Source organism: Mesoplodon mirus (assembly GCF_964341445.2).
Source record: "Mesoplodon mirus genome assembly, chromosome: X".
NCBI classification, from domain to species: Eukaryota; Metazoa; Chordata; class Mammalia; order Artiodactyla; family Ziphiidae; genus Mesoplodon; species Mesoplodon mirus.
This window is the reverse complement of record NC_138981.1, coordinates 125,835,437-126,123,794: the sequence shown is the minus strand read 5'-3', so window position 1 is coordinate 126,123,794 and position 288,358 is coordinate 125,835,437. Positions and strand designations below refer to the sequence as shown.

General features: G+C 37.7%; 2 long non-coding RNA genes and 1 pseudogene across 3 annotated transcripts; 1 reads left to right on the top strand and 2 right to left on the bottom strand.

The window, feature by feature from the left end:
- Positions 1-92,558: 92,558 nt before the first annotated feature.
- LOC309796664 lies at positions 92,559-225,009 on the bottom strand. The gene is made up of 2 exons (XR_014292484.1): positions 224,893-225,009; positions 92,559-93,573 (listed from the first exon to the last, which is right to left on the bottom strand). It is a non-coding gene; the product is annotated as an uncharacterized lncRNA (long non-coding RNA).
- On the top strand, positions 98,572-103,158 carry LOC309796928. The gene is made up of 2 exons (XR_014292522.1): positions 98,572-99,161; positions 102,832-103,158. It is a non-coding gene; the product is annotated as an uncharacterized lncRNA (long non-coding RNA).
- A 53,479-nt stretch (positions 225,010-278,488) lies between the features above and the next one.
- LOC309796576 (coordinator of PRMT5 and differentiation stimulator-like) lies at positions 278,489-279,282 on the bottom strand (annotated as a pseudogene). Its single transcript has one exon. The product of its transcript is annotated as a coordinator of PRMT5 and differentiation stimulator-like (transcript).
- Positions 279,283-288,358: the final 9,076 nt, after the last annotated feature.

Below are 288,358 nucleotides of genomic sequence, written 5' to 3'. Positions count from 1 at the left end.
GTTCTATCAATCTATTATTGCACCAATGTCAGTCAGGTTTAATTATTGGTTCTTTGTAAATTTTACATTTTGACAGGGCTAGTGCTTCCTTATTGTCTTTCAGAATTTAGTTGTCAGTCTTAAAGGTTTATTTTTTATGTGAATTTTAGAATTAGCTTTTCTTTATAATATTCAGTTTTATTGCCAATGTCAAGTTATGTTGTCGTATTTATCAATGATTTTTCTGAGGTCTTTTGGTAATTCAAACTCTTCTTCACATGGGTACTGAATATTTTTTTAGGTTTAATGTTCTGTATTTCCATTATAAATGGGCCATTTCTTCCATTTCTATCCTTTTCATATCTTGAAAAGTTCTTCTTATATTTTAATTTTGTAACTAATTGTATTATGAAATCTCTTATGATTTCTATTAGTTTTTAAATCTTTTTTTGTTTTTAAATATGAAACATATAAATGGCTAAAAGTTACAATATTGTCTACTGGCAATATAATTGACCAGTTCCTTGACCCCTAGGCCCCTGTTTCTCAGTTTTCCTCTCCAGACACAAACATTTTGCTCAGTTTTTTTTGTGTGTATGCTTCCAGGTATATTCTAATAGACAAAAGAAATATATATATATATAATATTTATATGTGTATACCTATATACATATATGCATGTATACATATCCATATATGTAAATCAAGTCATTGTACACAGAATTTTTCACTTCAAAACTTTTTTCCCTATAAGTACATATGGAAATTAGTCATTCCATTCTATGGATGTACCATAATTTATTTAATCACCCTCTGCGCCATGTGTGATCTTCCCGGACCAGGGATCAAACCCATGTCCCCTGCATTGGCAGGTGGATTCTTAACCACTGCACCACCAGGGATGTCCCTCCCTGGTAAAGTGACATCAGCATTGTTGAACTATGCATATGATGCTTCTCTCCTCCACTCTGCAAACAGACTTGCCTGCTTGTTTCTTTATTCAGCCCCACTCTCCCTACTTTTTGAAACTCTTTGTCATGCTGAGTTCAGAGTAGCTTCCTCTATCAGCTTTTGTACTTGTTTCTATAATCAGTTGATTATTGTTGTTCTCTTTGGTGATGGCCACTTAGAACTGTGGTTTATCACTGGCCTGAGATCTTTAGTCACAAGAGTCTTACCTCAGTGTCTCCTCATTCTTTTTTGACCTTGGCTTTATTTGGAAGTCTTTTCTCATATACTATGCTTTGGGAATATAAATATTTCCAGATTTCATTGAAGATGTAGTTTGCATTATTTTTAAACGTTCTCCTTATTGCTTTGAAGGCTAAGATTACTTGAAAGACAATGAGAAAACTATTCTATTTACTGTGCTATTTTAAAATTGGAAGACTTTAATAGCTTTCCATTGAATCCCTTGTGTATTTTATATGTATCATATAACCATATACAAATATATTTTTCTTTCTCATTTTAGATGCTTAAACCTTGATTTCCTCACTTAGACTCATTACATTGGCTACTACATTCAGAACAAAATTAAATAGCCAAATTGAAGGTGGATATTTTTCCTTTGCTTTTGCATTTATTAGGAATGATTTTTGTGTTTCTACATTAAGCTTGCTCTTACTTTTTGGCTTGATATGGGTAAAATCGTATCAAGGAAGTATCCGTTTACCTCATTCTTTAAAAATATATTTTATACGATTTAAAATGTATTTAAGTATTTATATTTTATTTTCCCAGAAAACATTTAAGCAACTGAAGAGTTGATATGTGATTCTCTTCCTTTTATCTATTGAAATGGTAGAAAGTATATTATATATTCTTAATAATGTATGATAGAATTAGTAAGAATTCTTAATAATGTATCTTTTTCACATCCTGACAAGAGCCTAATTTGTTCATTATGAATTATCTTCTCAAAAGACAGTATAATGCAATGAATAACAGTTTGAACTCTGGAACAGACTGCCTGAGTTTGGGTCCTGGTTCTGTCACTTAATAAATAGTTGATTGACCTTACCTGGCTGTGCTTCACTTTCTCTATCTATTAAATGGGGTTGATTCTGATACTTACCTCATAGAACTGTCATGAGAATTAAATGTGTAAACACATGTAAAGCTCTAAGAAAAGTGCCTGGCAGAAAATAAGTTGTTGCAATTATTTGTGGGTTCTTCTATTTAAAAAAAATACTGTATATATATTTTAGTTTCTATATGATTACAGAAGATTCTTGTTGTTTTTTCCCATTTACTTCTTTTTTGATATAAAAATTATATATAAGTACAGAGATCCTGAAGGTGAGCTGAAGGTGAGGAGGTATTCTCCACGTTCTTTCTTTTCTTCTCCCTAGAGTATATGTGTGTGTGTGTGTGTGTTTGTGTATTTGAATATCCTGTTGTAAGATCATATCAGTAACCACCATTTTGCATTTAGTGTTGCAGTCATCTAGAGACTTCAGGGTTATCCCCACTCATTCCCTAAGATTTTAAATCCTTGCTCACTGTTACCCTTCCTAACTCACTTCTTCCTGTCATAATTACTTGTCATTTCCATATGCACTTAGATCACACTTTTAGTATAGTGGTCTCTCAGCTCCTTTACCTCCTCTCTTCCTATGGTCATTTCCATCCTCCTTTCTTAGCTAACCACCACTCCTATGACCATATCCTGGAACCTGCCATTGTTAAATTACTGCAACTCCTTGAGTCCTTCAGTGTTGAACATCCCACTCTATGTCCACCCATCCTATCATTCCAGTTCATTTTTCTAGTTCTTCAACTCCAAAAATTTTTGAATCTCTTTGAAAACGCCAATTCAATGATTCTACCATGTTTCACTGCCCTTTACCTTCTGGATTCCTCTCTTTCTTTCTTACCTAGCTTAAGTACCATAGACCATCATTGTCACTCCTTTGCATCTACCCTCAACTGTTTTGACCCTTTCACACTTCATTTTCCTCTCCTGGCAGAACCCCAGTTCTGAATAAACTGAAACTGTGTTCACTGTTCTCATTTTAAATTCACGGTCACTACCCTCAAGCGGGTCCTTAATTGTATCTGCCAAACTTAGTATTTTCGTAGTCCATCCTTTTACTCTCCAACTAATTGTCCCATACTTTTTCCTCTCTTCTCTTACCACTCTCCCATTTCCACTCTCAGCTAATGATCTTGCTTCCTATTTCATTAGAAGAATAAAATCAATCAAAAGAGAAATTCCACAGGCTTATTTCATCACATCTACTTACCTATCATGTCTATGCCTTGAGTATGCCCTCTGTCTTTCCTCATTTCTGTGGATGAACTCTTTATTCCACCCTTACACCTGTGCACTGAATTCTGTTTCTTCTCACTTACTTAAGGACTTTACTCCTGCAGCTGACTTCTCAACACATCAGCCAGACCCCCATTAAAACCCAGGCCAGAATATATTACTCCTCCATTTTAAACCCTGCGAGATTTTCCCACCTCACTCCAAGTAAAAGACAAAGGTCCCTCAATGCACGATGAGACCCTTCACAATCCGGCCTTCTTTTCTCTCTGACCTCATTGTCTGTTACTATCTTCTCTAATCTCATTACTCTCCAGCCACGCTGGACTCCTTGCCATTCTTCCAACATGTGAGGTTCACTACCTCTAGGTTTTGCATTGCTCTGTCTTCTGCCTGGAGTACCTTTTCTAGTGTCTTTTAGGTCTTCAGGTTTAGGTCTCTGCTCAAATGTCACTCACTCAATGTGGCCATCTCCTACCACGCTCTTTAAAATAGCAAGCTCTTTCTTCTGGCAGTGCTGAATTTTACAGGAACCCTGAGAGACTGGAAAACAGCAATGGTTAAGAAATCCCCCTCACCCATTTGTGTTCTGGGAAACAGCTTACTGAAAAAGAACCGCCCTTCACCATGTGACTTAGATAATACTTAAGGAGGCTCCCCTTGTTTACCTATAACAAGGCCAGACACAGATCCATCAAATTCTCATTCTTTGCCTCTTAAAGGATTATATGGTCTATTTATACCCACTGACCAATCTGGACAAAATTCCTGACTTGACCTAACTTTAGTTAAGTCTTCCCTCCCGTTAAGTTCCCTGAACTTTGACCTACCCTCAGCCTGAGCCAACATACAACACCCCCTTTTTTTGCCCCTCCCAGGATTAGACTGAGCACAGGGAAAGACATTCCCTGACCTACTGTCATTCCATCACATCACTCACTGTCTCACACTCTGCCATTTCTGGCCTTTTTTATCCCTCCCTGTAAAAGAAAGCCCTTTTCTGCCTGACATTTGAGATGCTTGCAGCAGAACTCATCACGATCTGATTATCTGATATACTATGCATTTTACTTATTAATGCATATTCTGTCTTTTCCCACTAGAATATAAACTATGTAAAGAAAAGAAAGTTTTCACCTACTCTGGTCCCTGCTATAGTCCCAGAAACTAGAACTACGCCTGTAACAAAGTAAATATTTAATAAATATTTATTGAATGAAAAAATGGATGACAAATACCTTTCTTTCCATCACACATATTTTATCATTACTTCCTCATTCTTTTTTAATAAAATAAATAAAACATAACATAATGTTGAAACCCTATATATCCCTGCTCAAGAGTCCAACTTCCATCCTCTCCATCCCTCTTCCAATCTCTTCCTCAAGAGAAATCCCTAACAGTATAAACACTTCCATTCTGTTTTTCTTTCATTCTGTTTTTTTAAACCTTTATAGATAATGTGCAATCATGAACATTGTATGATGTATTCATATGTGTTTTTAAATGTATAGAAACTATATATGTAATTTGTGTGTGTGTGTATATATATATATATATATACACACACACACACATACATACATACATATCATGTTGCATCTTTCTCTTTCCTCAACACTGGGTTTTTTGAGATCTAATAATTATAAATAAATAAATAAATCACACACACACACACACACACACACACACACACACACACACGTATTCCTGTATTCCTACTGGTTCTGTTTCTCCAGAGAACCCTGACTGATACGTGGGGCGCACATAATTTCAAATTTAATAGATACTCTTAATTTGGACTCTAAAGTGTTTGAACTAATGAGCCAGTTTATCCTCCATACAGCAGTACATGAGATACATGGTATTTTCACAATCTGCTGGATATGAAATGCTTTATTGGTGATTTCATTTACACTTCTGTGATTGCCAGTTAAGATGAGCATCTTTTCATATGAATATTGGAAATTCAGTTTTCCCTTCAGGGAATTGACTTCAGTTTTTGGTTTATTTTTTTCCTACACTGTTGTTGTTTGAGAAATTATTTATCTATCCTGGATATTAATTATTTTTCCATTATTTGTGCTGCAAAGAATTTCTCATGGTCTATACATGTTTTTAACATTTTCTTATAAAATGTAATTTTGTTTACTTAATTCTAAAAATCTTTTTCTTTTTTTGTATGTTGTTTGTAAGGTTTAAAAAATATTTAAGTCATGAAAACAATCTATCATAATAGTTCTAATACCTTCAAAGTTTTGTTTATCACATTTATTTCTAAAACACATTTGTAATTTGTTTTTGTGCATAGTAGTATGTAGGACTCTAATTACAACTATGGCAAAACAGTTGTCCCCAAACTATTTATTGAATAGTTCATCTTTTCTACTCTGGCTTGTAATGCCAACACACTTACATGCTATGATGTGTTATTTTTATGAATTTAAACTCTATTCCCTCCAATTTTAAAAACTATCTTTGTACAAATACAACTTCAAAATAAGTCTTCAGAGTTGATATAATAAGTTTTACCCCTTTGTTCTTATTTTCAGAATTTGCTTATTTGCTTATCTTAGATCCTTACTCTTAGGTATGATGCTTAGAATCAGGTTTTCAATGTCCATCGATATATCTGGTGAATTTCATTGGTAGACTTTCTGATGTCCAACCATCCTTGCCTTGCCTGTATGAAGGCATTTTTTAATGTGTTAGCTTTGGTTTGCTAGCATGTCATTTACAATCTTTATATCTATATTCATAAGTGATTTTGGACTGAAATTTTCTTTTCTTGTTGTTACCTTTGGGACTTCGATTATACTTGACTCTTGAAATGAGTGTTCATTCCTTTTCCAAACATAGTCTATATGACACTGATGTTTCAGTACTTTGTAAGGTATACTTTGAGGCCTAATAAGTGGTTTTTGTATATTGTATAAATAAGTACACATACACAGGCACATAAACATATAGAAGTAGAAATACATATACATATTACCCTTAAGCTTGAAAAGGAAATATATTTCCTATATGTTGGGTATTGTGTATATATATATATATATATATATATATAATACATATATATGTTATATATACATATAAACATATAAGATATAGATATATATAATTTCACAAATATGTTCCATCAAGCCTTTTCATTCTATCCCTCATTTTTCTTAACTTCCTTTTAATAGTTTTCATCTCTATATATAATTGTGCTGAATATTTTGTGGTTTCTTGACAGTCATTAAAAAATACTAACAATTCTCTTTTTAGCTGTGTATAGTCTGTTTTGCATTTCTAATAGTTCTCTTCTGTATTTTCAAAATATTATTTTCTCATTTCATAATCTCTCATTCTTTTTATAGTTAGTTTCTTTGAAATGTCTTATTATACCTATTTTAACTCCCTTTCAGTATGTTCTATTATTTCTAAAAACTTGGGTATGAATTTCATTTTTGCTTTGCCAACTCTAAGTTAACTGTTTCTCATCATGATTCTTTTCTCCCTAATGCACTTTGTACTTTTCTTTAAATCAGCTCATGGTGAATTGTAATTCCACACTTTTTTTAATGTTAGATGTTGACTTAGGAGTCTGCACGTAGCAGATCGTGTGATCTGATGCTATTGTAAATGGTATTTTCTCTATTATTATTTCCCCTAACCAGCAATTTTTTATATATGAAAGCTAATAATTTCTATACATTAATTTTATATCCTGCTATCTTACTGAATGCTTTTATTGTTTCAATTAGTTGTGTCATTGACTCTTTAGAGATTTTTATATATGCTATTATAGCATTTTAAAATAGAGATAGCTTCACTTTTTTTTTACCAGTTATTATGCCTCAAATTAATTTTTTCTCCCTTGTCTAGTTTAATTGACTAACACATTTAGTACAGTGTTAAATAGCAATGAAGAATCTGAACAGACACCTCACCAAAGAAGAAATGCAGATAGCAAATAGGCATAGGAAAGTATGTTCTACAGAATATGTCTCAGGGAAATGCAAATTACATGAAAGCTACTCCAGCTTTCTTTTGATTTCCATTTGCATGGAATATCTTTTTCCATCCCCTCACTTTCAGTCTGTATGTGTCCCTAGGTCTGAAATGGGTCTCTTGTAGACAGCATATATACTGGTCTTGTTTTTGTATCCATTCAGCCAGTCTATGTATTTTGGTTGGAGCATTTAATCCATTTACATTTAAGGTAGTTATCGATATGTATGTTCCTATTACCATTTTCTTAATTGTTTTGGGTTTTTTATTGTAGGTCTTTTCCTTCTCCTGTGTTTCTTGCCTAGAGAAGTTCCTTTACCATTTGTTGTAAAGCTGGTATGGTGGTGCTGAATTCTCTTAGCTTTTGCTTGTCTGTAAAGGTTTTAATTTCTCTGTTGAATCTGAATGAGATCCTTGCTGAGTAGATTAATCTTGGTTGTAGGTTTTTCCCTTTCATCACTTTAAATATGTCCTGCCAGTCCCTTCTGGCTTGCAGAGTTTCTGCTGAAAGATCAGCTTTTAACCTTATAGGGATTCCCTTGTATGTTATTTGTTGCTTTTCCCTTGCTGCTTTTAATATTGTTTCTTTGTATTTAATTTTGATAGTTTGATTAATATGTGTCTTGGCATGTTTCTCCTTGGATTTTTCCTGTATGGGACTCTCTGTACCTCCTGGACTTGATTGACTATTTCCTTTGCCATGTTAGGGAAGTTTTCAACTATAATCTCTTCAAATATTTTTTCAGTCCCTTTTTTTTCCTCTTCTTCTTCTGGGACCTCTATAATTCGAATGTTGGTGCATTTAATGTCCCGGAGGTCTCTGAAACTTTCCCCAATTCTTTTCATTCTTTTTTCTTTATTCTGCTCTGCGGTAGTTACTTCCATGATTTTATCTTCCAGATCACTTATCAGTTCTTCTGCCTCAGTTATTCTGCTATTGATTCCTTCTGGAGAATTTTTAATTTCATTTATTGTGTTGTTCATCATTGTTTGTTTGCTCTTTAGTTCTTCTAGGTCCTTGTTAATCCTCTCTTGTATTTTCTCCATTCTATTTCCAAGATTTTGGATCATCTTTACTATCATTATTCTGAATTCTTTTTCAGGTAGACTGCCTATTTCCTCTTAATTTGTTTGGTCTGGTGGCTTTTTACCTTGCTCCTTCATCTGCTGTGTATGTCTCTGTCTTCTCATTTTGCTTAATTTACTGTGTTTGGGCTCTCCTTTTCGCAGTCTTCAGGTTCGTATTTCCCATTGTATTTGGTGTCTGCTCCCAGTGGATAAGGTTGGTTCAGTGGGTTGTGTAGGCTTCCTGGTGGAGGGGACTGGTGCCTGTGTTCTAGTGGATGAGGCTGGATCTTGTCTTTCTGGTGGGCAGGACCGTGTCCAGTGGTGTGTTTTGGGGTGTCTGTGAACTTATTATGATTTTAGGCAGCCTCTCTGCTAATGAGTGGGGTTGTTTTCCTGTCTTGCTGATTGTTTGGCATAGGGTCTCCAACACTGTAGCTTGCTGGTCATTGAGTGGAGCTGGGTCTTAGCATTGAGACGGAGATCTCTGAAAGAGCTTTTGCCATTTGATATTATGTGGGGCCAGGAGGTCTCTGGTGGACCAATGTCCTGAACTCAGCTTTCCTACCACAGAGGCTCAGGCCTGACACCTGGCTGGAGCACCAACACCTTGTTAGCTACATGGCTGCTTTTCCGTTTTTGAGGTGGTTTCTCCACTGTGCCAGTCAGTCTGGGGACCATGTGACTCCATGGCTGCTGGGGCTGCCAGGCTCCTCTGACCATCTAGTCTTGTTCTGCCGCGGGAACTGCTCTTGTGGCCACAGTACTCACTCGGGAAGCTGACACGGCAGAGGCTGCAGTAGTGGTAAAACACTCTTGAGAGACACACAAGTAGACCTGTATACATTGAAAGACATGCCCTGTTCTTGGATAGGAGGAATGGACAGCATAAAGATGTCTGTTATCTCTGCTAATTTATAAATGTAATGTGATTCTAATAAAAATTCTTACTTACATTTAAATAGAGCTTGATAAGTTGATAAGAAAGCAAGTCATAATCAAATTTATATAGAAAGCAATCATGCAAGTTGAGATAGGATAACACACAAAAAAGGAAAACTGCAAGAGGGGATTAACCCTATTAGAAATTAAAACATACTGTAAAGTTTCATTAAATAAAACAGAATTGTGCTGATATATTAAAAAAAAATCATGTGCTAGAATAGAAATGCCAGAAGGTGATCCAAATATACATGCAAATTTAATATGTGATTAATATGGCTTCTTAAAACACTGGGACAAAGATGGATTTTAAAAAATATGGTGTTGGCAACCCATGACCCAACCCATGCCAAGTTCCCACACCAGCACCACTTGCTCCAGAACTGTTCCACTCTGGGGCAAGAGTTCTGGTACTGGGAGTGGGTGGAGCACATACATAAAGGGAAGAAATCCAGCTCAGACCTAAACTTGGGGCTTCTGCTTCAGCAATGCAGGACCTGCCCCTACCCCAAATAAGGTGGTGATGTCCACTGAGCAGAGGGGAAGCACTGGCTCATGATTGGTTTTAGCCCTACCCCTCCATATCTAGCCCAACCTCCACCAAGGTGATAGCTGCCAGCAAACCCTGAGGAAAGATGTGACTTGTGTTCAAATCAGATCCAGCTCTTTCACCAAAGCCACTGGGCACATGCAGACAATATAGTGATGCTCCCACATAAGGACATTCCTTCAAGATGCAATAGGTAACTGCTTCACATGATTTCATAGAGAAAGAGGAAGTTAAGAAAAATGAGAAGGCAGAGGAATTTGTCTCAATTGAAAGAGCAAGAGAAAACCCCTGGAAGAAAATAAGTAATAAAACAGAAATAAACAATTTACTAGATAAAGAGTTGAAAGCATTAGTAATAAGAATGTTAACTGAACTAGGGAAAAGACTAGGTGAACACAGTGAAAATTTTAACAAATAGCTAGAAAATATAAAAAGAACCAGTCAGAAATGAAGAATAAAATAACCGAAACGAAAAACACAATAGAAGGAATTAATAGTAGGCTAGGTGACACACAAAAAAATATAAGTGATCTGGAAGATAGGATAATTAAAATCACCCAAATAAGAAGAGCAAAAGTAAAAACAAATTTTAAGAATGAGAACAGTTTAAGGGACCTCAGAGACAATATCAAGCATACCAACATTTGCATTTTAGTGGTCCAAGAAAGAGAAGAGACAAAGGGGTTGAAAATGTATCTGATAAAATTATGGCTAAAAACTTCTCAATCCTGTAGAAGGAAACAGATACCCAAGTAAAGGAAGCACAGAGGGTCCCAAACAAGATGAATGTAAACAGACCCACACAAATATATATTTTAATTAAACGCAAATTTAAAGAGAGAATTCCAAAGGTAGCAGGAGATAAAGAGTCATAAACAAGGGAACCACCATAAGTCTATCAGCTGATTTTTCTGCAAAAATTTTGCAAGTCAGAAGGGAGTGGTGTGATAAATTCAAAGTGCTGAAAGGGAAAAACATGCAACCTAGAATACTCTACCAGCAAGATTTCCATATAGAATTGAAGGCGAGATAAAGAACTTCTCAGACAAGCAAAAATTAAAAGGATTCATCAATAAACCAACCCAAAAAGAAATGTTAAAGAGTCTTTCTTAAGTGGAAAGGAAAAGGCTATAACAAGAAGTAAGAATCTATAGGAAAGAAAAAATTCCATTAGTAAAGGCAAATATACAGTAAAGGCTGAGGATCAAGCACTTAAGCTAGTACAAAGTTAAAAGACAAAAAATTGTAAACTCAGCTATAAATATAATAATCAGTAAAGGGATAAACATGAAGATGTAAAATACAATATCAAAAACACAAAATGTAGGGAAGCGAGTAAAAAATGTAGATATTTTATACTGTGATTGAACTTAAAGTACTACCTGTTTAAAACCAGTAGATATAGGTCAACATATATGAACTCCATGGTAACCACAAATCAAAAACCTATAATAGATACACAAAAATGAGAGAGAAAAGAACACAAGCATACCAGTAAAGAAAACGTCAAACCACAAGGGAAGAAAGAAAAAGAAGAAAAGAGAAGAACTACAAAAACAATCAGAAAACAAGTAATAAAATGGCAATAAGTACATACCTATCGATAATTACTTTAAATGTCAATGGACTAAATGCTCCAATCAAAATACATAAAGTGGCTGAATGGATACAAACACAAAACCTGTATATATGCTGCTTATAAGAGACTCACTTCAGAGCTAAAGCACACAGAAAGAAAGTGAGGGGATGGAAAAGGATATTTCATGCAAATGGAAATGACAAGAATGTGGCGGTAGCAACACTCATATCAGACAAAATAGCCTTTAAACAAAGTCTCTAACAAAAGACAATGAAGGACATTATATAATAGTATAAGAATCAGTGCAAGAAGAGGATATTACACTCATTAACATATATGCACCCAATATAGGAGCACCTAAATAAATAAATATTTACAGACATAAAGGGAGAAATTGACAATAATACAATAATAGTAAAGGACTTTAACACCCCACTTACATCAATGGAAAGACCATACAGACAGAAAATCAATAAGAAAAGAGTGGTCTTAAATGACATAATAGACCAGTTCAACTTAATAGCTATCTACAGAATATTCCATCCAAAAATTCAGAGTACACATTATTTTCAAGTGCACATGGAATGTTCTCCAGGATAATTAACATGTTACACCACAAAACAAGTCTTAACAAAGTTAAGAAGATAGAAATAATATTAAGCATTTTTTCCAAACACAATGGTGTGAAACTAGAAAATAACTACAGGAAGAAAAATGTGAAAATCACAATCACGGGGAGACTAAACATCATGCTACTAAAAAAAAATGGGTCAATGAAGAAATCAAAGAGGAAATCGTCAAATACCTCTAGACAAATGAAAATGGAAATACAACTTTTCAAAATCTGTGAGATGCAGCAAAAGTAGCTCTAAGAAGGAAGTTTATAGTGATACAGGCCTACCTCAATAAACAAGAAAAATCTCAAATAAACAACCTAACCTACCATATTAAAGAATTTGAAATAGAAGGCCAAACAAAGCCCAAAGTCAGCAGAAGAAAGGGAATAATAAATATCAGAGAGGAAAAAAATACAGGCAAAAAATAATAGAAAAGATCAATAAAACCAAGAGCTGTTTTCTTCCCAAAGTTAAACAAAATTGATAAGTATTTAGCCAGGTTCATCAAGAAGAAAATAGAGGAGACCCAAATAAACAACATAATAAATGAAAGAGGAGAAATAACAACTGATACCACAGAGGTACAAAAAAACCATAAGAGAATACTACAAACAGTTATATGGCAACAAATTGGACAACCTAGAAGAATGGACAAATTTCTAAAAACATACATTTCAAGAGTGAATCAGGAAGAAATAGACAATCTGAACAGACCAACCACTGTTAGTGAAATTGAATTTGTAATAAAAATACTCACAGCAAGCAAAAGACCAGGACATGAGTGCTTCACAGGGGAATTCTACCAAACATATAAAGAAGAGCCAAGACCCAGTCTTCTCAAACTTTTCCAAAATATTGAAGAGGATGGAACACCCCCAAATTCATTCTACAAGGCCACGATTACCCTAATACCAAAACCAGACAAAGACACCACAACAAAAGAGAATTATGAGCCAATATCTCTGATGAATATAGATGTAAAAATCTTCAACAACATATTAGCAAACCTAATTCAACAACATATAAAAAGGATCATACATCATGATGAAGTGGGATTTATTCCAGGAATGCAAGGAAGTTTCAGTATTCACAAATCAACAAGTGTGATATGCCACATTAACAAAAAGAAGAATTAAAATCATGTTATCATCTCAATAAATGCAGAAAAAGCATTTGACAGAATTCAACATCCATTCATGATAAAAACTCTCATCAAAGTTGGTGTAGAGGAAACATATCTCAACATAACAAAGGTCATTTTTGCCAAACCCATAAATAACGTTACACAGAATGATTAAAAGCTGAAAGACATTCCTCTAAAATCAGGAACAAGACAAGGGTTCCCAAAAGAATGAAATTAGAACATTTTTTCACATCACATACAAAGTAAACTCAAAATGTATTAAAGACCTAAATAAAACTGCTAGAAGAGAACATAGGCAGAAAACTCTTTGACATAAATCGTAGCTATATTTTTTTGGGTCTGTCTCCTAAGGCAAAGGAAACAAGAGCAAAAATAAGCAAATAGGACCTAATTAAACTTAACAGCTTTTTCACAGCAAAGGAAACTGTTGACAAAGCAAAAAGACAACCTACTGAATGGGAGAAAATGTTTGCAAATGATGTGACTGATAAGGGGTTAACATCCAAAAATATATAAACAACTCATACAACTCAATATCAAACAAACAAAAAACCCAACAACTGAGGCCTGCCAGTTCCAGCTTGCACCCTATGTCTGTGCCTGTGCCCCCTCCCCCAGGCCTGGCCATGGGCCTCACACTGTCCATGCTCTTTTCATGGATCTTCAGGAAGAAACAGGTGAAAATCCTCATGGTTGGCTTGGATGCAGCTGGCAAGACTAAAGGAAAAAAAAATGATTAAAAAATGGGCAGAAGACTTCAATAGACATTTTATCAAAAAAGACATAAAGATAGCCAAAAGGTACAAAAAAGATGGCCAACAGGCACATGAAAAGATGCTCAACGTCACTAATCATCAGAGAAATTCAAATCAAAACCACAATGAGATATCACCTCACACCTGTCAGGATGGCTATCACCAAAAAGAACACAAATAACAAATGTTGGAGAGAATGTAGAGAAAAGGGAACCCTTGTACACTGTTGATGGGAATATAAATTGGTGCAGCCACTATGGAAAACAGTATGGAGGTTTCTTAAAAAAACTAAAAATAGAGCTACCATATGACTCAGCAATTCCACTCTTGGGTATATATCCAAAAAAAATGAAAACACTTATTCAAAAATATACATGCACCCCAATGTTCATAGAACAATTATTTACAATTGCCAAGATAAGGAAGCATCATAAGCATTCATCAACAGATGCATGGATAAAGAAGATATGATACACACACACACACACACACACACACACACACACACTGGAATATTACTCAGCCATATAAATGAATGAAATTCTGCCATTTACAACAACATCAGTAGACCTAGAATTATGCTTAGTGAAATGACAGAGAAAGACAAATACTGTATGTTATCACTTATATGTGAAATCTAAAAAATAAAACGAATGTATATTAACAAAACAGAAGCAGACTCACAGATATAGAGAACAAACTAATGGTTAGTGGGGAGAGGGAAGGGGAGAGGTACAAGATAGGGGTAGGGGATTAAGAGATACAAACTACTATGTATAAAATAAATAAGATACATGGATTTATTGTCCAGGACAGGAAAATGTAACTATTATTTTATAATAACTTTAAAAGGAGTATAATCTATAAAAATATTGAATCAGTGTTGTACACGTGAAACTAATATATAATATTGTATATCAACTATATTTCAATAAAAATTAAACAAACAAACGAAACAAAGGAAAACAGGTACAGAGATCAGAGTAGTGGTTACCATAGAGGAAGGAGTGGGGGGAGGACAAAATGGGTGAAGGGGGCCAACTGTACAGTGACAGATAAAACTAAACTGTTGGAGTTGAGCACGCTGCCATGTATACAGAAGTCGAAATACAATGTTGAACACATGAAACATATATAATGTTGTAAACCAATGTTACTTCAATGAAAAAAATTTGATATCCCTTAGCAAGATTGATTAAGAAAAAAATGAGAGAAACCAGAATTTTCCAAAACCCAGATTGAATGAGGGGATATCACCATATATCCTACATATATTAAAAGTATGATAAAGAAATATTATAAACAAGTTTATGCCAATGAGGACAATTTAAATGAAATATAGTTTCTCATTAACTGCTCACAACAATCCTATAAAGTATTATTATCTCTATTTTATCTGAGGAATGTGAGACTCAGGGAAGTTCAGTGAGTTAAGGTCAGCTATTATGCCCATAGTTTTTCGATCACACCACATTGCCTTGGTATTGTCAATTCTGTCACTTCAATTTCTTCACGTACAAAATGAGGAAAACAATGATTTAGCATAGAGCAGTACTGTATAGATTATCAAATGATGATGCAATGATTTAATGTGAATATTAAATACATCCAGAATGTTAGTGATCAATCTCCTGCCTTACATCTTCCCTTGCTCTAAGTGGATATGGTAAATAAGTATGTTTTAGTAGAAAAGTGTATTTCTTTTTCCTAAATTTTGTTCTATAAATATTTGCTCTTATTACATGAAATTTAACAAAATCTATAATTGACCATCAATTGTATTCGATTTTTCTCTCACTTGGACAAAATGAAAGTCGAAATGTTTCCCTATGAAAAGACTATTCCATACAATTTATCAATCTCAGTTTTTCTTTGGAGAAATGGATCATTAAGTTCCCACTCTATGAAACACCAATATGTACTCCATTATGGGAACAATTCACACTATAAACTCAAATATTTCAACTTAAATTGGAACATGAATGAAGTTCCAAAATCTATTTGAAATGAGAAATTAAGGTCAACATAGTAGCAAATGAAATTCAAGATATTTGTCTGGAAATCAATAGAGCTGCTCTATATGTAGGTATGCATTTACTACTATATGGGAGTAAAATAAAAATATTGGCTTTAAGTGAGGAATTGTACTGCAAGTATGTGGGATTTCAACAAATTTTCTTTACACCCTGCTATCGATACGTTGTGATAATACAGGGGAAAATGTGAAGTATATATATGGTAGATATTTTTCTCTCCCCAATCATTCCATGTCCATCTTCTGCCCTCTTCCCACAACAAAGTGATGACAAATGGGCTATATTCTTTTTTAAAAAAAAAACACTTTTGGGCTCCCCTGGTGGCGCAGTGGTTGAGAGTCTGCCTGCCGATGCAGGGGACATGGGTTCGTGCCCCGGTCCGGGAAGATCCCACATGCCGCAGAGCGGCTGGGCCCGTGAGCCATGACCGCTGAGCCTGCGCGTCCGGAGCCTGTGCTCCGCAATGGGAGAGGCCACAAACAGTGAGAGGCCCGCATACTGCAAAAAAAAAAAAAAAGCACTTTTGGTAAGCTATAGCATACATAACAAAAAGTACACAATCTCAATTGTACAGATTGATACAATTTTACAAAATGACCATACCTACATAGCCAGCACCGACATTTAGAAACATAACATTACCAGCATCCCAGAGGTCTCCTGTGTGCACTCTTCCAGTCACCACCCACTCCCATCCCTCCTCAAAGCTAAATAAAATCCTGATTCCTAACAGAATAAGTTTGCTTTGTATGTCTTTGATAAAAGAATATGTACTATTATGTCAGGCTTCTCTTACTCATGTTTGTGATATCTGTCCACACTGTTGTACATAATTACAAGTCATATCCTCATTGCTGTGCAACATTCATGTGATCACATCAAAATGTATTTATCCTTTCTACTCTTGATTTTAAGTTTGGGAAGTATTACAAATGGTGACGCTATGGACATTCTTTTACATGATTTTTTTGTGATGATCAGCACTTTCTTTTTGGACATATACCTAGAACTGGAATTTTTGAATTATAGAGTATACAAGTGTTCAGCTTTGTTAGATACTGCCAAACAGTATTTTCCAAATTATTTGTACTAATTTACATCCCCATCAACTGTATGTGACAATTCTGGTTGCTCCACCTTCTTACCACCACTTAGTACTGTCTGTGCTCTTCTTTCAGACATTCTGGTGGGTATGGTCCTTCCTTCATCATCAATGCAGTGCATGTTGTTATATCTACTGAGTCTGTATATTATTTCACGCTCCTGTGGCTTACAGAAAAATGAGCTGATTAAATCTAGATAAACTTTTTGATCTTGGGTAATTAACTTAGACCAACTGAACCTCACCTTCTTTGTGAAACAAAATATTACCAGTTTGCCTATCTTATCAGATTGCTCTGTAGATTAAGTAAAACAAAGTACGGGAAATGCTAAAGAGGCAAAGAAGTATCATTATTACTATCATTTAGTACAGTGATTCTAAAACTTATTTCTTTATAGCAATCATTATATAAAGCTCACCTCAGACCTCTGAATCAGAATTTCTAGAGAAGCTGTTTGGGAATATGGTTTTTGAACCAATATATTCAGGTGATGTCTATAATCAGACATATTTGAAAGCCATTAATCTAGACTATGTTTTATGTTGCATAAAATGTCTTTTACACTTTCCAAGTGTCATTATTTTCTATTATTTAGCCATGGCTGTTATCCTCAGATATTTCTACGTAGTGAACAATATGTAATGTATTAATAGTGTTAAGTCCAATATCAGTGCCCTTTGAAACCATTTAACACTTAAAGACCCTAAGCACTGAATTTACAGCAATGCTAAACACAATCACTAATCTATGCTCTGCTTCTAAATTCACTACTTCTAGGAAGTATATTAAGATTTTCATTGATTTGGTATTGAACAACATAAACATTTGTATGGATATTATGGAACTAGTTCTCATTCTATACTGATATTAAACTTTTGTTAATGCAAATGTAAATTGCTTCAACTTTCCTAGGAATTAATTTGACAGTATATATCAAGTACCTTATAATATTTTGTATGTATTTACCCTTCCAATTCTGCTTTTTGGGACTTTTCTTAAAATAATGGCCCTGAATGAGGACAATGCTTTCTACAGAAAAATGTCCACTGCAACTTTATTCATAATAAGATAAAATGGAAGCAGCCCAAATATCTAACAGTGTGAATTAGTATATAGTACTGGTATAAATTTATGGTATAAATTTATGCAATGAGGTAGGCCATACTTAAAACTATAGATATAGATAGCATTTTTAATTAGGTTAATTAGGTTGTTTTGTTTTTCGCTACTGAGTTGTATGAGTTCCTTATGTATTTTGGATATTAACCGCTTTTCAGATACATAGTTTGCAAATGTTTTCTCCAGTTCTGTAGGTTGCCTTTTCATATTGCTGTTTCCTTTGCTGTGCAGAAGCTTTTTACTTTATTGTAGTTCTACTTACTAATTTTTTCTTCTTCTTGCCTGTGTTTTGATGTCGTATCCAAAATATTGCCAAGACAATGTCAAGGAAATTTCCCCCTTGTTTTCTTCTTGGATTTTCATGGTTTCAGGTCTTAAGTTTATGTGTTTAATCAATTTTGAGTTAACTTTTGTGTATGCTGTATGATAAGTGTCCAATTTAATTTTTTTGCATGTCGATATCCAGATTACTCAACATCATTTATTGAAGAGATTAGCCTTTCTTCATTTTTCATTCTGGATTGGATTTATTTTGGGGCTGTCAATTCTGTACCATTGGTCTATGTGTCTGTTTTTATTCCAGCACCATCCTGTTTTGATTAATATAACTTTGTAATATAGTTTTAAATCAGGCAATGTGATGCCTTCGGCTTTGTTCTTTCTCCAGATTGCTTTGACTATAGGAGTCTTCGTGGTTCCTTATGAATATTAGGATTTTTTTCTATTTCTGTGAAAAATGCCATTGGAATTTTGATAGGTATTGCACTAAATCTGTAGCTCTCTTTGGGTACTATGGACATTTTAACAATATTAATTCTTCCAATCCATGAACACAGGCTATCTTTCTATTTATTTGTGTCTTCTTCAAATTCTTTCATAAATGTCATATAGTTTTTAATGTACAGATTTTTCACCTCCTTGATAAAAATTTTTAGTTCCAGGATTTCAGGGTTTTTTAAAAAATAAAGTTTCTGTTTATTTATTAAATTCCTCATTTTGTTCAAGCATTGCTTTCCTGATTTTCTTTAGTTATCAATATGTGTTCTCATGTATCTCATTGAGCTTCTTTAAGATAGTTATTTTAAATTATTTCCCAAGCAATATGTAGATATACATTTCTTTGGGGTTGGTTACTGGAGCAATATTACTTTCTTTTCATGGTGTCACATTTGCCTGATTCATGTAGCCTTGAGTTGGTGTCTGTCCATTTTCAGGAGCAAACCTCTCCCAATCTTTACAGACTGGTTTCAGCAGGTAAAGTCCTTCTTTTTCTGGGTCCCCAGGTTGATGGGATTTCCTCTGGTCTCAGTCATGTAGGGTTGGAGCCAGGTCACATGTTTGCTTCCAGGTCCACAGTGGAGACTGCATTTTGCATGTTTTTTTTTACCAGTGGCTCAGGTGTGCATGTATCCTGCCTTGTCCTTAGGGAGACAGTACTGGCTCTAGGACCTTGGTCAGTGGGGCTCTATCTGAGACAAAGGTCCAAATTGAGGGACTGTACAGTTAAGTCTGTAGATAGCAGGCCTGTTTCCAAGTTTGTGAACAGGTGTGGCTGCCATCGGGTGTCTGAGAAGGTTTCTCCCAGGTCACCGAGAGTATTCCTGGGCAGGTGGGACTGGCCCCAGTCCATGGTTGAGAGGGGCTGGAACTGAGTCACAGGTCTGCTTTAGGTCTACAGCCAAGATTTGTAGAGAAAAACATAAGGAAATTCTTGTGAACATAGTTCAGGCCAAAATTTCTCAAGACCAAGAAACACTAACCATAAAAAAAAAAATGGTAGGTTGGGATTCATCAGATTTAGAATGTCTTCTCTTGAAAATATACAGTTAAGTAAATGAAGAGGCAAGCCATAGACTAGGAAAAAATATTAGCAGTACTTATATCTGACAAAGGACTTATATCTAGAATATAAAATAACTTTTACATATCAATAATAAGGAAAACAGCTCCAAAATATTGGCAAAGATTTGAACTGAATCTTTACAAAAAGAGATACATAATGTGTCAAAATGTCCATAGCTACTAATCAGGGAAATGCAGATTAAAATCACAATGATTTGCCCTTATACACCTTCTAGAATCACTAAAATTAAAAAGGGTGAAAAGCAACTGGAACCCTCAAACAGCTGGGACCCTCATACACTTCTGGTGGTGATGTAAAATTGTACAACCACATTGAAAACGGTTTGGCACTTTCTTAAAAGGTGAAAATTTTGCCTACCATATGATCCATTATTCTGCCACTATGAATATACTCAAGAAAAAAGGAAATACACATCCATAAAAAAGCTTGTAAATATTTGTTTATAGCAGCTTTATTCATATTAGCTAAACCTAAAAATTCAAATGTCTACTAACAGATCAATATATAAACAAGTTTTGGTATGTCTATACAGTTGAGCGCTACTGGCAAAGAAAAAGGAACAAAATACTGATATGCACAACTATATTGATGAATCTCAAAAACATGCTGTGTGAAAGAAGCCAGACACAAAAGAGTACATACTTTATGATCACATTTGTATGACATTCTAGAAGAGACAAAACCAATCTATAGTACAATAAAGCAGATTCGTGGTTGCCTAGGGCTGGAGATGGTGGAGATTAAATTCGATGGGGCATGAGGGAGCTTTCTGGGGTGAAGGAAATTTTCCATACTTTGGGAATGGTGTGATTTTATAGGTGTCTACAGTTGACAAAAGATTGGAATGTACAGTTTAAGTGGGCTTGTTTTATTGTAGGTAAATGATTTTATAAAAAGTAAGAGTGCCACATAAGATACATGAAAAGCAGTCTTTTCATTTAATCGATCTCACATTACCTGAAAGAAATTTACAGCTGCCAAAGGGAAGCTGTTCATCCTCTCCTCACCTATCTTTTCTAACAGCTGGTTCTTTTTCAAAAAAACATTGGAACAGCTATGCCCTTAGAGAATTTTTTTAATGTGCGGATACTTTGTTATAGTATCAAATTAGATTGCATTGAAAAATAAACCACCGTAGTCATGTGTAAGTCAAAGGCTATTTCCTAACACCAAAGGCTACTTCCTAACAGCAGAGGCAGTTTTCAATGGTCTGCATGGTGAATTAGTTCCATAGCCCCTATTCATAATAGAAGTTTTACTTCTGTTCTACAGCTGATGAAGCTGAAAATAGGCCTTGTGCTTTGGGGGTTAGTTTCTCATTTGGACTTCATAGAGGAAAGCTTATTTCACCATTTTTAAATTAAAAAATTAATTAAAAAAGCAAAGATATTCCAAGTTCTTGCTTAGTGGAATGCCCAGAACACTCCACTTTTATTTGAAACTGTCTCAGCAGACTCTTTTGATTATTTAAAGAATATATGCTTGGAGAGACTCCTAGAAATCCTTTAGTAAGAGATGCACAATACTTATAAAGCATAGGTACTGGCACCAAGCATATGAGCATCCTACTTCTCTCTTCAGACTCACTAAGAATCCTTTTTTTCTTACTGGGTGTAAATATTCCAGCAAGAAAATTACAGCAAGAATGTTTACTTTGGTTACCAGGATTCTAGCTATAAAATTATTTTCATTCTATCTAGTGTTTATTTCTCTTGATGCTGGAAGAATGACAGTGAATGTCAATCAACTTCATTGCTTTCTACATGTGTCCTCCTGGTTCAGATATTCAGAAATCTTACTGAAGGAAATAAAATAGGTGTTGCATTGTAAGTAACTATACCAGAAAAAAATGACGAGAATGTCTCTTGTGAATACCTTCACAACATAACCCTGTGTATTGGGTACCTTTTCCATTTGAAGCCTCAGATTTTCCTCTAAGACTACCAGAAATCTATTATCATAATGCAAGGACATACTTAATAGGCTCTAGTACTCTTTCTACTTGTTATAAGGTTTTTCATATCTGTTACATAGTCTGCCCTTCTATGAATACATACGTGTGTGTGTACACCCAGACATGTGTATGCATGTGCTGTCACAGATGTGTACTAGAGAAATAATATTGAATCTGAGTTTATTTGTTGTTTTGGAATTCTTATTACTTACTGCACTTTGGGTTTCTGTAGTTAGAGATTACTGGAAATAGGAGTTTTCATCAATTTTTGTTGAAATAATGCAGTTTGGTGGCATCAACTCATCTTTGATCAACTTACACTACCCAAAACAGTAAATATGCTCTTCAAAGAGTAAACATAATGCTGTGATACAGTAGGTGGTCTACAAATTTAGCAGCCATTTATTGGGCATCTGTTACTGTGAAGTAAAGAGAAATGTGACATGATACTTGCTTTCAAAGGGCTAATTGATGAGAGATTTGTTTGGGAACATATAGAATTCAGGGTTTCCTAAAAATATTAGCAAAAATAATAATAATTTTTAGTTTGTCAGATTAAGTGGGGGTCTACAGGGTGCTCTTCCATAGTGGTCCCAAGGAGTGTTCACACAGGCACTTTCTGAATACCTGTAGTGACCGAGAACTTGCTAATGCTTAAAATAGCTCATTCCAACATTGGCTACTATTAGAAATGATTTTTCTTATATTAAATCAAAATCTATTGCTCTGTGACTTCTACACACTGGTCCTAGTTATTCCTTCAGGGGCCCTCGGAAATAAATCTAAGTATACTTTTTCTTTGAAGATATTATTCACTTTAAGCTTTCACTTAATGAAATGATAAGTGGCTAAAACAACCTTTATTCATATAGTCACTATCACGGAGAGAAATCTTAATTTTTATGTTCAAAAAAGTATACTTTCTAGACAGTATGAAAGAGCTCATGGTTTGAACATTTAAAATGTCAAATTTTGATCAAACTTAGTACTTAAAGTACATGGATTTGATTTTTATAAAGGGAAGAAAAAGAAAGCAAGGAAAGTAGCATTTATTTACTATCTCTTGGGCACTTGGAACTTGCTAACTACTTACACATATCTTATTTAGTATTGACAAACAATGTTGTGAGGGGATATTTTATCTCCATTTTTTTTGCTTTTCTTTTTTATACTTTTTTATTTTTAAATTTTCTTAAGAAAATATGTATTATTTTAGAAATAAGTCATAAGATTAAAAATTTTAGATTTATAAAGATCTGGAAAAATCGAAATTCCTGAATGGAAAAATTTAAGTTTTATAAATTAAAAAACAATTTTGGAATGGAGCTAAAGTCAAAATTGGCCTGAAATTTTTCTCTTTAAATTAACTCCCCAACAGTCTGTTTCTTTAAATGTTTTACTGAATTAAATATCTTTTGTTCTAAGTGTTGGTTGAAGTACTGTGAGGACAAGAATGTATGATTCTTTATAAAGTTCTCAATAGTATTTTCTAATGTCAGCAAACTATTTCTTTTGGTTTTCTTTGCCACTTATCATATATTGTTTTATAACCTTATCAACTGCAAATAAAATCTATCGCTTTCAAGACAATGTTTTTCTTAAACGCTTTTAGTCTTAATTGCAATATTTTTCATGTTGAGTTGCTTAAGCCACATACTTTGTATTCAAGCAGATGTTTACAAAATAAATAATCATATTGAGTTTATGTGGCTCATAATTCCATGCATTACAGATTGTTTCAGGTGACTCTACAGACCTCATTTTCTTCTCACTTAAAAGATGCACTCAGAATAATATTTAAATTATATGTATGCATCTAATAAAAATATACAGTCATTTTAATACCTTTGCACTGTCAGTCATTGATAGGAAAATATAACCTGACATGCTCTGGATTGATCTCTGGTGGGCAATGCATTTGAAAGTGCTATAACTCTTGGTTAGCACAGTATTTCCTGGGATGTCATCTACCATCAATGTGCACTTTTGTTGTTATTGTTTGTTTGTCTCTTTGAGAGACTCTCCTGACCCTTGTCAGGTAAAAGCACAGTGCAAATATGTACGTCTTTTCCTCTTAGCAGTCTGGTGGATCCCACAATTTGGGACAGGTAGTTTTAAATCCAAATTAATTATAGGATGATTTACAAACTTGTGTTATGAGTATTATGTAAATTTACAAGATGAAAATTTAATATAGGCCAAGGGATATATTGCTTCTATGGGCTGAAATACAGCCTTCTCTGGGGTGGCATCACATTCATATTTGTAAAGACTATTTTTTAGAGTAGTTTTATGTTAAATTGAGAGGAAGATATGAAGACTCTTCATATACACCCTGCCTCCACACATGCATACCTTCTCTCATTATCAACATCCCCGTGGAGTGGTATATTTGCTACAGTTGATGAACCTACACAGACATCACAATCATTGAGTCCACAGTTTATATTAGGGTTCACTCTTGTGCATTCTGGGGGTTTGGACAAATGTATAATGACATATAGCCTTCATTACAGTATCATACAGAGTATTTTCACTGCCTTCAAAATCCTATGTCCTGGCACCCATCACCTCGAACATGGGGGACGAGCTTGCTGTCATCCGCAAAGGAGGGCGTCAAGCGCAAAAGCAGCTACATGATGTGGAATACATCCATTGCCCTGTTCTGGCCTCAGTTTCTTCACATGCAGTGGGAAGTCATTTAAGATACGTGCATCAAGACAGGAACACAACTCCAACCATTAGCAGAGAGGCTGCCTAAAATCATAAAAAGTCCACAGACACCCCAAAATACACCACCAGACGTGGACCTGTCCACCAGAAAGACAAGATCCAGCCTCATCCACCAGAACACAGGCACTAGTCCCCTCCACCAGGAAGCCTACACAACCCACTGAACCAACCTTAGCCATTGGGGACAGACACCAAAAACAACGGGAACTACGAACCTGCAGCCTGCAAAAAGGAGACCCCAAACACAGTAACATAAGCAAAATGAGAAGACAGAAAAACACACGTCAGGAGAAGGAGCAAGATAAAAACCCACCAGACCTAACAAATGAAGAGGAAATAGGCAGTCTACCTGAAAAAGAATTCAGAATAATGATAGTAAAGATGATCCAAGATTCTATTTCCAAGATCCAAAATCTTGGAAATAGAATAGACAAAATGCAAGAAACAGTTAACAAGGACCTAGAAGAACTAAAGATGAATCAAGCATCGATTATAAACACAATAAATGAAATGAAAAATACTCTAGATGGGATCAATAGCAGAATAACTGAGGCAGAAGAACGGATAAGTGAGGTGGAAGATAAAATAGTGGAAATAACTGATGCAGAGCAAAATAAAGAAAAAAGAATGAAAAGAGCAGAGGGCAGTCTCCGAGACCTCTGGGACAACATTAAACGCACCAACATTCGAATTATAGGGGTTCCAGAAGAAGAAGAGAAAAAGAAAGGGACTGAGAAAATATTTGAAGAGATTATAGTTGAAAACTTCCCTAATATGGGAAAGGAAATAGTTCATCAAGTCCAGGAGGCACAGAGAGTCCCATACAGAATAAATCCAAGGTGAAATATACCAAGACACATATTAATCAAACTGTCAAAAATTAAACACAAAGAAATCATATTAAAAGCAGCAAGGGAGGGGCTTCCCTGGTGGCGCAGTGGTTGAGAGTCCGCCTGCCGATGCAGGGGACACGGGTTCGTGCCCCGATCCCGGAAGATCCCACATGCCGCGGAGCGGCTGGGCCCGCGAGCCATGGCCGCGGAGCCTGTGTGTCCGGAGCCTGTGCTCCGCAACGGGAGAGGCCACAGCAGTGAGAGGCCCGCGTACAGCAAAAAAAAAAAAAAAAGCAGCAAGGGAAAAACAACAAATACCACACAAGGGAATCCCCATCAGGTTAATAGCTGATCTCTCAGCAGAAACTCTACAAGCCAGAAGGGTGTGGCAGGACATAATTAAAGTGATGAAGGAGAAAAACCTGCAACCAAGACTACTCTACCCAGCAAGGATCTCATTCAGATTTGATGGAGAAATTAAAACCTTTACAGACAAGCAAAAGCTGAGAGAGTTCAGCACCACCAAACCAGCTTTACAACAAATGCTAAAGGAACTTCTCTAGGCAAGAAACACAACAGAAGGAAAATACCTACAATAATGAACCCAAAACAATTAAGGAAATGGGAATAGGAACATACATATCAATAATTACCTTAAATGTAAATGGACTAAATGCTCCCACCAAAAGACACAGATTGGCTGAATGGATACAAAAACAAGACCCATATATATGCTGTCTACAAGAGACCCACTTCAAACCTAGAGACACATACAGATTGAAAGTAAGGGGATGGAAAGAGATACTCCATGCAAATGGAAATCAAAAGAAAGCTGGAGTAGCAATACTTATATCAGACAAAATAGACTTTAAAACAAAGACTATTAGAAGAGACAAAGAAGGACACTACATAATGATCAAGGGATCGATCCAAGAAGAAGATATAACAATTGTAAATATTTATGCACCGAACATAGGAGCACCTCAATACATAAGGCAAATACTAACAGCCATAAAAGGGGAAATCGACAGTAACACACTCATAGTAGGGGACTTTAACACCCCACTTTCACCAATGGACAGATCATCCAAAATGAAAATAAATAAGGAAACACAAGCTTTAAATGATACATTAAACAAGATGGACTTAATTGATATTTATAGGACATTCCTTCCAAAAACAACAGAATACACATTTTTCTCAAGTGCTCATGGAACATTCTCCAGGATAGATCATATCTTGGGTCACAAATCAAGCCTTGGTAAATTTAAGAAAATTGAAATTGTATCAAGTATCTTTTCTGACCACAATGCTATGAGATTAGACATCAATTACAGGAAAAGATCTGTAAAAAATACAAACACATGGAGGCCAAACAATACACTACTCAATAACGAAGTGATCACTGAAGAAATCAAAGAGGAAATCAAAAAATACCTAGAAACAAATGACAATGGAGACACGACGACCCAAACCCTATGGGACACAGCAAAAGCAGTTCTAAGGGGGACGTTTATAGCAATACAATCCCACCTTAAGAAACAGGAAACATCTCGAGTAAACAACCTGACTCTGCACCTAAAGCAATTAGAGAAAGAAGAACAAAAAATTAGCAGAAGGAAAGAAATCATAAAGATCAGATCAGAAATAAATGAAAAAGAAATGAAGGAAATGATAGCAAAGATCAATAAAACTAAAAGCTGGTTCTTTGAGAAGATAAACAAAATTGATAAACCATTAGCCAGACTCATCAAGAAAAAAAGGGAGAAGACTCAAATCAATAGAATTAGAAATGAAAAAGGAGAAGTAACAGGTGACACTGCAGAAATACAAAAGATCATGAGAGATTACTACAAGCAACTCTATGCCAATAAAATGGACAACCTGGAAGAAATGGACAAATTCTTAGAAATGCACAACCTGCCAAGACTGAATCAGGAAGAAAGAGAAAATATGAATAGACCAATCACAAGCACTGAAATTGAAACTGTGATAAAAAATCTTCCAAGAAACAAAAGCCCAGGACCAGATGGCTTCACAGGCGAATTCTATCAAACATTTAGAGAAGAGCTGACACCTATCCTTCTCAAACTCTTCCAAAATATAGCAGAGGGAGGAGCAGTCCCAAACTCATTCTACGAGGCCACCATCACCTTGATACCAAAACCAGGCAAGGATGTCACAAAGAAAGAAAACTACAGGCCAATATTACTGATGAACATAGATGCAAAAATCCTCAACAAAATACTAGCAAACAGAATCCAACAGCACATTAAAAGGATCATACACCATGATCAAGTGGGGTTTATTCCAGGAATGCAAGGATTCTTCAATATATGCAAATCAATCAATGTGATACACCATATTAACAAATTGAAGGAGAAAAACCATATGATCTTCTCAATAGATGCAGAGAAAGCTTTCGACAAAATTCAACACCCATTTATGATAAAAACCCTGCAGAATGTAGGCATAGAGGGAACTTTCCTCAACATAATAAAGGCCATATATGAAAAACCCACAGCCAACATCATCCTCAAAGGTGAAAAACTGAAACCATTTCCACTAAGATCAGGAACAAGACAAGGCTGCCCAGTCTCACCACTCTTATTCAACTTAGTTTTGGAAGTTTTAGCCACAGCAATCAGAGAAGAAAAGGAAATAAAAGGAATCCAAATCGGAAAAGAAGAAGTAAAGCTGTCACTGTTTGCAGATGACATGATACTATACATAGAGAATCCTAAAGATGCTACCAGAAAACTACTAGAGCTAATCAACAAATTTGGTAAAGTAGCAGGATACAAAATTAATGCACAGAAATCTCTGGTATTCCTGTACACTAATGATGAAAAATCTGAAAGTGAAATCAAGAAAACACTCCTATTTACCATTGCAACAAAATGAATAAAATATCTAGGAATAAACTACTACCTAAGGAGACAAAAGACCTGTATGCAGAAAATTATAAGATACTGAGGAGGGCTTCCCTGGTGGCGCAGTGGTTGAGAGTCCTCATGCCGATGCAGGGGACACGGGTTCATGTCCCGGTCTGGGAAGATCCCACATGCCGTGGAGTGGCTGGGCCCGTGAGCCATGGCCACTGAGCCTGTGCGTCCGGAGCCTGTGCTCCGCAGGGGGAGAGGCCACAACAGTGAGAGGCCCGCGTAAAGCAAAAAAAAAAAAAAAAAAAAAAAAAAAAGATACTGAGGAAAGAAATTAAAGATGATACAAATAGATGGAGAGATATACCATGCTCCTGGATTGGAAGAATCAATATTGTGAAAATGACTCTACGACCGAAAGCAATCTACAGATTCAATGCAATCCCTATCAAAGTACCACTGGCATTTTTCACAGAACTAGAAAAAAAATTTCAAAATTTGTTTGGAAAAACAAAAGACCCCGAATAGCCAAAGCAATCTTGAGAACGAAAAACGGAGCTGGAGGAATCCGACTCCCTGACTTCAGACTATACTACAAAACTACAGTAATCAAGACAGTGTGGTACTGGCACAAAAACAGAAAGATAGATCAGTGGAAGAGGATAGGAAGCCCAGAGATAAACCCACGCACATATGGTCACCTTATCTTTGATAAAGGAGGCAGGAATGTACAGTGGAGAAAGGACAGCCTCTTCAATAAGTGGTGCTGGGAAAACTGGACAGGGACATGTAAAAGTATGAGATTAGATCATTCCCTAACACCATACACAAAAATAAGCTCAAAATGGATTAAAGACCTAAATGTAAGGCCAGACACTATCAAACTCTTAGAGGAAAACATAGGCAGAACACTCTATGACATAAATCACAACAGGATCCTTTTGGACCCACCTCCTAGAGAAATGGAAATAAAAACAAAGATAAACAAATGGGACCTAATGAAACTTCAAAGCTTTTGCACAGCAAAGGAAACCATAAACAAGACCAAAAGACAACCCTCAGAATGGGAGAAAATATTTGCCAATGAAGCAACTGACAAAGGATTAATCTCCAAAATTTATAAGCAGCTCATGCAGCTCAATAGCAAAAAAAGAAACAACCCAATCCAAAAATGGGCAGAAGACTTAAATAGGCATTTCTCTAAAGAAGATATACAGACTGCCAACAAACACATGCAAGAATGCTCAACATCCTTAATCATTAGAGAAATGCAAATCAAAACTACAATGAGATATCATCTCACACCAGTCAGAATGGCCATCATCAAGAAATCTAGAAACAATAAATGCTGGAGAGGGTGTGGAGAAAAGGGAACACTCTTGCACTGCTGGTGGGAATGTGAATTGGTACAGCCACTATGGAGAACAGTATGGAGGTTCCTTAAAAAACTAAAAATAGAACTACCATATTACCCAGCAATCCCACTACTGGGCATATACTCTGAGAAAACCATAATTCAAAAAGAGACATGTTTCATTGCAGCTCTATTCACAATAGCCCAGAGATGGAAAGAACCTAAGTGTCCATCATCGGATGAATGGATAAAGAAGATGTGGCACATATATACAATGGAATATTACTCAGCCATAAAAAGAAATGAAACTGAGCTATTTGTAATGAGGTGGATAGACCTAGAGTCTGTCATACAGAGTGAAGTAAGTCAGAAAGAGAAAGACAAATACCGTATGCTAACACATATATATGGAATTTAAGAAAAAAAATGTCATGAAGAACCTAGGGGTAAAACAGGAATAAAGACACAGACCTACTTGAGAATGGACTTGAGGATATGGGGAGGGGGAAGGGTAAGCTGTGACAAAGCGAAAGAGAGGCATGGACATATATACACTACCAAACATACAGTAGATAGATAGTGGGAAGCAGCCGCATAGCACAGGGAGATCAGCTCGGTGCTTTGTGACCGCCTGGAGGGGTGGGATAGGGAGGGTGGGAGGGAGGAAGACGCAAGAGGGAAGGGATGGGGGAACAGATGTATATGTATGACTGATTCACTTTGTTATAAAGCAGAAACTAAGAAAAAGAATCCTATGTCCTCTGCCCACTCATCCTTCCTTCCCCATAACCTTTGGCTGCCACTGATCTTTTCCCATCTTCATAAGTTTGCCTTTTCAGGAATGTCATAGTTGGAATCATACGCTATGCAGCCTTTTGAGATTGCTTCCTTCTCTCTTTTTTTGAATTAAAAATTACTTCATGGCTGAAAAATGCTCACCAATATCTGAGGCTTCAGCGAGGTACAATCTCTTTGCAATAGTAACATCAAGACCACTGATCACCATAACAGATACCATCATAATGACAATGCTTGAAATATTGTGAGAATTACCAAAATGTGACCCAGAGACACAAAATTAGCCAATGCTGTTGGAAATGGTGCCAGTATACTTGCTGGATGCAGGGTTGCCACAAGCGTTCAATTTGTAAACAAAAGCAGTGTCTGTGAAGCACCATAAAGCAAGCACAATTAACCGAGGTGTGCTTATAATTAAAGCCCCTACTTGTTTTGGGGGTTTTGTGTCTTACAGATTTGTTCAGATTTAAAACAAAATCCTTTCTCAATGTTTTTTTGTTTTTAACATCTTTATTGGAGTATAAATGCTTTACAATGGTGTGTTAGTTTCTGCTTTATAACAAAGTTTTTGTCAAACAGATCCCATTAGACCACCATGTTTGTGTTTCTCAAGTTTGTTTTCCCCCTCTGAGAAGATCTCTTCACAAGCATGGGCATCAAATAGCACTTCTTTTTGGTGAGTCTCTGAAAAATACATCAGGAGAGAATATTCAAACACATATTGTTAGTTGACCCCTCTTGGCTCTCATGATGCCTCTCATCAGCAGCATTAAAACATCATTGTCCTACACATGGCTAGAGGATTCCTCAACATTGATGAAACTACCATGGAATTTCACTGCCCAACTTTGCTGATCGCCGAGTATGTTTTATTATTTTACATTACCTCAACTGGGTTTTCTTCTCCCTGTAAACAGGCTTTAGTCTTCACTAGCTCTTTAAAAGCCCATTATGAAGCCTACTTATAATGACTGTCCTTTGCCACACTTGGCCTTGTCTCTCCACCATGCTTTCAATAGACTCTACTGCAGTGAGCCTGCATCACAATCACCTGGAGGGCTTGTAGAAACACAGGCTGCAGGCCCCACCCCCACGGTTTCTGATTGGTAGGTTTGGAGCGAGGCTGAGAAGTTACATATCCTAACAGGTTCCCAGGTGATGCTGATACATCTGATCTGGGACCTCACTTTGAGACTCCGGGCTCTACCAGCGTGCCTCGTGCAGCATACTGTTTGCCAGTTTTCACAGCTAGAGCCACTTAACTCACATGTTTTGATTCTGCCCCACGCAGGTAGGAGGGAATACAGGCCTTTCATTGGCTCAGTACGACGCAGCTTTACGGCAGATGTGACGTGGGTAGCAGAGCTGAGTGAGCCTTTGCTGAGTTCTCCAGCTCCCGTACCTCATTCCTTCCTGGATTCCTTGCTGGACACGCTGTTTCCTCTGGGACTAGGACACTTGGATTTCCCTTGCTCCATTCCTTCTGGAAGCTGCCGATGAGCAGGTAAGTTCACTTCCTGCATCAAGGAATGCACCTGGTTGCCTTCTGGGCATGTGAGACCCTATGCTCACTCGCGTTTTTGGTTTGCCTGCACTGATTTCTTTCTGTTGCTTGTTGTTAAGACTTTGCCGTTTGCCTCTTCTGTTTCAGTGAGTCTAGTGTCCTGGGTCTGACATTCCCAGGCCTGACTTCAAATACCACAGGCTACCTGCAAACATGGATTATTTATTCAGTTGAACAACATTCTTGCTTTTTCTCTGGCTGTTGCCCATTCTTTCCCTCTGTGGATTTCTATACGCGTTTCTAGACCCCTCAACTCCAGGCTCCATCTCCCTCATGCTCTGAGACTCAGTGCTGGCTTGTTTCTTTTCCTCTATGAATGATTACTTTTCTGATAAGATCATACACCTTGTTTGGAGGGTTCAAATGCCACCTACATGCATGACTTAGATCCAAGTAAGTCAACTATATTTTTTCCTTTCTAAACCTGTGTCAAGGAGGTCTATGGGCTTTCTATGCAAAGTGTTGTCTGAGGATCAGTGGCTTTCAGCATGTTAGGGGCGCTTTTTAGAAATGCAGAGCCTCAGGCCCCACCTCAGATGTACTGAGTTAGAATCCACGTTGTACCAAGAGCCCCAGGTGATTTTCATGCACATTGTGAAGAACTGATGTATGGTGTAGTGCCTATAGGATGAACTGCCCCCACCTGAGGCTAATTGTGCCTCTCAACCTTACTAATCAGTACTTTTCCCAAGTTCCTTAACACCACTGATGTAATTTTATACAACTCTGTTGGGTGAGTTTCCTGCTGATAATGTGAACTATGACCAAGAACCCATGATTCTGCAGGAGCCCAGTGTCTCTCTACTTGCGTCTCACATTTGTTGTTTCCTGGGTTATCTCTTGCACAAGGCCTTTTCAACTATGTCAGCATGCTAAAGGAATATTTCTTCATGCTTTTGGCCATAATCTGATCTGGGCTTGGATGACAGGCAGCTTGAGGGTCCAGGGTGGATGAGTACCCCTCAGCAATAAATTTTAGGTGCTCAGTGTAATGCTAGCTCACAGAGGTGACCATCCAAACATCTCTCATCAGCATTTACTATGGAGAAGGTGTGGAATGTAGATCAGCCTGGGTGAACTCCACCCCAGAGCTTCTGAGGTGGGTGGGGCCAGCAGTACTGGTCTGGACAGTGACCAGTGTTGCCAGAAACCCATTCCTGAAGGAACAGTGCTCCAGCCAGTGACTGAGTCCACAAGTCAGGTCCAACTATTGCAGGGAGGGGGCTAATAAGACATATACGGAGTGTCAGAGCCCCAATCAAGACTGCCTACATTCAGGATAGGGCTACAGCCCCCAAAGTAAGGAAACTGCTGCATTAACCTGGAGACCCAGGTGGACATGCCCTTATTCATAAGTAGTGCCATAGAAAGAACATGGGTTCTAGAATCCAAGCTGGGTTTGTGTGACCTTAAATAACTTTATCCTCAGATGGTCTTCCTAGGCAAAAGAAAATGCAGGTCCAGGGTCTAATAGAGGACTCAAATAGTAGGTGCTTAATTAAGTGGTAGTTTATTATGTTTATTATAGAGGTAATCATTCTTATGTAAGCCTATGGACCTCAGGGCTGCTCCAGGTTCTTTGAATTCTGACCCAGTTGGTTGGAGGGTTGGATAGCTAGTGTAGTAACTTGTTCAGGATCTGAGCAGAAGGAAACATGCATGCTCAAAGCACAAGTGCTTAGCTAGGTATATTGGAAGACTTTTTTTTCCTTTCCTATTTTGTTCTCTTGTGATTTGATGACTATCATCTTTAGTGTGGTGCTTGGATTCCTTTTTCTTTTTTGTATGTATATCTGTTCTTGAAATTTGCCTTGTATTTACCATGAGGTTTTGGTATAGCAGTCTCTCTCTCTCTCTCTCTCTCTCTCTCTCTCTCTCTCTCTCTCTCTCTATATATATATATATATATATATATATATATATATATATATATATATATCCTGAATTTGTACTCTCCTCCTCTCACAGTTACTGGTTTTGATATCATATTTGTGTGTGGATAATTTCCTACCTTTACTGTATGTTTGTCTTTACCAGTGAGCTTTCCCATTTCATAATTTTCCTGTTTCTAACTGTGGCCTTTTCTTTCCCACCTAGAGAAGTTCCTTTAGCATTCGCTGTAAAGCTGGTTTGGTGATGCTGAATTATCTTAGCTTTTGCTTGTCTGGAAAGCTTTTGATTTCTCTGTCAAATCTGAATGAGAGCCTTGTGGGGTAGAGTAATCTTGGTTGTAGGTTTTTCCCTTTCATCACTTTAAATACATCGTGCCACCACCTTCTGGCCTGCAGAGCTTCTGCTGAAAAATTCAGATGGTCTTAGGAGAGTTCCCTTGTATGTTATTTGTTGCTTTTCCCTTGTTGCTTTTAATATTGTCTCTTTAATTTTTGTCAATTTGATTACTATGTGTCTCAGCATGTTCCTCCTTGGGTTAATCCTGTATAGGACTCTCTGGGCTTCCTGGACTTGGGTGACTGTTTCCTTTCCCATGTTAGGGAAGTTTTCTGCTATTTTCAAATGTTTTCTCAGGTCCTTTTTCTCTCTCTTCTCCTCTGGGACCCCTATAATTCAAATGTTAGTGCATTTGATGTTGTCTTGGAGGTCTCTTAAGCTGTCCTCACTTCTTTTCATTCTTTCTTTATTCCGTTCCATGGCAGTGACTTCCACCACTCTGTCTTCCAGCTCACTGATCCGTCCTGCTTCATTTACTTTGCTATTGATTTCTTCTAGTTTATTTCCATTTCAGTTATTGTATTCTTCAACTCTGTTTTGTTCTTTATATTTTATAACTCTTTATTAAAAACTCTTGTAACTTCTCCCTCTGTGCATCCATTCTTTTCCCAAGTTCTTGGATTATCCTTATGATCATTACTCTGAACTCTTTCTCAGGTAGATTGCCTGTCTCCACTTCACTTAGTTCTGGGGTTTTATCTTGTTCCTTCGTCCAGAGCATATTCCTTTGCCATCGTATTTTGTTTAAATTTCTATTTCTATTTTTATGTCTGTGGTAGGTTAGTTACATTTCTCGACCTTGGAGAAGTGGTACTCTGTAGGGGATGTCCTATGTGTCCCAGCAGTACACTCCCCTCTCATCACTCAAGGGCCAGGGACCAGCTTTTTCCAGGGTAGATTCTGACCTGAGTCTACGGAATCAGTTCCATAGGCTACAGGATCATAGTTTTCTTGCTTCTGGTATCTGTCCCCTGGTGGGTGAGGCTGGTCTAGAGACTTGTGTTGGCTTCCTGGTTGGAGGGGCTGGTGCTTGCTCACTGGTGGCTGGAGCTGGGTCTTGGCCCTCTGGTGGGTAGGGCCGTGTTAAGGGACATGTCTAGAGGTGGCTGTGGCCTCAGGAAGTCTTTAGGCAGCCTGTCTGCTGATGAGTGGGGCTGTGTTCCCACCCTGTTGGTTGTCTGGCCTGAGGCATCCCGGCACTGGAGCCTACAGGCTGTTGGGTAGGCCAGGTCTTGGTGCTTATGACCCAGGCAAAATGTCTGGCTTCAGTGAGAGTTCATGTAGATGACACTCTGATATTTCTGCCACTGGTGTCCATATCCCCAAGGTGAGCTACAGCCTCCCCCCACCTCCCCAGGAGACCCTCCAAGACCAGCAAGTAGGACTGGCCCAGGCTCCTATGAAGTCACTGCTTTCGCCCTGGGTCCTGGTGCGTGTGAGACCTTGTGTGCACCCTCCATGAGGGGAGTTTGTTTACCCCAGTCCTGTGGAGTTCCTGTACTCAAGCCCCACTGGCCTTCAAAGCCAAATACTCTGGGTGCTCCTCCTCCTGATGCCAGACCCGTAGGCTGGGGAGCCTGATATGGGGCTCAGAATTCTCACTCCTGTTGGAGAACTTCTGTGATATAATTGTTCTCCAGTTTGTGGGTCACCCACCCTGGTGGTATGAGATTTGATTATATTGTGAGTATGCCCCCTCCTACTGTCTTCTTGAGGTTTCTTCTTTGTGTCTTTGGATGTAGAATATCTTTTTTGGTAGGTTCCAGGGTTTTTTTTTCTTTTTTAATCGATGGTTTTTCAGCAGTGAGTTGTGATTCTGGTGTGCTCCTGAGAGGGGGTGAGCTCAAGGTCATTTTATTATGCTGTCTTGTCCCTCCTAGGTCTAATTTCCATTTTTTAGATGAGGAAAATAAAGCTTAAATTACTGACAATATTTTTTGATCTGTTTGAGTTTCTCTTCAGGAGTCTGCCTGAGATTTATTAGGTTGGCCAAAAAGTAACATCTTACGGAAAATCTGAATGAACTTTTTGGCCAACCCAATACTTAGTGCTGCATTCACCTCCATTATCTGCTGCATTCACCTCCATTATCTGCTTTTCCTCTTTAGTCACAAAGCTTGTAGTCATGAAGACTGGCCTACAAGTTTAGCTCTACCAGTTAACGTATGTACTCCTGGCCCTTTCTCAGAGTCTTCAGGTGCCTGAACCCCCAACAGCAAGGGGTTTCTGAAATTGCTTGTGTTTTTATTGACCTGGCCAATGTCATAGTCACTCATATTCCCACCAAGCTGAGCTTTGTCTGTGACCTTAATTATGTTGGAATAGTTTGAAAAGCTGGGCTTCTACCTAGAATCCTATTCTGAAGCTTAGACTGCTTTTCTGGAGCCCTAGATGATGGCTCTTATCAATCTCTTTTCCCTGGATAGCAGGCCTAATCTCTGATATTGATTGTTGCTTTCTAGGGGTCCTGCTGCAAATGGTTTGATCATTCTCAATCACAAAAGCTGTTACCTGTTTGACTACATTCATTGAGTCATTAGTTAAATATGTAACTGAATATCTACTAGGACTAGGGATGAAGACATTATATATATATATATATATATATATATATATATATAATAGAAGCTTACAGAATATTGAGGTGAGAGAAGTAGCACCCATATTAATTGTCTGTCTGTTGCAAAATAACAGAAGCAAGGCAATTCAGTAGGTAACTTGAAGTGGTGTCAGGGGTGCTTTCCCAGAGAAAGTGACACTTATAACTGAATCTGAAGATGAAATTCAGCTTATTTAGGTAAAGAGAGGGTGTGAATGACATTTGAGATGAGAAAAACTGTACATGCTCAGCTCCTAAGCAGGAAATTTGGAGAATGCTTGGAACATACAGTGTTGGAAGAGGAAATTTTAGGCATGATTGGAGAAGTAGGCAGGTGCCAAGTTACAAAGGCCCTTGTTTCCATGCTGAGGAGTTTGAATTTTGACATGGAAATACTTTCTTTCACACCTTATCACTGGCCTAGGAAACCCTTGAACTTCAAATCTATAATTCAAAGTCTTCCACATGGGTATTCTTTTTAGCCCCATTTCTCATTTTTATTCTATACTCTACTATATTTTAGAGTCATAGCTCTCTTCTTTTCTCCATTCATCACTATTGTGGAGCTATTGGCACACCATTCAACAGATCAGGGCTGCCTTTTCCAGAAAATAACTTAGAAGATTTGCCTATGGTCTTATCATTGTTAAATGTACTCCACATTGTTCACAGGGATGGAAAAGTTTAATTTTTAAGAGAGTCATATATTTCAAAAGAAAACTTATACAAATAGCTTGACTTGCAGATTTCATAATAGTTTTCATTTTGAAGAAAAAAATTCCTTTAGCTCAGAGCAACTGCACAGGATAAGAAGCCCACTTTATCTCTCTTTCTGTATATGTGTGTGTGTTTAATTTTCCTGTACAGGAAGGAAGAAATCTAGGCTTTCTGGTTCTCAGCACAAAAAAGCTGGTAATCCTTCTGGTTGGGCTTGGCTAGGGGAGTGGCATGATGAGAAGCTGGAATTCCACATGTTTCAGTGAGAGCTCCATGTTACAGTGTAACCATGGGATTTCACTGCATTGTTACTGTAGGCTGAATCCTACTCATCATTGCATTTAGAAGATAAGTACGCCTGTTAAAAACTGCCTAAGCAATCAATTCAAAGGAGTGGTGGTGACATAGATGTGGGTCATTTAAATGACTTGGAATACTATATAACATTTTATTCAGTTGTCAATTAATGGTTTCTCAGCATTCTATAGAGGCAGGCACTGCTGAAAGCCTTGCATTTGAGGAGCAATCTGTGAATCTGTTAAGATATTTGTAGCCACACCACTTTCAAACCCACATTCTGAAGCAATCTTACTTACCGCATATTATGACATTCACTAAGAAAAGGAACATCCAGCACCCCTCCAAAGCAGCTCCCACACCACCCCACCTAGTGGGCTGCCTCAGCTGGCACCAGTGCCCCTTGAAAGCAGCTCCCACTCCAGAGGCCAGTTCTGCACACCAACATGCCTATAAATAGTTGTAACCAGGCCTCACAGCCAGTCATGCCAGGAGCCAGCCCTACATATTTGCATGCCTGCAGCAGTCACAGCTGGACCTCTCAGCACTTAAGTATATAACCAAATATTAAAAGACATAAAGGGAAAATTGACAGTAATACAGTAATTACAGGAAACTTAAACACCCCACTTACATCAATGGACAAATTACCCAGAGAGAAAATCAATAAGGAAACTCTAGCCTAAATGCCACATTAAACTAGGTGGACTTAATAGATATATACAATAAATTTGACCCCAAATCAACAGAATACACATTCTTTTCAAGTGTGCATGGAACATTCTCCAGGATAACTCCTGTGTTAAGCCACAAAACAAGTCTCAATAAATTTAAGGCAATTAAAATCATATCAAGCATCATTTCTAACCACAATGGTATGAAACTAAACATTACAAGAAGAAAATGGAGAAAATACAAATACATAGAGGATAAAGAACATGCTTCCAAATAACCAATGATCAATAAATCAAAGAGGAAGTCAAAAAATACCTTGAGACAAAGGAAAATGGAAACACAACACTCCAAAATCTGTGGTACACAGAGCAAAAGTAGTTTTAAGAGGTAAGTTTATAGTGATAAAAGTCTACCTCAGGAAACAAGAAAAATCTCAAACAATCTAACCTTACACCTAAAGGAACTAGGAAAAGAACAAGAAAACCCCAAAGTTAGTAGAAGGAAGGAAATAATCAAGAGCAGAAATAAATAGGGACAAAGACATAGAGAAGATCAATGAAACTAAGAGCTGGTTCTTTGAAAAGATAAACAAAATTGATAAACACTTAGCCAGACTCATCAAGAAAAAAAGAGAGGGAGCCTAAATAAATAAAATAAGAGATGAAAGAAGAGAAGTTACAACTGACACCACAGAAATACAAAGAATTATAAAAGATTACTGAGAATTTGTTTCAATAAGTACATACTACAGTAGCACATACTCTTGGTTGGTTGAATCCACAAATGAGAAACCACAGATTTGAAAGGCTAACTATAAGTCATAGCCAGATTTTTGATTGCATGGGGTGTCATGCATCATTCAAGGGTCAACTGTATACAACAAAGCTATAGTAATCAAAACAGTATAATACTGGCACAGAAAACACATAGATCAATGGAACAGAATAGAGAGTTCAGATTAAACCCAGTCACCTGTGGTCAATTAATCTATGACAAAGAAGCCAAGATTATACATTTGGGAAAAGATAGTCTCTTCAGTAGATGGTGTTGGGAAAACTGGACAGCTACATGCAAAAGAATGAAATTAGACACCTTTCTTACACCATATACAAAACTAAACTCAAAATGGATTAAAGACTTAAATATAAGAACTGAATCCATAAAACTCCTAGAAGAAAACATAGGCACTATGCCCTTTGGCATGGATCTGTTTCCACAGGCAAGGGCAAAAAAGCAAAAATAAACAAGTGAGACTACAGCAAGCTAAAAAGTTTTTGCCCAGAGAAGGAAACTATCAACAGAACCAAAAGGCAGCCTACTGAATGAGAGAAGATATCTTCTAACAATATATCTGATAATCAGTTAATATTCAAAATACATAAATCTCACAACTCAATATAAAAAAAATAGTTCTATTAAAAAAATGGGTAGAGGACTTGATTAGACATTTTTCAAGGAACACATACAGATGGCCAAGAGACACTTGAAAAGATGCTCAACATCACTAATCAGGGAAATACAAATCAAAATCACAATGAGATATAACCTCATACAATTGATGTGGCTACTGTGGAAAACAGTATGGAGGGTCCTCAAAAAATTAAAAATAGTACTACTGTATTATCCAGCAATTCCACTTCTGGGTATTTGTCCAAAGAAAAAACCCACTAATTTGTAAATACATACACACCCCTATGTTCATGGAAACACTATTTACTATAGCCAAAATATGGAAGCAACCTAAGTATCCTTTGATAGATGAATGGATAAAGAAAATGTGGTTTATGTGCATATACAATGGAATATTACACAGCCATAAAAAATGAAACCTTGCCATTTGTGATGACATGGATGGACCTAGAGGGTATTATGCTAAGTAAAATAAGTCAGAGAAATACAAATACCATACAATTTCACTTATATGCTGGATATATAAAACAAAACAAATGAACAAACAAGATGAAACAGACTCATAGATAACAGAGAACTAACAAGTAGTTGCCAGAGGGGAAGGAGTTGGGGTGTTGGGTGAAATAAATGAAGGAGATTAAGAGCTACAAACTTTCAGTTACAAAATAAGTTACGGGGATGCAACATACAACATAGTGAATATAGTCAATAATACTGTAAAAATTTTGTATGGTTACTATGCTGGTGGTGACCAACTCATAATGTATGTAAATGTCAAATCACAGTGTTGTACACCTGAAACTAACATAATATTGTATGTCAAATACACTTCAATTTAAAAAATGAGATAGGAAAGAAAAGGGAAACCCAACTCTTTGGTGGTGTTAATGTTGGTGTTCAGGTTTTATCATTTATATGTGGAATCTAAAATATGACACAAATGAACTTATCTACGAAACAGAAACAGACTCACATAGAGAACAGACCTGTGGTTGCCAAGGGGGAGAGAAGGATGGATTGGGAGTTTGGGATTAGCAGATGTTAACTATTTTATATATATGTATAACTGAGTTACTTTGTTGTACACCAGAAACTAACACAACATTGTAAATCAACTATACTTCAATAAAATAAATTTTAAAAAATAAACAATAGAATAAAAAAAAGAAAACATCTGGTTTTTACATGTTTAGTCATGAGTACCATGCAGAGGTGAAAAAGAAATAATCATCCTCACTTTCTTTTTTTTTCCCACGTATGAACGCAAGTTTTAATTACATTCTCTTACACAGCAGAAAAAAAAATATTGTCTCAAACAGCCTCTTTTTCTTCCAAGCAGTTTGAGTTTCAAAACCTCACCTCACCTCACAATCTAATGTTTTATATAGGAGTAAAATCAAGGGGCCTAGGGACTTGTTCCTTTCACATATTTCTGGAGCACCTGCTATATGTCAGGGTATTACCTGGGGCGGGCATCATCATCCCTAATTTATAGGTATAGGAACCGAGTTAAGGGACATAGTTTCTGAAAGCTGGCAGAGCTGGGATTCACAGCCAGCTGTCTTCCCCTCCAAGTGCACACTCTTCACCACATCACATGGCATAATGAAGGTACAAAGTGCGAGGTGACAGTCTTCTTTTTCTCTTGCTTCTCATTTGTGGCTGTCCACATATGCTGCAGAAAGCAGGCATCTTTTACCTGTCAGGGAGAGCTGAGGCAGCGACACTTTCCACACCCGGAGGATACCGTGCTGTTCCACGTGGGCTGCCATCTTGGAGCATACCCCCTCACTTTCTCTTACTTGTTTCTATAACCCCAGGGTTGAGGGGAGAGCTTCACCCAGAGAGAGGGTATACAGAAACATAAAAATAAAACAACACCATATTTTGCTGACTTAAAATTACGTGGTCTCAAGATGTGGTGGGTGGGGAGGTGGGGAAGAAAGACTATGTCCATGGCCAGTACTCCTAATGTCACTCTGTTACCTAAAATGTCAGTTATGTTCCATCCTTGAACTGTTACTTAGCCCAGAAAATACAGTGTGATTCCCTCCCATATCTTGCTGACTCTGAAAGTTGAGCATACTTGATCCTCAGATTGTAGTCTAGGATCATAGACTGACCCCAGGCTTAGGTAGGAAGAATAAAAAGTCTGGGGTCAGGAGCCCAGTGCATAAGTGTCTAGTACATCTTGTGTCTGACCCACACTGACTTGCTTGCCCCTGTTTCCAGTGCTTACATGGTTATAGCCATCCTTGTTCCCAAAAGGATTGATAGTACTTTACAAAAGTACAGTACATACAAAACAAGTTAAATCCTACAAATTGTTTTGTTGTGGATTAGTACATCAGAAACATGAAAAAATTCATATATACATGCATATATACATACATTCATATATATTTAATCAAGTTCTACAAGGTAATACCCCTCATTAAAAGTTGTTTAGTTAGAGTGGTTATGAGTTACTTTTACACTTACTATTTATATTTTATAATGTTTTATGCAACTAACAGGTATTATATAATAATGAAAATACAACTGATTTTTTAAAAGGAAGGAAAAAACTTGTGCAAATGAAAATTGAAGAAGAAAAATGAAGCCAGGGTTGAGGTTAATACACAAAATAAATTCCACAGTCACTGTGAACTTGCATTCATTTATTTGACAAATATTTTTGTTAGGAGTTGTGCTATGAACTAGGGGTATAGAGGTAAAGAAGATAAATACTTTTCCTGTCTTCAAAGAACTTATTTTTTAGTGGGAAGGCAGATATTCATCAAATAAACATACAAATGAATGAAAATGTACATCTGTGATAAGTAATATGGAGGAATGTGTAATTTTAGAAACATAAAAATAAATAGCTTTTTTGGTTCGGAAGTTATCCTATTCATTGATTGACTAATTGAATGCTGTACTTTGCTATTTGTGAGCCCTGCGTTTCCCTGTGAGCTTCCTAGTAGCCAAAGCAAACAAGAAATAAGATTGCTTGCATGAAGCAATTCATTACAAAGGAAGCATAGCTATTTCTAGGACCGAGACAAATTTTTCATAAGGGGACTTGAAAAGATGACACCTTTCAACAGCATTAATAGCATCTCTACAGTAAATATGTGTCTATTATCAATCGCCAGGGATTAGGTTCTTGTCTTCCATTGATGGTGTTTTTATTCCAAAATCTCAGTTGCTCAAAGATTGTGTAAGAAATCTGAGGATCATTGCTCTCCTCCTCTTTCATTTCCACTAGTCTCATACTATCTGGACATTAGTCCATCATTTGATGCTTCCTCCTTATGTAGGTGCTCTATTTAGACCTCCCTTTGGGATTTAAGTTTTAGCATTGTGTCAGAATGTTCTCATCACTTGAGTTGCTGGCCTATGGTTAAATACCCCTGCTGAAGCATATGTCCATCCCTCAATGTTCATCTCTTAATGAAACTTAACAATACAACAATGATGAGGACAATAATCATTCTCATTAATAGCACTTTCTAAGGAACAGACACTGTACTAAGCACTTTATATACGATATTTAATTTAATCCTACCATAACTCTATGAGGTAGAAAACTTTTTTTTTGATTTTTTTTTTTTTTTTTTTTTTGTGGTACGCGGGCCTCTCACTGCTGTGGCCTCTCCTGTTGCAGAGCACAGGCTCCGGACGCGCAGGCTCAGCGGCCATGGCTCACGGGCCCAGCCGCTCCGCGGCATGTGGGATCCTCCTAGACCGGGGCACGAACCCGTGTCCCCTGCATCAGCAGGCGGACTCTCAACCACTGCGCCACCAGGGAAGCCCAGAAAACTTTTTTTTTTGAGAAAAACCTTTTATCATTTAAAAAATGTTTCTTACAGTATGTCCTTGTTGGTTGTATATTTTAAATATAGCAGTGTGTATGTGTCAATCCCAAACTCCCAATTTATCCCTCCCTCCCATCTTTCCCCTTTGGTAACCATAAGTTTGTTTTCTTAATTCCGTGAGTCTGTTTCCGTTTTGTAAATAAGTTTATTTGTATCATTTTTTAAAAAGATTCTGCTTGTAAGTGATATCATGATCTTTGTCTTTCTCTGTCTGACTTCACTTAGTATGATAATCTCCAGGTCCATCCATGTTGCTGCAAATGGCATTACTTCATTCTTTTTAATGGCTGAGTAATATTTCATTGTATATATGTTCCACACCTTCTTTATCCATTCATCTGTCAGTGGACATTTAGCTGGCTTCCATTTCTTGGCTATTGTAAATAGTGCTGCAATGAACATATTGGTACATGACTCTTTTTGAATTATGGTTTTCTCAGGGTATATGCCCAGTAGTGGGATTGCTGGGTTGTATGGTAGTTCTATTTTTAGTTTTTTAAGGAACCTCCATACTGTTCTCCATAGTGGCTGTATCAATTTACATTCCCACCAACAGCGCAAGAGAGTTCCCTTTTCTCCACACCCTCTCCAGCATTTATTGTTTGTAGATTTTTTGATGATGGCCATTCTGACTGGTGTGAAGTGATGTCTCATTGTAGTTTTGATTTGCATTTCTCTAATAATTAGTGATGTTGAGCATCTTTTCATGCGCCTGTTGGTCATCTGTATGTCTTCTTTGGAGAAATGTCTATTTAGGTCTTCTGCCCATTTTTTGATTAGGTTGTTGTAGAAAACTACTCTTGTCCCTATTTTAGGATGAGGAAATTGAGATATGGAAAAGTAACTTACTCATAATCACATATCTATTACATGGTCAGTCTGAGCTGTGAACCAAAGGTCATGCACTGAACCACCAAGCTCTCTCCAGTGCCTGTCATTGCCAGTAATTTGCCAGTGCCTATTTTCCATGCAAGACCCCCTGGACTGGACCAGCCCCTTGGTTATGCCATTATTCATACACTAATTCCTTCATTCAACTAACATTTGTTACGGATGTCTTATGAGCAAGCAGTATGCTGACCTTAGGGATATGATGGTGAGCAACATATTATACATACAGGCATACTGGCTGACCTATACTCACTAAAGCACACCATTACAAACTGTGATAGATGCTATGTAGGAGAGTCCACACAGGAGAACCCAAGATAACCGTGAATTTAGGGACTTGAGACCTGAAAGAATGGGTAGTCATTAAATAGGCAAACTGTGGCATATTTGGGGGTGGGACAGTGAGACAGTATCATAAGCAGAAGGAATAATTTATGAGAAAGCTTTGAGATGGTAGGGAATGTACCCAGTTGAATAAATGAAACAAAACCTGCACAGGTGGAGTAAGAAGACAATGAATAGAGGGGTGTAACACAAGGTAGGAGACTTTGGTAGTGGCCCTAACTCTGCTCACATAAGACTTATGAATTGATAGGTTATGGTGGAAATTATTTTTTTTCAATCAGAAGAGTAATGGAAAGCTGTGGATGGGCTTTAGGTGGATGCCATGCAAAGACTTGTTTTGTTTCTAAACTGATAAACAATTGTGGAAAACATTAGAAAAAGACAGAAGAGGTGGGGAACTACTAGGACACTACTACAGGCACCTGAGTGGCTGCAGAAGCCCCTGCCTCTATTCTTTTTTTTAATTGATATATAATTGGCATATAACATTGTGCATACTTAAGGTATACAGTGTGTTGATTTCATACATTTATATATTGCCATGATTACCACAGTAGCATTAGCTAATACCTATCACATCACATAATTATCTTTTTTGTAGTGAGAACGTTTAAGATCTAGTCTCTTAGCATCTTTGAAGTATATAATACAGTATTGTTGACTATGATCACAGTGCTATACATTAGATCTCCAGAACTTGTTTATCTTCTAGTTGCAGGTTTGTGCCCTATGACCAACATCTTCCCCACCTCATTGTGATGGCTGGATTTTCAGGGTAATATGACAATTGAGCAGGATTCTACTTGCATGCATCCCATTTGAATAATCTACTAATTTAGACACACCCTGTTAGAAAGAAATTGATTAAATTGGTCAAATAACTGGTTATTTTGGAAGCAATTTGGTTGGCAATAAATTGAATAGTCACAAACCAGGGTATGTGAAATGTTACTTATATATACATATAATGCAACTCATTTTGGCTTTCAAGCTTCCACATTTGCAAATGGACAGATCTATGCTTTTCTGTAATATTCAATATCATTCAGTAATTTGAAAGCTGAAATCAAGTAATGTAACCTTGCCAGTGTCTCTTTCACAGCTTAATTATTTGGGGTAAAACCTCAGCCCTTAATGGTTTACTTCCCTCCCTTTGTCAGCCTTTCTTCCTTGTGTGATCCAAATTGCTAAGCAGTGGTGGTAAGGGTGCTTATGTCTTCTTCTGGCATTGTGGAAGTGGTGTCTGGTCAGTGATAACTACAGACTGTTTTTTCTTATGCCTCTCAATCTTTGGGTGTCAGCAGCTCCTCAAGCACCCTATGCACACTAGGGGTTTATTGAGAGTACATCATTTGGTTAAATCAGAAGCAACATTTTTGAGCCCTCACTTTTAAATCTAAAACTTGTTCACATGGATTTCTAACAGACTGGACAATTTCAGAATCATTCTGTAGCATCTTTCTAGAATAAGGTCTTATAAACAATAGGTATTCCACAAATATATGATAAACAGATTCTAATTAGTCTGTGAAACTTCCATAAAGTACTGTGAAGCTATTGCTTCATTTTGTTGGAAGTTAGGAGGTAGAGGTTTCAATCAACACATTATTTCCATGTACATTCACCAGATTTGTTTTATGTCTACAATTTGCATATCTAAGCTTCACTAGGCTGTGAGTATAAAATGAGGTCATATTGCCTTTCTTTTCTTATTTTAATGCTTAATTTACAAGAGCTCAATCCTCTACTGACTCCAATGGAGGAATCCCCCAAACAAACTACACCCAGTTGTTTTTGGTGAACTACAAAGAATTATGCATATGTTCACAGCTCATCTACAGTGTTCTTCCTTTCCTGTTCTCATGACTCAGCCAGTGGCCACTATTTTAGGACATCACCTAAAGAAACTCAGTACTGCCAGGACCATAGTGTCTTTCTAGAGACATCATTGGTAACAAGAGTGCTTTATCCCAGAGTTCACAAGAAATCTGAGTGGTGCTTGATTCTCTGCAGAGCTGGGAAGATTTGCCCTTGCCATAGATTTCCATCTCATTTTGTCAACTGGGCCCTGAAGTGACACTGTTCAAGTCCAGAGTCTCAGAGATTATCTCAGGAACGTTGTCCCTTTAACTCCTTCAAATTTATATATCACAATTTTATGCAACCAAACAAGAACACTTAATATTTTCATTTTCCACCTCCATCAACATGTATCTCTTTGAGTAAAAAACATAAAGGCTATACTTGCCATAGGCATTCACAGAATGAATGCATACTGTCTTTACATATATTAACAAGAAGTGTGAGGGGCTTTATTTCCAGAATTCAAGTTGTTTTTGACCTAAGTTGAATACAGTGAATTTTGGTTAAAATTCCTTTTTTTTTCCTTGAATGATTTAGATAACCATTTCAACTTCTCACTAAACTGTTCAGAAATAGAGTATATTTTTAAAACATAATAATAAATTAGTAAGTATATCATAGACATGTAACAATAATAAGAGCACACCAATATATAAGCCAAAGGAGAAAATTATCTGTATTTTATTTAGTGATATTTATATTCTTTAGAGGAAATCAAACATAAAAGAGAACATGGTGCAATTCCATTTACTAACTGCTGAGTGGAAAATAAATAGAATATTAAAGACACAAGGGGGGAAGAAACCCTGCATGATTAACAACATTAGTAATTCTTCTTTCTCAATTATTTTAAAGTTATAATTATTTTTCATTCTTAAAAGACTATGGAAAAATATCATCACAATGGAATACGTAAATTTGTTTCTTCATCAGAGGAATATGTGTTTATTGAAATATTGAGATAAGCAAAAAAGAAACACTTTTTCTCATTAACAATTAGAACTTCTGTACAGTAACATTAGTGTCATTAACTTCTAGTTTCTATGTTTTGTGTGCTTAGCTTGCCTAACCATGTCCTTTCTCACTGGCATTTTGTAAAGTTATGCAAAAATCAATTTCTAGAGCATAGATTCTTAAACTTGGTGGCACATTGGAATCACGTAGGAAAGCTATAAAGAAATAACTGTTGTCCTGGTCTCACACCTAGAGATTCTGGTTGAACTGGTATGTGATGTGGTCTGGTTGATTTCAGTGCACAGCCAAGTTTGGGAACCTGTGTTTGGGAACTAGAGTTAGGCGATTTCTTGGATCATTCCATCACTTCCATGTTGAGCCTTGTTAACTATATGGAGGCAGCATTTTATAAGGTTTAAGAGTACATGTTCTGAATTTTGACTGTTGAAGTCGGAGCTTCCAGTCTACCAGTCATATATATGTCACTTTATATAAATTACTGAACCTGACTAAGCTTCAGTTTCCTCATCTTTAAAATAAGAAGGGCAAGGTTACCTGTCTCAGATTTCTGATCAAGTTCAAATTAAATACATTTTGTAACGTATTCAGCAAAGTCTGACACAGAGTATACTTAATACCTATTAACAATTCATAATTTTTATTATTAATAAATTAAATAATGCATGTAGATCATTTATCAAAGCATCTGGCACACTAAATGTTTGTTGATATTATTATGTTATTATCATTATTTAAGCTGCATGGGTCGTGACTGCCTTCTGTGGTCATACTACCAAATAGAAGTCCTCTGCGACAGCCAGTTTTTAAAGAGCTTGATTAAGAGATAAATCTATTGCTGCACTTAAAATACAGACTAGAATAAAGCATCTCACCTTTTTAAAGATGAATTTGGATAACAGTTCAGGTTACCTGTTTTCATTTCCAAACTATATCTTTGATAATCAAGCTAGGAATTATAGTAATTCTGAGGTATTATATACTATATATTGAATAGTTAGAAGGGTTAACTTTCTCCTCTTTTAGATAAACAAATTGCCTCTTATATTTAATGTTTTATAAAAAGAGAAAAATTTTTTTCATATGTACTTGAAAAGTGATGCACAAAACAAATGGTAGCTAAGAGAAAGGAAAAGAAATAATACAAACAATGAAATGAAGAGGGTTGTATCAAATTCTCGTTTGGAAAATACCAGCCTCCAACTGATGTGATGTTGGATCCAATGTGTATGCTTATTTTTATAATTTTTTATTCTAAAGTAATTTTAGAATTATAGAAAAGTTGCAAAAATAGCACAAAGCTCCCTCCCATACTGGTGCATAACTCAGTTTCCCCTAATGTTAACATCTCACATAACCATAGTACACTTATCGAAACCAAGAAATTAACATTAGAACATTGCTATTAACTAACCTACAGAATTAATTTGGATTTCATCAGTTTTTCACCTAATGTCCCTTTTCTGTTCCAGGATGCATTGCAGGACACCCACATTTTATTTAGTTGTCACATCTCCTTACTCTCCTCCAATCTGTGACAGTTCCTAAGTTATTCTTTGTCTTTCTGTTTATTTATTGATTTATTTTTATTGAAGTATAGTTGATTTACGATGTTGTGTTAGTTTATGCTGTAAAGCAAAGTGATTCAGTTATACATATGTATACATTCTTTTTTTATATTCTTTTCCATTATGGTTTATCACCGGATATTGAATATACCTCCCTGTGCTATATAGTAGGACCTTGTTGTTTAAATATTCTGTATATAATAGTTTGCATCTGATAACCCCAAACTCCCAATCCATCCATCCCACACCCCTCTTCTCCCTTAGCAACCACAAGTCTGTTCTCTATGTCTGTGAGTTTGTTTCTGTTTTGTAGATAGGTTCATTTGTGTCATATTTTATATTCCACATATAAGTGATATCATATGGTATTTGTCCTTCTGACTTACTTCACTTAGTGTGATAATCTCTAGGTCCATCCATGTTGCTGCAAATGGCATTATTTTGTTCTTTTTTATTGCTGCATAGTGTTCCATTGTGTATACATAACACATCTTCTTTATACATTATATGTCAGTGGACATTTATGTTTCTATATCTTGGCTATTGTGAATAGTGCTTTAATCTCTATTTTATTTCTTCTCTGATCTTTATTATTTCCTTTCTTTTCTGACTTTAGGTTTTGTTCTTCTGTTTCTAATTCTTTTAGATGGTAGGTTAAGTTGTTTGAGAGTTTTCTTGTTTTTGGAGGAAGGCCTGTATCACTATGAACTTCCTTCTAAGAACTGCTTTTGCTGCATCCCATAGATGTGTATGGTTCTGTTTTCATTGTCATTTATCTCAATATATTTTTTAATTTCCTCTTTGATTTCATCACTGACCCATTAGTGTTTTAGCAGCATGTTGTTTGATCTCCACGTAATCACTTTTTTCTCATTTCTTTTTTCTGTGGTTGATTTCTAGTTTCATGTCACTGTGGCCAGAAAAGATGCTTGAAATAATTTCTGTCCTCTTAAATTTGTTGAAGCTTGTTTTGTGCCCTAGCATGTGGTCAATCCTAGAGAATGACCTATGTGCACTTGAAAAGAATATGTATTATGTTTTGTTTGTGGTTTTTTTTATGTAATGCCCTGAAAAGATCAATTAAGTCTAACTGTTCTATTGTGTCATTTAGGATCTCTGTTGCCTTAGTGATTTTCTGTCCAGAAGATCTGTCCATTGATGTGAGTGGGGTGTTAAAGTCTCCTCTTATTATTGTATTCCCATCAATTTCTCCCTTTATGTCTGTTATTATTTGTTTTATGTATTGGGTGCTTCTATATTGGGTGCATATATGTTGACAAGTGTAATATCCTCTTCTTGCATTGATCCTTTTATCATTATATTGTGTCCTTCTTTATCCTTCTTTATGGACTTCGTCTTAAAGTCTGTTCTGTCTGATATGAGTATTGCTACTATTGTTTTCTTGTCATTTCTGTTTGCATGAAATATCTTTTTCCATCCTCTCACTTTCAATTTATGTGTGCCCTTTGCCCTAAAAGTGGATCTCTTGTAGGCAGCATATTGTAGGTTCTTTTTTTAAAAAATCCAATCTGCCACCCTATGTCTTTTGATTGGAGCATTTGGTCCATTGACATTTAAGGTAATTTTTGATAGATATGTGTTTATTGCCCTTTTAAACCTTGTTTTCCAGTTTATTCTGTATTTCTTCTTTGTTCCTTTCTTTTTCTTCTTGTTTTTCCTTTTGTGGTTTGATGAGTTCCTTTTATATTATGCTTGTGTTCTCCTTTTTGTTTTTTTGTGAATCTATTGTATGTTTTTGATTTGTGGTTACCCTGTTTTTCAAGTATGTTAACACTTTCCTATATCTACTTGCTTTAGACTGATAGTCAATTAGACTCAAACACATTCCAAATAAAAGAAAAAAATCTACATTTTATTACTCTCCTCCTCTATATTTTATGATTTTGATGTCCTCTTTTACATCTTCATCTTTTCCTTTTTGCTGTTCATTATGGTTATCATTGTTTTCACAAGAATTCAAAATTTTTTTTCTTTTAATCTGTTTACTGGCTTATTTAAGTGATTCACTTTCCAGTTGCAATTTTCTCTTTTCTATAGTTTCTTCTTTTCTATTTAGAGAAGACCTTTCAATATTTCTTTTACAATAGGTTTAGTATTGCTGTAATCTTTTAGTTTTTGCTTGTCTAAGAAATTCTTTATCTCTCCTTCTATTCTAAATGATAATCTTGCTGGGTAGAGTACCCTAAGTTGCAGATTTTTCCCTTTCAGAACCTTGAATATGTCTTGCCACTCCCTTTTGGCCTGGAAAGTTTCTGAAGAGAAATCAGCTAAAAGGCTATGGGGGTTCCCTTATAATTAACACCTTGTTTTTCTCTTGCTGCCTTTAGAATCCTCTCTTTATATTTAACTTTTGCCATTTTAATTATAATATATCTCACTGTAAGTCTGTTTGTGTTCATCTTGTTTGTGACCTTCTGTGCTTCCTATTTCTGGATATCTGTTTCCTTCTTTAGGCTTGGGAAGTTTTCAGCCATAATATCTTCAAATACATTTTCAATACACTTTTCTCTTTCTTCTCCTTCTGTAATTCCTACTATATATAGATTGGCATGCTTTATATTATCCCATAGGTCTCTTATATCCCTTTCATTTTTTTTTTCCATTTGGCTTTCTGTCTGCCATTCTGATTGGGTAATTTCCATTATTCTATCTTCCAGATCACTTATTCATTCTTCTTCATTATTCATTCTGCTATTCATTGCCTTTAGATCACCTTTCATCTCAGCAAATGAGGTTTCGAATTTTTCTTGGCTCCTCTTTATAGTTTATAGTTCCTTTTTATAGTAATCTACAGTTCTATCAATGGCCTTTCTTAATTTCTTCAGTATTTTCATTATCTTCTATTTGAACTTGGTATCTATCAGGCTGAAGAGGTCTGTTTCATTGTTTTTTCAGAGGAGTTCTCTTGATCTTTTAACTGGGAGTGGTTCCCCTGCTTTCTCATTTTAATTATATTTCTCTTATTCTGTGAGTTCAGGAGAAACAGTTATCTACTGTGGTCTTGGAGGCCTGTTTTTATGTGGGAGCATCCCTTGTAGCTGGCATGGGTTTAATATTTTGGGTGTGAGGGCTGTTTTTAGTATGGATGTCTGCTGCCTGTTTCCTCAGTGTGTCCTCGCTCTTATCCCCTTGAGAGGGGGTATGACTGATGTTCTGGTGACCAGAGCCTGCACCGGATGTTGAGCAGGGCCTCCTCTTTGCTGTATGGTTGTCACAGCCCTGTTGGGGACAGGGTCTATTCCCTAGTTGTTGGAGTAGAAGCCCCCAGATCTGTTTCTGAGCTACGTTTCTGAGCTGCAGTGTGAGGTAGGTGGGGTTGGAGCTCTTCCACTGGGAGAGGAGCCACTAAGTATTCCTTTGCTGGAGCTTTCCACCTAGGAGTGCACTCTGTTGTGTCACTTGTCACCCATTGCACAGGCTCACAAAGTACACTGTTGTTAGCACTGCCCTTGGCCCTGCCTCAACAGTGGGAAGGCCTGGCAGTCAACCTGGTGTCCCTCAGGGACTGTTTTCACAAGGCCATCAGCACAGATCCACTGATGTCAGGTCTCAGGAGCACAGTCCCCACATACCTGGACCTGCTCTGGGAGCTGTGGAGGCAGCCCAGATACTGGCCTGGCCCAGCCCCCACATGCATGTGCCCACAAAGCCCACAGTTGCTAAGGCCAGGCCCGTCCCAGCTGCAGGAGCACCCATTGTCCACTCTGATGTCTGGCAGGTGCTGAGTTTACAAAGCTGGTGGTGGCTTGCACAACCATGGGGAGAGATTTCAGCCCTGCCTTGTGTGTGGACAACCCACTGGAACTTGTTCCCTAAGGCTGGTGAGGCGGTGGCTGGAGCCTGCCAAGGCAGCGGCTAGTGAGCTGAGAAAGAGGCTGCTGTGGTGGATCCTGCCCCTCCCTTTGTGGGCCACTTAACAATGGCACTTCACTTCTATTATGGGCCCAGGCTTCTTCTGCGTACACCCCTGGTTGCAGCCGTACCACACTCCAGCCCCTTTAGGCTGTCTCCCTGGGTCTGTCCTCTAAACCCCAAGTTTCAGCACCCAGTCCCTGCCTGTACCAGTGGATGTGCACCTCAGTCTGGGGCACACAGTGCGGTGTCACAGACCATCTGTGCAGGTCTCTCTCTGTTCTGTCTGCCATAAACCAGTAGCTGTGCTTTCCTCTGAGTTTTGAAGCTCCCTTTACATCCTGTTTTATCTCCCCACCAGTGAGGAAACTTCCCAGGGTGCAGGAACATTTCCTCTTTCTCAGCTCCCTTCTAGGGGCACAGGTCCCATCCCACTTCCTTTTTCTTTTATTCTTTCTTCTTACCTGACTACGTGGAGATCCCTCTTCTCCTTTCAGATGCTTGAGGTCTTCTGCCCGTGTTCAGTAGGTGTTCTGTGAGAACTGTTCCACATGTAGATGTATTTTTGATATATTTGTGGGAGGAAGTGAGTTACATGTCTTTCTACTCCACCATCTTGATTCCAGCTGCCGTCTTCTTTTTTACCTTAACTGGTTTTGAAAAGTAATTTCAGTTATTTTGTAGAATAGCCTTCAGTTTGGATATATCTGATGTTTTCTTGCAATTGGACTATAGTTATGGATTTTTAGAAAAAAATCTACAGAGGTGAGGTACCATTCTCAATGTGGCAAATCAGGGGATACAGGAGGTAGATATGTCTTGTCTTATTTCTGTCCATGTTAACCTTGATCACTTTGTTAAAGTGGTGTCTAATGAATTTCTCCACTATAACATTACAATCATTCATTAATAAATATCTTTGTAATTAATAAATATCTCAGGGTTGATACTTTGAGGCTATGCAAATATCCTGTCTCTCCTCAAACTTTCGCTCACTAACTTTAGCATTCATTGGTGAATATTGCTTGCAGTAATGATTAGTTTGTGTTGTAATGGCAAATTTCTGTTTCCTTCATTCCTTCCACATTTATTAATGGAATTCTTCAGTGAGAAAGAGCTATTCCTTCTCCTGCATTTATTGACTTATTCAACTATTTATCTAAGTATGGACTCCTCATAGATATATATTCTGTTTTAAAGGTTTCAAATTATTTCTGCTTTATCCATTTGGAACTCTCTCAGGTTGATGTCTCTAACCTTTTGATGATCCTCCTTTTTCTTTGAGCACTTCCTTAATTTTTGGCACTGCAAAATGTTCCAGAATCATTTTGTATTTTCTGTTTCACTTCTACAGTCAACCACTTTTCCAAGCAACTCTGGGTCCTTCCACTAGAGAATGTATTTAGAAACCAATATCTGTATATAATGTGTGCTCACAGTTACTAGGGCATCACTACATCTAGGCCTTCTCAGTGAGCAGAGCTTGGAAATTATATATATATAATAACCCATGCCTACAAACATCTGTATTTCTCTCTATGTCTACCTCTAGCTCTACATCTATCATCTGTGTATCTGTTAACTAAAACACAAGTTCATACTGATATCTCCAATTCCAATCCAACAGTGTGTTCTTTGTTGTAGAATTCGCCCTTTACTTGTTTGTAGCTTCTTTTTCTGACAGTGAGAACCTGCTTCTAATTTTTCTACAATATATTTACTTATGGCTTCAACTCTGGTAATGACATACAGTAGTTTCAGAACTGCTCACCCATACCTCTATGGGTTATTGTTAACCAGTATACTCCAGTTATTAACTGGAGTTACTTAGAGTTATTTTTGTCTTTACTTACATAGTATTTAATTAGAATATTCTTCCAAAGTAACTTTAACTCCCCAAATATTTATCCAAATATTTGCTGATGCTTGAACCTCTTTAGTAGGTTGAAGCATTTCTCTTTCCATACTCAAGATGAGATTTATCTAATACTGCATGCCTTCATTGTATCTAATAGTATGAGTTAATGTGATACTTTGAGGCAGGCCATCATATATTTGTATAGTTTTGACAATTAAACATTTCTTAAATTGAAGCCAAAACTTCTCTCTCCAGCATCTGTACATTAGGTTACATGGTTATAAATTCCATATTTAAATGTTACAGAATTTGACTTATAAAAGAGTCAACTAGTTCTTATTATTTAATTCTTTATGGGTATATACTCGGGCCATTGCATATACTTATTGGTACATATCAGGAATCTAGCAGAAAAAGCAAAACTTTACTCCAGTTCTACCTGCAAGCCATAGCTAATATTATATTGATACTATGAACTTATTTTTCTCACTACTAGTGAACTGTGACTTTCCAAATAATCATGTTACATAATGAAATGAATATACTTATTTGGGAAAAACAGTCTGTGAATGCATGCTCTGTGACATTCCTTTTGTAGAATAATTCTAGATGGCTTACCTGTCTTATAGAAAACTTCTCTGATATTACTGGGATTTTTTTTTCCACAAGAGCAGACACTAATAAAGCGAAAGACATGTACCTTGTGTGGGTAACTGAAGGCTGTGACCCATATTCTGTTCAGTGTTAAAAATGAAAGAAAACCAATCTTTTAAAATAAAATTATTGTATGAGTCAGAGGGAAAAGAACATTTATCATTATTAGCACCACCGTCTCCATTGTAGATTTTCTCAGCTGCATGAGAGCTAGTTCATATTTATAGATTTTGCTTTCTGCATGATGGCATGGGGCCAAGACAGCAGGCAAATGAGGAAGAAGACTTGCACAAAGCCAGGAATGCCTCTGATTCTGGGCAGGCAGCAATAGGGTGATATGCAGACTTAGGAAGGCTGCCAAAATCCTTAGGCCTTGGTATTCATTGATCCCCAGTATATAGTGGGTATAGTATATAGTGGGTATAGCTTTAATTAGGATGAGTGTTGTCTTCTTTAGTGTTCTTTCTTTTTTTTTAAATTTCTGATTAGATTCTCTCACCCTGTTGTTTAACTTATAGTACATGCTCAAAATGAATTTCTTGAATGAATGAATGAATGAATGAATGGTTGGTTGGCTGGCTGGCTTGTTGAGTATTAGCTGTTAAGGACCAAGGGAAGCAGAACCACAACCTGAAGCTAAACAGTGAATGACAGCTACACCCATGATTTCCCAGCTGCTTTCAGGGTCAGATTTAGTAGTGAGTGGGGCAGAGGTTTCTGGAGAATCTTTTATCCACACTCTGGGCAAAGGCCTCATGAGCTCAAAGAGGATAATGAAGCTGAAACTAGTGATGAGTTTTCTCAGGAGTCTGTCTTCAGTAATTGATCAGTTCTTCAACCTATTGATTTTTCCTTTAAAGAAAAATTACTTTCTTTCTCTTTTCTAGTTACTATGAATGAACAGCAGCATTAATCATTGTGAGCAATTCTTACTCCAATTTAATTTAGCTGTCATCCATAAAATATCCCAGTCTTAGAAATAAAGTAGGATTATTGTTTGCCGTCATTTCCTTATTTTTTCCATCTCTTGATTTGATCAAAACCAATATAAACTAAATGATTTCAGAGTTTCAGATGGGATAGCTACATTCTCATAGGGATATAAACTTGCTACTTAACACTAAGTAGTTCTTTGACAGCAAATGATACTTTGGAATTAAAAAAGAAGAAGATAACAAATTTCTGCGTGTGCATATCTCTTTATTAGTGGCACCTATATGCCTTGAAGTGATACATAAACTATCTTAGAGCAGTCTATTTTAAGTTGATAACAATTTCAATTGCAAATAAAAATTGCACACTTTTTCTCACCCTCCACACACATTTTGTCTTTGTGTCACGATTTCAATATTTTTATACTGTGTATCTATTAAAAAGTTATTGTAGCTGTATTTAATTTAATAATTCTGTCTTTTCACTTTTATACTAAAGTTAAAAGTGGTTTACACACCACTACCATCACAGCATTAGAGTTTTCTGAATTTGACTATATGCTTACCTTTACCAGCACTGGGTTCCCAGATGGATGGGACTGTCTCCGGGATCTCAGTCCAGTGGAGCTGGAGCTGAGTTACATGACTGTTGTCAAGTCTGCTATTGGCAGGCCTGTCACCAGGGGCACAAGCATGTGTGGTTCCTCCCCAATCCCTAGGTGGATGGGACAGCTCTGGGACCACGCTGGAGCAGAATGGGAGGCAGTTCATGGGGCCACTTCTAGGTCTGCAGTCAAGTCCATAGACAGTGGGCCTGTTACCATGTACACAGACAGGTTTGGCTCCCACTAGGTCTGAGAGAGCTCCTACATGGTTCCTGAGTAGGTCCCTGGATGGACAGAACTGCCTCCAGGACCATGGTAGAGTGGGCTGGATCCAGGTCACAGGGCTCCTTTCAGGGTCCATACTCAGGAATGAAGTCAGCAGACCTGTCATGGGGGGCTTGGACAGGTGTGTCTCCTGCGAGTTTCCTGGGTGGGTGGATATCCAGTTTTCCCAGTACCGTTTGTTGAAAAGACTGTTTTTCCCCTATTTGAATGGTCTTGGCACACTTGTTGAAAATAACTTTATTTTTTAATGAACATTGAATCTTTTGTTTTATTTTTAGCAGATAAAAGGTGTTGGTCCTTATCAGACCTCAAATATGAATGTTTAGTCTACCATCCCATACATCTAGTGTATGTTATGCATTCAGCTGACATCAAATATAATTCATTTCTATAAGTATTCAGTATTTTGGAGACAGTCATATAAAATGATGTCACAGCATACCACTAGACTGGTTCATATATAGGCCACTTTTTCCAATGTTAAAATTATTCGAACTTTTGGAGCCTGAATACGTCAGGAAGAAACAAAGTAGGGTCATATATATTTTGTGTGTGATCTTAGTCAACAAACTCAAAAGAATATTGTTAATGAACATTTTTAATTGATTTCTCATTTTTCATTAAGAACCATAGATCATCTTCCCAAATCGACAAATGCTTTATATCATCAGCTATTTGGGTTTGCAGTCCCATGTTGGCAGCATACATATTGTACTATTAAACGCATTGTCAGTAGCACTGACAACAATGATGAAACAAGGGAAAATAAATCACATTAACCTTTCCATTGAGCCATTATAAACAGTCTGTTAAAGAGAAAAAAAGGGTACTTTTTGAACATTTACTTAAGAACAAAAGAACAAGTCTCAGGGAAAAGCATGTCTCTGTTTGCAGCCTCAACATGGGGAAATCTAATTCATGTTTGCTTAAATTTACTGTAAGAAAAGACCTTGAAAATGAGACAGTCGTTGTTCTAGTGTTCTCATTTAATCCATACATGAATGAACTGTGATAAGAACTGCACCTAAGTGATTTGTAGAAGTCCTTCCCAATTCTGTCTCCTTTTAAAGGAGTTTGTTCTGTATAGTGGGAATATTCATGTTAATGATAAATGAGAACATGAAAAGTCACACAACTTTTGGGAAACATGGAAAATCCCATAGGATTTTCTTTCCAATTTTCTTATCTAGGCTGTATTTATTATAGTGTAACTGTTTATTTAGAAATAAATAATTTAGAACCTTGGAAACTTTACCATTTCCAAAAACAATATATTTAGCAGTTCTAACAAGCTTGCATTTTTGAATAAAACTCTAAATTGAAGATGAAGAAAATACATTAAAGGGTATCTTCTCCAATACATCAGTGAATGTGCAAAAGAAACAAATGCAAGTAAGGCCAGTTATCTAAACCATGTTGAAACTATTTAGAGAGGGATAAAGTTTTTGAGACTTGAAAGAAATTCAGTTCTTTTTCTTTTCTGTTTTGCAAACAAATGAAATCTAGGCAAACAAATGAAATCTAGGCTAACAAAGAGGGGCTAAATATAGGAAGAGTTTAATGACTGTCAAGAGCATCCCAATGCTTTCTATGAGAATAATTTCTAAATGCTTGAAAACAATTTGCTAGTTATACTAATTTTTTTTTATTGGTAGATGTATGAAATGTGGAATAAACATCAACTGGGCCTGAGTTCAAATTTTAAATTAATTCCTAGTTAAAGCAGATTCTACCATCCGAGTATGAGAGCAAGAAGCTTCATCTGTGTTCAAACTTACAACAATTCTTGTGATTTGGGGGCCATATTCTCTAAATATTTCCATTTGGGGCAGACATTTCAAAAGGCCCTACATCAGTTTTGCAAGTTTAGCTTAGGTTAGCTTTATTGACTTTGTAATTTTACAAAGGAGAGAGAAAAAAAGGAAGAAGAGGAGAGGGGAAGGGGAAGGAGGGGGAGGGGAAGGAGGGAGAGGGGAGGATGAGGATGAGAAGAAGAACAACAATAATAGCAATGACAACAAGAAGCCAGCTGTTTCCGTGATAGTGTCCTTTTCTTAACTTGGGTTTGGGTTTAAACAGAAAATGCACTGCTCATATAAGTATTTTTAAAGCACTGCTTGAAGCAAACAAATATCTACAGTTGTGACTTAAAAAACACCTGGAAATGGAGGTAAAGTCAGATAGCAAAAGGAAAACAACACTTTAAAAGGAAAAGTAAGAGAAAGTTTTTTTCTCTTTCTTGGTTCTTTGATGAAGAAAGTGTTGGAATTCTTTCAGAACGTAGTATTTTGGAGCTGTAGGCCCAATCTTCAAACTTTCTAAGGTAATAATTTGACACAGTTGTTTTTTTTGCCTTTTTCCATTTCAATTTCCTGGGTAGTCATAAAGTACTTTATCTCCAGCACAGAATGGGCTAGTCTGTTATTCCAAAACACAAGAAGGTATGTGAAATCTAATCTATGACTTGATAAGCATTTGACTTTCCTATAAAACGTGTTTCTTTCAGGTTCCTCTATACAAAATATTTATTTTTGGATAAGGCACACTAAGCAAGTACTATTTAGCTCTTGTTTAAATATGGGCAAGCATCCACTGTTACCAAGCTCATCAGGTGACATAACAGATAATCCCCAAATAATCAAGCAGTATCCATTATCAATTCAATTCAACAAAATTATGGAATACTTCTGGTTTGCCAAGCACAGTGTGCAGAGAGCTACAGATAGAATAGTGAGCAAAACATAAATTAAGGCTGTTACAGTTTAATGTACTTTACTGAAATTATAATCAATGAGTCATAGTCAAGACTCAAGACAATGTCTTCTGACAATAAAGCAATGCTTTTGTCCATTATATCCATGTGTAAATATTATACATCTATGTGTTCTTACTTTGAGAGGTCATCGTTGAGACTGTTCAGTAGCATTGGCCACATAGGCATGAAATATGCATAATATATATGTGGATATAAAATATGTATGTATTTTTATTGATATACTACTAAAGGAATTCATACTATTTCTCAAACATCTTTAAAATGATTCATTTTCTCTATATGGCACAATGTAGTGATTGAGGGCATGGATCTTCTAGCCAAAAGGCCAAATTTTGTATTCTGGCTCTGCTGCTTAGTAGCTGTCCAACCTTAGACAATTTACTTAACATCTGTGTGCCTCGGTTTCCTCAGTTTTACAATTACTATAGAGTACTTACTTTACCTAGTTGCCATAAAAATTAATTGAGTTACTATTGATATTTACAAAACTTTTAGAATAATGTCAGGTACCAAGAAAATATGTGTTTGTTAAATGAGTATAATAAAGAAATGTTTTGAAGGCCTTTGAGTGTATCTTTTTATAGAGAACTCAGAAGCATCTAACTGTGCCCCACTTCCCCTCCTACCTCTGTATTTAAAGAAAGAGCTTTCATGAGTTAAATATCCTAGAGCAGTCTAGATTCTTCAGGCTGTAGTGAAGAAAGTTGATTAAATTAAATCAGTTGATTAAATTCTCCACATGATGGAATAGATAAGGAACACAAACAGTCTTACTGTGTGTAATACAGAATAACTGAAGAAATACATATTTGTGTACAGAGCACACTAAGTTTTGTTGCATTGCCAAGATAGTCATAGATTGAATACATCAATGTGGAGAAAGGAGAACATATTTTCTTGGCTTTGATTTCAATTTTGTAGGCTCGATGAAGACAGGTGCCATCATGTATACTCATTATATATGAGAAGAAAAATGTGATGAGAACCAAATGTTATGAATGGTTTCATAGGTGAAAGCAATATTAAATCATGTCTTTCCAAAGGACTGTGTAGGATAGTAATTGAATAAGTGTGACAACTTAAGAAAGTGAAAATGTTGGTCTAGTATCTGATATTTTCCTCTGTACTTCATCATAATTTGCAGAAATTACTGTGCTCTGTGTTAGCTCTTCATAACGAAGCAGAGTCCAGAAAGTCCAAAGTCAACTTGTACCATTGTTATCCTGTTATCTCATATTACACTAAATTAACCTTTTTCATTTAGCATACAGCTCTTCATACGTAGAAACTTGCATGCCAGATTTAAATAGCAAGGTTGATTTTTTTTTCTTTTTTTAATATTGGCTCAAACATTTTCCTAGTGGTGGTGAAATGTAATAAAGATAAATGAAGGTTGATAATTGACACCTGATTATGTGATCTTTGGAAAATTATTTAACATCTCTGAAGCTTTACTTTTCTCTCTTACAAAATGGGTATAATAACTATTTCCTAGAATAGTAGTGTAAGATGAAATGGTGTTCGTGAAATACTAACCATTTTCCCCTCATATTTTATAAGCTCCCATGCTTCTTCCCCTCACCTCAATTCAAGAACTATGCTATATTTTGCCATAATAGAAGGATGTGACAGTACAGAAATCATTTCACAAAAGGAAGAATTCTTGAATTTGGTTGCCAAATAAGGGCTTTAGGAAAAGACAGAGAAATATTGAAAGGACAAACAAATTTTAATTTATTTCTATTGTATGTGTTACCTATTGCTGCATAACAAATTACCCCAAAACTTAGGATCTTACAACAACACACATTATTTTACAACATCTGTGAGTCAGTACTGCTGGATCCTCTGGCTCAGGGTCTCTCGTGAGGCTCTCATCATGATGTCACTTGTCTCATCTCAGAGCTCAAGGAAGGAAAATGGTGCTGAGACATCAAGGGCATCTTTACTCTGATTACTAGGTGGGGGACATAAGAAGACAGCAAGATCCCATGGAGGTAATGGTTCAATAGATGGAGTGTAAACAGGCCTGCAGTGATCCCACAGTCCCAGCATGGAATGACAAATAACACAAGGGTTCCCATATCCTTGAGTATGGTGCAGAAATAGAGGCAAGAGTCACCTGAGTGGTCAGTGAGGAAAAAATGAGGGATGCCTCAGTGCTTTCTTGCAAGAGTCAGATTGCCTGAGTGGACTGATGGCACCAGGAAACAGGTGGCCCAGTACTCCCACACGCCTACCCCATTCGCGACTGACTCTTTGGTGTGTTGTAAGCCCTGAGCAACTGAGACACAGGGCTGGGGAAACAGGCAGGAGAAAATCCTTCCATGAGAGTGAGTCCACTTCTGCTACCCTCGTAGGTATGGGCCACAAAGTAAATTTAGGTCAAGTCATGGAAAGACAAAGAAATTTCTATTTGTTTCACATTTGGGTTTTCAGATTTTCTTTACATCTCATGTATAATAAAGGGCCTAGTTCATATCTGGAAGCATTGTAGATGCTTATTAAATGGTAGCTATTATTATTTTGGTTATTTCCCAAGCTAACTGATAACTGAAAACACCTCATAGAAGTATTTCTACGTAGAGAACATAAGCTCTACTACAACCAAGGGTCTACATTATGTTGGGGGGGTTGAGGGAGTGATTGAACAATGTGGCTTCAAAATTATCTATCTAGTAAGTGCTACTGATCCTATACTGAGAATGAAGTCTGGCCCACTGATAGTCATCTTCTAATACCTACTTTTAGAATGGCATTAGATCTGTGGGTATCTTATTCTCCCCACCCATAAAATGGGTACCTTAACCCTATCACCAAAATGTTATTTGGAAGTAGATGGTAGTGCTGGGATACTGCATTGATCAATCCTTTTAATAAAGGATTTAGATTTTTTAGTTATTTTTTTTCCATTAATCTCAGAATAAAGTATACTAAAAGAGGACTGAGTTGTAAGTGTTGAATAATTATATAGGAGATGCCTAACCATCTGCCTCAGAAAATAATTTAAAAATATTTACTGAGTGATTAATGTGTGTCTAGTACTATCATAATTGCTTTGTATGTATTATCTCATTTAATCCTCATCACGTCCATATGAGGTATATTATAAGCTCCATTTTAAAGATGAGGAACTGCAGCCCTGTGTTAACACAGGTGGTAAGTAAATGAGCCAGAATTTGGACCCATGCACACTGGCTCAAGAGTCCCTATGCCTGTGCTTCATTTTCTCAAGAATAAACTTATCACATGATCAAAGTTGGGAAAGCACCCCAACTGAGCTTGAGAAATAACTCAAAGTGTATCTGATTCAGAGTTCTCCTACAGATTAGATGAATACCTTTGAGCAAGTTAGTTAATATTTGTCAACTTCAGTTTCTCATATGTAAACTAGTACCTACCTGTCAAGTTTGTAGTAAGAATTAAAAGAAGCAATACAAAGCCTGGGACATATTATTAATTTTCTTAGAAGATGAAGTTTGCTATTTTTAAGTCTTATGTCCAGGCTTCTTAGATGATCAATTGAGATAATTTCAGTGGAAACACTTTGAAAATTATAAGTCACAAGATAAATGAAAGAAGTTCTCTCTATTAACACTATTAATATAAATAGCTAACAATTTTAATGTACCAGGCGCTGAGCCAAAAACTTTTATATGTTAGCTAAAAAGCAGAGCAAACAAAAGACAACTTTAAAGACCTTTTTAAAAACTCTAAATCGGGGAAGTAAGTACTTTTCCACAGATGAGAACACTGAGTACCAGAAGAGTCAAGTAGCATGTTCATGATTACAGCCCGGAAGTGCTGGAGTTTGGAGTTTTCCTGAAACATAGCTGACTCCAAAACTGCATGCTTTATATCATAAAACACTATTGAAAACGTACGGCTTCAAGCACTTCAGAAGCAGTCATTGCACTGTGAACAAAAGAGCTAATTGTAACCAGACATCCAGTTACTTTAGCTGGTGAAACGATATATTTAAGACTAGCGATTTCTATTGTGGCTGATACATTTTAGGCAGGACTTGCTGTATCTTGGGAAGGGGAAGGGAGCTACAGAAAAACCCTACAAGCAATAAAAATTTGTATTTTAAAGGATGTTATATAATGCTCAGATTATTTTATTCATCTATTCTTACATCAATCCATCTATTCCTCCCTCTCTCCCTTCCTTCCTTCATCTGTATATCAGACTAGTCTTTACCCTGATAGTTGCATTACACAACATTGGTACAAAATATATCCGAGTTCGCATTGCAGCCTCAAAATTTCCCATTTGTGTGGTCTGTATAAATTACATAATCCCAAAATGGAAAAAAAATAGTATCTATCTTATATAGTTGTTAGTACTAAATGTGATAATATATCCAAAACACTTAGCACAGCGTCTGGTATATGGCAAGCACTCAGTAATGCTTAGTTATGCTCATCATCTTTTTCACCTTATCACAGACTTTGACCAATTTATGAAACACTTTTCTAAAATTCACTGTGTCTTAATTGGTTCTCTGGGAAAAAAAGATCTATTTCTCTGGACATAGTTGGTTGTCTGGAAATGGAAGCACTATTTCCCTAGAAGCAATCTTATAAACAGTTCTCGGATTCCTAGGTTACCCTGTCCAATTCCATTAAAGACATCATGTCATTTTATAAATGTTATTTATCAAATTTCAGCCAAGAGAAAGGCCAGAGGTTTTCAGAGCCCTAGCTAAAAGTCTAGGAAACAAAGTAGTGGTGATAGGAGTCAAAAAGGAGGGTTGAAGCTATGATGAAATGAGCTAGCTATGAAGTGGCATTAGATCATTAAAAAGTAAAGATTCTAGGTTTGAATAAATGGATTGATTTTATACCAAGACATTATTGAAGAGGCAGAAACAACTGCAAAATAGAGGCCAAAATGTAGGTTGGGTAGAAAGCAGAAAGTCAGTGTGGATACAGGACACTCGGTTCTAGGAATAGGGCTAGGAAGACAAATATAGGAGACATTGGGTTGGGAGAGACAGCAAGGAGCAGGCAAGACCACCATCCCTTCCCTGAGATGAGACAGGAGTGAAGCCCTGCATCTAGCTGTAGTTTTCCACCTACTTTTGTGCATCAAAGCTTGACAGCTAAGCAATGATTAGATGAAGGAGGGTTGTGTATTTCCTGCTGAGACATTTGAACAATATGCTGAAGGTCATGAAGAGTCATTAAAGAGATGTAATTCAGGGAGTCAAAGCTTTCTACTAAAATACTTGTCTCAATTTTTGTAGACTATTTTCTTTGTGGACTTAATATTGTATCCTGCTTCCAGGCACCTAGACAAAATACCATAACTCTGAGTTTTTGCTTGGAATCGTTTAGTATTTTTCACTTCTAATGAAGCAGTCACAAAGAAAGATAAACATGTAGTACATTAACATAAAAATCTTTTGGGTGATGTTATAAAGCTCAGTATTTATTAAGAACACAACTACATTATTTTTAACAAGCTGGGATGCAACAGTCATTTACGCCTGTTGCCATGAAGGTCCCTGGCAGCATTACTAGTGGGCTAAACACTTTAATATATAATGTAAAAGCTTTTTATAGAGGAATATCAGTTTAGCTAGAGTGTGCATTCAGCACTAAGGTATGTGAATGTTTTCCCTATATTAAATCAAATTTGTTGGCATGTTGCTCCATAGAGCCCGTAAAGCCTGACATCTCCCCAGATTTATTGTATACTTTGTGCAGAGGATTCCAAATCCCACAGAGCACTATCTGCCGTGGTACTCTGTCTCCCAAAATAGATGCTCAATAACTTCCTCTGCCTGGAAGAAGTTGGCACTGTAGAAATGACTACTTTCCTTGGCCCATTATAGGGCAATGGAAAGATGTTTAGATAGTCTAAAATGCATCAGTCATTTCAACGTTTTCTTTTCCTGGGTCTCAGGAGAATCTAAATGTTGGAGGCAAGGCAGAAGTAGTTATCCAGTGCACAGTGTTGTCTACCTACTGAAATTTTCTGTTAATTTCAGAGGTGAAATTTCTGAATACTTGAATTTCACAAAGTTGATTCTTTTCATAAAGTTAAGCTATATTTCAGCTGGTAGGTATCCTAAACACTTCTGCCTTCTCAGAAAAAAATGTGTGTTCAAATTTTTCTGATGCCTCAGAGTCATTATCAGTGGCATTAAATACTGCCTGTACTAGTTTTCTATTGGTATTGCAACAAATTACCACAAACTTGGAGGTTTAACCAATACAAATTTATTAACTTCCTGTCATGTAGATCAGAAATCCCACAGAGGTTTCACTGGGTTAAAATCATGATGTGGACAGGGCCACCTTCCTTTCTAGAGGATCTAGGGGAAGTTCTGTTTCCTTGCCCTCTCCAGCTTCTAGAAGCTTCTCACAATCCTTAGCTAATGCCTCTCTTCCTGCATCCTCAAGTCCAGCAGCATAGACTCTTCAAATATCCCTCTCTTCTGACCTCTGCTTCCATCACTTATTTTTCTTAGATTGACACTCTTGCCTCCTTCTTATAAGGAGTGGGCCCTCCTGGATAATGCAAGAGCATCTACCCATCTCAAGATTCTTCATTGTATCTGTTCTTAATAGCTGGTTTGACCTTTTCTCTCAATGACCAGTTGTGGTGGGCACAGGTTTCTCCCAACTAGTTTTCTCCTTCTACATTACTATCAATAGTGAGAAGATGGTTAAAGGTGATAGATGTGAGAAGAGAGAATAAAGAAAAAAGAGGAGAGTGATTGAAGCCAGACTATGAGTAAAGTCTGAGGTGGCCTTCAGTGAGTAAAGCTCAGGATATCCATGCTGTCCATTTAAAAGACCTTATTGCTTGCCTCTGATTTTCGTATATGTTCAGGAGAGTTTAGTCTGCTGTTTTAAGTTCACTCAACTGTTCATAATCTCCCCCTTGAATTTCATTCTCATTCTTTTCTCTGTTCTTATACTCATAGTGCACCCCTGCTCCTTGCAATGCCCCTTCCTTACTTTTCTCTCTTCCAGAATCCTTTTCATATATAAATTCTTTTTTTAAATTTCATTGAAGTATAGTTGATACTATGTTGTATTAATTTCCGCTGTACAGCAAAGTGATTCAGTTATACATATATATACACATATATATTGATATATTTCATATTCTTTTCCATTATGGTTTATCACAGGATATTGAATATAGCTATACTATAGGACCTTATTGTTTATCCATCCTATATATAATAGCTTGCATCTGCTAATCCCAAACTCCCAATCCTTCCCTCCCCTGCCTGCCACCCCCTTGGCAACCACAAGTCTGTTCTCTATGTCTGTGAGTCTGTTTCATAGACAGGTTGATTTGTGTCCTATTTTACATTCCACATATACGTGATATGATATTTGTCTTTCTCTGACTTACTTCACTTAGTATATGACAGTCTCTAGGCCCATCCATGTTGCTGCAAATGGCATTATTTCATTCTTTTCTATGAAAGAGTAATGTTCCATTGTGTGTGTGTGTGTGTGTATGTGTGTGTGTACCACATCTTTATTCACCTGTCCATAGACATTTAGGTTGTTTCCATGTCTTGGCTATTGTAAATAGTGCTGCTGTGAACATAGGGGTGCATGTATCTTTTTGAATTATAGTTTCATCTTGTCTGGATATATGCCCAGGAGTGGGATTGCTCCCAATAGTGGGATCATACAGCAACTCTATTTTTAGTTTTTTGAGGAACCTCCATACTGTTTGCCATAGTGGCTGCACCAATTTACATTCCCACCAAGGGTGTAGGAGGGTTCCCTTCATAAATTCTTCTTGAAGCCTTTCTTACCCTGTCTCCCCAAATTAACTACTCCCTCCTTTGTGCTCTTATTGAATTATGTTCCTGTTAAAACAGTTCTCTATCAGGTGTAGTTGTTCATATGTATGTCTTACCCTGCTGCTAATCTGTGAGTTCCTCAGTGATGGGGCTGCATGCTCCTCAGTTTTGCATTCCAACACTTATCACACTCCATGGTACGGAGTAAATTGCTGGGGAAATGAACACATAGTGTGCTGAGTATGTAGCCAATATAGAGGCTCAAGAGGCTGGGCTGGTTAGTCGAATGGACACTCGCTAGTTCTGGCCTCTGGTCACCACTACTTCATTGCTTTTCATTTGTTGAAAGTCTATGAGAAATATCTGATGAATAGCTGAATAAATGAGGGTAAAGTAGTGATTGTGTATTATCACTTTCGTGCTGATTTGCCTTGTCCTCCAAAAAGGGAACCTCAGGAATACTAACAGCCACCTCTTAGTACACTCTGTATCAAACCACTTAGTGCTGAACTGGCCTTATCTTATTTACAATTCCAAATAGTTCTGTAAAGTAGTCATTTTTTTAAAATAAGTTTATTTACTTTAGGCTGCATTGGGTCTTCGTTGCTGCGCAGAGGCCTTCTCTAGTTACGGTGAGCAGGGGCTACTCTTTGTTGTGGTGTGCGGGCTTCTCACTGTGGTGGCTTCTCTTGTTGTGGAGCACAGGCTCTAGGTGTGTGGGCTTCAGTAGTTGTGGCTCGTGGGCTCTAGAGCGCAGGCTCAGTAGTTGTGGCACATGGGCTTAGTTGCTCCAGGGCATGTGGGATCTTCCTGGACCAGGGCTCGAACGCGTGTCCCCTGCATCGGAAGGCGGATACCTAACCACTACACCACCAGGGAAGCCCAAAGTAGTCATTTTTATCCACTTTTGACAGTTAGGAAACCAATGCTGAAAAAGTCTTTTGCCCAAGATCACACTATTATTAAGTGTCAGAACTGGAATATGAACCCAGATATAAGTGTCCTCTTAACTACTATGCTGTACAACACCTCATGTTTACTGTTTATGCTGCCAATGTAGTTTGCAGAACCTTGTCCCATTTATGAGCTGGAAGGGACAGAGTAATGTGATGGTTCATCACAGAGGCTCTGGGGTCAGACAGTTTACAATATCTGACTCGTACACTTAGAATCTGAAATCCTTGCAAAACTTACGTAACTTTCCTGAACCTCAGATTCCTTATTCCTAACAATGGGAATAATAATATTTCCTACCTTGAAAGTTCATTGTGACAAATGAATAAGATGAAATATATAATGTGTTAATTACCGTACCAGCCTGTGTTCTTCCTAGTATTGCTGTGAAGAGTAAATTAGGTAATATATCTAGCAAATAGTAAAAATTAAAAATGGCAGCTCATATGAGATAATAATATATAATATTTATTGTTATATTTGTTATATATGCAGTATATACATATATGCAATATATGTATATGCAACATTATATATAATTTATAATATTAATATGATACAGTAATGTCATGTATGATGTTTCACAATAAACAATGATAAATGTGGTCTTTCCCATTTGTTGAAAACTACTTATTTACTTAACAGACTCACTTTCCCCAAGAGGGAAGCTTCCACTTAGTTTAATCATCAGAAATTCTGAAACAGCATAATCTATAAGAACAGTATTTTATGATTGAAAAGTAGCTTTTTTGTTTTTGCCTTAAAAAGAACATAAACACAAGACCCAAGTTCTTACTTAAGACCCTCAAAGTGTCCCAATCTAGAGAAATCACATACATGATAGGCAGATAAGACCCTCCCTGTAGACCAGCATAAACCTGCAGAGGAGGTGAAACCAGTCAGTGAAGCATATCTGTAGGATATTTGCTATCAAGAGCAGCTTGGATGAGAAATTCAAGTAGTGGACTCCAGTGTATGGATTGCCTCAAAAATGTTCTCGAGAATAAGCTCCCTTTTGTCTATGCTAAGATTTCTTTATACCATGATGTGGTGGGGCATAGTTTAATTAATTTAAGAATTAGAGCCAGCTAATTAATGTGCATAAACTTACTAAATTATGAGAAGGATAGATCAGGACAAAGTGATAAGAAGAGTATCAAAGAATACTTTTGTTATTTTTAGGTCCCATTTGTTTATTTTTGTTTTTATTTCCATTACTCTAAGAGATGGATCCAAAAAGATATGGCTACAGTTTATGTCAAAGAGTGTTCTAAGTTTTCCTCTAAGTGTTTTATAGTGTCCAGCCTTACATTTAAGTCTTTAATCCACTTTGAGTTTATTTTTGTATATGATGTTATAGAATGTTCTAATTTCATTCATTTACATGTAGCTGTCCAGTTTCCCCAGCACCACTTATTGAAGAGACTGTCTTTTCTCCTTTATATATATTCTTGCCTGCTTTGTCATAGATTAATTGACCATAGGTGCGTGGGTTTATTTCTGGGCTCTCTATTATGTTCCATTGTTCTGTATTTCTGTTTTTGTGCCAGTACCATACTGTTTTGATGACTGTAGCTTTGTAGTATGGTCTGAAGTCAGGGAGTGTGATTCCTCCTCCAGTCTTTCTCAGGATTGCTTTGGCTATTCAGGGTCGTTTCTGTTTACATACTAATTATAAAATTTTTTGTTCTAGTTCTCTGAAAAATGCCATTGGTAATTTGATAGGGATTGTATTGAATTCGTAGATTGCCTTGGGTAGTATAGTCATTTTGACAATATGGATTCTTCCAATCCAAGAACACAGTATATCTTTCCATCTGTTTGCATCCTTTGTGATTTCTTTCATCAGTATCTTATAGTTTTTGGAGTACAGAAGACACCATATTTTTGAATGGTGAAGCAAACAGGATAAAATGTCTTTGTATACCTTATATACAATAAGGCAAATGGAATTCATTTCTTTAAGCTTCATAGGAAAAAGCATAGCTGGCTGTTTAGAAAGCAAGTGGTGATAAATGGAAATTTTTTGGTACTATAATTACTTTGTTATGTAAATATGTTTTATGTTCTCTTTAATTAATATAATATGTTTATTGATTTTATTAAACAAAAAAGTAATGGGTTTCATGGTTACAGTCATGACCATGGTCCCTTTGGCTGAATGTTTTCTATATGATCTGAAGTTCTTTAGCCTTGATGTTCCTGCATTGGATGTGTTCAGGCAACTAAGCCTTACTGTTGGAGAGGAATTACTGTATTTGGAAATTACAATGTTGTTTAATGGGGAAAAGAGTATTCAGTTGCAGAGATACATTTGTAAAATTTATTTGAGTGGGGCATATGAACCACACATGTGGTGAATGTAAGAGGAAAGGCGAGGTGATTTTGACCTCTTGTCAAGGGTTTTCTCTATCACAAAATAATCCAGAATTTTATGATGAATCAGTAATGGTGTATAAGCATTTTATATAGAATAACATTTCTATATAAGGACAGAGCTGTGAGTCATACAACGGGTTTCTAATTTTTTATTCTTTTGGCACAATTTTGTGATTAAAAAACTTCCTCTCTTGCCTCAGTTTCCCATCTTTAAAATGTAGCTAATTCTGATTCCACTCAACTGAGCTCCTTGTTAGTGAATGGCAAGAATGACATGAGATAAACGAAAGCATTTAAAATACTTGAGATATTGCTTTAAGGATCTTATACTTAATTCATGTGTCCAAAACAACTTGGACACATTTCTGGCTTCTGATGATGTTTGGTAGGCTATGCCTCTGTGACAGAGAGATGCAATTTTATAGTGGCTTAAAGACCAGAAATGTTTATTTCTCTCTTACCAAGCAGTCTGTAATGGATAGGCAGGCTACTCTGTTCCATTTGGTCCCTTAAAGACTTTGGCTACTTTCTTCTTATTTTTCTACTGTTGTCTCCAGTCATTTTCCTCATTGGCATAGTTGAAGTTGGATGGCAGGCATGTCTTTATTCTAGATCCTAGGAAGAGGAATGAGCACAGAGAAATTCACATGAGGTGTTTTAATGTCTAGACCTAGAAGTGGCATGCTATTCACTTCCACTCATATGCAACTGTAACCCTACAAAAAGAAGGGCAGAATGGCTGACCTGGTGCAAGATGGACAAGGGTAGTTGAGTGAGGATGAGAAATAAAAATGTTAAGGAGTAGTGAGAGCAATCTTGTATTTGTTCAGAAAACTGCTTAGGGCCTAGCTTAGTCATTCTGCTGTGTCTTGGTTAGTGTCTTCCTTCTCTGAAGTGATAATAGATTATTTTTTTCCCAAGTGCAGGTATTCTGAATTTTCTTCTCAGAACTTTAAGACTGCTTTCAATATATCTACAATATATATTTTTTTTAAAAAAAGAAAATGGTCAGAAGAACCTAGGGGCAAGACGGGAATAAAGATGCAGACCTACTAGAAAATGGACTTGAGGATACAGGGAGGGGGAAGGGTAAGCTGGGACAAAGTGAGAGAGTGGCATGGACATATATACAGCACCAAACATAAAATACATAGCTGGTGGGAAGCAGCCGCATAGCACAGAGAGATCAGCTCGGTGGTTTGTGACCACCTAGAGGGGTGGGATGGGGAAGGTGGGAGGGAGATGCAAGAGGGAAGAGATATGGGGACATATGTATATGTATAACTGATTCACTTTGTTATAGAGCAGAAACTGACACACCATTGTAAAGCAAGTATACTCTAATAAAGATGTTTTTAAAAAATCTAAAGGGAAAACATGTGTTTCTTTTCTCACAAAATTAGTCACTTTCTCACTCTGGTTCTTGCAAGTTTGCTCAGTCTCCCTGTACACTTCATAAGTGAACATATTTGCAAAATGTTCAAGACTCTCGCTGCCTCAGTTGATCATCCTAAGATGAGGTCAAGCAGTGGAAGGTGTTGTTTAATTAATGTTCCCAATTTTTGGTTATAAATTTCATTTCTCAACTGTCATCCTGGTGGCTTTGACATAAATGCAATACAGTATTTATAAAAATTTAAGTTTTAAGTTTGGAGGATTGCTGAAAATTTTATAAGCCCATATGTTTATAAAAAAATAAAAAATAAAAAATAATGTATATATATAATTGAAGTATAGTTGATTTACAATGTTTCAGGTGTACAGCAAATTGATTCAGTTACACATGTATGTATGTGTATATATATATATATACACACACACGTGTGTATATATATTTTTTCAGATTCTTTTCCATTACAGGTTACTACAAGATATTGAGTATAGTTCCCTGTGCTATACAGTAGGTCCTTGTTGTTTATTTATTTTATATATAGTAGTGTGTATCTGTTAATCCCAGACTCCTAATTTATCCCCCCCTTTCCCCTTCGGGAACCATAAGTTTGTTTTCTGTGTCCCTGAGTCTGTTTCTGTTTTGTAAATAAGTTCATTTGTATCATTTTTTAAGATTCTGTATATAAGTGATATCATATGGTATTTTAGAAGAAACTTTACTTTTAAAATACTTATGCTCTTACAATGAGTTACAGTGATAACAGCTTGAATTATTCAGGTATATCAATTTCAATGCTATCCCATGTTGTAATGTTAGTTTAGCTTGACACTATCATGTGAAATCAATAATAATGTGTTGCTGATCTAGCAATATGGTATAATGTCTGAGAGAGCATTGACAGTTTTCCAAAACCTTCCAGATCACAGTTATTTTGCTTTTTAAATATGCCTCTGCTAAGTTTGAAGGACATCAAATTTGACCTTTCAAACTAAATAGAAAGTAAAACACTAAGAGTGAACCCTAAGGTAAATTACAGACTTTAAGTGATTATGATGTATCAATGTGGGTTCATTCTTGTTTTAAAAAAATACCATTCTGGTGAATGATATTGATAAGGGTGGAGGCTATGCAGGTGTAGGGCGGCAGGGGGTATATGGGAAATCTCTGTACCTCCCTCTCAGTTGTGTTACAAACCTCTAAAACTGTTCTAAAAAATAGTCTTAGGAAAAAAGGCACCCTAAAAATTAAAATTGACCTTAAAAATACGGATCTTAGCATGTTTGTGTGTAGAAAGTCTCGATATTATACTGATGTTAATTCTCTCAAAAATGATCTTCAGTATAATGTGCTTACAACAAAATTCAGGGAGGATTTAATGGAATTTAGAAGCTGAGCTTAAATACAACGAGATTGGTAAGAATGACTGATATACTTGTGAAGAAAGCATGAGATGGGGAAGATTGCCGTACCAATATGAAGATATTAAAGAGGAAAAATCATTAAAAGTGTGTGATTTGTCACATGCATAATCAAGTGAACCAGTGAAAAAATGTAAACTCCAGAAACTATTTCATATATATATAAAAGAAGTGTCATTGAATAGTGGTAATCAGACTGCTTGGGTTCAATTCCTGGCTCCTCCACTTGCTGGTTTTGTGACATTGGAGAAAATATTAGACTTCTTTTTACATCAGTTTCCTTAATTGTAGAATGGAAATAATACCTTCTTCATATAAGTGTTTCAAGGATTATACTATATAATGCAAATACAATGACTAACAAATAACATATGTATAAAAGTTGTTAGCTCTTATATGAGCATTTGGTATATGGCAGAAGTGGCATTGCAAATTAGTCGTGAAAAGATGGATTACAAAATAAGTTATGCTGGAACAACTTACAATCAATGTAGAAACATAAAATGAGACTTTAAAAATAACACCATAACCTCTTCATTCTAGATAAATTTGAAGAGAAAAAAACTCCACATTTTAAGAAATGTAGAATAAAGTGTAGGAGAATATCTTAATTATACCTGAGTAGGGAAAGATTTGTAAGCAAGATACAAAAGGCACAAATGAACAGACTAACAATTTGATATTGAAATTGGAATTTTCTGTAAGGCAAAAGCCATCATAAACTAAGCTCAGTTATAAGCACTGACTTGGAGAAGACATTTGCAACTTATGTAAATGAAAATAATTAACATCCCTAATAATAAAGAGTTAATAATACAAATAAACAAACATAACAAAAAGGAAATAGAGTTACAGATACAGAGAACAAACAGTTGGTTGCCAGAGGGGAAGGGGGGTGGGTGAGGAAAGAAAGAGGAGAGGGAGATTGAGAAGTATAAACTTCAAGTTGCAAAATAAATGAGTCATAGGTATGAAATGTACAGTGTGGGGAATATAGTCAAAAACTATGTAACATCTTTGGTGACATATTGTAACTAGACTCATTATGGTGATCATTTTGAAACGTATAGAAATATCAAATCACTATGTTGTGTAACAGGAACTAACAGTGTTGTAGGTCAATGATATTTCTTTTTAAAATAAATTTATTTATTTTTTGGCTGCATCGGGTCTTTGATGCTGCACGTGGGCTTTCTCTAGTTGTGGCGAGCGGGGGATACTCTTCGTTGTGGTACATGTGCTTCTCATTGTGGTGGCTTCTCTTGTTGCAGAGCACGGGCTCTAGGCATGCAGGCTTCAGTAGTTGTGGCTCGTGGGTTCTAGAGCACAGGCTCAGTAGTTGTGGCGCACAGCCTTAGTTGCTCCACAGCATGTGGGATCTTCCCGGACCAGGGCTCGAACCCATGTCCTCTGCATTAGCAGGCAGATTCTTAACCACTGAGCCACCAGGGAAGTCCCAATGATATTTCAAAAAGAGAAAAATCTCATAGAAAAGAGATCAGAGTTGTGGTACCAGAGGTAGGTGGGGGTGGGGGCGGAGAATTGGATGAAGGGATGAAGGTGGTCAAAAGGTACAAGCTTCCAGTTATAAGATAAATAAATACTAGGGGTGTAATGTACAACATGATAAATACAATTAACACTGCTGTACATTATATATGAAAGTTGTTAACAGAATAAATACTAAGAGCTCACATCATAAGGAAAAAATTTCTATTTTTATATCTATGAGATGGCAAATGTTCACTAAACTTGTGTTCATAGTTTCATGATATATGAGTCAAATCATTATGCTGTACACCTTGAACTTACATGGTGCTGTATGTCAAATATATCTCAATAAAATTGGAAGAAAAAAATATGAACCAAGAAGAAAACGTCAAATAAGCAAATAGAAGTATAGCTAAAGACTAAGAACAGGTAGTTCACAGAGAAACATGAAAGGCCAATAACCTAGGAAACAGGTGCAAATTTGTTAATATACAGAGAACTGCAAAATTAAGAAATGATATATCTCATACCCACTAATGCGGCAAAAATTAAAGTATGAGAATGCCAAGTTTTGGGAAAGAAATGGACAAAACAGACTCTGTTACACTGTTGGTGGGCATACAAATTCGAAGAAGCAATCTGAAGAGCAATTTGCCAGTACCTAACAAAGTTGAAGTTATATATTCCCTAAGAGTCAGCAATCCCATTCCATTCCCTGGTACAGTCCCTAAAAGAAAGAAACCACCAACCATAAAAACTAGTGTATCACAGGGACTTTCCTGGTGGTCCAGTGGTTAAGACTCTGTGCTCCCAATGCAGGGAGCCCGGGTTTGATCTCGGGTCAGGGAACTAGATCCCGCATGATGCAACTAAGAGCCTGTATGCCGCAAGTAAAACAAAAACAAAAAAGACTACTGTATCACAACTCTTATGTTCTGAATTGTGTTCCCCCAAAATGTGTATGTTGCAGTTCTAACCTCCATAATATCAGAATGTAACTGTATTTGGAGACAGGGTCTTCAAAGAGGTGATTATGCTATAATGAGACCCTTGGGGTAGGCCCTAATCTAATCTGGCCTGTTGTCTTTATAAGAAGAGGAAATACGGACACAGAGAGAACACCAGGGCTGCACATGCACAGAGAAAAGGCCATGTGAGGACACAGTGAGAAGGCAGCCATATAGGAGCCAAGCAGAGAGGCCTCAGGAGAAACCAAACCTGCTGACACCTCCATCTCAGACTTTTAGCCTCCACAACTGTGAGAAATAAATTTCTGTGGCTTAAGCCACATAGTCTGTAGTATATTGTTATTGCAGCCCTACCAAACTAATACAATATATATGACGTGCACATAGACATATACATACATATATATACGTGTATATATATGTATATATGGATTTTCATAATAAGGAAAAGGAAACAATCTGTTAATCAATAGATGGACAGAGGCATACTGCCTGACACCTCATAAGCCCAAAGTAAATGTTAATATTATTAGTAAACTATTATATTCATATGAATAAAATACAATACTTTCTATATAAAGGTCACAATGAGTATAATTAGACTTAAACTTTCTGCATTGTTTTATTTTATTACAAAAAGTTCTGACTCAAATGTTGCAAAATCTTTACATTTGGGTGATTGTTAAATGGGTATCTATAATATTACCCTCTGGATGTTTCTACATGTTTAAAATATATTATAACTATAAAAAGGAAAGACAAAGTCAATTCAAAGATTTAGAATGTCTAAGAGGTAATATCTATAGGGTTATATTGAAATGGTAAAACAACCACAATTATAAAATATCCATTTTTCAATGTGGAGCTCAGCTCAGTTCTGCAAAGCTCTACCCAGATTCACAGAAACCATCTGAGGCACTTGAGCAGCCTGGACTGGATTTAGAAAAAGGACCAAAGCATTATCCATTGGGCTAGAAACTGACACTAGATTCAACGTTTATAAACCCAGCAGTTTATGAGGGAAAAGGGAAAAGAAAAAAGGAAGAAAGTCGTTTTATCTCCTTCAAGGGTAAGGTCCTGAAGTGAAATTTACTCCAGTTCTCAATGAAGAATAACAATTGGAACATCTCTGTTTCTATAAAGAGTGTATAAGGGGGACTTCCCTGGTGTCTCAGTGGTTAAGAATCCACCAGCCAATGCAGGGGACATGGGTTCGAGCTCTGGTCCGGGAAGATCCCACATGCCATGAAGCAAGTAAGCCCGTGCACCACAACTACTGAGCCTGTGCTCTAGAGCCTGCAAGCCACAACTACTGAGCTTGCGTGCCACAACTACTGAAGCCTGTGCACCTAGAGCCCATGCTCTGCAAAGAAGAGAAGCCACCGCAATGAGAAGCCCGTGCACCGCAACGAAGACTACCCCTGCTTGCCACAACTAGAGAAAGCCTGTGCACGGCAGTGAGGACCCAATGCAGCCAAAAATAAATAAATAAATTTATTTTTTAAAAAAAGAGTGGATGAGGGTTTTGGGGAAACAGCAAAATGTAAATGTATATGTGTGGTAAAATTGAGAAGGAAAAGACAGTCCTTTGGAAAACGTGTGATGAGGAGAAAGAAAGTATATTTGTGGTCCAGTCAGGTAGTTGTCTATATTTGTTTCATCTTCCAATTCATTGGACGCTTTTCCGACCTCAGCACATTTTTGCATTGCCCATTTTAAAAATAGCATGCATTATTTTGAGTATCCGTGTCATAATATTCTTCTTAAGTCTGAGATACATGGCCTCAATTTTGAAATCACTATGAAGAAAGACTGTGCAATTTATCACCATTATTAAATATTTTATGTTATATTTCATGCACTTCTATAGATCCTTGAAGCCAACAGTTTAACTAGTGCTTGCTGGCTGATAGAATATATTATAAAGAAAGTTCGTGCGTTTATGAAAGAATATGCACATCCCATTTCAGCAATTGGGGAGAATCAGGAGGAAGGATGGGGAAAACAAAGGAATCATATTATGTTCACAATGAAGGAACCATTTGGACCAAGCTCTTTGATGTTGGCAAGGCCTCGGGGCCAAGTGAACCTCCTTCTTCAAAGAAATAGTTATGTCAACCATAAAATCCCTTTTAGCGCTCTGAAGATTAGAACGGGTGAAACATAGATAAATGCTACTTTAGCACTGATACTCAGAGATACAATTATATAATCTTCATTCCAGAATATGTTTGAAAGCACATAATGGCATCAGTGATTGTTGTTTGACAATTTAAAAATTTTCCAAAAGTAGAAGACAGCAAAATCTGGTTGATCATTCCCTTTGCTCTGACCTCAGTTCCTGGCAGGTATGGAGACCCTCTTTCCCAGAAAGTGAACTGATGACTGCGGGAATGGAGGTCTTTGCTTATAAGTAACTGGTTCTGCTCTCCTGAGTTCCTCAACATAGAATCAAAGGAGAACAGAAATATGTTCAGCAAACTTCCTCTCCCACAAAACACACAGAAGAATTGTTGCCACTGAAGTGATATTTGGGTTTCATAGATGGAATTCACACTGATTTTCTGAGCAAAGTTTGAATCAGTGACTCCAGGCATTTTTGCACAATGCTTCTTCTATCTGGAATGTCCTTTGCTACAAAGTTCGTACGTTCAAATTCTACACAATTTTGATAGACCGCCTGCTTGAAAATGTTATCCCTGATTCCTCCCTATTTCCCGATCTCTGTTTTCCCTGTTTTCCTCTGCTGTTGCAGAAGAAGGAGGAGGAGGAGGAGGAGGACAAAAATAACAATAGCAAATAGCTCTTATTTACTGAGCATTTACTGTGTAGGAGAGTTGTGCTTCATATCTATGATCTAATTTAATTTTCACAGTAACTCTTTGAGGAGGGAAATATTATTATTCCTATTTTAGAGAGGAACAGGAAGGCTCATCCTAGACGTTAACTATCCAAGGTCATTTATCTACTAGTTAACATAATCTAAATTCAAACTCCAGGTCTCATTCACTAGACTGCTATAAGCTTTCTGAGGGCAGGGCCTATGTCTGATTCATCTGTTTTATCTGCAATACTTTGCAAAGGATAGGTGTTAAAAACTTTTTCTTGGATAACTATATGCATGCATGTCAGGGAACAGAAGGAAATAAGATATCACTTTCAGGATTACAAAAACATGAAGCTGAAAAAGGCTATATTACATACGAATATTCTTTGGTTAATAGAAATAATAGTATCCATAAATCTTTTTTGTATGTGCATTAGTTTCTGCTTTACAACAAAGTGAATCAGCTATACATATATCCCCATATCGTTTCCCTCTTGCGTCTCCCTCCCTCCCACCCCACCATCCACCCCTTTAGGTGATCACAAAGCACCAAGCTGATCTCCCTGTGCTATGCGGCTGCTTTCCACTAGCTATTGGTTTTACATTTAGTAGTGTATATATGTACATGCCACTCTCTCACTTTGTCCCAGCTTCCCCTTCCCCGTGTCCTAAGTCCATTCTCTAGTAGATCTGCGTCTTGATTCCCATCCTGCCCGTAGGTTCTTCACGAAGATTTTTTTTTTTGGATTCCATATACATGTGTTAGCATACGGCGTTTGTTTTTCCCTTTCTGACTTACTTCACTCTGTATGACAGGCTCTAGGTCCATTGAACTCACTACAAATAACTCAATTTCCTTTCTTTTTATGGCTGAGTAATATTCCATTGTATATATGTGCCACATCTTCTTTATCCATTCATCCGATGACAGACACTTAGGTTGCTTCCATCTCCTGGCTATTGTAAATAGAGCTGCAATGAACATTTTGGTACATGACTCTTTTTGAATTATGGTTTTCTCAGGGTATATGCCCAGGAGTGGGATTGCTGGGTCATATGGTAATTCTATTTTTAGTTTTTTAAGGAACCTCCATACTGTTCTCCATAGTGGCTGTACCAATTCACATTCCCACCAGCAGTGCAAGAGTGTTGCCTTTTCTCCACACCCTCTCCAGCATTTATTGTTTCTAGATTTCTTGATGATGGCCACTCTGACTGGTGTGAGATGATATCTCATTGTAGTTTTGATTTGCATTTCTCTAATGATTAATGATGTTGAGGATTCTTTCATGTGTTTCTTGGCAATCTGTATATCTTCTTTGGAGAAATGTCTATTTAGGTCTTCTGCCCATTTTTGGATTGGGTTGTTTGTTTTTTTTTGATATTGAGCTGCATGAGCTGTTTGCAAATACTGGAAATTAATCCTTTGTCAGTTGTTTCATTTGCAAATATTTTCTGCCATTCTGAGGGTTGTCTTTTCATCTTGTTTATGGTTTCCTTTGCTGTGCAAAAGGTTTTAAGTTTCATTAGGTCCCATTTGTTTATTTTTATTTCCATTTCTCTAGGAGGTGGGGCAGAAAGGACCTTGCTGTGATTTATGTCATAGAGTGTTCTGCCTATGTTTTCCTCTAAGGGTTTTAGAGTGTTCTGTCCTTACATTTAGGTCTCTAATCCATTTTGAGTTTAGTTTTGTGTGTGGTGATGGGGAGTGTTCTAATTTCATTCTTCTAGTTTTATTGATCTTTGCTATCATTTCCTTCATTTCTTTTTCATTTATTTCTGATCTGATCTTTATGATTTCTTTCCTATTGCTGACTCTGGGTTGTTTTTGTTCTTCTTTCTCTAGTTGCTTTAGGTGTAATGTTAGGTTGTTTATTTGAGATGTTTCTTGTTTCTTGAGGTAGGATTGTATTGCTATAAACTTCCCTCTTAGAACTGCTTTTGCTGCATCCCATAGGTTTTGGGTCATCTTGTTTTCATTGTCATTTGTTTATAGGTATTTTTTGATTCCCTCTTTAATTTCTTCAGTGGTCTCTTGGTTATTAAGTAGTGTATTGTTTAGCCTCCATGTGTTTGTATATTTTACAGATTTTTTCCTGTAATTGATATCTAGTCTCATTGTGAGTGTTGTGGTCAGAAAAGACACTTGATATGATTTCTGTTTTCTTAAATTTACTGAGGCTTGATTTGTGACCCAAGATATGATCTATCCTGGAGAATGTTCCATAAGCACTTGAGAAGAAAGTGTATTTTTGGATGGAAATATCCTATAAATATCAATTAAGTCAATCTTATTTAATGTATCATTTAAATCATGTGTTTCTTTATTTATTTTCATTTTGGATGATCTGTCCATTGGTGAAAGTGGGGTGTTAAAGTCCCCTAATATGATTATGTTACTGTCGATTTCCCCTTTTATGGCTGTTAGTATTTGCCTTATGTATTGAGGTGCTCCTATGTTGGGTGCATAAATATTTACAATTGTTATATCTTTTTTTTGGATTGATCCCTTGATCATTATGTATTGTCCTTCTTTGTCCCTTGTAATAGTGTTTGTTTTAAAGTCTATTTTGTCTGATATGAGAATTGCTACTCCAGCTTTCTTTTGATTTCCATTTGCATGGAATATCTTTTTCCATCCCCTCACTTTCAGTCTATATATGTTCCTAGGTCTGAAGTGGGTCTCTTGTAGACAGCATATATATGCGTCTTGTTTTTGTATCCATTCAGCCAGTCTGTGCCTTTTGGTTGGAGCATTTAATCCATTCACATTTAAGGTAATTATCGATATGTATGTTCCCATTCCCATTTTCTTAATTGTTTTGGGTTTGCTATTGTAGGTCTTTTCCTTCTCTTTGTTTCTTGCCTAGAGAAGTTCTCTTAGCATTTGTTGTAGAGCTGGTTTGGTGGTGCTGAATTCTCTTAGCTTTTGCTTGTCTGTAAAGGTTTTAATTTCTCCATTGAATCTGAATAAGATCCTTGCTGGGTAGAGTAATCTTGGTTGTAGGTTTTTCTGTTTCATCCCTTTAAATATGTCCTGCCACTCCCTTCTGGCTTGCAGAGTTTCTGCTGAAAGATCAGTTGTTAACCTTATGGGGATTCCCTTGTATGTTATTTGTTATTTTTCCTTTGCTGCTTTTAATATTTTTTCTTTGTATTTAATTTTTGATAGTTTGATTAATATGTCTTGGCATGTTTCTCCTTTTATTTATACTGTATTGGACTCTGTGCTTCCTGGACTTGAATAACTATTTCCTTTTCCATATTAGGGCATTTTTCAACTATAATCTCTTGAAATATTTTCTCAGTCCCTTTGTTTTTCTCTTCTTCTGGGACCCCTATAATTCGAATGTTGGTGCGTTTAATGTTGTACCAGAGCTCTCTGAGACTGTCCTCAATTCTTTTCACTCTTTTTTCTTTATTCTACTCTGTGGTAGTCATTTCCACTACTTTATCACCAGGTCACTTATCTGTTCTTCTTCCTCAGTTATTCTGCTTTTGATTCCTTCTAGAGAATTTTTTATTTCATTTATTGTATTGTTCATCATTGTTTGTTTGCTCTTTAGTTCTTCTAGGTCCTTGTTAAACGTTTCTTGTATTTTCTCCATTCTGTTTCCAAGATTTTGGATCATGTTTACTATCATTACACTGAATTCTTTTTCAGGTCGACTGCCAATTTCTTCTTCGTTTGTTTGGTGTGATGGGTTTTTACCTTTCTCCTTCATCTGCTGTGTGTTTCTCTGTTTTCTCATCTTGCTGATCTTACTGTGTTTGGGGTCTCCTTTTTGCAGGCTGCAGGTTTGTAGTTCCCAATGTCTTTTGGTGTCTGTCCTCAGTGGCTAAGTTTGGTTCAGTGGGTTCTGTAGGCTTCCTGGTGGAGCGGATCGGTTCCTATGTTCTGGTGGTTGAGGCTGGATCTTGTCTTCATGGTGGGCAGGACCTCATCTGGTGGTGTGTTTTGGGGTGTCTGTGGCCTTATGATTTTAGGCAGCCTCTCTGCTAATGGGTGGGGTTGTGTTCCTGTCTTGCTAGTTGTTTGGCATAGGGTGTCCAGCACTGTAGCTTGCTAGTCATTGAGTGGAGCTGCGTCTTAGTGTTGTGATGGAAGTCTCTTTGAGAGCTCCTGCTGATTGATATTACATGACGCTGAGAGGTCTCTCATGGATCAATGTCCTGAACTCTTCTCTCCCACCTCAGAGGCAGTGGCCTGATGCCCGGCTGGAGCACCAACACCCTGTCATCCACATGGCTCAGAATAAAAGTGAGAAAAAAAGAAAGAAAGAAAGAAAAAATAAAATACATTTATGAAAATAAAAAAATAATTATGAGAAATTTAAAAAATTAAAAATTAATTTGAAAGAAAGAAGAGAGCCACCAAACCGTAAAGCAAATCCACCAATTATAACAAGCACTAAATAGTATACTAAAAAAAGAATGGATGGACAAAACTGTAGGACTAGTGGTAAAAGCACAGCCATACAGACAAAGTCACACCCAGAAGCATACACATACACCCTCACAAAAGGAGAAAAAGGAAAAAAAATATATCATTGCTCCCAAATTCCACTGCCTCAATTTGGGATGATTCGTTGTCTATTTAGATATTCCACAGGTGCAGGGTACATCAAGTTGATTGTGGAGATTAATCCAATGCTGGGAGAAATTTCCCTTTCTGTTCTTTCTTCACACTGCTCCCGGGGTTCAGCTTTAGATTTGTCCCCGCCTCTGCGTGTAGGTCGCCCAAGGGCATTGCTCAAGACCGGTTTAAAGGAGCAGCTGAATCGGGGGCTCTGGCTCACTCAGGCCGGGGGGAGGGAGGGGCACAGAGTGTGGGGCGAGCCTGCGGCAGCAGAGGCCAGCATGACGTTGCACCAGCCTGGGGCATGCCGTGCGTTGTCCCAGTGAAGTTGTCCCTGGATCACGGGACCTTGGCAGTGGCGGGCTGCACAGCCTCCCTGGAGGGGAGGTGTGGAGAGTGACCTGTGCTCACACACAGGCTTCTTGGTGGTGGCAGCAGCAGCCTTAGCATCTCATGCCCATCTCTGGGGTCCGCGCTGATAGCCGCGGCTCGCGCCCGTCTCTGGAGCTCCTTTAAGCAGTGCTCTTAATACCCTCTCCTCGTGTACCAGGAAACAAAGGGGAACGAAAAAGTCTCTTGCCTCTTCGTCAGGTCCATACTTTTTCCCGGACTCCCTCCAGGCCAGCCATGGTGCACTAACCCCTTCAGGCTGTGTTCATGCCACCAACCCCAGTCCTCTCCCTGGGCTCCAACCGAAGCCTGAGCCTCAGCTCCTAGCCCCGCCCGCCCCGGCAGGTGAGCAGACAAGCCGCTCGGGCTGGTGAGTGCCCGTCGGCACTGATACTCTGTGCTGGAATCTCTCTGCTTTGCCCTCCGCACCCCTGTTGCTGCACTCTCCTCTGCGGCTCTGAAGCTCCCCCCTCCACCACCCGCAGTCTCCGCCTGCGTAGGGGCTCCTAGTGTGTGGAAACCTTTCCTCCTTCATGGCTCCCACCCACTGGTGCACGTCCCGTCCCTATTCTTTTGTGTCTGTTTTTTCTTTTTTCTTTTGCCCTACCCAGGTACGTGGGGAGTTTCTTGCCTTTTGGGAGGTCTGAGGTCTTCTGCCAGAGTTCAGTAGGTGTTCTGTAGGAGTTGTTCCACATGTAGATGTATTTCTGATGTATTTGTGGGGAGAAAGGTGATCTCTGCATCTTACTCTTCTGAAATCTTGAAGCTCCTCCCATAAATCTCATCTTTGCAACACTTTCCAATTCCCCAAAATCTTCCAATGCAATAAAAGACATTAAAAGTTCAAAAGGTAGGCCGTTAGTGTAATTTTAATTATTAGTATAACAATAGCTAGAGAGTATACATACTCTACTTAAAAATAATTTGTTAAAATAATTTGCCAAAACATAGAAAATATAAGTTTTATATGTTAGGCTTCCAGATACTTAAATTGATATTAGGAACTGTCTAAAACTCTCAACACCTTTATGCTCTGGAAAGAAACTCAAAAAGGTTAGGTACCAGTGTTAATAATTTCCACAATTATGTCATCAATATTAAATATTAAGAAAGCATGTCAAGATAGAAGTGAAAGATGTCAGATAGAAAACCACCATTTTCTTTCTCATTTGATTCTCGTATTTTTTTGGCCCAGTTTTTGCCTTTGAACAGAAAAACAGCTCTTCAGTATATACGAGAAGAAAGAAAAAGCACTATTGCTGCAACAGCTGTTGTTGCTGATTTCATAACCCAGTATCTCCTTGGCACATATAAAACTCACCAGATTTGCTGATAAATGTGAGGCATCCTAAGTTGTTAATTTATTGAACACTGTTCTTTAGTATCTATGGAAGACTTACTCATACTATGCTGAGTTTTGAAAATAGTCAAAAATGGATGAATCACATTAAATGTTAAAGAATGCCAATATTTAAATTGCCAACCTGATATTATCGGTTGTAATATGATGTGAAGAGTTTGTTTTTAAATTGAATAAATAAAAAAGAAACCGTGACACAGTTGAAATGAGAAAAATACTTGGCATACAAGATCTCCATATAAGACAACAATATCAGCACAGACAATTTAGATAAGAGCCATTGAAATGGGATAAAATTTCAGGAACATTTTCAAGAGCTCCTACAAAGACTTTTGCTGGAGGTTTTAAAACAGGGAAACAGATGGGGGAAGTAATTGTCTAACGTTTATGTTAATGTACCATAAAACTCCAGTTATCTAGATTGCTTAGGGAATCAGGTGTTTGACTTAATATTTTTTGGTTAGCTGAAAGTTACTCTAAAACCCAATTGTATCTCAGCCATTGTTGTTGAAAATTGTTCCAAAGTAGCTGAATAGTTCCTAGGGATCATCACTGCAGTTTTCTTTGTGGATCGTGAAATGCTTCAAGGTCATTATTCTTTGTGGATCTTGTGACATTCTTCAATGCCATAAATTCCAATTGTGCACAACTGTGATGATAGAATGGACTCACGGGTGAACCTACGGTACTCCGGAAATAATTTGTAAAAATAAATATATAATGTGAATTTCTTTTACATTAATTTCCCTCTTTCTTTTAAAGCACTGCCCTCCTGTGCCAGCAGTAAAGGCGATTGTCTTCTGGGCATGGTTTGGGGGTTCTTAGGGAGTCTCCTGACTTCCAAAGTGTTCTTAGCCACACCTATCACAGTTAGAGATATAGGAATTTGAAAGTATAAATAATCATTTTAAAATACAGTTATCTCTGGAAGGGCTGACAATTGATTCGTTTATACCATAGTTTAATCTGATGAAATTGCTTTCTATCAAAGAGCTACCTGAGTTCTGTAAACAGATGGAATGGGACTTTTAATTGGGAAAGGGATTTTAGAGCATATAGGATTTCCAGGGAATCATGCAGTGCCTACATATTAATTAAAGAAAAAAAATTACCATTAGAAAGTATTTTTAAACCTCTCATTATTAAAGTAGCCAATGTTAAATTATCACACTATTTGGTGGCTGCCCTTTTTACTTACCATCATCCTTTAAAATAGTGCATCTTCTGTGTTGGCAGGACTTTGTTTTTCATAGTGCTCATCATACTTGTATGATTATATAACATGTGTAGTTCGGCTTTACCATTATATTCACTTTGCTTTGGATAATCCCTTGTGCAGAGCAGACTTCCAATAAATATTTGTTGCAAGAATAAATGTATGGGGGCTTCCCTGGTGGCGCAGTGGTTGAGAGTCCGCCTGCTGATGCAGGGGACACGGGTTCGTGCCCCGATCCCGGAAGATCCCACATGCCGCGGAGCGGCTGGGCCCGCGAGCCATGGCCGCGGAGCCTGTGTGTCCGGAGCCTGTGCTCCGCAACGGGAGAGGCCACAGCAGTGAGAGGCCCGCGTACAGAAAAAAAAAAAAAAAAAAAAAAGAATAAATGTATGAAGTGAAACTATTTGTGAACAGTAAACGGATAGAAGGGGTTTTTGTAAATTGCAATTGGTATTATTATTATGTCAAAAGTACTGTGAATATTTAAAAATGAGGAAATTGAGGTTCAGAGATGTTACATACATTCATAACACCCTGGACTTCTCCTTCATAAAAATTTTTATAATTATTATTGAATAATGTATGTTTGTTTATTGTTACTCTATACTCTGGATTATAGGTTTTAAGAAGGCAGAGGCCATTGTAGTTTTATTTATGCTTTGTCACAAAACCTGAGTACCTGCCATTTAGTAACTGACAAATACTCGTTGAATAAATCAATGATTACAATTCCATTGACAACATTTATCATCTTAATTCAAGTTTTAAGAGAAAAAGGCAGAAATGTTTCAGGATATGCATGTGTTCATGATTAAAATGTCCATTTACAAATGAAACTTTTATTCCATCCAGTGTCATTCAGCAGCCACATAGCTGGTTTTCTGAGATGGTACTTTGTCTACAAGATATGGTATAAATTAGATAAGGCAATTTACATGAAATTAATAATCATAAATTTTGAGCTACATTGGAAGATATAGCCTATACTTTGGAATATTTCAGCATTAATTTTACTCTATGTACAAGATAGATACTTCACAGGATATATATATATATATATATATATATATATGGTATATATCATATTTATATATATATTTACATACCCTGTACCCTCACATTACAGTATACATTGCTGAATAGTTTGGGTGCATATAACTTGCCACAAACTCCAATTACCAGTTGTCATCTAGGTACTGCACTTCACTTTAAAGACAAAAATGGGTAGTCCACAGCCCTTGTTCTCAAGTAGATTACAGTCCAGTGAGAAAGACAGATGCATACACAAATACAATGATGCAATGTATGGTATAATGGATGTGTATATAAATGATTCATTCTTCTGGAGTGGGGTGAAGTGAATGGAGATGGTAAGAGAAAGTAAGAGAGAGGAGGAGGTATTTATACTGGTCTTTGAAGGATGAGTAAGCTTTTGTCGTTGAAGTTAATAGTTACAAATATTCCAGGGAGAGAGAATTGCATGGATACTAGTCAGAGCTGTGAAAGAGTTTGTATATTTGGAGGAGTTACAGGAGATTATGGAATATACACTGTGGCCAAGTTTTGAAGGGCTTTATATATATCAAGCTAAGAAGTTTGAACTTCATCCAAAGGCTAGTGGAGAGCTACTAAGTGTGTGAAAGCCAGAGACTGACATAATCAGCAAGTTGTTTTGGTATGATCAGTCTGATAGTGTGGAGGATGGTTTGGGGGAGGAGTGGAAAAATTGGATGGAGATCAGTATCCAGGTTATTTCAATAACCCAAGTGAGAGATGATGAGAATTTAAATTAGGAAAGTAGCAGTGATGATAAAGAGGAAAAGAGAAATGAAAGATGTGAGAGTGTTTCAGTAGTTTCTGGGGATGGTTTTATTGGTTGCACTAGGGTTAGGTCATATTTTATTCTAAATTCTGTGTTATACTACCTTTTGCTTTAAATTCAATAAACATTACTAATGGTTAACTAATTTACAAAGTTCTGTGCTTGACTCTAGGTAAATAGGCCAATAAGTTACACTTTGCCTTCAAGGAGCTCACAGTACACTAGAGACAAACTCTACAGGAGACACACTGGAGGCCACAGTTCATGTTGACTTAAATAAATGGTATTCAATAGAGTGTTTACTATAATAGTTTGCTATAAGTTATGGGATAGACAAAATATAGCAAATGGTCAGTTCAACTTGGGAATTATCAGGGAATACTTAAAAAGAAAATGCTTACACTCCAGGAGTCTCTCAGGGAGAGAGGTTGAGGATGGCATTTCATACAGTTAATATAAGGAAGGAATGAGACAGATGAGTGTTCAGGGATATATTTTAAGAGTCTTGTATGCCATGTTTAGGAATTTGGGTATATTTTTGTTAACTTGTTATGAAAACTTGATGGCTTTTAAGCAGAAGACACATTAGATCAGCTCTGGTCTTCAAAATGTCTTCAGATTAGAGGGTGGAGTTCAGACTGGAGAGGTCCAATCCTAGAAACCCAGAGACCATCTAGGCAGCTATTTTGGTATTCCAGGAGAGAGACAAGGAGGCCTAGGATGGGGTGATAGCAGTTAGGATATAGACAAAAAGATGAATTTAGGAAGTAAAAACTACTAGACTTGATATGGTAGATGTGGGAGAAGGAACATTCTAGAATGTCTCCCAACACAATTTTTAAAAAATATGCAGTACTGGAGGCACCAACATGGAAGGAAGCCAAACCTGACTGAGAATGTCTTATAATCTGTGTATAGCTGTAGTTTCTGTGAAACGACTACCTTCTATGGGAAATGACAGGGAGGCATGTGACAACATACCCTCAAATACTATTTCTAAGTAGCATCATGATTGTGGCACCCAAACTGGACTTTCTAAGTCAGGCTATAAGTAGCACCGTGAATAATTTGTTGTAGTTGACAGACACATAATAAGAAAAAAAATTTTTACATGTATTCATTTGCTGAAATCAGCCTCCTCATTATCTTGCAGTTGGGTGTGAGTTACCTAAAATAATGGGGCCATCTGTAGGAAATCTTTTTTTTTTTTCCTGCGGTATGCGGTCCTCTCACTGTTGTGGCCTCTTCCGTTGTGGAGCACAGGCTCCGGACGCGCAGGCTCAGCAGCCATGGCTCACGGGCCCAGCTGCTCCACGGCATGTGGGATCTTCCCGGACTCGGGTACGAACCCGTGTCCCCTGTATTGGCAGGCGGACTCTCAACCACTGTGCCACCAGGGAAGCCCTGTAGGAAATCTTACAAACATTAAATAGAAAATGCAGTTGACATGCTGACATTAAAAATGTCTACCACAAGTTGGTTCTTAAAATACTGCTTACATGACAAATGGCATATGATAGACAGGAGATTCAGAGGTCAGGAGTAGATATCTCAGTGCTGAGACCAAGGACTTCACAGTTGCACATGCCTGGGTTTGGTGATGAATTTGAACCTTTGGCAAGTTACCTAGCTTGATTTTTTACTCTCTTGAATTTGACTTTCTGAACTTGATTTTCTACATATACAGATTACGATTGAGGATGATAATATTTTCTGCCTAGAATTCTTTTGATGATTAACTTATACTGCCTATGTGAAGTTTTGCTAATATGGTTGCTAATACAACTGAAGAAGCAGTAAATGCTAACATTTTATTGTCTGTTATTATGAAGAAAATAAATATATGGAACAAAATAAAAGAAGCAAAGAGAGAAAAGAAGAAGGAAAGGGAGAGGGGGAGGAGAGAGAGAGGGAAGAAGGAGAGAGGAGGAAAATTAAAAAATGAATAGAAGAAAGAAACAGAAGGAAAGAGGCACAGTAAGCATATGACTATGGGGTGACTGAAAGCATTTGAAGTGTTTTCCCTAATATGACAGCATTATAAAGCTGTTCGTACAAATGTAAAATATTATGTTCTAGAATTATAAGAAAACATGGTGGGGGAACTTATTCTGTTGACACATAGAAGGGAGCACTGAGGCCCAAGGAAAATGGGAGAGTGTCCACCTCTGAAGTGTGAAAAGGGGGAAGGGCACAGCAGGGGCACTTGAATGCCCCTTAGGTCACGGGGTATGCAGTGCCCCAGGGGGAAGTCTTTTGCTTTGGCAGTTCCCTTGCTGCTTGGCTATGGGGCACGTGAGTGTTCACTCAGACTGTGTCCAAGGCTGCAATCAACAAAGGATCCTGGAGGTGAGGAGTGGTGAAAATGAATCTTTCAGGGCTCAGAAAGTGCTTTTTGTAGCTGAATATGACTTATTTATCTTAATCTTTCTGTGGCATAGATATGAGGCAAGCATTATTGATTAAAAACTGAAGAGGTAAAAATCTAAGAGAGAGGGAGGGAAAGAGAGAGAGAATGCAGGCACAGAAAGAAAAAGAGAGAGAACAAAGGAATCCTAATATCCTTGAATTTCAGTCCAGATTTCCTGAGGATGAGATAAGCTAACTTTCCCCATTTCCTTTAACTTCCCATTGAGATCTTCTCATGGGGAACTTTCATACTGTCCACTGATACTATCTAATCCAGTCTTTTCAAAAATTTTACAAGAACTATTCAGCTGGAATTCATTACATGAGCAAAGTACTTGGATTACATTCCTTAGTAGGTGGGTTTCTCCCCTCTGCCATGTTAGACGGGACCCGTGTCTGTAATGTTGATGTGCTTGCCTCATTTGGCTCTTTGACCATTTAGTATCCAATACAGGGCAGTAAGAAAGCTGACCATTGTGCCATGAGGATAGGGATATTGAGGATGGGTTATGTTTGATGTCTTTGGAAGACAGGGCCACTAGGATGCCTGGGTCAGGTAGCAATGATACTAGAATTCCTAATAAGTATTTGGCAAATAATCCCTTTCCATTGTGTTGTCTCGTTCTAAACTATACTGAGTTAATTTGCCAAGCACTTACTCAGACACCAGGGGAGAGATTACACATGATTCCAACAAATACTGAGCCCCTCTCATGTGCATGACATTTATGTTAGATTCTGGGCTTAGAGGAAACTGAGAGCATGCCAAGGTCACCAGGTAGACACAACTATAAATAAGGTTAATAAGCTAATGGGAAGAAATACTAGCATGCATCTTAGTAAGTTAGGAATAACCACTAAAATTTCAAAAGAGAATCTATAATTTTTAAACCAGCAAAGAAACATTTGATGTTTCCAGTGGAAGGTAGGGAAGGAAGAAAGAAACAGAAGTGGAAAACAATTAATTGAACAAAGAAATCATTAAATGTGTAGGTTAATTTCAAGCGACACTGACGGCCTAAAACAAAAAGTGTTTATTTTTTATTGATGTATAGTTGAATTACAATATTGTGTTAATTACTGCTGTACAGCAAAGTGACTCAGCTATACATATATAGACATTCTTTTTCATATTCTTTACCATTATGGTTTATCACAGGATACTGAATATAGTTCCCTGTGCTATACAGTAGGACCTTGTTGTTTATCCATCCTGTATACAATAGTTTGCATCTGCTAATCCCAAACTCCCAATCCATCCCTTCTCCATCCCTCACTCTTGGTAACAACCAGTCTATTCTCTATGTCCCTGATTCTGTTTCTGTTTCATAGATAGGTTCATTTGTGTCATATTTTACATTCCACATATAAGTGATATCATATGGTATTTGTCTTTCTCTGTCTGACTTACTTCACTTAGTATGATAATCTCTAGTTGCATCCATGTTGCTGCAAATGGCATTATTTCATTCTTTTTTATGGCTGAGTAGCGTTCCATTGTATATATGTACCATATCTTCTTTATCCATTCATCTGTCGATAGGCATTTAGATTTTCGCCATTTGATATTATATAGAGCTGGGAGGTCTCTTGTGGAGCAGTGTCCTGAAGTTGGCTCTCCCACCTCAGAGGCACAGCACTGACTCCTGGCTGCAGCACCAAGAGCCTTTGATCCACACGGCTCAGACTTTTTGGAGGTCTGAGGTCTTCTGCCAGTGTTCAGTAGGTGTTCTGTAGGAGTTGTTCCACGTGTAGATGTATTTCCAGTGTATCTGTGGGGAGGAAGGTGATCTCTGCGTCTTACTCTTCTGTCATCTTCCCCCTGGTCTCTCCCCTCCTTTCTTACATGTGTCTCATGTGAAACTGCATCTAGACATTGCTTGGAACACTCTCTGCTTTGTTGGTTACACTGCCAATATTCAATTGACAGGTAATAATAAAAAGATGGTGACAAGCTCAGTGGCCCAGCCACTATATTGCTCTTCTTCTGATGTTATTTTTACATCTTTTAAGTTTCCTCTTCAAAAAGTGTAGCTGAAAACAAGCACAAAGTCAGGACAGATATGAAATATTTTGAGATATGTTTTATATAAACATAAAGCAAGTTTATAATTTTTGATAATGTCACCAGTTCACTACAAATCTTATGTCCTCAGCTACTTGTTTCAAAATAAGTACAAAAGAATGAGTAAGTGACTAGTCACTAGTCCTAGACCCATATATGGTGTTTGGCATTAATAAACGATCAATAATGCTAGAGGCTCTCAGGTCATTACATAGGAGTGTACTGAAAAGGAAGGAAGGTCTGGGTTGATGATCATATTAAGGACTTTGAATGGCCAGAGAGTAGCACCAAGGCTTCTGGGAGATAGGAGACAGCATGCACCATTCCTTGATTTATTGAAACATATTGTGTTTTCAAGGTGTTCTGAAAAGCAGACACTAAGCGACTATTACACATAAAAGAAAAATTTAGGGGTATTGCTTGTGAGGGAAAATGGGGAGAAGATGCAAGAGGAACCATCAGACAGCACTAAGGTCTACCCCTTGTGAAGGAGAGAAGGAAGAAAGGAAGATTGCATGGATGTGTCTTAGACTTACAGAGCAGTCCTAAGAAAGTTCAGCAGGCCAATGGAGAGTCCTTGAGGCAAAGTTAGTCATCAGAGGAGTCTCAAATGTCCCAGAGGTTGGTCTGCATTAGTATTCCTGCTACACTTCATCACTGGCTGAGAGCAGCCTAGAGGAAAGGAGGACTTTCTACGTAAATGTCCTGGTAGGCTCAGGGTTTAGTAGCGGGAACTGCCAGTCAACCACAGTCAGAAATCTGAAAGCATTTGGATATCCGAAAGGTTGATTTTCAAGTTTCCAAGACTATTACATACTCAGCACTGTATCAGCACTCTACTACACACGAAAAGGGGTAGGGACAAGTGAGTAGGCGTTATGTATGGAATGTTCGTGTCCTCCCAAAACTTATATGGTGAAGCCCTAACCCTCAGTGTTATAGTATTAGGAGGTGGGGCCTTTTGGAGGTAATTATGTTTAGATGAGGGCATGAGGTTAGGACCCATGATGAGATAGATTATTACCCTTATAAGACAAGGAAAAGACACCAGAGCTTCCAGTCTCCCCACCATGTGAGGACACAGTGAGAAGGTGACCATCTGCAAGCCAGGAAATGGACTCTCATTAGAAACCAAATATGCTAGCGTCTTGCTCTTACATGTCTCATAATCCAGAACCATGAGAAATAAATGCCTGTTGTTTAAGCCACCCAGTTTAAGGTATTTTGTTAAAGTGGCCTGAGCAGACTACAACAGTAGGATACAAAGGAAGGTAAGGAAGATACAGAGGTGAGGAAGATGTCCTAAAGGTGCTAACAATATAATGATGGATGCAGACATACCCACATAATAAAAGAGACAATAGAAAAGTGCAAAATAGTATTAATAGGATATGTATTGTGAAAATAGAATTAATAATTTCAAGTAGGTAGATCAAGGAAAATTTCTCAGAGGAAGTGACATTTGACTTTGGTCTTGATGAAAAAGGTGTTTTATAGGTAAACGGTGGAAAGACACTCCATGATGCAGGAACAGCATAAGCGGATGAAAGGAAGATTTGGCACAATGTAGAACTGGCAAATGTTAAGGCAATCATTATGACAGCATAGGTTATTTGGAGACATTTTTTTAGGAGAAGGAAATGGAAATGTGGATTGGGGCTGATAATAAAGGCTGATTGGTTATCCTGCTTAAAAGTATGTGTCTGTGCATGTGCATGCATGTGTGTGTATTTTGTTTCTTCCTGGAATGCAGCAAAGAGTCATTGCAGGTTTTGCTCAAGAGGGCTAGTGTGGTGTGATACAAGCAGACTTGATTACCAGAGAGATTCTTTAGACTGTAGTGTGGAGAGTGGATTAAAAAAGAATGAGACTAAAGATAGGAAAGAGTGAAGATAGAGAAAGCAGTTAAAATGGCATTGCTTCAGTTCAGGGAGAAACGTGGTGAATTAAAAACTGAAAAAAGAAAAGAATGGAATAAAAAAAAATTCAAGATACATTTCAGAGGTGGAATTGACAGGATCTTGTGCATAATTAGGTGGAAGATGGGAGCAAAACAAATCCTCTCCCCATAAGCTACATAGTGATTATATCTACAAAGTTATCTCCTTGCATATCTGCAGGGAAGCCTCTTGCAGATAATTGGATCCAGTTCTTGAGCCAAATATATACTTTTCTTGTAAATTCTTAAATTGGCATTCTGTTTTATTATCATGGTTTTATTATTATGAGTTTGGTAAATGTTTCAGCCACATATAAGTTGAATAATTCTGGCTTAACTCATACCATTGATTTCCTAGACTGTGATCCTTCCTCCAACATACTGCTCCCCTTTAGTAAATACCCTTCCTGAAGCCAACACCTGACATCTCTTGAAACACCTGACATGAAATGGAAACTGAGTAATGAACATGTGGAAATGTTTGTGGGCCTTTGTTCTGTGTGTGGGGTCAAGTCTATGTACAAAAAAAATTGATATCTATCTCTTGGAAAAAGAGTTGGAACAGATTAGTTCCATGGCTCCTCTCAGAATTTATCCTGATGTTCCAATCACTGTATTATATCTAACTCAGGAATATTGGGAGGACTGGAAAATTTTGTTCTGAAGACATCTCAGAATAAGGAGGACAGCAAATCTAAACATGACAGGCCTTTCATTCAGTTGACAATTATTTTTGGTGCCTGCCATATGCCAGAAACTATCACTTCTAAAACTACTACAATTACTACCACTAATAATAAAAAAACATATAAATAATAATGATCGGATTATACCTCATTCCATTTAAAATGTCCCTTAATGCTAGGATATATCAATCCTATGTAGTTATCTCTCTGCCTTGAGGACTAAATGAACTTCTTCCAAAACCAAGATTATTCAGCATTCTCTAGAAATCTTCAATCCCCACAAATATTAAAGATTCATAAGCAGGTTCTAGCTCATTATAAAAAGTGACTTTCATAACCTGGCCTCACACACTGAACGGATGCAGATGTCCTTCTAGAGGGTCTGTCTCACCATGCCAACAATTGGAATTTCCATACCTTTCTGGTTTTATGTCTTACAATTTATAGATATACCAAGTTCATATTAAAATTTAGTATCTCATTCAACAGATATATATTGGATCTACTATATGCTAGACATTATTTGAGGTGCCCAGAACATACTTCTGTACAAGACAGACATGGTACCTTTCCTCGTAGAATTTGTAATCTAGTAGATGAGAGAAATAATATACAAATAAGTGGATAAATAATTATTTGGAATGATGTGACTCACAGACATAATAAAACAGGGAATGTGATGTAGTGTGACAAATACAAATGCTAGACTCACAGACCAACTCCTCCATAAAATACTTCCTTTCCTTCTTTATAGCCATATCAGACTCATGACAAGATTAATTCATTGTGTTTAATTAAACAACTATTTATTAAACATCCATTCTATTGAACTATTCTAGTCAATGAGGATAGAGAAACCCAGAGAAGATCATTGCCATCGTGGAACTTATATTCGAGTGGACATGGCATTTTTTGTCACTGGTTCCATTAATACTTGTAGTCTATGTGTTCAGAGTTCTTCCCAAATAATGTGGTGTCTATATCAGATCAATCAACTCACACAGAGAAATTTGGAGGTGACAGCCCTGAGAGGAACAAACGTGCTAAGATGAATCTTAATTTAAATATCAAAAACCATTAGAATGCTGAAGTTTAATATTTCTGCTTTGTAAGTTATATGTTTGTATGCTAGTTACAGGTTTTTACTATTTACCACACAAAAGAATGATCACAAGAAAAATTTTCTGCCAAATTACAGTTAGTATAGAACAGATTATCATTTGGAAAATGGTTTACTTAGAGGGGAAAAGTTGAACAAAATGTTAATAAAGTCATGAGGCTATTACTTTCCTGAATACTGATTTAAATAGTAAAGGTCTACCCAGAATAAAAGACATCATAGACATAAAAATAGAGCAGCCTTCAAACAAATGGCTTTTGAATTTCATGGGGATGGTTTAAAGCAATTTCACAGAAGCACCTATGCTGAGAAATATGTTTGCTGCTGTTATTTAAAAAAGGAAGTTAGTCATCATTTTTCTAGAAGCAATGGAAGTTGAAAACATTGAACCATATCTTTGTCACATTTCTGAGCCCCTACTACATGCAGAATACTGAGAAACATAAAGATATACAACACAGCCTCTGCCAAGATTTCTGAATGGTCACAAGGAACAGAGAAGTCTCGGTAATGTTACAATTAACAAGTTAACCACAAAGGTATCCAGAAGAAATATATTAACATTGAATTAAGCAAGAGTGAGAAAATAATTATTTATAATCATACCACCAGTAAATATCAGGCACTATTAGCTTTTATAATCTTAGCATATTCAGTGGTAAATGTATTCTCTACAAATTGTCACAGAATTTAAATTTACTGGCATGTACACAAAATTAAGTTTTATCTGAAATTTTCCTTTTTAAAAGGTTGTTTTCAATCATATCACTACATTTTATTAACGTGGCATCAGATTACTTGTTTAATGACATTTCCATTTTTAGCTATTTTAATGGCATTATGCACACATAGCCATGTCAATGCTTATAACCAATGCATGTCAGTTCCTTTATGGAATGGAAGCCCAAGCAGCTTACCACCTAATAATATACCATGACACTATATTATATGAAGAATTTACATTTCTTTGTGTATTTTGTGACCTTTATTCAGTAAGATGCAAGTGTTTGTTTGATAATGACTTTAACATTAATAAGCTTGTACTTAGAGGCATCGAAGATGTTGCTACTGTTTTGACTGAGTCTTCATTCACTACTATCCTGGTCTGATGATTTGCACAGAACTTTAATTTGTGATGCCCTACTGTCATTAGAACATTGACTTGAGTTGTTTTTTATTAATGGTGTTAAGAACTATGAAGTGTCTGCGTTTTTATCATGCTTGAAAGACAGAAGTTAGCCTGCCACTATTTCATACATGCCAGCAGAAGGCATAAGATTCCTGCGTCAGAGACAAAGGACTTGTTACAAACAGAAGAGCAGGCAGAACGCGCTTCATACTTGCATTAGCTCCTCTTGCCCACCCCCACAAGTCCCATGGGGATGATACAGAGTGGACCAGGTGGATGGTGTACAAGCAGCAGATCTGGGTCATAACTGAGGAACCCTGTGCTTAAACAATCTTATAAAAGGGCTGCTGGCCAATCTGCCTAACATTTGCCCCAGAGAATGACATTATTTTCATTATCCTGCTAAGAAAGTATACCTATTCTCAGCCCTAGAGGGAGACACTATCTCTATCTTCCAAGGTAGTTTGCTGTACAGACATCCTTGAGAAGAGTCTGGAGCAAAGATGTTAATGCCACTTGATCAGAAGACTTGAAGAGAGACCCATGGAGACATGTCTCCCACTGTTTGTGGATTGTGCTAATTTATCTACATATAGTCCATTTAAGTCAACAATTAGCCTTGTGAACTACTTGAGAAGAGACTGCCAGTCCTCTGAGATTCTCTGTGGCCTGCTCATCTAAAGGTAAATGACCACGGGACGTGCATTCATTTACCATTGCATTTCTGAATGGGGTTTCCCGTGTATTTTGTCAGGGTCCATGTGTTTGGTAAAAACTAAAATGAAGTGGATTCAGTGGAGATGCAAAAAATAGATGTACTCGTGTATAGTACCTTCATTCAGATAACATAAACTTAGAATGGTTGAAGTTAATGTCTAGACATTCTTTGATTTCCATTTCCTTTGCTAATAATAGGAGAGTAACAGTACTATTTGAGGAATGCGATAGCATACACATGCAATGCTTATACCCTTGCCATATTTGTTACTAAAGCATTCCACTTCAGGAGAGAAAAACTGCACATATATACATTGAAAAGCCTTTTTCGGTTATAGTGTCCAAAAGTTTAACTGTCAACCAGGGATATTTGCTAAGAATTTTGAAGGGGAAGAGCTGATCAACTAACCACATTTACTCACCATCAAAAGGTTACTAATGGTCTTTTCTTGACTGAGGCTTTGATATTTGTGTCAATAGATAAAATTGACTCTTGGAATTGTGATAATTCAAATATGACTATAGTTGATGATGGATGTTCACATGTACTAATTCAACTGTAATATGTGTGACAGGCTAATCAGCATGAGACCCGAGAAATCCAGTTTCTATATTAATAGCAGCTACCCAAAAGTTACAACCTGGGAAAATCTTCCCAAAGCAGATGGGCAAATTCACTCAGATTCCTGTGAACTATCAGAGGATAAAAGCAATCCGGAGTCAAAGAAAATACACCATGGTGGTAATTTAGAATGGGGAAACTTCAGATAGAAGAGATACTGCATCTTTTGGAAAGAATGCAACATGAATATAAATGAGTTGTACCAAATATTGCCTCTAATAGGTACCCAGGTACCCATTTGAGGCCAATGTTGTTCTTGAAAATGTGCAATATTTCATGATCAAAGTCGACGGTTCCTGAACAGGAACAATCATGAGACCTAAGATTTGTGGGATCTTTAGAAGCATGTAGAAGGCAGGGAGTACTTTTTTTTAAAAGTATTTGATGAATTCATGGAGTGAGATAAATTTGAAAGTGCTTTAGAAAATGAACTTTTTATGAAATTATAAGCATTTTGCATATAGATATATATTTTGATTTTAATATTACATTTTAAAATGAAACAATGATAAGCAGTTCAAATTATTTTAGAAAGCAGGTGAGATATGTGAATAAAATACCTTTGCAGTCATGGATTGTACAACCTTGGTCCCTATTTTATACAGTTAAAAAAAATATCAAATCTTCTTCGCGTGGCACACGACATCTCACAAGGTAATTTTGACTTATTTTCAGTCTTCTGCTGCTTCTTCACATGCACACCAAGCATTCGTTTACCAAAAGCAACACACTTCTGCACGTTTCCATGAATTTGCACATTCCTTTGCCTTGAATATCCTGTTCTCTCTTATCTGCCAAATGCTGCTTCATTCTTCAAGGCTCACCACGAATGAATATCTCCTTTCCCATAAAGCCATCTCTGGCACAACCCCTGCCCCCATTCTTCTGTCTCCAACCTAGTTTCTCCCAAGAAAACGTTTTACATGGCTTTCTCGTAACACTTGTTATATTGCTTTCTATACTGCAATGTAACCTGTTTTTCTCACTTGTCTGTAAAATTCTCAGGGGGTGAGAATGTGTTTTATTCTTTGTTGTGACCCCAAACACGTGTTGAGGGCTCAATTAACATTGAATATAGATCATACATTTCTTGATCCTCATCTTACCTGACATTTGACCACTCCACATTTAAATACTCTCTTCTTTTGGCTTCTATAGTGTCACTCACTCCTGATATTTTCCTCCACTTCTTGAGAAAATACTTCCCAGTCTCTTTGGTACTCCTTTCTAGGCTAATGCCTTAAATATCATCATTCTCAAGGCTCTGGCTCTTCGCTATGGTCTTCTCAATATTGAATATCTCTGCATAGTCCCTGTATTCCCATGATTTTATTATTACCCACATGCTGATGAATCCCAGAGAAATACCTCTAGCTCAGACTTTGCTCTCCTACATGTGCATCCGTACCCACCTGCAGTGGTGTACCAAGGAAGGAGTAGCGGGTGATGGGAAGAGTCAGCTCCAGTACAGAAGAGTATTTTGTCCCTGGAATTGCTTAGTATTACTAGCACATGGCAATAATAAGAAGCAGATCCGTTTTAGTCAATTTTATTATTGCTTACAAATTCCCTAGAGACCATGCACCAATTTATTGCCTCTGCTTGGAGGGGGGACAGCTCGCATGGTTCCACTTTTGATATGTGCAGTTGTCTACTGACACCTTTTGCTTGATTGTTTCCTTGATATCTCACATGTATAACGTCTGCAACGGATCATAGCTATGCCCCAAACCTATTCTTCCTCATGTGTTCCTGATCTTAGTAAATCATACCACTGTCCACCAGGCTCACAATACAAAAATACAGAAGTGACTCCAGATTTTACCTTATTTCACCTCCCCTCCACACATCCTGACAGTTACAAAGGCTTGCTGATTCTACCTCAAAAATAAATATCTAGTCATCTACTTTTCTCCATTCCGACTGTACCCCAGGATACTCGAATCTCTTACCTGATGATTAACGGTCTCCTCTTGTCTCCTATCTCCACTTTTGATTCCTCCAACTCATTCATCTTTATCACATTTTAGCCATTGTGATGTCTTTAAAACATACAACTGATCTTGTAATTTTACTGCTTAACATGTTATAATGTCTCCTTATTGCCCTTAGGATTAATTACAAAATCATAAGACTCTGTATGATCTGTCCAGAACTTCCCACACTACCCTTTAACCTTCTTTCTCTCTTCACTAGGATTGCAGCTTCATGAGGGCAGGATTCTTTGTCTTAGTCACTGCTGAACCCTCAGTGCCTGGAAGAGCATTTAGTTTATAGGAGGCACTCAAAAAATACTTTCCAAATAACTGAAAGCATTTTTAAAATCTTACCTCCCACTTCTTTCTGTTGGATTTAACCATATGGAATCTCCATTCCATCTACTATAGACCAATTTTAGTCCCCCTAAAGGCTTATGATCTTTCCTATCTTTGAGTCTTAACAAATCTTCCTACAGTCTTCAACTCTGTTTTAACCCTGAACAGTCTCCATGCTCTTCTCTTGGCCAGATCTTACTCGTCCTGTAGGTCTCACCTAAATATCACTTTCTCCAGGTTTTCATGACTTCTCGGTCTAGATTAGGTCTTCCTATTATATTTTTCTTTGAATACCTTATACTTTTGCTTATAATATGTGACATATGTGTTATCTGTTCACTGCCTGTAGAAAGCACTATAAAGACAGGGCTCTTGCTGATCTTATTTACCACTTTATGTCCAGTAACCTGCAAAATGTTCAATATATGTTCAGCAACTATTAATTGAATGAATGACTTAATGATGGGAAACAGGTAGTATACGGAGATGCCAGTATTGGAGATGTGTGTCCCTTTGTTTTTTAAGTGTGTGAAGTATGTTTGTTTTATACTAAAGATAAAGAACAAATTTACAGAACTTAAAACACAGAGAGGGGATAAACAATAGATTAAGGTCCTCGAGAAGGGAGGGATGGGATTCAGAGAGATTAAATAGATACAGGCCTGTATAACCAACTGCTGACTGGACATTTCCCCTTAGGTGGCCCAGAAGAACACCAAAGCAGCAACAACAAAACATCTGCCCTCCCTCCAGCACACGTGCTCTCAGTGAACAGCAGCACCATCCACCGGCTGCCCAAGTCAGAAGCCTGGGAGTCGCCCATGACTCCTCAACCTTCCTTCGCTCCCACATGCAATCCATCAGCAAGGCCTTTCAGGTGCCTCCTCCACCAGACTTTGTTCTCAACACGGAAGAGAACCATGTTGGTCTTTTCACTACTGGATTCTCAGAAAACAGGACAGTGCTTAGTATTTTGTAAACATTGAATAAATATTTGTTGAATAAATGAATGAAGAGATATGGGAACATATGTATATGTATAACTGATCCACTTTGTTATAGAGTAGAAACTAACACACCATTGTAAAGCAATTATACTCCAATAGACATGTTAAAGAAATGAATAGAAAATGTAACTACATTAAGTAAGGAGGAGGTAATTAGAGGAGGCAGAACAGAAACAAGGAGGAGGCATCTACAAATAAAAAGGCCTAACAAATCATATCCTACAGTTAAATTAGTAAATAGTATCAACAAAACTGGGCCTTTGCATAATTAATCTGGTCATCTAAATGGGTGGTGTATATGGATTATATTGATACATTACAAAACTCCTAAATATTTCTATATAAACCATGTTGTGACAGATCCAATGATGCCATTTAGAAGGGGCCCTTCTTGTTGCCAGCCTAATCCATTTAATCTAAATCCAAGTATGGGATTACTGACATCATCATCTTTGGTTACTGAATTTAGTCACATCGAACAGGGAAATGTGTCTCGTGTTACCTTTCTATGCAAATAGGTCTCATGTCACTAAATACTAGCTTATGTCTGTAACTAGGTCAGTTCATCTCTCTGCAGGCTCAATTTCTTCCTCCAAAAACCAAAAATAAATACAACAAAAACAGCAACAGCAACAACCACAGCAACATTCTGCTTGGACCACTCAGACAATTCTTGAAAATATATGTTAAATTGTAAAGCATGAATTAGCCCAAACAGATATGAATCATCTTTACACAGAAGAAGCATACCTGTATTAAAAGCAGACATACCTATTTCTAACAAACATCCAACCCAAGAAATACATTGTTTTTCCCTGGTGCTTTGGTGACAATAAAGAGGTCAATTCAAGGTTCCACCACATCATATGTATTCTTCGTGTATTTTGTTTGGAGAAGTGTAAATCCTTTTTTTTTTTTTTTACATTTTTTCCTCATAAGAAAAAGTCAATCAAACTTAGAAATATTGCCAGCTGGGCTTCCCTGGTGGCACAGTGGTTGAGAGTCCGCCTGCCAATGCAGGGGACATGGGTTCGTGCCCGGGTCCGGGAAGATCCCACATGCCGCGGAGTGGCTGGGCCCGTGAGCCATGGCCGCTGAGCCTGCGCGTCTGGAGCCTGTGCTCCGCAACGGGAGAGGCCACAACAGTGAGAGGCCCACGTACCGCAAAAAAGAAAAAAAAAAGAAATATTACCAGCTTTACAGTTTTGTTTCCTTCTTAGTCTAATAGATGAATGTCAGTAGGTTTGTTAATTTTTTTTAATAAGAGAAAGTGCCTAAGGCCTGAACTTCTAGCTGTCAGATTTCTAGAGTACATTTCTGTACACTTCCCATAGATTTCAAATGGTTCAATTTATCCTCCTACAACAGGCTGCAAGTAGAACCACTCAGTTCCCTTAAAAAGGCCTGTATATTCATCAACCACTAAACTGAGGAGTCTACCCTCCTACACACTTTACCCCATCCTCATTCTCAGGAGCTCTAGGTTTTCTGAAGTATTATTAGAGTATTCAAGCCATACTCGCCAAACCACTGTCAATTTTTGCAGGCTTTATTTCTGACAGTCATCTTCCTGACTCAACTTACCATATGTTTATTTACTATGTCATAGATTCCAAGGACTTTTTGATACCTTGCACATGATTCAAGGCCTCAAGAAGTTGAAAATCTAGTACCATTTATGAAAACTCTAAGTTACTGTGTCAATTGTGAGATTAGGGTAATGACCACAACTTCAGTGAGTAGCTAAGAGAAGTAACGATACTGCATTGATTCCATGGGGTTGCTATGAGGATTAAATGTGCAAATACATGTAAAGCTCTTGGAACAGTGTCTGGCATGTTGTCACTGCTAAATATGAGTCAGTGATTATATATTATCCTATTTTACAGAGAGGACTCTGAGAAAGTAGCAGATTTAGGATATCAGTTCAGATTTATCAGACTCGAAACCTGTGTTATCCTTATTACCACACACAGCTCTGCAACCTGAACAAATGGGACATTTCTTTAAGATCTCTTTAGTAAAGATTAATTGAAGGAATATTGACCTGTATTGTTACATCCATAAATCTCTAGTAAGGAATACTGTACACACACTGGATCATGTACTTTTCACAACATCCTGATGCTTTAGGAACTCTTATTATGCCTTTTGCACAAATGAGACAACTGAGGCACATAGAAGTTAAATACCTTGTGTAAGGTCTCACAGCCAGTAAGTGATGAAGCTAGGGTACCAACACAGCTCCGTCTAATTCCAAGAACCACACTTTTGACCAAAGGTTCTGTGGCCTTTGACTATAATTCCAGGGTATAGTTATATCCTGTGTCTCTCTCAAGGAACAAGAACTGGTGTGTGCTCCCAATAAAAGGACAGCCCACACTTGCATGGCTCTTCACAGCTTTAAATTGCACCTGAACACATTCTTTGTAATCCTCTCTCTCTCTCTGTGTGTGTGTGTGTATATATATATATATATATATACACATACTCTATATATATGTATATATGTATACATATATGGTTTGTATGTACAGACACAGACATATATACTCATATATGTATATATACAAATATACACACAAAATATGTGAATTACAAAAATCTTGCAGTGCATTCTATTATGAATGATTCCACTCATTTATGTCTATATGCTCTACTAGGTCTCTTTTTTTAACATCTTTATTGGAGTATAATTGCTTGACAATGATGTGTTAGTTTCTGCTTTATAACAAAGTGAATCAGTTATACATATACATATGTTCCCATATCTCTTCCCTCTTGCGTCTCCCTCCCTCCCACCCTCCCTATCCTACCCCTCTAGGTGGTCACAAAGCACTGAGCTGATCTCCCTGTGCTATGCGGCTGCTTCCCACTAGCTATCTATTTTACATTTGTAGTGTATATAGGTCAGTGCTACTCTCTCACTTCGTCCCAGCTTACCCTTCCCACTCCCCATGTTCTCAGATCCACTCTCTAAGTCTGCATCTTTATTCCTGTCCTGCCCCTAGGTTCTTCAGAACCTTTTTTTTTTTAGATTCCATATATATGTGTTAGCATATGGCATTAGTTTTTCTCTTTCTGACTTACTTCACTCTGTAAGACAGACTCTAGGTCCATCCACCTCACTACAAATAACTCACTTTTGTTTCTTTTTTATGGCTGAGTAATATCCCATTGTATATATGCGTCACGTCTTCTTTATCCATTCATCTGTCGATGGACACTTAGGTTGCTTCCATGTCCTGGCTATTGTAAATAGAACTGCAATGAACACTGTGGTACATGACTCTTTTTGAATTATGGTTTTCTCAGGGTATATGCCCAGTAGTGGAATTGCTGGGTCATATGGTAGTTCTATTTTTAGTTTTTTAAGGAACCTCCATACTGTTCTCCACAGTGAATGTAAGATGAAAAGACAACCCTCAGAATGGGAGAAAATATTTGCAAATGAAGCAACTTACAAAGGATTAATATCCAAAATTTACAAGCAGTTCATGCAGCTCAATATCAAATAAAACAAACAACCCAATCCAAAAATGGACAGAAAACCTAAATAGACATTTCTCCAAAGAAGATATACAGATTGCCAACAGACACATGAAACATCATGTGTTCAACATGATGCTCAACATCATTAATGATGCTCAACATCATTAATCAGAGAAGTGCAAATCAAAACTACAATGAGGTATCACCTCACACCAGTCAGAATGGCCATCATCTACTAGGTTTCCTTAAAAATATATAGAATGCTTTTCTTCCTCCTTCCACAAATATTCATTGAACCTTCCTAAAAAACTTACTAAGAAAGACCCAAGAACATTAGGCAGTCATTCTGCCTGCATGCATTATGCCAGTAAACCTCCAAGTCTGACAGTGGAAAACAGATACCACATTTCATGGTGATGTCATTGTATATTTACACGAGCAGTAAAAGACTCTTCATGCTGCTCAAGATATCCAAGGACAGACCATTGGGCCACCCTACACTGATGGGTTAATTAGTCCCCATCACTATATAGTCTTTTTTTTAAAACTGAAGTATAGTTGATTGACAATGTGTTCATTACTGCTGTACAGCAAAGTAATTCACTTATACATATATATATATTCTTTTTTATGTTATTTTCCATTATGGTTTATCACAGGATATTGAATATAGTTCCCTGTGCTATACAGTAGGACCTTGTTGTTTATCCATCCTATATATACTAGTTTGCATCTGCTAATCCAGAACTCCCACTCCATCCCTCCCCCTTGGCAAACACAAGTCTGTTCTCTATGTCTGTGAGTCTGTTTATGTTTGGTAGATAAGTTCATATGACCATCACTGTAGTCTTGATTTGAGGAAGCCAAATGTCTGAAGCTCTCAGGTGAGAATTGTATGTTCCTTGTTATTTGAAAATAGTGTGTCACTGATGGAGTTAATTACCTAAAGAAGAGCTTCACACTGAATTCACGTAGCTGTGTCATGCTTCTCTTCTAAACTAGAACAATATAATTGTAACATAAAAATAAGTCATTGTAGTTACTCTAAAGAGCTTGCTTCTCAGTTTTGCTAGTGACATGAAAAACTAATAGCAGGGTCGATATAATGTCTCTATGGTAATTATCACTCCACTTTTCCTCTCTTCCTATATTCTTCTCATGTTACATTTTAATGCGTTTCTGCTCAAGTAAATTCAATTTATCAGTAGGCAAGAGGCATGAAATAGGGCTGATTTGTTCTGGATCTAGTTACAAGTCAACTGTAAAACTCAGTTTTCAACTTTGCTTTTCAATCAGATACACATGAGAAGAACAATAACTGACTTGGGGGATACCGTTATTTAGAGAGGCTTAATCTGATGTAGATACAAAAGAAAAATGTGAAAGGGTGAGGCATATTTTGCATTCGTGAAATCTACGTGTTTCCTTCTTCTCCATTACAAAGGGATTTTAGGTTTCTAATGCATAATATGATAAACTACAAGAGATCACAAATGATAAAATATGAGGAGACCCAAGAGATCCTCCAGAGCAGTGGTTTTTATACTAGGGCATCCATATATGTGTATAGAGGTCCATGAAGAGTTTTTAAGGGGTACTTGGATGTGGCTAGTTCTAAGAGAAAGTATTTTCAGTTCCCTAACTTCTACATGTCATCTTTCCGAAACTGATCTGCTTGGAAGCAGCGTCCAAGCAGGTTGTCCTGTCCTTTCCCCTGTTTCTTGTCCCAATCCTCCTGTTTCCACTTTATGAAAGAACGGCAGTGCTCTCAACTTGTCCCTAACAAGCACTGTTGTAACTGTTGAGAATGTGAATCAAACTACCACTTGGTGACACATTCTTTGCCATTCAGGCGGCTTCCAGTTCTTTCAAGCCCATTGAAGGAAGACCTAAACCAGTTAACAGCTTATATATTTTTGCCAGATAAGTCAGAGATCAAATGAGTATGAGATATTACTAAAATAAGACTCCTTTCCCATCTTGTAATTGTCACAAATAAGTTTCCAGGCCTAACATATATGCAAACCCAAACACCACACACAGAACAAAAGTTCTCCATGAATGAACTTAATTTTAGCACAAAAATATTTACCTAGGGGAAAATAAACTCATTGCAAAAATTATTCTTGTCCAATGCATTTAAGAAATAGATTTCTAAGAAATATTAACTTTGTTTTTAATATTTTATTCAAATGTGTAATGTTTTTTTTATTTTGATCAATTGGATACTACTAAATAAGTGTAATGATAACTCAATCCTGAATTTTTTTAACCCATAGGAATGTATGGTCACAGGAAATGTTTGAAGAACATTTTTATGTATATACATATTTTTGTGCCCAAGAAATATGATCTTATGTTCCATAAAAGGTTTAAACATAAAATATATTACACTAGTATAAAATATTGTGGAAATAGCTATATGAGTTACAAGACAAAAAGGAACAATGTTAAATTTCTGACAGTTATAGATTGTTTAAGTCCATTTTAATGGATAATGATGTGTACCCAGTTGTTTGATATATAGATACTATTGGATGAATTTAAAAAGATGATGAAGTACTTTTATTTTTTAAATTTAATATTTGTAATATGCTCTAAAAGTACACTCTTTGTGACCATTTAAACATACAGTGAACGTTTTTAGCTTTTAGTATATAACTTTTTGAGGGAGTAAGTATATTAAAAGTTTTTTTTATGGTCTAGGAAAGCAAAACAGTTTGATGAACACTGCCCCAATACAACAATTGTTAAATAATTTTCACACTGGAAAGCTTCCTTCCAGTGAAATCTTACAAAGAATCTCTCTATATATAACAGATGTTCTTAGAACAGCTGTGTACCCCGTTCATCCCACCCCTACCCTAACCCCAGTGGCAGCCCTTTAAGTATCTTCCTTGCATCTCTTAGAAAATAGTTTTCAAATAATTGTGCTAGTGTACCCTCTTATTTTACAGTTGGGAAGTAGTGGCTCAGAGACAGTGAATAACTGAACTGTAACCAAACCCAAGTTATCTAACTTCAAGGCAAAAACATAACATAGACAATCACAAGATACTATTCTGCTCCCATGGTTCAACCCAGCCCTTAATAAATCATTGAGAAATTAGTACTTAATATATAATTTCTTTGTTCTGTGTTTTTAAACACATTACTTTAAATATCTCATTGTGAAAACTTGCATCAGAGAGCTCCTCTTTTCATTAAGGGGTTTAGGCAATCCAAAGGGTAGAGTAAGACTTAAACATTGTGTAATGCAAAGGAAAGGCAAATTTGATTAAGTCAATGTGTTAATTGTATAAAATGATTAAAGAAATGAAGTTTTACTACTGTTTAATCTGAGGTTTGGTATAAACTAGAACAAAATGAGTAAATTAAGTGTAAACAGTATTTGGGTCCATTTTCAGGTTCTGGAGCATAAGCCCAAATGTTTTTTAATGTATAAGAATTACTGGACCCAGAAGTAATAGGGAAGATGAATGTGGCTCTAATTTCTTGCAACTGATGTTTGCAAAGCTTGATTATCTACTAATATATCTACATAGATATATTTACTTAACACAATTCATTTCAACTGTACCATAACAATTAAAAAAATTCATTTCAAATAATTGAATTTAAAGACAGCATGTATATTTCATCTATATGAAGATGTGAGAGTTTGACATACTCATTTCTTCATTGTTCAGCAAGTCATGTTGATGTGTTGATATCTTATTGAAAAGGTTTTTTTTCTGGTGGGAATTAAAGAAAAAAAACCATAGAAGCCCCTCTTCTGCCCACCCTTTAATACAATGTCATCCTAAGCTTAACTCTGCAAACAGAGAATTATACCATGGCATATGTTTCTGGTTTATTATATACCAGTACTAACTTGAAGTCTTCAGCTCTATCTGTAGAATAAAACATTAAATAGCAGGTTACTTTTTTCTTTTTGGCTGCGTTGGGTCTTTGTTGCTACGTGAGGGCTTTCTCTAGTTGTGACAAGCGGGGGCTAGTCTTTGTTGCAGTGTGTGGGCTTCTCATTTGTGGTGGCTTCTCTTGTGGAGCACAGGCTCTAGGCAGGCAGGCTCCAGTAGTTGTGGCACATGGGCTTAGTTGCTCCGTGGCATGTGGGATCCTCCTGGACCAGGGATCAAACCTGTGTCCCCTGCAGTGGCAGGCAGATTCTCAACCACTGTGCCACCAGGGAAGTCCCAATAACAGGTTACTTTGATCAACAAAGACAGTCAAATTAGTTAATCCCATTGCCTGCACAAATTGTCCATGGTTAATTGGATGCACACATACCAAATATTTCACAGGCCTTGATGTCAATATTTCCTGCCTCTACCTTAGTTTGATGTCTACAGTTTCCTGTCCTCGATGTCAAGATGTCCTGCTGCTTCCTTAGTTTTATGTCTACATTTACCTCTCTGACCTCTGCTACTGCTTTCCTCCTTTCACACTCCTAGGCTCATTGGTCTCATTGCACTTCAATACTTCCAACCCACCAGGCACCCTCCTGCTTCACAGCCTTTCATTGATTGTCCACTTTGCCTAGAATATGTTTGCCCTAGATAAGTGCATGATTCACTCTCTCACTTTTTTCAAGACTGTTTTCCCAAAGTCTCTTTACCAGTGAGGTCCACTGTTACTTTCATCCTGTTTTGTCCTTCTTTTGGACTTATTACCATCAAACATACTATATAATTTCTTTGTTTTATATTGTATTCCCCTCTGTCCTCCAAATATAACTTCCACAAGTGCAGTAATATTTTTTGTCTGAAGGAATAAATGAATCTTGATTTCAAATATGATAAAATATTTTTTAAAAATTTCAAATATGATAGAATATTTTTAAAAATTCAGTATTCAGGGATACAGTAATATATGGCCATGGGACCTCCTGCCTATGGAGGATACTACTTTAGGAAATAATAATCTAGGAAGAGGATAATAGTAACTATATACACAGGAATATTTTATAATGTTTACTTCACGTTGACAAGGATAATAAGAGAAAAAGAGAACTTGAATGAGTGCAGTCAATTCGGCACATCTGGATCCAACTCATTTTGTAAAATAAAACTCAAAAGAGGAATGCTGGGGGGCCCTTCAAGATGGCGAAAGAGTAACACGTGGAGATCACCTTCCTCCCCACAAATACATCAAAAATACATCTACATGTGGAACAACTCCTACAGAACACCTACTGAACCCTGGCAGAAGACTTCAAAATGCCCAAAAGATGCCAGAGGGCAACCTACATACAGAGGTGGGGCCAAATCCAAAGCTGAACACCAGGAGCTGTGCGAACAAAGAAGAGAAAGAGAAATTTCTCCAAGCAGCCTCAGAAGCAGCGGATTAAATCTCCACAATCAACTTGATGTGCCTTGAATTTGTGGAATACTTGAATAGACAACAAATCATCCCAAACTTGAGGCAGTGGACTTTGGGAGCAACTGTAGACTTGGGGTTCCCTTTCTGCATCTAATTTTTTTCTGGTTTTATGTTTATCTTAGTTTAGTATCTAGAGTTATTATCATTGGTAGATTGGATTACTGATTTGATTGCTCTCTTCCTTTTTAAAATATATATATATATATATTTTTTTCCCTTTTCTCTTTATATGAGTGTGTATGTGTATGCTTCTTTGTGTGATTTTCTCTGTATATGTTTGCTTTTACTATTTGGCCTAGGGTTCTACTGCCCTTTTTTTTGCTTTTTGTAGTATAGTTTTTAGCGCTTCTTATCACTGGTGGATTTGCTTACTGGTTTGGTTGCTCTCTTCTTTCTTTCTTCTTTTTTATTACATTTTAACTTTTTATTTTTAATGACATTTTTTATTTTAATGACTTTTTTACATTACTTTATTTTATTTATTTATATATTTATTTTTCTCCCTTTTCTTCTGAGCCGTGTGGCTGACAAGGTCTTTGTGCTCCAACTGGGTGTCCACCCTGTGCCTCTGAGGTGGGAGACCCGAGTTCAGGACATTGGTCCACCAGAGACCTCCTGGTCTCACATAATATCAATCAGCGAGTGCTCTCCCAGAGACCTCCATCTCAATGCTAAGACCCAGACCCACTCAATAACCAGCAAACTCCAGTGCTGGACACCCCATGCCAAAGAGCTAGCATGACAAAAAACAACCCCACCTATTAGCAGAAAGGCTGCCTAAAATCATAATAAATTCAGAGACACCCCAAAACACACCACTGGACACAGTCCTGCCCACCAGAAAGAAAAGATCCAGCTTCATTTGCCAGAACACAGGCACCAGTCCCCTCCACCAGGAAGCCTACACAACCCACTGAAACAACTTTACCCACTGGGGGCAGACACCAAAAACAATGGGAACTACGTACCTGCAGCCTGCGAAAAGGAGACCCCAAACACAGTAAGTTAAACAAAATGAGAAGACAGAGAAAAACACAGCAGATGAAGGAGCAAGGCAAAAATCCACCAGACCAAACAAATGAAGTGGAAATAGGCAGTCTACCTGAAAAAGAATTCAGAGTGATGATAGTGAAGATGATCCAAAATCTTGGAAATAGAATGGAGAAAATACAAGAAAAGTTTAACAAGGACCTAGAAGAACTAAAGAGCAAACAAACAATGATGAACAACACAATAAATGAAATTTAAAATCCTCTAAAAGGAATCAATAGTAAAATAACTGAGGCAGAAGAATGGATAAGTGACCTGGAGATAAAATAGTGGAAATAACTCTTGTAGAGCAGAATAAAGAAAAAAGAATGAAAAGAATTGAGGACAGTCTAGAGACCTCTGAGACAACATTAAATGCTCCAACATTTGAATTACAGGGGTCTCAGAAGAAGAAGAAGAGAGAAAGAAAGGGACTGAGAAAATATATGCAGAGATTATAGTTGAAAACTTCCCTAATATGGGAGAGGAAATAATCAATCAAGTCCAAGAAGCACAGAGAGTCCCATACAGAATAAATCCAAGGACAAACACGCCAAGGCACATATTAGTCACACTGTCAAAAATTAGATACAAAGAAAAAATATTAAAAACAGCAAGGGAAAAGCAACAAATAACATACAAAGGAATTCCCATAAGGTTAACAGCTGATCTTTCAGCAGAAACTCTGCAAGCCAGAACGGTGTGGCAGGACATATTTAAAGGGATGAAAGGGAAAAACCTACAACCAAGATTACTCTACACAGCAAGGATCTCATTCAGATTCAACAGAGAAATTAAAACCTTTACAGAAAAGCAAAAGCTAAGAGAATTCAGCACCACCAAACCAGCTTTACAACAAATGCTAAAGGAACTTCTCTAGGCAGGAAACACAGGAGAAGGAAAAGACCTACAATAAAAAACCCAAAACAATTAAGAAAATGGTAATAGGAACTTACATAATTATAATTACCTTAAATGCAAATGGATTAAATGCTCCAACCAAAAGACACAGACTGGCTGAATGGATACAAAAACAAGACCCATATATATGCTGTCTGCAAGAGACCCATTTCACACCTAGGGACACATACAGACTGAAAGTGAGGGGATGGAAAAAGATATTCCATGCAAATGGAAATCAAAAGAAAGCTGGAATAGCAATTCTCATGTCAGACAAAAGAGACTTTAAAATAAAGACTATTACAAGAGACAAAGAAGGACAATACATAATGATCAAGGGATCAATCCAAGAAGATATAACTTTTGTAAATATTTATGAACCCAACATAGGAGCACCTCAATACATAAGGCAAATGCTAACAGCCATAAAAGGGGAAATCAACAGTAACATAATAATATTAGTTGACCTCTGGGACAACTGTAAACACAACAACATTCTCATTATAGGGGTCCCAGAAGGAGAAGAGAGAAAGGACCCAAGAAAATATTTGAATAGATTATAGTCAAAAATGTCACTAACATGGGAAAGGAAATAGCCTCCCAAGTCCAGGAAGTGCAGAGAGTCCCAGGCAGGATAAACCCAATGAGAAACGCGCTGAGAAACATAGTAATCAAGTTGACAACAATTATAGACAAAGAAAAATTATTGAGAGCAACAAGGGAAAAACAACAGATAACATACAAAGGAACTCTCATAAGGTAAACAGCTGATTTCTCAGCAGAAATTCTACAAGGCAGAAGGGAGTGGCATGATATACTTAAAGTGATGAAAGGGAAGAACCTACAACCAAGATTACTCTAACCAGCAAGAATCTCATTCAGATAAGATGGAGAAATCAAAAGCTTTACAAACAAGCAAAAGCTAAGATAATTCAGCACCACCAAACCAGCTCTACAACAAATCCAGCTCTACAACAAATGCTAAAGCAGCTTCTCTAAGTGGGAAACACAGTAGAAGAAAAGGACCTTCAAAAACAAACCCATAACAATTAAGAAAATCGTAACAGGAACATACATATCGATAATTACCTTAAACTTGAATGGAATAAATGCTCCGGCCAAAAGACACAGGATCACTGAATGCATACAAAAAGAAGACCCATAAATATGCTGTCTATAAGTGACCCACTTCAGACCTAGGGACACATACAGACTGAAAGTGAGAGGATGGAAAATGATATTCCATGCATATGGAAATCAAAAGGAAGCTGGAGTAGCAATATTCATATCAGATAAAATAGACTTTAAAATAAAGAATGTTGTAAGAGACATGGAAGGACACTCCATAATGATCAAGGAATCAATCCAAGAAGATATAAGAATTATAAATATATATGCAGACTTCCCTGGTGGTACAGTGGTTAAGAATCTGCATGCCCATGCAGGGGACATGGGTTCAATACCTGGTCTGAACAGACCAATCACAAGCACTGAGATTGAAACTGTGATTAAGATCCTTCCAACAAACAAAAGCTCAGGACCAGATGGCTTCACAGGCGAATTTTATGAAACATTTAGAGAAGAGCTAACACCTATCCTTCTCAAACTCTTCCAAAATATAGCAGAGGGAGGAACACTCCCAAACTCATTCTATGAGGCCACCATCACCCTGATACCAAAACCAGACAAAGATGTCACAAAGAAAGAAAACTACAGGCTAATATCACTGATGAACATAGATGCAACAATCCTCTACAAAATACTAGCAAACAGAATCCAACAGCACTTTTACTGGATCATACACTATGATCAAGTGGGGTTTATACCAGGAATGCAAGGATTCTTCAATATATGCAAATCAATCAATGTGATACAGCATATTAAGAAATTGAAGGACAAAAACCATATGATCATCTCAATAGATGCAGAGAAAGCTTTCAACAAAATTCAACACCCATTTATGATAAAAAACCCTCAAGAAAGTAGGCATAGAGGGAACTTTCCTCAACATAATAAAGGTCATATATGCCAAACGCAGGGCCAACATCGTCCTCAATGGTGAAAAACTGAAAGCATTTCCACTAATATCAGGAACAAGACAAGGTTGCCCATTCTCTCACTATTATTCAACATAGTTTTGGAAGTTTTAGCCATAGCAATCAGATAAGAAAAAGAAATAAAAGGAATCCAAATTGGAAACGAAGAAGTAAATTTGTCACTGTTTGCAGATAACATGATACTATACATAGAGAATCCTAAAGATGCTACCAGAAAACTACTAGGATCAACGAATTTGGTAAAGTAGCAGGATACAAAATTAATGCAGATAAATCTCTTGCATTCCTATACACTAGTGATGAAATATCTGAAAGTGAAATTAAGAAAACACTCCCATTTACCATTGCAACAAAAAGAATAAAATATCCAAGAATAATCCTACCTAAGGAGACAAAAGCCCTGTGTGCAGAAAATTATAAGACCCTGATGAAAGAAATTAAAGATGATAGAAACAGAGAGATATCCCATGTTCTTGGATTGGAAGAATCAACATTATGAAAATGACTCTACTACCCAAAGCAATCTACAGATTTAATGCAATCTCTATCAAACTACCACTGGCATTTTTCACAGAACTAGAACAAAAAATTTCACAATTCGTTGGAAACACAAAAGACCCCGAATAGCCAAAGCAATCTTGAGAAAGAAAAACAGAGCTGGAGGAATCAGGCTCCCTGACTTCAGACCATACTACAAACCTACAGTAATCAAGACAGTATAGTACTGACACAAAAACAGAAATATAGATCAATGGAACAGGACAGAAAGCCCAGAGATCAACCCATGCACATATGGTCACCTTATCTTTGAAAAACGAGGCAAGGGTATACAATGGAGAAAAGACAGCCTCTTCAATAATCGGTGCTGGCAAAACTGGACAGCTACATGTAAAAGGATGAAATTAGAGCACTCCCTAACACCACACACAAAACTAAATGCAAAGTGGATTAAAGACCTAAATATAAGGCCAGACGCTCTAAAACTCTTAGAGGAAAACATAGGCAGAACACTCTATGACATAAATCACAGCAAGATCCTTTTTGACCCACCTCCTAGAGAAATGGACATAAAAACAAAAATAAACAAATGGGACCTAATGAAACTTCAAAGCTTTTGCACAGCAGAGGAAGCTGTAAATAAGACGAAAAGACAACCGTCAGAATGGGAGAAAATATTTGCAAGTGAAGCAACTGACAAAGGATTAATCTCCAAAATTTACAAACAGCTCATGCAGCTCAATATAAAAAAAAAAAAGTCCAATCCAAAAATGGGCAGATGACCTAAAGAGACAACTCTCCCAAGAAGATATATAGATTGCCAACAAACACGTGAAAGAATGCTCAACATCATTAATCATTAGAGAAATGCAAATGAAAACTACAATGCGATATCATCTCACACCAGTCACAATGGCCATCATCAAAAAATCTATGAACAATAAATGTGGGAAGGGGTGTGGAGAAAAAGGAACCCTCTTGCATTGTTGTTGGGAATGTAAATTGACACAGCCACTATTGAGAACAGTATGGAGGTTCCTTAAACAACTAAAAATAGAACTACGATATGACCCAGCAATCCCACTACTGGGCATATACCCTGAGAAAACTATAATTCAAAAAGAGTCATGTACCAGAATGTTCATTGCAGCTCTATTTACATTAGCCAGGACATGGAAGCAACCTAAGTGTCCATTGACAGATGAATAGATAAAGAAGCTGTGGCACATATATACAATGGAATATTACTCAGCCATAAAAAGGAACGAAACTGAGTTATTTGTTCTGAGGTGGATGGACCTAGAGACTGTCATACAGAGTTACATAAGTCAGAAAGAGAAAAACAAATATTGTATGCTAACACATATATATGGAATATATATATTAAAAAAAGTCAGAAGAACCTAGGGTCAAGATAGGTATAAAGGTGCAGACCTACTAGAGAATGGACTTGAGGATACGGGGAGGGGGAAGTGTAAGCTGGGACAAAGTGAGAGAGTGGCATGTACATATATACACTACCAAATGTAACATAGATAGCTAGTGGGAAGCAGCCTCATAACACAGGGAGATCGGCTTGGTGTTTTGTGACCACCTAGAGCGGTGGGATAAGGAGGGTGGGAAGGAAGGAGATGCAAGAGGGAAGAGATATGGGGACATATGTTTATGTATAACTGATTCACTTTTTTATAAACAGAAACTGACACACCACTGTAAAGGAATTATACTCTAATAAAGATGTTTAAAAAAAAGATGTGGTACATATATACAATGGAGTATTAATTAGCCATAAAAAGGAACAAAATTGGGTCATTTGTAGAGCCATGGATGGATCTAGAGACTGTCATACAGAGTGAAGTAAGTCAGAAAGAGAAACAACTATCATATATTAATACGTATATGTGGAATCTAGAAAAATGGTACAGATGAACCGGTTTGCAGGGCAGAAATAGAGACACAGATTTAGAGAACAAACATATTGACACCAAGGGGGGAAAGTGGTGGGTGGTGGTGGTGGTGTGATGAATTGGGAGATTGGGATTGACATATATACATTAGTATGTATAAAATAATTTAAAAAAACTGCTGTATAATAAAATTTAAAAATTAAAAAAAATAAAATATATTGTGTATTATTAGCCTAGTAGCAGCACATAAATTCAGTTCACAAAACCACTTTAGATTAAGGCGTCATAAAAAATGAACCTGTCAATGCCAGTGCTGAGAAGCAACCCAAATTTAATTTTACTGTGGGCTCCAGATTTTAAGGTTGCTTCATGCAGTTTAGTAAGATAACTATATTGTTTGCTATGTAAATTCTTATACGGTGTTAATTACTTGTAAGTATGCTAATCTTCTCCATTAGAATGCTCTCTCATCCCATTTTCACTTCCCACTCCTGACCTAAATTTTGGGACATTGATGATACATATGAGTAAGGGGAAAATAGCAAACTACCTTTACCCTTAAATTTAGGCTCACATACTCTTTTTTTAAAGTATAGTCTGAAAAGCTCATTGAAGTATAGGTAACTTGCTTTGAAAATGTTACTCTGCCTTAAATATGATCCTGCAAAAATTCAAAAGAGCTCTTCCAAATAAGGGTAAGTTCATCAGCAGCAGATAGAGAATGAAAACCCAGAGTCAAGTAGGAAAGTGTAAAGTTCAGATAAAGTGATATTTTTCAATGAAGACAAGCAGCTGCTCTCAGAAGCAGATTGTATTTCCAAGTGGCAGAAGGGCTACTGTTCTAATAATGCCAACACATGGCCAACATATTCTTGGATTAAAAACTACCACCTCAGAGAAGGAGCTGTCAAATTAAAGAACCAAACTTTACCTGTTTAAAAAGAGCAATCACAGAATGCACATTAATGGACCCAGATCCAAGTAGCTTAGCCCCACCTGGCTGGGAGTAGGAAAAAGTTAGAATGAAGCCAAAAGCCAGGTTCACATGAACAATCACTCAATGCCCTATCGCGTGCCTAATGTTGTGTTTGCTTGTAGTAAGCAGCTATACTTCCTGCCCTGCCACGTTCACCCTTCTCCTTCCTATCTGGTATTTTCTATATTTTTTTATTAGTTAACAATTTTCCAGAATTGGGTTCCAGTTCTCTCTGCCTCCACTTTCTCCTATTTTAATCATTCTTTCTTTCTTTTTTATTGGAGTATAGTTGATTTACAATGTTGTGTTAGTTTCAGGTGTACAGCAAATTGATTCAGTTATACATATACATATATCCACTCTTTCTTAGATTCTTTTCCCATATAGGTCATTACAGAGTATTGAGTAGACTTCCCTGTGCTATACAGTACGTCCTTATTAGTTTCTATTTTATATATAGTAGTGTGTATATGTCAATCCTAATATCCCAATTTACCCCTCCCTCACCCCCCAGTAACAATAAGTTTATTTTCTACATCTGTAACTCTATTTCTGTTTTGTAAATAAGTTCATTTGTACCATTTTTTTTAGATTCCACATATAAACGGTATCATATGATATTTGTCGTTTAATCTTTCTTTTTAGTTTTTCTTTTAATATCCAAATGTGACCTCACATATACCCTGCTTTAACCATTCAGTGACTCTCTGCCTACAAATACAAGCTTCTGAAGCCAGGGGTTTTGTTCTCAGCTGTATCTCTAGTGACTAGAAAATAGATTGCAATTAGTAAGCATGGAACAACCATTTATTGAATGAGTTAACTACTTTGTTGTCACAGTAACAAATTATCCTTCACTTGGCAGGATAATGTCTTTCACAATCTAGCCCTAAACCACCTTTCCAGGCTCTTTTCCCATAATCTCTTCTGTCCAATAATCTCTATGCTCTAACTTACTCTCACTGTACCAATACTGCACCACGTTGCTAGAGGCTGCCCACAGTTCCTTGCCCCATAGGCCTTCCCAACATGGCCACTTACTTCGTCAAGAAAGCAAGGAGAGTTTCTATAGTGAGTTGGCTACCAAGATGGAATCATATGATGTGACATTATCACAGGAGTGACATCACTTTTGTCATGTTCTTTTGGTTAGAAGTCACAGATCCTGCCCATACTCAAGGAGAGGGACTTGAGTGATGTCCCTCAAAAAGATGTGAATACCCGGAAGTAGGTATTAGGCCTCATTAGGGTCTCTTTGCAATGGTGGCCTTGTAGCTGAGTGAATGGTGATACTGTTTACTAAGGTTAGGAACAAATGAGGACATGCCAAGTTCATAGCAGGGCTACAGAAGGACGGGTTTGAAGCTCATGAGTTCCCTAACAGGAATCTTGAATTTGAAGAGCCCCTGAGGCATCCATTTACGGATGTAGAGTGGGATATACTGATCTGAAATCTGGAATAGAATTTCAGGCTGGAGAAATAAATTGAGAAGGTTGTCAGCATATATTGGCCACTGAAGTATGGGAGTAGAAGAGATCACAGAGGGAGAAGAAGTCCGTGTCCAAAAGAACTTTAGTATTTAAGGCCCCTGAAAAGGAGAAGTATTCATAACACAAATATTTATTCAGTGTCTATTATGTGTCAGGCATTGTGTTAGGTGTTGTCAACTACAAATTGGCACTCACCATTGGCACTTGCCATCTATCGCTACAAGGATTAAATCACGTGCTGCTGCAGCTGCTGACTTTCAACACCCCTGAAAGCAGTTCAGGGTGGAGATCAGGAATGAGGCGCTCAGTGCTCTGGGAAAAACTGGCAGAGCAGGCCTTCAGATAGTTAGGTATTTTCAGGAGCCGATTTTATGAGCCCAATTCTTGCATCTCCTCACATCTAGAAAAGCACTAAAAGCCTTCATGGTGACGACTGCTCCTCGTGACTAGCAGTAACCTGCACGAGACGAGCAGAAGCCTTCTGTAAAAATATGTGCCCGATTGCATGTATTCCCCCTTCACCAAAATCAGATATATACTGGCCTTCCCCCCTGCCTCTTTGGAGCAGTTTCTCAGAGCTCTCTGGGATGCTGTCTCCCGCACTCCAGTCCTCATTTTGCCCCAAATAAAACTTAACTCGCAACTCTCACATTGTGCATTTTTTTAAGTCGACAGTGTTGTCCTGTATAGGTGTCTTGAGCTCAGAAGAGATGTTTAAGCCGGGACAATAAACAGACTGTAAATTATTTTTGAACCAGGACCATATCTTAGTCATCACTATATCTAAAAATATAGAATAATTATTTGCATGTAGTAGATGTTAAATCTACTGTGAACTAAGGAATTAATTTCATTTACCTGTCATAAACACACAGACACTCATATTCATACACTAGTCCTAGGAATAAGAAGCTACAGTGTTCTAAATTGTGGTTCTTCCTCATCCTCTTTAAGATATTTAAACAGACTTTTTCCAGATTACAGAGTTAACCTTTCAGATTTAACCTAATCACAAACTTCATATTATAAGGAATAAAATATATAGTGCTATAAAATCAATAAAATAACTCACCATGGCAGACATAAAAATATTACTTCTGATAAAGATTTGTGCAAACATAATTCTTTCTGGTTTTCAGTAACTTGTATGGTGGCAAAATTCAATATGTAATTAGAAATCAACAGTTTCTCTTAAAGTTATATAGTCTGGAGGACATTTTTGTTACTTAACCGGAAAATGAATGTAGGTTAGTGGGCAGTGACTGACTAGAAGTTAAAGAATGAAGAAGTTAAAAAAGATACTGGCTTAGGTCTTTCGCTGAAAATATGTCTGAAGGCAATACATATGCTCAAGAAAATTCACTTAAAAGTAATTCTAGATGAGTCAAAAATAGTAGAAGAGACAGCTAAGCTCAAATAGTGCTTTAAATTCATTGTTTTATTTACATAATCGAAAAAGATAATTTCAATAGTTGGAATGCCTCAGAAAATTGTGAATGAAAAATGCTCAGAGCAAGCAAAAATATTAATTCCTAATGTATAGAGAATTAGAGGAGGCAAATAAAACTTGCAGATCAATAACTCAGAAGTAAGTAAAAGAGTAAGCCTCAAAAAGTCAAAATAAACTGAGCTTTTTCTACATTGAATATTGAAATCTCATGGAATTCAGACCTTGTCACTTTACCCGGTTTAAATGCAGTTTGATGATACGTAAATAGATGTGTCATAACAATGAAAGATTATGTTTGACAACTTTTGGGGAGTAAGAGCTAACTCTTAAGAGCTTCATGAAACGCTTAGTTGACACATACCATTATATGTTTCTCCCCATGCAGTGCAATGCAATATTCCTTTAAAAAGTAGATAAATCTTTCAGGCTCATAGTGTTTTATCTAGCACTTCACGGGCAGTGTTTTTGGCAAATTAAATAGAGAAATTATATTTTTCTTGTTTCTATATAGAGCATATGGTTGGTGGGCTTGTTGATTTCATGTGAGCTACCATAAAATTTATTCTTCCTCTCTTTAATTTAGGCACATTTTTATTGCTTTTTTTGTTCTAAGGACTGTCACTTCCTTAGACTTCACTTTTTGCTCCCTCCCTCCTTTTATCAAGAGAAATATCAGCTAACTTTCTTTTGGAGTCATTTTTGCCGCAAGGAAATCACAGTTTAGTTTATGGGAATTATAGCATAGGTGTCAAAACAAGGAGGAGAGAATAGTAAAGACCAGCAGAAATGCAGATGCTGAGATTGGTTGCCCACATTCATAAGCCATCATTTAAGTGTTAATCATGACCTACTGAGGACTTTGTAGATTCTCACAAATTGCTGAACTTTAAATTAATATATTAACTACTGTTCCAGAAAGTCACAGCTGACTGAAATTCTATTAAAGAAGTAGATGAACTGATAGGTACAAATAGATATGGAGAGAGAATTTTTGTTGATTTTAGAATACAACTCTCTAGAAAAGAGTATATTCTATGATGAATTAAACAAAAATGGATCATAATATTTTAGCTTAGAAATTGAACTTCATGTTAGGCACTAGAAATGAGTTCACAGCTACCAGTCACTAGGAGAGTTTTCCTTTAAAGAGAAAATGAATGGGAACATGTGATGTATTTTTAATGCACTAACAGAACTGAGTATTATTATTGAAGGCTGGTTGGCTGGGAAGCTAAGACATGAACATAGATAACATACAAGGCATTATGACAAAGCTTCACAAAATGCCATGAGAACACAGGAAAATGAGACAGTTCTGATTGAGGATGTTGAAAAAGTCTTCAAGAAAGACAGCTATTTGGGTGGAGCTACATATGATGTGTAGAAATGGGAGTAACAGCATCCTGGAAGGAGAGAACTTTGTGAGCAAAGGTAGGAAGTTAGAAACGTGTACACCTCAAACTACTGAATGTGGTTGGAGCACAAAGGGTAGAGCATGGGAAGTAATGGAAGACAAAGGCTACACAGGCAATATGAAGTTGAATTATAATTTAAGTCATTTCTACCCTTTACCAATTGAGCAAACTTGGATAATTTACTTAATTAATTTTAGCCTCAGTTTCCCTATCTTTAAAATGGGGCTAATAGAATTCTTTTTAAAGCACAGTTGATTTACAATATTATGTTAGCTTCAGGTGTACAGCATAGTAATTCACTTTGGGTTTTTTTTTGCATATTATGCATAGTCCATTATAGTTTATTACAAGATATTGCATGTAATTCCCTGTGCTATACAGTAAATCCTTGTTGTGTATCTATTTTATGTATAGCAGTTTGTGTCTATTAATCCCATGGTCCTAATTTGTCCCTCCCTCCCCCCTCCCCTTTGGTAGAATTTCTTTAATATCAACACGAAGAATGCATATGATGTCCCTAGCATTATTTCTTGCACAAAATAGCCAGTGAGTAAGGTACTACTTACCCATTTCTTTAGTTTTCTGTCCTGAAGCAATACTGTATCTAGTTATAATTTATACATATACAACCTACTGTGAAAAATATATAATTCTGAAAATTTCTATGTGTACATACACATTTTGTAACTAATGTTGCATTTAAAATATGCCCCCGTGACAAAACTATAATTCAAAAAGATACACACACCCCTATGTTCATAGCAGCACTATTCACAATAGCCAAGACATGGAAACAACCTAAATGTCCATGAACAGATAAATGGATAAAGAAGATGTGGTACATATATACAATGGAATACTACTCAGCCATAAAAAAGAATGAAATAATGCCATATGCAGCAATATGGGTGGACCTAGAGATTACCATACTAAGTGAAGTAAGACAGAGGAAGACAAATATATGATATCACTTATGTGGAATCTAAAACATGGCACAAATGAATCTATCTACAAAACAGGAACAGACTCACAGACATAGAGAACAGACTTGTGGTTGCCAAGGGGTATGGGGGTGGAAGAGGGATAGACTGGGAGCTTGGGGTTAGAGTTAGTAGACACAAATTATTAACATATAGAATAGATAGACAACAAGGTCCTATTGTATAGCACAGGGAACTATATTCAATATCCTGTGATAAACCATAATGGAAAAGAATATAAAAAGAATGTATATATGTGTGTAACTGAGTCACTTTGCTGTACAGCAGAAATTAACACAACACTATAAATCAACTATACTTCAGTAGAATAAATAAATATGCATCTTTGGATCAGTATTTAAAGAAATAATATAGATAAAACTTCAAAAAAGAGAATAACTTCACCCCACTTCACTTCCTCAATTTCCCCCATTCCATAAATCCAGATTTTCAAACACCATGTTTTCTTAATGAGGTGTATACGTGTATGAACTTGCCCTCCAGACGAACTTTGACCTCAGAGAGGTGTATGCAAATTAAGTATTACAGCCTAGAATTTGCTTCCTTATTAGAGATGTGTGATCAAAGGTTCAGTTTTTTTTTCTTAATTTTTATAAAGGTTCAGCTTGTAGCCACCACCAGGATACCTCACTGACTACCAGAGAGAGATAAAAGAACTGGGACAGTGTGAATTTCTATATATCCATATCACTGACAGGAGAAAGAAAACGTTAGCAGGCATAGCATAGTATGTGTTGAGTTTTTTCTTGTAATGGAAAAGTGAATATTGACATTTTCACACTTAGAAGAACTCAGGCAAAAGAACCTAGTAACCTGCCTGGGATTCAGCTTGGAAAGTCACTTTGAAAACACATCTAATGTGTCCCTTAGAGTGGCCATGGAAAGATGGCTTAAGACAATATCCAAAATGAAGTTACTGAAACTCTGGGAGACTGAAACCTAGAGGCAGGGCAGTACAGCCCAGGCTATATTAGAGGCACCAACTAGCTCTGAGGATTAAACGTGGTAGCACTAAACTTACCTCATTTGCAACTTCGATTTCTTGACCCAAAAAGTATTGGGTGAAGGAAGGGTGAAGAAATGAGACTAACTTGGTATTCAACTTGCTGAGAGGATGAAAGAGAAATGTGGGCTTGAGGAAAATAGGTGCTAAAATGACACCTCTAATTGTACTTTGTTAGAAACAGTCATATAAAGGAGATTTCAGTGCTCAGTCCATGTGACTCAGGGAAACCTGAAGTACTTGAACTGTGGAGATAATTAATATATTTGTTCAGAAGGAGAGTTTGCAAAATGTAGCCTCCAATTGGGACTGAGGTTGTACCTTAGATAACAAAGTACATGCCTTAAAACCATTTGGCCATCTCCGTATAATGTAGAGGATTATAGTGTTTTGAATGTTAGAAACACCAGACTGACTTTTACTTGGATGAATGAATGGATGGATGGATAGAGATAATGCTTTACCATTATGTCGCATCATAATGCACTCCCACAGCTATTATCCTCTCTTGGTATTTCATGCTGGTTGGGAAGGATCTATATCGGTATTGTCATTTTAAAAATGAGAAAAAGAAATGGGTAACTTTTCAACAGTTACATAGCTATTAAGTTGTACATCTATCCCAGTTACTACTGCTGTGAAGCTAACTACCTTAAAACTGAGTGGCTTAAAACCACAACTATTTTATTATATTTTACATATACTATAGTTAAGGAATTTAGGTAGGTCTCAGCTGGATAATTCTTCTGCTCTTCATGGCATTGACTGAGGTCAGTTAGTTGTACTCAGCTGGCGGAAGCCATGGTCTGTAGGTCCAGGACTGCTTTACTCACATTCTTGACACCTTAGAAGGGATGACTGGAAGATACCTGGGATCAGCTGGGACATTTGACCAAAGTGTCTACATGTAGCCCCTCCAATATGTTAGTCTCAGGAAAATAACGCTTCTTTTACTGTGGTTTGCTCCCCTAGAGGGTTCAAAGAGAACCAGGCAGAAGACGTCTGACCTTTTCTGAACTAGCCCTGGAAGTCACAGAGCATACATTCTGCTACATTTTTAGCAATTACAAGGAAGTTATATCACCTACCTGGTTTGAAAGGAAGGGAAATTACACTCCGCCTCTTGATTGGAGTGTGTCAAATTGTAAAAGAGAAATTTCATGGGCCTTCTTTAGGAAATACAATGTGTTTAAGTGCCAAGACTAAAACTAGTGTCTCATAACTCTTAGACTTTCCTAAGTTCTTAAATTTCTATGCTTCACATAAGTGTAAGTGTGTAATCACAGACACATGCATAGACATAGACTGTGACAAACAATGTCCACATTTCACTGTATTTGTGAAATGAGTAGATGAATGAATGTGTGAATATTGAATGTGGAAAAAGTATATGTAGTACATAATTTCCATTTTCTATATAAAAGATGATCATTGAAATTTGTATTCTAATCAGTTTAATTACAGCTACTTTCAGTTGCATTTTAGGAATTAGTTTGGCTAGTCCTGATTGACACTTCCATGCAATAATAAGCAGAAATAAATTATAATTCTAGAAAGTGGATAATGATTGAGTGCCTCTACATACAAATAGTCCAAGCATTAAATCTAGGCTGGGGTTCATTTACAAGGTAAAGATTTTAATGAATAACCTCTATGACCTTGTATAAGTGGTTGTGTCACAGTTTTCCTCAAGGATACATGTGTCCATCTGTACTATGAGGTCCTCTATGGATTCCCACTTTTTCCTTTATCCTTGGTTGTGTATTATGATTTCACAATACATAGTAATTAGCTTTGTATAGATTTTAAAGTTGTCTCCTAAACCAAATGAGAAATACCTGGAAGACAGCCCAGCTTCATTCATGGTGAGAAGAGAAATATATATCCTATCTTTCCTTCTAAGTATTTTTTTTTCCTTGACTAAAAATATTCCATTTTTAAACTAAAAGTAAGTGATGGACTGGGGACAATACTGAAATAATTGACAATAAGCAGGTGTGTGAATACAGTGATTTGTTTTAGGGAAGAATTTGTCATTTGCGGTGAAAGGGGTATTTTCTAGGAGGAATAATTTAACTTGGCCTACATCCAAAATGCATGTTCTTATACTAAGAACAAATATGTCAGTTTCACAAGTGAACGATGGTCATCTTTCAAGTGCACTAGAGAAACTCAGTTTCAAAAAGTCACACATAGGGCTTCCCTGGTGGCGCAATGGTTGAGAGTCCGCCTGCCGATGCAGGGGACACGGGTTCATGCCCCGGTCCGGGAAGATCCCACATGCCGTGGAGCGGCTGGACCCGTGAGCCATGGCCGCTGACCCTGCGTGTCTGGAGCCTGTGCTCCACAATGGGAGAGGCCACAACAGTGGGAGGCCCGCGTACCGCAGGAAAAAAAAAAAGGCATACATAGACAATGAATATGCTTCTTGATTAATTTGCTACAGTTAGGTCCTTTGAGGCTTATAATTCATCCAGATGAAGGACCACTGAGTCAAACTTTTATTCACAACTCATTTTGGCCTTTGATATACAGTACAGTGGTCAGCCTGTTTGCAAGAGGAATGAAAATTTTAGCTTATGAAACTTTTATGACACTGAAAACATTGGATTCCATGATCTCAAATTTCTAAGCCGTGAATTTCTAATATCCAGGGGGAACATGGCATCGGGGGAGAGGTGATTTAGCATTCATGGTCCTCAACCCCTATTTTTCCAGATCAGGAAACCAGCTCCAAGAGAAGTGACAGTCTAAGTATATATAGCTACTCTGAACCACAAATAGAACCCATGTTTCCAAATTCATACTGGGCTTATCTCAAGTCTGCCCAAACTAAACAACCTTTTGAAACCTGTTAACTTTTTCATTTTAATAGAGTGATCTCAGTCACAGTAACATGGATTTCAGTAATACAATAATAATGTTTAAAATAAGAAAACACTGCATTGTGAAGTATATTTTGACATATATTTTGTCAGTGTTTTGTTTGTTTTAGGTTTTGGTTAAAACTGTGACCCAGGCATGTAGTATTCTTTTCTGTTTATGCTGTACAATTAGAAGCATGAATGTCAGTGACCTAGGCAGCGTGAGGCAGATGAGCAGCTGGTACATAGAACGTATGACAAGAATTATTGAACTGCACCAGACCAGGGAGGATTCACCAAGAGGAGAATGATTATTTATGAGGCAGCTTCCAAGTGCTCCAACTCTTTACCTACTAGTAGTAGAGTGTGGACTTACTTGAATATTTATTCAACAAAATGTATTCTAAGTTTGTGTCTCACAGATACTTTCACATGAAGATATTACAGGAGAGCTTCCTAAAAATACTGTTAAAAACGATTTTGCATTTTTCTGATTACAAAAGTAATAGCTATTTACTGTAAACTTAAAAATATACATATACTCGGGACCCGGAGGAAGATGGCGGAAGAGTAAGACGCGGAGATCACCTTCCTCCCCACAGATACATCAGAAATTCATCTACACGTGGAACAACTCCTACAGAACACCTACTGAACGCTGACAGAAGACCTCAGACCCCCCAAAAGGCAAGAAACTCCCCACATACCTGGGTAGGGCAAAAGAAAAAAAGAATAAACAGAGACAATAGGATAGGGACGGGACCTCCACCAGTGGGAGGGAGCCGTGAAGGAGGGAAGGTTTCTACACACTACAAGCCCCTTCGCGGGCGGAGACTGCAGGTGGCGGAGGGGGAAAGCTTCGGAGTAGCGGAGGAGAGCACAGCAACAGGGGTGCGGAGGGCAAAGCGGAGAGATTCTGGCACAGAGGACCGGTGCCCTCAGGCACACACCAGCCCGAGAGGCTTGTCTGCTCGGCCGCCGTGGCGGGCGGGGCTGGGAGCTGAGTTTCGGGTATCAGCTTTCAGTCGGAGCGCAGGGAGAGGACTGGGGCTGGCGGAAGGAAGAGAGCCTGAAGGGGTTAGTGCACCACGGCTAGCACGGAGGGAGTCCGGGGAAAGGGTCTGGAGCTGCTGAAGAGGCAAGAGACTTTTTTCCCTTTTGTTTCCTGGTGCGTGAGGAGAGGGCATTAAGAGGGCTGCTTGGGCAAGCGCCGGAGACAGGCGCGAGCCGCGGGTAAGGCGCGGAACTCGGAGACGGGCGTGGGCCGCCGCCGCCGCCGCCACCGCCGCCCGCCGCCACCCGCCGCCGCCGCGGGGCCTGTGTGCGAGCTCAGGTCACTGTCCGCCCCGCCTTCCGGGATCCTGTGCACCCCGCCACTGCCGGGGTCCCAAGACCCGGGGACGGATTTCCCGGGAAAGCGCACGGAGCGCCACAGGCTGCTGCAACGTCACGCCGGCCTCTGCCGCCGCAGGCCCGCCCCACACTGCGCGCCCCTCCCTCCCCTCTGCCTGAGTGAGCCAGAGCCCCCGAATCAGCAGCTCCTTTAAACCCGTCCTGTCTGAGCGAAGAACGGACGCCCTCCGGCGACCTACGCGCAGAGGCGGGGCCAGGTCCAAGGCTGAGACCCGGGAGCTGTGAGAGCAGAGACAGGGAAATCTCTCTGTGCAGCCTCGGAGGCAGCGGATTAAAGCTCCACGGTCCATTTGATGTGCCCTGCGTCTGTGGAGTGCATGAATGGACAGCGAATCATCCCAAATTGAGGAAGTGGACTTTGAGGACAAGATTTAAGACTTTCCCCCCTTTTCCTCTTTTGACAACGAATTATTCCAAATTAAGGAGGTGGACTTAGAGAGCAAGATTTCAGACTTCTCGCCCTTTTCCTCTTTTTACAACGAATTATCCCAAATTGAGGAGGTGGACTTGGAGAGCAAGATTTTTGATTTTTCCCCCTGTTCTCTTTTTGTGAATGTGTATGTGTAATCTTCTGTGTAAGATTCTCTCTGTATAGCTTTGCTTCCATCATATGTCCCAGGGTTCTATCGGTCCGTTTTTTTTTTCAATAATTACTTTCTAATTTTAATAACGCTACTATATTTCATACTTTATTCTATTTTACTTTACCTGCTCTTTCTTTTTTTCCTACCTTCCCTTCCTCCCTCCCTCCCTCCGCTCCTCCTTTCCTTCTTTCTTTTTCTTTCCTCCCTCCCTCCCTCCCACCCTTCTTCTTTCCACTTTCTTTTTCTTTCCTTCCTCCCTCCCTCCCTCCCTTCTTCCATTCACTCTTGCTTTTGCTTTCATTCCTCCCTCCCTCCCTCCTTTCTTTCCTTCTTTCTTTCCATCCTTCCTCCCTCCCTCCCTCCTTTCTTTCTTTCTTCCTTCCTTCCTTCCTTTCTTCCCTTCTTCCTTTCTTTCCCTCTCTCTTTCTTTCTTCTACTAATTATTTCTTTCTACTTTTTCTCCCTGTTATTCTGAGCCGGGTGGATGAAAGGCTCTTGGTGCTGCAGACAGGAGTCAGTGCTGTGCCTCTCAAGTGGGAGAGCCAACTTCAGGACACGGGTCCACAAGAGACCTCCCAGCTCCACATAATATCAAGCAGCGAAAATCTCCCAGAGATCTCCATCTCAACACCAGCACCCAGCTTCAGTCAACGACCAGCAAGCTACAGTGCTGGTCACCCTATGCCAAGCAACTAGCAAGGCAGGAACACAACCCCACCCATTAGCAGAGAGGCTACCTAAAAACATAATAAGGCCATAGGCACCCCAAAACACACCACCAGACGTGGACCTGTCCACCAGAAAGACAAGATCGAGCCTCAACCACCAGAACACAGGCATTAGTCCCCCCCACCAAGAAGCCTACACAACCTACTGAAACAACCTTAGCCACTGGGATCAGACACCAAAAACAACGGGAACTACGAATCTGCAGCCTGCAAAAAGGAGACCCCAAACACAGTAACATAAGCAAAATGAGAAGACAGAAAAACACACAGCAGGTGAAGGAGCAAGATAAAAACCTACCAGACCTAACAAATGAAGAGGTAATAGGCAGTCTACCTGAAAAAGAATTCAGAATAATGATAGTAAAGCTGATCCAAGATTCTATTTCCAAGATCCATAATCTTGGAAGTAGAATAGACAAAATGCAAGAAACAGTTAACAAGGACCTAGAAGAACTAAAGATGAATCAAGCATCGATTAAAAACACAATAAATGAAATGAAAAATACTCTAGATGGGATCAATAGCAGAATAACTGAGGCAGAAGAACGGATAAGTGAGGTGGAAGATAAAATAGTGGAAATAACTGATGCAGAGCAAAATAAAGAAAAAAGAATGACAAGAACAGAGGACAGTCTCAGAGACCTCTGGGACAACATTAAACACACCAACATTCGAATTATAGGGGTTCCAGAAGAAGAAGAGAAAAAGAAAGGGACTGAGAAAATATTTGAAGAGATTATAGTTGAAAACTTCCCCAATATGGGAAAGGAAATAGTTAATCAAGTCCAGGAGGCACAGAGAGTCCCATACAGAATAAATCCAAGGAGAAATACACCAAGACACATATTAACCAAACTGTCAAAAATTAAACACAAAGAAATCATATTAAAAGCAGCAAGGGAAAAACAACAAATAACACACAAGGGAATCCCCATCAGGTTAACAGCTGATCTCTCAGCAGAAACTCTACAAGCCAGAAGGGAGTGGCAGGACATAATTAAAGTGATGAAGGAGAGAAACCTGCAACCAAGATTACTCTACCCAGCAAGGATCTCATTCAGATTTGATGGAGAAATTAAAACCTTTACAGACAAGCAAAAGCTGAGAGAGTTCAGCACCACCAAACCAGCTTTACAACAAATGCTAAAGGATCTTCTCTAGGCAAGAAACACAACAGAAGGAATATACCTACAATAATGAACCCAAAACAATTAAGGAAATGGGAATAGGAACATACATATCAATAATTACCTTAAATGTAAATGGACTAAATGCTCCCACCAAAAGACACAGAGTGGCTGAATGGATACAAAAACAAGACCCATATATATGCTGTCTACAAGAGACCCACTTCAGACCTAGAGACACATACAGATTGAAAGTAAGGGGATGGAAAAAGATATTCCATGCAAATGGAAATCAAAAGAAAGCTGGAGTAGCAATTCTTATATCAGACAAAATAGACTTTAAAATAAAGACTATTAGAAGAGACAAAGAAGGACACTACATAACGATAAAGGGATCGATCCAAGAAGAAGATATAACAATTGTAAATATTTATGCACCCAACATAGGAGCACCTCAATACATAAGGCAAATACTAACAGCCATAAAAGGGGAAATCGACAGTAACACACTCATAGTAGGGGACTTTAACACCCCACTTTCACCAATGGACAGATCATCCAAAATGAAAATAAATAAGGAAATACAAGCTTTAAATGATACATTAAACAAGATGGACTTAGTTGATATTTATAGGACATTCCATCCAAAAACAACAGAATACACATTTTTCTCAAGTGCTCATGGAACATTCTCCAGGATAGATCATATCTTGGGTCACAAATCAAGCCTTGGTAAATTTAAGAAAATTGAAATTGTATCCAGTATCTTTTCCGACCACAATGCTATGAGACTAGACATTAATTACAGGAAAAGATCTGTAAAAAATACAAACACATGGAGGCTAAACAATACACTACTCAATAATGAAGTGATCACTGAAGAAATCAAAGAGAAAATTAAAAAATACCTAGAAACAAATGACAATGGAGACACGACGACCCAAAACCTATGGGACGCAGCAAAAGCAGTTTAGGGGGAAGTTTATAGCAATACAATCCCACCTTAAGAAACAGGAAACATTTCAAGTAAACAACCTGACCCTGCACCTAAAGCAATTAGAGAAAGAAGAACAAAAAACCCCCAAAGCTAGCAGAAGGAAAGAAATCATAAAAATCAGATCAGAAATAAATGAAAAAGAAATGAAGGAAACGATAGCAAAGATCAACCAAACTAAAAGCTGGTTTTTTGAGAAGATAAACAAAATTGACAAACCATTAGCCAGACTCATCAAGAAAAGAAGGGAGAAGACTCAAATCAATAGAATTAGAAATGAAAAAAGGAGAAGTAACAACTGACACTTCAGAAATACAAAAGATCATGAGAGATTACTATAAGCAACTCTATGCCAATAAAATGGACAACCTGGAAGAAATGGACAAATTCTTAGAAATGCACAACCTGCCAAGACTGACTCAGGAAGAAATAGAAAATATGAATAGACCAATCGCAAGCACCGAAATTGAAACTGTGATTAAAAATCTTCCAACAAACAAAAGCCCAGGACCAGATGGCTTCACAGGCGAATTCTATCAAACATTTAGAGAAGAGCTAACACCCATCCTTCTCAAACTCTTCCAAACAATATCAGAAGAAGGAACACTCCCAAACTCATTCTACGAGGCCACCATCACCTTGATACCAAAACCAGGCAAGGATGTCACAAAGAAAGAAAACTACAGGCCAATATCACTGATGAACATAGATGCAAAAATCCTCAACAAAATACTAGCAAACAGAATCCAACAGCACATTAAAAGGATCATACACCATGATCAAGTGGGGTTTATTCCAAGAATGCAAGGATTCTTCAATATACGCAAATCAATCAATGTGATACACCATATTAACAAGTTGAAGGAGAAAAACCATATGATCATCTCAATAGATGCAGAGAAAGCTTTCGACAAAATTCAACACCCATTTATGATAAAAAACCCTGCAGAAAGTAGCCATAGAGGGATCTTTCCTCAACATAATAAAGGCCATATATGACAAACCCACAGCCAACATTGTCCTCAATGGTGAAAAACTGAAACCATTTCCACTAAGATCAGGAACAAGACAAGGCTGCCCACTCTCACCACTCTTATTCAACATAGTTTTGGAAGTTTTAGCCACAGCAATCAGAGAAGAAAAGGAAATAAAAGGAATCCAAATCGGAAAAGAAGAAGTAAAGCTGTCACTGTTTGCAGATGACATGATACTATACATAGAGAATCCTAAAGATGCTACCGAAAAACTACTAGAGCTAATCAATGAATTTGGTAAAGTAGCAGGATACAAAATTAATGTACAGAAATCTCTGGCATTCCTGTACACTAATGATGAAAAATCTGAAAATGAAATCAAGAAAACACTCCCATTTACCATTGCAACAAAAAGAATAAAATATCTAGGAATAAACCTACCTAAGGAGACAAAAGACCTGTATGCAGAAAATTATAAGACACTGATGAAAGAAATTAAAGATGATACAAATAGATGGAGAGATATACCATGCTCCTGGATTGGAAGAATCAATATTGTGAAAATGACTCTACTACCCAAAGCAATCTACAGATTCAATGCAATCCCTATCAAACTACCACTGGCATTTTTCACAGAACTAGAACCAAAAATTTCAAAATTTGTTTTGAAAAACAAAAGACCCCGAATAGCCAAAGCAATCTTGAGAACGAAAAACGGAGCTGGAGGAATCAGGCTCCCTGACTTCAGACTATACTACAAAGCTACAGTAATTAAGACAGTGTGGTACTGTCATAAAAACAGAAAGATAGGTCAGTGGATCAGGATAGAAAGCCCAGAGATAAACCCACGCACATATGGCCAACTTATCTTTGATAAAGGAGGCAGGAATGTACAGTGGAGAAAGGACAGCCTCTTCAATAAGTGGTGCTGGGAAAACTGGACAGGGACATGTAAAAGTTTGAGATTAGATCATTCCCTAACACCATACACAAAAATAAGCTCAAAATGGTTAAAGACTTAAATGTAAGGCCAGAAACTATCAAACTCTTAGAGGAAAACATAGGCAGAACACTCTATGACATAAATCACAGCAAGATCCTTTTGGACCCACCTCCTAGAGAAATGGAAATAAAAACAAAGATAAACAAATGGGACCTAATGAAACTTCAAAGCTTTTGCACAGCAAAGGAAACCATAAACAAGACCAAAAGACAACCCTCAGAATGGGAGAAAATATTTGCCAATGAAGCAACTGACAAAGGATTAATCTCCAAAATTTATAAACAGCTCATGCAGCTCAATATCAAAAAAACAAACAACCCAATCCAAAAATGGGCAGAAGACCTAAATAGGCATTTCTCCAAAGAAGATATACAGACTGCCAACAAACACATGAAAGAATGCTCAACATCATTAATCATTAGAGAAATGCAAATCAAAACTACAATGAGATATCATCTCACACCAGTCAGAATGGCCATCATCAAGAAATCTAGAAACAATAAATGCTGGAGAGGGTGTGGAGAAAAGGGAACACTCTTGCACTGCTGGTGGGAATGTGAATTGGTACAGCCACTATGGAGAACAGTATGGAGGTTCCTTAAAAAACTAAAAATAGAACTACCATATGACCCAGCAATCCCTCTACTAGGCATATACCCTGAGAAAACCATAATTCAAAAAGAGACATGTACCAAAATGTTCATTGCAGCTCTATTCACAATAGCCCGGAGCTGGAAACAACCTAAGTGTCCATCATCGGATGAATGGATAAAGAAGATGTGGCACATATATACAATGGAATATTACTCAGCCATAAAAAGAAACGAAACTGAGCTATTTGTAATGAGGTGGATAGACCTAGAGTCTGTCATACAGAGTGAAGTAAGTCAGAAAGAGAAAGACAAATACCGTATGCTAACACATATATATGGAATTTAAAAAATGTCATGAAGAACCTAGGGGTAAAACGGGAATAAAGACACAGACCTACTTGAGAATGGACTTGAGGATATGGGGAGGGGGAAGGGTAAGCTGTGACAAAGCGAAAAAGAGGCATGGACATATATACACTACCAAACATAAGGTAGATAGATAGTGGGAAGCAGCCACAGAGCACAGGGAGATCAGCTTGGTGCTTTGTGACCGCCTGGAGGGGTGGGATGGGGAGGGTGGGAGGGAGGGAGATGCATGAGGGAAGGGATGTGGGAACAGATGTATATGTATGACTGATTCACTTTATTATAAAGCAGAAACTAATAAAAAAAATAAAAAAAAATAAAAAAAATATACATATACTCACAATAATAAGTAAAATTTAGTTGTTAAGCTCAATCATATTTTGGAGCCTTTATTTCCAGTCTTTTTATAATGTATACATAGAAGTATGCACATACACACATATGTGCATAAACACACAACATTTATATATCATTAAAAATTCATAGCCTGCTGTTTTTGACCTAATATTACATAATGAGTATTTTCCAGGCTATTGTGAATTCTTTCTAAATAATATTGTGATGACTATGTAAAAGACTGTAATATGGATATCACAGGTTCTTTAACCATTGTTCTCTTGAATATCTAAGTAATTTCCAAATTTGCTATTATGAATAATGTTGTAGTGAAAATTTTGGTAGATTAGTTATTTTTTATGTTTCAGATTATTTCTTTAGGTAGCTTCTTAGACATTGAATTATTCGATCAAATGACATCAGTAATTTGAAGCTTTTCACACGTATGGCCAATTTGCTTTTCCCAAATTGTTGATGGCGTTTGTGACATTTCTAACTGGGCTTAACTTTGTGGCTCAAATTGCAAGCTCAGGAATTAAGGTGATTTGCTTGCATTTTCAGTATGCTTCCACTAGCTCTGCTCTGGATCTTGTGGGCTAAAGAGCCAGCTTTCAGCCATAGGCCATGGTTAACTGCACTTTTTAGTAATAACTTTTTTATTATTTTAGATTGGTAATTCCTTTTTCTCTAACAATTATGCACAAGGCATTAAGAAACACCATATTACAAAGGATGCTGCCCAACTCAAGTATATCTTAAATGAATGAATTCACAAAGCAAGTTTCATACTTTTCCCCCTACTTCTTGATAATGAATTATAGTTTAGCACTTCATGTTCAAACACAGAAGACTAGTTCAAGTATTAAATTTAGCCTTGAGCTTGGCATCCCCAAATTTTACTGAGTGACTTTGCTAATTATAGCTCATTTTAAACCTGATTTTATCAGGACATGATGAGGAGGCTTCCTTCTAACACACATTGCATCTCCTTATAAGAACTTGCAGAAGCATAATTAATCCTAGAATTTCTGCTGCTTCACTGTGTGAATTTCTCCAACTTTTCTTTCTCTAGAAAAGACACTACATACTTAACTGTCTTGCAAATAAAATCGGCTGATAGACCCAATTGCAGCCACTAGTTTGTCTTTCCCAAGGGTCTTTCCAACTCTAAAAGGAAAAAAGAAAAGTAATATGCATGAAGTATGCACCAGACGATCTCCCCTATATTAGCTCACCCTTAAGAGTCTCCTGAAAAGTAAGGATTATCAGCACGTTTGTCAGAAGAGGAAACTGAGGGGTTGAGATTTTGAAGTCACCTCTCCAAAGACACTCAGATAGTAAGCAGCAGAATGTCTGACTCCCCAAGCTGTTTTTTGATGCACGACTGCATTATGTCTTTAAGGCCCTAACACTGGTTTTCTTCTCAGCTCTCAAGTCCTCTTTCTTTGGAGGTCTCTGAACCAGAAATAGTGTAGAGGTTTTACAGCCACACCATGCATCTCTCCATTGTCTGCTGCTTGACCACCAAGTGAGCTTTTCCAAACTGCTATTCCCTTCACCTAACTGTCTTGTCATGGTTCAGTGGGGTTTCAAAACTGATAAAGTAATTGATAAAGTAAAATGGTTATAGCACAGCACTGAAATAGAGAATATGGTGGGGTTCAAATCATTTTTCTTGCCTATTTTCTCCAGAGCTAGGGTTGTTAAGAGAGTGGAAAAGAAAGGAAAAAAATGCAGCTTCATTTTTATCTTTTACATATGAATTCAGCTTATAGATTGAGAACATGTGTGAATCTCTATGTCACAGGGAACCCAAAGAATGCTAGATCTGCTTACTGTGCACTTGACATCTATTGTAAACATCGTTCCTATTGTTTGATGAATATGAACTCATGCATTAGGACAGACATAGACCTTCATACCATGCTATAGAGAAAATTACTTCTAAACATGATAATATTGTAGAATTTACCTTCTTACAGATAGCGGAATTTCCATTATTGTTTAAGATCTGGAATAAATATATAATTTAGTTCTTTCCCACCTTCTGCGTCTCCTCGTTTTCAGCCTCCACATTTCTTTGTTCAACAAATATATAGTAAGGACCTACTATGTGGCAGGCCCTGTGCCGGGGGTTGAGGACAGGGAGGTGACTAAGAATGCCCTTTACCATGTCACGTTTCATGCGAACAATAACAACTAGTATTTGTTTAGAACTTGAAAAATTATAATTAGCAAAGTCATTTAATCTTGATAACTTCAAGAAGGAGGTATTATTATGCTCATATTACCAATGAAGAAACTAAAGTTCAGAGAAGTACAATAGCTTGCCCTAGGTCACACAGCAAGTAAGAGCTGGAGCCAGATTAGAATGCTGGTCTAATTCCAATGTCTGTGCTGAATTATTATGTACAAACAATGGCCTTTATTTCCCTTTCTGCCATAATGTGTTTTGATTTTACTTATTTAGGTAACTTAACAGACATAGGAGTTTAGGCATAGAACATTAGATTTAGAAAATGCAGAACTCCTAAGAAAGATTACATTCATGTTTTTAGTTATAAAAATAAACAAATTAAATCACTTACTAGACATAAATAAATGAAATAAAGAATAACAAGTAGAATAAAGTAACTTATTTCAATTGAGCAAACATTTATTACCTCCTATGGGCAAAACACCATTGGGAATATAAAGATTAAAAAGGCATGGACCCCCGTGTCCTGGAACTTGCAGTCTAATTGGGGAGTCAGAGATACATAAATGGTTCCAGTAATAAAGCCAATGATTGTAAATGCTGTAATAGACCTTGAGAAAACATGCTGTGGGATTTGGAGGAATAGAGACATTAGGTCTCCACAGGGAAAACTGAATTCTATTTTTTGAAAGGCATTAGACTTAGTGTGGATTTTAAAGAAAATAAATACTGATTGAATAAACTGAGGGAACGCACTAAGAAGAGGGTGAATGGTTTGAGCAAAGGTTGATCACAGTGGTTTCCAAACTCTTTTGGTTCAATGTCACCAATCCGCAGATGGTTAAAGATGGCAGAATGACCAAACCTCTTCATCTCATCTTCCAAATAGGACCACATGAAAATGAGGATGAACACTAAAACCCATTAGTAGGCAAGAGACAATAACAGATTTACTGCAGATGGAAAGCTTTGGAGGATGGGGTCTGGGGAAGCAGAGAAGGAGAAGCTGAAGCATAGAAACTCATGTGCACAAGGATCTCATCCAGTAGAACCCCAGAGAAGCTCATGACTCTGATATTGAGGGTTGGATGACTGGGAAATTAATAGTAAACATGCCACCTGATCAGTCAAACATTATTTTACCTTTTCCTTAAATTATGATATTCACCATAGCCAAGCACATACTGCTAGGAAAATTTTAAAAAGCAAAGGTTCTCTTTTAAATAAATTAAATGGCCCCAGAACAAACTTCTGTTTGTTCTGGCAGTAATGCATCACCTAGTTTAATAAACTAGTATCCATCAACTCCTGCCCAATTGCAGAAAGAAAGAGGCACAGGACTAAAATCAGTGAGATTAAAACAATGTCCACATAAGAAAGAGTTGGTCTCCTAATATTACTCACGTATTTGGCTCCTGGAATGCCGACAGCCAACTGTATAAGCTGTAGGTGACTTAACAACTCGGTGTGAATTGGGCATGCCGCTAAACCTCCTCAAGACTTATTTTTCTGATCTTTAAACTGGGAAATATAATATAAAACTCACTTGTTTATTAAAGTAACGATTCAGTATGATAAATATTTATTGAGAATGTATCATATGCTGCTATAACATGGAGAAATGGGGGTGGGGGGCAGGGATACATAAATTCTGAGTCTCTGATCATTAGAAATATTATACAATATTTTAAGAAAGTGATGTTATACATATCAAAATACAGCATATGAATAATTCAGAAATACTTTAAATTAACAGGTTTTCTAACATTCCAGAGGTGATTGTATCAAAACTAGGATTTGACCTCAGTCTTGATGCTTTGTGTAGGATTTAATGTAGATGACACATTATATGAATAAAAAACATCAGAGATAGAAACATGCCAAGTGAACTTAGAAATTAGCGTGAATGAAGCAGAGGTTTCAGAAGTAAGAAGATCACTGGGAATCAGTTTTAAAAGGTAGATTAGTGAATGTGAGCCCATTATGTATTAAATTCAGACCCAAACACAAAATTTTGCCCACAGTTACTAGAAGACTGACTGCAGCAGAGTAGGGTTTTGCATGATGAGGAACCTTTTAATAAGTAGCTTTGAGTAGACTTCAAAGATTGGATGGGTCAATCAATATCAATAAATTAGTCCCTTATATTTGAGCAAACTCTCCTAAAGTGCCTACCCATTTGTATTAATATGAAGAATTATTTTCAGAATGTTAATAATAGTTAGCATTTATCAAGTGTGTCAACAAACTTGGCCCTCAAAACAGTTTTTCCCCATCCACTGCTGTGGCACAGAGACCCTGTGAAATGCTCCCTTCTACAGTGGGTACCACTGATCCACAGTCTCACCAGGCTTCAACTTCTTGTTCATTCAAACTATGCATTCATTCCATCTTGCCTATCCCCTTTTGCAGGATCACTACTAAGAGAGCTTTTCTAGCCTCTTTGCTCTTTGATTTGAAGCTCTGGTTTAGTTCCTAGGCCTCCAACGTGGCTTCACTAAGGGTATTCTAGTATTCTTCCCCTTTGTCCCATGCACAGTTCCTATTCTCAGCCCAGAAAGAGCCCTCCTTCCTCCCTTTGCTCGTGGACATTCAAACACCGACTACTTTCTTAGTTAACTCTAGGCCCTCCGCTAGGTGCTTTATGCAAGTGATTGGTATTCATCTTCACAACAGTCATGTGACATCAGTTTTATCACTTCCATTTGTCAGATGAGGAAATGAAGGTGAAGAGAGATGAGTTAACCCTTTGCCCAATCACACAGTCAGGAAGAAACAGGATTTCAAGTGAAGTTTGCCACACTCCAAAGCTGCACACTTCCCAATTCATCACACTGCTTTTACCTTTGGGGTTTTCTTAACCATGCAAGCTCTTCCGATTTGAAAGATACTGATCAGAGTTGCCTCACTAGCCCAGTAGGCAGCGTATCAGTCTCCTAAAGATACTGATCTGTTGTCTTGTCCTCAGGTTAAGCCACTTCAGTCACTTCAACTACCTATCTTGGAATACGATTTCCTGCAGGCTCCCTATTTAGCTCTCCTCTGGCCATGATCCACTATGACTATTTTATTTATATGCAGAGATAGATATATTTGGCTCTCTATATTGTGATTTCTGGGAAACATAATATTGACTTTGCTAAAATAACAGTGCTAGCAATTGTACTTGGTAATACCGGTATGGCTTATCTAAGGCATAGAATGGTAATTTGGCACTCTGAGTAAATAAAGAATATTCTAATGTAAGCATCATTCCCTTTAATGTTACCTTGGTTGCTGTGCTTTGGAATCCATGGGAAGGGAAGCAAACAGATAACATATAGGATACTACATGGCATTAAAGATAAAATGTGCTATCAACAAAGACTGCATATTTTAAAGAAGGGTAAAGGAGGCAATTTTCTTTAAAAGCTAATAATTTGCTACTAACTACTAAGGGAAGAAGCTGTTCCTCTGTCGGTCCTTCTTTGTTGCCAATCTATTTATCTAAAATTGCAAGTGTTTAAATAAAATTAAATACAAAACTGTTCAGGAACATCTTTGGATTTAAAATCTGAAAGAGAGTTCCAAATATATACAATGATTTTTGCCCTGCAAGGTCACCCTATAATTTTTTATTTTAATTGAAAAGAAAGAGTCAGACTATTGAGGGGTCTCCACTAGGCAAAGTCTCTTTGGAAATTTTGCCATAACTCATGGCACACAGCACAGCCTGTTTCAGACTGTCAAGGAAAGAGACCAACTGAAAAAAAATGCAGATTAGATGCGTATTTCAGAATACTCCTAATATAGACAGGGGAAAAATAAGAAAGAAAAATAGAAGGAAAAGGAAGTCAAATTGTCTAACCACCTACAGTCTAAAAGCTAGACTTTCTCTTGCTTGTAAAACAAGAACAAGGGTTTTGTGCTTTATTTTGCTTGATAATAATATCTTATGAGAGAAATATAAATAAAAACAGCTGATGATATAGTTAAGAGAAAGAAAATAACATTGCAGTTCATCTTGTTTATTATAGACAACATGAAACAAGGTTCCTCTCTGAAGAAGGCATTTTATGAGGAGCATAGTTATTTAAAAGTACCCTTGGGGCTTCCCTGGTGGCGCAGTGGTTGAGAGTCTGCCTGCCGATGCAGGGGACACGGGTTTGTGCCCTGGTCTGGGAAGATCCCACATGCCGTGGAGCAACTGGGCCCGTGAGCCAAAATTACTGAGCCTGCGCGTCTGGTGCCTGTGCTCCGCAACAAGAAAGGCCGCGATAGTGAGAGGCCTGCGCACCGCGATGAAGAGTGGCCCCCGCTCTCCACAACTAGAGAAAGCCCTCGCACAGAAATGAAGACCCAACACAGCCAAAAATAAATAAATAAAGCAAACTGTCAACAAGTAAAAATAAACACTATAAAAAAATAAATAAAAAAAATAAAAATAAATAAATAAATAAATAAATAAAAGTACCCTTGATAGTGAAGGCTGGCTATATCTAGCATTGTTTGAAGAGCAGGACACTGGATTGAAATCTAATTTAAAACCACCAGATTTGGTTTGATATTATTAAAGGTTACAAAATGTGATTTATAAATATTTCATATGATTCATGTCCTTAGTTTAGTGGTAAATTTGTTTGTTTTTACTACTTTTTAACAATATAATGTATTGTGTCTAAAACTGTATTTTTCCTCAAATGCTATAAAATAAATTTGCATAATAGTTTATGAAATCTCATCAGGGGAAAATATATCCTTCCCCAACATATTAAAGATTACTCCCACAAGTACAGTATACCAATTAATGCCATAGTAGGTTTTGGTTTTTCATTATTTATCTTTGGACTGGATGTACACCACTGGCTTTCCTGGGCCTCCAGCTTACAGATGGCAAAAGGTGGACTGTCTCAGATTCCACAATAGCAATGAGCCAATTCATCATAATAAATCTCCTTCTATATATTGATCTATCTGTCTATTGATCGGTCCATCTATCTATCCTATTGGTTCTGTTTTTCTGGTGAACCCTGATGGATACATAATGACATAGGCAATAAAGCTGCCAACAAATAAAATGCTGCTACATGTTTGTGAAAGGTGAGGACAAAGACAGGCATTTCATTAAGAAGGCAATTCCAGTAATCTAGACAAAATTTAGAAGGGGTGTTGGTAGTAGAAAAGCAAAAAACATGGATGGTATCATGGATATTTGGAAGGAAGAAAAGATGAGTTTTGGTAGAAGACTGGAAAAAAGATAACTGAGAGAAAGAAGGATCAAGGATGCGTCTTAGCTTTAAAATATGTGTGATTTTCTATGGAGAAGAGTATGGAGGTTCTTTAAAAAGCTAAAAATAGAACTACCATATGACCCAGCAATCCCACTCCTGGGCATATACCCTGAGAAAGCCATAATTCAAAAAGAGTCATGTACCACAATATTCATTGCAGCTCTATTTACAATAGCCAGGACATGGAAGCAACCTAAGTGTCCATCGACAGATGAATGGATAAAGAAGATGTAGCACATATATACAATGGAATACTACTCAGCCATAAGAAGAAACAAAATTGAGTTATTTGAAGTGAGGTGGATGGACCTAGAGTCTGTCATACAGAGTGAAGTAAGTCAGAAAGACAAAAATAAATACCGTATGCTAACACATATATATGGAATCTAAAAAAAAAAAAGGTGCTGAAGAACCTAGGGGCAGGACAGGAATAAGGACACAGACATAGAGAATGGACTTGAGGATATGGGGAAGGGGAAGCTGGGACGAATCGAGAGAGTGGCACGGACATAAATACACTATCAAATATAAAACAGATAGCTAGTGGGAAGCAGCCACATTGCACAGAGAGATCAGCTCCGTGCTCTGTGACCAATTAAAGGGGTAGGATAGGGAAGGTGGGAGGAGACACAAGAGGGAGGGGATATGGGGATATATGTATACATATAGCTGATTCACTTTGTTATACAGCAGAAACTAACACAACATTGTAAAGCAATTATACTCCAATAAAGATGTTAAAAAAGAAAAAAAGAAAAAAAAGAAAGAAAGATGGTACTCCATGGAGAAATTAATTAAAGTGCTCACTATGGAAACACTAAAAAAATATATATATGGGTGCTTTGGAAGCTGGTAGTGGCCCTAATGAAAATAGGAAATCAAGAAGAGGAACTGAAATGGACAAGGCAAAATATGAAATGCGGTTGTATGCATGATACAAGGAGGTTCTGTTAGGATTTACAGTTAGAAATGTATAGTAGGAAATTAGAAATGAGAGACAAATAGACACGTGAGAAGAAGAACTAGGTCAGCGCTTTGGAATCCACTACATAGAAATGTTGACGGAAGGCATGGCAATAAATGATATTCATAATGGATAGGATGGCAAGAGAAAATACTAGGGGCTTGAGGCCATAATTAGGGGGTATGTTTTGAAGTGATGCGATACCTAAACCTACTAGGTATGCATATACATTCTCCTTCATGACTGACGGTAGATTAACCATGTTTGTTCTTTTGACAATGTGGTTAAACCAGTTAGGTAGATAGCAAATTAAATCTAAATACATATGTGATAAAAGGAATTGGATCTTTTCATACCCTTTGCAATGTTCTGTTTTTTTAATTGAGATATAGTTTATGTACAATATGTTACAGGTGTAGAACCTAGTGATTCACAATTTTTAAAGGTTATACTCCATTTACAGTTAGTATAAAATATTGACTATATTCTCCATGTTGTACAATATATCCTTATAGCTTATTTTATACATAGTAGTTTGTACCTCTTAATCCCCCTCCCCCATCTTTCCCCTCACCCTTTCCTCCTCCCACTGGTAACAACTAATTTGTTCTCTATATCTGTGAGTCTGTTTCCTTTTTGTTATATTCACTAGTTTGTTGTATTTTTTACATTCCACAAATAACTGATATATGAAATATAAAGCCTCAATAATAACAATACAATTAATTAATTTATACCTTTATATTCATTCACCGAAATCCTGTCTGTGCTAGCCAAGCCCTAAGGAAAACCAGATAAGTTCCTTGATAACAATGACCATGACTTACTTTCTAAGGAAGGGCAGAGGGACCTCTCTGCAGAACTAAAACCAGAATTTTTTCTTCTAACTACTTTACTAGGTATTTTGCCAGTCATAATTTTAGCATGTTTAAGATGAAGAAAAAGTAAAAGTAAAAACTTGCACCAGGAATCATGTCTTCAGATATTTTGAATGTAACTACACATGACAATAATAGAAATGTTCAGAGTAAAAGGGTCAAGAGGATTGTATCTTCCTCTGTTGACCTCTGGAGTTAAAATTTGGGGAAAAAGTGGAAGAGTGCATATATATTTATTTGTATCATTGTTTAGCTTCTACATATAAATTATATCATATAGTATAAAATAGATAAGCAACAAGGCTTTACTGTATAGCGCAGGGAATCATACCCAATATCTTATAATAACCTATAATGGAATCTGCAAAAAAAACTCAAATCACTATGCTGTACACCTGAAATTAACACAATATTGTAAATCAACTACTTCAGTAAAAAAAACAAAACAAAACCACACACCAAATTCTAAAAAAAATAAGTGGAAGAGTGCATTTAAGTGGGTCTTACATTATCTAAAGAAACTATATAATTCAAACCACAAACATTAACCATCCCATGATAATTCTCACAATTTCCTAAGGAGTATCTTCATTAATACTATTTTATTGTAAAAAATGTACTCAGAAATTCCATATTGCATTGTTATTAGAAACAAAGCAAAAGTAGCTTAAAAAGTATTATCTTGGTTGAGAAAGCAGAAAATAATTAAACATTAGAGATTTCAGCCAATGAATCAGGTGGGTGCATAAAAATATCCCCAGGAAATTAATGTTGCTTTCAAAGAATATTAAAATATTAAGTCCACTCCAACCTCTGGAAGATAAATTCTCTTTATGCATATTTTTTAAAACAAAGACTTAGACTATATTTTTGTCTGCACAAGAAGTAAAGAGTTCTCGAGGCCCCAAAGCAAATAAGACAAGTGATTTTCTGCAATTTCTCTCATTTTGGCAATAAAACAACACAGATACTTTTTCTTTAAAAAATACAGTCTTACTAAATCCCACACTTGGGAATTGAACTGTGTGAATACAAAACTGTTACTTTATATTCATATCTAGTCCAATTGTAAGGCTGCACAATCTTGCTGTAAATCTTGCTCCCTTGTCTTCAAGATAAATGTTGATTTAAAGATTATAGTAGACAATTAAACAAGAAATGATCCATGCAAGTTGCCCAAAACTTTTATGTTTATCTAAGGACAGCTGTAAAATTAGCCACTTTCAGTTATCCCCAGCTCTCTACAATTGTGTAAAATCCCTCCTGTGTTTTGATGACTATGTGTCAAAGTCTGTTAAAGGAGAATAAAAGAAAAGGTGGAATTTGACTTCAGTATTTGAAGTTTCCAAATTAATTGTGTTGATTTTATTGTTTATTCCTTTTTATAAATTAATAATTAAAATGTGCTATAGACTGAATATTTGTGTCCCCCTTGTGTTGCTGGTATCAGCATCTTTCCTCAAGACAGCCTTTCTTTTTTATTTACTTGCTGTTCAGCACTTCGTATACTGAGCTCAGTTCATATTATTTGGTGGGAAGAGACCTAGGAGAACTCCCTCACCTAAGAACTTCAATGTATCCTGAAGACAATTTCACATAGAATTAGTTGTTTTGTAGTGGCAGGGATCTTCATAAAACCTTTTCTCCCATGCTTGAAGTGAAAGACTACTCATTATATATAATTTCGATTGATGTATATATAACTGATTTTCATTGATGTATATATAGTTGGCCTTGTATGTTTTTATTTTTTGTCTTTTTATGTGTATATCTTCCTCCCTCCCTATTTTTGAATGTATTTTGAAGAGAGAAGTTGTAGTCTACTTCAACTGTATTCCCATAGCACCTGTAATACACTAGGTTTTTAGTAAATATCTGCTTAATATATATCAAAAGCCCATGTCCTTTTATTCTTATGAACAGAATATATGATGAAAACTAAGAATGAATTATCTGTTAGATGCTCTGAAAAGTAAAAGGTAAGAATACCCAGATGTGAACTTCTATGTCTATTTATATAGATAGAAAGTTAATCTTCCCCTATTTTGAACCTCTGAGTCTCTAGCGTTTTATGCCTTCTTCCACCCACAATTTTATTTATTTGCCTTTGTACCAGATCCCTAGACAGCAAGAAGATCAAAACCATCAATACTATTTTATGATATACCCTGCAAAATAAAACAGGTAAAAAAAGACACATGAAATACTAACTTATTCTAAATATGGGATTTAAAAGTCTATGTTTAGTGGAACAGTATCATATTTATGAATAACACCATCATATACAATAGGAACTTAAATGAGGATAAAGAACAATTCTACCATGATGATTATTTGGTTATACAACAAAAAATATAGGAAAGTAAGTTCTGAAATAAAAGTGGTAATTAAAACATCAGATAAAAAATGAATAGTCAATGCTTAATTATCTGAAGACCAGTAATTCAGATTGTGTGCTCCCTTATTCTCCATGGCTGCCTTTTGGCCACTTAGAGGACTCATTGTGGTCTTCACTAGGGGGTGGGAAGAGAAAATTAAAGAGTAGAAAGTCTACTCTAACCATTCAGAGCAATTATAACCATCCTGATAAAGAATAGAGGGAGAGGAAATTGAACCTTTTGTTTCAAATGAAGTTTGTACATCATGTATATTGGTTTTCTTTGTTCATTTACCTAATTCCCATTAATAATCAAAAATCCATATATGTTATGTCCAAGAGTCAAAACTGGAGGAGTAAAGGACTACTGGCCAGGTGGTTCACATTATCCAACTATCCTGGCCAATGCCTTGAAATGAATCTTCATTTTCAAACTATAAATTCAAATATTGCCTAAATGGTTCTGAACTGTCAACAGCTCCTGTCCAAAGAATAAAAAAGATTGGCAGTAATATACAGGATATAATTTTTGGGTTCTTCCCCAAATCTTCCTCACATCAGCCTTCAATAGAAACTGAAATTGGTAAAATGATGCTTGAATGAGGACAGCCTTTATCCATTAGGAGATGAGTACCATTGACCCCGACAAAGCAAGCAGTCTGTTAGATAACTTAGCTGTCATGTTAGAAAGGAGAAAGTGAGAAGTAAGAAGAACTACAATCTTGCAGCCTGTGGAACAAAAACCACATTCACAGAAAGATAAGATGAAAAGGCAAAGGGCTACATACCAGATGAAGGAACAAGATAAAACCTCAGATAAACAACTAAATGAAGTGGAGGTAGGCAACCTTTCAGAAAAAGAATTCAGAATAATGATAGTGAAGATAATCCAGGACCTTGGAAAAAGAATGGAGGCAAAGATCGAGAAGATGCAAGAAATGTTTAACAAAGACCTAGAAGAATTAAAGAACAAACAAACAGATGAACAGTACAATAACTGAAATGAAAACTACACTACAAGGATACAATAGCAGAATAACTGAGGCAGAAGAATGGATAAGTGACCTGGAAGACAGAATGGTGGAATTCACTGCTGTGGAACAGAATAAAGAAAAAAAAAATGAAAAGAAATGAAGACAGCCTAAGAGACCTCTGGGACAGCATTAAATGGAACAACATTCACATTATAGGGGTCAGAGAAAGAGAAGAAAGAGAGAAAGGACCAGAGAAACTATTTGAAGAGATTATAGTCGAAAACTTCCCTAACATGGGAAAGGAAACAGCCACCCAAGTCCAGGAAGCGCAGCGAGTCCCATACAGGATAAACCCAAGGAAAAACACACTGAGACACATAGTAATCAAAATGGCAAAAATTAAAGACAAAGAAAAATTTTGAAAGCAGTAAGGGAAAAATGACAACACAGAAGGGAACTCCCATAAGGTTAACAGCTGATTTCTCAGCAGAGACTCTACAAGCCAGAAGGGAGTGGCATGATATACTTAAAGTGATGAAAGGGAAGAACCTACAACCAAGATTACTCTACCCAGCAAGGATCTCATTCAGATTCGATGGAGAAATCAAAAGCTTTACAGACAAGTAAAAGCTAAGAGAATTCAGCACCACCAAACCAGCTCTACAACAAATGCTAAAGGAAGTTTTCTAAGTGGGAAACACAAGAGAAGAAAAGGACCTACACAAATAAACCCAAAACAATTAAGAAAATGGTCATAGGAACATACATATCGATAATTACCTTAAACGTGAATGGATTAAATGCTCCAACCAAAAGACACAGGCTTGCTGAATGGATACAAAAACAAGACCTATATATATGTTGTCTACAAGAGACCTACGTCAGACATAGGAACACATACAGGCTGAAAGTGAGGGGATGGAAAAAGATATTCCATGCAAATGGAAATCAAAAGAAAGCTGGAGTAGCTATACTCATATCAGATAAAATAGAATTTAAAATAAAGAATGTTACAAGAGACAAGGAAGGACACTACATAATGATCAAGGGATCAACCCAAGAAGAAGATACAACAATTATAAATATATATGCACCCAACATAGGAGCACCTCAATACATAAGGCAACTGCTAACAGCTCTAAAAGAGTAAATTGACAGTAACAGAATAATAGTGGGGGACTTTAACAGCTCACTTACACCAATGGACAGATCATCCAAAATGAAAATAAATAAGGAAACAGAAGCTTTAAATGACACAATAGACCAGATAGATTTAATTGATATTTATTGGACATTCCATCCAAAAACAGCAGATTACACTTTCTTCTCAAGTGTGCACAGAACATTCTCGAGGATAGATCATATCTTGGGTCACAAACCAAGCCTCAATAAATTTAAGAAAGTTGAAATCATATCAAGCATCCTTTCTGACCACAATGCTATGAGATTAGAAATGAATTACAGGGAAAATAACATAAAAAACACAAACACATGGAGGCTAAACAATACGTTACTAAATAACCAAGATATCACTGAAGAAATCAAAGAGGAAATCAAAAAATACCTAGAGACAAATGACAATGAAAACATGATGATCCAAAACCTACAGGATGCAGCAAAAGCAGTTCTAAGAGGGAAGCTTGCAGCTATACAAGCCTACCTCAAGAAACAAGAAAAATCTCAAATAAACAATCTAAACGTACACCTAAAGGAACTAGAGAAAGAAGAACAAACAAAACCCAAAGTTAGCAGAAGGAAGGAGATCATAAACATCAGAGCAGAAATAAATGAAATAGAAACAAAGAAAACAATAGCAAAGATCAATAAAACTAAAAGCTGGTCTTTGAGAAGATAAACAAAATTGATAAAGCATTAGCCAGACTCATGAAGAAAAAGAGGGAGAGGACTCAAATCAATAAAATTAGAAATGAAAAAGAAGTTACACCAGTCACCACAGAAATACAAAGCATCCTAAGAGACTACTACAAGCAACTCTATGCCAATAAAACAGACAACCTGGAAGAAATGGACAAATTCTTAGAAAGGTATAACCTTCCAAGGCTGAACCAGGAAGAAATAGAAAATATGAACAGACCAATCACAAGCACTGAAATTGAAACTGTGATTAAAAATCTTCCAACAAACAAAAGTCCAGCACCAGATGGCTTCACAGGTGAATTCTATCAAACATTTAGAGAAGAGCTAACAGCCATTCTTCTCAAATTCTTCCAAAAATTTGCAGAGGAAGGAACACTCCCAAACTCATTCTATGAGGCCACCACCACCCTGATACCAAAACCAGACAAAGATACTACAGAAAAAGAAAATTACAGACCAGTATTACTGATAAATATAGATGGAAAAATCCTCAACAAAATACTAGCAAACAATCCAACAACACATAAAAGGATCATACAGCATGACCAAGTGGGATTTACCCCAGGGATGCAAGGATTCTTCAATATACGCAAACCAATCAATGTGATACACCATATTAACAAATTGAAGGGGAAAAAAACATATAGTCGTCTCAATAGATGCAGAAAAAGCATTTGACAAAATTCAACACCCGTTTATGGTAAAAACTCTCCAGAAAGTAGGCATAAAGGGAACCTACCTCAACATAATAAAGGCCATATATGACAAACCCACAGCAAACATCTTTCTCAATGGTGAAAAACTCAAAGCATTTCCTCTAAGATCAGGAACAAGACAAGGATGTCCACTCTCACCACTATTTTTCAACATAGTTTTGGAAGTCCTAGCCATGGCAATCAGAGAAGAAAAAGAAATAAAAGGAATACAAATTGGAAAAGAAGAATTAAGACTGTCACTGCTTGCAGATCACATGATACTATAAATAGAGAATCCTAAAGATGCTACCAGAAAAATACTAGAGCTAATCAATGAATTTGGTAAAGTGGCAGGATACAAAATTAATGCAGAGAAATCTCTTGATTTCCTATACACTAATGATGAAAAATCTGAAAGAGAAATTAAGGAAACACTCCCATTTACCATTGCAACAAAAAGAATAAAATACCTAGGAATAAACCTACCTAGGGAGACAATAGACCTGTATGCAGAAAACTATAAGATACTGATGAAAGAAATGAAAGATGATACCAACAGATGGAGAGATATACCATGTTCCTGGATTGGAAGAATCAACCTTGTTAAAATGACTATACTACCCAAAGCAATCTACAGATTCAATGCAATCCCTATCAAACTACCAATGGCATTTTTCACAGAACTAGAACAAAAATTTCACAATTTGTATGGAAACACAAAACACCCCGAATAGCCAAAGCAATCTTGAGAACGAAAAACGGAGCTGGAGGAATCAGACTCCCTGACTTCAGACTATACTACAAAGCTACAGTAATCAAGACAATATGGCACTGGCACAAAAACAGAAACACTGATCAGTGGAACAAGATAGAAAGCTCAGAGATAAACCCATGCACCTATGGTCAAATAATCTATGACAAAGGAGGCAAGGATATACAATGGAGAAAATACAGTCTCTTCAATAAGTGATGCTGGGAAAACTGGACAGCTACATATAAAAGAATGAAATTAGAACACTCCCTAACACCATACACAAAAATAAACTCAAACTGGATTAGAGGCCTAAATGTAAGACCAGACACTAGAAAACTCTTGGAGGAAAACATAGGAAGAACACTCTTTGACATAAATCACAGCAAGATCTTTTTTGATCCACCTCCTAGAGTAATGGAAATAAAAACAAAAATAAACAAATAGGACCTAATGAAACTTAAAAGCTTTTGTACAACAAAGGAAACCATAAACAAGACGAAAAGACATCCCTCAGAATGGAAGAAAATATTTGCAAATGAATCAAAGGAGAAAGGATTAATCTCCAAAATATATAAATAGCTCATGCAGCTCAATATTAAAGAAACAAACAACCCAATCCAAAAATGGGCAGAGGACCTAAATAGACATTTCTGCAAAGAAGACATACAGATGGCCAAGAAGCACATGAAAAGCTGCTCAACATCACTAATCATTAGAGAAATGCAAATCAAAACTACAATGAGGTATCACCTCACACCAGTCAGAATGGCCATCATCAAAAAATCTACAAACGGTAAATGCTGGAGAGGATGTGGAGAAGAGGGAACGCTTTTGCACTGTTGGTGGGAATGTAAATTGATACAGCCACTATGGAGAACAGTATGGAGGTTCCTTAAAAAACTAAAAATAGAACTACCATACGACCCAGCAATCCCACTACTGGGCACATACCCAGAGAAAACCATAATTCAAAAAGACGAATGCACCCCAATGTTCATTGCAGCACTATTTACAATAACCAGGTCATGGAAGCAACCTAAATGCCCATCCACAGACGAATGGATAAAGAAAATGTGGTACATATATACAATGGAATATTACTAAGCCATAAAAAGGAATGAAATTGGGTCATTTGTTGAGACATGGATGGATCTAGAGACTGTCATACGGAGTGAAGTAAGTCAGAAAGAGAAAAACAAATATCGTATATTAACGCATGTATGTGGAACCTAGAAAAATGGTACAGATGAACCAGTTTGCAGGGCAGAAGTTGAGACACAGATGTAGAGAACAAACGTATGGACACCAAGTGGGGAAAGCCACGGGGGGGGGTGGGGATGGTGGTGTGATGAATTGGGCGATTGGGATTGACATGTATACACTGATGTGTATAGAATTGATGACTAATGAGAACCTGCTGTATAAAGAAATAAAATTAAATTTAAAAATTTTTTAAAAAAGGAAGGAGAAAGCAAATTATAACTAGGGCTTTTGTGGAAGCAGATAAAAGGCATATGAAGAGTCTCAAACCTACAAGAATCTAGATGAACTTAGTTTAGTAGGGCATATTTTCAAAGATTTACTTCCACTATTTCAGTTTCTCATAGTCAGTCTATCAGTGTGCTGTAAAGAATGACTTCCTAATATTACAGCACCAGATACCAGTCCAATGAGTAGTACAGTGATTAAAATTCCTGGACACTAAATTATTAATATTTAGAATACCTACAAAATTAATTTATATACTCATTTAAAAAATATTACTATATTTACCTTTATATCTTGTAACTGGTGAGGAAAGCTGCTGCTATGCTCTTCCTACCACCACTTAAATTCTGCTGATGCTTTGATTTCAGCACAGTCCTGAACATGTGACTGAGGCAAAGCAAATAACAATGTACTCAGGATGATGAGAGGTGGTACAATATATACTTAATAGCATGGGCTTAGAATTTAAGTTAGATGGACTTGGTGTTGAACCCTGGGTATGTCCTTTACTATCTATATAAGTTCGTACTCTATGAGTTTCTTTAATTTGGGATGGGGTAATGATAGTATTTACAACATAGAGTTCATATGAGGATTAAATAAAATAATGCTTGTAAAGCATTTTTCATAATACCTTAACATTTACTATAAGTATGGTTAAGATCCCAGTGGGGCAGAAGACAGTGCACCCGGGAATTTGTTAACTGGTTCACCAACATAAGATAGCACTATATTCAAGATGTCAAGATTAGGCCACCTCCAGGACCACCTGTCACGATAGGTCAAAGCCCCATATTATCTTGCTCTGTCATTGTCAACATAATTATATATTTCTGTAGAGTTTGTTCCCTGTGACTCACAAAAATCAACAGGGCTGTTTTCTATAGTTTTACAAAATAAACCATACTTATCCAATCTGAATTGAGGTGCACTTTTAAGTATATGATCAAAATGTTTTCAAGCTTAAGGCATGTTAATGTGTCATTTTGATTGAACTCTCATTCTGAAATAAGTTCAGGTAAAAAATTATAAAGCATAATAGAGAAAAATGAAAGATACTTGTACTAGAAACAACAGGTGTAACAGTGAACATATGTTGAAACTGACATAACAACAGTGGAAGAACATGTAGCTGCTGAAGAATCTTGGCAATCTGAGCCTGCAAAATCCTTTTATTAGCTGCCATAGCAGTATCCAGAAGGGTAATTAGGGATTTGAGCAGCATTACACAGGGTAATAGAGGGGGCTAGGAAGAACTGCAGCATGGCACGATAGCATGTGCCAGTCAGAGGAAGGCTGTGCATTCAGTTTGAAAAAATCAATGAAAGGAAGAAAATGCTATTAGTGCCTGTGATTGTTGAAGGGCTGACTTCAAGGTGATGGGTGAAGCTGAATTGAGTTGCTGTGAACCAAGAAGAGGCTCACAAATCTTTACTTCTAAAAATACCATTTCAGGTCTGCCCTGATTTGAAGATCTACAAAATTTCAAATGGACTTTGAATTGCATAGGCATCCAGTTTTAAAATAGGCACTACTTTCCCTTGTGGGGCCTCATGGGTGCCCTGGTAATAGCCTCCTAAACCATATATTAGTATCAGGCTATGGGTAAGCTATAAAAGTAAAGGAAAGGTTTACTGATAATCCAGAATAAAATGATTAATAAAATTAATCAGAAATAATAACAAAGGTATAAGAATGCATTCTCATTGTGTTTTTCCAGCAAGTATTTATTAAATATTTAATATATGCATAGGCCCACTAAGCAATGTATGAGATACCAAGAAATCTGATACACAGTCTTAATATAAAGAAACTGAGGAAAAATAAATAACATTGTAGAAGTTAAGATCATAAAATGAGAATGATAGGTGTCTTGGCAAAGGGTGTATGTAAATGTCAGTGATTCAACAACTGAAATGAACTTATTTAAATGCTCTGAGGTTCCTTAAAAAACTAAAAATAGAACTACCATACAACCCAGCAATCCCACTGCTGGGCATATACCCTGAGGAAACCATAATTCAAAAAGACTCATGTACCACAATGTTCATTACAGCTCTATTTACAATAACCAGGACATGGAACCAATCTAAGTGTCTATCGACAGATGAATGGATAAAGAAAATGTGGCACATATATACAATGGAATATTACACAGCCATAAAAAGAAACTAAATTGAGTTATTTGTAGGAGGTGGATGGACCTAGAGTCTGTCATACAGAGTGAAGTAAGTCAGAAAGAGAAAAGCAAATACCATATGCTAACACATATATATGGAATCTAAATATATATATATATATATATATATATATATATATATATATATATATATATATATGACTATATATATAGAGAGAGTCATGAAGAACCTAGGGGCAAGATGGGAATAAAGATGCAGACCTACTAGAGAATGGACTTGAGGACATGGGGAGGGGGAAGGGTAAGCTGGGACAAAATGAGAGAGTGGCATGGACATATATACACTACCAAATGTAAAATAGATAGCTAGTGGGAAGCAGCCACATAGCACAGGGAGATCAGCTTGGTGCTTTGTGACCACCTAGAGGAGTGGGATAGGGAGGGTGGGAGGGAAGGAGATGCAAGAGGCAAGAGATATGGGTATATACATATATGTATAGCTGATTCACTTTGTTATAGAGCAGAAACTAACACACCACTGTAAAGCAATTATACTCCAATAAAGATGTTAAGAAAATAAAAAATAAAAAATAAATGCTCTGAGTCTCAGTTTTCTCACCTAAATAATTGTCATGTGAACTGTTAACTTGAAGTAGTTGTCAAAATTAAATTTTAAAATGTATATGAAAGTCACTCCCTCCTCTGGAAGATGAAATGGAGATAATTTTGCCTCTTTCTTCTGTTAAATACAACTAAAAGTGTTGGGTATTATATAAAATAAACATAAGAACATTTGAAAGACAGGAAAAAATCAGACTAGCTAGGGAGCTCAGGACCCAAGGAGCAATATGGCAAGGAGTTCCCTAGGTTTCATTGTTTCTATTCCTCATACATCCTAGACTTGCAGCTGAAGAATCCAGCAACTTGGAAATGACAATAGGCACACACAATAAGAGCTCAAACAAATTCTGCTCTTTGTAATACAGGGACCAGGAAAGAGATAGCCTAGGAAGATAACTTTTACAAAATAACCACTCTACAGCAGCAAGCCATCACTGCCTTCAAAAACAAACAAACAAACAAAAAACCACCTGTCCCTACCCCCACCCATGTCACCAGAGGCTGAGTAGGGATCCGAGGCTTCTACCCTTACCAGGCTGTAACAGGGTGCCCCAACATGTGGGTAGGTGTGGTGTCAGAAAAGGCCAAGGAGACAACTAGGATTTCCATCCTTACCGGGTGGTACTGACCTCCAGCCCCTGCATTGTTAGTGGAGAATACATTGAAAGTATGGTCTTATATTCGCAATTGGCAGTAACAAGGCTCCGCAACTCCTTTCAGGGGTGTTTTCAACACTGGAGTGTTGGGACTTTTACCATTACTCAGAGGCAATGAACCACATCCCTTCAGTATTGTTAGTGGAGGTCACATGGGGAGCAGTAATAAGGCACTCTAATTCCCAAGCCAGGGAGGCATCAGTAGAGACCTAGTGACAAATTTAAACTCCCACTCTTACCCAAAAATACCTTCCCTCCTCAGTTGGCAATGGAGGTTGAATAAGCAACCTGTATATCTATGCACACCTGGCAATAAGGAGACACTGCCCCCGCCTTTTCCTGCCAGAGCAGTGTCAAAGAAAGCCAATTAAAAAAGGTTTAAATAAGATCCAGAGTCTCACAGCATAATATACAAGATACCAATATTTCAATCAAAACTCATGCATCATATGAAGAACTAGGAGAATTTCAACTTAAATGAAAAGAAATACAATCAATGGATATTGTCACTACAAGGACAGAAATTCTAGAATTATCTGACAAATATTTTAAAGCAGCTGTTATAAAAATGCTTCAACAAAAATTTATAAACACACTGAAACAAATGAAAAAATTAAAAGTCTCATTAAAGAAATAGAGGATATAAAGGACCAAACAGAAATTTTACAACTAAAAAAATAACTAAATAAAAAAATATATAAATGTCCATCAGCAGATGAATGGATAAAGAAAATGTAGTGTGTATACATACACACACACACACACACACACACAATGGAATACTACTCAGCCATAAAAAAGAATAAAATTTTGCCATTTGCAGCAACATGGATGGACTTGGAAGGCATTATGCTAAGTGAAATAAGTCAGACAGAGAAACACAAATGTTGTATGATATCATTTATATGTAGAATCTAAAATTACAAGAAACTAGTGAATAGAACAAAAAAGAAGCAGACTCACAGATATAGAGAACAAACTAGTGGTTACCAGTGGGGGGAGGGGCAATAAATGGGTGGGGGAGTGGGAGTTACAAACTTTTGGGTGTAAGACAGGCTACAAGGATATATTGTACAACACGGGGGATATAGGCAATATTTTGAATAACTGTAAATGGACTGTAACCTTTAAAATTGTATTTAAAAAAGAATTAATTAAAAAAATCAACAAATGGGCTCAACAGCAGAATGGAGGGAACAGATAAAAGAATCAGTGAACATGAATACAGAACAATACAAATTAATCAATATGAACAACAGAGAGAAAATAGACTAAAAAAAGAAATAAACAGAGCCTCAAAAACCACAACAAAACATAGAATATTCATGTCATCAGAGACTTGGAGCAGAGAAGAAAAGGGCAGTCTAAGTTCCCAAATGTGGCAAAAACACATAAGTAAGCCTACAGAATCAAAAAGGTGAGCAAATCTCAAGTAAGATTAAGCCAAATAAATTTATGTTATAGTCAAACTTCTAAAAATGTAAGACAGAATAAAATTTCAAAGCAGCCAGAGAAAAATGACACCATAAGCATAGAGAAAAAAACTACTTGAATGACAGTGGATTTCTCATCAGAAACGAAGTAGGCTGGAAAGATGTGGCATAAAATTTTTCAAGTACTGAGAAAAAAGAATTGTCAACCCAGAATCCTATGCCCAGTGAAAATATTCATCAGACACTAATTATAAACATAAGTAAGGAAACAAGTGATATCACTACAGAATGAAAAACATCACTACAGAATGGAAAACATCAAAGATATAGTAAAAGATTGTGAAAATATAAATTTGACAACTTATATGAAATGGGTTAATTCTGCAAAAAAGTAAAAACTACCACAACTCATGAAAATGAAATAATTTGAATAGCTCTCTAAACATTAAGGATATTGAATTCATAATTTAAAACTACTAAAAAAAGGGACTTTCAGGCTCAGATGGTTACACTGGAGAATTCTACCAAATATTTAAAGGAGACTTAACAAAACAAAAAGAAAACAAAAAGTGGAAACTAACCAAATGTGCATCACATCATAAATAGAAAACAAAATGGTATATCCATACATTGGAATATTATTCAACCATAAAAAGCAATAAAATACCAACACATGCTACAACATAGGTGAACCTTGAAAACATTATGCCAAGTAAATGAAGTTAGGCACAAAATTCCAAATATTATATAATTACACTTATATGAAATTTTTATAATATGCAAATGCATAGAGACAAAAAGTAGATTACTGGTTTCCAGGGTTTTTAGGGAAGGCAGAATGGAGAGTAACTACAAATGGGCACAAAGTTTCCTTTTAACATAATGAAATACTCTGGAATTATATAGTAGTTATGATTACACAACCCTGTGGTTAAATTACAATGTACACATCAGATGAGTGAATTTTATGGTATATGAATTATATATCATTTTTTAAAATCTTAAGCTAACATTAAGATTAATGTTGAAAAACTGAATTTTTTACCCCTACAACCAGGATAAAGGCAAGGATATTCCCTCTCCCCAGTGTTATTCAAAATACTATCAGGTATTCTAGACAATGTGACATGAAAAAGTAATGAATGACATATAGATTGGACAGGAAGATATAAAATTGCCTCTATGTGCAGAAAAAAACAAACATACATCAAAATAAAACAAAACAAAAAAAATTAGAACAGTAGTATGGTCAGCAAGGTTACAGGATATATAATAAGCATTAAAAATACAAACATAGAAAACATACAAAAATCTTTCTCTATTCTACAGAAAAAAACCCATGGGTGCTGAAATTAAAAATGCAATGTCATTTACAATTACTCAAAAATGAAACACTTAAGTAATACTTGTAAGTCTAAAAAAAACTCTTGAAAATTTGTGATGATTAAATTTATGTCAACTTGGTAAGGCTCCAAGATGTCTGACCAACTAGAAACAATAGCCTAGATATTACTGTGAAGCTACTTTTTAGATGTGTTAACATTTGTCTGTACACTTTGTGTAAAGCAGATTGCCCTCCATAATGTGGGTGGGCCTCATCTACTCAGTTGAAGGCCTTAAGGGAAAAGACTGAAGTCCCGTGAAGAAGTAATTCTGCCTCCCTACTGCCTTTAGACTCAAAACTGCAACATCCACTCCTTCCCGAATTTCCAACCTGCCAGTCTGTCCTGCATATTTCAGACTTGCCAGTCTCTGCTTTCTTCTTCCTGCCCTCTCTTTAGTCCCACATCTACCCTATCACCAAGTCCTGTCATTTATACTTCTTAAATGCCTTTGAATACTGTCATTTGCCTTGATTCACCACCCCTGCCCCCACCACCAAGATGCCAAAGTAAGTATTGAATAGTAAGTAATTTGCAAGAGACATAACTCTCTGAGGCATAATGCAAAGAAAAGACTTTAAATTGAGTTTGAAATAAATATTGAAAAATAAGTTTTCTGGCAAACCAACACCCACCCAAAACATGGGTTTTGTGAATGTATTTGAAGCCTGTGGTACAATGAATATAGGTATAGCAACAGTATATCCCAAACTTGTATCTATGTTAACTCAAATTCCCATAATTAAGACCTAGTAGAAGAAAGTGCATCCCTGTTTTCAGGCATAAAATGACGTTACCTCAGTCTTTACTGTGTTACCCAAGTTAGCTGGCTGGAAAACAAACAAACAAAAAAAAGCCAAAACCAAAAAAAAAAAACAAAAACAAAACCGAAAGCAAAGAAAAACAAAGAAACAAACCAAAAAATATTCCCAAGATATAAAGAAATCGTCAGAAACAGAAACAACTATCACACAGACTTTGGAAGCATCTGAAAGGGAATTTAAAATAACTATTATGATATGCTAAAGTTTCTAAAGAAAAAGTTGGACAACATGTAAATCAGATGGGTAATTTCATGAGAGAAAATGGAAATGATAAGAAAGAATGAACTGTCAAAGCTAGAAATTAAAAACACACTAACATCACTAGATACAACACAATCAAGGTAAAAATCAGTGAACTTGAAGATAGATTTATAGAAATTATACAAACTAAAATATGAACAGACTATGGAACAAAGAAAATAGAACAGATCATCCAAGAGCTGTGGGACATATGCATATTTGGAATCATGAAAAGAGAAAAGAGAGAAAAAATGGGGAATAAAAAGTATTTGAAAAATATAGTCTAAGAATTTTATAAAGTTAATGACATGAACAAAAGCCCATATCTAAGAAGCTTAGAAAAAAAACAAATAGAATACACACACACACACACACACACACTCATACACCTAGTCATTTTAAAATTGCTAAAAAGAAAGACAAAAGGAAAACATTAAAGGCAGTCAGATTAAAAAAGATATTACATATAGAAGAACAGAAATTAAAACAGTACTCTTTAGAAACTAAGCAAGCTAGAAAAAATAATGAAAGTAAAATAAGATTATATTTTTCCTATTTTAGTTACTCTAAAAGATAGTTGGCTATTTAAAGCCAAAATAGCAGCAAAATGTAGTATGTTTATAGCACATGTAAAAGTGACATGTTTGAAAACATGAACATAGAGGATGGAAAATAAGAGTTGAGAATACAGTATAATAAGTTCCTTTCATTACATGTGAAGTAGTATAATATCATATGAAAGCTAACCCTGATTTTATAAATGTTGTATATTGCAAATTCTGGGTGAACCACTAAATTTTTTTTTTTTTTCGGTATGTGGGCCCCTCACTGTTGTGGCCTCTCCCGTTGCGGAGCACAGGCTCCAGATGCGCAGGCTCAGCGGCCATGGCTCACGGGCCCAGCAGCTCCGTGGCATGTGGGATCCTCCCGGACCGGGGCACAAACCCGTGTCCCCTGCATTGGCAGGTGAACTCTCAACAACTGCGCCACCAGGGAAGCCCTTTTTTAAAATTTTTTTTTATTTTTTATTTTTTTTAACCACGAAATTTTTTTAAAGAGATAGTACAAATCAAAACAGCTAGCAAGATGATAAATTCCAATCCAATCACATCAATAATAACATTAAATGTAAATGGCTTAAACTTGCCAATTAAAAAACAAGTATAGGGTTAGATGAAAAAGCGAGGTCCAAATTAAGCTGCCCACAAGCAACCCACTTGAAACATAAAGATATAGATAGGTTAAAAAATAAAAGGATGGAAAAAGATGTGCCACACAATACTAACCAAAAGAAAGCTAGAATAGCTATATTGATGTCAGACATATTAGGCCTTAATTTAAAGGATATTTATTAGAGAAAAACAGAGAAATTACATAATGATACAGAGGTCAATTTTCCAAGAATTCCCCAATAATTCTGAATGTGTATTCACCTAATAGAGCTTCAATTTACATAAAGGAACCTGATAAAAAAGAAAGACATAACAGACATATCCAAAATTATAGTTGGAAACTTCCACGGTCCACACACATTAATTGATAGGGTAAGTAGGAAGAAATCAGTAAGGATATACACGATCTGAACAACATGATCAACCAAATTGGCATAGTGAATATTTATAGAACAGTCTACCTAATGAGAACAGAATGCACAGTCTTCTCAAATGCTTATCAAAATTTGCAAGATACACAGTATTCTGGACTACAAAACAAATCTTAATAGATTTAAAAGAATAAAGATCATATAAAGTATGCTCTTGGACCTTAACAAAATTAAACTAGAAATCATAACAAAAGAGGAGGTTTTAATGGAAGTCTAAAATGAATAAAGGAAAATAAAAATACAACGTATGAAAATTTGTTGATACAATTAATGTGGTACTTAAAAACATATAGCATTGAATGCTTGTACGATAAAAGAAATAAAATGCAAAAAATATCAGTGATTTAAGTTTCTACTTTAAGAAACTAGAGAAAGAAAAACATATTAAATTAAAAGAAAACAAGTCGAAGGAAGGAAATAACAGAAGATGAGAGTGAGTATCAATTAAATTGGAATATAAAACAATGAAAAATCAAAGCAAGAAAAAGCAAAAACTGGTTCTTTGGGAAAAAAATTGATGCCTTTAGCCAGAATGACAAAAATAGGAAAAGACACAAGTTATTAATATTACAGATGAAAGAGGGGCCATTACTATTGACACCCCAGATATTAAAAGAATAATACTAGGGACAATTCTATGTCCACAAATTTGACAACTTGGATGAAATAGTCCAATTCCTTGAAAAACACAAAATACCAAAATTCACTCAGTAGAAAATAGGTAGCCTGAATAGTTCTACATTTATTTTATAAATTAATTAATAGTTGAAACCTTCCAGAAAAAGGAAATCTCAAGCACACACAGTCTCTCTGACAAATTCTACCAAACATTTATTGAAGACATAAAACCAATTCTACACAATCTCCTCCAGAAGTAGAATAGGAGGGAAAACTTCCAAACTCACACTATGAGGCCAGAATTCCACTAGTAAACCCAGACAAAGACATTTAAAGAAAGAAAATTATAGAACAATATCCCTTAGGACAACAGTTGCAAAAATCTTCCACAAAATACTAGCAATTAAATTCAGCAATATAGAAAAAGGATAACACATCATGACCAAATGTGATTTATCCCTGGAATTCAACTTGGTTCAATATTAGAAAATGCAGCCAATGTAAGTAGTCTTATTAATAGACATAAGAAGAAAAGCCATATGATCACATCAATGGGTTAGAAGTAAAGATACCCATCCAACTAGGGGTAAAGGGGAAATTCTTCAAACTGATTAAGGGCATGTACAAAATCCTAATATAAACATATAACTTAATGGTTTAAAAAAACTGAATGCTTCTCCCTAAATTCATGAATAATGCAAAGACGTCCTCTTTCAGCACTCTTATTCAAGAATTTACTAGAAGTCTTAGGTAGTGCATTATGGCAATCAATCAATCAAAAAAGTGACAAGAATACACCTTGGAAAGGAAGAAATAAAACTGTCCCTCTTTGCAGATGACATGCTTGTATAAATAGAAACTCTTAAAGAATCTACCCAAAAGCTCCTAGAAGTAGCAAAGTAACCTTTTCAAGAGCATATAGTACAAAATCAATATACAAAAAGCAACCATGTTTCTACTTACCAGCAATGAATAATTGGAACTTCGTATTAAAAACAAACAAAAATACCATGACAATAACACCCCCAAAATTACTCAGGTTTGTACTTTACAAAACATGAGCAGACTCTGTATGCTGAAAACTACTAAATATCGACGAAAAAAAATCAAAGAAGATATCACTTCTCCCCAATCAGATCTATTTGTTTAAAGCAACCCCAATAAAAATCTAGGCAGGCTTTTAAAAATAGATATCAACAAAATGCTTCTAAAATCTCTATGGAAAGGCAAAGAAATTAGAAAAGCCAAAACTATTTCAAAAAGAGAAAACGGAGGACTTAGAATACCTAAGTTCAGAATTTACTATGAGGCTACAGAAATTAAGACAGCGTGGGTTTGCTGAAAGGATAAACTCATAAATCAATGGAATAAAACAGGAAATCTAGAAATATATCCATAAATTATAGTAACAAAGTTTATAGACTACTTGCCTTCTATATGGAGAATACAAGTATTTTTAAATTGAAGTATAATTGACATACAATGATATGTGTATATTAGTTTCATGTGTACAACACAGTGATTCAACATTCGTATATATTGTGAAGTGATCCTCACAATAAGTCTAGTTACTATCAAAGTGTTTGCTTCTGACATTAGGAACAAGACTCTCTAAAATTGCAGTTCATTACCTATTTGGGGGTGCACATCCTTTTGAGGGCAGGAACTGCTTCTTGTTCGTTACTATTCTCCTTTGTTCTATGGATAGAATCAATTCATCAAATTCCAGTTTTGCCACCTACTAATGCCATGAACTTGGGGGAGAGAGACTTCTAACTCAGTTTCCTCTCCTGTAAAATGGACGGAATGTTATATATCCCATAAGATTGTTCTCCAGGGTAAATGACATCATGCATGTAATGCCATCAGGAGCCTGAATAGTGTATCAGTAACTTCCTTAATTGTTAGCTGGTGACCTTAGGTTGGGTGTCCTAGAGGTAGTGATTCTTGAGGAAATATTCTCAGAAAAAAAAGGGAATATGAGAAGTAGGATAGGGCAGAGGAAGTTGCTAAACAAGAATACGGTCTCAAATTTAGAGTAGATTCAGCATGATCCCAAGGTGAGCTCAGGAACACAAACTGCATCTCAGAAATAGCCCCACCTTAAGTGAGTTTCTTGTATGTAGTGGGTCCATTCTTAGCTGTGGGTTACCTGGGAGTGTAAGTTTGAGGTGGCTTCTGTGTGGCAGACAGGAATTCACTGGAGAAAGGGGTCAGCTGTGAGCAGTAAGCACTCACAGAAGCTGGAGGAAAAAATGCACCTCCCAGTGACAGGGCAGGGCACTGACAGCATCCTCTAAATTTTATTGGGATCATCTGATTATTATACCAAGATATTAAATGTAAACTATGGCTTTAAAAGTAATATATTGGGGCTTCCCTGGTGGCGCAGTGGTTGGGAGTCTGCCTGCCAATGCGGGGGACGCGGGTTCGTGCCCCGGTCCGGGAGGGTCCCACATGCCACGGAGCGGCTGGGCCCATGGGCCATGGCCACTGGGCCTGCGCGTCCAGAGCCTGTGCTCCGCAACGGGAGAGGCCACAGCAGTGAGAGGCCCGCGTACCGCAAAAAAAAAAAAAAAAAAAAAAGTAATATATTGACACGTACACACTGCTATATTTAAAATAGATAACCAACAAGGACCTACTGTATAGCATAAGGAACTCTGCTCAATACTCTGTAATAACCTAAATGGGAAAAGAATTTGAAAAAGAATAGATACATGTATATGTAAAAAATAAAATATAATGGAATTAAGCCAATTATAGAATATCTCTCCTCCAACAGTAATAAAAAGACCACGTTAGCAACAAAGAAGAAGCACAATATGACTTGGAGCAGATACTCAATAAATGTTTCTTTTTTTTTTTTTTTTTTTTTTAGACTTTATGTCACAAGGGCAGAAGAATTTAATTTTTTTTTTTGCCTTATAACAAATTTAATCAGTTATACATATACATATGTTTCCATATCCTCTCCCTTTTGCGTCTCCCTCCCACCCTCCCTATCCCACCCCTCCAGGCGGTCACAAAGCACCGAGCTGATCTCCCTGTGCTATGCGGCTGCTTCCCACTAGCTATCTACCTTACGTTTGGTAGTGTATATATGTCCATGCCGCTCTTTCACTTTGTCACAGCTTACACTTCCCCCTCCCCATATCCTCAAGTCCATTTTCTAGTAGGTCTGTGTCTTTATTCCTGTCTTACCCCTAGGTTCTTCATGACATTTTTTTTTAAAATTCCATATATATGTGTTAGCATACAGTATTTGTCTTTCTCTTTCTGACTTACTTCACTCTGTATGACAGACTCTAGGTCTATCCACCTCATTACAAATAGCTCAATTTCATTTCTTTTTATGGCTGAGTAATATTCCATTGTATATATGTGCCACATCTTCTTTATCCATTCATCCGATGATGGACACTTAGGTTGTTTCCATCTCCGGGCTATTGTAAATAGGGCTGCTATGAACATTTTGGTACATGTCTCTTTTTGAATTATGGTTTTCTCAGGGTATATGCCCAGTAGTGGGATTGCTGGGTCATATGGTAGTTCTATTTGTAGTTTTTTAAGGAACCTCCATACCGTTCTCCATAGCGGCTGTACCAATTCACATTCCCACCAGCAGTGCAAGAGTGTTCCCTTTTTTCCACACCCTCTCCAGCATTTATTGTTTCTAGATTCTTTGATGATGGCCATTCTGACTGGTGTGAGATGATATCTCATTGTAGTTTTGATTTGCATTTCTCTAATGAGTAAAGATGTTGAGCATCCTTTCATGTGTTTGTTGGCAGTCTGTATATCTTCTGTGGAGAAATGTCTATTTAGGTCTTCTGCCCATTTTTGGATTGGGTTGTTTGTTTTTTTGTTATTGAGCTGCATGAGCTGCTTATAAATTTTGGAGATTAATCCTTTGTCAGTTGCTTCATTTGCAAATATTTTCTCCCATTCTGAGGGTTGTCTTTTGGTCTTGTTTATGGTTTCCTTTGCTGTGCAAAAGCTTTTAAGTTTCATTAGGTCCCATGTGTTTATTTTTGTCTTTATTTCCATTTCTCTAGGAGGTGGGTCAAAAAGGATCTTGCTGTGATTTATGTCATAGAGTGTTCTGTCTATGTTTTCCTCTAAGAGTTTTATAGTGTCTGGCCTTACATTTAGGTCTTTAATCCATTTTGAGCTTATTTTTGTGTATGGTGTTAGGGAGTGATCTAATCTCATACTTTTACATGTCCCTATCCAGTTTTCCCAGCACCACTTATTGAAGAGACTGTCCTTTCTCCACTGTACATTCCTGCCTCCTTTATCAAAGATAAGGTGACCATATGTCCGTGGGTTTAACTCTGGGCTTTCTATCCTGTTCCATTGATCTATCTTTCTGTTTTTGTGCCAGTACCATACTGTCTTGATTACTGTAGCTTTGTAGTATAGTCTGAAGTCAGGGAGCCTGATTCCTCCAGCTCCATATTTTGTTCTCAAGATTGCTTTGGCTATTCGGGGTCTTTTGTGTTTCCATACAAATTGTGAAATTTTTTGTTCTAGTTCTGTGAAAAATGCCAGTGGTAGTTTGATAGGGATTGCATTGAATCTGTAGATTGCTTTGGGTAGTAGAGTCATTTTCACAATGTTGATTCTTCCAATCCAAGAACATGGTACATCTCTCCATCTACTTGTATCATCTTTAATTTCTTTCATCAGTGTCTTATAATTTTCTGCATACAGGTCTTTTGTCTCCTTAGGTAGGTTTATTCCTAGATATTTTATTCTTTTGGTTGCAATGGTAAATGGGAGTGTTTCCTTGATTTCACTTTCAGATTTTTCATCATTAGTATATAGGAATGCCAGAGATTTCTGTGCATTAATTTTGTATCCTGCAACTTGACCAAATTCATTGATTAACTCTAGTAGTTTTCTGGTAGCATCTTTAGGATTCTCTATGTATAGTATCATGTCATCTGCAAACAGTGACAGCTTTACTTCTTCTTTTCCAATTTGGATTCCTTTTATTTCCTTTTCTTCTCTGATTGCTGTGGCTAAAACTTCCAAAACTAGGTTGAATAAGAGTGGTGAGAGTGGGCAACCTTGTCTTGTTCCTGATCTTAGTGGAAATGGTTTCAGTTTTTCACCATTGAGGACGATGCTGGCTGTGGGTTTGTCATATATGGCCTTTATTATGTTGAGGAAAGTTCCCTCTATGCCTACTTTCTGCAGGGTTTTTATCATAAATGGGTGTTGAATTTTGTCAAAAGCTTTCTCTGCATCTATTGAGATGATCATATGGTTTTTCTCCTTCAATTTGTTAATATGGTGTATCACGTTGATTGATTTGCGTATATTGAAGAATCCTTGCATTCCTGGAATAAACCCCACTTGATCATGGTGTATGATCCTTTTAATGTGCTTTTGGATTCTGTTTGCTAGTATTTTGTTGAGGATTTTTGCATCTATGTTCATCAGTGATATTGGTCAATAAATGTTTCTTAAACGAACGAAGTTCAACTAAGATACTAGTAGTAAAAAAACATGGTTGCTATGGTTAATAAGTACCTAATATGTGCCAAGTATAAAGTAGATTATTTTCATAAGGCATTACTGATCTTCCTAACTACCCAACAAGGGGGTGTTATGAATTCAGTATTAAAGGAGAATAAAATGATTCTCAGAGAAAGTAATGCTTGTTTGGATCAATAATAAAGATAATAGTTTCCAGTCATTCAGCGTTTATGTGCCATGCCCCAAGCTAAATGTAATTCTCATTTCTTACCTATGACAAATAAATTCCTATCATCATGTTACAGGTAAAGGAACTAAGGCTCAGAAGTAAGGCAACCTGCCTAAGATCACACATTTGTGTATGTATCTGTAGGAACAAAGAAATGAATCCAGGGTTCTCTGATCCTGAAACCCTGGCTCTTTCCACTGCACAACTGTTGTTACTTTTCTACCCATGAAGGATGCTTAACAAGGTGCTTTACGCTGATCAGAAGTGTTTAATGGCAGTTAGCCAAGTCTTTGATTAATTTGCTTTTCCTTTTTCTCCTAATCAAGACATAATGAATTAATGTGATGTGTTTGTAAAGTATTTCAAGATATGGCTATATCAGGCAAAAGTAAGAAAACAGGTATTAATTGTAAAAAAAAGACTTGGTGATCATTGGAGTAGGGGACCACTTTTCTACTGGGAAACTCAAAATTATAATTTGAAATCTTCTTGAAGATTCCATGTCTCCTAACCAGTTGATCTTTAACAATGATATTTAACAGGAATTATTTGCCATACATGCTGTCCAACTACATAATTTCTTTGTGAATGTTATTTGCAGACAATAATGTATAATAGTAAGGGTAAATGTCACAGAGTGTAGTATTAGTGTATATTGTTCATAACATATCTAGTAAAAGTGCTGATGAAAATGTTATGATTAAAGTTTTTAATCACATCTCACATAGATGATTACCTAATTATCATCCCCAAAGTCTTTGCAACTTTTAATGTAGCCTTATGCATTTTAAAAATGACAGCTAAAAGAAATCATCTGACCCAAATACTAATAATGAAAGAATATCAACTACCTTAAATAAAATGAAAATGAGAAAATAATTTTACATTTTAGTATTATTGTAGATGAGTGACAGAATATTGATACAAATGCATGCTTTGCAACTTTTTCTTCAAACCTATTTTGTAGGAAAATATGTAAGTATTAATAATACTTATTAATAATAATAAGCATTGCCATTAAACTAGTAATGGTGTGTATATCGAATTGTAGAGGGGAAAATAAAGATGAATTAAGGTAGAAACAGTTCTCACCAAGGAAAAAGGACAAACATGCATTTCCTTACCTATCGAGCATTGGTGTCGGTGTGAATATTAAAGAGGAAAGTATTTGAATGTGAAGCTCTGAATCTTAGGAAGATAACTGGCAAAGGTGCACCCTGAACCACAATAAACTCTAATTATCTGTTCACACCCACAATATCACCAGTCATTAAGTGCATGATGTGCAGTTAGTTGTGTCTCTTAGCAGCTCTTACTTAGTTGTTTAATTAACTCTTCTATAGCTTGACCTACCAAATTCTGATCAATGAGAGTGTAAGATGCCGGGGGAGTGGCCATGACTTCAGCACACAGCCAGAAAATTTGCTCAGTATTTGATAGTTAAGATCAGGGGGGAAATTCTTGCTGAAATGAAATATTTTAAACATCTATTGACATTTGAAACTAACTTGCTTCTGACCTTTAATGAAACAATGAATCCAAGTGAGACAGGCCTGGGACCTGGGACCCTTTGCTGCAGTGCAGCAAAGCTTGCACCTGGACAAACCTCTCCTGGAGCTAAAAAATACAAAGAAACTATACGGGGCTAAAAATAACTGTGTGCATTTCCAGTTGGGGCAAATTCTGGACCCAAAAGATACAAAAGACAAAAAAAAAAAAAAAAAAAAAACACCTGCCATTTCTGAACAGCCAGGAGCAAAAACTGGGTGTTGGGAGCAAAAGCCCAGAACTGCACATGCCCCGCTGCACTCAACACCACAAAGGGGTGGGCAAACCACCTAAGTCAGACCTCCATCCTGACCCCTGGACACACCCCTACCCTCACCCCATATAAGGAACGAGCTCGCCATTCCCCACCCCCTCGGGGAGCCGAGCAAGGGAACCTATTACTTATTTTTGCTCCCTCCTGCAGCTGGCGCAGGGGCCCCAATAAAGCCTTGCCTGAATTTATTTTCTGGCCTCTAGTTAATTTCTATTGACTGGGGAATGCCAAGAACCCTGGTCAGTATGACAAGGAGCAAACTGGGGAATGCAACACTCCACTCCTGTAACAGAATGAGGTTAAGCAAAGGGAGAAGCAAGCATGCACCCTAAGCAGTACCTGTAGTGGCATAAATTCCTTACATAAACTGGGCTTCCTCAAGTAGGTAGCTACCAAGAGACAGTGGATAAGCTCTCAGGCAAGTTTCTGGCTTCCATGTGTATTAGCAGAGAGGTTCCATTAAAGGTGTCTGGTGTTAACAAACAAACAGTGTAGGAATCTTGAAGCTCCTATCTTATCAAACCCTCCTGAATCCCCCAACATAAATGTACACATACACACACACACACACACACAAATTCTTTCCCTTACTCCTGCTGATTAACATCTTTTCCCTTATTTCTCTGAATGACCTCTCCATTACAGATGGTATTAGATATAAGTAATAGTAGTGTCCTTATTAGGGTAGATAGAACATGTAGCTCAGTACAACACATATTTCCTGATCAACTTAGGTGCAGGATAGGTGTTGGAGACACAGAAATAAATGATAGGGGAAAAAAGTCCAAGGGTCAGATTTGAAGTCCTCTGTTCTGTCTGCTACAATGGGTGACAAAAGCAAAGCACTTCTGCCACAGTTCTTCAGGAAAATGCAATTTGCTAGTGTCACACTCACTCGTGGAGCTTTTATGTCTTCATTTAGAGGTCTGTAGAATATTGTCCCCAAACAAGCTGCATCAGACTCACCCAGGAACTTGTTAGACATGACTATTTTTGGCCCTACCCAGACTGACTAAGACACTCTGAAGGTAGAGTTCATCAATCTGGAGTTAATCAAGCCCTCCTGGTGATTCTGAAGCATACTCAAGTTTCTTGGAGAACCGCCATCTTATTTCATAGTTTACGCCTAAATGGTTACATCTTTTCTCTTTCAGTTTTCATGAACAGCCAAACAGTCCCCAGTAGCACTGGTTTTGAAGCAATTCCAGGTCCAGCTTCCTTAAGGACGAAAGATCACAAAGAATAAGGTCAAGTGATCTCAGCCTTCCTATCTGAACCCAGCCTCAAGTTGATCCAGCAGCTGAATGCAGCCATAGGAATGAGCCCAGGTTAGACCAACAGAATTGCCCAAGCAACCCACAAAATCATAAGATAACATATGTTTTTAAGCTACTAAGTTTGGGGGTTATTTTTAATGCAGTGTTAACTAAACCAGGGTGCCTGGACTATATACTGAAGAATATGAGGGAGCCACTGAAGAGGTTTAAAGATAGATAGGAATAGGATCAGATTTACGTTGTTAACATACCACCCTAGCTACAGTATAAAGGCTGGAGAGAAAAAATAGGTAGCGGAAAGAGCTAATTTATGCAAAGATATCATGCCCTGAATCAGAGCTACATATGTCATTTAGTTTTGATTGTATTACATAAGATCAAGGTGTTGTTATAGCTCAAAAGAACCGAAAAACCATGCGATGTGTCCATAATGTTGGAAGAGGCAGGAAAGAGCATGTTCAACCCATTTCATAAACTGGTTGCATCTTCCCTCCTGTTAGGCCACTTAGGAAACTATATGGGTATTACTGTGATGTAATGTCTTGCACTTATTCATCCAAGTTTTCAAACGACAGGTGGAAGCACTTTTGTTGGCAGAACGACCTCAAAACCAAAGAAGGAAAATTGGCTGATTTTTTTCAACACAGCCTATAGATTTGTGTTACTTCCTTCACATACTCTAGATGTGATTTTTTTGAGTTAAGTGTGTAAACCCAGATAGTTATTGTGTTTCTCATAATTCAATAACTAAAATCAATCAGTGGTGACATGGGGGAGATATAGTCAAGGAAATACTACTAGTCTGGTCTGGGCAAGAGATATATCATCCTAGATAATAGCAGAGGCCCGGAAATAAGACAAACCCAAGTTTGAATCCCAGGTCTACATCTTGAAAAACTGTGTTACCTTGGGCAAGGTAAGCCTCTTTTAAGTCTTCATTCCCTGTGTGTGATGGAGTTAACAATGAGATAATATACTTTAAAACATCTTGGCACAGTGTCTGGAAAACAGTCAGGATATTATCAATGGCATATGATAATGAGAACTGTCTCTGGTAATATATGACATTATGCAAATCATTTCTCCTCTCTGGCTTTTAGTTAACTTACCTGTAGTCTGAGGGTTTTGGGACCCTGCAAGCAATATTGTTTTAGGGATTTAAGAATGTATCTACTTTGGGTCGTTTTCTAAATTTGAATTGTTTGAAGATAAAGTGCAGTACTTTGCCTCTCACAGAGAATTGCCATGTGAATAACAATGGAAAGATAAGAACAAGTATAACTGCCACATTTCTTTGAAAGCCCTTTAAAATACAATTGCAAAAGTTATATAATGTTTTACAGAAAACTTACTCACTGACTGTTTCTTTGGACTGTAGTTTAACTTTGTTCCAAGAGCTTTTTTGTGTTAGACGTGACTTACTCTAGTGGAAAAGATAGTGGCAGGTCCTAACATTTATACTGAACAAGGTGCTTGTTAGAGATTTTCCTTATCCACTCTTAGTGATATCAAAGTCAGATGCCTAATCTACAGTTCCAAGATTCAGTCCAGGTTACTTTTAAAAAAAGGATCAGTAGTCAGCAACTATCCAAGCCAATGCCTGAGTTGCTGTTGGTAATAATATGTTGCATCTTTCTGTTAGGAGTCCATCTGGTTCCCTCTACAGAACTTCACAATGAAGGCCATCTGATGCTCACACTTTCCTTGAAATTTAATTTCTTAAAATTGTCATCATTTGATTTAAATAGACTTGCTGTAGGAAATATCAGTTCTCTACATCAAAACAGTTACAACTGGGCAGTTACTGTTGAACTCTCATGCATGGAACTTCTTCTAAATGTCTGTGATATCTGTCAATGCCTTGAATGATCATATAATTCCAAGACTTGGACCCCACATACAGGTTATTGTATAGCAAGAAAGAAGTGTAATCAGTGCCCTAATCTATAGAAAATTCTGCAGGGAAACAGTGCTTGGATTATCTCTTTGGGGAAGATATTTATTTATTTGTTCATTCATTCATCCATTCATCCATCCTTCCATCCATCCATCCATCCATTTTTGTAAAACATGTATCTGATTGTGCCACTATCTGCTTAAACATCTTAACCCCTCCACCTCTGCCCCCAGTTCCAATACTGTCACCACAACTATTTTACATCAGATAGAATCAAAACTCATAAGTGTTGGCCCCAAAAGTTTTTCCATCTCTCCTAATCTACAATCTTTGCCAAAATCCCTCAGTTCCACACACAGATATTCACTCTCTTCTCCACAGATGTTCCAATGCCTTTGCATATGTTGTTCCCTTTGCTTGAAATGACACCCCCCAGCTGTTTTCCCCATGATTGCCCTATGAAATTATACACACAACTTTTGTGCTCTAATACATTATGGACATTTCTCTACAATGGCCCTCAAAACAAGTTGAAAGTATATGTCTGTGGATTTACCACTTTGGTGACAGGGAATATATCTTATTTATCTTGGTGTCTCTAGCACCACAGGTAACCCCTAAAGAAACAATGAAAAGATCCCACATAAACTAGAGCTGTTCATGAATGTTGTAACAAGCTAGGGCTTATGAGAGCGTACAGGGAGGAATCAATTATGGAAATAAATGAAATAGAATAATTGTAGATGGAGTAAAAGGACTATACAGAAACTAGAGCAGCAGATGTGGTAAAAAGGCTGAAGTTGGAACAACAATTCATTAAACTAAACCCAGACAGTAAACACAGACAAACCTTACTCCCTTCACACGAATTTATTCAACATGGATCATAGACCTAAATTTAAAATGCGAAAGTATAAAACCCCTAGAAGATAATATAGGAGAACACCTAGATGAACTTGAGTACAGCAATGACTTTTAAGATACAACATTGAAGATGCAATCTATAAAATAGACAATTGATAAGCTAGACTTCATTAAAATTATAATCTTCTGCTCTGTGAAAAACAATGTCAAGAAAATTAGAAGACAAGCCACAGACTGGGATACAGTATGTGTCTGTGCAAAAGATACATCTGATGAAGGACTGGTATCCAAAGTATATAAAGAACAGTTAAAACTCAACAATAAGAAAGCAACTTGATTAAAAAATGGGCCAAAGACCTTAACAGATGATTTAATGAAGAAGATACACAGATGGCAAATAAGCATATGAAAAGGTGCTCCACCCTACATGTCACCAGGGAAATGCAAATTCAAACAACAATAACATACCACTACACACCTATTAGGATGGCCAATACCCAGAACACTGATAACACCAAACACTGGCGAGGATGTGGAGCAACAGGAGCTCTCATTCATTGCTGGTGGGAATGCAAAATGGTACAGCCAAGACGGTTTAGTGGTTTCTCATAAATCAAACATACTCTTACCATATGATCTAGCAATCATGCTCCCTGGTATCTGCCCAAAGGAGTTGAGAGCTCATATGTCCAAACAAAAACCTGCACACAGATGTTTATAGCAGCTTTCTTCATAACTGCCAAAGCATAGAAGCAACCAAGATGTCCTTCAGTAGGTGAATGGATTAAAGAAGCTGTGATACATCCAAACAATAGAATATTAATTCAGCCTTAACAAGAAATGAGCTATCAAACCATAAAAAGACATTGAAGGACCTTAAATGAATATTACTAAAGTGAAAGAAGCCAATCTGAAAAGGCTACATACTGTATGGTTCCAACTATATGACATTCTGGAAAAGGAAAACTATGGAGATAGTAAAAAGATCAGTGTTTGTCAGGGGTTAAAATCACAGGAAAAGATGACTAGGTGAGGACACACAGAGGATATGTAGGGCAGTGAAAGGATTTTGTATGACAGTATAATGGTGGATACATATCATTTTACATTTATCCAAACCCATTTAATGTACAACACCAAGAGTGAACCGTAATGTAAACTATGGACTTTGGGTGAGAATAATGTGTCAATGTAGGTTCATCAATTGTAACAAAGTCCCACTCTGGTGGGGATGCTGATAAAGGGGGAAGCTATGTATACGTGGGGACAGGGGCTATATGAGAAATCTCTGTAACTTTCTCTCAATTTTGCTGTGAACCTAAAACTGCTCCAAAAATATAAAGCCCTTAACAACAAAACAAAAACACTATACTAGTTATATTTCAGAAACTAACCATAGCATGTATTCCAATTTGTGACATGATAAAGGTAGCAACATCCAATCTATAGGACACAGGTTAGTCAATAAATTATAATAGAAAAATTACATTACTTACTTAGCAAACTAAACCATAACTAAATTCTGGAAGGCTTAAAGAGTTTCTTAATACACAAAATGTAATATAAAATTATAAATTACATAGTTACATATCTTTCTTATGCAAAAATGATAAATAATATTGACATTTAAATACTTTGAAAACTTCTCTATACGTGTGTGTGTGTTTGTGTGTGTATGTGTGTATTTAGAGTGAGAGAGAGAGAGCAGGCGAGCAAACTGGGAAAATCTTCGCAAAGATCTTAAGATGTTACAAGGCTTAAAACTCTTATTTTATAAAGACATGAAAGTTAAAAAAGAACTCTAAAATATAACTAGGAATGAAAAAGAAGACTAGTAGCAGCCAACTCACATAAAAATGAGTGCAAATGCTTTATATTCAAATACTTAAGTTTAGGAGTTATCAAAAAAATGCAAATAAGTATATAATATTTCTTTTTACAATAGAAAGCCAAATATATTACTAAAAGTACAGCTAAAATCATAATCTCATGCCATGCAAATTGCTGTATTAGTCTGCTCAAGGTGCCATAAAAAAATCACAGACTAGGTAACAAACAATAGAAATTTATTCCTCACAGTTCTCTGGAGATTGGAAGTCTAAGATTAAGGTGTCAGAAGGTACTGTACTAAAACAAAGGAAAGGTTTATCTTTAAGTAGGAAATCCATTTTTTACTACATTTTTAACATATTTTTATTTTTGAATAATTTCTATGCAAATCATATATAACTCATAAACAAAAAAAGAAATATTTTAAATGTTTTGTATAATCATTGAGTTCTTTTCTTTCTGATTCTGTCCCATTATCACCATATGTTTCAATGGAACCCTACATACCCATACTTAAGCCTGTTGAGTCCTCTGATAATTCCTTTTAAAAATTAATTTAATAGAATGTGTGTTTCAATTTTCAGTTACTTCATTTTTTTATTTGGTCAGTTAAATATTCTCCCCTAGATATATTAAGATTTAGCAATCATTGTGTTTTATATTTATGGAATTTTAAAACTTTTTCTAATGATAATTCTTTTAATATGTTTTCAAAACATAACCTTTTGTGCTAGAATTTGAGACACTCTAGTATTAAGTACCATGAGATGTATTAGAGGAATATAGAAATAAATAATACATGTTCTCATGCCAAATTCTAGTGAAGAAAACAGCCACATTCACAAATACCTAGAATATGATATAGCACTAAAATAAGCATTACAATTGGACCCCAGTATTTGACCTTTTTAGACATTTTTGGTAGTACAAAATATTGCTTTAGTAACTTACAACAGTCATAAATGAGCTATGCATAAAAGTTGCCATATTTTTATTAGTTCCCTTGCAAATGACTGAAGGAATCCTTTTTTTTTCTTTTTGGTTGATATTACATATCTGTCTTCTTATATAATATGATTAGAAAATGAAATGTTTCTCTGCTACATGTTACAGTATCAAAACTAATTCCCTGAGCACAGCCTGATCTGAGAACAGAGCAGCATTCCAGAGGCTCAGTTCAATCGCTCCCTGCTCTAAGAAGACTCAGATGATATACTGACGGATAATTAATCACCCTGAGGACTCTACGCTAAAACCTTTAAAAAGTCCTGAAAATGTGTACATCCTTATCATCTGTGGCTTTGCTATCTTGGAAATTGTTGTCCACTTATATGCATCCTTTCTTCCCTGAGAAAGGTGGTCTTCTCAGACACCATGGACTCTGATGCTCTGTCCTCCAGAGGATCCTCACGTTTATTGTCTTAGTTTCTAGAGCTCAACAAAGAATACCCCTTTTTTAGAAGATATATAGTGCTCTCCTTTGTTTAGGACATGGTTGATATTGCTTCTGCCTGCAGAATAAGGGAACTTGGTCTGGTGTGAGACACTTCTTTTCATGTGCTTGAAAGTCATAGGGGAACACTCACTCACTCAGGAAAGTGCACTAAGCCTAACCCAAAGTCTGTCTGCTCTACCTGGCTCGGAAGTATCTGGTCGGGGCTGTCAACTGTCACCAGGGCAGCTGACACTGCTTTGCCACATGGCCTGTCCTTCCACCTCCTTTCCAAAAAGTGGAAGGGAATGGACATCCCGTGAAACCCAAGGATGCCCTAGGCTCAATACACGCATGCACACGCGTGTGCATGTATGTAATTCTCATTGACAGCTCTGTGGTGTAAAGGTAATTGCTGCTGTACAAAATAAGGAAACTGAAGCACAGAAAAAGGTGAAACATGTAACAAGTCATGTGCCCTAGTCCTCATAGTGGGAAAGTGGTGGAATCAGGTGTGTGACTGGATCTTTCCAACTCCAAAGCCCTGCTCCTTTTCAAGGGCAACTCACTCATCACTAGTTCAGGTGAGGTGTCAGGGAGGAGTCTAAAAGAGAGTGCACAGGAGGGAAAGAGGGGGAAAGGCAGGACTAAATAGCTTCCTGTCTCCTTCAGCATCTTCTTGTGAATTTGTGGATGAATTTGTGTTAGCTCTCATAGTCTTCTATCCCGCATCTGAACTATTTATTTTCCCCTGTAAATTACTTCAAAAACCAATGTGAATTCTGTGAGGGATTAGCCTTTGCAGCTTCCTTTTTGAGTTTCAAAGAACTCCACAACCATTAATTACTCACCTACATCTGGAAGGCAAGGCAAGAATTATTGCCTTCCTTGAATCAAAGGAAACTGAGAGGTCAAGCAGTTCCCTACAGTCCCCACAGCAATAAATGATGGAGTGAGTCAAGAATTGGAAAGCATACGTCTTAATTTCAGCTCTATATTTAGACATTGACTTTTTTTTTCTGGTATAAGAAGGGCAGTGCTGCTAACAATGGTGAGCTATTATTCTGCCCAACACTCAGAGGAAGATGTGTTTATCAGAGATAGGAAAGACAAGGAGAGAGGAAGAGAGACAGACTACACAGAGAAGGGGGTGGAGAGAAAATCTTTGAGTAAAAAGAATGAACTGTCATATTCATCGTGGGGGGCAACAGGGCGCTTTGTCAGGAAGAATGGAAAGCTCAAGGTAAACGGGGAAATGCAGGCAGCAGCCCAGAATTTTCCTCATCCCACAGGTGCTGCTCCCCAGCAGATGTAAGCATTAAAAGGGATGACTATGCAAAAAAGGCACAGATGTAAGATTTCAGAACTTTGACTCAAGTACATCTTTGCTCATCATCACCAGAGTGTTCCTTGAAAATCTCCAGGAATGTTCAATAAAAAGCAATGAAAAAGATCCAACATTTAAGAAGGGAAAAAAAGATTCTGAGGGTCTCTCCAGTAGGAAACAAACGTGGCCACAATTAGGTAAAACTTAATTAGCAACCATGTAGAAAGATTGTAATCCCCTTTAAGAGCTTATTTCAATGTGGTCTCATATTCTCTTGATTCTTTCAGACATAAAGCAGTTATTTCACATTCTGGAGCTAACTCTTGTCCAAGTGGCACATAGTATGCATGCATTAAGTAGTTTTCTAAAATTAAAGAACGTTTGAAATATTGAATAGATGAATTATTTTTGTTATTCCCAAATGAACCACATCACCAGAGTAATACTTGCATTCTCAATTTTTTCCCCATCTTCCCTGCCTCCAGAAAATGGTTATAGAGTTAAACTTAAATTTTGGAAATTTTTCATTGGCTAAATAAATTATAATGAAGCCATACTACAGAATACAATGCAGCTACCAAGTGAACATGGTAAATCTATATATAATGTCTTGGGAAAAGAATGTCTGAAATACATTGAGTCTTTTTAAAAGCAAATTGTAAAGTATATGTTTAGTGTGAGTCTGTTTGTATTTTTAAAGAATCCATATTCATTTTATGGATAAAACATGTTGGACAGTATATGCATACAACTCAAATGGACACCCCACACTGGCTGAATATCCTACTGTACTTGCCTTATGGATTTATTTTATTAATCTTTAAATCAACTTTTTAACACTGAATCTCCTCAAGTATCTTATAATATCTCACTGAGCTATGACTTAATTTCATATTTTATTGAGAAAATAAAAGCCAGAAATCTTACCAGTCCATAATCAAACACATCAAGCTGCCTCTCTACTTTCTGTGCCCGTTTTGCCTGTCTTCCCCTCTTGTCTCTTACAACGGAGGGAGTGCTCCTATTGCTATCAAGCCCATCCTTACCACTTATGCACAGGAGTCCATCTCCTCTTGTTTCTTCAAAAACCTTATTTTTATTGTCATTCATTTTTATTCACTCATTCATATTCTTTCCTTCCACCACCCTCCCTACCTCCCTCACTCACTGTCTCTCTCTTTCTTTCTCTCAGCAGTGAGATGAACCCCATGGCTGTGCTGATCCACCCAACCCTCAATCTGGCATACCGTTCCATGGGGGACAATAGAACATGGGGAAGTTTAGCTCCTTGCTTATACTATCACAGCAAGTGATTAAAGATTTGGACTGTTACTCTCATTTTGGTTGTTGTTTTAATCAATTACTCCAACACCTGATAATTCATCTCTCTCTAGTTCAGCTGAGTTCCTAACAATAACATTATATGGAAGACAAGGGAAACAGAAGAACCAAAATACTTTTAAAATGAAGAATAAAGTTGGAGGATGCATACTACTCTACTATAAGACTTGATATAAAACTACAGTAACCAATACAGCATGATATTGGTAAAGGGAAAGACACATAGATCAAAGGAGCAGAAGGAAGTGTTCAGTATTGACAAAGAGAATATTCTCTCTCCTTGACCAAACTCTAGTCAGGCTCCTTTGAGCACTTCTCCATTAGGCCTCAACCTTGGTATATAAGACATGAACAAATACTAACATGGTTTCTAATAGCTCAAGGCCACATTCCTAGGATGACCCTAGACCCCTTAAAGTGCCCGCATGAGAAAACTCAAGATAGCCCCCAAATTTACTACTTATTCCAGCCAACACCTGAAGATAGAGCCTCTGTCTCCCAGCCTCTGTGGGAGAGTAGAAGCCTAACTTCAATAAGCATCAGTTAGCAAACCCAGAGGGGTATCACACAGACCAACCCCTCCCTGTGCACTTTTTATAATTTTTAACTCCCTCACTCTACTCAGCCCCATCTCACCCCTTCCCTGGTCCCTTGCTCTCTCCTTAAACTGCCTAGTCACCTCTATACAAATCAGGCTAAGTGTGTGCTGGGCTCTTTTCCCTATTTCAGTAGTATATTACTGAATAAAATCTGTCCTTACCACTTTAACGTCTGGCTTTGTTTATTTTTGACAGTATAGGCCCACAAAAATGTGACAGTTGATTTTTCTACAAATATACAAAAACATTTCGATGGAGAAAGGATACTTTTCAAAAATGGTGTTGAAAATATGAGACACCCATATGCAAACCATGAACCCTACACTTTATATAAAAATTAACTCACAGGCTGAAATATAAAATGTTAAACTATAAAATCTCTAAAACAAAACATAATAGAAAATCTTTATGACTTATGGTTAAGCAAAGAGTTTTTAGGGATGACAATATATGCAAGATCCTTAGAAGAAAAAAATGCTAAATTGGACATCATTAAAATTAAAAACTTTTGCTCTGAGAAAAATACTGTAAAAAAATTAAAAGGCAAGCTACAGAAAAATGTATCACAGATATATGACAAAGGACTTGTATCCAAAATACATAAAGAACTCACTATGCTCAACAGTAAGAAAGAAAATTAACAAACAGGCAAAACACTTGAAGGAACAATTCACCAAAGAGAAAAGCTGAAACATAAGCACTTGAAAATATGTTCAACATCATTAGCCATTAGGGAAATGCAAATTAAAACCATGATGAGATAGTCTTACACACATATTAGAATACCTACAGTTAAAAATTATGGGAAGCAAACTAAGTGTCCATTGACAGATTAATACATAAAGAAGACGTGGCACATATATACAATGGAGTATTACTCACCCATAAAAAGAAACGAAATTGAGTTATTTGTAGTGAGGTGGATGGACCTAGAGTCTGTCATACAGAGTGAAGTAAGTCAGAAAGAGAAAAGCAAACATCGTATGCTAACACATATATATGGAATCTATAAAAAAAAAAGGTTCTGATGGACCTAGGAGCAGGACAGGAATAAAGACGCAGATGTAGAGAATGGACTTGAGGACACGGGGAGGAGTAAGGGTAAGCTGGGACGAAGTGAGAGAGTAGCAGTGACCTATATACACTACAAATGTAAAATAGATAGCTAGTGGGAAGCAGCCACATAGCACAGGGAGATCAGCTCGGTGCTTTATGACCACCTAGAGGGGTGGGACAGGGAGGGTGGGAGGGAGACACAAGAGGGAGGAGATATGGGGATATATGTATATGTATAGCTGATTCACTTTGTTATAAAGCAGAAACTAACACGTCGTTGTGAAGCAATTATACTCCAATAAAGATGGCAAAAAAATTATGACAAATGCTGGTGAGGGTGTGGAGAAACTGGACTTTTCATTTATAGCTGGTGGGAATGCAAAATGATACAGCCACTAAGGAAAACAGTTTGGCAGCTTATAAAAAGTTGAACGTGAATTTATCATACAACCCAGATATTTCATTGCAAGATATTTACCCTAAATAAAAAAAATATGTTCACATAAATTCCTGCACACAAATATTTATAGAAGCTCTATTTATAATTTATAAAGAGTAGAAATATTCCAAATGACTTTTAAGGGGTAAGTGGATAAACAGAGCACAGTATATACAACAAAAATACTACACAGCAGAAAAAAATGAACTATTGATACACACATATGCAACAATTTGGATAGATATCAAAGGAGTCATGCTGAGTGAACAAAGCCAACCTCAAAATAAAGCACACATGATTCCAGCTATATAGGATTCTTGAATATATAAAGCTATAGTGATGGAGAACAGATCAATGATTGCCAGAGGGTAGGAGTAAGAGGAGGATGTAACTGCACAGGGGGAGCATGAGGGGGTTTTGGAGACGAGGGCACTGTTCTTTATCCTGATTATGCTGGTGGTTACACAAATCTATGCATGTGTTAAAACCCATAGAAGTGTATATCAAAAATATATTTCAATGTATATTAATTTAAAAATAAAATGTTAACTGTGAGTTATTGATCTTCTTCATTCAACCAGTATCATTTAGATTTAAACACTGATTATTAGAGGACTCAATTGTTTTCATAAATTCAGCTAAAATGAGTCAAATTCATGCTGGATTCATTCAAATCATTATTACTTATATTCATTCTGGTGGATTTTTTAAGAATAAAATCTACTAATCATATAAGCTTCCTTTCGAAAACTACTGAGTCATTTCAAGAACCTCATACATCCACCTAACCCTAACCCTAACCCTACCACTCAGCTCAAGCCAGAGTTGTTGGTCAGGAAGTATTAGTTACAAGATCTCGTTTAAGAGCGTTGCATAGATATTTCACCATATATGCATTTTTAAAACACATTTTCACCAGTAGTTCATTTGTTCCTCCATCTTGCTATGAGCCTACACAAGCACTTGAGTGAACATGTTTTTTGGTTTTTGGTTTTTTCATAAACGAAGTTAACAACCTCATGGCTTTCTTCTCTTCTATACTATTGAGAAGAGGGTATTCTAAAGTAAGGCTGATATTTAAAATTGCACCATTTCTTACCTTTGCATTAAATTCACATATCTGATGAGTGGTTTAAAGCTAATAACTAATTCAATGAACATTTACCAAGAACCTACTAGCTGTCAGTTACTGTGTTAGGCAATCAGGATATAAAGATGAACAAGACATGAATCCTGGCCATAGGGTTATCAAAATCTAATAGAGGGCATGAAAACTAGAGATATTAACAGAAACCACTAGTGAGTAAGCTATTCTTAGGGTATAATTTTGCCACTAAGGAAAGAAATATTACCTTCTTTGAGCCTGAAAGGTCATTGGTGAGTATACCTATTGAATATTTCTTGATGGAGTGTCTGTCAAATTCAAATAAGTTGTTCACATGCTAGTTTTCACCAGGTTCATGATTTTTAAATAGAACCCTTCTGAAACTTATTAAAATGGGACAGCACATGCCCAAAGCCCAGTAGGATGAACAAGTGAGAACAAAATGTCAATACAGTGCATGACATATTGTCCCTTTAGTTTTGCACTCCTCCTTTCACCCATTCAGTTTTGTAAGAATTAATAAATGCATAAATAATAGTGCTATTTATTTTTCCTTTAGAAAATCATGTCCCAGAGACAATTTAGTCTATTGACATAAAGTGAACATAATTCATTTAAGATGCTTTCAACCAGCTCTCTATTATATTCCAAGCACTGTGCTTGATACCAAGGACATACAGGTGAATAAAACAAGAGATGATCCTTCAAGTCGCTCAAAATCTAGTGAAGGAAGTTAGACACACATGCAGTTTACGTGGAAGGAGTAAGCCTATGTATGATATGTAGACATAGCATAGAGGAGATTGGGATCAAATCTGCTAGGTGGGGTGGCAAAATATGGCTCGAAAATTTACAGTCTAACATACTAAAAGACGTTGCAGCACTTGACATTGACATTGTGGATCTCTTTAGCACAGAAACTTTCTTTTATCTTCTGGATACCACACTAACCTGTTTTTTACCTGATTTTTATTGATCCTCTATTCTCCTTTTCTCCTGTTCTCTCTGACCCATAAATGCTACTGTCTCATAGTGTATGGACTGAAACTTTGTGTTCCCCCAAAATTCATATGTTGAAATTATACACCCCCCACCGCCAATGTGATGGTATTAGGAGGTAAGGGTATGTGGAAGGTGATTAGGTCATGAGGGTGGAACCCTCATGATGGGATTAGTGCCCTTATAAGAGGGACCCCAGAGAGCTCTCTCACTCTTTCTGCCATGTGAAGATAATGTAAAGTCAGCAGTCTGCAACCTGGAAGAGGTCCCTCACCAGGACCTGACCATACTGGTGCCCTAATGTCTGACTTTAGCCTCCAGAACTGTGAGAAATGTCTGTTGTTTATAAATCACTTAGTCTATGGTACTTCATTATAGCAGCTTGAAATAAGACATGTAGGGTTCCATCCTTTGTCTTGTGCTTTCCTCATCCTACAGGAATTTCCTTGGAAGTCTCAGCCTGACCCACAGTGCACAATACCACATCTATTACCTCCATCCCTAGATTTTCCATGGGTTTCAGATGTATATCTAACTGCCTGTTATATATCTTATGCATTCATTCATTTATCTATTTGTCTGAAATTATATAGCTTAAGTGCTTACTATGAATCAGGCACTTTGCTAGGAATGGAGGGATATAGTGGTGAGCAAAAACATATCTGGTCATTGTCACATGGATATCCCACAGGCATCTAAATCTCAGCATACTCAAACCTGAACAAGCACATTTTCTCTCCTAAAGGAATAATAAGTTAACATTTATATAGTACTTATTGAGAGCCACAGTTCTGAGAATTTTATATTCATTAACTCATTCAGTCTCAATAGCAAGCCTATGAGGGTAGATAGTATTATCTCTCTTTTACAGACAAGGAAACTGAGGCAAAGGAACATTAAATGTCTTACCCAAGTTCACACATAAAATAATTGGCACAGCTGGACTGTAAATCAAGGTGGTCTCTTTTCAAAGCCTGAGCTTTTATCTGCTACATTATACCTCTTCTGGAACCTCATCCAACGTTCCTGAACTCTCACCCCTGCTTTCCCTTACCCTTACCCCTCTCCCTTCCTTCTTTCTCTCTCCTTTCCCCTCCTCTCCCCCTCCTCTCCCTCTCTCTGTCTCTCTCCCCATCTCTCTCTCTCCCCGTCTCTCTCTGTCTCTTCCCCTCTCACTCCCCTTCTCTCTCACCCCTTCTCTCCCCCACCTCATCCTCCATGTCACTCAAGCAATCAATCACAAAATCCTGTACATTTGACCTCAGTAGTTTGTGTTGTCATATTGCACAGCTTCTATATTTCTACTGTGTTTGCCACTTGAGCAGCCCTCATTGTCTTCTGTCTAGGACACTGCAACTGCTTCTTCACAGATCTTTCCACTTTAAGCATTTCTTACATTAAATTCAACTTTCATAAAGTTGCCATCATCATTTACCTAAACAGTCAAAACTGATCATAACTCATTTGTTTTAAAGTCTTTACAATTTCCTCTTTCTCTGCAGAACCTCAGGATATAGAGGGAGCTCCCCCTGACCCCCAGTCTGTTCTCTTTCTCTCCAGCAGCATCTTTTCTCAGCTCCATCCTTCCAGGTCATTCACTCACAACTTTGAAATGATTGCATCTCCCCCCCACCCCTGCCACGAGTCATGTGATTTCTGATCTCCAACCCTTTGCCCATGCTCTCCTCTCTGCCTGAAATTCCTTTCTCCAACTCCATGTAGTTTATTTCTGCTCATATTTTCCAAAGTCATCTAAAGCATTCCTTTCTCTGACAGTCTTCCCTGGCCACCAGCGTGTTTGGTGCCTTCCCTCTGGCACCCTGCAGCACCCCATGCTTTCCTCAACACTCCACTTATCACTGTCTTGTGATTGTCTGTTGACATGACTTAGACTAGAAGCTCCTGAAGATAAGGGACATATTATCTTCTGTACTTAACATCCCTACCTCACAACACTTGTCACACTGCAATTTTAAATTCATCTGTGTGATTATTTAATGCCCATCTCCCTGCTAGAAAGTAAGGACTATCCATGACAGCAAAAATTATGTCTATTTCTGCACCACACTATGTTCCTAGCACCTAACACAATGTCTGACATAGAACACATGAAGGACATAATGAAAGCTTCACTTGAATACCAACTTTTTGCCAAGCAGAGAGTCAAGCACTGGGAACCCAGCAGAAGCAGAAGTCACGGTCCCTATCTTGTGGGAAAATAATGCCAGGGATATGAAATTAGTAGTACATGAAACTAGAGCAAATATCTAAGTGGTAAATAATCACGTTCAATGCTGTGGTACAGTTCACACACTCCTCATTATAGGTGAGAGGAGAGGAGAATACAAAGTAAACGTGATACTTGGGTGATGTTAGAGAAGAAATATCGAAGGAGCTGAGTCCTTGAATGGCACCCATTAGCATATCCTGAACACTTAAGCCCAGAGAAGACAGTGAAAGATTTTAAAGGTTATGTGAGATAACATGGCCCTTGCACTTCTACAGCTTGTTATGCCAAGCATAGGAGGAAGAAAATACTATTTCTCTTCTTTTTTCTTTCTCCCCACCCTCGCTGGTAGCCATTGTAGGCAAACGGTGACAGGTCTCCAAGACCGACCCTAGGTCACATGGCATTCCAATTCAGGCATATATTTAAGGGCAACTTTTGTACACCATTTCAACAGGTTTTCCAGCTTTAGCATATTTCCCTATTTTATTCTTTGTTAATATAGTTTCTAAGTCCCTGAAAATAACTTTTCAAAAGGAAATGACATGTTTTTTTCTCCAGCCTCTTTACCCAGACTTCTAGAGCGTGGGGACTGGCTGACTCCATAGGATCCCATTCAGAAAAAGAAGTCCAGAGAGATTGATTTCATTGACCAGGGTCACAAAGGTAGTAAGCAGCAGAGTTGTGATTCAAAAGATTTGAGGATTGGAGAGATATTATGTGGAAAATGCCTGGCACACAGTAGGCACTAGATACATGCTAGCTATTACCCCAATTAATCCTGCCTGTAGATAAAAGGCTGAACAATACAACCCCCTGAGGTCCCCTTGTGTGCTTTGAAATGTGAATTTTTCACAAATAACAAAGGGTATTATAAGGATCATGGTTTATCTCTCTAAATAGAGCCTATTATAAAGGATGAGCCATCCATGTGTTGAAACTCTTTTTCTAAATTTTAGTGGAATAGGTTTACCACAACATAAGGAGTCTCTGCATAATTTTTACTTTTCTTTATGATTTAATTAGCCTCAGTCTTTTCTGTTCTTTGTTTTGACTGGGGGCCTCTCAATCTCTACAGCTATTTACTATGAACACTTAGTAATACACAGTACATATTCATATGGCTGCCACCTTTGACCCAGGATTTTAGAGCCTATTTTCCATTCCTCATGCATCATAAATAATAGATTACAATTATTTTTACATTGTACCTAGTTGGGGGCTTGAATTCCATATGTAAGAGTGGGAATTGTGCAGATTTGTAAAAATGCTTCTTTTCCACTCATGATACCTGGCCACAATCATTAATGATTTTTACTCCTGTCATTTTTATTGAATTCTATCTTCTCCTGAGTCTGAATACCCTGAGTTTGGATTTTTTCTACTATTATGGGTTAGTCCAGGGGTTGGCACGTCATGGTACATGGGCCAAATCTGGCCTGCCACCTGTTTTATTAAATACAGTTTTATTGAACCGCAGCCACATCTGTCATTTACATATTTTCTATGGCTGTTTTCGTGCTATACTGATGGAGTTAAATAGTTGGGACAAAGATGTTATAGCTCACAAAGCTGGACAGATTTATCATCTAGACCTTACAGAAAAAGTTTGTTGACCCTTGGTCTAATCCATACCACTTTTCATATCAGTCAATAGCATATAATCTTGTGTGAAATTGGAGAATTGAAACATTTTCCATTCTTACAAGTGACCAATATTCTTACCACTTCAAATGATCAATCTCCCTCAGAAATTGTACTGAGGAAACTGCCCAGTTCCTGTCTAGAAAATCCCAGTGCTGGACATTCCTGGAATGATTGACTGTCTTGCATTATGTCACCACATTTATAAAGTCACAGAGTTTTCTTGAAAGAAGACAAGGTTTGACCTTCACTGAATTATAGAAAACTGGACTTCACTACTACTCTATACTTTGCTATTTCTGCTAGTTTGACTTTACTTTGAAATGTTGTACATATTTCAACAAAAAGATTCAGAAAGCAGTTGAAGATGAATTTAATGAGCCCATGAGGGAACATTTCAAACTTGTATTGCATGTGATAAATAAAGTCCAATACTGACTTTGAAAAGAATTCTGAAATTTCTAGATTAATCAGAAGACATTTGGAAAATGTAAAGAATGACTAGAGAATAGTTGTTTTAGTAGAAGTTGAAGGTTATGAGCATGTTGACATGTCATATGTACAATCAACAAGTTCACATTTCCTATGACCTCAAGCACTGTCTCTTGCTTCAAGTCTAGGAAAATATTTCCTTTACGCTGAGTCATACAAAGGTATATATAATACATTTCCCTTATAAAAAGAGCCTTGGATAAGAGATATGCCTTGCTCTCAGTGCACGTATATAATTCATGGAAATACTACATACATAGGATAATACACCTTACAGTTGCATATGCTAACTCAGATAATTACACACAAACTTACCTAGATTTCCACCTATTGCCTTAAATTAATAGGTTATCCTATCTAGTTATATGAAAACGCACAATTCCTTAAGATTAAACATTTAAAATAAAAAACCAGAAAGAGGTTTTATTTGTTATTCTTTGGTCTGGTTAAGAGAGACAGGATCTCAGTAGTCAGTCTGTATAGCTAGCTATTTTTCATTTGTTACCTTTATTTGGGTGGTAAGAAAGAATCCAGTGCAGCAGAATGATTCTAAGTTTAAAATACATTGCACACTTAATGCCAGCATATACAGCTGAGCTGCTTTAGGTACTAGTACATTTCCTCTTCATAAAGCATGACTTCCTATTTCTACAAAATAACAGGCCAGGCTGCTCTTTGGCACATACACCATGTTGCCTTTTAAAATAGCAAGCTTGTCTATCTTGACCTTAAATGCATCAATACCTACTGATTCCCTCTTGCACTATTTGGATTTTGGGAGCATGAAAAATCTAAATCTAATAACTTGAAAGTTATAACCTTATGATTTGAGGTGTAAGCCATCTTATTTTGGTATTTTGAATGAGGCAAAGATATATATTGGTTTTGTTTTAATATCCAGTCAATATCCCAACACTACTCAAAACAAGTCAGATATTTGCCACATATTTTGATCCATTCTTGAATACTTTCATTATTTTTTATTTATGAACTTATCAAGGACATAAGAGGTACATATAGCATATATGCAGTTTAAAAATAACTTGAATACATGGACATTAACAAACTGAAGAATAAAAACCATATGATCATCTCAATAGATGCAGAAAAAGCTTTTGACAAAATTCAACACCGATTTATGATAAAAACTCTCCAGAAAGTGGGCATAGAGGGAAACTACCTCAACATAGTAATGGCCATATATGACAAATCCACAGCAAGCATCATTCTCAATGGTGAAAAACTGAAAGCATTTCCTCTAAGATCAGGAACAAGACAAGGTTGTCCACTCTCACCACTACTTTCAACATAGTATTGGAAGTCTTAGCCACAGCAATCAGAGAAGAAAAAGAAATAAAAGGAATACAAATTGGAAAAGAAGAAGTAAAACCGTCACTGTTTGCAGATGACATGATACTATACATAGAAAATCCTAAAGATGCCACCAGAAAACTACTAGAGTGAATCAATGAATTTGGTACGGTTGCAGGATACAAAATTAATGCAGAGAAATCTCTTGCATTCCTATACACTAACAACGAAAGATCAGAAAGAGAAATTAAGGAAACAATCCCATTTATCATCCCCCAAAAAAGAATAAAATACCTAGGAATAAACCCACCTAAGGAGGAAAAAAACCTGTTCTCAGAAAACTATAAAACAGATGAAAGACATCAAAGACACAAAAAGATGGAGAGACATACCATGCTCTGGGACTGGAAGAATCAACAATGTGAAAGTGACTATACTACCTAAAGCAATCCACAGGTTCAATGCAATCCCTATCAAATTACCAATGACATTTTCCACAGAATTAGAACAAAAAACTTTACAATTTGCATGGAAACACAAAAGACCCCGAATAGCCAAAGCAATCTTGAGAAAGAAAAACAGATCTGGAGGAATCAGCCTCCCTGACTTCAGACTATACTACAAGGTGGGACTTCCCTGGTGGTCCAGTGGTAGAGAACCTGCTTTCCAATGCAGGGGACGTGGGTTAGATCCCTGGTGGGGGAACTAAGGTGACACATGTAGCAGGGCAACTAAACCCATGCACAACCACTAAAGAGTCCATGTGCCCTGGAGCCAACACAGCACAATTAGAGAGAGAAAACCCACGCACCACAACTAGTGAGAGAAAACCCTCACACCACAACTAGAGAGAAGCCTGCATGCCACAACAAAAGTTCCCATGGGCTGCAGCTAACAACCACTGCAGCCAAAAAAAAAAAATTACTACAAAGCTACAGTAATCAAGAGAGTATGGTAATGGCGAAAAAACAGAAATATATATCAATGGTAAAGGATAGAAAGCCCAGAGATAAACCCACACACCTATGGTCACCTAATCTATGACATAGGAGCTAAGAATATACAGTGGAGAAAAGAAAGTCTCTTCAATAAATGGTGCTGGGGAAAATAGACAGCTACAAGTAAAAGAATGAAATTAGAACATTTCCACCATACACCACACACAAAATAAACTCAAAATGGATTAAACACCAAAATGTAAGGCCAGACATTATCAAACTCTTAGGGGAAAACATAGGCAGAACACTCTAGGCCATAAATCACTGCAAGATCCTTTTTGACCCACCTCCTAGAGAAATGGAAATAAAAACAAAAATAAATAAATGGGACCTAATGAAACTTAAAAGCTTTTGAACAGCAGAGGAAACCATAAACAATACAAAAGGATAAACTACAGAATGGGAGAAAATATTTGCAAACAAAGCAACTGTCAAAGGATTAATCTCCAAATTACATAAACAGCTCATGCAGCTCAATAACAAAAAAAAAAAAACAAACAACCCAATCTAAAAATGGGCAGAAGACCTAAACAGACATTTCAGCAAACAAAACATACATATGAGCAAGAGACACATGAAAAGATGGTCAACAACATGAATTATTAAAGAAATGCGAATCAAAACTACAGTGAGTAATCACCTCAAACCAGTGAGAATGGCCATCATCAAAAAATCTACAAATAGGGCTTCCCTGGTGGCGCAGTGGTTGAGAGTCCGCCTGCGGATGCAGGGGGTGTGGGTTCATGCCCCGGTCCAGGAAGACCCCACATGCTGCGGAGCGGCTGGGCCCGTGAGCCATGGCCGCTGAGCCTGCGCGTCCGGAGCCTATGCTCCACAATGGGAGAGGCCACAACAGTGAGAGGCCCGCATACCATACACACACAAAAAATCTACAAACAGTAAGTGCTGGAGAGGGTGTAGAGAAAAGGGAACCCTCTTGCACTGTCGGTGAGTATGTAAATTGATACAGCCACTGTGGAAAACATATGGAGGTTCCTTTAAAAACTAGAAGTAGAACTACCATATGACTCAGCAATCCCACTACTGGGCATATACACAGAGAAAACCATAATCCAAAAAGACACATGGAGGGGGGAGCTTCAAGATGGCTGAAGAGTAAGACGTGGAGATCAACTTCCTCCTCACAGATACATCAGAAATACACCTACACGTGGAACTGCTCCTATAGAACACCCACTGAATGCTGGCAGAAGACCTCGGACCTCCCAAAAGGCAAGAAACTCCCCACGTAGCTGGGTAGGGCAAAAGAAAAAAGAAAAAGCAGAGACAAAAGAATAGGAACGGGACCTGCACCAGTGGGAGGGAGCCGTGAAGGAGGAAAGGTTTCCACACACTAGGAAGCCCCTTCACCGGTGGAGACAGAGGGTGGCAGAGGGGGGAAGTTTCAGAGCCGCGGAGGAGAGCACAGCAACAGGGGTGCAGAGGGCAAAGTGGAGAGATTCCCGCACAGAGGATCAGTGCCGACCGGCACTCACCAGCCCGAGAGGCTTGTCTGCTCACCTGCCGGGACGGGCGGGGGCTGGGAGCTGAGCTCGGGCTTCGGAGCTTAGATCCCAGGGAGAGGACTGGGGTTGATGGCGTGAACACAGCCTAAACGGGCTAGTGCGCCACAGGTGGCTGGGAGGGAGGTCCGGGAAAAGTCTGGAGCTGCCGAACAGGCAAGAGACTTTTTCTTCCCTCTTTGTTTCCTGGTGCACAAGGAGAGGGGATTAAGAGCACTGCTAAAAGGAGCTCCAGAGATGGGGGTGAGCCACGGCTATCAGCGCAGACCCCAGAGACGGGCATGAGACGCTAAGGCTGCTGCTGCCGCCACCAGGAAGCCTCTGGGTGAACACAGGTCACTCTCCACACCTCCCTTCCGGGAGCCTGTGCAGCCCGCCACTGCCAGGGTCCCGGGATCCAGGGACAACTTACCCGGGAGAAGGCACAGTGCACCTCAGGCTGGTGCAACGTCACGACAGCCTCTGCAACCGCAGCCTCGCCCCGCCTCTGTACCCCTCCCTCCCCCTGGCCTGAGTGAGCCAGAGCCCCTGAATCAGCGGCTCCTTTAACCCCATCCTGTCTGAGCGAAGAACAGACGCCCTCAGGCAACCTACACGCCGAGGCGGGGCCAAATCCAAAGCTGAACCCCAGGAGCTGTGCAAACAAAGAAGATTAAGGGAAATCTCTTCCAGCAGACTCAGGAGCAGCGGATTAAATCTCCACAATCAACATGATGTACCCTGCATCTGTGGAATCCATGAATAGACAACGAATCATCCCAAATTGAGGAGGTGGACTTTGGGAGCAACGATATATATACTTTTTCCTTTTTTGTGACTGTGTATGCGTATGCTTCTGTGTATGATTTTGTCTGTATAGCTTTGCTTTTACAATTTGTCCTATGGTTCTGTCTGTCCTTTTTTTTAAGTACAGTTTTTAGCACTCGTTATCATTGGTCGATTTCTTTTTTGATTTGGTTGCTCTCCTCTTTCTTTCTTTCTTTTTTATTATTTTAAAAAAACATTATTTTAATAATTTTTTTATTTTAAGAACTTTATTTTTATTTTACTTTATTTTATTTTATTTTATTTTATCTTCTTTCTTTCTTCCATTTTTGTCTTCCTTTTATTCTGAGCCATGTGGATGACAGGCTCTTGGTGCTCCAGCCAGGCGTCAGGGTTGTGCCTCTGAGGTGGGAGAGCCAAGTTCATGATACTGATCCACAAGAGACCTCCCAGCTCCATGTCATATCAAATGGCAAATATCTCCCAGAGATCTCCATCTCAACGCCAAGACCGAGCTCCACTCAATGACAAACAAGCTACAGTGATGGACACCCTATGCCGAACAACTAGCAAGACAGGAACACAACCCCATCCATTAGCAGAGAGGCTGCCTAAAATCATAATAAGGCCACAGACACCCCAAAACACACAACAAGACATGGACCTGCCCACCAGAAACACATGATCCAGCCTCATCCACCAGAACACAGGCACTAGTAGTCCACTCCACCAGGAAGCCTACACAACTCACTGCACCAACCTTAGCCACTGGGGCCAGACACCAAAAACAAGGGGAACTATGAACCTGCAGCCTGCGAAAAGGAGACCCCAAACACAGTAAGTTAAGCAAAATGAGAAGACAGAGAAACACACAGCAGATGAAGGAGAAAGGTAAAACCCAAAAGACCTGACAAATGGAGAGGAAATAGGCTGTGGACCTGAAAAATAATTCAGAATAATGATAGTAAAGATGACCCAAAATCTTGGAAATAGAATGGAGAAAATACAAGAAACGTTTAACAAGGACATAGAGGAACTAAAGAGCAAACAAACAGTGATGGACAACACAATAAATGAAACTAAAAATTCTCTAGAAGGGACCAAGAGCAGAATAACTGAGGCAGAAGAACGGATAAGTGATCTGGAAGATAAAATAGTGGAAATGACTACTGCGGAGCAGAATACAGAAGAAAGAATGAAAAGAACAGAGGACAGTCTCAGAGAACTCTGTGACAACATTAAATGCACCAACATTCGAATTATAAGGGTCCCAGAAGAAGAAGAGAAAAAGAAAGGGACTGAGAAAATATCTGAGATTATAGGTGAGAAAATCATAATTCAAAAGAGTCATGTACCACATGTTTATTGTAGCTCTATTTACAATAGCCAGGACATGTAAGCAACCTAAGTGTCCATCAAAAGATGAATGGATAAAGAAGATGGGGCACATATATACAATGGAATATTACTCAGCCATAAAAAGAAATGAATAGAACTACGATACGACCCAGCAATCCCACTACTGGGCATATACCCTGAGAAAACCATAATTCAAAAAGAGTCATGTACCAAAATTTTAACTGAAGCTCTGTTTACAATAGCTAGGACATGGAAGCAACCTAAGTGTCCATCAAGAGATGAATGGATAAAGAAGATGTGGAACATATATACAGTGGAATATTACTCAGCCATAAAAAGAAATGAAATTGAGTTATTTGTAGTGAGGTGGCTGGACGTAGAGTCTGTCATACAGAGTGAAGTAAGCCAGAAAGAGAAAAACAAATACCATATGCTAACACATATATATGGAATCTAAGAAAAAAATAAAAGGTCATGAAGTACATAGGGGTAAGACGTGAATAAAGACACAGACCTAGTAGAAAAAGGACTTGAGGATATGGGGAGGCGGAAGGGTAAGCTGGGACAAAGTGAGAGAGTGTCATGGACATATATACACTACCAAACGTAAAATAGATAGCTAGTGAGAAACAGCCACATAGCACAGGGAGATCAGCTCGGTGCTTTGTGACCACCTTGAAGGGTCGGATAGGGAGGGTGGGAGGGAGGGAGATGCAAGAGGGAAGAGATATGGGGACATATGTGTATGTATAACTGATTCACTTTGTTATAAAGCAGAAACTAACACACCATTGTAAAGCAATTATACTCCAATAAAGATGTTTAAAAAAAAAGACACATGTACCCCAATATTCATTGCAGCACTATTTATAATAGCCAGCACATGGAAACAACCTAAATGTTCATTGATAAAGAAGATGTGGCACATACATACAATGGAATATTACTCAGCCATACAAAGAAACGAAATTGAGTTATTTGTAGTGAAGTGGATGGACCTAGAGTCTGTCATACAGAGTGAAGTAAGTCAGAACGAGAAAAACAAATATCATACATTAACACATATATGTGGAATCTAGAAAAATGGTACAGATATACCTATTTGCATGGCAGGAATAGAAACACAGACATAGAGAACGGACATGTGGACACAGTGGGGTAAGGGAAGGGTGGGACGAATTGGGAGTTTAGGTTCGACATAAAGACACTACCATGTGTAAATTAGATAGCTAGTGGAAACCTGCTGTATAGCACAGGGAGCTCAGCTTGATGCTCTGTGATGACCTAGGTGGGTGGGATGGGGCATCCACGAGGGAGGGGATGTATGTATACATATAGCTGATTCACTTCACTGTACAGCAGAAACTAACACAACATTGTAAAGCAATTATACTACAATTAAATATAAATTAATAAAAAATAACTTGAATACATGGATATTTATGTACTCACTTTTAAGCCTAAGAAATAGCACATTAGCAGCACATTTGAAACCCCTGTGTATCCGTTCTCAATTGCATATTTTTTTCCTTCCAATCCAGAAGTAACCACTGTCCTGAGTTTGCATTAAGCACTCCCTTGCCAACTTTATGGTGTGAATGTATATGTGATACCTACTCCGAAAACATATATGCTGATTGGTTTTGCCTGATCTGTTAAATAAAATAGAATTGTATACACTTTTCTGGACTTTATTTTTCCACTAAATATTAAAGATTTATATATATATATATATATATATATATATATATATATATATATATAGCTGTTATTTTTACTGCTATATAATATTCCATTGCATTAATATGCTATGTTTTACATATTTTGGGAACATTCACAGAATGTTTCACAGTAAACATTTTTTATAAAGTGTTCAAATCAACATTAGCCATTGAAAAATGCAAATTAAAAACCACAATAAGACACCTTTCCAAACCTAAAAATTAAAAATGACAAGATGTGATGCACGGCAAACTCATGCATTACTAATAGGGATTTAGATTAGTACAACAACAATGTTGGAAAACATTTTGACATTATCTGGTAAAGGGGCAGATAAACATAACATATAGCCCCACAATTCCACTTCTAGGTATAGGCCCTCGTTAAATACTTGCACCAGGTAACAAGTATAAGGGAGCTTGTATCAGACTCTTTTTGTTTTTCTATTAAAAACTAACAAAAAACCACAAAGGAAACAACACATATTTTATTCACTTATTTATTCAACATATACTTTTGATCACCTACTAAATATTTGCTAAGCACTTCAAATATATTAACTCTTTCAATCCTGACAACAATCTTATTAGGTAGATATGGTAATATCCACATTTTAAAGGTGGAGGAAGTGAGGTTTAGAGAAGTTAAATACCTTGCTCAAAGTCACAGCTACTAAGTGGAATAGCCATGATTGCAAACCAGGAAGTCTAACTCTAGAGTCCAAGTTCTAAAAGATAACTTCTGAGGGTGACAACTCCCAACAGTGTTTGTGACAGAATTCCAAAGATAGTCAAGAAGGCCTTAACTCTGATGCTTGAGCACTGAGTGAATCGCTTCCAGTATATTTCTCTACCATCTCATTGATATATTCTGATTTATCGCACAATTATATGTAACATGCTTTTTCAATGGCCCAGACCACCTGACTGTTCTTTGTTTAGGCACAGTCTGAACTGAAATTCTCCTGCCAAGTAGGGTAATGGGCTGAACTGTCTCTAGAGGGCTATTCCAGCCTGAAGGTTTTGTGATTGAAGTTTTATATCAAGCAGATTCTTTATTCCATAAAAGATGAAGAAAGTGTATCTATTAACACTGTTCAGTATCCCTCAGGCTATCTCAGTTTGAAAAAAATCTTGAAATAAACTGTGGCTTCTAGCAGAGTCCTCATCAGTCTAGGCTTAGCAACTGAAATATAGATGTGTCTCAGGACATATCAAAAGAATGATCTCCCTAAAAGAATGATCTCCCTTTCCCTAAAAGGGAAACAAAATTCCTTTAACTTTTTTGACAATCTTTTCCTGGTTAAACATGAATATGTAGTGACTATGAACACATTTCACTATTGTTATTATTATTATTTCCATTTACATTTAAAATGGATTATAAAGTTTTCACAGTAATTTCAACTGCATTAGAGCCTTTGAACCTCAGCAAAACTCTACTAGCTTTTCAGGGCAGGAGTTTTATATTTTTCTGTGGTTTTCACATCAGTATATTGAAGTACTTCTTCTAATACTATGGACATCAGGAAGAGTCTTATTATGATTTAATCTTTACTAAATCGCAAAAAGAGTCCTAGGACCTTTCCTACACAAAGGAGCTGAAAAAAAAATATCTCCCCATTGGACTGACAATCTAAGATAAGGTAATTAAAATATAAATCACCAGGTAATGATAGGTGACTGGCATTAGGGAGATATATTTGGCAACTGGTGTTATTTTAATTACCCACATCCTACAGAGCACAGACTATTCATTCAGAGGGCAGAGAAATTGATGGTCAGGGAGGACTCGATTAAAAATTGTGCTTGAAGGAAGGATTTGCACTTTGGAGATAGGAAAACAAGTAGGCAGGGATAGATCATGAACACCATGGAAGAGAGATGGGAGAAGGAGTGGGAGAAGGTCCAAAAATGGTAGAGTGTTCATTTGTGTAAAGATATGTCTTTGTTATGTTTTGAGAATAATAATGGCACGTACATTTATACACTGCTATTGAAATTGGGAAAACTTTAAAGCATCTATTATTCAATTTGCTCCTCACAAAATAGTATGTAGACAGGAAAGGCTTTATGGTCAGATTACCAATGAGGTTACAGATTCTAAAAGGTTGACTTTACTTGGCAAGCAGCATGTAAGTGGTGATTGATGGGGCAGAGACTAGCACTCACGCCATCTGAACGCTTTTTCTGGGCAGTATCCACTCAACTACATTTTTCAGTACTCATTTTTCCTCTTGAGTTTTCACTTCTATAAAATGGCAATAACATCATCACCTTCATAGGGTTATTATTAGATTTAAATAATTTTGAAAACTGTGTTTCACACACACAAATGCATAGTACATTTCTCTTTTTGTTCATTTAGCAAATACTTGTTGAGTACTTACTAATGTGCTGGGCACTAATCCAAAGCTCTAGGAATAGAGTACCAAATAATACAAAGTCCTTTTATTGTGGAGCATATATCCTGGTGGGGAAGGGGGGAGCGAATGTAAATGAATAAGCAAAACATATGTTTATGTGCTCCAGAGAAAACTAAAGCAGAGTAATGTGAATCTAGAGAGCACTGGGGAGGGGATGAGGAAATGTTATTTTCTGTATGGTTGCCACTGAAACAATAATAAATGTGCAGAGACTTAAAATCAAGAGTTTTCCAAGTCGAGGAAAGATCATATACAAAAGCCCTGAGGAAGGACCATTCCTAGAGTGTTCAAAGGACATCAACCAGGTCTGTGTGGTGAGGCAGAGTGATGGAGGGGAAGCAGAGTGTAAGATGAGATCAGGGGAGTAGATGAGAGTGAGGGAATTGTAGATCGTGCAGGACGTTGTTCATTACAGGTGGGACTGTACCTGTTACTGCCAGTGAAGTGTGGAGCCACTGGACAGTTTTGAATAGAGCAGTGACAGGATATGACCTAACTTTCTAAATGATCACTTTTTTCTGTGTTGAGAAGAGACTATCTGGGGACAAAGGTGAAAGCAGTTGCAAAGCTGAGATGAGAGATGATGGTGATTTGGACAATTTGCTATCAGTGGAGGTAATGAGAAGGGATTGAATATTGGATAGATTTAGAAGGAAATGCTAACATGTTTTGCTTGCAGTTTGGGTGTGGGATGTGAAAGTGGAATCAAGAGCGACTCCATTGATGTTGGCCTGAGTGGCTACAAGGATGGAGCTACCACTAAGATGGGGAAGATTATGGAAAGCCAGGTATGTGGGATGGAAGGTAAAATAAGAAGTCTGTTTGATGCAAATTAGGTTTGAGCTGCTTAAGACCTGTTTGTTTCACTTCTCTACTTTTAGGCAACAAACCACCCATCACTTAGTGGCTTAGAACAGAAACAATAATAGCATTCGTTTTGCTCAAAAGTCTGCGATTTGGTATGGCTTAATGGGGACAGTCGATCTCTGTTCCACTGTGTTAACTGGGGTGGCTCAAATTGGGGGGCTAGAGTGATCTAAAACTTCACTTATTCACATGTCTGATACTTATATACTGTCAACAGGAATCTTGCCTGTGAGTATTGGCTAGAGCACTAGCAGGTGACCTCTTCATGTGGCATAGGCTTCCTCACAACATGGTGGTTGGGTTTCATGGACAATCATAAAGAGAGACACAAAGGCAAGTCATGGATTGCCTTTTATGACCCAGCTTTGGAAGTTACACAGTGTCAATTAGGCCACGTTCTATCATGGAGGCAATCCCAAAGGCCTATGCATATTTAAGTGGAGAAGAAATAGACACCACCTCTGGAAGAGGGAGTGGCAAGGTTCCAGTAGAGTGTGTGAGATTGGAAATACTGCTTGTTCCTAGTTCTGTAAGATATAATCTTTCACAACATTCAAGTGGAGATTTTGAATAGGCAGATGAACATGGGAGTCTGGAGTTCAAGGTAGTACTGTTGCCCGAGATATAAAATAGGAATTCTTCAACAAAAATATGTTTAAATAAGAAGGATTAAATGAGATCATCTAGGGAATTAGTATGGATAGAAAAGAAAAGCAGTCTAAGGACTGAGCTCTGGAGAATTCCAATATATACAGGTCAGAGAGATAAAGGTGAGGCAGCAAAGAATGAACAAAAACAAAGAGTGAGAAAGAAGAGAAAGAGGAAGAGGGGATGTCCTAGAAGCCAAGAAAAGAAAGTGTTTCAAGCAGGAGTCATCACGTCATCAACTCTATAAAATCCTGCTGAGTCGAGTCAAATGAAACTGAACAAGTGGTTGTTGGTATCTGAAAGGTGGAAGTTATTGTCCACATTGGTAAGAGCTAGTTTGGTGGAGTGATGGGAGTTAAAGTCTGAATGAAGATCCCTACACGTGACACGTCTGAGAGAGAGGAGGATGCTCGGTGTGTGCCAGGTGCAGAGGCAGCCTCAACACATTTTGTGGGATTCAAGCATGAATGCTCTGCAGGTGAGGAGTCAGAGAATAGGAGAAGTTGGAAACGGAGAATAAAGACAGAATTTTTTTGGAGTAATACTAACTGTTATGGTCTAAAGAAGCTAAATTCAATGTTACTAAACCATTTTTTTAAATTGAAGTACAGTTGATTTACAAAGTTGTGTCAGTTCCAGGTGTACAGTAAAGTGATTCAGTTACATATAGATATATCTATTCTTTTTCAGATTCTTTTCCCTTACAGCTTATTACAAGATATTGAATATAGTTCCCTGTGCTATACAGTAGGTCCTTGTTTTTTATTTTATATGTAGTAGTGTCCATCTATTAATCCCAAATTCCTAATGACAAATATTTGTATAGACATATCTTAATCTTTTCCTTTAATTTTACATTATTCCTTTCATTTAGATGTCAACTTAATATACGAGTTTCCTGTTGCCATTGTAACAAATGTCCATGCTTGTAGTGGCTTAACACAAGAGTGATTCATTCTCTTGCAGTTCTTAAAGTCAGACTTCTGAGGTGAGACCTACAGAGCTGAAATCAAGGTATAGGAAGGGCTGGTTCCCTCTGAGGGCTCTAAGGGAGAAAATCCATTCCTTGTCTCTTCCAGCCTCTAGAAGCTGCCGGCATTCCTTGATTTGTGGCTGCATCCCTCCAATCTCTGCTTTCATCATCACCAACTTTCTCAGGCTGACCTTCTTGACTTCCTCTTATAAGGATAATGTTGATTAAATGCGGCCTACCTGGATAACCCAGGATTATCTCCACATCACAAGATTCTTAACTAATCACATCAACAAAGAACCTTTTGCCATGTAAGGTAACATTAACAGCTTCTGGGAACTAGGACATGAATATCTTCAGAGGAACTTCATTTAGCCAACCATACCTATCAATATTAAGACATCTGAATGCAGAATAAAAATGTCCTTTCTTACTTGGAAATTATTTTTTCTTTGAGTTGTGAGATTTTGAAATAACTACCCTTTTCTCTAGTTACTTTCCTCATGCTAGAAATATAAATCACTTCTACTGTCTTCAATTTTTTCCATATTATTACAACAGAAAAAGGTCATTGTTTACAGGGCTGTTTAAAAGAGAACATGTAGTGACATGTGTTTATTTATGACATCTTTGTCTGCATGAAGTCTTAGACGCCTGCATGTAGATGTCTGCAAAGGGAGAGGAGGGAGACCAGTCTGCCAGGTGCAGACGCAGCAGGAGCGCATGTTTTCTTTGACTTCAACATTAAGGCACTGCAGGTGACAGCAGGAGTTGACACTGGGAAAACACTGCTTTCCTTACATGCGCTTCAGGTCAACATTAATAACTGCAATATGACAGGGTACAACATCCATCCTTCAGAATCACTTTGCATTGTGAAGGCATCTCAATTTATTAGGATACTGTTTTTTAATAGTCCAGACTTTATTTTTTTAACATCTTTATTGGAGTATAATTGCTTTACAATGCTGTTAGTTTCTGCTGAACAACAAAGTGAATCAGTTATATGTATATATATGTCCCCATATTCCCTATTCTTACAGCTCCCTCCTATCCTCCCTATCCCACCCCTCTAGGTGGTCACAAGGCACTGAGCTGATCTCCCTGTGCTATGTGGCTGCTTCCCACTAGCTATCTGTTTTACGTTTGGTAGTGTATATATGTCCATGCCACTCTCTCACTTTGTCCCAGCTTACCCTTCCCCCTCCCTGTGTCCTCAAGTCCATTCTCTAGTAGGTCTGCATCTTTATTCCCATCTTGCCCCTAGGTTCTTCATGACCATTTTTTTTTCAGATTCCATATATATCTGTTAGCATATGGTATTTGTCTTTCTCTTTCTGACTTACTTCACTCTGTATGACAGTCTCTAGGTCCATCCACCTCACTACAAATTAACTCAATTTCGTTTCTTTTTATGGATGAGTAATATTCTATCGTATATATGTGTCACATCTTCTTTATCCATTCATCTGTCAGTGGACATTTAGGTTGATTCCATGTCCTGGCCTTGTAAATAGTGCTGCAATGAACATTGTGGTACACGTCTCTATTTGAATTACAGTTTTCTCAGGGTATATGCCTAGTAGTGGGATTGCTGGGTCGTATGGTAGTTCTAGTTTTAGTTTTTAAGGAACCTCCATACTGTTCTCCATAATGGCTGTACCAATTTACATTCCCACCAACAGTGCAAGAGGGTTCCCTTTTCTCCACACCCTCTCCAGCATTTATTGTTTGTAGCTTTTTTGATGATGGTCATTCTGACTGGCGTGAGGTGATACCTCACTGTGATTTTGATTTCTCTGATGATTAGTGATGTTGAGCATCCTTTCATGCATTTGTTGGCAATCTGTATATCTTATTTGGAGAAGAATCTATTTAGGTCTTCTGCCCATTTTTGGATTGGGTTGTTTGATTTTTTGATACTGAGCCCCATGAGCTGCTTGTGTACTTTAGAGACTGATCCTCTGTCAGTTGCTTCATTTGCAAATATTTTCTCCCATTCTGAGGGTTGTCTTTTCGTCTTGCTTACGGGTTCCTTTGCTGTGCAAAAAAATTTTAATTTCATTTGTTCCCATTTGTTTATTTTTGTTTTTATTTCCATTTCCCTAGCAGGTGGGTCAAAAAGGATCTTGCTGTGATTTATGTCATAGAGCGTTCTGCCTATGTTTTCCTCTAAGAGTTTGATAGTTTCTTGGCCTTACATTTAGGTCTTTAATCCATTTTGAGCTTATTTTTGTGTATGGTGTTAGGGAGTGATCTAATCTCATACTTTTACATGTCCCTGTCCAGTTTTCCCAGCACCACTTATTGAAGAGACTGTCCTTTCTCCACTGTACATTCCTGCCTCCTTTATCAAAGATAAGGTGACCATATGTGCATGGGTTTATCTCTGGGCTTTCTATCCTGTTCCACTGATCTATATTTCTGTTTTTGTGCCAGTACCATACTGTCTTGATTACTGTAGCTTTGTAGTATAGTCTGAAGTCAGGGAGACTGATTCTTCCAGCTCCATTTTTCTTTCTCAAGATTGCTTTGGCTATTCGGGGTCTTTGGGGTTTCCATACAAATTGTGAAAATTTTTTGTTCTGGTTCTGTGAAAAATGCTATTGGTAGTTTGATAGGGATTGCATTGAATCTGTAGATTGCTTTGGGTAGTAGAGTCATTTTCACAGTTGATTCTTCCAATCCAAGAACATGGTGTAACTCTCCATCTGTTTTTATCATCTTTAATTTCCTTCATCAACATCTTATAATTTTCTGCATACAGGTCTTTTGCCTCCTTAGATAGGTTTATTCCAACGTATTTTATTCTTTTTGTTGCAGTGGTAAATGGGAGTGTTTCCTTAATTTCCCTTTCAGATTTTTTATCATTAGTGTATAGGAATGCAAGAGATTTCTCTGCATTAATTTTGTATCCTGCTACTTTACCGAATTCATTGATTAGCTCTAGAAGTTTTCTGTTAGCATTTTTAGGATTCTATATGTATAGTATCATGTCATCTGCAGACAGTGACAGTTTTACTTCTTTTCTGATTTGGATTCTTTTATTTCTTTTTCTTCTCTGACTGCCATGGCTAAAACTTCCAAAACTATGTTGAATAGTAGTGGTCAGAGTGAACAACCTTGTCCTGTTCCTGACCAAAGATGAAATATCCTCAGTTTTTCACCATTGAGAATGATATTGGCTGTGTGTTTGTCATATATGGCCTTTATTATGTTGTGGTAAAGTTCCCTCTATGCCTATTCCTGGAGAGTTTTTATCATAAATGGGTGTTGAAATTTGTCAAAAGGTTTTTCTGCATGTACTGAGAAGATCATATGCTTTTTATCCTTCGATTTGTTAACATGGTGTATCACATTGATTGATTTGCGTATATTGAAGAATCCTTGCATTCCTGGGATAAATCCCACTCGATCATGGTTTATGATCATTTTAATATGCTGTCGGATTCTGTTTGCTAGTATTTTGTTGATGAGTTTTACATCTATGTTCTTCAGTGATATTGGTATGTAGTTTTCTTTTTTTCTGGCATCTTTATCTGGTTTTGGTATCAGGGTGATGGTGGCCTCATAGAATGAGTTTGGGAGTGTTCCTGCATCTGCTATATTTGGGAAGAATTTGAGATGCCTAGGCGCTAGGTCTTCTCTAAATGTTTGATAGAATTCACCTGTGAAGCCATCTGGTCCTGGGCTTTTGTTTGTTGGAAGATTTTTTTTTCTTTATTTTTATTTTTTTTGCTTTATAACAAATTTAATCAGTTATACATATACATCTGTTCCCATATCCCTTCCCTTTTGCATCTCCCTCCCACCCTCCCTATTCCACCCCTCCAGGCGGTCACAAAGCACCGAGCTGATCCTCCTGTGCTATGCGGCTGCTTCCCACTAGCTATCTACCTTACGTTTGGTAGTGTATATATGTCCATGCCGCTCTTTCACTTTGTCACAGCTTACCCTTCCCCCTCCCCATATCCTCAAGTCCATTCTCTAGTAGGTCTGTGTCTTTATTCCTGTCTTACCCCTATGTTCTTCATGACTTTTTTTTTCTTAAATTCCATATGTATGTGTCAGCATACAGTATTTGTCTTTCTCTTTCTGACTTACTTCACTCTGTATGACAGACTCTAGGTCCATCCACCTCATTACAAATAGCTCAATTTCATTTCTTTTTATGGCTGAGTAATATTCCATTGTATATATGTGCCAGCCACATCTTCTTTACCCATTCATCCGATGATGGACACTTAGGTTGTTTCCATCTCCGGGCTATTGTAAATAGGGCTGCTATGAACATTTTGGTATATGTCTCTTTTTGAATTATGGTTTTCTCACAGTTTCAATTTCAGTGATTGGTCTCTTCATATTTTCTATTTCTTCCTGTTTCAGTCTTGGAAGGTTGTGCTTCTCTAAGAATGTTTCCATTTCTTCCAGGTTGTCCATTTTATTGGCATATACTTGCTTGTAGTAGTCTCTCATAATCCTTTGTACTTCTGCAGTGTCAGGTGTTACCTCTCCTTTTTCATGTTTAATTCTGTTGATTTGTCTTCTCCCGTTTTTTCTTGATAAGTCTGGCTAATGGTTTATTAAATTTGTTTATCTTCTCAAAGAACCAGCTTTTAGTTTTACTGATCTTTGCTACTGTTTTCTTCATTACTTTTTAATTTATTTCTGATATCATCTTTATTTCTTTCCTTCTGCTAACTTTGGTGGGTTTTTGTTCCGCTTTCTCTAATTGCTTCATGTGTAAGGTTAGGTTATTTATTTGAGATTTTTTTGTTTCTTGAGGTAGTATTGTATTGCTATAAACTTCCCTTTTAGAACTACTTTGGCTGCATCCCATAGGTTTCGGGTCGTCGTGTTTTCATTGTCATTTGTTCCTAGGTGTTTTTTGATTTCTTCAGTGATCTCTTGGTTATTTAGCAGTGTATTGTTTAGCCTCCTTGTGTTTGTATTTTTTACAGTTTTTTCCTGTAATTGATATCTAATCTCATACTGTTGTTGTCGGAAAAGATACTTGATATGATTCCAATTTTCTTAAATTTACTGAGGCTTGTGACCCAAAATATGATCTATCCTGGATAATGTTCCATAAGCACTTGAAAAGAAAGTGTATTCAGTTTTTTTCGGATGGAATGTCCTATATATATCAATTCAGTCCATCTTGTTTCATTTGTCATTAAAAGCTTGTGTTTCCTTATTTACTTTCATTTTGGATGATCTGTGCATTGGTGAAAGTGGGGTGTTAAACACCCCTATTATTGTGTTACTGTTGATTTCCCCTTTTATGGCTGTTAGCATTTGCTGTATATACTGAGGTTCTTCTATGTTGGGTGTACAAATATTTACAATTGTTATGTCTTCTTCTTTGATTGTCCCTTGATCATTACATAATGTCCTTCTTTGTCTCTTGCAATAGTCTTTATTTTAAAGTCTATTTCATCTGATATGAGAATTGCTACTCCAGCTTTCTTTTCATTTCCATTTGCATGGGATATCTTTTTCCATCCCCTCACTTTCAATCTGTATGTGTCCCAAGGTCTGAAGTGGGTCTCTTGTAGACAGCATATATATGGGTCTTGTTTTTGTATCCATTCAGCCAGTCCATGTCTTTTGGTTGGAGCATTTAATCCATTTACATTTAAGGTAATTATTTATATATATATATATATATATATATATATATATATATATATATATATATTTCTATTACCATTTTCTTAATTGTTTTGGGTTTGTTTTTGTAAGTCTTTCCCTTCTCTTGTGTTTCCTGCCAAGAGAAGTTCCATTAGCATTTGTTGTAAAGTTCATTTGGTGGTGCTGAATTCTCTTAGCTTTTGCTTGTCTGTAAAGGTTTTAATTTCTCCGTCGAATCTGAATGAGATCCTTGCTGGGTAGAGTGATGGTGGTTGTAGGTTTTTCCCTTTCATCACTTTAAATATGTCCTGCCACTCCCTTCTAGCTTGCAGAGTTTCTGCTGAAAGATCAGCTGTTAACCTTATGGGGATACCCTTGTATGTTATTTGTTGTTTTTCCCTTGCTTTTCATATTTTTTCTTTGTATTTAATTTTTGATAGTGTGATTAATATGTGTCGTGGCATGTTTCTCCTTGGATTTATCCTGTATGGGACCCTCTGTGCTTCCTGGACTTGATTGTCTATTTACTTTCCCATGTTAGGGAAGTTTTCAACTATAGTCTCTTCAAATATTTTCTCAGACCCTTTCTTTTTCTCTTCTTCTTCTGGGACCCTTGTAGTTCAAATGTTGGTGCAGTTAATGTTGTCCCAGAGGTCTCCTCAATTCTTTTCATTCTTTTTTTCTTTATTCCACTCTGTGGTAATTATTTCCACTATTTTATCTTCCAGGTCACTTATGCGTTCTTCTGCCTCAGTTATTCTCTTCTTGGTTCCTTCTGGAGAAGTTTTAATTTCATTTATTGTGTTGTTCATCAGTGCTTGTTACTCTTCAGTCCTTTTAGGTCCTTGTTCAATGTTTCTTCATATTCTCCATTCTATTTCCAAGATTTTGGATCATCTTTACTATCAATTTTCTGTATTCTTTTTCAGGTAGACTGCCTATTTCCTCTTCCTTTGTTTTGTCTGGTGGGTTTTTACCTTACTCTTTCATCTGCTGCATATTTCTCTATTTTCTCATTTTGTTTAACTTACTGTGTTTGGGCTCTCCCTTTTGAAGGCTGCAGGTTCATATTTCCCATTGTTTTTTGTGTCTTCCCCCAGTGGGTAAGGTTGGTTCAGTGGCTTGTGTAGGCTTCCTGGTGGAGGGGACTGGTGCCCGTGTTCTGGTGGGTGGGGCTGGATCTTATCTTTCAGGTGGGCAGGGCAGTGTCCAGTGGTGTGTTTTGGGGCGTGTGTTAACTTAGTATGATTTTAGGCAGCCTGTCTGCTAATGGGTGTGGTTGTGTTCCTGTTTTGTTAGCTGCTTGGCATGGGGCATTCAATACTGGAGCTTGCTGGCTGTTGGGTGGAACTGGGTCTTAGTGCTGAGACAGAGATCTCTGGGAGAGCTCTCACTGACTGATATAATATAGGGCCAGGAGGTCTCCGGTTTTCCATCATCCTGGACTCAGCTGTCCCACGTTGGAGGCTCAGGCCTGACACCTGGCTGGAGCACCAAGACCCTATCAGCCACACTGCCCAGAAGAAAAGGAAGAAAAAGTAAGGAAGAGAAAAAAAAATAAAATTAAATAAAAATAAATGTAAAAAATTATTAAAAATCATAAAATAAAAATTAAAAAATTTTAAAAATAAAATAAAAAATTAAAAAAGAAGAGAGCAACCAAACCAATAAACAAATGCACCAGTGATAAGCAATAAAAACTAAACTAAGATAAACATAAAAATAAGGAACAAATCAGTCACAGACAGGTAACCTCAAGTCTACAGTTTCTCCCAAATTCCACCACCTCAATTTTGCGAACATTTGTTGTCTATTCAGGCATTCCACTGATGCAGGGTTCATAAAGTTGACTGTGGCGATTTAATCTGCTGCTCCTGAGGCTGCATGGAGAAATTTCCCTTTCACTTCTTCGTGTGCACAGCACCTGGGGTTCAGCTTTGGTTTTGGCCCCTCCTCTGCATGTAGACCACCCTCAGGTGTCTTTTCCCCACCCAGGCAGGAGGGGGTTAAAGCAGTGGCTGATTAGGGCTCTCTTGCTCACTCAGGCCAGGGAGAGGGAGGGGTACGGTAATCATAATTGGAATGTGGGGAGAGCCTGTGGTGGCAGAGGCTGGCGTGATATTGCAACAGCTTGAGGCACATCACATGTTCTCCCAGGGAAGTGGTCCCAGGAACTCGGGACCCTGGCAGTGGTGTGCTGCACAGACTCCCAGGGAGGGTGTGGGTAGTGACCTGTGCTTGCACACAGGGTTCTTGGTGGCAGCGGCAGCAGCATTAGCATTTCATGACCATCTCTGTGGTCTGAGCTGATAGTTGCGGCTTGCACCCTTCTCTGGAGCTCGCTTAGGTGCTGTTCTGCCTTCTGTGGGCACATTGCAAAGGAATCCCTTCTCCTCGTGCACCCTGAAACAACGATCTCTTGCCTCTTAGGCAGGAGCACACTTTTCCCGGACTCCCTCCCAGCTAGCTGTGGCATGCTAGCCCCTTTCAGGCTGTGTTCACACAGCCAACTCCAGTCCTCTCCCTGGGATCCGACCTCTGAAACCAGAGCTTCAGCTCCCAGTCCCCACCTGCCTCAGCGGGTGAGCCGACAAGCCTCTCAGGCTGGTGAGTGCTGGTTGGCACCGATCCCCTGTGCGGGAATCTCTTCACTTTGCCCTCTGCACCCACTGCTGTGCTCTCCTCCGAGTCTCCAAAGCTTTCCCCCTCTGCCACCTGCAGTCTCCACCCGCGAAGGGGCTTCCTAGTCTGTGGAAACCTTTCCTCCTTCACAGCTCGCTCCCAGAGGTGCAGGTCCCATCCTTATTCTTTTGTCTCTGTTTTTCTTTTTTCTTTTCCCCTACCCATGTACGTGGGGATTTTTTTGCTTTTTGGGAAGTCTGAGGTCTTCTGCCAGTGTTCAGTAGGTGTTCTGTAGGAGTTGTTTCACATGTAGATTTTTTTTGTTTGTTTTGGTTTTTTTGCGGTACGCAGGCCTCCACTGTTGTGGCCCCTCCCATTGTGGAGCACAGGCTCCAGACGCGCTGGCTCACAGCTCACGGGCCTAGCCACTCCGCGGCATGTGGGATCCTCCTGGACCAGGGCACGAACTCGTGTCCCCTGCATCAGCAGGAGGACTCTCAACCACTGTGCCACCAGGGAAGCCCTGTAGATGTATTTTTGATGTAGGTGTGGGGAGGAAGCTGATCTACACGTCTTACTCCTTCACCATCTTGAAGGTCCCCTATTAGGATACATTTTAGACGTCAATAACAATTATGGCATGTTTGGAAGGTCTGTATTGAATTGTGCCTCCTATAACATTGATGAAAATTAAACAGTGAGGTAAGGAACAACAACTCATGTTACAATCGGTACAGCAAGTTTTGCACCTAGCAATATGGAAGGTCATTTTTAGTCCGGAATTTGGAGGATAGATGGAGAAGAGTAAACCCTACCCAAATATAACATATGCTATGCAGTTCTGTAATACATATTTAATGCATGCTCAAAGATATTCTCAACAGTTGATTCATTTCAACCAACTTAATCCTCACAACAACCGTATGAGATGGGGACCACTGTATGAACTTTGCATATGAGGAAACCGTGGCACACAGAGGTAAAATAACTTGTCTGACTTCACACAGCAAATAACAAGTGATACTGGAGAGTAAACCGAAGCATTCTGAATTCATATTCTGTGTTTATAGCTACTATATTCTACAATTTCCTTACTTTGTGGTAAATTTATTTGCTTGCTTTGGGATATTTTACTGTAGGTTGATTTGTGCAAATTTCCATGAACAAAATGGGGTGATTCATTATATGAGTTGGTGTCTACATCAAGTACAGGATTAAAACTACTCTTGACCATGGATCTAAATAAACACATTTACATTGTATTACATAAGGGCAACTACTGGTAAATAATTAAAATATTTTGCATTTATATGGAAATTTGTAATTTTCTATCTCCATATACATTACCTCATTTATCCCTCATAACCACATGTGAATGGAATAGTGTACTCATTTTAAAAATGAGTAACTGAGGCTCAGAGAATTTAAGAGATTTGTTCAAGGTCACACAATAGATGGAACTGACCTCTCTGCAAACTGAGTAGACATCAGTTATGAATCTTAGTATCTCAATGGAAGTTCTCTTATACCATTTCTTAAGCAGTCTTATTCCTGACCTTGGTCTTACAGTGGCAACTTCAGCCCCTAATCAAGATGTGTGTGTCTGGAGGTGGAATAAATGACTAGGTGACTATAAATGTTCATGCCTGGAGTCCTATGATTTTCTGTTTTCTGAGGATGTGACCTGATTGAACACACGAAGAGACAATATGAACCATATTTTACAGAAGCTTAATTAACCTTGGAGTTTCTATGGGGAAAATATTATTAACAATGCATCAGTCTGAATTGTTGTCAAAGATAGGGCAACAACAATATAGCACAGACTCTGAAGTTTGAGGATTTATGTTAATCAGAGTAATAAATGGTAGTTCATATAACAAATAATCTAAAAACTTAAGTGTCTCAATATAACAAATAGTTATCTTTTTCTCAACACAAATCCTAGGTTGTTCCTTGTGGGCAGCTCTTCTCTTGTAGCTCTGCCATGTCAGAGTCGTCTACTTCTAGTCACAAGGAGATAGAGATGGTGAAGAATGAGAGCATGGAAGATTGCACAGAGGGTTTTAGAAGCCAGAAACTGAAGTGGTGCACATCACTTCCACATATAACTTATTACTCAGAGTTCAGTCACATGGTCCCTTTTAGAGCAAGGGAGGAGGGGCAGGGCATTCTGGATAGCATTGCCTTCCTGTGTTGTAAGGAAGAAAAGCAAATTTGATGAAGCCCATAGCATTCTCTCTGCCACTGGAGAGGTGCATCAAGGGTCCTACCGGCCCCACATGTACCCCCTACCAGCCCTTCCCATAGGATCACAAATTCCCACTTTTAGATTCAAGCATGGTTGAACAAGAGCATATATTTATGTGTGGTGTGCATGATTGAAATGATCTCAGCTGCCTCTGCCATCCTTTTATCTTGCCAGGGAAAACCAGCCATAGGGCATTTATAATATTTATTGAAAGCACACTAAAATCATCATGATTGCTGTGGTCCTCTTCCATCATCTTCATCAGTAGTACCTTAGTGCAGATACTGAGATATAGTATCTTACAATCCACAGAGAACTTTTCAAATTTGCTATCATTTAAATTTCACCATATTCTGAACCAGTCAGGTAGGAAGCATATTATAGAAACCAAAGTTCTGAGAAGTCAGAAATTTTCCCTTATTGGATGCAGCTAGGAGGTAGCCAAGCTGAAACTAGAACCTAGGTCTCAGATAATTGGCATCTAGTATGGTACTTTCCATTCTGCTGATTTACCTCTCACACTTACAGCATCTGTAGAGCGATTCCTACATGAGGTCTAGCCAAGAAGGAACTCTGAAATATTGAAACAGATTTTAATTTTTTTTTAGTATGGGCTTCATCACAGAGTCAAAAGCTCTGTCAGTCAGTAAGTATTTACTGAGTACCCACACAATGGAATGACACTGTTATGCAATGCCTTTGAAAGGAATTTATACTTTGTTAAGTATTTGAAAATTGACTTTCACAGGATGAAGAGCATTTGCCTTACATTTGAGCGGAATATTGATCTGAGAGCAGTACCACTTTGGACAATTTCAGTACAGCAAGATTTTATGTTGCTGATAAATCAGGCCAGTTTTTCTTTTGACCTGACCTGGAGACAGTGACAAAAGAAAAAAATCAATTAGTATGTTGGGAGAAAATTTCTTCCACTGTCCACACAAATAATCAATACCCTGATAACTAGACTGTGATAAAAATAAGAATTCAAGTCCATATGTTAAAAACATACAGGTGAAAACAGCTAGAGATGTTCAGCCTTGCCTGACTCTGATGCTTCTGGGCTAGCAGATGTTGGCAATGCCATTGCAATGGAAGATCTCACTGCACATGTGGCTTAAAGACAAACATGAATTCCCTACTCTCTGCCTCTATATCTAGGACTTACATATGAGATTACCTTCTGTGAGTTAAGTTGTATAACTCTAAAACAACCTGCAATATCAAAGATCAACAGTCTACAGAGTTACCTAAAGAAACAGAATAGATATCTAATACAAGGCTTCCAAGCTTTTCACTGTCAGAAGGAAGGTGTGTCAGCCATAGAATCAGATAATAACAGCTACGTTATTTATACACCTACAATGTGCCAGGCATATGCTAACCATGTTCCATGCATATGTTTAGTCAATCTGTGTGAGAAGCAATGACTAAAGTATCCTTTTTATCATCCTCATTTCACAGATAAGGCAACCAAGGCTTAGGGTCATCAAGTGAAATTTTCCAGGTCATGAAGCTAGTGAATTATGGAGTCAAAATCAGGATTCAGATATATGTGGGTCAGATTTCAGGACTTGAACAGAAGCTCAAGTGGTTTGCCACCTGTCTGCTCAACAGAATCACCTATGGGGCTTGAAAATAGAAATGCCTCTGTTCTGCTTTATATACTAGATCTGAATTCTAAGGACTGAGTCTGAAAATCTGTACTTGGAAAAGTCTTTAAGATGAGTCTATTCTGCAGTGAAGAAAGAACAATTCAACTAAGCTATACTGCCCAGAGAAAGGAGAGTTACTATGTTTGGAAGAATAATAAGTTGGTCCCCATTATTCTAGTCCCTTGATGGACATACACTGTATAATCTCCTCTCTTGAGTGCGAATGGGGCCTGTGAATATGATAGGATAGTGCATAGCTTGATTAATTGACATGTCAAAGGTGATGGAATAGTCATTCCTGTGTTTGTTACTTTATATGAGACTCCGTCTTAGATTGGATGAGAGATTCTTCTGCTGGCCTTGAAAAAGCAAACAGCCATATTGTGAGAGGGCTATCTAGTAAGGAATTGTGGGAGTCTTCTAGTAGCTGAGAACAAACCTCTGCCGGCAACCACTGAGAAAAGGGGAACTTACTCTGACAACCTCAAGGAACTGATTTTGCTACCATCATGTGACTTTAGAAGAGGATCCTAAGTTCCAGAAAGGAAGCCAGAGCAGCCAACACGTGGTCTTCATCCTTGTAAGACCCTGATTTGAGAACCTAGTTAAGCTATGCCCAGACTCCTGACTCATAGAAACTGTGAAATAATAATCGTGTGTTGTCTTAAGCTACTAAGTTTGTATAGCTTGTTGTACAGCGATAGATATCTAATACAATTGTCAAGGAAAAATTATCTTTGTCCATTCAAGCATAGTCCAGGGGAAGAGGCTGCACTGGTCCAAGAAGGTCAGCAGTGTTACTGCAGTGAGAAGCACATCCCCGAAGTAGCTATTTAGCTACACCCCTTCTTCTGATTCCATGCTAACCATGCATACTTCTGAATTTTATTTGACTTCCCCCGTAGGTGTACCTAAAATATATGTTAACTGAAGGACAGGAGAGCTTTGGTCCCTTGACCATGTCATATAACATGACAAAGGAATTAACTGGCATTCTGGTTTACACCTCACTGTCTGTGACCTTAGTTAGTGTGGGTCTCCTGGTGAGAGAGCAACCATTTTGGGTGCTAACAAGTCAAGCTTCTAAAGCACCTTCCTCTGGAGAGAGCCCTGTGCATCATTGCTCCTCAAATGAATAAAGATCTATTACATGCCTACTATTACATGTCCTAGACTCTATCAGCTCCCATTGTGGGTGCTTTTATTGAAATTTCTTCATCAACAAGATGCTCAGTTGATAAAAGCAGCCAAGCAACTGAACAAGAAAAAAATACCAAGTGAGACTAGCATGGACACATATACACTACCAAATGTAAAATAGATAGCTAGTGGGAAGCAGCCGCATAGCACAGGGAGATCAGCTCGGTGATTTGTGACCACCTAGAGGGGTGGTATAGGGAGGGTGGGAGGGAGATGCAAGAGGGAGGAGATATGGGGATATATGTACACATATAGCTGATTCACTTTGTTATACAGCGGAAACTAACACACCATTGTAAAACAATTATACTCCAATAAAGATGTTAAAAAAAAATCAAGCGGAGTGGTATATGGAAGCAGAGAGATGAAAAAAATTATATATATATATTAGTATAGGGTATTGCCCCAAATGTAAAGCATCTGTTTTCTTTCTTACATGACAGAAATTTTTGCAGCACGGCATTCACAAGTTTGACATTCACTGTGTTTTATCTGGGATTTCTTCACTGGTAAAAATCATCTCAGCGAGCACTGTGCACCGGAATTCTGTCTCCATTTGTTTTAATAGCTGGTGTAATGGAGGAATTCTGGTGCCAATGTCCTCTATTTGTCCTCTACTGCACTCTTACCTGGGAAGCCACAGGAAGCAGTACAATAGCTAATTTCTAGATAAGTATATCTTAGGATACCATACAAAAATCAGATGCTGTTTTGGACTGCCAGATTGAATTTTCTAAACATAATAGCTTAGTTGTAGCAGCAATAGAGTACATATTTCTTCTCTGATGCGTTTCTATCCACTGATACTGAAGATGGGCAGTTAAAGGAATGAAGCCTATTATTACCATCCTTCTGCAAGCCCAGATTTATCACAAATTCACACATTTTCCTGCCTATCTCAGGCTCAGTTACCAGGATGTTTATGAAATGTCGCTAAAGGAAAAGGGAGGTGCTTGAGTAAGGATGAACTGCAGCTGTATTTTCTCAAGCACTGGTTGGTATCAAGTTCTACAAATACGAATTAGAGGATTGTCCTGTTTGCTGTGAAAATGCAGTTGCTGTCCTTGACAATTATATTTAAATTGCAATATTTAGGGAACATTTGATCTGGATCAGCTCCATGTTAGATGGGGGGTAGACAGTGATGAACTAAAGTTAACACAGCTTCTGTCCTCATGGCAGCTAGAGTTACTTGAAGAGACAGAGAAATAACAAGTTAATTACCCTAAAATGTGATACATTCTTGGACAGGACGAGTAGTAGTAAAAGTAGAAAAATAGTAATTGCTTATGCTTATATGATTCTTTCCAGATTTATCTTAATAACTGTAGAGAAAGGTGTGATTAACCTCTGTATTAGCTCTGAGGAAACTGAGGTAAGGTTCAGAGAGATTAACTGACATGCTGAAGACCACTTGCAACGAATTCCCTGGTGGTCCAGTGGTTAGGACTCCACGCTCCCATTGCCAGGGGCCCGGGCTTGATTCCTGGTCAGGGAACTAAGATCCTGTAAGCTGCGTGGTGTGGCCAAAAAAAAGACCATTTTCAATGCACTAACTCAAACCTGCTCTATTAAAACTCTGAATCCAAGGTAGCTTCATCAATTCTCAAAGCAGAAACTTTCTATAGAGACAATGAATTATCAGGTGGGAGAGCTCTCATGTGAATGAATATAATGAGGGGAAATGAATGATTAAAAAGGAGGACGAGGTGAAAAGCTCATAATTAGAGGCCTCCTACTGTTGAAGTGGAAGCTGAAGAATGAGGTAGCAGGGAGGGATGCAGGATATGGAACCAAGGAAACAGCAGAACTAGTAGTGAAGGGGCCCTTATAAAGTCTAGCACACCCCCTGCTTTCATTGCATATCTCTGTGTATAACTAAAAGACCTACTTTCTTCAGTTATGTGAACACAGGAATGCATATGGCTAAGTAGATGTAAGGTTTATGGAGTTTGAAGAGGGACAAGTGTTTCTCATCCTGGTCCTTTTGTCAAAGAGGTGCTATTTACAAATTACAGAGAGTGCACATCTCTCTTCAGTTGGTACTATTATTTCTATACCATGAGGACTGCCATATGACTTCCATAGATGCCCAAAGGTATTGAGGAATTGAGTTTGTGCCATATCTGCTAGCCTATTTAGTGACCCCACTGTGGGAAAGTATCAAGGGTCAAGGAGCAGGGGCAGAGCCTGTTTCTATACCCCATCTCCTTCCTGGCTATGCCTCCATATGGTGGAGGTGGATAGGAGAAAGCATCATAGAGACTGTCCTAGGAGATATACTTCAGCTATTCACATGTGACTTGTAGGTGATGCGAATCTCCTATTCGCTCCTGGTTCAGGAGCAAGCAAGCATATGCTGCTTATGGGCATCCATAAGCATCTTCTGGATCAAGTGTAATGCAAGAGAAAGGAAGGAATAGATAGTCAGCCTTCCTTTGTACTTCCCAACTATGGCGAGGGATGCAGAATCCTGACTATCCACAGACACTCATGAAATTGGCAGTGCTTTTAAGAAATGGCAACATGTTTATTGAGGGAGCTAATATTTGGCAGTAGCTTCTCATGCTGGACATTTTTCATGGCATCCCCATGGTCCAAAAAGTCATTGGCAATACATTGGCTGCAATGGTTTGGCATCTACCTTAAAGAAAAACGTCAAAGATAGCTCAGAAATAAATATAAGAAGAAAAATAGAATATTACAATTTCTTTAATAGCAAGGGTACAGCCTATGTCTTAGGAAAGTGGAGGGGTAAAGAGTAGTAGGAAGGTGTAGTAGATAGGGTCCCAATAGAGAAGAGACAATATACTCAAAATAGGATAGTTAAACTCACTCCAAAGGGACACTTTATTAATTTGTGCATATAGGGGAACCTTGAGAGAGGATTCAGTAGTAAGGGGAGGGAGCAGCTACCAGAACTTGAAAACAGAAAGTCTTACATAATTGCCTTAGGAGGCATAGTGACCTCTAGTTTGGGATACACTTATTCAAGGTGACTCCCTATAGGGAAGGGTGTTGCCTAGGGGAATTAATATTCCTAGCTTACTCTCCTCCTTTCTTCTGATATCCCATTGGGGCTGTCCAATGGCCTCATTCAACAGGAATCCAGAAGATATGGGACCCCACTGATACTGTCAATATAGGTCAGACTTCTGAGGCAGAGCGACAGTACAGAAGGGCTAAGAATGGATCTGGAGAAGCAAAAGGAGAATATCTAAACCAGAAACTAATGATTCCTATACACTAGAGTGAGAGGGCACTAAATCCTATTGCTTAGCTTTTTTTTTTTGGATGCCTTCCACATACCCCAACCACTGCACATCTAAACCCTTATCCTTACTCGACATAAAGTTCAAATCCTTGTCTTACACAAAGCCTTTCATGATAAACAACTACTCTCCCATGGTGGGTTATTTTTCCTTCTTATAGTTCTTTGCCTCTTCTAACTTAAATCCTTTTATTGTAGCTGTTTTTGACCGCATCCTTTCTCTCTCACCAGACTCTGAGCCTCTGGAAGACAGAGCCTGCATTTGCTACATATCTGTGTGTCCTCTATTGCTCAGTGTAAGGCCTTATGGATAAAAGGTGTGCAATGCAAGAAATCTTCAACACCAAGAGCCAAATAGTCACGTACCATAAAGATAATAGCTATCCTTGTATAACATAATGTTTAAATGCTTCTGCTGCTTACTAGCTCTGTGACATGGGCTAAGTTTATTAATCTCTTTGAAACTGAGTTTCTTTATCTATAAAAATAGAAATAATAGAATTAACGACAATAATAATATATTTCTTACAAAGTCATGATGCAACATTAAAAAGCATCATAAATCTTGGAATGTGGTAAATTCTCAATATTTTAAATTATCACTTTTATTGTAAAAGAAAGAATAATGAATACAAAATTTAAAAAATTGAAAAAAGAGAATTGCTTTCTGTTAAGGTCTTCCCAGCAGAAGGATTTTTGAATATTTTTTCCAAATAGTATTTCTTAGCCTAAGGGAGCTTTTAGGAATTTATTATTATCATTTTTGTTTTTTTGCAGTACGCAGGCCTCTCACTGCTGTGGCCTCTCCCGTTGTGGAGCACAGGCTCCGGATGCGCAGGCTCAGTGGCCATGGCTCACGGGCCCAGCCGCTCCACGGCATGTGGGGTCTTCCCGGACCGGGGCACGAACCCGTGTCCCCTGCATCGGCAGGCGGACTCTCAACCACTGTGCCACCAGGGAAGCCCAGGAATATATTATTTTTAATCATTAAAACATGGACTTTGCTTAAATAAGGCTAAACTGTTGGTAAAGTACAGTATTTTGAGAGTATTGAAACTCATAGGTAAATATTTGTAAGGTTTCACAGATTATTGAGGTGCCTATGGTTTGAATGTGCCCTGTCCCTAATTCATGTGCTGAAATCCTAATGCCCAATGTAATGGTATTGGGGGTAGGGCATTTGGGAGGTACTTAGGTCATAAGGATGGAGCCTTCATGAATGGGATTAGTGCTCTTATAAAGGAGAACCCACAGAATTCCCTAGCCCACTTCTACCATATACAGACACGGCCAGAAGACACCAGCTATGAACTAGGAAGAAGGTTCTCACCAAAACCTGACCATGCTGGTGCCTTGATCTTGGAATTTCCAGCCTATAGAACTGTGAAAAGGAAATTTCTGTTGTTTATAAGCTACCAAGTCTGTGGTATTTTGTAACAGCAGCCTGAACAGATGAAGACGAGGCTTAGGAAACATTTTTTAAATGTCTACAACCTGACAGAGTTACTTTTTTGCACTTTGGGGTTTTGAACAAGATGGATTCATTGCACAAAAGGGCACCACTGGTAGCCGTTTAGAATGGCAATGGCCAGAAACAGCCTGGAAACTTCACATTAGCTGGCAGAATATCTCCAAATATTTCTTTCTTAAAAATTCTAATGATGAAAGAAGAGTTCAGGTTAGATGACTGTTCAGTCCCCAGCTGCCCTACAGAGAATGCCAATTAAGCCCAAATCACATCCTGGAGGTACAGCATGTGGCCCTCTAATCATTTATCTATCCGTAATGATGACCAGCTCATACCAAGGAGCAATTTCTCCTTATAGTCCAGTATGATTGATTGAAATCAAACCCTAATTTAAATGTGATTATACCAATGAATTGCATACCTTCTGTTGGTTATAAATCATAGTAATGCTAGAAGTTTTGTTCTCAGCACAGACTTAATTTGCAGCTTTTGACTTCCTGGATATGGGTAAGTCAGGCCCTTTCAGTGAGAATTTATGCCTTACCATGTCTTTGAGAGTCAAAAGCAACAATATGCCTCAACTTTCCTCCTGGTCTGCCAGTATCCTATTGGCAAATTTCTGTGGCACAGGCTAGTGTGATTCAGCCTATCATAGAGCCAACTTAGTGCCTTCTTACAGGGACCCTTTCTACAAGTTTGTACATGGTGATCAGGGTTATATTCTTTGAGAAAAGGTGCTCTGGATCTCCGAGGGCAAGTTCAAAACCTGGAAGCTCTACCTGGAAAGATTTAGATTCCCTGTTGAAGAATCATTCCCTCTAGAACACCTCTACAGGGCTCAAAAGCTTAAGAAGTACCAAACGTGCTGGTGGAAGCTCACTTGTTTTAACTGTATGCTATGTTTCACAACCTGTGTCCTTCATAAAACCAGAGTTCTGTTATGAAAACAAAAATATCTACCCCAAAGCAGTCTGAGCCCCACTCTTAATTGGCTCAAGCATGGCTCATCAGGATACAACCAATGATGAGAACGTGGCCATTGGCTTGGTCTTTCTTTTACTTAGAAGAATGTGTGTAATAGATATACATTATCCATTCATTTCCATTTCTATACCTCAGTTGGACAGAGCTTTAGCTGGGTTCTACAGTTATGACATGATTTCCTTCCCCTCTGTGTACATCTGTTTAAGAAAGTGCAGTCTATGACTCTGAATTCGGGTAGGTGCAAACCCTAGGAAATGTGTAGTATCATATGATTCATGCCAAGATAAAGCACCAGACTAAGAAATCCAATGCTTTTCGTCAGCCACTACCTATTCCACAGTGATTGCAAACCAAGGTTCAGAATATCATTTCCTTAGCTCTTGCTGCAGTGTTAAGCTTTTTACCTTTGAAGACAAGCAGAATTTAAATGAGGCCCATAGAACTATGTGCACTATAGATATGGCTTACACTCTAATCCACATTTGCAATATCACTATGAAATGGATCCACCTGTTTTACCATTCCTTATTGCCTAAGAGAAGGAAACTACTATCAGCACTGAATATTCACCTCAGAAAAAACAACCATCAGAAATGAACTAGCCATGCCCTACATCACTGTTTAGGGTTTTTTTAAAGGTGTATTTATCCCAGGGAATCCCTTATTATCCTGATGTTACTCCACATACAACTCTGTACATCCCAAAGTCTACCTTAGTTTCACATTCTTTTGCAACTACCAGGGATTCACTGTTTCCATTGAATCATTCAGATTTTGTCTCCAGTGTCAGCTTGTCTCCAAATTGATCAATACATGCAAACAGACCAAACAGAATCCCAGTCAGCTTTTTTGTAGAATTTGACAAGCCGATTATAAAATTATTATTGAAATGCAAAAGATCTAGAATAACCATAATGATCTGCGAAATAAAGAAGAATTTTTGAGGACTCATATTGTCCGATTCAACAACCTACTTTAAAGACTACAGTAATCCAAATAGAGTAGTATTGGCATAAAAATAGATGTACCAATCAAAGGAACAGAAGAGAGGTTTTAGACATAGAACCACACATATATGGTCAATTTATTTTCAATAAAGGTGCTAAGATAATTGGAAAAGGATTTTTTAAGTAGCCAAAAAAACTGGATATCTACATGCAAATATTTATACATATAGGTGTATATAGAGATAGATACAGATATGTGTATATACATATATGCATATATAATATTAATGTATATATACCTCAAGCCATATAGAAAAAATAAATTGAATTATATCACTGATGTAAATATAAGAATTTGAACTATAAAACTTCTAGGGAAAATGTAGAATAAAAATTTTTGTGACCTTGGATAGGGAAAACATTCCTTAGAAATGATATACAAAGTAAAAATCATTTTAAAATGACACATTGGGCTTTATCCAAAATAAAAACTTTTCATTCAAGACAAACTGTCAAAAAACGAACATGCAAGCCACAGACTGGGAAAATGCCAAATGTTCACCAACTGATGAATAGATAAAACAGTTTTGTGTTCTATACAATGGAATACAATTCAGAAATGGAAAGGAATGAACTACTGATATACGTAGCCATATCGATGAATCTCAAAGCAACATAAGGGAAAGAAGCCAAACACAAATCTCTAACCACTGTATGATTTCATTTATATAAAATAGTAGAAAAGACAAAACTACAGTTGCAGAAGGCAGATCTATAGTTACCAGGGCCTGGAATTGGGAAGAGGAGAATGGCTGCAAAAAGTCCAGAGGCAACTTCAGGAGATAATGCAAATATAATATATCTTTGTTATGGTTGTGGTCAAAAGACTACATACGTTTGTCAAAACTCACTGAATAGTACAGTTAAAACTGGTGGATTCATTTTATGGAAATTATACCTCAATGAAACTGATTAAAATATACTTGATGAAAAAGATATATATGTGTGTTTATACATATTTGATACATAGGTTTATAAACTTCATATGTGTGTATACTTGATATTTAATAAAGATAAGTGTCAGCTTTGTAGCCTCTTTACTTAGGTATTGTGGGTATAATAGTTGCTAATAATTAAGCTACACAATAAATACCATCGGAACGAGTAAATCAAAGTATTATTAATTATAATACCAATTTTTAAAATTAAAAGAACATATGAATTTGCACAAGTGTATTTCTTTTTGACCAATAGAGGCACACCGCTCACCACCCCTTTGATAAGAACAATCACTAGATGGGGCCTGGGGCAAATATGTAGGAAGGTGAGTGCGTAAGATATGCGTAAAGCAGACACTGGTTGGGCAGGGGATGTACAGAGAGCAAGAGAGCAGCCATCTGGAGTGGCCTGACCATACACTGCACCCCTACATACCCTGCACGACCCTTACAGTCTTGGTCCGCCCCTCTTCCTAGATATCCCTGGGGTCAGGTATGTAGGGGGCACTGCAACCAGATACCACAAATACAATACAGACACAAGCAGCTAAAGAGTATCAAGGGTAAGATACCTAGTATGCTAAAAACAGTCATTTGTCAGGATGCGGAGCCAAGCGCTTGCCAGGTCAATGGAAAGGGAGTCAACAGCAGCAGTGCCCTGTCCAGTTATAAGGAAGGTAAGGACACCCCTGGTTTTCACCAACCCAGAGCCACCCCTATGGGGAGGTGAAGGCCCAGCTTTAAGGAAACATTCTGGTGGCCTAGCCAGGAATCAGCGGTCACAGTACAGATCTGTCACCTCATGTTATGTTGAGTGCCATTAGGGGTGGACCCATTAGGTCTTCCCAAACAAAAGACAGTTAATCCCACTATTTGCACTTGTGTGTCCAGAAGCCAGCCTATTCCATTCCACACAGTATAGCCCAGGGCTCACGGGCAGTCAGTTGTACAGTAACGTTTACCAGCGGGGGTCCTTCTGATGTATTGGCATGTGGGACAGAAAGATGGTGAGAGTTTCTCCCCCATGGTCAGTAGTCCCCACATAGTCACAGTAGCCGGGTCAATTTTGCATGAGTGTATTTGTTGATTGACTGATCGATTACCAGCATGCATGAATAATTACCTTGAGAACTGTTCTAGTTGTCTGAAGGTCATGCTATATGCAGGAGTTTCATGCTTACAAAATGGACAATTATCAATTAACTCAAACTCATATTCTACCTGAAATCAACTAGGGGTGAGCAGAAGCAACAGAAACAGAAGGTCAATCAATAGTTGCCAGATCTTGGAATACAGGCAAAATAAAAGAATTCAAAACCATAAAAGATCCGGGAAGTAAATACATTCAAATGTCAGGGAAGAAAAATAAGGTTAAAACCCTCTAAAGCACCCATGTATGTGCACAGCATTATTTTGCTTCACTTCAGCTACCTCTGACTAACCAATTATATTAATTATATTCACTAAGCAAAGATCTCAGCAGTGCGTACCTGTGTTATAATGAAGTGTCTGCTTATTCTTAGTCCCAAAAGAGATCTGCAGTTCACAAAGACTCTGCCATATGGAAAACTGTGAAGCCAGCTGCCATAAGGACTCCGTGGAATATGTCAGACTAAAAGATATAAGTGATAAACAAATTAATAGTTATCCTAATGCATCTGGCACGAGAAAAAGTCTATCAGTACATTTATTGTGGATGAAGGAATGTCATTGATTAATCTGCAATCTCCTGCTGTTCATCCGTCAATAGCTCCTTTTAGAAGTTGTGACCCTCTTTGCCACATTAGGTAAACATTTCATATAAGTAGTAGTGCTTCTGTATATTCATAAAACCACTTTCTAGATGATCTAACCAGACCTACACCTTACATTTTCCTAAACTGAACTCTCCAAGCCACCAATTTCACAATATCTTCTCTTATATAATTCTTACCATATCCCTGCAACGTAGTATGAAGTATCATCTTCTTGGTCTTCACTTTGGCTCTTCTCTAGTATGTTCTATATCCCACACCCTGGTGCTGCAATTTGGGGGAGGCACAGGTAGGGTTATACTCAACCAAACTACCTATGACCAAGGCACAGAATTAGGGCAACTATCTTTGTAGCTCAGTCGGCTCCTACAGTGGGCGTGAATTACCATGGTAAGAAAACACTGTTTATGCTCCTCATAGTGTATTAGCCCAGGCTTAGAAGTAATAACTGTTTGACAGTCTAACAACTGTCTTCATCTAGTAAGCAGTGAAGTGGTTCAGCAGTATTAATTCTTTGTACAAGAAAAGCACGGTATTACTGCCCAAAGAGGATTTGAAATTGTTCTCTCATTTGAGAAGTGGATACAGTTTTATGTAACTTATGTAGCCATCACCTTGAACAAGTACAGTGTAATCATAAAGCACATTTATTATTGTTATTTTTGTTTTCATTGAACCCTTATATTTATTTAGTTTGGCTATTTCTTTCTGTATCTCTGGGAAAAAAAGAAACAAAAATGCTATTGGACTCATGGAGTTTTAAAATAATTTTTATGTAATACAGGTCCTCTGAGAACAAATAAAATATACAGCCCCATGTAATAATTAAAACTGCATATTTAATAGAAAGTTAAAGCTCCTCTCCTCCCCTTGAAGTCAGTGAAAGGGATATGTTCTTTTCACACCTTGTCTTTCAATTCCTCTTTCCCCTACTGGGTAATTCAGGTTTATATTCTAACCAGGGTTTGAGCAGGGGGAGGGAGGAGAGGTAATGGAGTCGGACTCTCTGTATATGACTAATACTGACCTGGGAATCTAAGTCTGCCATTCTCTGAACTTAAGGCTGCCTTTCTGGCAGGGTGATTCATGGGTTCCTAAGGCATGACACATTTCTGGACAGGCTTATCTGCAGTTTCCTTGATGAGGGCTGTACCCATCAGAGTCCCACAGGGTACAGATGGCATCCTCAAATCCAGATCATTTGAAGAAGGTTTACTTTAAGAGGGACTATTTACAAAACTGGAGGTGGAGCATATGCAGACCACAAGGGAAAGTGAAATAACCTGGGGTTAGTGACAGGGGGAGTTACCACCTCTAGCCTTGCATGGATAAGGGAAGGGAGTGGTCACCAGTACCCAGAAGGAAACAGTCATGTAGAGAAAGTCAATAGAAGAAAAACAGAGACCTTTGGTAAAATGGATATGAAAGGTTGAGGGGCCTCAGAGAAAAAGAGCTAGGAAACAAATATCCTGACCTGATCTCCTCCTTCCCTCAGATGTTCTGATGTGGATCCCCACTGGGAAACCCAACTGGAAGCCAAAGGGCAAGGGAACCCTTTGGTGTAGTGCATAAAGGTTAGCCTTCCAGAGCAAGGAGCAGATATAGAAGGGTAGAGAGAGGATGTTGAAGAACAGATGGATGGGAGCCAGAACAAGCACCAATTAATCTCTCTTCTGTTTCCTCTCTAAAACTGCCTTCAGCCCCTAGCATCTTCTAATATCCACAATTTCCCTCTGCTAAGGTCTATTACTATTCTAGGTGTCCCTCTTGCTCAGAACCAAAGATACTGATAATATGGACATGACCCTTTAAGTCTACAGGAAACGCTCATCAGTTTTCACAACAAACTCAGGAAGTATAAGCAGCCCTATAAAAATGTCTTTAATTTGGTTCACCAATGGGTAACCAACTTGTCTCATGCCATTTAGACTTCTCTGGCATGAATGAGAATTAGGCAAAACTGTAAGGGACACAAATTAAGACATCCATGTAGTCCTCTTAAACTCCTTTCCATAGACTTGAGGTGAGGGGCAAACACTCCTCACCTCTACTTCTGCTTGAATGTCAAGAAGACCATGGATAACCTTAGATTCATACTTCCAAAGCTTAGTATCCTCAGCTGAAAGAGACCATATATTTAGTTTTTTCTGGAAGAAAAATGTTGATATATACTCTAATTGTCCCAGTTTGGGATATGCACTTGTCGCTGAACAGTAACCAGGAATAGAAGTACTATTTTTGGTCCAACCTGGGTGATGCTCTCCTCTGTGGCTGGAGTTGAGGATCCATATGACTGAAGGCCCTACAAGTACCAGATTCCCAAAGGAACCAGATGCAGGATGATGGTAAAATCTGCTTATTAGACAAAATTGTAGCTATTATTTTTTCTATAGTATGAACCCAGAATCTTAAAAATGAGCTTTAGAAAATTCCAAGGTCAATAAAAATTCTAAACAGAATCCTGAACAGATGACATGTAATACGTAGTGCTACTTGATGTGGGAGGACTCAAGGGTATGCATAACTGAAATGCATGGTCAAGGACAAGTTTAAGGCAGATCAAAAACTACAGGAGATGATTTACTGAAGGTCCTGGAAAAGGCATTGCTTTAACACCTTAATCACAAAACTCCTGTGGTTCTCAAAACTGCACTTTATAACAGACTTTGACACTTGCAAATTTGACTTGTAAGACTGCAACCCCCTGTTCACTTTTTTTTCTTTTACATCTTTATTGGAGTATAATTGCTTTACAATGGTGTGTTAGTTTCTGCTTTATAACAGTGAATCAGTTATACATATACATATGTTCCCATATCTCTTCCCTCTTGCATCTCCCCCCCTTCCATCCTCCCTATCCCACCCCTCTAGGTGGTCACAAAGCACTGAGCTGATCTCCCTGTGCTATGTGGCTGCTTCCCACTAGCTATCTATTTTATGTTTGGTAGTGTATATATGTCCATGCCACTCTCTCACCTTGTCACAGCTTACCCTTCACCCTCCCCATATCAAGTCCATTCTCTAGTACGTCTGTGTCTTTATTCCCATCTTACCCCTAGGTTCCTCATGACAGTTTTATTCTTAAATTCCATATATATGTGTAAGCATATGGTATTTGTCTTTCTCTTTCTGACTTACTTCACTCTGTATGACAGACTCTAGGTCCATCCACCTCATTACAAATAGCTCAATTTCATTTCTTTTTATGGCTGAGTAATATTCCATTGTATATATGTGCCACATATTCTTTATCCATTCATCCGATGATGGACACTTAGGTTGTTTCCATCTCCTGGCTATTGTAAATAGCGCTGCAATGAACATTTTGGTACATGAGCAGTATGTTTCAAAGTTTAGTCCTCCTAACCATCACTTGAGGGACAGGTTACAAAAATCTCTGGCATTCCTCACAGAAATTTTGACATAGTAAACATAAGATGAAACCCAGGAGTCAGCATGTTAAACAAGCATGAGGTGATTTTAAAAGATGGCCCATAAACTGATAAAAATAAAAACAAAAACATCAAAAATACTTTAAAATTATTTGCCCTTGAATCAAAAGACACACTTCTAGCTTTGCAACTTATTTCTACTGTACTTCCCTTACTTTTCTATCTGTATAACCCAGTTTAGAAATCTCCTTATTTGCAATCTTCATCAAAAGCCATCTAGCATCTTCTAGAACACCAGTAATGGGAAACTTACTAATTTTAAAAGTAGCTTATTGCAGAGCTCATTTATGCAATCTTGAGTCTACCGTGCTTTTTAGCATTTTCTTTCCTAGTTTCCACGTAAGATATAGAACTGGGTTTGTGAGGAGATGCATATTTGGCCAAGATTATTCTGTTCTAGGTAAGACTGCCACGCTGATACGGAGTGTACCCAAGTATACTCTGGGGTCTAACTTCATTTATTTGCATGTGGTTATCCAGTTGTATAAATATTTCATTGCTTCAACCATTTATTGAAAAGCTGATTCTTTCCCCATTTGAATGGCCTTGACATAATTATCTAAATCCAATTGACCATATATGTATCAGTTTATTTCTCAACTCTAAATTCTTTTCCATTAACTGATATTTTTAATCTTAAGCTAGTAGCATACTGTCTTGAAAACTGTAGCTTTGTACTGAATTTTCCAACAGGAAAGTGTGAGTAATTTGACTATGTTCTTTTTCAGGACTGCTTTGGCTATTCTAGGCTTGTGAATACCCGCAAAAAAAGCAGCAGGGATATTAACTGGGATTGCATTGAATCTGTAGATCAGTTTGGGGAGGATTTCCATATTAACAACACTGTTTCCTGATCCATGAACATGGGATGACTTTCATTTATTCAGGTATACTTTAATTTATTTCAACAATATTTTGTGATTTTTAGAGTACAGGTTTGCAGCTTCTTTTGTTTAACTTATTCCTAAGCATTTTATTGACATTGATACTTTTATAAATTGGACTAACTTATTAATTTTACTTTTGAATTGTTCATTGCTAGTGTATAGAAATACCATTGCTTTTTGTACACTGATTTGTATCCTGCAATGTTCCTGAACTTGTTTATTAGTTCTAATATCTTTTTGTGGATTCTGAGTATTTTCTACATGCAAAGTCATGTCATACTCAGATAGTTTAACTTCATTCTTTTTGTGATATAATAAAAACATATTTAGACTTTGTCCCAGTTCCTGGCACAGTACTCTGAAAACCTTTGGAATCTCTGGAGTAATAAGAGTGTCTTTTATATGCTAATGAGATGACTAGTAGCTGAGGGATCTTAAATAGCTTCAGATGGGGGCTGGTTGCCAGAAAAATCAAGGCACGATTAGAGGGTTGGTATTTTCAGCCCCCTCCCTGATCTCAAAGGAGTGTAGAGGGACTGGAGATTGAGTCAATTACCAATGGCCAGTGACAATCAATTATATATATGTAATGAAACTTCTAACAACCCCTAAATGATGGGGTTCTGGAGCTTCTGAGTTGGTAAACACTACAAGATGCTGAGAGCGTGGCACACCCAGAGTGTGCCCCTTTTCCCATAATTTGCCTGATGCATCTTTTCCATCAGACTGAGTTGTATCCTTCATAATAAACGGTAATAGTAAGTAAAGCATTTTCCTAAGTTCTGTAAGTTGTTCTAATAAATTATCAAACCCAAGGAGAGGGTCATGGGAACCCCTGATTTACAGCTGGCCAGTCACAAGTGCGAGTAGTAACCTGGGACTTGAGACAGGAGTCTGAAGTGGGGGCAGTCTTGTGGGACTGAGCTCTTAACCTATCGGGTCTGTGCTAGCTCCAGTGATTTTGTGTCAGAATTAAATTGAATTATAGAACACCCAGTTGGTGTCTGGAGAATTAGACAACTGTTTGGTGTGGGAAAAAACTCATACATTTGGTGTCAGAAGTGTCATGGGTAAAAACAGCTCAGACTTTCCCGTCTGGATGACTTTTTATCACTTTTAATTGACTGAATGCCCTGACTAGAATTACCATTACAATGTTGAATAGGAGTTGTGAGAACATACATCCTTGTCTTGTTCCTAATATCAGGGGGTGTCCAGGGCCGTATTATCTGCTGTTCCTTCTTCTTGAACCACTTTTCTCCTCCAGGTCTTTGTAGCGCCAGCTCCTTCATACCTTTCAGATATCAGCTCAAATATTCCTATTCAGAGAGGACCCATCCATTTCTAAAACAGCTTCCTGTCTCTGTCCAAACTCCAATCACTGTCTATTCCATTCTCTTTTATAAGTTTCCTTGTATTTAGTTATATTTGAAAGTATTGTACTTAATTTGTCCAATCACCTTTCCACATTCCATTGCTAGAATCTTAGATCAATGAGAGCTGATCCCTTCTCTAACTTGTTCAATGTCCCTCATGCTTATAACATTATCTGACACATGGTAGGCATTAAATAAATATTTGTTGAATAAATGAACAGATAAGTAAATGAATTAATTAATCAGTCAATATATTAATATGTACTTGAAGCAGAGCTTCTCAACCAGAATGACACAGAATACCAAATGGTCTTAAAAGGGTGTATCTGATATACTGATGCTTTCAGCAATATCCCTCCCCATCCTAGAAGACAGCCTCATCCATTTTTCTAGGTCAATTGTACAAATAATATCTATGTATGCCATGATGTTTAAAAAAAGTTTGGGAAAATTGGTAGAGGTGACTTCTCTTATTCTTACTCCTTTATTTTTTTCTTGCTTTAAAAAATAGATGCATTCATCTACCCAAGTGGAAACAACGGAGAGGCTGACTACTGACTGTAGGAAAGCAGTCCAAATAGTCATTACAAGGCAAGATTTACCTTCACGGCACCCAATGTTCCATGCCTATAAAGAGAAGAAAGTATGTGTGGGTAGGTATTGGGGGGGGCAGGGTATGGCTGTATGTGCACTCAATGAGCTGCTGTTCCAAAACACCTTTGCCTAAAAGATGTGGAATGATCATAAATCCTGGAGTAGCCCAGTGATCTGCAACTGACACTTCCTATTTGTTAAACTAAAGCCGAGACAGAAAGCCCCATCAGTTGCCCTGAATATACTGAAAAGAGCATATTCTTTTCAGTAAATCATTGTTTCTACAAATCTGGTGTGTCAGTACCAAAGGAATTGTTTTTTCCTTACTGATATGCAGCCACTCAAAGAAGTAACCACCTTCCAGACAGATGGCTCTGCTTTAGCCAAGCCACCTAGGATGGGGAGCTGGTATCCAGGATAAGGGGTCACACTGGAAATAGTGCCTCAAAGGGAGAGTCTGGGAGGGAGGAAGGGAGGGAAGGAGAGGAAGAGGGAGAGAAGGAGAAAAAAGAAAAGAAAGGAGAAAAGAATAAAGAAAGAAAAGAGTGAGTTTATCTTTAGGAAGATAATATTATATATATATAGTGTGTGTGTGTGTGTATGTGTGTGTGTATATATATATATATATATATATATATATATATATATATATATATATATATATATATTCTATTTCTGAATGTAGAACTGGAAGAAATTTCCAGAAATTCATTACCTGTTATAATAATCTTTTGACCATAATTGAATTACATGTAGTCAACCACAAAGTCTGTGTGTGTTTAAAGAGCCACAGCATTGGATTAAGAACTTGCCCTATTTCCCCGGGGGCAGCTTCCAAAGTGAGATTCAAAGCCTAGCCTAGGGAAAACCTTCAAGATGGTGGAGGAGTAAGTCCTGGTGATCACCTTTTTCCCCACAAGTACATCAGAAATACATCTACATGTGGAACAACTCCTACAGAACACCTGCTGAACGCTGTCAGAAGACCTCAGATTTCCCAAAAGGCAAGTAACTCCCCACGTACCTGGGTAGGGAAAAAGAAAAAAGAAAAAACAGACACAAAAGAATAGGGATGGGACCTGCCTCTCTGGGAGGGAGCTGTGAAGGAGGAAAAGTTTCCACACACTAGGAAGCCCCTTCACTGGTGGAAACAGGGGGTGGGTGGGGGTAAGCTTCAGAGCCACAGAGGAGAGCACAGCAATAGGGGTGCAGAGGGCAAAGCGGAGAGATTCCCGCATGGAGGATTGGTGCTGGCCAGCACTCAACAGCATAAGAGGCTTGTCTGCTCAGCCTCCGGGGTGGGCAGGGGCTGGGAGCTGAGGCTTGGGCTTCAGAGGTCAGATCCCAGGGAGAGGACTGGGGTTGGCTGCATGAACACAGCCTGAGGGGGCTAGTGCACCACAGCTAGCCTGCAGAGAGTCTGGGGAAAAGTCTGGAGCCGCCTAAGAGGCAAGAGACCATTGTTTCATGGTGCACGAGGAGAGGGGATTCAGAGCACCGCCTAAACAAGCTCCAGAAATTGGCGTGAGCCGAGGCTATCAGCGCAGACACAAGAGACAAGCATGAGATGCTAAGGCTGCTGCTGCAGCCAACAGGTTCCCTGTGTACAAGCACAGGTCACTATCCACACCTCCCCTCCCAGGAGCCTGTGAAGCCCACCACTGTCAGGGTCCTGTGATCCAGGGACCCCTTCCCCAGGAGAACACATGGTGCACCTCATGCTACTGCAACGTCACGCCAGCTTCTGCCACCTCTGCCGCCGCACACTCGCCCCGCATTCTGTACCCCTCCCTCCCCCTGGTCAGAGTGAGCCAGAGGCCCCTAATCAGCTGCTACTTTAACCCCATCCTGTCTGAGCAAAGAACAGATGCCCTCAGGCGACCTACAGACAGAGGGGCCAAATCCAAAGTTGAACCACAGGAGCTGTGCAAACAAAGAAGAGAAAGGGACATTTCTCTCAGCAGCCTCAGGAGCAGCAGATTAAATCTCCACAATCAACTTGATGTACCTGCATCTCTGGAAAACCTGAGTAGACAACAAATCATCCCAAAACTGAGGCTGTGGACTTTGGGAGCAACAACTGGAGACTTCAGGTTTGCTCTCTGCATCTAATTTGTTTCTGGTCTTATGTTTATCTTAGTTTAGTATTTAGAGTTTATTATCATCGGTAGATTTGTTTAGTGTTTTGGTTGCTCTCTTCCTTTTTTTTTACATATAGATATATATGCATTTTTCCTTTGTCTCTTTTTGTGAGTGTGTATGTGTATGCTTCTTTGTGGATTTTGTCTGTATAGCATAGCTTTTACAATTTGTCCTAGGGTTCTGTCTGTCCTTTATTTATTTATTTTCTTTTTAGTATAGTTTTTAGAGCTTGTTAACACTAGTCAATTTGTTTTCTGGTTTGCTTGCTCTCTTCTTTCTTTCTTTAGTTTTCTTTCTTTTTCTATTAGTTTTTAATTTTTTATTTATAATAATTTGTTATTTTAATAGGTTTATTTTTTTCTTTCTTTTTTTCCCCCTTTTCTTCTGAGCCATGTGGCTGACAGGGTCTTCGTGCTGTGGCCAGGTATCAGGCCTCTGCCTCTGAGGTGGGAGAGCTGAGTTCAGGACATTGGTGCACCAGAGACCTCCTGGCTCCACATAATATCAAATGGAAAAAGCTTTCCCAGAGATATCCATCTCAACACAAAGACCCAGCTCCACTCAACAACCAGCAACCTACAGTGCTGGACACCCTAAGCCAAACAACTAGCAATACAGCAACACAACACCACCCATTAGCAGAGAGGCTGCCTAAAATCATAATAATGTCACAGACACCCCAAAATAGACCACTGGATGTGGTCCTGCCCACCAGAAAGACAATATCCAGCCTAATCCAACAGAACACAGGCAGCAATCACCTCCACCAGGAAGCCTACACAACCCACTGAACCAACCTTACCCACTGGGGGAAGACACCAAAAACAACAGGAACTATGAACCTGCAGTCTGTGAAAAGGAGACCCCAAACACAGTAAGTTAAGCAAAATGAGAAGACAGAGAAATACACAGTAGATGAAGGAGCAAGGTAAAACCCCACCAGACCAAACAAATGGAGAGGAAATAGGCAGTCTACCTGAAACAGAATTCAGAGTAATGATACTAAAGATGATCCAAAATCTTGGAAGTAGAATGAAGAAAATACAAGAAACATTTAACAAGGACCTAGAAAAACTATAGAGGAAACAAACAATGATGAAAAGCACAATCCCAGACACTATAAAACTCTTAGAGGAAAACACGGGAAAAACACTCTTTGACATAAACCACAGTGAGTCCTTTTTTGACCCACCTCTAGAGTAACGGAAACAAAACCAAAAATAAAAAAAATGGGACTTAATTAAACTTAAAAGCTTTTGCACAGCAAAGGAAACCATAAACAAGATGAAAAGACAACCCTCAGAATGGGAGAAAATATTTGCAAATGAAACAACAGACAAAGGGTTAATCTCCAAAGTATACAAACAGCTCATGCAGCTCAATATCAAAAAAACAAACAATCCAGTTAAAAAATGGGCAGAAGACCTAAATAGACATTTCACTAAGGAAGACATACAGATGGCCAAGAGGCACATGAAAAGATGTTCAACATCACTAATTATTAGAGAAATGCAATCAAAACTACAATGAGGTATCACCTCATGCTGGTCAGAATGGCCATCATCAAAAAATCTACAAACAATAAATGCTGGAAAGGGTGTGGTGAAAAGGGAACCCTCCTGCACTGTTGGTGGGAATGTAAATGGATACAACCACTATGGAAAACAGTATGGAGGTTCCTTAAAAAACTAAAAATAGAACTACCATATGACTTAGCAATCCCACTACTGGGCATATACCCTGAGAAATCCATAATTCAAAAAGAGACGTGTACCGCAATGTTCACTGCAGCTCTATTTACAATAGCCAGGACATGGAAGCAACCTAAATGTCCATCGACAGATGAATGGATAAAGAAGATGTGGCACATATATACAATAGGATATTACTCAGCCATAAAAAGAAACGAAATTGAGTTATTTGTAGTGAGGTGGATGGACCTAGAGTCTGTCACACAGAGTGAAGTAAGTCAGAAGGAGAAAAACAAATACCACAAATATATGCTAATGCACGTAAATGGAATCTTAAAAAAATGGTACTGATGAACCTAGTTGCAGGGCAGGAATAAAGAGGTAGGCATAGAGAATGGACTTGAGGACATGGAGTGGGAAGGCGAAGCTGGGGCGAAGTGAGAGTAGCATCGACATATATACACTATTGAATGTAAAATAGTTGGCTGGTGGGAAGCAGCAGCGTAGCACAGGGAGATCGGCTCAGTGCTTTGCAATGACCTAGAGGGGTGGGATAGGGAGTATGGGAGGGAGGCTCAAGAGGGAGGGGATATGGGGATATGTGTATACCTATAGCTGATTTGCTTTGTTGTGCAACAGAAACTAACACAGTACTGTGAAGCAAAAAAAAAAAAAAAGAAAAGCAATTAAAAATTTTCTAGAAGGGATCAATAGCAGAATAACTGAGGCAGAAAAGTGGATAAATGACCTGGAAGATAAAATAGTGGAAATAACTACTGCAGAGTAGAATAAAGAAAAAAAATGGAAAGAATTGAGGACAGTCTCAGAGAACTCTGGGACAACATTAAATGCACCAACATTCGAATTATGGGGTCCCAGAAGAAGAAGAGAAAAAGAAAGGGACTGAGGAAATATTTGAAGAGATTATAGTTGAAAACTTCCCTAATATGGGAAAGGAAATAGTCAAGTCCAGGAAGCACAGAGAGTCCCATACAGGATAAATCCAAGGAGAAACATGCCAAGACACATATTAGTCAAACTATCAAAAATTAAATACAAAGAAAAAATATTAAAAGCAGCAAGGGAAAAACAACAAATAACATAGAAGGGAATCCCCATAAGGTTAACAGCTGATCTCTGAGCAGAAATTCTGCAAACCAGAAGGGAGTGGCAGGACATATTTAAAGTCATGAAGGAGAAAAACCTACAACCAAGATGACTCTACCCAGCAAGGATCTCATTCAGATTTGATGGAGAAATTAAAACCTTTACAGACAAGCAAAAGCTGAGAGAGTTCAGCACCACCAAACCAGCTTTACAACAAATGCTAAAGGAACTTCTCTAGGCAGGAAACACAAGAGAAGGGAAAGACCTATAATAACAAACCCCAAACAGTTAAGAAAATGGTAGTAGGAACATACATATTGATAATTACCTTAAATGTAAATGGATTAAATGCTCCTATCAAAAGACATAGACACAGACTGGCTGAATGGATACAAAAACAAGACCCGTATATATGCTGTCTACAAGAGACCCACTTGAGACCTAGGGACACATGCAGACTGAAAGTGAGGGGATGGAAAAAGATATTCCATGCAAATGAAAATCAGAAGAAAGCTGGAGTAGTAGTTCTCATATTAGACAAAATAGGCTTTAAAATAAAGACTATTACAAGAGACAAAGAAGGACACTACATAATGATCAAGGGATCAATCCAAGGAGAAGATATAACAATTGTAAATATTTATGCACCCAACATAGGAGCACCTCAATACATAAGGCAAATACTAACAGCCATAAAAGGGGAAATTGACAGTAACACAATCATAGTGGGGGACTTTAACATGCCACTTTCACCAATGGACAGATCATCCAAAATGAAAATAAATAAGGAAACACAATCTTTAAATGATACATTAAACAAGATGGACTTGATACTTATAGGACATTCCATCCAAAAACAACAGAATACACATTTTTCTCAAGTGCACACGGAACATTCTCCAGGATAGATCATATCTTGGGTCACAAATCAAGCCTTAGTACATTTAAGAAAATTGAAATCATATCAAGTATCTTTTCTGACCACAACAGTATGAGATTAGATATCAATTGAAGGAAAAAAATCTACATTTTAAATGTCCCTTTTCCCCAGTGTTCTGTAGTTTCTCCAACATTGTAATTACTGCACTATAGTGAAAGTATCTGTTTACATATCTGTTTGTCCAACTAAACTGATAGCTCTCTTAAAGTGGAGGTTTTGTGTTTGTTCTCTTTGTCTCTGCATGAGAAGTAGCCCACTGTTTTCTTCCTAGTACATTGATACTCAATATTTATTGATCTTTTACTAATGTTAGGTTGGTATATAATCTGACTCTGGACTCTCTCATAATTATTGTGGAAACTTAGAACATATTCTCATGACCATGTGAACAATTGGCCTTGGCAGATGGTAAAAACAGCCTGGAAATAGCATGTGCACCTTATTCTCAGTGGTATGTCCAGCAAAGCTAAAACCATGGGGAACTAATAAGCTGACCTTTGGACAGAGGCCAAGATCTGGGGTGGGAGTGGGGGATTTTGGGACAAGCAAAAGAGAAACGTGTAAATGATGCTATCGGGACCTCTGGGTTGCAGCAAGGGATGGAGGCAGCAGATGAAAGAATGAGAGGTAATTTAGTACCCCTGGCAAGGGCCAAGGAAAAAGTTTTTAAATCCAGGAAGGAACAGCTGGGGTAAGATTGACATGAGCACATGCAGAACAGCATCAAAGAAAGCAGATGGGCATTTAAACTTTGCCATTTTTGGTACTAGTTACTAAGACTTCTCCTGGGCATTTGTTCTCTTAATAGACCTAGAATTTCTCTCTGCCTAGCTATCTTTCTCTCGCTTTCTTTGTCCCCCACCCTATCCCTCTGATCTCAGCTACTTTGGGACTCTAGCCAATGCATTACTCTTTCTCAGCAAGAACTCTCTTTTTTCTTTGTTTAATGTGATAACAGTGCCTTTGTGTTAGTAGATCTCAACATGATATGTATCACATAACATTAGTAGTGGTTACCACTCACTGGGCTCAGTGGGTGAGGGGAACTGACCCACTGGATGGGGCAGAAAATTGAATAAAACAACAGGGGAGAGGGATAAGAAAAAAATCAGGAGACTAGGGAACTAGATAGGCTGATTCAGGGGGCAGCAATTTTATACCAGAACCCTGCCTTCCTATGGCAAATGGCTTGGTGATGTGAACATGATAGGTTTGATTATGCCCTTAGAGCATTTATTACAAGGTTTTTTGCATAGGACCCTGCAAACTTCAAAGCAGATTTTAGAGATATTTTCCTATATTTCCTTTGGCTCCTCATCCATGACTTCAGTCCCCATGACCCTAGTCCACTTTCTCTATTGCCTTTTCTTTGGAGAAGTAGGCCTGTTGAAAGTAACATCCTCATGTGTTCCTTCTGGTCCACAAATATTCAGGATGGTTACTTCCCATTTCCTTAATCTTGACAAAGAGGTAATTATATGTACAGGAAATCACAAAATTGCCATGCCCAGGTAGATGAAAAATGTAGCTTCTCCATATATACCTTATCTGACTTTCCTCATGAGCACCCCTCTAACACACACACACACACACACACACACACACACACACATCTCCCTATAAGTAGCATGGATATATCACTTTAAGTAACAAGTATCTACTCGAATGGCTTAGACCCGTTTTCAGAGTTCATTCCTCCATCCCGTTCCTCTCCAAGATGAATTTTAGATATATGGGGAAGGCAAGCTTACCTGACTTGGGAACTGCAAAGAAGAGGTAAGCCTCATAGGTAAGACCTTCCATTGTCCAGAAGCTTCTCTGTTTACCCTTAAGCATAGTTCTCATTTCCCTGAACATGTAGTATCTTGATGTCCCCCAGTTCTAAAATCTGTGGCTCGTGACCTCACATCCTGGCATTTTGGTTCTCAGTGACCATTTCTAAATTAGTAACTGGTCTGCATTTCTGTTCGCACAGGTGACTCAGACTCTTGAGTTAGGGTTGGCACTTTGACCCAGTTGATTTGCCCTGTAGCACTCAGCTTTAAGGCCACGTCACCCCTACCTTTGTGGCCTTTTCTTGCAAATACTCTAAGAAGTATCCTTCCTTACCTCTTTGATACTCTATAGGGAAACTGAAGTTTTACATGCTTTCAGCATCACGTGGGGACTGCAATTCCTGACCATATTGTATCACAGCTTTTTTTCTGTCACATCTTCCCTCCAGACTCTAGTGATGCCAGTCTGCAATGTATTCTCAGAAAAGAACATGGGGCTAATCTTATCTGAATTTGGTATTCCTTTAAAATGATCTATATATTTCTGAATCACATCCTTTCCATCCCCAACTGTGGCACTGAAGATGTGGGGCAAAGACCTGATTTCTAATCTTTGTTCAAATTCTATCTTCTCCTTTTCTCCCACAATTCTTCAGGACTAGAAGGAAATAAGCTTCTTTCTTAACAAACACTGGCTTTCAAGCTGATTGGTTTCCTATTTTGATTATTAGAATCTGAATATCCAAACTTTCTTCCTCTTTCTATTTTTGCAACAATTCTAACCTCCTTCCCCAAACTTAAGTACAAATGTGTCTTAGGAATGACTAGGAAGAAGTTTCTATACATTGACATACTTAAAAAATATGATCTCTATACTATGTGTGAGTAGCTAACTATTGTAGATGTTCTGACTGAAGACAAAGAGAACATGCTGGAATAAGCATGTATACTAGCTCATGAGGACTGTGCACATCTCTTTCCAACTGTGTTAAGCCAAGTTGGTAATTTGACATCAGCCATATTTGTAGTATTTACACCGTGGAAATAAGCAAATGCTATGGATCAGGGGGTTTTGCTTCATTTTGCTTTTTTAAGAGAGCATTATTCAACACTTACCAGCATACCACTGTATTGGATATATTGCAAAGCCAAGTTTATATCCAGAGGATAGCTATTACCTCTATGTGGGATAGCTATCAATCAGAATGGCTCTTAGGCAGCCTAGAGAGTCCCAGATGTACCCTCTCCAACTTCCTAAAGCCAAAGAATACTACATGCAAGCCCCCACTGCCAATTCCAGTTTGACAAAGGTAATGGCAAAGTCCACGGGTACACCAGGCTCCTGGCATAACAATATAGCAGTATTAGTAGTACTACCCAGAAATGCATAGTTTCTCCAAATTTGCCCCAATATAGGTATCAAGGGCCGTATGTCCTCACCAGTCCTCCTAACAAACTCTGTTTCTATCATTTAAAACAGATAGCCAGATTCAGGAGTACTCAAGTTTGACATTGAAAAACAATGGCTACAATGTATTTTTCCCAGCCATAGTTTACATAACATTTTAAGGTCACTCCTGGTATATGGCTAACAGTCAACAGTTTTAAAAGAGTTTTTAAAGCATTGTGGGGTTTTTGTAGAATAAATTAAAAGTCCCAAATTTATACTCCATTTTTAATCTTATGTCTTTCCTCTGTTAAAAACTAAAACATCTTATGGGTCATAGCCATGGGAATGATATGATATTAACAGCAGATTCCTGCTAAGTTTTCTGATTTTACTAGAATGGGTACTTAAGAAAGGTCAATAACAACAACAGGAAACAACATTGATCCAGGACCAAAATTAAAGACAGGATCACCTCAGAAGAAGATAAACATTTTAGAGTCTATTGTGTCTCCTTTGTTTGACCAATAAAGGAAAGGAAAGACTTACTCTGGAACACTGTTTTTATTTTATCTTGGTTTTGGAATCTAAATTATTTCCACTGTATTTATTTTTGCACATAAAATATGAAATTGGAAAACCAGTTAGTTATAATAACAAGAAAGAAAAAGCAAGCAAGCAAAAATTACTTGAAAGCGTATTGTTCAAATTCTCATCATCCATGCAGATAGGGGAAGATAGTATAGACCCAGCAGCAGTGATGTGATAAAGGAGACTTATGGTATGGTTTCAGAGGGATGTATTTGAACTCTGGCAGAAAGCTGGCATCCTACATAGCCCCACGATTCCATGTGTATGTGTGTTTGCATGTATGCATGTTTTCAACTTTTCATAGAAAAATACATATTTCCCAAAATATACAAATATGAGCTATTCATAGTAGATCATAAAGGATCAAAAGTCCAAGTGCTGAATTCTGGTTTTAGCCAATTAATGTAGCTGGAAATGTGTCAGCCACTTCAGCAAGGGATTGAGTTGATTTGTCCAAACCCTAGTCCTTTTTCTCCATTGGCATCCATTTAGGACAGGGTTTCTCAACCTCATCACTGTTGACATTTCAAGTTGCATAATTCTTTGTTGTGTGAGGCTGTCCTGTGCATTGTAGGATGTCTAGCAACATTCTTGGCCCCCACCCACTAGAAGCCATTATCATGCCCCCTTCCAGTCATCACAACCAAAAATGTCTTTAGACACTGCCACGTGTCCCTCGTGGGCAAGATCTGCCCCAGCTGAGAATCACTGATTTAGTGAAAAAGAAAAGAAACTCTTATGTCACATCATGCAGAAAAAATAATTCCAAGTGGATTAAATAACTCAAACGTCTAAAAGAAAAATCATAACTACTAGAAGAAAAGATAGTATATTTTCATAATACTGTTTAAAATACAGTATGTTTGGGAGTTAACTAATTGAAGATGATGTTCCTAAGCAGGATGTGACATGCAAAAGCTCTAAGGCATTGGACTGTATGCAAATTTAAAACTTCTGTTGGGTAAAAGATGCTATAAGTAAAGCTAAGTTATAAATCACAAGGTAGGTGAAAGTATTTGGAACATACTGTATATTCTCAAATATTAGACGAGGCTTATTCTGTTCACAGAAAAAATTACTGCCGAGAAAAGTAGAACCCATGTATGGGAGGCCTAATACAGGTTTCTGCTATTGGGGTGTTTCTCAATGCTTAATTTTAAAAAGCAAAATACCATTTTGAGAACATACCAGATTGCTCCTTAATTCAGCATTAATTTTAAATTATAGAGATCACCTGATATAATTTTCCAAAAGTAAAAAGGAGAAAAATAACAAAAATATATTAATTATTGTGACTTAACTATCATAATTGTTAGATACAGTTATGTTTTTTTAAAAACTGTTACAAAGTAAATATGTGCTCTTGCTCTTTCTCTTCCTCTCCTTTTTCCCTTTCCCTTCTTTATTTATTCTTTCACTTTAAATTTGAAGTATAATTGACATGCAATATTATATTAGTTTTAGGTGTACAATATAGTGATTTTAAATTTATCTGATCAACACAATAAATATAGTTACCATCTGTCACCATTTAAAGTTATCACAGTATTATTGACTATATACTCTTTTCTGTATATTACATTCCCATGATTATTTATTTTATAACTGGAAATTTGTGCCTCTTAATCCCCTTCACGTATTTCACCCACCTTTCCTACCCATCTCCCCTCTGGCAATCACCAGTGTGTTTTCTGTACCTATGAGTCTATTTCTGTTTGGTTATGTTTGTTTATTTGTTTTGATTTTTAGATTCCATATAAGTGAAATCATACAGTATTTGTCTTTTTCTGTCTGACATTTCATTTAGCATAAGACCCTCTAGGTCCATCCGTGTTGTTGCAAATGGCAAGATTTCATTCTTTTTCATAGCTAATTTATATTTCACTGAATATAGGTACCATGTTTTCCTTATCCATTCATTCATCTATTGATGAGCACTTATGTTGCTTCTATTTCTTGGCTATCGTAAATAATGCTTCCATGAAGGTAGGGGTGCATATATCCTTTTGAATAGTGTTTTCATTTTCCTTGGATATATACCCAGGAGTGGAATTTCTGGATCATATGGTAGTTCTATTTTTAATTTTTTGAGGACCCTCCATACTGTTTTCCATAGTGACTGCACCAATATGCATTCCCACCAACAGTGTACAAGGGTCCCCTTTTCTCCACATCCTTGCCAACACTTGTTATTTATAGATTCTAAAATGGCACTTGCCAGCACCAGTGTCCTCATGGTAGACCGAGCTTCCAAAAATGGGTGCTGCCAGTGTCTGTGTTCCCAGGGGAAGTCACAGTTGCCTCCTACTTCTTTGGTCTGTCTTCTCCCTATGTCTCTTCACATGCTCTTTCCTCTTTGTGTAGCACTGTGTCCAAATGTCCCGTTTTCATAAGGACATCAATCGTATTGGTTTAGGACCCACCCTAACAACCTCAGTTTAACTTGATTACCTCGGTAAAGACCCTATCTCCAAATAGGGTCACACTTTGAGCTACTGGGTGTTAAGACCACAACATATGAATTTGGGGGGGCACACAATTCAACTATAAGAGTACCCACCAATTTTCCCTTTCATTTGTTATAATAAAGTACATATCCTTCCTGCTAACTAAGAGTGATAATTTTATGATGTTCTTGACACAAGCTATCCTGACTTTTTAGTAGGCTCCTCCATTTATCATGTCCTCTCTTTCCTGTATTTTTAACTATTCTTTCCCAACTGGATTATTTCCATTTTCATTTAAACAGGTTCAATCTCCAGTGGCCAGAAAGATGAGAAAGAAGGCCCTATATATTTTTTAAATTATCTTAGGAACTAAATTACTTTTTTTACTCCTTTGCCACCATTCAGGTCCAAGCTACTGTCAGTCTCTCACCTGCACCATTGACATACCCTCCTAACTGATCTTTGATCCACACTGCCCTGTCCCTCCTAAAATCAACTGTCCATGGGGCATCTAGAGTGGTTTTTCCAAAACATAATTTTGACCATATCTCTCCCCTGCTTAAAGCCATAAAACGGCTTCCCATTGCCTTTACAATGCAATTCCAACTCCTTAACATGGCTTATAAAGTCCCCCTGCCCCCCTGCCACGATGATCTAGCTCTTGCAAACCCCTTCAGTTTCATTTCTCACCACTTCATTCCCTTTCTACATGCCAGGCAAATTAAACTCTTTCAGCTGCTTGACTGTACCCATTTTTCTATCTCCTCTTAAGGTCCTTGAACATGCTGTTCTGTCTATTTGGAATAGAAATAGAATATAAATCCTCCACTTTTCACCTAATGCCTATTCATCTCTTGGATCTCGATTTCACCATTATATCCTCTGGGAAACATTTCCTCACTTCACAGACTTAATTTGGTTTCCTTAGTTATATGCTCTCCTATCGCTCTTTATGAGGACTTATTACACAGTTGGAAGTAACTATGTACAGGCAACATACTCAATGTTTGTCATATCCACTTATCTCTAAGCCTTATGAGCTCAAGGAATGTGTCTGGCCTCATCATTATGTGCTCTGGTTTTTAGCCTAGTATCTGGCCCAGAAGTAACGGTCAATAAATACTTACTCAGTAAATATTACAATTGTAATTGCTTAATATTGGATTCTTTCTTAAGCAGTTAGCAAAGTACAATACCTGATATAGAGCAGATGTTTAATAAATAGCTCTTGAATGAATAATAAAATATTAATCATAATAGTGATGTTAACAGGAAGGCATAATAAACAGAAATTTGGACAACATATTTTAGGATAAAGAAACAGGGAAAAGATACCTGACCTTCAAAAATGTACTCTGTCATAGGAGTTTCAAATATTAGCCCCTAGTTTGCTTTTGGTCTTCTGAGTTTGTTCTTGGGAGCTTTAAAATTCAGAAATGTCTAAGTTTTGTGTAACCACATTTATAAATATTTTTTTCTGTATACATTTAGGGACTGACTATTAATCAATTTCAAATTCTTCTACCACAGAGTAATCTATATTCCAAATTTGGTGAGAAACTAAGAAAGGAAACTTAAGAAAGGAAATTTCCTTAAGAAAGGAAACTTAAAGGAAATTTCTTTACTCTGATATTACATTCTAGTTGACATGGGCTCCACCTTCTATCAAACAGATAATTAAGAGGTCAGAAAATCAGGAGGATGTCCATGATTATCATTATTTTTGTCCTCAGGACATTCTCATATCACTGTACTCCGTGTAGTCTTCAAGCATTGTGCATATAGCCAAGCAGTAATCCCTTCAAAGCAGAGAACACTAGAAGAAATGATGATGTTTTGTATCCCTTCAGAAGTCAGAATAGTGCTATGGATTAAGGCTAGATATGAAGAAAACCTAGAATGAACCCTTGGGAGATGTGACCAACTGAAAAATATGTTCACGAAGAAGCAGCAGCGGCTTTCACTAAATAATGACTTCTAGCATTCCTGGGTAAGCTGTTGTTTTAATTAACACAGATATATAAAGTAAAATGAAGAAGGCCAATATGTCCTTTTAAAATCTGGAAATCTGCTGCCAGCATAAAATTAAACTCAAGAACAAATTTAAATTTCCATGTTGCTATTCCTTAGTACTGGGATCCTTATTTAATTCAATTCTTTACCTATGTATCTACCCAATAATCTATGGGCACTCCAATTTTTATTTATAAATTTTCACATTCATCTCACTAAATTCATATATATATATATATATATATATATATATATATATATATATATGAAATACACACACACACACATATACTGGGAATAAAATCATGTTATCCTAGTATCCTAGGTCTTCTATCCCTTCATTACCACAAGTCAAGGTCAAGTTGGGTCTCACACAACCAGAATAACATGTGACCTCCCTTGGGATAAATCTGATTTTCCTCTGATAGGGGTACATTATGAGCCTTGCACAAGATAACTTTTTCACCATCACCTGCACGTATCCAGAGACAGACCCAGATATCCCTGCCTCCCTGTACTTTGGAACCCACACTCTCACCTGCCTTGAATCTACCCAATCTCATTGAGTCCCTTACCCTTGCAAGAACCCTAGGCTCATATCACCCCTAATCTTCCACACTCTAATCTCTACTAAGTCTTTGCACATCTCTTGTTTTATCTTTGTCAACTCCTCCTTTACTTCTGAAACATCCACTGTGCCTTCTGCAACACATGGTCCATCAGGCCCAAAATGTCTGACACACTCAATCTCTTTGACTTTTCCCATCCTCCAAGGAAACTGCTGCAGCCTTTTCAAGTGATGGTTGTTTCCTCTTCCACACCTATCCTACTACTGGGGCTGGAAGTGCAGTAGATGTCCTCCATGTTCCACATTTCTGGTTCCCAATAGATCATTCTCCCTCTGTCTAGCTCAACCCAGCTTTGATTTTGATGTTACCCTATTACATTGCCTACAACCTCTTCTTGTTGCTGTCATCTACTCTCCTACTCATTTTAGATTGTGATTCCCTGACATTCTCTCTAGCACTACTCCTGCCTTAATCAGAGCAACTTAAAAGTGCATGTAGAGAATTCTGCCAGACCTTTAGCTTTAACCTCCTTTTCTCCAATAGTATTACCAACCTACCACAACACTCTCCCCTATGATCATACGTGTGACTTGTGCTGTCCTATATGTTGGTCACTAGGCACATGTGTGCAGCATTGGAAATATGGCTAGTCCAAATTGAGATGTATTGAAAGTATAAAACACACACTGGATTTCAGAAATTTAGCATAAAAAATGTAAAATATCTCAATAATTTATATTAATGTTTAAATGATAATATTGGGATATTTGCATTAAATATTTCTTTAAATGTGGGTACTAGAAATTTGACAATTACATTTCTGACTCATATATTTCTATTGGGGAGCTCTGTTGTAGACATCCCCACGACCAATAACTGCAAAACTTTCATGGTCTCAGTTTAATACTTGATCCTCTCTAACAACCACTCCCTACCTTTCCAGCTTTCTCCCTCCAATATACCACAAGGACCTCTGATCCATGGATCCGATTCCGTTCCCACTCTTATTCATATCCTCGATGTCTCCTCTTTATTCCTTTTCCAGTTTAAATGTCACAATCAATCACTGTGTTTCCTTCTATACATCCGCAGCTCTCTTGCCCTTCTTTCAGTTTCAGTTAGTTGCTTGGTGAGAACACAACCTTGGTTAAAACAATGTTCCACCTGTGTTCTCCTATACTATGTCACTGAACATGTTTGGAGATAAAGCACAGCCATACTGACTGGTCTCAATTTAACTTCACAGCCATAGTTCTCTTATCCAGTGGTCCTCAAGTTTTGGTGTGCAGCAGAATCTCCTGAGGGGCTTATTGCAGTACACATTTCTGGGCCCCACTCCCATGGTTACATATTTGGTGGGTCTGGCATGGGGCCGAAGAATTTGCATTTCTAGCAAATTCTCAGGTGATGCTGACCCTGTTGGTCACAGAACCACACTTTGAGATCCACTGCTTTAACAGGCCCTAAATGCTGTGTATCCAACTTACTGTATTTCCTCTGTCCTTTCACTCTCCCATTTTCCCAAATAATTTATACCTTCTCTTTTCTCTCCAAACCTTCAGCAGTTCACTCTTATCCTCACTCTAACTGATATCTTTGCTTCCTACTTCACTGAGAAATTTGAAAAACCAACCAGAAGAGAACTTCCATATTCTCTCACAACCATGCCACCTTCCTGTTAGCAGCTGTACTCATGTACTCCTCCTCTAAGTCTTTGTAGATGAATCTTCCTTGCTACTACCTCAAGCTAGTTCTTTTTCATGTGAAACAATTCCTATTTCTTCTCATCCCTAAATACATGGTTTCAGCCATTCCTCCCTCCTTGTCTCATATCAACAAGTCGTCTTCTTTCTTTTCCCAATAGTATACAAATGTACTATTTCTCACACACTAAAAGAAAAACCTTTCTTTTTTTTTTTTTTTTTTTTTTTTTTTTTTTTTTTTTTGCTGTACGCGGGCCTCTCACTGTTGTGGCCTCTCCCGTTGCGGAGCACAGGCTCCGGACGCACAGGCCCAGCGGCCATGGCTCACGGGCCCAGCCGCTCCGTGGCATATGGGATCCTCCCAGACCGGGGCACGAACCCGTATCCCCTGCATCGGCAGGCGGACTCTCAACCACTGCGCCACCAGGGAGGCCCAAGAAAAACCTTTCTTTATCCCAATTTTTCACCAGCCTCTGCTCCAGTTCTCTGTTCCCATTTACAGAAAAATCTCTGAAATGATTGCTTGTATCCATTATCTCTATTTTTTTTCTCTAACTACTCTTAAGCCTACTCCAATCAACCTTTCCCCCCTCCATCTATAACAACTATTTTGTCAAGGTCACCAATAACCTCCAACATTTAATTCTGGGACCTTATGTTACGTGACCTATCATCATCATTTGACTCTGTCATTCATTTCCTGGTGATTTGATACACGTTCTGCACTTGTCTTTCAGGACTCTACATCCTCTTGGTTTTCCTCCCATCTCACTCATAGCTCCTTTTCAGTTCTCTTTGCTAATTTGTTCTTTTTTAAGGTTGTCACAGTGAAGTATGAGAAGGTTCATTTCTTGGTCTTCTTTTCATCTTTATCTACACTTAAACCCTTGGTGATCTTATCAGTTTCCATGACTTTAAATGCCATCTAAATGTTTCTGAGCCCCAAATTCATAACTTCAGCCTAAATATCTTTTCTGAACTTCACAGATATTTATCCAACTGCCAACCTGACATTTCCTCTTGGATCTCTAAGAGACATCTCAAACTCAACATGTTCAAAACTGAACTTGTTATCTTCCTTCAGCCAAAACCTATTCCAACTACTGTCTTACTATGAGTTGATGATGGCTCCATCCTTCAAGTTTCTCAGACCAATAATGTTGGCATCATCCTTGAATCTTTTTTTTTAAATCTTACATCCCACATCCTACCTTACTAGAAATCCTATTGCCTCTACTTTCAAAATGTGTACAGAAGCACTACTCTCACCATCTCCACTGTTCTTACACTGTTCTAAGCCACCATCATTATTTGCTTGATTTACTGTCCTATCCTAGTAACTAGTTCCTCTGCCTCCACACTTACCTCCATGTAGTCCATTCTCTACAAAAGAAGCAAGGCTGAGACTTTTAAAATACATAGTATGTATTATGCAACTCCTCTGCCCCAAATCCTTTGATGCCTCCCCTCTCCACTCAGAGTGAAAACCAACATTCTTATAATGGCTTAATGAGGCCCTACATGGCATAGCACTTCCTAACTCCATTACTTATTTCTCCCCTTTTCTCAGTCTGCTCCAGCTACACTAACCTCCTAGTTGTTCCTTAAAAGAGCCAGGTATTCACCAACTGCAGCGACTTTGTTCCAGCATATCTCAGTCAACTATAATAATACCTGATACACAGTGAACACAATAAATATTGTTGCACATACAAATGAAAAGAGTTTTTGAGTTAAAAGAAACAACATTCTGAAAGTTTCTAAAGCCAGGAAACAGCTTGACTTTTCCAAAAGGGCATGTGGAAACATAAAATTGTAGTATCAGAAGGAGTCTCATCACTCAGGTCCTGCAGTCCATGGTAAGGTTATGGAGTTTATTCTAAGTACTGGGAAGACATTGAAGATATTTGACATGGAATTTACATGCTTCCATTTATATTTAATAAGGATCTACTGACAGCTCTATGGAGATTTGACTATGGTTTGATAAGGCCAAAGCAGGAAGACTAATTAACAGCCTATTACAATGATCCAAATGAGAGTAGAGAATGGCTTGGTTTATCAAGGTGGTACTAGTGGAGGTGGAACAAAGTGGATGAGGCTAGGCAAGTTTTAAAATGGTCCAAATAAAACCAGTTTGTTGGTTTTAAAGTTTTAAAATAAAGTTTAAAATAAAGTTTTAAAAATTTGATTTTGAGGCATGAGGCCTTGAGTTATGATTATTAAGCTTAAATTATTAAGAACTTCAAAAACTTATCACAATAAAAACACTGAAGTGCATTTTTTCTACTTGAAGTTGGCCATGAAAGATAAGTCAAAGTCATGAGTTTGGAGTATCAAAACTGTAATCTACATTCTGGAAAACTCCAGCAGATTTTAAAGGAAATGCGTAAGGCTGTTTGAAAGAGTACTCCATAAAAAACACGGGGGTTTTGGGCTTCCTTAAAGATTCTCTTAATTGGTTCTCACAGATTAATGGAGTTTTTGAAGTGATTTGGGTGAAATTATTCCTGTTCCAATGAACCATTTTTTAATCATTTCAATTCCTACCATATTAGTTGACTATAGAACAAGGACTCTACTGTTTTTCCAATTTAAATGAAATCCAATATGTAGATGCATTGTGAAGTTTTCCTGGGAAATGCTTTAAAACTTTCACCTTTATAAGGCCCTTGGAGCTTCCTTTAAATCTGCCTTTCCTCACTATACAGAATGTCGATGTCGTTGAAAGGTTTACAAGAAAATGGGAGCAATTTCCTCCTCCTGTATAATAACAGCTACCACTTATTTAGCACTACATACCAGGCACTGTGCTAAGTTCTTTTCTTTTTTCTAACACAGCTTTATGACATAGGTATTATCATTATCAACATGTTATGGACAAAGATCTAAGGCTCAGAGAGAATCAGTAACTTAAACAAGGCCACACATTCTAGATGGTGGAGTTGTGATTTGAATCCAAGTCTAATTTGGCCTGTTTTCTTCTCACAATAGACATTTCAATACAATTTACAATTCAGAACCTTTCTATAAGTATACTTTTCACACAGATGGGAAATAATTTATTCACATTAGGAGGAATAGTCATATTTTGTAGCTTACCACTGTAGATCTTCCCTTTGCAGGTAGCCACCTATCCTAATATTTGAAAATATTATCCCACGTATTTTTCTCTCTTGAAAATGCCTTATTCCTCTGTGGTTCTTTGATCATTAAAATTAGACTCTGAGGGTAATTTTTCTATGGAAGGAAGAACAAGAATGAACCCAAATAGAATAAAGAGTCAAAATCCTTTTGCCCTTTGAAGATTTTCCCATTATTCAAATCCAAGAGAATGAAAGATTTCTTCCTTTGATAATCTTAAGTCATGTAATATACGATAGATACCTAGTGCTTCCTTGCCAGTTATATCTTAAGAAATAGCAATTGTATCAACCTAAATTCTACTATCGATTTTCAACATAATGTCTTCCACCAGTGGTGGAATGAAATTTATGACCGTATCTGAAAAACACAAGGCAACACTTACGAGGCTGGATAATGTAGGGTCAAACCAAACCCTACCAAATTAATAGCCACCGAGGGTGTATGAAAATCCAAATCAGATATAAATTATATTTATAGTATATTTACTTTACTCAACTGATTAGCAAAGAGTATAACCCTTACACTGTGATCTAGCTATTATTTTCAGTTTTTAGGTAATTTTGTAGTTCAGTGATAAGACTCTGAATGGGAATTGGTAACCTAGAGTTCCACCTAGAGTTCTAACACAAGATATCAAGTAAATCACAGCTTCCCTGAATTTCAACTATTTCTAATGGATGGTGCAAAATCTCTGGTGGGAGGAATGTCGATGCTTTTGAAACATTTTGAAGGAAACATGTCCTATAAAAATGTTTTCTGATATCATTATTACTCATGCCTGAAAAAAATTGTTTTTCTGTCCTTGTAATCCTTATATTGGTATCCCACAAGCCTTTTTAAAAATACTTGGTGATGCCATATAATGTTGGATTTCAAGTTGTTACATTTCAGAGCACTTTCTGAGAACTATCATCAATTAACACCTCTTTTCAGGAAGAATGTTTGTTAGTTACCTAATCAGTTAAAATGGCATCTTTCTCTAAACAAAGTTTGAAAAGGCACACAGACCAATAGTTCTTTTTTGTTTGTTTGTTTATTTGTGTCTTTCTGCTCACCCAAACATGACTAAGTATAGATACAGCCTCTGTTCTCTTTCACTGACCAAACAGAACTCCTTCCAAGAAACTGTCCAAGGAGAATTCATGACCTTGCTTTTTCTCTCACAAACAATAAGATTTATTTTCTCTGATTCTCTGGTTAGTCTGGGTAAATATTTTATTTTTAATAGACAAAATGTGTGTCTAAGATCACATCTCCATTTTTCATTATATTTCTGCAGAGATTAGAAAAATTTATTGGAGTATAGTTGCTTTACAACGTTGTGTTAGTTTCTGCTGTTCTTTACTTAAATTACTTTTTACTGGTGGTATTACAAGTAACATGTAAGAATGTTGGGTAAAGAAATTTTTTCAGATACCAACATCACTGTTACTCATAAAGTGAGTTCTAGTTTACTTTACAAAACACACTTACAAAAATCTATTATTTCGAATAGCATGCTGCAGAACTAGGCATAATGGGATTGACTACTTATCTGGGTGGCTATTATAATCACTTCTCTTTTATAAATATTTTCACTAGCTTGATATACCAGTGTGTTATTCCTCACTATTGCTATATATCCAACATATGTTGGACATAACTGGAGATCCAGGGAGATGGGGACTCCATGACTTGTACTGTCACTGGCCATTGCAGCAGGGAAAGGTAGTGCTGAAAAATTTACACCTGCTCTTCTATGCATTATACCAGAAGCAAGACAGAGCAGTTCTTACAGCCAATAGCCCAGAACTTGTTGTACGACCCTGGCTAAATTGTTGAATGTTGAAAAGTTTAGTATTGTATATGTCACAAAGGAAATAAGAGCTGGACATTAGTGAACTCTGTGATGTCTATCACAGGGACCTTTGACATATTACAAGGTCAAAGGAATTTCTTCCATATTTAGTGCATACACAACCTAAAGTATGGCCCGTACTACCATCGAAACCATGGACGCTGCTAAATCTCACGTTCACTCATTCAACAAATACTTGTTCAACAGTTACTATGTGCCAGGAATGGTGCTGCGTGATGGGGATACAACAGTGGAAAAACACAATCCTTATCCTCATGGAACTTAAAGTATGTGAAGAGAGAAAATGAACAACCATTTCATGGGCCTGTGAAAATTCTGAAGCAAAAAGGATGGAAACTTTGTGTTTAAATTTCAGAGTGCAAATTTATCGAGGAGAAGATTTTAGAGGGCATCCATTAGATAAATTGACATTTCAGTAAAGCATGTAAATGAAAGAGGAGGTTAAAAGAAAAGAATAAAAAGTGGAATTAGATGGGATAGGCAAGGTTCAAAGATAGCTGAGGAACTTCTTGTTTAAAATGGTACCTGCCTAGCAGGTTTGAGGCAGCCTCTCAAATCTCCTTACTCAAATGCATATGAAAAGGCTCTAAAAATGAATAAGAACTCAAAACAACACTAAAACATAAGATTAATGGGCAAATAATGATAACACTTAGAGGAATTTTCACCAACTATAAGGCAGATGGACTCATAACAAAAACAATAAAACCTAACCAAGTTTTACCTCATAAAATAGAGCCTGCTTAATGTGCTTAACAAAAGATAGAAAGTGCTTCTTCCCTCCATTACTGACTGACCCTTATTCAGAATCATGGGGTCTGTACAACCAGTACCTTAAGCCACAATCACTTTATTACACAGATTAAAATTTTTGAGGCAATAAAGAATATAATGAATCAATCACATAAACCTAGCAGCCATGTAAAACACAGGATTGAGATACTCAAGTCTGAATGCAGAAGAAAAGGACAGAGACAAATATTATAGAGAAGACAATAGACATGGGAAGTAGAGGACAGACATACATTATACAGATACTCTTTTTTACTAAAAAACAAACAAACAAACAAACATAAAAGCCCCCTGGTACCAGGTAAAATGGGAAAGAATGAACAAACAATAAATAAACACAATCCAAGTAGAACACTTTCAGAAGTCACAAAAATAAGCAACAAAAACAATAAAAGCGTAATACAGAGATTGAAATGTTTAATGTTTTTGGCAAAATCATTATAAAAGTTCTACACATAAACAGATCTTGACATGAACTCGAAATTGAAATGTCTGTGGAAAAATATAGGTTGCCCACAATTGGACATAAAGTACACACACTCCACCTCAACAAGCTAGGGATGTTTCTAAACAGTTTGAAGATAAAACTCTGTGATCCAAGAATTAAATACACAATTAGGTTGTGCTCCATGACTGAGGGGAAAAGAATATGATACTCAGATATATAAGTGCTCAGAAATCATGCTCCTCATATACATACTGGAGAAAAGGAAAAACAAAAACAAAAACTCAAAGATGTTCTATACCTGACCTAAATGTGAAACAAAATTAAGAGCTCAAAAACCAGAACATAAGGGTTTAAAAAGGGCTGGTTGTGAGCTCCAAAGCCAGTAAATAAGGAGAAAAATCTAAATTGATGTAAATCTTTTAAAAAGTTAGGTATGTTAAATGTTATTCATGATAATACAGACGGTCCCCAATTTATGATGGCTTGACTTATAATTTTTCGAGTTTATGATAGTGTGAAAGCAGCAGCCCCTACCACAGCTCCCAGTCAGTCATGTGATCATGAGAGTGAACAACCCATACACTTACAGCCATTCTGTACCCACACAACCATCCTGTTGTTCAGAATTCCACCTGATAACCTCCATATTGCCATATTCCAACATTCCTTTCTCTGTTTTTAAGTTATTCAAACCTATTGTAGCACTTCACTCAGATGATCATGCCATTCCTAAAGCTCCTTTCTTTTTTGGCTATTAGACAACAAATATGTCTGCTTTTTGACTTACCATATGGAACTCTATTTGTTTTCTAGAGCTGCCATGTAAAATATCACAGCCTAGGTGACTTAAACAACAAAAATTTATTTTCTCACAGTGTGGAGGCTAGAAGGCTAAGATCAAAATATCATCAGGTTTGTTTTTTTCTGAGGTCTCTCTCCCTGGCTTGCAAATTGCCATCTTCTCACTGTATCCTTACACGGTTTTCCTTATATTGGGTTAGGGCCCACCCTAATGGCCTCATTTTAAAGTAATCACTTCCTGAAATGCCCTATCTCCAAATACAGTCACATTCTGAGGTACTGGAGGTTAGGGCTTCAACATATGAATTTTGGAGGACACAAATCCGTCCATTACAGAGAAGTTTCTTCTCTCAATCTTTGTTGCTGCTTTCCACTCATCTTTCAGACCTATAGATGCTAGAGAGCTTCAGAGTTCTGTCCTTAGACATATCTTATTATTCATCTGCACTCATTCCTTAGATGACTTCATTTAGTCTGATTACTTTAAAAAGTATCTATATGCATATGACAACCCAAATTACATCTCTACTATGCACCTCCCTCTGGAATCCCAACTGCCTAATTTTTGTATCCATCTGGGTATTTAATAAAGAGTTCAAAATTAATATAGTCAATGATAATTTAAGAAAAAACACTAATATTGTGCTTTCCACATGCCGATCACTCTTCAAAGATCATACATAAACTTATGAGGCAGTTAGCATTTTTCCCACTATACATTTGAAAATACTGAAGCAAAGACTGGATATATAAATGACTAAGTTCACACAAAAAATATCAGCATCCAAGATTTGAACCCAGGGATATTGGTTCCAGAACCCACATACTTCACAGTACATCAAATCACCTCTTCCAATCAGCCTATGTTTTCATTATCTGGGTACATCTCATCTCCCTTTTATTAGAATAGAAATGTCTTGAAGGCATATCTCCCTGATCCAGCACTACCACAACACAAATTATACAAATAAAAGAACATAAGAATGAATGCCTCCAATTTCTCTCTCTCCCAACGCTCTACTAGGCTCTTAAATCATATTGCTGAGTTACTTTAAGAGAGTTAATACGGGGAAGTTCATGTTTATCAGGAGAAAATGATGTTTATCAATTCCTGCCCTTCTCCTGAATGCCCTCTTTTCTACAGAAACCTATAAAATCTTAAAATAGAAGAAAATAAGAAGCAATCGTCTTTGGATACCATTTAAACATACTGACTCCCAGTTGATTCTAATATGGAGTGCTAGAACTCAGATTTTATTTGATATCTGTAACCATATACTCTGTGATCCCTTTTCTTTGTTGAAAGACCTGGAACTAGAGACATTTGAGTCCCTTTCTCTATCACTCTTCCTTTTTAAGAATCATAGCATCATATAACTGTAGGCTTTCTGGGTGTCTTTCAATTCTTTATATGTTCCAAGATCTCTCCCACCTATAAGTTGTTTCCCAATTTCTCCCCTTGCCTAGAATTCTCCTTACTACTCACAGGGTTAACTCTACTTAAATTATTTTTTTATAATTATTGGCTATATTAATCACTAACTTCAGGTCTTTACTCAAAGTCTACCTTCCCAGACCACCTTATCTCAAGTTTTAATCCAACTCCTCCTCATGCCCCCAACACCAATATTTCTTATGTCCCTTTATGGTTTAATTTTTATTTCTTCGTAATTATCATACTGACACCCTTAAAAATTTGTTTTCATCTTGTTTTCATCTTGTTTGCTTCCCACACTTCAATGTAAACCCCATGATGGCAATGATTTCTGTCTGTTTCCTCTGCTTCTAGTGTATCCTCAGGACTTTAAAAAGTATGAGGTACATAACAACTACTTAATAAATATTTGTTGAATTAAATATCGAATGTATTTCTAATTCATTCATTTATTCAACAAATATTTCGTAAGCATCTATTATGTTCCAGATAGTATTCTAGGTATTGAGGATACAATGGATAACAAGACTGATATTATTACTGCACTCAAGCCACTTATATTTACATGTGCAAATAAGTCAGGTAAATAGACATTTACAGTATAATGCAATACAAGAATATGATATGTAGCAGTAAACAGAACTAACTGTGGAGGCACATTAGATCCAGTCAGTGGGGTCAGGGGACACTTCTAAGACCTCAAGTTAGTTAGTGAAGAAGTTAATCATGTGGATTTCTAAAGTAGATCATTTGAATTAGGGGCTGGCCAGGCTTTCTCTGTGAAGAGCCAGACAGTAAGTATCTTAAGCTTGTGAGTCACATATGGTCTCTCTCACAACTACTCAAATTTACCCTCCTAGCAAAAGCTGTCACAGACACTGCAGGAACAAATGGGCATGGCTCTTTGCCAATAAAACTATAATTACAAAAGCAGGTGGCAACAGAAACTGAATTTTGCTGACTCCTAATCTGAACCCATGGATTTCCAATTATTTTTTAATTAACAGAACCTTTTGTTTATACACATTTTATGTGGAACACCAATATCTAATGAAACAAAATTAGAATGGTCTTGGTTAAAACTGGGGTAGGAATATAAACCTTTATCTTCCTTTCCAAATGAATAGAGAAATAAGAGTAGGCTCCCATCTACAGGACACAAATTATCCACTTCTTCATCTTTTATCTTGCTTGGCTTCCTCCCCATCTCTCCATGAATAATTGGGGTCAATGAGACTTTTCTCATTGAAATAATCAAACCTAGTGAATTTGATGTTCAAAAACAATAACCTGGACGAACTTATCCAGGATATTCTTAAAGATGATGCATAGCATCATCATAGTTGTGTCCCCCTAGAATTCATACGTTGAAAGTCAAACTCCAAATGTGACAGTATTTGGAATACAGCCTGTAAGGAGATAAGTAAGGATAAATGAGGCCATAAGCGTGGGGCCCTGATCCAACAGGATTAGTGTCCTTATAAGAGACACATGAAAGAGTTCACTCTCTCTACCTGTGCATGAACCAAAGAAAGGCCATGTAAGCAAACAGCAAAACAGGATGAGAAGTCTCACCAGAAATCAACCATGCTGGCATGGTGATCTGAGACTTCCATCCTCCAGAACTTTGAGAAATAAATTTCCATTGTTTAAGTCAACAAGCTATAGTATTTTGTTATAAGAACCTAAGTAGACTAAGACAGATGCTCCTCAAAGAAAAGCTGAGCTGGAGTTCTCTATCATATTTTAATACCAAAGTCAATCTTTGACCTTTCATAAGTCTTTTTATCCAGCTGCTTCCTGAATACCAGAAATTCCTTTCAAGACAGCACTTACTGTTTTTACTTTCTTGCTGAGTCACTCAATTAATCCTAATGGTTTCTAACTACCTACTGCTGCCCTAGCTTTTGAGAGGAGCTTGTAAACCCAGTGTGTAAGAATGAGCAGATGTTACTTCACAGATCAACATTACTCATCCTGACGTCATAGGATGTATTCTTAGTCAAGGAAGTCACCCTTAAACTGCTGCCTGTCCAACGTGTTTTTCTTTCCTAGGCCCATGCTATTATTCTTTGGGGAAGATGATATAATGAACAGGCAAGGCACATGTGTGACTGCTGACTCTGACTGAGAAACTAGCAGAGCTGAAAGCTAAGTAGATGAATGTAGCAGAAGAGCTTGTTAACAGCCCAGAAGTCACACGGAGGATGCTGTGAAGACTGTCTGGGAGCTGTCCAAGTCAGATTGGTAAGCATGAATAGCATCTTGCTTGTCTTGACATTAGAGCTGCTGTGAATGATCCACTTAATAATACTCTTGGGGAGTCTTTGATAAGCAGCCTGGACCCTCTAAGGCTTACCTCCATTAAAACTAAAGAAACATTCTGCTAGATCTGAGTGAGCAGGAGATGTGTTTTCTCTGTGATCTGAAAAGTGCTAGTAGAAAGTCATTCACTCCAAGGTCCTCATGGCACATCATTTCTTCACTAGAGGGATGAGATATAGGTATCAGCTTTGATGACAACATAGAAATCCAGATTTCCTACCTCTGTTTGTATTCTTCAGGGCAGGAATTGGAGACCCATGGCCCTAGTCAATGCAATGACTACAGGAAGACTGCAGGAAGATGTTTGGAAGGCCTGTGACCCCAACTCCCTTTATAATTGTGACCCCAAACTCCTGAGGAAGTCAAAAGTTGCAGGTGACATAGAAGACCTGGTGGTAAGGTAATAACACAAAGTGCTTGCCAGAAAAGATAAGAAATCATGTGTCCAAGTGAGGTATTTCCTTTTCAAAAAGCAGTCTCCTCTGGAAGGTTAGACTTCTGACACCAGTGTTGGCAGTGCACAGATAATTATTTGGAATCCCTTTTGGAAATTAACTTACACTCTATTGAATATCCTCCATGTCAGACATATGTCCTTCTTAATTTGCAATTAGATTATTTGCAGCAGCCAACATATAAATGGAGCCTGTTTTCAATGAATTAGTCAGCTAAGCTAATTAATAATACTTTAGAACTCAAGATGATATGAGACTGTAAAGTAATGAGACATTTCTTACATGGTCAGAGAATTAGCTCTGATAGGACTTTCCAAAGAGACACCCAAGAAAGTTTGGGGCAAAAGCACTCTAATCAAAATGTATTTGACCTTGAGGTCTAGTCTAAGTAGTAGATCATGTTGGGGAGATTAGAAGGAGCCAAATCTAACAGGACCGTTGAGGTCATGGTAGGGAATTTAGATTCATTCTGAATATAAGGGAAGCTCTTGGCATGTTTTAAGCAGAGGAGTGGCCCACCCTGGATTACTTTTATGTTCCGGTAAAAATGGATTAGAAGGGAGCTGAGTGAATCTGAGTCATGCAACTGTCGCTGTTGCCCAGGTAAAAGACGGACGGTAGCTGGGTTAACGACAATAGAGACTGAGAACAGTGACCAGAATTAAGAGGTATGTAGGAAATGAAACTAAGAGTTAACACAGCTTAGCATTTATAGCACTCTCTTTTATATGTCCCTCAATATACACTGGTAACATCATGCCAAAATGCAGATGCACTTGCTGATTATTTGGCTTAACAGAAGGGTAAACCCGAGAGAATGGTTGAGCTGCATACACTGTACATTTCTATGATTAACATACTTGTTTATACACAGTGGGAGCAACTAGTGATTTGAAAACAGTGGTTCATAAAAGAATATGACTTAGGATATTCCTATTGAGCACTGCAGTTATATTTGAATAGATGTAGCACATTGTTCCTGATCATTTATATATGTGCAGTCAGATTCAAAGTGAGTTTCAGCTTCCATTTGAGCAGAATGCTTTTTATAGCGATTACTAATTTGGCAGGATCCACTTTTTGGTGGGAGTTCTTAATATATTGTTTCTTTGAATGGAAATGGTCCTAATTAATTTCTCTGTGAATTATTCTTCCCTGGTATCAGCTGTTGCTGTGGCACTGGTTCTTTCTCATTATGACACACTGACCTGTTATTAATTATTTCCAGTTAGAAATGCTAACAATATCTCTTGGAACTTTGTTCTGGAAGAGGGAGCCCTAGTTGGAACACAAACCAGCCCAGATGAACCTGTCATCTGCACTGGAAGAAGTTCTGGAAATGCCTCAGCAGCATGGGTCTCACTGTCCAATGGGCAGACCCATTTGCCTCTGTACTCTATCCACACAGGGCAGCTGCAGCACCAAAATGAATATTTTCCGTTCATAAAGCCTCATTCATCCAGGTTAAGTTGCTGATTGGAAGGGATGCCCTACACAGCAAGGTCATTTCATTTTCAGACAAAAATCAGTTCCAATGCTGAAAGGACATTCACAGGGAAACTCACTTGTGAGATTTCAGCTGAGTGCTATCTCAAAGGTGAAAAAACTATTATTCGATTCAATGGAGAAGAGAAATGAGATAAGATAGTCATTTGGAACAGTATAACAAAGCAAGTGGTTATTATTGCTGTTGTACAGATATTTATTTTATTATCAATATAAAGAAACTTTATGTGGCAAAAAAATACTGTTTTGAGCCCACCTTGACAGGCAAGAAGAACACATTTCCCCAGTCTCCATGTAGTTTTGTGGGGACCATTTGACTGAGTTCTGGTTAGTGGAAATAGAAGCAGAAGTGATGAGATGCTTCTACTGTGATGCAGATGAGAGTAAATGTGTCTTCTCTAGGCTGTCTCTCTCACAACTTTGGGCAAAAATGGAAACAAAGCACTCAGTGATGACAGTGGTACAAAATGGTCATACGAAGATCTCTGGGTCACTAAATAAAAGCAACCATTGGACGATGGTGTGAGAAATGCATCTCTTTTGAACCACTGATATTTGAGGGGGGGGGCTGTTTTTTATCTCAGCTTAATCTGAATAAAACAGTACCTTTAAGTAATCACAATGATAATAGTAGCAGGGCCATTTGTAGACCACATGATATGTGTAGCACTGTGCCGAGCACTCGACAAAAGATATTCATATTTTCTTCACAAACAAAAACTTCCAGGTCAATATCACACTTTGCATTCCAAAAATTAAGAAACAGATGAAGAAAAGAAAATTATTGGTTCGAGGTCTCACAGCTCGTAAGCATGTCACAGTCTACTTGCCTGGTTCTAAATATCATCTTCACTGTACTACAGCTTCCCCTGAGTGCTCATTTGGTTGTTACCATATTTTACAGACAATTTTTCACTGTTGGAACTTCCTAATGCTAAGGATTCTCTCAAAGCCTTAGCAAAATGATGGGAACAATCTGGAATAAATGAATGGATTAAAAAAAAATACTGAACCAAATATATAAAGGAACATAGTGCCAGATATCTTTCCAATATAAATGCCACTAAAATCCATTTCAGAAACCTATGATCAAGAACAAAATTCTGGATGGTTCCCTCAGCTTTTTTCATCTTAAAAACCACAGCAGCCAAAAGCAGCTGTTCTCAACAGACTGGAAGAGCCCAGCAGACCCACTTAATTTCTAGGAAGCCATCATAAAGGCATGTGGTTCTCCAACTAGCTTTCTGGTGTTCTTGTCACACAGATGAGATGTGTACAGGCACTACAACAAGTTGAAAAGGATAAAAAAAAATTGTTTCTGAAAGGGCTACTTTTAATTTAGATAATATTTAGTAGTCCTGACAATGGTCACCACATATGGAAGATAAATTTTTCAGCCTGTTCTATTATGAAGAGAAAATTCATGGTGCGTTGAGAAATTTATAAGTGTATCTAACTAGAATGTTACCTGACATTCTGTGAGATATGTCTAAAGAGATTTGTTTTTATATAAAGTATGAATATAAACTAATAAAATGGTGTGGTTTTTCCAAATTCTTGGGTGGTTTTCCAATCTGTTTTAGAAGTCACTTCCCATACAAGAGTTCCTAAGGCACTTTGAGCAATGGCACCATCATTGGAATATGTGCGTATTCTCCCAGGGGGACTACTTAGAAGGACAGCACTCATTTAGATGTATAAACTCTGGTTTGTTTGTTTTTAAAATGTCCAGTTATTTTTATTTATGCCTCCTCTATGCTCTTATATATCTTTGTAATGCCTATCTGCAGACTTTTCTTAAAATAAATGTAGTGTTGGAAAATGCCTTTGAAAGATCAGGTTGGAGATAGTCTTTTCCAATTAATGGAGTCAAGATAGTATTAAAAGTTCCTACTTATTAGAGGTGTATAAGTAGGATTCACACTGAGTGTTGGCAGGCTGATATGATAGAAAAAATGTTTATACTAGGAGTCAGCCACCTTGGTTCTAGAATTGGTTTGGTCTTGTAATATTAAGAAAATATGGATAAACCACTTAATAATGTCATTCATTCATCCATTCTTCATTCACTTATTCATTCATTTACTTTTCCTACATTTTTTAACAACATGAAATCCTCGCTAGGCTCCAATCACTTTGAGAGTTATAAAAATTGGTAAAATGTAGCTCCTTCCCCAAAAGTGTTTCCAATTAAATGGATAAAATTCCAAAGTTTTTAAACTTTAAAAACCCTCCCTATTTACTTCATCACTTTATTGTGAGAATTTAACGAAAGGGCTTATGTAAAACTGTTTTATGAATTCTAAGTTGCTGTACACATATACAGATATTAACATGAGATCCTCTATAAGAAATATGTATGGCATTGAAACTGCTGTATTGACACAGAAAATATTTTTCTCCTTAAATGGACATTTTCTTCGTTTCACTTGAAGTACTTGGCAACATTGAGATGGGGGAAAAAGAAAGGAGGAATCAAGATTTGGAACAGACAATGTGGGTGAAAAGATAAGAAAGGGGTTGAGAGGGAGTCACATTCAAGTCTAGAAGAGGAGTGCTGTGACAAACAGGAGGCCTTGAATTCATCAAGGTGGCCTCTAAGCGGAGTATGAAAGGACTGGGAGGGAAAGGAAAGGAGGGTGGAGTGGAGTACGAGAGTGTGGGTGGCATAGTGTTTACTCTCAGTTCTTTCTCAAAGACACATAGAAATCATCTTTAACGTAAAAGAGCAAACTTTAGTTTCTATCTGTCTTAGGGATTATTCACTTGCAAAAAAACTAGGAACAGAAATCTACCCCAAGAAGATCAAAGAAAAAAAAACAGATTTATTATAAGGATTCAGGGAATCTCATTGAAATCATTGCAGGAAATAAAGCTGGAATTCACAGAAAATAGAAAATGATCAGGCCAATTCTCTCCAGCATTCTTCCTTCCCATTGCCATTCCCTGCCCCTTTCTGTCCCCCTCCCTCTATCCCCCTCCCAACATCCCCCTTCATCTTCTTTTACTCTGAGGCTACACGGTGCCTACTGTCTGCTTCTCTCTCCATATCAGCCTTGTTGTTTGCTCTCTGTAGACTGCTTTACTTGTTTGCTCATACAAACAGAGGATTTTTATACAGAGGATTTTTTTCAATAGTAAATACTACAGTACTACATGAACCGTGGTTGGTTAAATCCGAGGATACAGAACTGCACTGAACACAGAGGCAGGGAGGATAAGGAGGACAGACTGTGAAGTTATAGGCAGATTTTCAACTGCACAGGGGTGGGCACCCCTAACCCCCGTGTTGTTTAAGAGTTAACTGTACATTAAATTATTATATAAAAACACTTAAAAGACTGCCAGACTCCTAATAAATGCTTCACAAGCACTTTATACCATCATTTAGTCAGTCAGGCTCTCCACAGAAAATTCACTCAGGGTCTTTGGCCAATTCTAACCTTCCAAAGGAGAGACTATTTCTTCAGTTCTGACACTAACTTGCTATTTGAGCTTGACCAACTCCCTTCCATGCTAGGCATTTCGGTTTCCCCTAAAACAGAGTGAGAAGGCTGGATTTGATGCATTCCAAAAATCCCTGCTAGTATGAAGATTCTGTGATTCGATGAAATGGTTCGCTGGTATTGGACAAACACAGACATGCATTAAATCTCATTTACTGTGTAGTCCCCTTGTAAATAATATACAGTAAACAGCTAAGTTCCAAGAGTAAAGGTAAATCTAAATCACAGCAGATATAAATATATTCTCAAGTTCCCCCACTCCCTGCACCCTACTCTCAGGGGGTTAAAATTAGCTACATTTCTGTAAGGCTTTAAAACATAAGGCATTGATTTGGCACACCAAATACACTCCATAATAAATATGCATTTGCTTAGAAACTGAAGCAGTTTAGATAGGGACTGGTTGGAAGAATGAGAATGGAAAGGGAAATTAGCAAGAACAAGTGAAGGAGGAATAAAGCATTGACAATCTGCATAGCTTTCGTTAGTCTCAATTAGGAGAGCAGAATCTGACCATGTGGTGATATTATTCCACAAGCAGATGAGACTAGTGGAGAGAGGGATAAGTGTAAATAAACAGGACTGTATTTTTCACTTTGCACTGTTTTGTTTCCAAAAGGGAAACATCCCTTCTGAGGAAGACATTTTCTTGCTATACATACAACACCAAAGGATATTACCCACCTTGGCAAACCAGGAAGCAGTATAGCAATTAATAAACTCATTAGTGCAAAACCCCACTGTGGAAGGATTTTCTGAGCTTCCAAATTGAAAGCTTTGCCAGTTAGCAAAGGGAGATGCTTCACTAGCTAAAACTAACAGAGATTCCTTTCTCCAAATGAAGATTCTAGCTCCACAGGGAAATGAAAGCTGCCTATCTAGGGGTTAGGAGGATATGTGTGTATGTTTGGGTGTGTGCATGTTTGTGTGTGAGTGTGTGTGTGTGTGTGTGTGTGTGTGTGTAGGGGTAGTTGTATATTCTGATTGCTTTCTAAAGCATTACCAGTTAGAAAACTCAAAAAATATTTGAATTTTCTATAATGCTTTCGTTGTAAGAAACTAAATGCTTAAATGTGCTATTCTGTTTCATTTAGTTACTCTGTGATTAGTTATCTTGTCCAAATGAAAAAGAACTCTAAACACATGAATAAAAGAGTTCATAAAAAGGTCATGGCTAGGGCTTCCCTGGTGGCGCAGTGGTTGAGAGTCTGCCTGCCAATGCAGGGGACACGGGTTTGTGTCCCGGTCTGGGAAGATCCCACATGCCACGGAGTGGCTAGGCTCATGAGCCATGGCCATTGAGCCTGTGCGTCTGGAGCCTGTGCTCGGCAACGGAAGAGGCCACAACAGTGAGAGGCCCGCATACCGCAAAAAAAAAAAAAAAGGTCATGGTTGATGGCTAAATTAAAAGAGAGGGACTTCCCTGGTGGTGCAGTGGTTGAGAGTCCACCTGCTGATGCAGGGGACGCGGGTTCGTGCCCCAGTCCGGGCCACATGCCATGGAGCGGCTGGGCCCGTGAGCTATGGCCGCTGGGCCTGCGCGTCCGGAGCCTGTGCTCCGCAACGGGAGAGGCCACGGCAGTGAGAGGCCCACGTACTGCAAATAAATGAATGAATGAATGAATGAATGAATAAAGAAAGAAAGAAAGAAAGAAAGAAAGAAAGAAAGAAAAGGGAATTTATTGGGCTTCCCTGGTGGTGCAGTGGTTGAGAGTCCGCCTGCCGATGCAGGGGACACGGGTTCGTGCCCCAGTCGAGAGTCCGCCTGCCGATGCAGGGGTTCGTGCCACGGTCTGGGAAGATCCCACATGCCGCGGAGTGGCTGGGCCCGTGAGCCATGGCCGCTGAGCCTGCGCGTCCGGAGCCTGTGCTCTGCATTGGGAGAGGCCACAACAGTGAGAGGCATGCATACCGCAAAAAAAAAAAAAAAAGGGGAATTTGTTGCAACCATTTCAAAAATCTCAGTCTAGTTTTGTCTCCTTGTAAATATGTACATAGTATAAGTACCGATCACATATTTAAGTTTACTATGTTAAAATATGTGTGGAGAGCAACTGCTTAGTGTGTACAGGGTTTCCTCTTGGAGGGATAAAAATGTTTTGGAGTTAGATAAAGATGGTGGTTGCACAACATTGTGAACATACTAAATGCTACTGAATTGTAAACTTTAAAATGGTTAATTTATGCTACACCTTAGTAAAATTAAATTTTAAAATGTGTAAATGGGTGTTTTTAATAAGTTAACAGTTTCTGTTTTCTTTTTAGTATAATGAACTTAATGTTTGCAGTTTTGTTCCCTCTGGAAGCTATATCTGGCCCCTGTTGAATGTCTGCCTACAAAGCACACTTTAAAATGGGCTTTCTATAATGTTGCTAATGTCACAGAGCTACTTCTTTTCAAAGTGACATCGTATCACATGCAGGATTTCTCTTGTTCCAACCCTGCTCTCTTAATGATTACTTTGGTAATAGATGCTGGCTTAATCCAGCAGGGCTGAAGCAACTCAGAGACAGTATATTAGACTGGGAATACTCATTCTGTGACTGACTAGTAGTAAAGGCCAGAGTAAGTCCTATTCCCTTTCTAATACCCAGTTGCCTCATCTGTGTAATAAGGAAGTACACTAGGTGATCTCTAAGAGCCTTCCTTTTTCTAAAATGGGGGGATTCTGTGGTCTCTATAAACAGCTTTTTAATAACAAGTATTAGACTGTACTTACTGTAAATATCAACTGCATGCTTGATACAGGGCTTTGGGTCCTAATTAATTGAAAGGCATGGTTCCTACTCTTATTGATTTTAGACTGCTTTTGCAGAACTAAAATAAAGTTCTGGGTTGTTTTAGAAACTACAGTGCTGTGGGTGGTTGTAAAAGATAAAGATGAATGCTGACTACAGGCATGGGTTCTAGAGGGTCTGGAATCTGAGCCAGAACTGGGATGAAACAGAAAAATAGGATAGCTGATTAAGAAGATGTCCATTTCCCCTATTGTGTAAATGAGGAAACACAGCTCGTAAGTGATGGAGGTAAGATTTTAACCTTGGTTGACACAATGCCACAGGCTATCAACTTAAGACCTTCCCTCTTGAATTCTTTCAATCAATCATTCATTCAATTTACAAATATATTTAGAATCCACTATGTGTCAGGTACCAAGATAAGCTCTGAGATAGAACAATATATAGGACATAAGTGGTCCTGCCCTGATGGAGCACACAGTCTGTTGGAGGGGATGGAAATTAACAAATAATCATAAAAATGAAAAATCAAAAGCAGTGATAAGTCCTGTGAAGAAACACTTGAGGGTGTTAGAAGAGAATATCAGGACTTATCTCATTTATATCTGGAGTTCTTGAGGATTTTTTTTTTTTTTTTTGCGGTACGCGGGCCTCTCACTGCTGTGGCCTCTCCCGTTGCGGAGCACAGGCTCCAGGCATGCAGCCTCAGCGGCCATGGCTCACGGGCCCAGCCGCTCTGCGGCATGTGGGATATTCCCGGACCAGGGCACGAACCCGTGTCCCCCGCATCGGCAGGCAGACTCTCAACCACTGCGCCACCAGGGAAGCCCCTTGAGAACTTTCTTAAAGAAACTATATTTATGTGGAGATATGAAGAACAGATATGAGACAGAAGGTAGCCAAGGATGAAAGATGTGGGGAAAAATTTTCCAGGTAGAAAGAATAGCATGTATAAAGGCATTGGAACTGATAAAAACTTCACTCCTTTGAGAAAAAGAAAGAAAAGCAGTGTAGCTCAAGTGCAAACAGCCAGGGAGCTAATAAATAAAAATGAATATGGAGAGATTCACATCATCTTTGTGAGGCTACTTGACATTCTATGATATGTTGATAAATACAAAATAAATAGAAGTATATACCATATTCATGGATTAAAAGACTCAATATGGGCTTCCCTGGTGGTGCAGTGGTTGAGAGTCTGCCTGCCGATGCAGGGGACACAGGTTCGTGCCCCGGTCCGGGAAGATCCCACATGCTGGCTGGGCCCGTGAGCCATGGCTGCCGAGGCTGCATGCCCACAGCCTGTGCTCCGCAACAGGAGAGGCCACAACAGTGAGAGGCCCTCGTACTGCAAAAAAAAAAAAAAAAAGACTCAAAATCATAAATTCTCCCAAACTTCAATAAAATTTCAATAAAAATCCTAGAAATGTGTCCCTGTGTGTGTGGGGGGGGTTTGTGTGTGAGAGAGAGTGAGAGAGTGAGAGAGTGAGAGAGAGTGAGAGAGAGTGAGAGAGAGTGAGAGAGAGTGAGAGAGAGAGAGAGAGAGAATTCTACAAGTTATATGGAAATGCAATGGAACAAAATTTCTAAAGAAAATCAAAATATCATGAGGAAACTCAATGCTCTCAAGCCAATAGCAGTCCTTGGATATCAGTATACACAATAAGGAATAATAAAACATGTAAATTATGTACTTTTATGTGTCTGAATTCCTTTGTTCAACATGTTGTTACATGTTTTTGTAGTTTGCTCATCTATACTGCAGTATACTATTTCATTTTGTCATTACACTCCATTTATGAATTCTATTTGTTGATGCACATTTGGAAATTTTAACATTTGAGGTCTTACAAATAATGCTGCTATGGACATATTTGTACATGTCTTTTCGTAGAAATATACACTCATTTTGGGGGGTAAACATCCAGGAGTAGTACACTGCTAGATCATAAGAGTTTTCATATATTTGGCGTTAGTATACATTCTGGAATGATATAAAGAGCTAATGGACGATCAGAATTAAAGTTTGTTAAACTGACAAGAGAACTTTATCTGCAAATGACCTGATATTTTATTCTTAGCCTTGACTGCACTCCAGTCTCCTCCTGCTGAGTGACACCAATCGTCTCCATATAAAATAATAAATGGCTGACCCATGAGAATTCCCTATTCTCCTTGGATTTTCAAAAATTCTAACCTGTCAATTCAGATTCTCTAAAATACTACAAGTGAATGATTAACTATAATCACACTTGCCATCAACAGGTTGAAGCTGCTTTTCCTCCAGTTTTAATATCCAAACCACTCCATAACCTAGAACTTGGATCTTTAGTTATCTGGAGGCAATATCACTAGGAAACTGATCTTGAACTCTGTTTAAAGTGCCCATACTTCATCCTCCTTACCACTAACACTGCTCCTAAACTCCAGGAGGTCCAACCCTGGGTTCATGTCTCTCCAATTCAAGAGGTATAAGAGATACTCTGAATATAAGTCCATCTCAGTCAGAGACCTGAAACTTAGGCTCTCTCAAGAGCCCCTAGAAGTAGACAATGCACTGAGGTAGATAGCTTTCCCAAGAATTTTGGACCAAGTAGATGACATCATGAGGTAGTCAGATTCTATCCAAGATGTTTTTTTTTTTTTTTTCCTTTATGCGGGCCTCTCACTATTGTGGCCTCTCCCGTTGCGGAGCACAGGCTCCGGACGTGCAGGCTGAGCGGCCATGGTTCACGGGCCATGGTTCATGCCGCTCCGCGGCATGTGGGATCCTCCCAGACTGGGGCACGAACCCATGTCCCCTGCATCAGCAGGCGGACTCTCAACCACTGCCCCACCAGGGAAGCCCCCAAGATGTTTTTGAAACAAGACCCTCTAGGATTTCCTTGTCTAATTTCTATTCTTTCCATTTTTATTGTCCTTCTTTGCTGCATCATTTTTCTTCTCTCTCCTCCAGCATCACCTTTGCTATCCACCTGTCTCCCACACTGCAACCTCAACCTTTTAATTTTACAACATTTTCCTGAGATTTCAAATATGAAATCATTGTCAAATGATGTGAGCATTTTTTTACTCTTTATAAATTTTATTTTTGACATGTGAATTTCAAAACTCTTACACAATTATAACAACTCAAATAATAAAGAGTCCAAAGTAAAATTAAAATATATGATAATATCCAATTTAGTAAGGGTGTGAGGAATGGTATTCTCATACAGAGCTGATGGAACTGTAAGTTGGCACATTCACTCTGGAGAGCAATTTAGCAATCAATACCTTGAAGAGTTGAAAATGTCCAGATTATACAAACCAGGAGTTCCGCATTAGAGAATCTCTCCCTCAGAGGGCAAAGAAACACAAACGACACTGCTCAATTAAAAATTGTTTATCATAGTTAAAAATTGGAAATAGACTGAATGTCCATAAACATGGAACTAGGTTAATGACTTGTTGCATATTCATACAACAGAATACTATGCACCTGTGAAAATAAATGAACTATAATGCTTTTCAACACAGATGAATATCAGAAACATATTCTTGAGATTAAAAAAGGTAAGTTGAGGAAGGATTTGCAAAGCTTGTCATTTATATGAAATTTTAAAAAGAAAAACTCTACTATATTTTTTCTATGGCTGTTTATGTAAAACATAAAGACTGGAAGGATACCTTTCAAATTCATACCAGCGCTTATCTGTATGAGGAGTGGGAGGGAAAGAAAACCAGGATAGGGATGGAAGTTAAACAGGGTATGAGTTTTACCTGTAATATTTTAACAGAAGGTGATACAGTAGTTATATTCCTTTTGCAACTCCCAACTAAGAGAGAGAGAGAAGGAGGGAGGGAAGGAGGGAGAGAGGGAAACAGAACAATATTCACAGTGCGTTATTTTGGATTGTGGATGTATTATTGGCTATTTTATCATATATATTGTTATGTTTTGTTGTTTTATTCTTTTGGAGGAGGAGGAAGAGGAGGAGGCATTAATGATTAATAAAACTATTCTTCCCTCTAATAGACCTCCATCCTAGTTTTTTTTTAAGCTGTGTTGGGTGTTTGTTGCTTCACGTGGGCTTTTCTCTTGTTGCGGCAAGTAGGGGATACTCTTCGTTGTGGTGCGCAGGCTTCTCATTGTGGTGGCTTCTCTTGTTGTGAAGCACGAGTTCTAGGCACACAGGTTTCAGTAGTTGTGGCACACGGGCTCAGTAGTTATGGCTCGTGGGCTCTAGAGCACAGCTCAGTAGTTGTGGTGCATGGGATTACTTGCTCCATGGCACGTGGGATCTTCCCAGACCAGGGCTCGAACCCGTGTCCCCTGCATTGGCAGGTGGATTCTTAACCACTGCACCACCAGGGAAGCCCTCTCTATCCTTCTAGTCACTCACTCACGTATACTCACACATGAATTTCTTTCTGTAGGTGGAGCAATATTTCAACCACCGTGGCTGATAAATTATCACTTGCTAGAACTAAGACAATCCATGTGATCAAACTATTTAAGTATCTAGAAATATTCTGAGTGGTTTCCCATGATGGAGGGGCACAGGCGACTTCCTATTAAATGCTATACATGGTTGCCAACCAAGGAAAAAATTGTGTTACCTTATACACTGTAATATATTATATATATAATGTATAAAATATATGTATGTAAATATATACCTGAATCAAAAGTCCATCAGAGTGGTTATATTTGGACTAGAATCTCCTTTCCAACTATGAATATGAATAAGAATTAAACTATCACCTAAAAAGCAGAGGGAATATTGCCATAGGTTAACTGCATTTTAATCCAAACGGCCTGAACAATTTAACTCATCATTAATCACTGATGATGTGGTCATGTCATCTCAAACTGCACTGACCGACTATAGAATAGTTTGTGCTCTTGTGCAAATGCAAATTATGAGCATTTTGGTGGCTTTTAAGGAGTAAAAAGCCAAGATTGTGTGTAACAAAATAAAAGTTGAACGGTGAATGACAACAGAAGGAAAAAATAATTAGAAAATGAACCTATCCTGTTTCTTTCTAAGTAAGGGCTTCTGCCTTAGTTAGGATTACTATACATGGAAATACTCTAGCTCAGATGGCTTCCTTGATGTGAAGTGCTTATGGAACATCAGTCCACTTCTGCCATGCATATCATTTAAGCCACATCATAGATTATCAAGCACATACTCAAGGGATAACTACTTGCTTATAATGTCTATAGTGTGTTACAAATCATTTTATTATACTATATTTAACAAATCACAGCACTTGAATATATTATCAGACTTGTTTTATACTGTATACACTATTAATATGTATTTAATTAAATATTTTCAACAATGAATTTTCTGAGGTTAAGGTGATTTTCAAAATTTCTATGTAAACGTTATTCACTCTAGGGCATTTCATATTTTTTCAAATGCTTTTATGACTTCTATGATCACTGAAGAATAGTAAATGAGTGATTTAAAAAATATAGTAACTTTTGATTAAATGACTTCTTTCTTTAAATGACCTTTTATAAGTTCTGCTACCATTATGCCATTTTCCATAATACTTGCTTGACCCCATTCTAATTGTTTTTAAAATGTTAAACACTTAGAAATTTATAAGCACAACGTTTGTGGAGTCTATAATTTAATATTATAAATTTAGATCAGCAGGAGAGATGCTGCTACTTGAATTGTAGTGCATTTTTGTGCATACCCTTATCTTTAATATCCAGATGACATTCTTGAATGTCACATAATAGTGAGATGTGTCTCTGAAAAATTCTAAAATCTGAAGCTGCGTCAGTACTGTGAAGGTTACATTTTTATAGGGCAGCATCAATCCTCTCCAGATCAGTAAACTAAGATTAAGACATGGCTTTTTAAAATTTAAATGAAGTAGCATGCAAATTTTTACAGAACACAAGGGCCAATTTTGTTTTATTAAAGAAGCATCGATATTATTACCGGGTCTTGATGCTCAGTCCTGGTGTCAGGCCTGAGCCTCTGAGGTGAGAGAGCAGAGTTCGGGACACTGGAGCACCAGAGACTTCCCAGCCCCACGTAATATCAACTGGTGAGCGCTCTCCCAGAGATCTCCTTCTCAACGCTAAGACCCAGCTCCACCCAACGGCCAGCAAGCTCCAGTGCTGGACGCCCCATGCCAAACAACTAGCAACACAGGAACACAACCCCACCAATTAGCAGAGAGACTGCTTAAAATCATAAAAAGTTCACAGACACTCCAAAACACACCATTGGATGTGGCCCTGCCCACCAGAAAGGCAAGATCGAGCCCCACCCACCAGAAAACAGGCACCAGTCCCCTCCACCAGGAAGCTTACACAAGCCACTGAACCAACCTCAGCCACTGGGGGCAGACACCAGAAGTAACGGGAACTACAAACCTGCAGCCTGCTAAAAGGAGACCACAGACACAGCAAGTTAAACAAAATGAGAAGACAGAGAAATATGCAGCACATGAAGGAGCAAGGTAAAAACCCAACAGACCAAACAAATGAAGAGGAAATAGGCCACCTATCTGAAAAAGAATTCACAGTAATGATACTAAAGATGATCCAAAATCTTAGAAATAGAATGGAGAAAATACAAGAAACATTTAAAATTAGCAAAAAAGCAATGATGAACAACAGAATAAATGAAATTTAAAATACACTAGAAGGAATAAATAGCAGAATAAATGAGGCAGAAGAATGGAAAAGTGACCTAGAACATAAAATAGTGGAACTAACTCCCACGGAGCAGAATAAAGAAAAAAGAATGTAAAGAATTGAGGAGAGTCTCAGAGACCTCTGGGGCAACATTAAACACAAAAACATTTGAATAATAGGAGTCCCAGAAGAAGAAGAGAAAAAGAAAGGGTCTGATAAAATATTTGAAGAGATTATAATTGAAAACGTCCCTAACATCAGAAAGGAAATAGTCAAGTCCAGGAAGCACAGAGTCCCATACAAGATAAATCCAAAGAGAACACAGCAGGGCACATATTAATCACACTATCAAAAACTAAATGCAAATAAAAATATTAAAAGCAGCAAAGGAAAAGCAACAAAAAACACACAAGGCAATCCCCAGAAGGTTAAAAGCTGCTCTTTCAGCAGAAACTCTGCAAGCCAGAAGGGAGAGGCAGGACATATTTAAAGTGATGAAAGGGAAAACACTACAACCAAGATTACTCTACCCAGCAAGAAGCTCATTCAGATTCGATGGAGAAATTAAAACCTTTACAGACAAGCAAAAGCTAAGAGGACTCAGCACTACCAAACCAGCTTTACAACAAATGTTAAAGAAACTTCCCTAGGCAGGAAACACAAGAGAAGGAAAAGACGTACAGTAACAAACCCAAAACAGTTAAGATAATGGTAATAGGAACATACGTATCGATAATGACCTTAAATGTAAATGGATTAAATGCTCCAACCCAAAGAAATATACTGCTTGAATGGATACAAAAAGAAGACCTGTATATATGCTGTCTACAAGAGACCCACTTTAGACCTAGGGACACATAAACAGACTGAAAGTGAGGGGATGGAAAAAGGTATTCCATGCAAATGGAAATCAAAAGAAAGCGGGAGCACCAATTCTCATATCAGAAAAAATAGACTTTAAAATAAAGACTATTACAAGAGACAAAGAAGGACACTATGTAATGATCAAGGGACAATCCAAGATGAAGATATAACAATTGTAAATATTTATGCACCAACATAGGAGCACCTCAATAAAGCAAATGCTAACAGCCATAAAAGGGGAAATCAACAGTAACACAATCATAGTAGGAGACTTTTACACCCCACTTTCACCAACGGACAGATCATCCAAAATGAAAATAAATAAGGAAACACAAGCTTTAAATGACACATTATACAAGATAGACTTACTAGATATTTATAGGACATTCCATCCAAAAACAGCCAATTACACTTTCTTCTCAAGTGCACATGAAACATTCTGCAGGATAGATCATATCTTGGGTCACAAATCAAGCCTCAGTAAATTTAAGATAATTGAAATCATATGAAGCTTCTTTTCTGACAACAACGCTATGAGATTAGAAATGAATTACAGGCAAAAACCGTAAAAAACACAAACACATGGAGGCTAAACAATACGTTACTAAATAACCAAGAGATCACTGAAGAAATTCAAGAGGAAATCAAAAAATACCTAGAGACAAATGACAACGAAAACATGACGATCCAAAACCAATGGGATGCAGCAAAAGCAGTTCTAAGAGGCAATTTTATAGCAATACAAGCCTACCTCTAGAAACAAGAAAAATCTCAAATAAATAAACTAACCTTACTCCTACAGGAACTAGAGAAAGAAGAACAAACAAAACCCAAGGTTAGTAGAAGGAAAGAAATCATAAAGACCACAGCAGAAATGAATGAAATAGAAACAAAGAAAACAATAGCAAAGATCAAAAAAACTAACAGCTGGTTCTTTGAGAAGATAATCAAAATTGATAAACCATTAGCCAGGCTCATCAAGAAAAAGAGGGAGAGGACTCAAATCAATAAAATTAGAAATGAAAAAAAAAGAAGTTGCAACAGAAATACAAAGCATGCTAAGAGACTACTACAAGCAACTCTGTGCCAATAAAATGGACAACCTGGAAGAAATGGACAAACTCTTAGAAAGGTATAACCTTCCAAGCCTGAACCAGGAAGAAATAGAAAATATGAACAGACCAATCACAACTAATGAAACTGAAACTGTCATTAAAAGTATTCCAACAAACAAAAGTCCAGGACCAGATGGCTTCACAGGTGAATTCTATCAAACATTTAGAGAAGAGCTAACACCCATCCTTCTCAAACTCTTTCAAAAAATTGTAGAAGAAGGAACACTCCCAAACTCATTCTATGAGGCCACCATCACCCTGATACGAAAACCACACAAAGAGACTACAAAAAAAGAAAATTACAGACCAATATCACTGATGAACATAGATGCAAAATCCTCAACAAAATACTAGCAAACAGAATCCAACAACACATTAAAAGGATCATACACCATGCTCAAGTGGGGTTTATCCCAGAGATGTAAGGATTCTTCAATATACACAAATCAATCAATGTGAAACACCATATTAGCCAGTTAAAAATAAAAACCATATGATCATCTCAATAGATTCAGAAAAAAGCTTTTGAGAAAATCCAACACCCATTTATGATAAAAGCTCTCCAGAATGTGGGCATAAAGGGAACCTACCTCAACATAATAAAGGCCATATATGGCAAACCAATAGCACACATCATTCTTGATGGTGAAAAACTGAAAGCATTTCCTCTAAGATCAGGAACACGACAAGAATGTCCACTCTCACCACTATTATTCAACAGAGTTTTGGAAGTTCTAACCATAGCAATCATAGAAGAAAAAGAAGTAAAAGGAATACAAATTGGAAAAGAAGAAGTAAAACTGTCACTGTTTGCAGATGACTTGATACTATACACAGAGAATCCTAAAGATGACACCAGAAATCTCCTAGAGCTAATCGATGAATTTGGTAAAGCTGAAGGATACAAAATTAATGCAGAGAAATCTTTTGCATTCCTATACACTAATGATGAAAAAGCTGAAAGAGAAATTCAGGAAACAGTCCCATTTGCCATTGCAACAAAAAGGATAAAATACCTAAGAATAAACCTACTTAGGGAGATAAAAGACCTGTATGCAGAAAATTATAAGACACTGATGAAAGAAATTAAAGATGAAACCAACAGATGGAGAGATATACCATGTTCTTAGATTGAAAGAATCGATATAGTGAAAATGACTATACTACCCAAAGCAATCCACAGATTCAATGCAATCCCTAGCAGACTACCAATGCCATTTTTTCACAGAACTAGAACAAAAAATCTTAAAATTTGTATGGAGACACAAAAGATCCCGAATAGCCAAAGCAGTCTTGTGGGAAAGAAACAGAGCTGGAGGAATCAGACTGTCTGACTTCAGACTATACTACAAAGCTACAGTAATCAAGACAATATGGTACTGGCACAAAAACAGAAATATAGATCAATGGAACAGGATAGAAAAGCCCAGAGATAAACCCACGCACCTATCGTAACTAATCTATGACAAAGGAGTCAAGGATATACAATGGAGAAAAGACAGTCTATTCAAGTAGTGGTGCTGGGCAAACTGGACAGCTACATGTGAATGAAATTAGAATGAAATTAGAACATTCCCTAACACCATACACCGAAATAAACTCAAAATGGATTAGAGACCTCAATGTAAGACCAGACACTAGAAAACTCTGAGAGGAAAATATAGGAAGACACTCTTTGACATAAATCACAGCAAGATCTTTTTTGATCCACCTCCTAGAGTAATGGAAATAAAAACAAAAACAAACAAATGGGACCTAATGAAATTTAAAAGCTTTTACAAAGCAAAGGAAACTACAAACAAGACGAAAAGACAACCCTCAGAATGGGAGAAAATATTTGCAAATGAATCAATGGACAAAGGATTAATCTCCAAAATATATAAACAGTGCATGCAGCTCAATATTAAAAAAAAAAAAACAATCCAAAAGTGGGCAGAAGACCTAAATAGACATTTCTTCAAAGAAGACATACAGATGGCCAAGAAGCACATGAAAAGCTTCTCAACATCACTAATTATTAGAGAAATGCAAATCAAAACTACAATGAGGTATCACCTCACACCAGTTAGAATGGGCATCATCAGAAAATCTACAAACAACAAATGCTGGAGAGGGTGTGGAGAAAATGGAACCCTCTTGCACTGTTGGTGGGAATGTAAATTGCTATAGCCACTGTGGAGAACAGTATGGAAGTTCCTTAAAAAATAAAAACAGAATTACCATATGACCCAGCAATCACACTACTGGGCATATACCCAGAGAAAACCATAATTCAAAAAGAGTCATGCACCCCAATGTTCATTGCAGCACTATTTACACTAGCCAGGTCATGGAAGTAACCGAACTGCCCATCGACAGACGAATGGATAAAGATGTGGTACATATATACAATGGAATATTACTCAGCCATAAAAAGGAACGAAAGTGTGCAATTTGCAGAGACGTGGATGGACCTAGAGCCTGTCATACAGAGTGAAGTAAGTCAGAAAGAGAAAAACAAATATCGTATATTAACACATATATGTGGAACCTAGAAAACTGGTACAGATGAACCGGTTTGCAGGGCAGAAATGGAGACAGAGATGCAGAGAACAAATGTCTGGACACCAAGGGGGGAATGTGGTGGGGTAGGGGTGGTGTTGTGATGAACTGGGAGATTGGGATTGACATATACTAATATGTATAAAATGGATAACTAATAAGAACATGCTGTAGTAAAAAATAAACAAAATTCAAAAAAAAACCTAGTCTTTTGTCTCAAGGAGCTTAATTGTGTGTGTGTGTGTGTGTGTGTGTGTAGTAGTAGAAGTGGTGGTGGTGGTTGTGGTAATAGTGATGTGTATGGACATCACTATTAGTGCGTGTGTATGGAGTTCGTAAGCTGGATTGGATTGATAGCTCAAACATTTAGTATTCATTTGACTTTGGACTTGTTCCCTAACTTTTCTTCACCTTAGTTCTTTGTGTGTAATGAGAGGATATTATTATTATTATTATTATTATTATTTCTACTTTTATTTATAAAGAACACCATTCCTTCCCGACACAGACATAAACACTCACCCATTCCAAGGAGGAGCTCATTAAAAACAACAACAACAGAACTGGGGGATAGAGGACCTTATTTAACACCAGTCTGTGTGCCCGACTCGGGGATCACTGGGAATGTTTCCTCAGATATGAGACCTCACCTCAAAGAAAGGAGACGTTGACCTGGAGGGCCCACCCACTCACCAGGCAAAAGCTACGCCCTCAGTCTTCGGCACCATCAAACCGTCCCATTTCAAAGACCATCTTGGAATAATGGGGTATCAGTGGAGGTGGATGGTGCCAACTGGGGTCATAGATCATGTCTCCTTGCGGGGCACAGCACACCCAGGGTCTGACCTCTTGAGAAAGGCAGCCCTGGATGTCGTCAGCATCATATGGATTCCCTTGATCTGCTTTCAACTCCAAGTCCCAGTCCTCGTTAAAAAGATCAGCAGCCTGTTCCCTGGGGGGCAGCCGGACACCCCTTCTGACAGCTCCCAGGGATTCGGTTCCCCATCAGAATCCTCGTCATCCACAGCAAAGCCTTCCTCTTCACAATGGGTGCCCTCACCATGGGCAGGACTATCATGAGGGATGCTCTCTGCTCCACTGGCTAGTCGATCCGCAGCCTTCTCAGTCTCTCTCTCCTGACCGGAGCGGCCAGCTGGGGCAAAGGCAGCCCCCGGACGGGGGGGCACCTCCCGCGTGCTCAGCAGCGGCAGACCCGACGGCAGCTCTGCCGCCCCCAGTGCCGGGGCCCCGGCGGCCTGAGAGTCCATGCCCAACGCCCACAGCTCGGCGCCCTGGACGCCGCTCGGCCACGTGACACGGATATTATTATTATTGAATCATAAGGTTGTATGTGGATTTAGGAGATCACATATGTGGCAGTAGCTACTAGGTGTCCATCAAAATCCAATCAACTTATTTTCACGTAATCACCTATATCCAAACACAGTCACATTCTGAGGTGCTGGTGATTAGGACTTTAATATATTAATTTGTGGAGACACAATCCATCCCATAACAGTGAATGGCCCCAAATCAACAAATGAAGAACTCTCCAACAATTCGAGATGTAAAAAGTTGGCATGGGCTGTCTTGATAGCTCTCTGTTACTAGAAATGTTCAAGCAAGCTATAATTGATGTTTAAAAGGGAATTATTTTAATTGGGAGAGAGTTTTGGCTAAATTACATTCCTGCTTTTGTTTATATAATGATAAATGAGTAATTTGAAATTATCCACATACATTATTCTGTGTTCACAATTATGTTTCCTTATGCAACCAATTGGTAACCAATATATTAGTCAAATAAAGCTGTCTGGGTAAATTGATCAGTATAAGAACACATCTGGATATCTTTATAGAACTTTATAATTTACAAACTCCTTTTTATGTATGTCATTTTTAAATTTCACAGTAACACAATTAGTATGATAGAGGAATTATTACTGTCTCTTATTTACACATGTTGACAGAGAAAGAGAGATCAGGAAAATTGCCCCAGATCACTAGCAAATCTAAAGCTCAGATCCACATAAAATTCCTTTTTCTTTCTACTATTCAACCCTGGGTCTATGTGACACTAGGAAAATACAGCAGAGTATCCTGAGCCACGGTTTGCATCTTTCCGAAGCAAACTTTTTTTTGATGGTAGTGAATTAAATCATTATGTTCAGATCTAAATAAACATCAATATATTATGAAGTGAAATGCAATCTCTATTTCAATTTTTAAAATAAAAAAGATTTACAGAAGTTTTTTGTTCATGGAAGACTTATGTGGAGAAGCTTCAAGATATTCCTAGTTTATGGTACTCATAGGCCCTTCTATGCCTTTAGGAAGTTTCAACAGAAAAGTTTATACAAAACTCTGCCACAGGATGCTGTCACCTTGCTGTGAAGGGACACTGGTCCTACCTGAAGAAGTGATTTTTGTATGCAAGTGATCATCCATCTAATAGAAACTGCTTATAAAATACAGTTTACTGCAAGCATTTGCTTCATTCACAGCTCATTAATCCATCAGAGAGAGAGCCTCTGGTAGTAAAGACTTTTACTCCTCTCCAATCAACCTGGGCCAGATTTATACCCCTGACCCTGAAAGAAGACACTAATCTCAAAACTCTGGATATGTCTTTTATAATATCTTGTGGCATGTTCAAAATAGGGATTACCAATTAATGAAGGTTATTCTTTTATTTTTAATCTAGCACTAGAAAACACAAATTGGGTTATGTTGCCAAAGGGGTTGAATTCTGAGATCCTGCTTCTGAAACAGGATGGTTTAAAATGGCCAATTCTACATGAACATTTTGATTCTGGGGATATTTTGATATGACTGAGTCAAAACAGCTATGGTAAACTGCAAAACCTTTTTTTTTTATTACCAAGGAATGTGAGCACTGTACATCCTTGTCTCTCATCTCATCCCTGAGATTTGTGACATTTGTGAGGGTTATGGATGAGTTAAGACGTAAGTGATGAGTATACATTACTTGGGTATAAAGAAAAAAGACATATTTTTTTTTTTTCTTTTTGCGGTATGCGGGCCTCTCACTGTTGTGGCCTCTCCCGTTGCGGAGCACAGGCTCCGGATGCGCAGGCCCAGCGGCCATGGCTCACGGGCCCAGCCGCTCCGCGGCATATGGGATCCTCCCAGACCGGGGCACGAACCCGTATCCCCTGCATCGGCAGGCGGACTCTCAACCACTGCGCCACCAGGGAGGCCCAAAAAGACATATTTTGATGGGGCTCTTTTGACTCAGCTGCACTAAAAATTTTCCCCATATCTAATCAACTATATCCATTTAGTCTCTTCATAGTCCTTTTCCAGAACGTGAATTCAGCCCGGCTGGGCCATAGGTCCCTTAGCTGCCTCCCATAGGGTCTTTCAGCAGCCTCCCTCCCATCTCTATAGACTCCAAGAGTTTCTGATTCATTAGGTTTTGTGGGGAAGTGGGAACAATAATTTGCATTTCTAACAATTTCCTGAATGATCCTAATGCTGCACATCTGGCTACTACACATTGAGGTCAACTTCCCTAGAATTAGGCCTTGCCTTCGATCTCAGTCTGGGTTGTCTAAGAAGTTCTTAGAAAGATGTAAGATCTCACTTTTGAGGGTATATAAACATCTTACAATGGTAATTATATTTAACTTCTCTCTTCTAGCCCATCAAAAGCCTCTGTCAATATTTTTCTATGCATTGTTAATAAGTGTTCTCAGTCCTGCAAAATTCTGTTCCTGGATCTCAGCACAAGAAGACCTTTTGCATCTGTCTTGCCTAGCTGGCAAGCCATCGCTGTATGGATTTGCCTTGTGGTTTCCCTAAGAAATCTCCACTCAACTCCTCTGCTCCAGATGTGACACCAGCCTAGTGTCCATCTCATTCTGCAAATGCACCTTTTCCACAAGTCACTCTGGCATTAAGAGGTAAGTACCTATTTTCTGGTCTCATACCCACAGAACCCTGCTTCTTTCGATCTTTTACTGACAGTCCTCTTTTTTCTGTGTATAGTATTCCCAATGCCAGATTATCCTTCTAGCTCATTTTAACAGTATTGAGAGGCACTGCTGTTGAATGGTTAAGAGCCCTACTTACAATGCTTAAAGTGCCAAGGTTCAAATGCTATCTTACCATTTACTAACTGTGTTAGTTTGGGCATATTATTGAACCTCTGTGTCTCAGTTTTTTACATGTAAAATATGGATAAGAATAATATCGAACCTCATATGGTTGTTGTTATGAGGTATGAGGATTAACTTAGTTATTATTTTCAAATGGTTTCATACAATGCCTGCCTAGTATACAGCAAGTACATCAGTGTTTGTTGGATAAACTATGTTATTATTTATTTCTTCCTAGACCTAAAATACTTATCCATCAATATTTCAGAAAATGCAATTTTATCCTCAATGTTGCTTAGAAATTCATTTGTTCAAACTTTGTTGATTTTTTTGAGCTCCCACTCCTCAAAGTATTGCAGCCTTGCTTCTGCCACTAAGCTCTCCACCTTCTCAAGGTTGCCTTCAATCTTTCACCCTCAAATTTAAAGTCTTCTTCTCTGCCCCCACTTTCCTTCAATATATCTTTCAACACTGTGGAACAATCCATATGACTGCTTAAATCATATTTTTCTTCCTTATTACAAAGCTAGCCTGTGCCAAGTACCAAAGAAACAAATCTGAAAAGCACAAGTAAAGATAATGGAAATCCCATAATCCTAAAAAATATTGAGTAACATGTATTGATAAAGACTACTGAGAATCGTGTGCCACAGGCAAGTTAATCACCTGGCACCCCTTCACATTAATATTTCTTTGGAGGGTCTAAGTATCAGGTGAAAGAAATCAGATGCTTAGGGGCATGGATCAGGCTTCATCTAGTCTTTGTGCTACTCTGGCCCCAAACTTGTACACCTCCCAGATCCAAACAAAAGTCACACAGTTAGTATAACTGAACCACTTTGCTATACACCTGAAACTAACACAATATTGTAAATCAACTATACTTCAATTTAAAAAAATAAAGAAATAAAAGCCCTATAGGGAAATGAAATCAGCAAATTAAAAAAGAAGCCATACAGTTAATTGGGTGTACTCTACTTAAAAGAAAATTTCATGACCATGTTTTAGTACTAGAGTATGGGCTCACCACCCCAGACCCACTCTAACTGCCACACTGAAGTATCTATTCCCTCAAAATAGTGCTCTCCCAAAAAGATGTTCTGATAAATATGCTTTTCTCAGTCTCATTATTTTCCTAGTGATACTCTAGTGTCCCAGATATACTGACACGTATGGAGCTCCCTGCTGGTTTGCCCCTTCGTTTGGCTCAGGCATATTTTAGTCATTTTATAGAATGTTAAATTGTTGGAACATTTTCAACAAATATTGTCCTGCAGTATAATTTTCAGTGGATAAGCAGTAGTCCATGGGACCAAGTGTCACAATTTATTTAAAGAATCCCATCATGTTGGCATTTATATTTTTTCATATCTTGATAGTGTTCACAAATATACTGTACTACTTATATATCGCCGCCTAGAAATCTTTACATTTGTAATGGGTTATTTCCTTAGGAGGAATTCTTAGAAGAAAACTCAATGGTTCAGATAATATAAATAGCTTAAGGCATCTCATGCATATGTCCTTCCAAAAACACTGTCAATTAGTATATTTTGCAGATATGAACTATAAAGCCAGGAAACTATTTGACAGAAGAATGTTCCTGGGAAATGGAACCTGAGACCATGAGATAAGTACATGTTTGGTGTATTCCCGGAAGGATAAGGTAGGCAGTGTGGCTTGAACTGAGTGAGAGAGAAGTGGTAGGAAATAAAGTCATAGAGAAAGCAAGGGACCAGACGGAGTGGTGGCCTCATAGGACATTGTAAGAACTTGGGCTTTGTCTCTGAATGAGATGGAGAGCCAATGGAGTGTTTTGAGCAGAGAATAGACATGATGTATCTGGTTTAACAGAATTGCTCTGGCTGCTGTGTTGAGAAGAGGCTGATGGGGTATAAAGGACAGAAGCAGTTAGACCCATTAGCAGACTAGTGCAATAATAGAGAAAGGAGAAATGAGATGGCAGTGATTTGGAATGCAGTGATGGCAGTGACCTCACATTTTAAATATATTTTGAGGGTGGAACTGTCATGAGTTGTTAATTGACTGAATATGTGGTGCTAAAGAAAGAGAAGAGTCAGGAATGACTAAGCATCTTAGTCTGACCGGCTGGAAGAATGGAGCTGTCATTCAAAAAGATCCAGAAGACCGAAAAGAGGAGGTTTTTTGAAATGCAAAAAGACCAGTTTATGTCCCAGACAAAAAGGGCAGGAAAATACATACCTTGATGGGTTAAGGACTGGGTCACTGACCTGAATAACTATTTTAAAGGGGATGGAACAAATCTGTTTTATTGACTTTCTCAATATCTTAGTCACATTATTCCCTGTGTTATAATTATCTGCATGCTATCTCGCTGGATCACGTACTAACTTTGGGCAAGCCATTTAATTTTCTGAGCTTTAGTTTCCTCAGCTATGAGGTAGGGCAATGGAGACAACATTATTTAATTGCAGGGATTAAATAAGAAGACACATAAAAGGTGCCTAGTACAATGCTTGCCATACAGTTACATTTCAACAAATGTTAGTTTCTCTCTTTTCCTCCACAAATTGTTATTTCCTTCAGAAAGGAAACATTGCCTCTGTAGCATTCACAGCATGCTGTACATCACCTTACATATACTAGGTGTGCAGTATTTATTTACTGAAATGGAATAAGTACTTAATAAGCACTTGTTTTTAACCACCATGATCAGTGATCCCAAGTCATATGTATAAATGTCAGGTATGGTTAGTTACATATATAATTCTTTGTACTTAACATTCATAACATTTCTCTAGCCTACAGTTCTCTTCTGATAAAGTCTATTTTACTCAAAACTACTTTTGCTGCTTATATCTTTTATTTTCAATTTCAAGTAAAAGTGTTTTTTGTGTATATTATCTTCTGCCTCCCCCATTCAATTCCTCTATCAGAAGTGAAGGGCTATGGGAACAGATGTATATGTATAACTGATTCACTTTGTTATAAAGCAGAAACTAAAAAAAAAAAAAAAAAAAGTGAAGGGCTCACTGACCTCTCTTCACCAGGCCTAGAAAGAATGAACTCAATGTTGTTTCCTCTCAGGAAGAGGGACTACAAGGTAGCTGTGTCTGGGAAGTCTGCTCTGAGGTTGAGTACCAGTGGCAGGGGTGTGGATGTCTTCCAGCCTCTGCCACCTGTGATACAAGATGCTCCGCTCTATGTCATATCTCTTAGAAACAAGCTTGGGCTCCACTCTCATGTTCGACATTGATATAATCATCTGTGGGTGCCAGGAGGGCTGGCTGTGAACACACAGACTTTCCTCCTTCTCCTCCACTTTCAGCTTTGGTCACCCATGGAGGAGAAGCAGCTTGGGGTTCTTCATGAGCTCTCCAAAACTCTTGAGATAATTGCCTGCCTCTTATTTCACACTGCCTTCGAGAGTCAGAAGAAATGGATTTTCTTTGGATTGTAACAGCTTCTATTTTGTTTTTAAATTAACAAAGAGAAAGTTATATGTATTTATATATATATTTGTTTAGTTATTTAGATCTTACCTCCTTCTTAAAAGGCTCTGAGGTATCTGGAAATCTAGGCTATTACAACTCAGTGTTTAATAAAAGTCAGAGTGCAGTATACTAGCATATGGAATAAATTAATTAAATGAATAAAGAACAAATAAGCTAATATGACCTTAAAAATAAAAATGAAAGATCAAGAAAATAAACAATTAATTAGAAAAGCAAAATATTACAGATGGGACCAGTCATTGAACACCGATGAAACAGCCAAATAGAGGAACCTAAATGCAAAAGGTCATGATGAAATTAGATAATGAAATAGATACTGGGATTCTCATGGTATATCTCAATTTTGGTTCGTATTTATAAAATTATAAGTGACTAAAGTTTAAGACATTTGCAATTTAGTGTTAAGCAACCGTTGTTGTTGTTGTTTCTAAATATATGATTTTGGTCTTTATTTAAGTCAGTCTGTGTAGCCAAGGAATGATGGAAATCTAAAATGCCTGGCTTAAAATGATCACCTAGGAATAAGAAGTTCATAGAAATGAGCAGAGTGCCATTCATTAGCATGTCAATGATGCTTCTTCAACAGGATGTCATTAAATTATTGTGGTGATAATTGAGACACTAAAAAGAGACAGATGCTGGGCCTGTAGTTCCTAACTTATAACCCATTAGCAATTAAATTTCAATGAGCTAACATAACTTCACTCTCACTAAATTAACAACTGGGAAGTCTTTTTGAAGCTGTTTTTTTTTTTTTTTTTTTTTTTTAGGCATGCTTCTGCTGGATTTTAAAGGCCAACTGCAACTCCATTATGGTACATGATTCAGGAGACAGAGCATTCAGGTATTCGGGATGTTCTCTATTCCCCAAATTAGAACCTGGGTGGCAGCCAACCAAGGCAGGGCAGAAACTGGCACTCCAATTAAATCAGAGCAATCTGATGGATACTGCCATTGTAAAGAGCAAAAATGTGTGGTCAGTTCCTTCAGGGAAGGCATGTGAGAGCTCCTAAGTAAGGAAAGCAACCTCAGGGATTCTTTGGATGTGAGATTGAAGGGAATACAGGAAGGTGACAAAATTCCAATCTGACTGGCCTGAATTAGTCAGGATAGACAAGCATATGCTGCAGTAACAAATTAAAACAAAAATTTCACTGGCTTAACACCACAGGTGTATTTCTGGTTCCCTCAATTCCCAATGCATGTACTCTGATACAGGCAGATTTGATCTCATGACGTTAGCATTTCAACATATAGCTTTGAGGTCTCTAGAGCAGGGGAAGTGGGAGTAGAGTGGAAGCTTGCAATAAAGATGAATAATACGGGGAGGAGCTTCAAGACGGCAGAAGAGTAAGATGTGGAGATCAGCTTCCTCTCCACAAATACATCAGAAATACACCTACATGTGGAATAACTCCTACAGAACACCTACAGAACGCTGGCAGGAGACCTCAGACCTCCCAAAAGGCAAGAAACACCCCCACGTAGCTGGATAGGGCAAAAGAAAAAAGAAAAAAACAGAGACAAATGAATAGGGATGGGACCTGCACCAGTGGGATGGAGCCATGAAGGAGGAAACATTTCCACACACTAGAAGCCCCTTCACGGGCGGAGACTGCAGGTGGTGGAGGAGGAAGCTTCAGAGCCTAGGAGGAGAGCGCAGCAACAGGGGTGCAGAGGGCAAAGCAGAGAGATTCCCGCACAGAGGATCAGTGCTGACCAGCACTCACCAGCCCGAGAGGCTTGTCTGCTCACCCGCAGGGGCGGGCGGGGCCTGGGAGCTGAGGCTCGGGCTTTGGTCGGAGCACAGGGAGAGGACTGGGGTTGGAGGCGTGAACACAGCCTGAAGGGGCTAGTGTGCCATGGCTAGCCGGGAGGGAGTCTGGGAAAAGGTCAGGAACAAGACAAGGATGTCCACTCTCGCCACTCTTATTCCACATAGTTGTATAAGTCCTAGCCATGACAAGAGAAGAAAAAGAAATAAAAGGAATCCAAATTGGAAAAGAAGAAGTAAAATTGTCACTGTTTGCAGATGACATGATACTCTACATAGAGAATCCTAAAGATGCTACCAGAAAACTACTAGAGGTAATCAATGAATTTGGTAAAGTAGCAGGATACAAAATTAATGCACAGAAATCTCTTGCATTCCTATACACTAATGATGAAAAACCTGAAAGAGAAATTAAGGAAACACTCCCATTTACCACTGCAACAAAAAGCATATAATATCTAGGAATAAACCTACCTAAGGAAACAAAAGACCTGTATGCAGAAAATTATAAGACACTGATGAAATAAAGTAAAGATGATACAAATAGATGGAGAAATATACCATGTTCTCGGAAAGGAAGAATCAACATTGTGAAAATGACTATACTACCCAAAGCAATCTACAGATTCAATGCAATCCCTATCAAACTACCAATGGCATTTTTCACAGAACTAGAACAAAATATTTCACGATTTCTATGGAAACACAAAAGACTCCGAATAGCCAAAGCAATCTTGAGAAAGAAAAATAGAGGTGGAATAATCTGGCTCCCTGACTTCAGACTATACTACAAAGCTACAGTAATCAACTCAGTACGGTACTGGCACAAAAACAGAAATATAGATCAATGGAACAGGATAGAAAGCCCAGAGATAAACCCACACACCTATGGTTACCTTATCTTTGATAAACGAGGCAAGAATACACAGTGGAGAAAAGACAGCCTCTTCAA